This window comes from Tyto alba, unplaced genomic scaffold (assembly GCF_018691265.1).
Source record: "Tyto alba isolate M040663 unplaced genomic scaffold, T.alba_DEE_v4.0 Super-Scaffold_6, whole genome shotgun sequence".
Classification (NCBI taxonomy): domain Eukaryota; kingdom Metazoa; phylum Chordata; class Aves; order Strigiformes; family Tytonidae; genus Tyto; species Tyto alba.
The window spans coordinates 52,670,204-52,873,775 of NW_024881327.1; the positions used below are offsets into that span (position 1 = coordinate 52,670,204).

Below are 203,572 nucleotides of genomic sequence, written 5' to 3' on the forward strand. Positions count from 1 at the left end.
ATCTCCCCATCCCCAGTGCCACCTCCCGTCCCCACACCATCTCCCCACCCCCGGTGCCACCTCCCGTCCCCACACCATCTCCCCATCCCCAGTGCCACCTCCCGTCCCCACACCATCTCCCCACCCCCGGTGCCACCTCCCGTCCCCACACCATCTCCCCGTCCCCGGTGCCACCTCCCGTCCCCACACCATCTCCCCGTCCCCAGTGCCACCTCCCGTCCCCACACCATCTCCCCATCCCCGGTGCCACCTCCCGTCCCCACACCATCTCCCCACCCCCGGTGCCACCTCCCGTCCCCACACCATCTCCCCACCCCCGGTGCCACCTCCCGTCCCCACACCATCTCCCCATCCCCAGTGCCACCTCCCGTCCCCACACCATCTCCCCACCCCCGGTGCCACCTCCCGTCCCCACACCATCTCCCCACCCCCGGTGCCACCTCCCGTCCCCACACCATCTCCCCATCCCCAGTGCCACCTCCCGTCCCCACACCATCTCCCCATCCCCGGTGCCACCTCCGGTCCCCACACCATCTCCCCATCCCCGGTGCCACCTCCGGTCCCCACACCATCTCCCCATCCCCGGTGCCACCTCCGGTCCCCACACCATCTCCCCACCCCCGGTGCCACCTCCCGTCCCCACACCATCTCCCCGTCCCCGGTGCCACCTCCCGTCCCCACACCATCTCCCCATCCCCAGTGCCACCTCCCGTCCCCACACCATCTCCCCATCCCCGGTGCCACCTCCCGTCCCCACACCATCTCCCCATCCCCAGTGCCACCTCCCGTCCCCACACCATCTCCCCACCCCCGGTGCCACCTCCCGTCCCCACACCATCTCCCCATCCCCAGTGCCACCTCCCGTCCCCACACCATCTCCCCGTCCCCAGTGCCACCTCCCGTCCCCACACCATCTCCCCACCCCCGGTGCCACCTCCCGTCCCCACACCATCTCCCCGTCCCCAGTGCCACCTCCCGTCCCCACACCATCTCCCCACCCCCGGTGCCACCTCCCGTCCCCACACCATCTCCCCATCCCCGGTGCCACCTCCGGTCCCCACACCATCTCCCCACCCCCGGTGCCACCTCCCGTCCCCACACCATCTCCCCATCCCCGGTGCCACCTCCCATCCCCACACCATCTCCCCATCCCCGGTGCCACCTCCCGTCCCCACACCATCTCCCCACGCCCGGTGCCACCTCCCGTCCCCACACCATCTCCCCATCCCCAGTGCCACCTCCCGTCCCCACACCATCTCCCCACCCCCAGTGCCACCTCCCTTCCCCACACCATCTCCCCGTCCCCGGTGCCACCTCCCGTCCCCACACCATCTCCCCACCCCCGGTGCCACCTCCCGTCCCCACACCATCTCCCCATCCCCGGTGCCACCTCCCATCCCCACACCATCTCCCCATCCCCGGTGCCACCTCCCGTCCCCACACCATCTCCCCATCCCCGGTGCCACCTCCCGTCCCCACACCATCTCCCCATCCCCGGTGCCACCTCCGGTCCCCACACCATCTCCCCACCCCCGGTGCCACCTCCCGTCCCCACACCATCTCCCCATCCCCGGTGCCACCTCCGGTCCCCACACCATCTCCCCATCCCCGGTGCCACCTCCGGTCCCCACACCATCTCCCCACCCCCGGTGCCACCTCCCGTCCCCACACCATCTCCCCATCCCCGGTGCCACCTCCCATCCCCACACCATCTCCCCATCCCCGGTGCCACCTCCCGTCCCCACACCATCTCCCCACGCCCGGTGCCACCTCCCGTCCCCACACCATCTCCCCATCCCCAGTGCCACCTCCCGTCCCCACACCATCTCCCCACCCCCAGTGCCACCTCCCTTCCCCACACCATCTCCCCGTCCCCGGTGCCACCTCCCGTCCCCACACCATCTCCCCACCCCCGGTGCCACCTCCCGTCCCCACACCATCTCCCCATCCCCGGTGCCACCTCCCATCCCCACACCATCTCCCCATCCCCGGTGCCACCTCCCGTCCCCACACCATCTCCCCACCCCCGGTGCCACCTCCCGTCCCCACACCATCTCCCCGTCCCCAGTGCCACCTCCCGTCCCCACACCATCTCCCCATCCCCGGTGCCACCTCCCGTCCCCACACCATCTCCCCACCCCCGGTGCCACCTCCCGTCCCCACACCATCTCCCCATCCCCAGTGCCACCTCCCGTCCCCACACCATCTCCCCATCCCCAGTGCCACCTCCCGTCCCCACACCATCTCCCCACCCCCGGTGCCACCTCCCGTCCCCACACCATCTCCCCATCCCCGGTGCCACCTCCCGTCCCCACTACACTTCTCCCTGTCCCCCCAGCGCCACTCACTCCCCACAGCCCCTGACCCCACTACCCCCCCACGCTGTCCCCATCTCACCCCTGTGTCGTGTCCCCCCCCCCCCCCGGCCCCTCCCTCCCGCCGTGACGTCACCCCGCCACGCCGCTCCGGGGAAACGGGCAGGGGACGGAGGGGGGGGGGGGGGGGAGAACCTCGCCGTCGCGCATGCGCAGTGCGGGCGGAGAAGCCGTTGCCCGGCGCCGGGCGGGGGCGGGGCGGGGCGGGGCCGCCTCCATCCGGGTCCCTGCCCGCCGCCGGGCAGTGCGGGCGGCGCGAGCCTCGGCGGGACAGCGGCGGGTGAGTGCGGGGCGGCCGCGGCCCCCTGGGGGGCGGGAGGACCGGGCACCCCCCCCGAGCCCCGCTGTGGGGCAGGGTCCCCTCCGACTCCCCTCTGCGTCCTTCTGTGGGGCACGGTCTCTCCCCCGGCCCCTCTGTGGGGCAGGGCCCTCTCCCCGTGCACCGCTCTGTGGGGCAGGGTCCCTCCTTCGGTCTCTCTGTGGGGCAGGGTCCCTCCACTCTGTGGGGCAGGGCCCTCTCCCTGTGCACCGTTCTGTGGGGTAGGGTCCCCCCCAGACCCCCGCTGTGGGGCAGGGCCCCCCTCCCTCTGCGTCCTTCTGTGGGGCACGGTCTCTCCCCCGGCCCCTCTGTGGGGCAGGGCCCTCTCCCCGTGCACCGTTCTGTGGGGTAGGGTCCCCCCCAGACCCCCGCTGTGGGGCAGGGCCCCCCTCCCTCTGCGTCCTTCTGTGGGGCAGGGCCCTCTCCCCGTGCACCGCTCTGTGGGGCAGGGCCCCTCCGTTCTGTGAGGCAGGGCCCTTCCTTGTGCGTCCTTCTGTGGGGCAGGGACTCCCCTCCCTGTGCACCGCTCTGTGGGGCAGGACCCCTTCTTCAGCAGCCCCGTGCGGCAGGGCCTTTCCTTACGCACCGTTCTGTGGGGCAGGGTCTCTCCTTATGCACTGCTCTATGGGGCAGGGACCCTCCTCCAGCAGCCCTGTGGGGCAGGGGCTCCCCCTCTTTAGCAGGGCAGCTGCCCTGCTGCTCGGCTCCACAGCCTCCTGTCCCCCCACCCCTGGCAGACCCCTCTAGGGTAGCCCCCCCCTCAGAGTGACCAGGCTGTGACTTTGGGGTGGCTGGCAGCCCTATGGGGGTGCCATAGGGTCCCTACTGGGGACCCATAAGGTCCCCACTTAAGCCCGGGAGGAGGGGGCAGCAGAAGCTGGACCATGGCCTGGGACCGCATCGCCCACCAGTGACAGAGGGGAGGGGGCTGGGGTGGCACAAAGGGACACAGGGGACATGTCCCCACCCAGCGCCCAGCCCGCCTGGATCCCCTTTACGAGGGGAAGCTCGGGGGGGGGGGCATGTCTCATCCCACGCTTGGTTTGGGGTCCCCCAGGTCACCTCCATTCCTGGTAGCCGCTGGCTCGGAGTCAGGCACGTCCCCTCGCTTTCCTGGGGCAGAGACAGGACGCTGTGGGTTTCTTTGGCTTAAAAAAAAAAAAGCAAAACAAAACAAAAAGAAAACCAAACCGAAACACCCAGAAATGGGAAAAGCTGCTTTTTGGAGTTACACAGGGCTGCTGTTCCTGCCGTCCAGGCACGTACGGAGCCCTCCCAGCATCCGCCGCTTCACCCACTTTGGCAGGGGATGCGCGTGGGTCCCGTGGGACAGAAAACCAACGGGTAAAAATGCACATCCAGGGGCTTTGGGGTTTTTTGTTTTTGTTTTTTTTTTTTCCTTTTCTTTTTGTTGTTTGTTTGTTTCGTTTAGCCTGTCTTTGTTTTATCCTGGGTGTGCGGAGCAGAGCATCTCTGCGCGTCCAGTCGCCCTGTATGCCCATGAGTTGTGCCAGGTGTGCGGTGTGTCAGATGCGCCAGTGTGTGTCTGGGGGGTTATTTTCTCTTCCACACCACCACCCCCCACCCCCCCCCCCCCCCCTTCCCTTGCGCACCTTTGGCAGGAGGTTTGGATGACATCTTGCTCTGGCACGCTCCTCTTCTTTGATCTCGAGTTTCCTGCCATGTATAACGTGTTCGGCAACACGCGAACCCGGCTCCGCGGCTGCCGGGGAGGGTGATGCGGGTGCCTCCTCACCCCGGTTTTCCCCAGCCGGCTCCTGCCGACAGCTCCTGGCTTTCCTTTGTCTCGGCTGCCGCCAGGACGGGCTTTCCCAACCCGAGGATGCTCTGAAAAGAGCAAAGACAAGCACAACCCACCCCCCCCCCGTCCCTTTGTTTCCAGCCGTTCACAGGCTCAGCTGATTTTGTGCAGCGTTTCATGTGCCCAGGCAGATAAACTGACTACTCGCATCTCTTTTTTTAATTATTTATTTTCCTGGGTTATTTTGGGTGATTTAGCCTGCCGGGAACATATCCCAGCTGCAGGCTGCGCTGGAGGGATGTGGCAGCTTCCTAGAAATGGGGCGAATGAGCCAGAAGCGTAACCGGAGCATCTCGTGGTTGTCCTGTTGTGTCCTCCTCGTGTCTCCTTGGGTGTTGAGGGGCCATAAGCTCTCAGCACCACACGCTGAAATCAGAGTTCCCCAACCCTTCTCCTTGCTCGTAGGAGAAGATCGACCCTGGTTTGCACGACCCGCTGCCAACAGTGGCTTTGGGGCTGGTGAGGAGGGAGGGAGGTGAACGAAACCCAGGTCCAGGCTCAGACCCAACTGCCTTGATAGCTGAAAACCTTTTTTTTTTTTTTTATGCTTGACTTGCAAGAAAGCAAAATACAAGTATTATTATTATTATTATTATTTTAGATTCCTATTGTTGTTTCCGCTTCAGTGGGTGCTTGGTTTGATAGCGAGGCCGTAGCCTGAATTCATATTAATGCTTCTTTTTTATGATGGGTGTAAACAGAACTACCTTGAGCGTGTCAAACAGCCCCTGAGTAAATCAGGTTATTTGCTCTATTACTTTATTCATACAGGTTAGATGCTCCAGCTGATGCATCTAGAGTGCTGTGCCATCTGGAGCAAAAATTAAATACAAATTTGGCCCCCAGCCCAGAAAAATAACAAGCCTCTGCCTCCAATAACTGATGGAGGAAGAATACAGCCCCTGACGGAAGAAATGCTTAGGGGCAACGTGGAAAGAACCCAGAATGTGCTAATTGAGGTATTTAAAAAAGAAAAAAAGAAGGAAAATAAATCCTTCCACCCTCGAAGTGTGTGCTGAAAGCAGCCAGGAGGGATGGTGCTGTGGGGCTGATGCCTGCAGGTGAAGGGCCTGGTCCTGAGTGGGTGGTAGAGCTGCTGGAGCTGAGGGTGGTGGTGACCTCCTGGGTCTCCGGGTCTTGCTGTCAAAGGAAATCCCCTCCACAGCCTCCCAAAGCTCCACCTGACCACCAGCTCAGCTTGGCTTTGCTTAGTTTGTCGCTGCTCTGCTCGGTAAAAGTTTATGTCAAGGCTGGCCCGATAGCTGGGACCTTCCTTCTCATCTCCAGCTGGGTTTTGGACACACTAGGTCTGCTCGTTGGGTCGCTGGTGGTGGTGGTTAGTCCAAGGCTCTGTCAGATTTGGGGGGACAAGCTGTGGAGGTGGGTGGGCTGTGGTGGTGCCTCTTGCTTGTACAGCCCGGGCTCCGGTCCGCTCGCTTCCAAGCTCAACTGGAGACGCCTGTGATGGACCAGCTCTGAAGGACACCTTGATCAACACACTCTGGATGGTAGTGGCATCTGTCCAAACTTCAAATAAGGAAGAGCCAAAATGGGAAATGGGACGATGACCACTGGTTGCTACTGCCATTCTTGACCGGAGAGTGGTCCTGGCTGCGTCCCGGGGGAGAGGTAGGTGATGATGAGGAGGAGGAGGTTGAGGGTTATATGGTGAGGAAGCAGCAGAGCTGCTCGTGGGATGTCTCCAGACTGTGAGACTGAACCAGGCCTGGAAGTTTTGCCCAAGAAGGACTGGTTTCTAGCTGATCTCCTGGACTACATGATGTGTGGGATGATATGAGGACACCCGGCTTTGCTCAGAGGGCTTTCATGCTTACAGACCACCTCTCCACGTGCTCCCTCTTGGCTCACCCCTCCCAATGATCCGACTGTTGCCTTCGCATCAACCGTATGGCAGAAGATGTGTTGTGAATGATTAGTTTGTAGCTGTAAAACACCACCTGGGCGTTGAAAAGGTAAAGCAGAGGCACAGCTGGGCACACTCATCTCCTCCTGCTCCCACCACAGAGACCCGAAGCCCTTCTGCCGTGGGATGGCAGGGCTTGGCACAGCTGAGACAAGGTCCTCTCCCACCCAGTCAGACTCCTTCTGCTTCGCTCAGCTGCACAGCAAACCCAGGCCACCCCCTCCCCGGGGGCTGGGGTCGGAGGTGCACATGCTTCTGGTGGTCTTCAACCGTTGGCGTCAAAGCCTGGAGGGTGTTTTTTTGGATTTGAAGCTTCCCCTGGTCTCCGGGCGTTTTGGTATCATCTGTGATTGGTGTCGCTGAGCCGGGTTTCTGTTTATTTTTGTTTCCTCTGATCATGCATCATAAAGGTGAATGTTGTTGACATAAGATATGGTCCACCTCGCGTAGACTTCCCTCCCCTGTCCCTTCGTAGCAACGTTGCCCTGAAACCACTCAAGACTTTGCGTCGGGAGCGGCCGTGCTGCCCTCATCCCTGCCCTGCCTCATTGCCAGTGCTTTAAAATGACATCAGCGATGACGACGTGCGGGGTTTATCTGCACGGAGAGCTCGGCCGTCGCCTGACCCCGGCGGCCCCTCTTGCTTGGTTGAGAAATGCAGGCGAGCCCATCGAAAATGCATTCAAGGAGAGGATGCAAAAACCCCCCCCCCACCCCCCACCCCGTGGATTCACGCTGGCCGTGGGCGGAGGGAATTTGATTCCAGACTGGAGGAACGGGAAAGCCCCCGACGTCTTCTCCGTCGGACACGGTGGGCAGAGCCCGGGATGCGGCGGCACCCCGGCGCTCGCTGGGGATGGAGCTGCATCGTTTTCAGATGCTTTTCCTTACCCGGAGCGATGACACGGGCCACTCGACGTGTTGTTTTTCTACCTGTATGGCACATTTAATTTCCATCAAAATAAAAAAAAGAAACCTCAACTGTTCCAACCGTGCGTTGAGGGGTCCTGGGTCCTGCTGGTAAACTGATGGCAGTGCCGGAGGGGTGTCGACGGGAGGAAAGGGCAGCCATCCAAAACCCCTCGAAAGGCCGCTGGCAGCAGCGTCAGCGAGGAGGACGGAGCGGCTGCGAAGCCTCCGAGGGAAGGACGAGCGGTGGCAGGAGAGGGGAAGACGCGCTGGGGGAGGACGGACAAACTCGCCGCTCCCAGAGATGCGAAAAACCCCAACGCCGACACGTGGAGGGGGAGCCAAGCGCCAGAGCCCCCGGACCAAATTAACTACGAGCAGCTGCCTCGGCGTAGGCGAAGGCTGCGAGGTCTCGGGTTGCTCCGACGCCGGAGCTAAAACTGGATCGGCCTTCGGAAAAAAAAAAAGAGGCGAGACACTGAGGAGCAGGAGGAGGAGCGAGGGCCGGACCGCGGGAAGCCCAGGCAGGGAAGTCCTGCGGCCGGTTGCTTTTTCTGCTCCAGCTCCCGGGCTGCAAACGTGAGACGGAAGCAGGAATAACTTCTCCTGGTTTATGTTTTTATCCCCGTGGAGGATTAATCTTTGCCGCTAATACAGCTTTTAACTCGGAAAGCACCTTAGAGGAAACCACGCCAGGAGCGCGTTTGGAAGAGAGAAACTGAAAGCGCTGAGCAGGGAGAGCGGCCGCTCCCCTGGTCGCGGCCATCGCCCGGCTCGGGGCTCTTACCCTTCTCCCTGCCTGTAAATAGCGTGGGGTTTCCTGCCTGCCCGGCTTGGAAGAGTATTTACAGGAAAATATAAGAGTGTCGGGAATCCACAAGTGAGGTTTTGGCTCTTCAGTTGGTCCTTTCGAAGCCCTGAGGAGCAGCCCGGCAGGTAAGATGATGGGTGAAGCCCATCAGAATTGGGTGGGAGGGAGCACGGTCTCCCACCTGACAGCTTCCAACTAAAATAAAATTCATCTGAGTGTTGTGCCTCCCCCCCAACCAGGCTCTTCGTGCTTGCAACCTGTGTGAAATTAAATTGCCGGCGTACCATAAGGATTGAATTAAACTTCTCTCCATGCAGAGCTTGCTTGCGAACAGGCAAATATTTCCGTGGTGCTTTAAAGACTCTTGGTTTTCTATTGTTCTGTATAAAAGCCCGTTGCCAGGCTGGGCTTCCCCTGGGGCGATTTCCTGGCTCGTTGGTTGTTAACACAGCTGCAGGGGTTTTTGTTTTTTTGGTTTTTTGGTTTTTTTTTTTTTGGCTTTTTAGATGAGAAGTGCTGGATTAAGACCCAGCATCTCACTTTCTTGGCGTCTGAAATAAAAGATGAGGCATTTGGAGACCCTGTGAGAGTGGTGGCCATCCAAATTGGGACGGGATTGTGCAGTTTTGGGAGGTTTTATGGCTGAATAAATAGTGATAATCTCGCCTGAGAGCTGCCTAGAGCCTGGCTGCTGGCGCTGGCGTAGGTGGGCTGTCTGTCAGCTGAGCCCTCCACCCCGTCCTCGCTTTGCATTCCCACCAAAAAAAAAAAAAAAAACCTCCTCACATTTCGCTGAGCACTGTTTGGGGGCGGCGCTTTGGGAGGAAAAGCAGGGAAAATGGATCATTTCCTTGGCTGTGGCTTTGCCTGGGGAATGCTGAGTCGCGGTGTGCTCCGGGCTTCCCCCTTGCATCTCCTGCAGCATCATCCCGAGGCATCTGCTGGTGGTGGAGCAGGAGGAGCAGGTCGGGGCGGTGACGGGCCAAGGGCTGGTGCTTGGATGCTAAAACTGGGAGCGGGAGCGTTGCAGGGAGTGAGGAGTTGGGCTGCGTGGGGATGGCGAGCGTTTTCCCAACGCCACGAGAATATTTTTCTGTGCCTAAGGACAAAAAAAAAATATTGGCATCCCATTAAAAACGGGTTGGAGAGGAGGGAGTCTGCTGCGGTCCCATCAAACACCTCCAAAAGGAGTGCTTTTAAGATAAATCCTGATGAGACTGAGTCCTGGTTTAAACTGAGGTTGAAACTTAAAACTCTTCAGGTTTCTTTTTTGGATAGAATTTAAAAGAGGAGAGAAGTAAGTACTAAGAGAAACTTGCTTTCTTTTCTGGAGGAAAAGTGGCTTTTCCTCACCTGAATCCTTTTGGCCTGAACCCTACTTTAAGTTCTGATTTATTTCAGCTATTACCATTTCTCTTAACAGCCAGAACATCAAACTTGGGAGTGAACTGTGGTTGGTATCAGAAACCAGGTTGCACATTGCCTGCTTCATCTTCTAAATCAAATAATCTTTTCTTCAATATTATGAATTATTCATTGCAGGCATAGCAGCAGGTGCCAGACTGTTTACACGAGGATGCTGTGTTATATTTTTTCCACCTTAATAATGCGGGTCCTTGCCTCAAAGCTGTGCAGATGAAGTTTGCAGGGAAGCTGAGTTTATCCAATTTTCTGCTTAGAAGTTTGCCCTCTGCTCTGACTATTAAAATAATGTTTTCCATAGCCAGTGCAGACAAGTTGGGGGGGGGGGTTGGGGGGGGGGGGGTATTTTAGCTGGACCATCGTTCTCGTAAGAGCGGGATCCCAAAAAGGGGTTGTGGTGCCTTGGTGGGATGCTCACCTGGAGCAGGATCCTGCCTTTCGGCGGCAGCCGGGCGAGCTGACTGGGCTCGCCTTGGATACCAGCATGGTTCCAGCCAACCCTTCCCGGCTCTGGGGTGGAAATTCCCCTTTTCTACCCCAAAACCAGCCCTGGTGAGGATTTCTCAGCAAGGCCTCGCTGTGTGGCAGCCATCTCTGCGGGCTGCTCTCCCCTTTTGTTTACATCTGGTAGAAAACTTCTTAAATTTACTGGCGAGGGAGTAATTCTAATCCTTTTCAATGAGATCAAGGGATTAGTGTCTCAGATGCTTATAAAATTGCAAGGATTAGCCAAGCCTTTTCTTTTTTCCCCTCCCTTTTCTCTCTATGCCGCGTAACGTCATCGCCGTGTTTTAAAAGGGGATCTCTGTGCTGTTACTAAGAGCTGAACCAATTTATAAGAGTCTTTGCCAATCAAAGCGTTTAAAAACAGTATCTTCATCCTCTCCCTTGCTCGCTCTGGCTTTTTGTGCAATATTAGGGTTTGTTTTTTTTTTTTTTTCTTTTTTCCAGCACCCCTGGCACCAAACCACGGTAGCCGTTCAGCAGATACGTTGGGTTTGCGTGGCTTGGCTGCGTTGCGGCACCCGTGCGGGTAAGTAGGGAGCTGACCCGGAAGCTTTCCTTGATAGAGACTTGCAAACTCACAGATTGAGACGAGCAGATCCTGAAAATGATGTTATTTCATGAGGTTGCCTCTTTGCAAAGGATTCAGGCTTTTGTGGTGCACCCCCAGAGAGGAACGGTGCTTTTTGGGTCAACGGGATGCTTTCACCCCGGCCGCCAGGAGCGATGGGAACGGGATGGAACTCCACGCACCCCACATTCTCACATCCTCTTAATTACAACCTTTCATTAAGACACGATCACTAACTGGCTCGCAAGGAAAAACCCCGCACGGAGCTAACATGGAGGAGGGTTTAGGTCAAACCTGGTTGCTCTGCCTCCTCTTGCAATATTGCCCCGTGCCTTTCCCCGCAGGATATTCTTTAAATGCCTTTTCTCCCGGGTCGATGGCTGCACGGTTGCCTGACCTGTGTGAGCGAGGCAATCCCGAACTGGCGAGTGGTAAGAGCTCCAAGCCAGGAATTTCTGGCCCCAACCCAATATACTTTCAGAGGCGAGCTTTTAAATATATACAAAGACAAGCTCATAATTTCCACTATACTAATGAGGCCATGGTGTTTTCATTGAAATGTGCCAATAGCCGCCGCGGTGGTATTTTAGCAGCCTTGTACTGTGAATCCAAATGTGATTTAACATGGCAGCCCCCGCAGAGCGGAGGAAAACCGGCTTCTCCCACTGAATTTCAATGATACTTCTTGGCGGCGCTACCCGAAAATCCCGCCGGCGGCGGGACCTTTCCTTGCATTTTCTCTCCAAGCAGGTTCTCCCCCTCAAAAGCCACCGTTTTGGGGAAGATGGGGAAGGGTGCAGGAATGGGTTGAAAGAGGGATAACGATATTTGTGGAGGGGAAAGTCTTGGTTTTAAAGACTGGTTTTAAAAGATCTCTGGCTGGCTGGCGCGAGGCGGCAATTTAATAACCGGGCTCGCTGGAAGTATCTTTAACTCGTAGTAAAAACCAAGTGTGAGGGCTCCCAGGCATCATGTGTTCACTTGACCTTTAAAAAACCGCTCGAGGCAGCCCGCATGCTCGTTGCTAAGCCGACTCGTCGGTGCCACTTGTGTATTTTTGCCTTCTAGTAGGCGATTCAGTGCCTGGGAATTTGTAAAGGTCCAACAGCAAACTTACATGCCTGAAAGTTGCGTTGGTGTTTTTTAGCTTCGCTGCCCGAGGAGGCCTTCGCTGCCGGGGAGCCTTGAAGCAGTTGGAAAATATTTAGCGGGTTTTGTTCGGTCGGCTGCAAGAAAGGTGCAAACTTTAACACTCTCAAAAGTTGTTTGGCTTTTTTAAAACGAGCTCTGTATCAGCAGCACACCTGTAACTTGGGGTTTTACTTATTTTGGGCTCAATTTATGAGAAACCCTTGTAAGAAGCCACTTCCTTCGGCAAAGTGGGGGTGTGGGTAAGTAAGGATGAAAATTCATGCGTGGCTACCTATCGCCTCCTGGTTACAGACCCCCATGCTGCAGGTAACCCTGAGTTTTAAGGTCCCTTGACTTTCTCCATCCCACTGAGGTCAAGCCACGATGCCGGGGAGAGCAGGGGAAAAGGATGGTGTCCCATGGCATCACCTTCGACAGTGAAACTCTGCGCCACAGAGGAGGAGATGCGTATATTGGGTTTATGCCTATTTATCTCCGTCAAGCACCTCGCTTGGCTGTGCAAATCTGGGAGTGGAAAAGTTCAATTTTCCATTTCCAGCTAAATTTTGAGGGGTTTGCAATCCTTGCAGCCACCTTTGCTTGTGCCGGTCCCGTGGGAGGGAAGCAGTTTGTGTCCCGTATCCGTATGGCTCCGGGGAGGGTTTTTTTGCTGGACTCCAAAGCGTTGCAAAATCCCCCCGGTCTCTGTTAGCAGAGCAGAAGGAACGATAAAAAAAATTACTCCCCCAAAACCCAGTACAGTTTTTAAAACCAGAGGAAGGGCGGGCCGACTGCACAGCTCATTTTTCTGTAAGTATTAGGAAAAATAGCAAACAGCAGTGACGTGGCATTAGTGTAGATTCCCAGCAGGCTGAGGTCTGGGTTTGTTTGGGTTTTCCTGAAGGCTTTTTAACACTGTCAGCATCTTAAAATACAAACCTGGCAGAATCTGCCTGGGCTTTTGGGAACAGCTCCTCGATGGGATTTGTTTTAGTGACTTTTTTCCAGTGTCCAGACACCAACTTTTTTGTTCCTCTGCATGCAGCTATCCCTTCTCCTTAATTTCTTACCGCAAACATAAATGGTGCGATTAAAAGGGTCCACAGAGAGCATTCCTGAGGACTGAAATCCAGGATCTGGGAGCAGACGGCAGCAGCATAAAGAAGAATTCTTCCCTCTCTGGCCTCATGCTGCTTTTCCACCGCGAGGCTTTACAGCCATCTGGATCCCCTTTCAGATTATGTCGTGTCCATCCCCCCCCCCCCCAAATCCATAACCTAGCAACCTTATTTAGTGTAAACGAGAGCATTATGCCTTCCTGCATCCCAAATTGCTCTTGGCTCCTCTTACTGCCTTTATAGGACGGCTGCTAGCAGCTGCGATCGCGGAGCCGGCGCAGGGTGCCTACCTCCAACAAGATTTTGTAGGGATTATTGATCGCTGGATGTTGCCCTGATTATTTTTTTTTCCGCGTTAAAGGAGCTTAGGGAACGGGGGGGAAAAAGGGTTTCAGGAGGTCATTGAGTCCATCTGCTCCTCAATATAAAAGAGCAGAGAAGGCCGGTTGCTCTTCTGCTCCACAGAACGCGATTTGCTTTTCTTCAGCCCAAAGATAACTGGGATCAAAGCAAGATGTTCTTCCAGGTGCGGTATTTTGGGAGCCCTCCCTGGCTCTCGCTGTCATCGCCCAGGAATTTGCAAATTCCCCAGAGCGTTTAACACCAACTTCTCTGGTCTGGCCCTTCAGCGGCGCAGGCCGAGCGTTTCTCACAGGGCTTCTGATCCGCTTTCCCCAAGGAAACCGTTACTTGGGGAAAACCCTGCAACTGCAAAGGGAGGTGGAAGATTATTACCAACAAATTAATCAAAAAAGGGGCAGGGGGGGCTGCAACGGGCGGCGTGAAGCTGCCCACAGTACGGTGGTGCCTGACTTCAGCCCTGGCTTTTGGTGCTTTGCTTGGTCTAAAATACTCCATTTTTTTTTTTTTTTTAATAGACGTATGCGCTATTAAATTTTTTTTTTAGCACCCGAGCTACGTGGCACGGGGCGATGCTGCTGTGTTGAGTGCCGGGGCAGCAAGCAGGGGCTGGGGGCAGGAGGAGGCGGTGGCGCGTCCTTTCCCACCGCGCTTTCGTGCTGAAGAGTCAGCTCAGAGGGTCGGGACGTTGGGTCTGGGATGGAGCTGCATGCTGGGGAAAGGTGTGTGTGTGTGTGTGGGGGGGGGGGAAGTAGAAAAAAATCCCCAAGGCCAAAGGGAAAAAATTCCTCAAGGGTTATTTCATCGCTGAGGAGCAAACTGAAGCGTACACAGGCAGCTTGTGTGCGCGTTTCAAGGCGAGAAGCTGGCGACTCTGCTTCAAACCCTCCTGATCAGTGATTTCCATTTCTCTTTTCTGTGATCCGATGGGAGCCCAAGCGGGGCTCTCCTTCAAACTCCGCTTCCCCCCCTCCTGCAGACCGGATTAAAAGGCGCTATTGATTTTTTTTTTTTTTTTTCTCTCTGTTTATTTTTGCCTTTTTTTCCTGGAACTTGCAAAATCAGCCCTGAGCAAACCTCTAGTTTGCCTTCCCAACAACGCTGGGTGAAAGCACTTGACTTCAAACTCAGCGATGGGAGCCGCAGCCGACCTATTTTCTGCACATTTCTCTGCCAACGGTAGCAAAAACACTTTCACATTTAAAGGTGCTCTTCGGTATTAAGGTCGTGGGATCATTTGTCTGTTAAACTGTCCAGAATCAAAAGCGCTTGCTGAAAAGTGCAGTGGTACCAGTTGTGCTACTGGGTATTTCTTCTGTTATAAAGACTTTTCTGTTTTTTTTTTTTGTTTGTTTGTTTGTTTTGTTTTTTTTTTTTTTTTTTTCCAGTGATCAGTTGCTTCGTTGCATTGTCACATTGTTCTGTCTGTGTCCCCCTGCCCAAAGGCAGTGGAGAGGGTTAAGGTTTTGTGCTCGGTGTCTGCCAGCCGGGGAACACGGCCAGGAAATTTCCTGATTCCAGTTCAAAAAAAGCATTGGATTCGCTCTTGGGGAGAAGGGATCAAAGGTTCAAAGCGCTTCTTGGTAGGAGGTCAGTTTGATTTCTTAGTTGTCCGGGCACACGGCAAAAATCCACCGCTACCCCCCCCCCCCCGCCCCCCGCCAAGCCTGCACGCAGCTGAAATGGGTAAAATAAACATTTTTTGGTTCCATTTGACACCCAAAGGTTTCCTCTGTCCCCCCCAGCCGGAGTCCCAGTCGAGCTTTGCTGGATCTCAGGCCGACTGTGCCCCCGGGGTGCGAGGGGCCTGTTGGGATCCTCGCCGTGCCCCTCGCCTCTCTCCGCTCGCTGTCGAGGGGATGGGGCCGGTTGGACGCTCAGAGCCGGTGCTGGCTGCAGCCTGACACCATCCCCTCAGTAAAATCACAGCGTGGCAAGAATTTGGGTTTTTTTTCCACCCCACGCCCCCCCCCCCCCCCCCCCCCAATCCGGTTGTCCCCTGGGTTTGGATGGCAAAGGAGGTCGCTCCCGGCCGGAGCAGCGTTGCGGTTTCCCCCCAGCTCCATCCCCGGCGAAGGCGACGTGGCCCTGTGACATCTGAGCCTGGTTTTGGGGGCTGGCTCTGCAGCTGCTTGAGTTTTTTGGGGGGTTTTTTTGTTTTGTTTTTTTTTTTTTTTTTTTTCCCAGCGCCGCGCTGCGGCTCCTTGCGCTGGACCAGCTCCAGAGGTGGAGCCGAAGGAAATTCCTTCCAGCTGCTTGAGGTCAGGGCTTCGCTTTTCTTTCGGGGTTCACGAGGGGGTTTTTTTTTTTGCCTGTGAGTTAAAAGCAGGCATCTCTCGCCACTGCTTTTTAAAAACCCGGAAAACTTTTTTTTTTTTTTTTTTATAAATATTATCGTATTAGACATACCCATTAAATAACCTTTACGTTGTGGGCTTACTGCATGGAAGAATACCCCGCTTCGCAATACGACTCGGGGTATTTCAGAAAGCTCTTGTCAGCTGCTCACAGTTTAACTTTCAACCGAGTTAATAACCGTTTTGGTTAAACCTGTATAAAACACGTTGTAGACTTGCGTAACGCCTTTGAAACTCGAGACGCCATTCGCGCCCGTTTGAAATCTTTCCCATCGATAAAATATTTCAACTTGGAGTTTTGCCCACGGCTTAGCATTTTCTTTTCCCTGAGATTCGTGGTTTCGATTGGGCAACAGGAACCTGCGTGTGTCTGGCTTTGAGTTTTTTAAAGCTCGATATTTCCTGGAGATGGGGTTGGCTTCACCAGCTTGGCCGGTCGGATGCTGCAGGGCCTCAGACCTCCAGCTCCATCCAGTTTCTGCAGTTAATGGTTCAGGAGGTTCAGACCAGCCTGGGTTTGCTTTGAATCCCTGCGGAGGAAGTTACTGGTCTCGAAAACGTAGAGTAAATCCCTCTGAAAATGGGTTTTTTATTTACAGCAGCAGAGGCAGAAACCGCCCCTCCGCCCAGCGCCTGGGCTATATTTAGGTATGATGCACAGCGCCTGCATGGCCCCTTTATGCACTGGTGTTATAAATAAATAATAATACGATTTTTAAAAAGCGCAAGCAGCTCCTTTTAATAAGTAGAACCCCGAGAAGGAGTGCACGGTTCAGATCTGTGCAGCAACGTGGCAGGAAAGAAAAAAACCTGCAGCTTTCAACCGGTGAATGATGCTGGTGGCATCGCCTGCAGTGGCCCGGTGGCACCCCTGGTGTCACCCCCCCAGCCTCGGCCACCGCGGCAGTCCTGCCTGGCTCCCCACCTCCCTGCCTCAGTTTCTCTACCCGTAAGAAGATAATTGCCTCCGTTATTAATCCCTTTGAGATCTCCTGATGAAAGCTTTGGGTAAGAGGTTGGCCTTCATTATTAAGTGCTTGCTGTGATTATAGCAGGGATTAATTTGGCGAGGTGGCTTATTTAGGTTTGCCTTTAACTGCCCAACTTGTAATCAAAGTGTTGCAAAGCCAGCGAGTTAATGCTGACCTGTAGCACTTCACTTCCTGACTTCTCGATATGCCATTAACCGGAACTTGGCTTTTAATTAAAGCCCGTTTTCGTAGGCGTCCAAGAAACAGCAATGTGCTTGGCCCTGTGCTGCTGATTCACTGGAGGGTGTAACGAAGGAGGAGGCGCGGAGCTCGGGTCGTTCAGCTTTGTGACTTTGCCATCCCCAGCTCTCTCTGCATCCCGCATACGGCCCCATCGCGAGGACGCTTCCCTTTTTTATTTTTGCAAGCTGTTGTATGGTTAAATAAATATCCCCCAGTTCCCCCCATGCTGCAGCCGGCGAAAATCAGATTTTCTCTCCTTTGTTTTAGCCAAAGGTGTTTTCAATCTCTCGCTCAATATATTGTTTGCAATATATTATATATACAACATATTGCAATATATGTATGCTGCAAAGAAATATGCACGCATATATATATATTTACTTTTTTTTTTTTATATGCACTTAAAAGATTTCCCTCCAGCCAGCCCTCGGGACTCCTGTAGGGCTTCCCTGGTTCGAGACTTTTTCTTCCTACTGTCTCCAGGTTTATCTGTTGTCAGCAAACTTATTTCTTCTGTCCTGAGTGCTGCTGGCCAGCAAGCTCCCTCCCATGCCCTCCGTGTTTCACGGTCCTCTCCCCGTATTTTCTCGCTCTGTGAGGACGCACAGACCCCGTGGACCCAGTCGGAGACCTCAGGGCAATGGGGCATCGGGCCTGCTCAAATTCCCCACTGCTCCATCTCTGCCATCGTGGCAGGTTCCATTTTTATAGACGTGGAGCAAGTCAGTAGCTTTCCCCCCCACACACACCTCACGGCGCAGAGGGGGTCCCGTCCGGCCCTGGGGAAATCCTCCCCTCTGTAAGGTGCCTGCAGTACCAACCCCCTTCGCTCCGGGCAGCTCGTGCCCCCGGTCCCGGGGGGGTGGTGGGTGCCCCAGGAGGGACATCTGCCCGCCCTGAAATGCCTTGGCCACGGAGAGAGCAACAGGGAGGCTTTTGTTCTGCACCAGAAAACTTTTCATCCTTCTTTACGGCTCCTTTTTTATTTCTTTTGGCTGCGCTCTCACAAATCTGAAGCAGATTAAAATACAGTTCCTCCCCCCTCCACTCCCCTAAAAAAAAAGAAAAAGCCAACCCCAAAGCTTGGCTGCTTAAAATCATCAGATTTCAGTGAAGTCTTTTAAAGTTAACAGTTTCCTGGATCCTGTGCAGGCTAACTTATATTTTTTTTCCCTCTAACCTCTTGTGTTTTTTACTGAAACATTTCTCAGCTGTTGGAGCAGGAAGGAGGGAGGACCAGGGTATCTCCGATGCGGAGAAGGTTATTTCACACGGGGGGTTGGATGAAGCTGGTATGGGACTCGCTGGGCTGGCACCGTAGGGGACCGAAGGGCTGTCCCCGGGAGGCTCAGCCCCCACGGTATGGCCAGCAGGTAGGTCACGGCTACATCAGTGACATCATTTTGGGGCAAAATAGTAGGGAAGTGGTACTGTTGGAAGAAGGGAGTAGGATGCTGCGGGTGGGCTGAAGCTCCGTTTCTACTGGCCGTTTGTTTGCTGGGGGCTGTGGTCACGGGGACTGGTGGAAGAGCTGCAGGGTTCTTCTGGCCGTGACCACAAGGAGCTTTTCTGTCTTCATGACCCTAAATCCAGCCGGGGTCCTCCTTACCCGCCGTCTCTGCTTTGGTGCTCGGCCCGCTGTGGCACCTCCTGGTATGAGAGCTGAACCGAAGCCCCCAGCTCTGGTAAGAGCAACATCAAAAGTTAAAGGAGTTGTAAAGGAAAGAAAAATAATAGTCTGGTGCTGGTTGGTTTTGTCGCCTCCTCTCCGAGAGTGGTCTCTCCTTCCCCGTAAAAAAATCACCTAAAGCTTTCCCAGATGGAGGGTGTTTGATTTTTTTTTTTTTTCTTGGGCGGTTGAGGAGCTGGAGTCAGCCAACCTTGGCCAACACCAGTGACCATCACCACACGCTGGAGGGCAAGCGGGGACAGCCAGAGCCTCGTCCTCCAACCGAAACATCCTCAGTCGCGTGAGCGTGACCAAGGGGGAGAGCCCTTGAACCGTCTAAAATCCCTTTGACCCAGCAAACGGCGCGGAGGTGGAAACCAAACCCAACCCTACGCAGCGACACTGAGCTGCGCGTTAACTCTGCCGGAGCCGGGAACAAAGGTCTGGGGGGCTGGTTTGGGCTTCTTAAAATTTATTTGCAAAGCAAAATAGCTCGGCTGAGCGGAGCGAGCACTGGTGGAGGAGCGCGAGCTGCTGGGTCATCGCTGTGCTATAAAACCCCCTCCCCACCAGCGCTCGCAGTGGGGCGTGCTGGCTCCCCGAGCTCTCGCAGCGTTTCCACGTTGGCCGGGAGCAGTTTCTGAACATGCGTGTTGGTCTCTCCGGAGGCTTTAATCAAATCCAGGCTTTACCAGAAATTGCCTCGAAACTTCCGACTGAGCCGAGGAAACTGAAAGCAGCCGGAGCGAGGAGGCTCTCGGCGGAGATGCTGCTTTCGGCGAGGAGGGCGCGGGTGGGGGGCTAGAGCCGGCGAAGCAGCCGGGATGAAAGGTGAGTCTGCTCCCTGCCTGGCAGCTGGGGAGCACGCAGCGTACACATGAGCAATGCCTTTGTGGTGGGAGGATGGAGGAGAGCCCGGGGGTTCAGCAAAAAAAAAAGGGGCCTGAAGGGGGAAAAGAAATGCAGGAGCGAGGATGCCGCTTGGAGGAAGCGGGACGTTCAGAGGATGCTTTGATTTCTGGAGCATCCGCTCCCTGGCACGTTCGGGTTCAGGTCCTGCGCTTTCCCCACCGTCTTCTCACCCCGTGCAAAAATTGGGAGCTGTGCAATTAATGCGCCCTTGAAAACTCCCCCACTCCAGGGGAGGGTTTTGTTATCCCTCGGAAGTTTCGTTTGGGAATCGGGGTTCAGACTGCAGGTACTTTCCTTGCTTGTTGTGAAACTGAATTGCACACTGCGTCCAGCCCTCTCCCGTGGGCAGAAAGGAAAGCAAGGCGTATTTTTTAACTTCCTTTTCTAACCTGGGTGGGGGTGAACTTTATGCCTGGCCAGGGACGGTCGTGATCATTCAAGGGTGAACGTCTCAGAATGATTGCAGTAGAGAGGAAGAGGAAATAATAAATACGTGATTCCCAGTTAAGGGTTTTGAGTATTAAGGTGTGTTAGAGCAGCAAGGGGGGGTTTTACGGTGATACAGAGACCTGCGTCCGGTTTTGTGCCTGACTCCTGAAAAACACCCTGTTAAGGTTATCGTAAAATATGAGTGTCCAGTGCAATGAACCGTAACATGAAAATCACGGGAGAGATGATGAGCTGAAGTCGTCGTTATCCCAGGCAGCTGCTCGTGGTTTCATCCGGGCTCTCTGAGGGGAGGGAGGTTTTGGTCACGCGTCCGAGGTGTGTTACGTCGACAGCCAAAACCGTTGCATCTTCCCCTGGGCTGCTGCTCGCCGATGCTTCGGGGGTTTGCTGCGGGGAAGGAGCCTGGGGTTGGACTGAGGAATGACACGGCAACCTGCAAAAATGCCCTTAAACCACCAAACCCGGACCTCGCGTGGAAAAACCAAAGCAAGCCTCTTTAATGGCCCCTGTATTTTCTCGGCGGCGCTGCCATGTGGCATGGGAACGTCCCTGTCCTCTCTTTTCTGCCGGGGGTGTGCCAGCAGCGTGTTGAACCCGCGTCAGTTCGTGTGCACGCTCGGTTATTTTGGAGGGGGGGAGTGGTTTGGCAAAATGAGGAATCTATCTTAGAAACTGCAGGAGGGGAAGGGGAAAAAAAAAAAAACCAAACCACCACGTCCTTGCTTACAAGGCTTTCTGGCTGCTTTTAGTGTTTTGGCTTAATTAATGAGGGGTTTAGGGATCACTGGCTGCAGCCGAGGCCGCTTGGATGCAAATCCCTGCCACCCATCTGATGCAGCCTTTAACTTAAAGGGTGATGATGTGTGTAAGGAAGAGGGGAAAATAGCTGGAGGAGAAGCTCACAGTGGGAGAAGAAAAATCCCAGCCCTGCTTTGTTTTCAGGGTTACCAAGCTGGGGGCTCGGTTTTGGGCAAAGATGCCCTCACCCCGGGGGGGTGAGGAGCACGGAGGCAGCGCTGCTGGCTGCCCTCTCCTTCCTCCCTCAGCTGCCTTTGGAGGGCCCACTGGTCTCCGAAGGGCATCCCGTGCTGCTGAAGGAGCCTCACGCCCGTGTGTTTTCTCCCTGTCTCCGCAGCCTACCCATGAGCTCGGATTTCCAGCATTACAGTTTCAGGATGCCGAACATCGGGTTCCAAAACCTGCCTCTCAACATATACATCGTGGTTTTCGGCACGGCCATCTTCGTCTTCATCCTCAGTTTGCTCTTCTGTTGCTACTTGATCAGGTAAGGGAATTTTCCCCAGCTGCTTTCAAGAGCTGCCCCAGTTCAGACCAAGCCTGCCACCGATCCCTCCAACCCAAAAAGAGGATGGCATCACCTCGTCTTCCCGCAACGCGTCTCTTGCCATCCTGACGTGACCCCTGAAGTGGTTTAACTTTCCCTCATCGTCAAAAAATTCGCTCAGCCGTGTCAGGTTGGACCCAACGTTCACCCCTAATAAAGCCAATAGACCCAGCGCGTACGCAGTGAGGACTGGACACTGTCTGCCCAACACATCTTGGAGCTACCAGTCCTGCAAGACAATTACGTTATCCGCTTTAAAAACAGGAGATGCATTTATATATGTATGCTCAAACGGGCACGAAAACATGGTTGGCTCCTCAGAAAGACTGGAAGGGGATGTTTTATGGTTCCTGCTTTCTGCTTAATGTTTCAACACGTTTTCCTCTTTAATGAGTAACTTGTGTACTGCGTGCTTAAGAAATGTTTAATACCTGCTCTGTTCGTTATTGTACACAAATTGCTCATTCAACAGCACAGTTTAGAGATTAATGATGCAGAGTTGATTTGTTAATCTGAACGATGGGGAGCAGGGCGGGAGGGTTAAAGGTTGTTCCAGTTTGAGGCTTGTTTTAATTATTTTATGGGCCACTGGGGAGAGAGTTGGGCCACTAATTGAGGGGAGAAGCTTCCTGCTGGAGGGAAAGCGAGAGGCAAGGGGGGGAAAAACGTGGTGCCTGGGAATCGAGGTGGTGGTGACGGGGGCAAGTCGTGCTGATAACCCGGAGCGCGGGGCTGGCTGCGCCTCTCCACGTGGCTGGGAGCAAAGGGCATCGCTCTGCCGAAATCCTGTGTGCCCAGAGCTCTCCTGACAAGTTGCAGAGGAGCTTTTCCATCCCCCCTTTCCCTCCCCTCGGGCTTTTTGGATGGCTCCAGCTCCCTGCACATCCATCACATCCCTCCCTCTGTCCCCACAAAACAGGCACCTGGTCTCTTCTCGCACCACGGAGGCTGCGTCTGGCTGGCTCACAGCAGCCAGCCCCACCAGGCTGTCTATGCAGAGGGTGCTGAAAACGTTTTGTCCTGCTTTCGTAAATCAGGGAAGCAAGATTTGAGTGCCACCTTCTAAATATTTGATAATCTCCACCTATTTTCAACCCTATATGAAGCAAAGCCTCATGAAACTTGCAGGTGAGCCCAAACTCAGGCTTACTCAGGGGTGATTCGGGCTGCCTGGGCATCACATCTTCAATTTTGCCCTCAATTATGCACCAGAAAACGTTCTCTGAAGGCGCAACACATCTGTCCACCCGGGCAGACATGGCACAAACAGATGGAGGGGTCATCCCCGAGCAGGTGATTTGCATCTCTGTGCTCGAATTTAACAAGGTCTGTGCTGGGATATTGGGTCTGTGTCCAGTGTCCGCACTTTTCCTGGGATGCCAGTGGGAAGGGACGCAAAAAACCTCGACAAATGGTCTTCAGAAGGCTCAAGGATGGGTTTTGCCCAGATTGAGCTTGAATCTATATGGCTGACTTGCAAAATGAAGAGGTGTTTGGACTCTCAGAATATTTTCCTGGGCACCAGGTCTTGCTGGGTGTGTTCTGCCCCAAAGAAGAAATAACAAGTAGTAATGTCTGGAAGATCAAGCCAGAAAATCTTTAAATTTAGAAGTTGGAGGGATGTTGTAAGAGAGAGGGTGAGTAACTGGTGAAACAAGCCAGCAAGGGAAGTGTCAAGTCTTCTGTCTCTTCATGTCTTTCAATCAAAACAGAGGACCTTTCTGGATGAGACGTTTTGGCTCCCATTCCCAGGAGTAACGAAGTGCTATTTAACGACCTGTGATGGATGGGAGGTTGGATTAGATCATCTAACGATCCCGTTATAGCCCTAAACTCAATAGAAACTCTATGAACCGCTCTTCAAACCGCCGCCCCCAGCTCTATTATTGGCAAAACAAGAATCCCCCAGCCCTTGTTTTGGAGGGTTTCACCACGCCACAGCTTTTAGGCAGTGCCAGGGTGCCCCGGGAGCCATCCACCTCCTTTGAAATTTGCTGTGTGATCTCAGTTTATGTGGGCTAGGAAAGCTTGAGCTTCGGCGTGGTTCGGAAAGCCTTGTAGACGGACAGGGGGGACGAGGAGCCCGTGCCTGCAGGTGCAGAGCATCCCGAGGGATGGCTCTGGGAAGGCTCTGCCACGCTGCTCCCCTTCAGTGCCATTTAACACCGAAGCATTGCCGGTGCCTGGCTGCAAATACCCGTAGCCCTGCGGCAGGAAGATTTGGTAGACAAAGTAAAATACTGAATTTAAATTGAATTTTTCCCCCCCCCTCCTGAACCAGGCGCTAAAGCCCGGCTTGCCCCATGCATCCCTGACCCTTTTTGCCAAGAGATGCGTGGCTTTAATGCAGAATTACCTCTGGAGGCTGGATAAAAGAGAGGTGTTAATTCAACAGGCGGATGCAGCGTGGATCGAAGCGTGTCATCGCAGAAAAACCAACCCAGGGCAGGGGGGGGGCACGGCGAGGGACAGCCCCCTGGGGAGCTTCAGGGAGTGCCAGTTTTAATCGGGTTGGCTCAAAACGGAGTCGGATAGGAATTTCAGCCAAAAGCAAAGCAAAGATCATCGCTGTCTGCGCGCGGTCCGGGCGAAGCTCGAGCCCTTCTGCCGCTGCAAACCACTCTGGTACAAAGCACCAGTCCCACCCCTGCAGCTGCTGCCTCTGCTTGGAAAAATTTTTTTAAAAAAAAAAAAAGGCAGTGAAATTTTGCAGGCAGCTGTTTTGTGCCTGAGCTCTGCTGAATTAATGAAAGCAATAAACTCGACGTCGCCTTCGGCCCCGTAGAACCCAATCCAGAAGGATGCCGAGCCGAGCGGCGCCGTGCTTCCCACGCGCTCGAGTGGTGTGCACGCTCACCCTGGGCCAACGCTGCCCCATCCCCTCCTCCCGAGCCGGCTCCACGGGGCTCGTCTCTGCCCAGGCTAAAGCAGCTCAAAGTCTGGGAGAGGCACAGGGTACGTAGCCCTTAAAAAGCCCTTTTTTATAGAGCTGTTTTTTTTTTTTTTTTTTTTTTTTTCCTGCATTCAAACCTGCCAGGATCCCACGCGGCGGTTGGGTTTGGAGAGCCCAAGGAGCCCGGCCGGGCTGCGGCGAGCGATGCAGGGATGGGGCGAAGAGCCAGCGCCCGGTGCTTTTCCAGGCTTTCTGCTGTAAAGCATCAAATAAGCAGATCTTGGAGGGAAACCTGCAAAAAGTCCTTTCCTCTGCTTTTTATTCCCCCCCTAGTCGCTCGCTTGCTCTGGGTGATTCGGAGGCACCCAGAGAAACGGGGGGGTGCTCCCTTTCCCGCCCCGGCGTGCGCGCACGCACCGTCTCCAGCCAGACCCTGGCGCTTTCAAGCCGCCGTGTGGTCCTTTATCTAAACCGGCCATCTGCCAGAAATTCCTCCGGAGTCACAGCTTTTGACACGAGACGGATGAAGCCCTCCCCGGGTCCGACGGGGAATAACGCTTGCCAGGATCCGGGGTCTCCTTACAGCAGCTGCGTTAGGTCCGACCGGGATCCAGCTGGCCCAGGATCCTGGCTCTGGAAGGGGAGCGTGGAGGAGCAGGGCGAGCTCGCACACTTCAAGACCAGATGTGCTCGTGCCGTTCCCTATAACCTTCAAGGAAATTTGCTTGGGGTTTGGGTTTTTTTTTTTTTTGGGGGGGGGGGAGTGGTGGGGGCAGGCAAAATCTCCCCGTATAGCTCAGCACCAGCCCGTGGCATTGTAGCATCCGCGCTCTGACAGCACGGAGCCGTGGCCCGGTGGTCACTTCTTCCCCATCCAGATGCCTCCGCGGGTGCTTGGGCTCGTTCTGCACGACCCCCCCCCTTTCCCTCCGGTGCCTTTGGCTCATCGGGGCCAGAGCCTCGGCGGCCGCTCCGTGCTTCGTAAAAGATGCTTTTTCCCATTTTTTTTTCCCCCTTGTCCGTGGTCTCCAGCCGCGCAGCTTGCTTTGCCCCATCTGTATTTCATAACCGGGTTCCCAGCCGCCCGGATCCCTGCAGATTGGGCCGGTTTCATCCTGTTCTCTCTATTGTTCGTGCGTCTTCTGCTCCTGTTTCTGCTCGGGGTCGGTGACGGAGGGATGCGACCCCCAGCCTTCCCCTTCCTGCCTGCCGCAGTTTTATCCGTGGCTCCGCAGGCAGGTTCCCCGCCAGGCAGCATCGTGAGGAGAGGAGGGAAGCCTCCCCACTAAATTCAGGGCTCGGGAGCTGACTTACTTCAACTCTCCCTGCAGCATTGCGTATTTTTACCCATTCCTTGACTTTTAAGGCCCGTGACATTTGGAGAGCTGTTTTCGAGCAAAAAGGACAAGGATCTATTTTTACATCCAATTTTTCTAACTTACCCACTGCAGCCTTGCGGGACCAGAAGGTCTCTGAGAGCTTGGGGTGAAACAGCCAGGGTTTGAGACAGCTCCCTGAATATTTTTGGAGAAGTGAAATTACAGGCAAGGGGGTTTCCCGTCTGAAATCACACTCGAGGCTGGCTGGCAAAAATATCCCTAGCCCTGCAGATACACACTGAGATCTTCTTAAAAGTCCTTGGCGAACTCTTTAGCCTCGCTGGCTTCCCTCTTGAGTTTTCAGATCGCTAAATGCCTCGTCTTGTAAGGAGAAGCAATATTAGTTTGTGGTTTTTTTAAAAACATATTTATTTTTAGGAGCACGATTGGTTTCTCCAGCCAGCTGATGCCTGCAGAGCACTCTGCCAGGCTGTGGAAAATGGGCTGCTGTTCCTTCTGCCATGGAAAGATGTTCTGTTCATAATAGTTTGAAACTACGGCGGGCTGCGATGTGTGTTTGTGTTTGCTGTTTCGCTCGGGCCCCAGGAATGGGGTCAGATGATCCCACCGGTGTCTCCTGGAGAGGGGAGGCTGGAGAGGGGGGGACGGGACTGGCCCTTGTGGCCTCAAATTCCTGCTGCCACCAGCTGGACTTGCCCCTGGCGCAGGCGTTTTTGGAATAGCTTCATCCCCTCCATCTCCGTCCCTTGGTCTGCTCTAGGAGTAGGTGCTGTTGGGCAAAAAATAAAAAACACCCAAACCACACCCCCCCCCCCCCCCCCAAACTGTGCTGAGCACAGGGCTTCAAAAGGTGGGTGTGGGGGGGAAGCAGCTTGTGTGGTTTATAATCCTGATTTTACTCCACTGCTGGCCCTGGCTCCTGCCCCGGGGTGTCGTGTGGGCTTGTCACCCCGTGCTTTAACCCAGCGCACCCCGGTCTGCTCTCCTGATTAAAAATATAAAAAAAAAAAAAAAATGTTAAAAATCCCAAGTTGCAGGTTTGTTCGGTGGGTTTTGACAGCTCGTTATCTGTGGGTATTAAATCACCCCCTGTGATAGGAGGCGAGAGATGGAAGCTGTCCCGTCTCTTCTGTTCCAAAGCTTTCTGCTCCGGTGCCGTCTTCGGATAAACAGCCGTCCTTTGCCTGCTCAGCCGGACGGATGGCCTCTTGTTGAGTGCTTCTTCCTGAGAGTCTGGGAGGCAGGAGCAGCACGGTTGAGCTGATAATTGAAGATAAAGCTGTGTTCGAGGAACCCAGCACCGCCCAAGCAGCATGATGGGGGAAAGCTCCGAGTTGGAGAGGACATTCCCCATCCCTGCGGGAGCGGGAGCGGAGCTTTCCTCGGGTCTTGAATACCCATCGCTTGGAAAAAGGTGCCGTGGCCAGTCTAGAAACTGCGAGCAGCACAAGTGGTTGGAAACTGGGGGGGTATTTGGAGCAGCTCTGGGTTTACTCAACAGCTTTTGCTGGTCTTAACAGCGCCGGTGATGTCCGCGTGGAAAATTAGGGAGGTCAGAAAAGGAAAAGGGGGGAGGGGGTTGTGCGCTTCTGGGTGGAGACGTTGCCTTCCCAGCTACAGGGGAAGCTGGCTGTTGGTTAAACGCGTCGTTTCACGTGGCCGTTCTTGTTCCTGAAATGAAAAATGTAAAAAAAAAAAACAAAAAAAACCCAAACTGGAAAGAAATGAAATGTTTGAGGTATTACAGTAATCCTGATTTTTTTTTTTTTTTTGCCTGTCTTCACGTTTCTCCCTGTTTCGATTGCAGGCTCAGACATCAAGCACACAAAGAGCTTTACGCCTACAAACAGGTGAGATGATGCACATCAAGTTGCCACCTTCTCCCCTTCTGCTTAGCACTAAATCCACGTCGGAGGAGCCCACTCCCTTGGGCTTCCTTGTGCTGCTCGTCTCCTTGGGGAAGCTTTTAGTCTTCGAAGAGAAGTTGTAACGCCTGGGCAAACCTCTGTCCCCACTGTTTTAATTTTTTCCTACCAGCCGGGCACCCCAGGAGCATCTCTCACCCGTTAGTCTGCAGGTCTGTGCGTTTTCAGGCGAGGTCCCCGAGCGGTGGGGACACCTCCGCCCCCCGGAGCACCTCAACTGAGCAACTCCTCCAAAATTCCCGCTGGTGAGCAGTGAGGCCGTCGCTTCCCCAGCAATCAAACGATGTTTTGCGGGGTCCAAAACCGCTCCCCGGATTGGACCCGGCTGCTCCGGCCCACCCGCAGCCCCGGGGCTCTCGCAGGGACCACTCGTAGGGGCCACACCACGTCACCCTGGCAAAGCCAGCACCCACAGGCGCCAGCGCCCGCGTTAAAATAAACACAGCCAAGAGGTTGGTGTCAGGTTGCTGCTTCGGCGTCCCGTTTTCTCTGGGGCTTGTGTAATTTTTCTGCCTCCGATCGGAGGGGGACGACAGTTGGGCGGAGTTGAGGTGGTAACGCTGCAAGAACCCCGTGGCGGCCCTGGATTTGTGGCCCTCTCCAGGTGTTCGGCCTGGGCGGAGGGAAAACGAAGCGGCAAGACGTCAGCGCAGGAGCCGGCTGGGCAGCGTGGGAGCCCAGGCAGTTGAAATTCAGGAGGGGAGACCCTCCTGGATTTGGACCTCGTGTTGGTGGTTAGAGCTGGGCCAGCGCTACCTCCTGGGGTCCGCACGGGGGTGAAGACTCGACGCGCTTCGTGGCTGTGCTGGGTTTACTCGGGGGGGGGGGGGGGGGTGTCTCCAGTTCTAACTGGCGTCAGCTGTTGACGGGGATTTTTGCTGCACCCGCTCCCGGCAGAAACTGTGTCCTGACCCCAGCGCTCTGTCTTACAGGTTATACTCAAGGAAAAGGTGAAGGAGCTGAACCTACACGAGGTGAGTACGTCCCTGGGACTTCGTGTAGCAGCGAAGGCTCCCTCACCCTCCTCTTCCTCGCGCTGGGGAGGGGACGGGGGACAGGCAAAGGCTGGCACTGGCAGGAGGGTGCAAAAACTCCCAGTTTAACTCCTTCAGGAGCAAAAGACACAGCTAGGTGTGCCCGCAGCACCCCAGCAGCGGGGGGGTCACCCTGCAGCCTCTTCCCCCCCACCCCATCCCCGTCCCAGGGCACGTGGTGGGGGCAGGTTAACGGCGGCGCCGGCAGCTCCACCTCTCCCCGGCGCTGCTTTTCTTTTCCAGAGATCCTAATTGCTCGTTAACGCAGCTGGTAAAAAGCACATCTGCAAAAGGGGGTCTGGATTAAACCACCTCCCTCCTCCTCCTGGCTCCCTTTTAGATTTTACTGCGCTATTATTATTTACTGCGTTATTATTATTATTATTATTTAGCGCATAATGATTTTTATTATTTACTGCATTATTATTATCACCGCGATAAAAAGCTGCGGGTAAAAGGGGAGGCAGAGGCAGGCCGGGCTGTGTATAACCAGTGTCCCCTGATGGTTACATCCCCTCCTGCTCAGCCTCGCCACCGTCGGAGCGTGACGATACCCAGCACATCTCTGCCGGCCGCGTCACCCGGGCGGAGCAAACTCCGCTGGGATTTAATTGAAATCAAAGCTAAACACGCTCCCCAGGCTTCTGCCCCTCACGCTCCTGCTGTGCAGCTTTGCCCAGAAGAGCTGCAGGCAAAGGGGGGGGGGGGGTGGGAGTGGTGGGGGATCTGCTTGGACCTATTAAGAATTAAAACCCCTTTTTCCAGCCCCAAAAGCATGGAGGTTTCCTCTCGGATTCGGCAGGCGGGCAGAGCCCACGGCAGCCAGAAAGCAAAGCCACGGAGGACTTTGCATTTAAATTTTGCAGGGAGGGTTGTGCCAGCGCCTGCCCCGGCCCGACGCGGGCGCGGAAGCGGCTCCTTGCAGGGCCCCCTCTGCCCTAACGAGTTAGGAGGGGGCTGAAACAAGGCTCAGATTAACGACGTTACCCTAATCCACCTCCACCTATTTCCCCCCCCCTCCACCTTGAGGTTTAAAACACATTAGTTGTTCCCCGCAGGTTGCCAGGCTGGTTTGGGGCTCAGCGTCCTTATTTCCAGACCATTTTTTGTGCTGAAGTTGAGCAGGAATCTGCTCGAACGCTGCTTCAAACACAGGCTGGGTTTATTTCCCCGAACGACAACAAAAATGCCCACCCGCCTCCTGGACACAAGGCCGCTCGTCTGTTAAATACCAGCTTCATTTGTTTATAAGCTGCTTTTTTTCTTTTTTTTTTTTTTTTTTTTTTCATTCCCCGAGCAGAGCAACAAGAGCCCATCCCAGGTTTTTCATCCTCATCCTCTGCTCCCCGCAGCCGAGGGGCTAAATCCCAAGGGCAGGAGGGTGCCGCAGGGACGGAGCAGTCCCTGCTTGAGGCCCCAATTTCTGCTCCGCTCACATTAAATTGACTTGCAGTGGGTTTTTTTGGTTTTTTTTTTTGCCAGCACACAGACTGAAAAGCACGTCCCGGGGTGAGCAGCTCATTGCAGGAGGGGTTTGGGAGCGCGCCAGAGCCGGGAACAGCAGCGATAACCTTCCGTCCTCCTCCTCCGTCGCCCCTTCCCGGCTCCCCGTGGCTCTCCCAGACCAAAATCTTTTTCGGAGAGAGGGAAGGGGACAGAGCAGCAGCTCCAGCTCTTCCCTGGAGTTTGGGAAAGGCTGGGAAGGGTTTTCTTTGGCTCCCTCCAAAACATCCCTTTTTGGGCATTTGGGTTTTGGTATTTACAGTAAGCAGTTCTGGAAAGCGGAGCCCGGGGAGGGGATTTTGCAACATCCCAGGGCAGCTGCCAGGGCTCGCCCAGAGCCTTGCAGAGGGGAAAGTCCCCACCGAGCTCTTCAGCCCCGTGTTTCTGGCTTTTTTTTTTTTTTTTTTTTTTTTTTTTCCCCATCACGCCGCCTCTCCCTGGTTTTCACGGGGCTCAAGATGCGTGTGTGCTCCCCGGGGGGGGGGCGGGGGCCGGCCAGCGTTCGCTCCCCCAAGACACAAAGTCTCCCGACGAGCTTTGGGTGGCTGGAAAGTCTCAACAGGCTCGAAAGCCGGGAGCCTCCCTCATCCCGAGGGCTTTCAGCAGCTCCTTGCCGGAGCCTCCCAGGCCAGGGGAGCTGGAAAAAAACAGCTGGGAATAAATATCCCAAATCCCTGGGAATATCCAGAATGGGTCAGGAAGGGGGGGGGGGGGGGGGGAAAGGAGATTTCTGCTCGTCTCGTGCTTGCTGGGAAATCAGCCACCAACCTCCCCAGCCCTGGGACAGCGCTGCACCCTTTGCCTTTTCCTGTTCCCAGGGTTATCCCAGCTCGGTCCCAGGGGCCCAGCAGCAGCGCGGATCCATCCCCCCCCCCCTGCACCCTAAAGCCTCAGGGCAGGGAGACCCGAGCTTCAGCCCGGGCCCGCAAAGTCTGGGAAGGCTTTAGCAGGGATTTCATTCCTCTGCGATGCAGAAACGTCCCAAACGTTTTCTTCTGCAGCACCACGGGCAAAAAAAAAAAAAAAAAAAAAAAGCATCTTGTTCAAATTGGAAGGTTTAAAGCTGGAGTTTGCTTTCCATGTGGCATGGGGAGGTATTTCCTCATCCTCTTGCTGGCATCAGAAACCAAATTGCATTTTTTTTTTTTTTTTTTTTTTTTACCCCAGCCAAAGGCAGAGGTGAGAAGATAGAAACTGGCCAAAGGCATCGCTCAGGGGAAGGGGGATTTTTTGGCTGGTTTGGAGACCTCTGTGTATTTTGGGTGTTCCAACAAAAAAAAAAAAAAAAAAAATGCTTCCAGGCTGCTGCTGACCTCCTCGCTCTTCCTCCCGCTTCTTTCAGATCTGCGCCGTCTGCTTGGAGGAGTTCAAGCCCAAGGACGAGCTGGGGATCTGTCCCTGCAAACATGCCTTCCACAGAAAGTGAGTGCTGGGGCTACCCCCCCCCGCCCCCTCCTCACCCGGGGCTTCCCCCCACCCCAACTCCAGGGGAAGGAGGGAACCGCAGCAAAACACACACACCCCCCCCCCCCCAAAAAATTGGGTGAATTTGAGGGTTTGCAGCAGCAAAGGTCCAGTCTGGCAAAACTGCTTCACTTTATAGAGAGAGAGGCTATAGATTCAAAAACATGTATGTACGTCTGTGTGTGTGTGTGTGTGTGTGTACGTAGATATATACACATCTATAAAATGTATATATATTTATAAAAGAGATATTCAGAACCACTGCACCAGGCTCCCCAGGGCCGTTGGGAGTTCCAGAAGCGTTTGGACACGGTTCTTGGGGGGGCTGGGGGGGGGGGGGTTAACTTGCCCTGAGGAAAGTCAGGAGTTGGCCTGGGGAAAAAAAAAAAAAAAAAAAAAAAATCAGGAGTTGCCTTCCCACGCAGTCTGTGGTTCCGTGAACAAGGCATATGTAAAAATTTTAGATACATTGTATAAAAATGTAAAACTATGAATTTCAGATGTGATATACATTGTTTGGGTATGGCGTGTATGATGTTTATATACACTTTATAGATGTTCTAGTTATAAAATGCATATATTCGTATGTAACTCTTTGTGTATATATGTATTTTATACATTTTTGTGTATGCGTGTACATTTTTCTATCGACTTTATATATAAATTATGGGAAATACACACACACACAAAAATCCACAGTTGCCACTCACGCACACGCGAGCGCTCATGAAACAGAAAGGCACCTGTAGGGTCAAGTAAAAATCCAGCGGCAGCAAAGCTTCAGGGAGGGTGACAAGGGGTCTGTGTGTCCCCCCCCCCCGGGGGCTCAGGGGCAAATGTTTTTTTTTTTTGCAGCACCCTTGTAACAACAACCCCCCCCCCCCCCTCCTCTTCCCCAGGTGCCTCATCAAGTGGCTGGAGGTGCGGAAAGTCTGCCCGCTCTGCAACATGCCGGTGCTGCAGCTGGCGCAGCTGCACGGGAAGCAGGACCCCGGCCCCCCCCAGGGCCCCCTCCCCGGCGCCCAGAACATCGTATAGCTCCGTGTGTCCCCCCCCCCAGGGCCTGCCCCGCCGCCGGCCCCGGGGACAACCAAAGCACTACGGTGGAGGGAGGGCCGGGGACGAACGAGGACCGAGGTGGGGAGCCTGGAGCACTTTAAGGAGGGGAGGGGGGGGGGCATGTCCCCATCGAGCCCCTGCACCCCAAAAATCTGCCTCGGCGGAGCCGGGATGGGGGGGGTGGATCTCACACTTGAACCTGGGCTCAATTCCTCGCTGGGATTTGGGGGGGGGGGGGTGTGTTGTGTGTGGGGTGTCTTCCATGAGGCACCTGCACGACATCCTTCTTCCAGCGCGTCCCTTTGTGCGCTGGGACACCCAATATCCCCCCCCCCCCCCCCTTCCAAAAACACCCCTGGGGATTTCTCCTAGCCCTGCTGCCCCCCCCCCCCCGCCAGCGCTGTCAAAACTGACACCCACAAATGCATGGAGAGGGGGGGGACACACCCACCCACCCCCCCCCAGAGCATCACGGGGTCCTGCCCCGGCCTCTTCTTTATCGGGGTGACTTTTGCCTTTGCGATCCCTCCCCGGAAAAGCGGGGCCCGGCGGCACCCGCTGCTCCTCCAGAAGGGCTTAACCGGGGTGGGGAGTTGCGTGGGGGTGTCGGGGGTGCACATCATCCCCCCCCCCCCTCCATTCTCCCCCCTCCTCAGCACGCTGGGCTACCTCAGCGGGGCCGGTAGCCCCCCCCCCCCCCCACACCGAGAGGCACGAGCCACGCGAACCATCAGCTTCCTCCTCCCCAACGGCCTCGCTGGGGTATGGGGGGAGCCAGAGCTGAGGGGGGGGGCAGACAAAAATCCTGGCTTTTGGGTTCATCCCATCACTTTCTGCTTGACCTGGGGGGGGGGGGGGAAGGACACGTGAGCCGGCAGCATTTCGCCTTGCCAAAACACCCCAAAATCAACCATCGAGCGCAAAAGTTGGGGGGGGGGGGGGGGGGGAGCTGTGCCACCCCCTCACCTCTCTGACCACCTCACAGGGAGAATTTGGGCACCGTAGCAAACGCCCTGGTGTCCCCCTCCAGTTTTGCAACTCTTAGTCCCTTTTTTTTTTTTTTCCTTTTTTTTTTTTTTTTTGGGGGGGGGGGGGGGCAGGGTGTCAGTATTACTTTCCTGGCCCTGCCCCCCCCCCCCCCCCCCCCCGGGCACAGGATGGGGCGCGGGTGTCGTCCCCCTGCCCTGTAAATACCGTGCGACTCCCAAGACTGTTTATGGAGCGTGGAGCCTCATAGACGTGTTTGTACACTACAAATTCTGCAGCAGAATATTTTTTAAAACGTTGGCTGTTTTGGTTTTTGTTGTTGTTGTTGTTGGTTTGTTTTTTTTTCTTTGTTTTTTTTTTTTTTTTTTTTGTGGGTGGGGGGGGTTTTGTAAGCTATATTTTTGTATATTTAATTGCTATTTTAAAATTCTAATAATGCGTCTTTTTTGCTAATCACACTATTCTTAAGGAAAAACAAGGAGAAAAAAAAAAAAAAAAAAAAAGACCAAACAGTTTGCATGTGATTTGACTTGAAATGTAAATAAAAGCAGGTTTTGGAAGCAGGGGTGTGTTTGCAGCGGGGGGGGGGGGGAAGAGTTTGCAGCTCCTGGGGGTCCAGGGGTTGCTGAGCCCCGTGTCACCGTGGGGATGTCCCCAGTGGGGCTGGGACCCTGGAACAGGGGGGTCAGGGGAATCACCCCGGGGCTCCACCCACCGTGGAAAAGCCCCAGCCCGGGGAAGGATTATTTCACACACCCCGGACCTGCGTGGGGCTGCCCCACTCGGGGAGGGTTCTCCTCCAACCCACGCTGACATCACATCCCCCGAGCTCTGGAGGAGCTCAGCTGCGGGATCTCCCGGGATCCAGCTGAAAACCCCATCTCCCGTCCCCCCCCCCCGCCTCGCTTTACCCCTCTTCCTCCGGCCTTTAGGAAATCTGGGTGGAAAAAAAAAAAAAAAAAAATCCTTTTTCCTCTTCCCGCCCCACCGCTGCCTGGCCCCGCTGGGGTTGCCATCCCTGCAGGAACCTGGTGTGGAGGAAGCTGCTCCCACCTTGCTGTCCCCTGTCCTGCTGTCCCCTGTCCTGCTGTCCCCGGGGGGCTGCTGCCCTCTAGTGCTGGCTGCACCCCCAGAGCTGGGGGCAGGTCCCACCCGGAGATGTGCCGCTTCCCCCCTTCGCCAGAAGAAGGCAAGGCAAGGAGCCACCTCCTCGCCGCTCTCCTCCTCACCCTTCCCGCAGCTCCGCAGTCCCAGGCACGACGAAGTCACTGGGTGAAGATTCCCACGGGTGGGACAAGGGTCTGGCCGAGCCGGTCTGGATCCAGCACCGAGCTGCAGGAAAACACAATTATTTTTGTTACTTCCACCCCACCGCTGCGGGTCTGGGGGAGACGCTTCGCTTTCACCTCCCGGCCAGCCCACAGCATCCGTACGGTCAAGGCCAAAGGGCCTCCCTGCAAAAATAAACCCCGACCCAACCCCAGGCGTGGCCAAATCCACCTTCTCTCAGCAGCACGGACCCACACCAGCACCCGGGTTTTTGTCAAACCGGGGTTGGAAGGCTTTTTTTTTTTTAAGGTACCTGGTTAAAAACATTTCCAGCCTGGGGGGACAGAGCATGGAGAAGGGATCCTCCTACCAGCAACAGGCAACTACTGAATTCTTAATCGTTTTTTTTCCCCCCCCCCCTCCATCAACGTGCTTTGAAACGCAACTGATTTCCAGAGACCAGAACGCGCAGGGAGTAAAGAGTAATCAAGGATCACTACGTTTATTTTTAATCAACTGCTAAAAATCAACTGGAAGGTTCATTTACACCCATTTCACCAGGATGTTCCTGGTGCCCGTGCGGATCAACGCTCAGCCCTGTGCTCTGTAGCTACAACGAGCCAAGAAGCAAACAAGAGTTTCAAGTATATAAAAATAACTGTAATGTTTTATTACAAGAAAAAAACAAAACACACACACAACAATTTACAAAAAAAAAAAAAAAAACCAACACACACAATACATCAAGGACTTTGGTGCGGGATGTCAGACCACACAGGTTCTACTCAAAATCCACAGAAAAAAGGAGTTACACGCGCAAGTGGGCGGAACAAACACTGCAGGCCACCAGTGGCTCTTTGCCGAGGTTCCTCAGCTCTCCAGAGGTTCCCTCTGCGTAAGAAAATAATTTCCAGGTAGCTTCTTCCTTCTCGCAGTCTTTAGCTCCCAAAGGTTACTGCTATAAAAGAAAAAAAGAAAAAAACAAAACAAAAAAAAACAACCCAGCCCTTCTTCTGTGTATTACAAGGATTCAGAGGAGGGTTATACCCCCCCCTCACCGGCGTGGTCTGTAGAAAACCCCTGGGGACTATTTAAATGTGGTAAACCCACACTAGCACAGCGCATGGCAGCAGGGAGCTAAGCGGGTCCTGGGCACAAGGGCATTTCAAAAAGCCAAAGTGTTTTTCTGTTCTTTTTTCACGAGTCAAACCAGGGCCTGAGTATTGACTGTGAGGGGGGTGAGGTGGCTGAAACGGCAGCCGGGTACGTGCTGTTTATCACATTTCACAGGGTAGAGAAATGGTTAAGTCAAGCCTAGAAAACCTACAACCAGCAATTTGGAAGTGGAGTGGTTTTTAATACACCTACTTGGGATATCGTTTCTGAGATTTCACAAGAAACGAAGAATGAATGAGGTCTCAGATGCAATTTGCCCAGCGCAGCTGTGGGTGCCCCCTCCCTGGAAGGGTTCCAGGCCAGGTTGGACGGGGCTGGGAGCCCCCTGGGCTGGGGGCAGGGGGCGCTGCCCGGGGCAGGGGGGTGGCACTGGATGATATTTAAGGTCCCTTCCCACCCAAACTGGTCTGTGATTCTCTATTATCCTGCCCAAGCCCCTCACGTCTCACAGCACCAGGTTATATTGACTGCAGAGCGGGACACGGCCGACAGCACAGGCATCCTCTCCTGCAGGCAGCCAGGATTACCTTTCACCTGAACACTACTTTCTTTTTTCCCTTTTTTTTTTTTTTTTTTGTGGTTACTAAATCACTGGATGCATTCAGGAAGTTCCAGGCCCACGAGGAACTGGAAAATGTTTTATGCTGAGTCTGCCGCCTGGAACACTTCCCCACCGGAGCTGACAGAACAGGCTTTAAGGGGAATATCACACAGGATCTAAGCTAGCAAAGAGGACGTCTTCTGAATTTGTAGTTTCTTCCCTTTTTAGGAAGCAGCACGGCCAAGAGAACGCAAACACCTTTGTCACTAAAGATCTTCATCTCGTAACGCCAGATCCGAGCCCGGGGATGAATTTCTGCAAAGAGCAGGGCGAAGCAGAGACACGAGCAGGGACGCTCCGATCACAACCCGCCTGCACGCTGCTTTGGCTTTTGGGGCACTCCCAGCACCTCTGTCGTTTCCAGAGAGCGTTTGGAACGCGCGGTGTTACACCCACCCCGTCTTTAGGGGTTCCAAACTGCAGCCACCCGGTTCGAGGGCTGCGTGCGAGACGGCATGCACAGAGAAAACAGAGAGGAGTACAGCATGCACGTGGGAGGGAGAGGTTTCCCCCGGAAACTACAGCAGTTTAGCAACTGATAAACATAAAACCGAACATAACAGAGAAGAGCCCAAGTGCACGACTGAGAAAAAAAAATTCTCTCTTTGGTATAGTGATACACAGCCAAGTTTTGTAACAGAGCAAAAACACAAACCCACGCTGTTTCATCCTCAAATTTGCTTTTAGCAGATCTCGAGGTCAGAGGCTGACACGCTCCCAGCGCCGTGCCAGCACACACCAAAGGGCACCGTGGTCTGTCCAGAAGCTGGACAGGCTGAAATCGGAATCAGCCCGAGCCACAGGGCTTGTGCCTTACCTTGCGTCTCTAGCACACACAGGTAAGAAACGGTGGTAACAGGAATAAAGCCTCACTGGGAGCCCGAGGGTGTCTGAGAGGCCACTGCGTGGGCTCGGAGGAAACAGAAGTGGTCCCTGTGGTTTTCACGTGCCAGGGCTGCGACTGCTCTTTCCCCTTTACAGACCATTTAACAGCACAATGCAAGCGCGATGCCTTTCATTTGCGGAACGTAAAATGCTGCAGCTGAACTTTATAAACTGTGAACTGGGTAGGCATTCAGCACTCAAAAGGGATCTTCCTTTCCTCTTCTGACTAGGTCACCCACAATCGATTTAGCAGCCAGGGAACGGGTGTTTTAAAGCAAAACGTGAGCTCAGGGACCGACCCAGGAAGCGCCCCAGCTTTGTAGATCTGATGTACAGGAACTGCAGGGAGTCAGGCTGAATCCAGGAGTTCCAGAAGGGCACCAACTGCACCAAAATAACCCTGAAGAGCAGACAGGAATATCTATTAAAAACTTAAAACGCACCCATGACGCACACACCCGACACCCGAACAACAACGTTACACGCACGGTGTAATTTTAACAGCTTCTTAAGGACGGTGGAAAGAAGTAACTATAGGTAGGTACATTACAAAGCAGATTTTAAGGATAATCGCTGTGCTGGAAAGCAGAGCAGCACAGAATCATCTATACTGTCAATAGTCTTATAAGAAAGTTCACAAGCAAGATGAAATTGGTAATAAACAATTCTGACATGAGCTACAGGAACGGTACACGTGTTTTTTCTGACCCTCCACTGGGCACTGCAGTAACTGTGGCTGCTGCACACTGTGTGTCACAGCAGCTACAGGCTCCACACGGCTGTTGCCAGAGAATTCAAAGGATTTGCACTTTGCCACAAGACAAATTTAAAAAGAAATTTCACCTCATGTTCCAAAAAAAGTGCTTTTAACTGTCCCTTTGACCAGTAGTCCAAAGCGTATGCCAGAAGCCTCATCGAGATTGTATTGATCCGAAGGAAATTGCCAACGAACACCACTCGGTTAATGTTCTGCAAGTTTTAAGGGGGGGGGGAGGGAAAAAAAAAAAAAACAACATTATGGCTACATTCCATTTTCTGCTTGCAACGATGAAAACCCCACTTCTTTAGAGCAAGAAGAAAAAAGTTACATTTATAACGCCTCTTAAAAACACCCTATGCAGCTTTTCAAATACATTTTCCAGTGCGACTCGATGAAAAACACCCAGCTGAAAGCAGAGGGAAACCACCAGTCGACACTAAAGCAACCGGATCCAGAGAAACTGCACCGCCCCCGGGAGCTGCTGCTGCAAGCTGAGGGGCGTGACTGCCTCGGCGAGCGGGGACGGGAGCTGCAGAGGGAAGGGCTTTCATGCACTTGAGGTTTTCTGTATTTAGAATTATCAAACTGGATCCAGAAGAAACGATCCGCAAGCAAGAGAAAGCACAGAGCTGGCTTGGGGTCTGGCAGCAGCAAGAGATGGTTCAGAAGAGCAAGGTGAGATCAGAAAGGCTGCACTGAGATGGTCAGGAACTGCTCCGGGAGCGGTCAGAGGCCACGCCACAAGACCAAAAAAAGGAACTGTACTGGGCACTGGTGGGGCTGCACCTCAAATACTGGGTTCAGGTTTGGGCCCCTCACTCCAGGAAAGACCTTGAGGTGCTGGAGCGTGTCCAGAGAACAGAAACGGAGCTGGGGAAGGGTCTGGAGCACGAGTGCTGCGAGGAGCAGCTGAGGGAACTGGGGGGTTCAGCCTGGAGAAAAGGAGGCTGAGGGGAGACCTGGTGGCTCTCGACAGCTCCCTGGAAGGAGGTTGGAGCGAGGGGGGGTCGGTCTCTTCTCCCGAGTAACAAGCGATAGGACGAGAGGAAACGGCCTCAGGTTGCTCCAGGGGAGGTTTAGGTTGGATATTGGCAAAGATTTCTTCACCAAAAGGGATGCCAAGCACTGGAACAGGCTGCCCGGGGAAGTGGTGGAGTCACCACCCCTGGAGGTATTTAAAAAACATGCAGATGTGGTGCCTGGGGACACGGTTTAGTGGTGGCCTTGGCAGTGCTGGGTTAATGGTTGGGCTCGATCATCTTAAAGGTCTTTTCCCAGCTGAATGATTCTACAAATTAAGTGACTGATAAAAGTGTCAGGCAGGATCTGCAGAACGTTATAAACATCCACAATTCTGTCCGAGAGCAGTACCAGCCAGGTCATTTTAAGATGGGCTCTTTTTCAGCCTCTTTCACACTACCCTGAAATCCACAGGTCTAACTACAGCCTCTCTAGGAATCTAAAGAGAAGGGTTGATTTTGTTGCTATTAGATCCTTATAGTGGCTCAGAGCACCGATCATCAAGTGCCACCTTGATTTAGACACCCATAACCAATGCAATTCTGAAGGAAAGAAGACCAAGTGGTGATATTTTGTATTTATATCAGACTTCCAGCCAACCTTTTTGATCCCAAAGTAGTAGTTCTGAGCCAAGTGATGAACTCTGAAGCTTTCTTGCTCTCCAACGAGAAAATCATTTTCAGTTCCTCCTCTTACTGAGGAATCAGGATCAAGTCCTGTCTGGTCTTTCACTCACGTCCTCCTAGGGATTTTTCCTTCCGTCCCCACATTCATTAACGCTCTCCCCTGACTATTTATTCAGCATCTTCTTGGCGTTCAGCTGCGTGCTCTGGAGCGAGGACTCCCACCTGCCCTGGGAGCAGGACTGTTTACAACAAGTTGCAGCAGCAAGCGAAGGCAAACGGTGAGCATCTGTCACCAGCACCAGGAGGATGCTTCACCTCGTTAGCTCATCCCATGGGAACAGGCTCGGGACGGAGCGGCGGGCACGTCTCTGCTCTTTCATAGCCCTGTACAATGCTGCTTGACATGAATGCAACAAGGCAGCACTGTAAAGAAGCTGAAAGCGCAAAGATACAGGAAGGGCCGTGGCAGCGGCGGGGCCTGACCAAGAAATGGAGAGCAACTCGTAAAAACAACACCGGGAAGGTACCGAGCCCCTCCGCCCCACCTCTCCTCCGCTCTCAGCCGTCCCAGGAGCCGCCGTTCCCGTTCCTCAAACCGCCGCGGAGAAGCTGCCCGGCTCCTGCCCGAGCAGGGGACCCAGCGGGACCCACCGCCAGCTCCTCGACGACCTGGCTCACGCCACGCAGCCGAGCACGGGCCAAATCTCCTCGGAGTCCAAACCGAGCGGATGACACCTTCCTGAGCATCCCCGAAGACGAGCACGAACGCGCGCCTACGGAAGCGTGTGCGGGGAGAGAGACACCCTGTGAGAGCAGCACGCAAGGGATGCTTTAGATACGGAGCAATGGAACAGCTTTCCCCTTCGTACCTCGTTAAGCGCACACATCCGTGCTATGGAGCCGATGTTGTTAGTGATGGTTATTAAAGTGGCCTTCGCGAGGTCCTCTTTGCTGACAGATTCCCGCTTCTCCTTGCTCATCATGTTTCCAAAGCTGTAAAGACAGATTGGGGGTTAAAGGTCCGTTTGCATCAGCATTCCAGAAGGAAAGAGGGAACTGCTAATTTAACCAGTGTTACTCATCCCGAAGTAGTTCTTTCCAACTTTACAAAGCGTTGCTATCAGTAATTTAGATCTGGTGAAACAGAACAGCAGAAGGAATGGTAGCACTCCTACGAGACGTAAATCCTCTTTTTCATCCTTGCAGAATAATCTCCCGTAAAAATAAAAATCAGTCATCACCTGGATGCTACAGCCCAGCCGGGCAATCCGAACCGCTCGTAGTCTCCTCCGTAAATGTCCCGCACTAGTTTGTCCACTTTGGTACTGTCTCCATGGGATGCCATCTCTAGGGCCTCTTCAAAGGTGGAGCAACCAGTAAGAAGGCAGCAGAGACCAAAAAAGGTTCCCCCTCCAAGGCTGCAACATAAAATTAAAGTCACCCACCTCACTTCTAAAGAGGGAGAGAAAGAAAATGGCTCGTTGCACTGAAAGCTCGAACTGCTCAGCTACACATCTGAGTTAGCTCAGGTCGCCCCGTTCCTTCAGCTTCGCCTCTTTCCAGTGAGAGCAACCTTGGAAGAGCAGCAGTTTTCTTTAAATCTGTTACTTTCAAATAACTTAGAGCCTGTAAGGAATCCCACGTCCTCACAGCCTTCTGCAGAGGATGTGTTTCTACATGGGAAATTAATTTTCTTGTTTTACAATATCCACCTTCTTCCCAGCACTCAGAGAAGTCGATCTTAAAATAAATACTAGTCCTGAGGGGTTACCGGAGTACTCGAGCAGAGCTGTTCAAAACTTAGGGGAACAAAAAGCCCAACACCACTCTGTCCTGTTCACTTCACTGCGTACACATGCTGTTAATGATGCATAATAAGAGTAGCACCTGTGCTGTGAGGGGTTTTTTATTATTACTGCTAACTTGTAAGAAATTCAGGAAAGCTTAAAGCCACAGAGCTCTTTGGCTTTGCCTGGCGACAAGAGCCACATCTCCGTGAAGGGGAGCTGCAGCAGTCCAGCCACTGTCTGAGGAATTACTGCCGTGCCAGCATCCCTCCTCCAAAATAAGGGAACTTTTGAAAGTCGGGATGAAAATCTCTCCTCCTAGGGTCGACGCTAACGGTTGTTAACGTGATCGTTATATCTGGGATAATCCCAAACTACGGGATCTCTCTGATAGCAAATAAAACACTGATTCCTGAAGCAACTGAAAAAACAGCTTCTAAAGAGACTGGTTGCAGTAAAGAGACCAAAACATGACATTCAGATTCTCTCTTCCAGGAGGGATCTTTGCTGGAAGAGCTAAGGGACTGCAGTAAAAGCAGGAGCTCAGTCCTTCAACTCACCACCTTTATTGCAGCTTGTCCCTGAAAATGTCATTCACAACGCAGAAATGCATTCCAGACTCTAAAGGGAAACTCTGCTTACCCCCACACAGCACTCACCTGGTGCCCGTTACCCGTTTGTAGTTTTCTTTTGAATACACAGCCAAAATGCTGACCCCTGAGCCAATGTTCACCAAGAGGAGAGGATACGGATTCTCCAAGTTGAATGGGAGCTTCTGACATCTTTCAGCATCCGTCGGGTTTTCAAAATAGTAGCACTCTGAATGTCCATTGAATCCCACGGAATCAATGTACAAAACTCCTTTAATAAGGCAATCGAGTTCATCTAGCTTACAAAGCTCAAGGTCACCCATCTGGCGGAGAAAAAAAAAAAAAAAAAAAAGACAAAAACGAAAGAAGAATATTCAAGAAGCAGCTCGGGATCTGAACTGTTTATGCTCAGGGCTAGAAAAATGCATTCACTGCCAGCTAAATGCAGCTTCTCTCCAGTACTCCCTGCAGTGGCTAAGAAGTACAGATCACGGGAGGGCTCCAGGTTTCTCCGTGCACGGGGACCAACTACCCCAGCCCTGGAGTGTGCAGACATGAAAGAGAGGGGAAATGAACAACTGGATCCACAGATGGACCCCCAGAGAATCCCATCACCTTCCAAGGGCCTGACTTTGAGGGACTAGCCTGAAAAGCAAGGCCAAAGGAGAAGGGGCTCAACTGTTTCACAAAAAAATCCCCCCAAACCCATCCCCAAAACCGGCAAAAAATGGAGGAAGTTATGAAATGGCTTTCCCCTCATGTCACTGCCTTGACTGCACAAAAAGCCTCTTTATTTGGTGCATTTTTTCAAGCCCTGGTTAAACAAAGTATTTGTCACACATGTATTTCACCTACAAGCAAGAACTGAATTTATCATGAAGCCACATGATGATATCAAATCCCAATTCCTAACCTCCTTTCAGTTAATTTACCACCAAATTTGAGTCAACCTCAATCAGCTCACGCACACAGGTTAGAAATGAAACCACGTGAGCAAAGGAACGATAAAACAAATATCAAGCATGTGAAAGACAGCAATGAGAAAAAAAAAAAATAACATTGAGATTAGCATAATCAGAGATTAATAAAACAGAGGAAGTCTTGTAAGAGCACATGCCATGGAAGTTAGTGAATAATTGTAGAGTTACAGGAATGTTACAGGCACGTTTAGGAAAGAAAGCCTAATTTGGAGACGTGAACTTGACTCCACATGCTGTTTCCTGAATCAAGTTTCATTTGAGTTAGGTACACGCTTCCAAAGCTACGATTTAGAGAAGTTTTAGAGTCTGCAGAGAAAAGTTTTCTAGTCTTAAGCTTTAAGAAAATGTCACTACCAGATCCTAATCGTATAGAAGCGAAAAATGCATACTGTGCGAAAGTCCTGCTCAAATTTGTACGCTCCACCTCCCGTGGCACATAAGGTAGTATGGAGGCTTGAGAAGTGTTTTTCGCTTCCCATTTGAATAAAAGCAGGCATGTCATGAGTAGGAAAGCGTATAAAGTGCAGATTGCCTTTACGTCCACACAGGGTAAGGTCCTTTAGTTCAAGGTGCACGTCCCGAATGCCTGTAGATCCATAGGCTACATTTGATGTCAGGTATTTGCGGATGCTTTTGAGATTTTCCACTTCCTCCTCCTCCTCTTCAGCAGTGATGTCCTTTGGTTCAAAATAAACAAGTTTGACCAAGGTCCCTCCAATATCCAAGCCAAACCAAGGAAAGACTAAAGAGGGAAAAAAAGGAAAAAGGCAAAGAAACAGGGTATGATACTGTCAGACAACCAGCAAAACAGTTACGAACTGAATGAATTCGTGCAATTGTCTGGGGACTGCAAAATGCAGGCCCATTTATCTATTCATTTTCAAGCAGAAAACAAAGAAAGAAAAGTTAGCAGTCTGGTCTGTCTTTGACAAGCGTGGCTGGGACTCCTCTGTACGTGACACGACCCCTGTTTGAGAGACCTCGTGTTCAGGAGCTCCCAACCCTTGCTATGCAATCCTCAAAACACTCACACCACCACCACGAAGCAGCACGGAAGAGACGCACAGCGCAGGTCTGACAGTATCCGTACACCTGCTAGACACTGCTGCAGTTTTAATCCCCAGCTATTTCTTTTATAAAGTTCTGATCCAGAGTCAGAGCTAAGGATAATACCAATGCTTTTACATCAAAGGGATGTACAAACATTAACTAATTACAACACATAACTGAGGTAGACAAGTAATCTAAGATGCCCCAGGGAGACAAAAACAAATGTCTAATTGGATTATTTTATTAGGCAAATTCCCCCACGGTACGAAATATGCATTAGTGTCAGGCCCAGCAACATTTACAGCTGTATTAGATAATGAGCTTCTTGGAAAAGATCAAGAGAAAACCCTGATCAGATGGAATCTGCGATTAGAGCTGAGAACTGGAACAGATTAATATTACTATTAATGAGCTAAAGGATAGGCTAGAGCTAACAAGATACACGGGCTCCAGAGCAAAGAGAAAAACGTAGCCACATGTTATGGCTTATGGCAGCAGGATTAAACTCTGACTTTTTTTTTTCCAAAAGGAAAAAAGGAATGTTCAGAAAATAACTCTGAACGCAGCGTAGATGCTACTGACGTTCCCCTGGAAAGAAGGGTCTCAGGTTTCACTAAAATTCATACATGTCAGAGGCGGGCACGGTAACATGCTGCTGTTATTCTTGCAAAATATGTTTGCTTATCTGCAGATAAGCGTGCAACACGAAGAGGCCCTTGTTCCTGCTGCCGGGGGAAGGCGGGTATCCCTGTGGAGCAGCTCAGGGCAGCAGCAGCCATCCCCGCGGCCCGAGCACCCCGCTGCTCCAGCTGCAGAGCGCTAAACCCGTCAGACAGCGATATCCAAACACCCAGAGGCTGCACTTAGGAAAGCTGAACAGCAAAGAAAACAACTCAGGGGTAGGAGGGGAACTCGCTCCCCCAAAAAAAAATCATCTTGGAAAAGCCACCAACTTGACAGGCAAACACGTCTTTGAAGAGGATGTATTCTCTCCTCGGCGGGTTAACTTGGTTGCTGTACAGAGCGGAGGCAAAACGGGCCCCTTCAGAGCATCACAATTCCCCAGGAGCTGCTAAAGCCGTCAGTTACCCACGTTATTTTTAAGCCACTGAGTTATTTATATATTTAGATGGAGGCCACCCCCAACCATCACCAAAAGAAATCTTGAAAGAAGATGCAAACTCTATTTTAGGAGGCACATCCAAATCCCAATCACCCCCTGTTTCTAATGCATCTACTTCAAACAAGAGCAGCCATAAAAATAACTGTTCACGAATGAGGGAAATTTGAAACACAGTCCAATGGGGAGAGAAAGCCGGGGCTATTCAAGGACTTTTTTCAGGACAATTTCTCCCTCTGCACTCTAGAATTCAGAATTGCAAACTCGATCAGCATTTAAGGACAGAAAGTCTGCCAAGTGCTTTACTTGGAGAAAAGCTTAGCGTATGTATCTTATTTCAAGACTCCCTCTAGAAAACCTTGCTATAGCTAAATTAAACGGTGAAGTTCCTTCTCAAGAAAGGAACATTGGCTGCCTGGGCCTTGTCACGTAATGTCAGGAGAACCACATCCTCAGGGACACCAGACCAGGAGGAGCACCCTCGTGGGAAGGGGAGTCCATGACCCCACATTATAAGGGAAGGGAAAGGTGAGACAAACTCCAGGATTTCTGTACCCCCCAAAAGAAAGGGCCTTGTCGTGGAGGCGTGTGGCAACAGCAGCTGAGCTGGCAACCAGAAACGAGAGAGACCACGACCACTCCAGCAGGGAGATGGCTACCCTCCTTCCTCAGGGGCAGCAAACACCGAGTGTCTGCTTGTTCACTCACCTGCTCCTCCCCACACCTTAAACATAAAAACCCGTACACAAGCCCTCCTAGTGCCGTATTAAAGCCATCTCCAATATGACATATACATCAGCAGACCCCAGATGGATGGCAGAACTGGACACACCTCCCAAGTGTTTTGTCTTTCTTTGAACCAAGGTCCTAGATTTATCAACTAACTGCCACAGAAAAAAGCTTCGAACAAGAATCATGCCCTGCTATTGAGAGAAGCAGCAATAAAAATACCATCAGAGTCACACAGGTGAAAATAGAGCACTGGCAGCTAAACCAGAGCCTTCTGCTGCTGTTCCAGTCCCTCCAGTGACTGGAACTGGTAAACACTGCCCTATTTAAATACCCAGTTCCTGTACAGGATCACTAAAACCACTTTCCCCACACTCACCGTGCTTTTCCATAGTGCTGAAACTCTGTTGGAAAACTAACAAGCTCTATGCAAGAAAACGAACAGGAAGAGGCTTCCCACAGTACTCAGCCAAGTCTTCTGTCTGTTGTGGTCACTGACATGCCGGACTCCCGTTTCACAAATCTCCCACTCCTAAAAGCACTTGGCCATTTTGTCATCTCTGCTCTGATGAAGGGATTGGTTCCAGAAAGCTCCTGTCCCGGTGCTGGGAAGCTTGTTTTCGATTTCTGGAATATATTTCTTCCTGTCGGGTCATACAATTTTTTTTTCTTCATTATGAAGCCTTCATTACTTTTTTTTTTTTTTTAATGCATCCCTACCTTCGTACTTAGAGACAGCAATCCTCTCCTGTCATGGTCTAACCCCAACTGGCAGCTCAGCCCCACGCAGCCACTCACTCACTCCCCTCTGGTGGGACGGGGAGAATCACAAGAGTAAAAGTGAGAAAACTTCTGGGTTGAGATGAATGGGTAAAGCAAAAGCCACACACACAAGCAGAACAAACCAAGGGATTCACTGTCCACTGCCCATGGGACAGCCCCACTATCCCCAGGACAGCTGGGCTCCATCACACGTAATGGTGACTTGGGAAGATGAATGCCATCACTCTGAACGTCCTCCCCTTCTTCTTCCCCAGCTCTATATGCTGAGGATGACATCGTATGGTATGGAATAACCCTGGGGTCAGACGTCCTGGCTGTGTCCCCTCCTGACTCGCTGGTGAGGAGCAGAACAGGCCTTGGCTCTGTGTGAGCACTGCTCAGCAGTAACAAAACCATCCCCGAATTATCCACACTGTTTTCAGCACAAATCCAAAACACAGCCCCATACTACCTACTGTGAAGAAAACTAACTCTATTCCAGCCAAAACCAGCACATCTCCCCAATCTCTGAGCACAGGGTGGGGGGTCTGGGAGCTGCCCTCCTCAGGCACAGCCAAAAAGCAGGCGAAAACTAAGGCACAGTGCCCAGCTGAAGCCACGTAACTGTAAATGGCACACAGGCTGCTTCATCAAAAGTTAACGGGCTTCTACTTCAGAGCAGACACTCAGCTGGTGGTACATGCATTGGTTCAGAAGAATAACAGTATTTTAAAGTTGGTCGTGAAGTTCACACACCACATTCAGGGACATAAACCTTCCAGATTTTAGGGCACAAGAATCGCTAACTCAGTCCATCAGTTTAGGAAGCTTTCTTCATCACAAAAAAAATATAGCAGCTCCTTAGAAACTTTATCCCAGCTCATTGTCGGTGTCCTCAATACCTTCAACTTTTTAATATATATACATTTACTTTTTATTCAGATGTTAGAGCTGCCACCAAACTAGCAGAACATCAAGCGTGGGGTTAAACCACGCCAGTTATCCACTGTCTGGCACCCCAGAAGACGTGGCTAACGGGGAGACAGGAATGATGCCTGCGGAGCTGGGTGTAAACCGCAGTCGGATCGGGCTCAGGGTTTACTAATCTTCACTCAGCACCGGCCCTGCTAAATCCCAGCTGCCCCCAAAATGAGCATCCAACCCCCTGTGCAGGGACACAGCCTCAGCCCGGAGTTGGCTTCGCACGTCGGTACAGCACCAGCTGCAGAGAGGCTCTGCAGGGAGCAGCTGGCCTTCTCCATCTGCCAGCAGCTCGGGTATACCTTCAGTAAGTCACCAGGGATAAATTCTGAAAGATAGCCTATTAAGGTAATTAACTTGAACCAAATGATTCTTAATTATGGATGTCACTATATACATCCCAGCCACAGGTGAAGAATCCAAGGAAGAAGCACACTAGCTCAAAATTAAGCACTTCTTTACCATACCGTAAAGGGTTTTCTATGCAGTAAAACCTGCACAGAGCATGCAAATAATCCGAAGCAGGGACAAACTTCCCCTATAAGTCCATTTTTGTAGGAAGGGGGTGTGGCACACAAACAAGAGGAGGAAATTATTTCAACAACACCTAGAACCGTGGTTTGGTGGGTTTGTTTTTTTTGTTTGTTTTTTTTTTTTGGTTGGTTGGTTGGTTATTTTTTTTTTTGGGGGGGGGGGGGGGGGTTGTTGTTTTTTTTTTTTTTTTTTTCCTTACACTGCCAGGAAGTTAGCCAACACGAACATGCAGGGCAGCGACAGTTCTTCCGTATCTGAGAACTAGAAAAATCCATGCCTTCAAAGGGAAGAAGGAGGAAGCACTCCTGGATGAATGCCATCACCATCTGCTACCGAGATTTCTCTTTAAAATACTGATTTTTCCCAGCATCTACAGTGCAGTTGAAAGCCATCCAAAGATCTCTCCCTTTTAAGCCTCTGAAGCATTTTTTTCCAGGAGCTGCTGCAAAAGACCTAGAGCAGCGTGAGGACGGGTGGCATCCAGGAGCCTCCGGGCAGCCCCGAGGCTGGTTTTGCCAAAATAACCAGCGCAAGGAGACGGGCCAGCGCTAACAGCCAAGGGAGAAAATGCAAATGCTGCATCTCTTCCCCACCCCCTCGGTGCTAGCCCGGAGCCCTCCGTGCAGGGAGGAGGGCTCACATGTCTCTTCTTCCCAAGCACTCACCCGTTGAGAAGACACGGGAGGATGAGGAAGACACGGGAGGATGAGGAAGACACGGGTAGGCAGAGCACAGCAGGAGCATCGCGGTGCGGACCTCTGGACTCACCTCCTGCCCAGCACCTTCTGCAAAGGGTTTAGTCTCTTCTTGGGTATTTGGACATTTACAACAAAGGCAGGAAATCCTCTTCTCAAAACCAGAACTGCTCCCCATTCAAAACCTTCTATGGTCTTTTTCCTTAAAGAAACTCTCTACATTACTTTGTCAGCACGATGACAGCCACTAACCTCAAACACTGTGTAAGACAAAAAATAAACGCAGTGGTAATCAGTGTGAAAAGTAGCAGGGATACAAAGAAGGTGACTTCAGGAACTGGTGAGACTGTGGAACCACTAAGCACAATGATGAACCTTATTTTAATTTGCTTCCCCAATGCAACACACTGCAGCAGCATTTCTTAAAGCAATTTTTTTTTTTCCAAGAAAAAAATTCCTCATCTTTTGGCCTGCCAAAATATTGTTTTCCCTTAGCACAGCCACTTTGAAAAAGCAGCTCTACACATACATTTTCATACACACCACGTACATATAGCTCTGTGTCTTAAAAATAAACCTTCTTCTAGTGAGCAGATCTATGGATATGCAACAGCAAACAAAAGACCAGTCTAAAAACAAAGTTAAGGGCTTACAGCTCGTACTAAATAGCCTCACACACAGAAAAGCTCAAGGATACTATGTGTTCCCACATCAAGAGCTGCCACCCTCCCTTCATCTTCAAATCCCTTTTAGAGTTAGACTGTAAGTTCTCTGGGGCAAGAAAAATACAGTGTCTTCATTTGTTATGTAAATTACTTTATAAAACTGGACACTAAATAAATTAAAAAAACCTCAACAGACTTATTCCAAAAGCTGCAGAAGTATCAAGATGAAAGAGGCGATATAATTAAAGATCTTCACGGTGGATTTTCTTCATACAGCAAGCAGCTCAAGTTGTATTTCAGACTGATCCTTAAGTTATGAGCCAATTATACCAGAAGCTAAAAAGATTAGCCTGCGGAGGAGCAACGAGGACTGACGATTTAGTTGAGCATATGACAGCATCTCTACACTTACTGTAAAATATTCAGCATTGTATTTTCATAGCGTTATAGCATGATGGAAATTTTACAGCTGGTGGGAAAAAAAAAATCATCAGCTTTTAATATAAAGTGACACTAAGTCTACATATCCTCCCATCTCTAAAAATAGGCTTGGCTAGAAATTCACATTTCATACACAGTTCCAATAGATAAAAAGGTATTTAAAAAAAAAAAAAAATCAAAGCTTACATTTTATACTGCAAAGGAGCTGCCAAAACAGTCTTTTATTCGTACTCTTCTTGGATACTGTGTATACTGAAAATTTAAAGGAATGCGTACATCATGTCTTTGCATGATTCTGACAGAAGATACTAAAACTTAAAAGAAAAAAAAAAAGGCATCAGTTGAAAGAATGGATGAGGACATGTTCGGCTGTTTTTTTTGGGTTTTGTTTTTGTTTTTTTGTTTTTTTTTTTTTTTTTAAAACCACACGTGCATACATTTTTAGAAGCTATTTGCAGGATGCTCTTCTTGACGTTCTAGGTATAGGCTTCCTTTTGGAATTCATGAACACTCTACAATACAAATAGATTTTATGCAACTTAGTTCCCCTCTGCTTTTGTCAAACCATAAACCATTATGGATGATGCCTGGCAAAAGCATCAAAACAAGTTTGTTTTGTTTTGGTTTTTTTCCAAGAGAACTAACAAAGGGGCTACAGAAAGGAGAAGCATACTTTGTTACCCAGGGAAATAACCTAAACTCATCTCTATCAAGGAAACCAGGTTTTCAGGAAGGAGAAGAGCAGTGCAGCAGCACAGGAGAGAGGCAGCAGAAGGGGAAAAAAGGGGTGAAGCTGATGAACTGAATTGCTGACCTATTTCTCTTATCGTAAAGAAGATTCATTACAACAAAATAGTCTCCTGCTTGTTATGACCTGGTCATCACTGGTTTTATGCCTGGCACTTAACCCTACCCATAGCAAGCCATTCAGTATCCCACAGTTACGTTAAAGTAAACATAATGTGAATATCCTCTTTACTCATCTAGGGTATTTCCAGTCCAATTTTTAAGTGCTGATTTCAATAATGGTACTGATCATTCCTTACCAGAAAGGAATCCTTCTGTATTGCCTCTGGAGCTGATAAAGCTTTTTCTGTTCTCATTTGTGCCTGTATTAATAATCCTGTCAAGCTCCCCTTCACACCCCACCAACATAATACTCCAAAGCAGCCGGGAACTTCAACAAATCTCCACAACATTTTCAGGGATGCTTCTCACTCCCTTCCGAGAGCAATGGCGTCCTTGACTTCTCCTCCTTTTGCCTGTGGCATACTGAAAATCAGAGTGTCTGCCATAAAGCTCTTTAGTTCCTATGAAGCACATCAAGAAGCATTTAATAGCCCGAGATGCACGAAGGCACGCAGGTCAGGTTATTTCAGATATATCAAGTCTCATTCCCCTTGGTCTCAGACCTCTCCTGATCTCTGCAGTGAAACAGCCCTCGCTGCACGTTACCAGTACAGAGAGACGACTAGGGAGGAAGAAAGATCAGGAGTTTGAACCACAGCCCGCTGAAATCCTTTCATTCCTGGGCAAGCAGGGCTCATCTGCCAGGGCATCTGCCAGCACAGGCAGGCAAGACAAGCCTCAAGGTCACCCAGCTTGTTTGCCACATAGCAGCAGCAGACAAGTGGGAGCTAAAGTAGGACATTTTCGATCAGATGCCCATTACGCGGTTGGCTTTTCATTTAGGCTTGCTTGCATCTTCCTTAAGGTGGGATCGAGCATTTTAACTTCAAAACATAATTTACTCAGACATCAGATGTTGTCCCTATTAAGGGATGTACTTGCTTCAGCCCATTTTTCTTCTAATTATCACAAGAATCATTTAGGAAAGACAAGCTGCGTTGTAATCCCGTATCACACTACACTGAGCTTCCAGACTGGATCCAAATCCTGTCTTGGAAGCTGCCAGGACACCGGTTTTCCTAAAAGTATCCCACACCAGTCTCTGCATTTAACTTCACCACAACAATCCAGAACGAAAACGGCCAACTTCAATCTGCATTTTTTTATAAAAGACACAGAAACTGCCCCTGAACGAGGCAGGAAAGCATAATATCACCTAATGCACAGCTCCATCTAAGTCCACACTGATTTTCATACCAGAGATCTCTTACATTTCCCTACAGTTGGCTGCAAACTATTAACTAGCACATCTCTAATTAACAACCCCACAGCTCCCACTGGTAGGTTTTGATGCTTAAAACAACGGCCACTTAAGTAGACGTTCACACACCAAGTTGGTTTTGCTGCACCTAAAATCACAAGGATGCTCACCACTGCTACTGCCATTACGCCCCTCTACTAAATTTCTCTTTCATCCTATTAGTTCTCAGGTAAGCACAAAGCCCCGCAATTACCTCAGTTATTTAACATTAACTTTATAATCATTTCCTGGTACAGGATCCCTCCTGTAATCCAGCACGATCTGGTAATGAAAGGAAGGGAGAGGCAAAGGGAACGCAGGTTAGCACGGCCACGCTGATGCTACGTGAGCATTGCTGAGCTGCACTCGCCTGAAATTAGCAATGCAAGCAACATCCAGCTCAGCAATGTCTTCAAAAATCTTTTGAGGTATTATTCCTATTATTCACACTAAGACAGGGGAAAAAAAGAGAAGCTTCCTTTCTTCCAGCTACCAAATAAAACGAGAAAGTACGCTATTTAAAATTTTACATTAATACAGCAATAATAACATCTCAGCATTTCCAGCCAACAGACCAAGTCTTGCTACGAGATGCAGGACAATTCTGATTCCAGTTTTCAGTCTGGACTCATTTGCTGACGTCCTTTTAACAGCTGCACAGGTAAGGGGGAACTGTTACTGCTATTTCATTTTCACGGTATGGCCATTTCCTCCCTATAGGAAGGACCCCGGCACAAGTACAGAAATAATCGCTCAGCTCCACTTCAAACATGGCTGAAGTCAGTCACCAGCCACCTGAACGGCAGCTCCTGCTGCTGCCAAAATGAAGGCTGCCATCCATTTTGCACTGAACTCACCCTCCTGATCGTTTCTGACACGGCTCAGGGACTATTTTTCCCTTACTTAGCCCAGTTTGGCACGTGCCCACTCCCTAAGGAACCTGCGAGGTTCTCCCTTCCTAAAATTCACAGCATTCTCTTCGCTCTCCATTGCTTTTCTTCCACCGGTTAGCAGTCCAGCCACACCACCCTCAACGCCCTGCTCTCACTGCACACCCTGTCCATCTGTCCTTCTGCCTCCTTCTCCTCACCCTCCGTGTCCTCACCGGTGACCTTCCCTCCCCCTCAGGTCCACGGTGGCTGACTGGGACACCTACGCACCCACCAGCTCCACCTCGACTTCCCAAAGCCGCCGCAGTCCAGCCTCCCCCACCCCAAACCGGCCACACTGGAACCACCACCCCCATCACAGAACCCCTTTTCCCCCCCAGTCCCGCCCCACCCTCCTGGCCCCGCCCCCTCACGACCACACCCACTACAGCCCCACCCACCCATTACCATAATCCCCACCCCCAGGCCCCGCCCCTTCCCCGCTGCCAGCCGTTAAACCCCTCCCTTCCCGCCTCAAGCCCCGCCCCCCTCCGCAGACCCCCGCCGCGCCCCCCCCCCCCCCCGCTTTCCCGCCGCACTCACGCGGCCGGTTCTTGCGGACCGAGTCCCGCCGCTGGCGGCCGGCGCAGCCGCCCCGTTCGTGGGGCTGAGGCCCCGCCGGGCTGTCAACGCCCGCCGCGACACCGCTCCGCTGCCGCGGGGGTCCGACGTCCGGCGGCGGCGTCCCCCCCCCGCCTCCTCCACCCCCCCCACCACCCCCCCGCCGCCGTGGTGGCGGTGGTTTCTCCTCCGCTCCGCCGCCGCCGCCGCCGTTGCGCAGCGGCTCCATCGGCAGCGCGGCCCGGCCCCATGGGGCGCCCGCCCCGCCGCGCCGTGCCCCGCCGCGCTCCCCTCAGCCACCGCCGCAGCCGCCGCCTCCACCGCGCCTGCGCCGGCCGCGGGGCGGGGCGGGAGAGGCGGTGAGGTGGGGCTCCCCCACCCAATCAGCGCCCACCGCCGCGCGGAGCGACAGGCGGGTTTACCAATAGGAGACAGAGATTGGAAGGGGAGGGGGCTCCACGCCCTTCCCCCCCCCCCCCCCGCCGGCGCTCAGGCGCGGGGAGTGACAAGTGCGGTTAGCCAATCGAATGCGCGAGGTCGGTACGGGGCGGGGGTGAGTCGCTATGCAGCAGCGTTGGCCTATGGTTTCCCTCTGGGAAGAGAATGACACGACAGCCGTCCAATGATGTCAGGCGGTTGGCGGGGCGGGAGAAAGCAGGCTGATTGACGGGGCCGGGTAACTATGGCAACGCAGAAGAAGGTGACGGGACGGGGGGGGCGGCCGAAGGGAAGACGGCAGTAGGCCCGGTTGGGCAGGGCGGTGCGGGGTGCTGCTTTGCATACCATTTGCATATGCAGATAGCAAGGCCTCCCTCACCCCCGGACCCCCCGCCATGTCAGCCTGCGCCCCACGGCCCTCCCTCGCTGTCCGGGGGCAATTTAAACCTCCTTGCTCCTCACCTACGGCTCGCCCCTTCCTCCGGCTGCTCCTTCATCTGCCTCCTCGGGGGAGCTCAAGATTGTGGCAGCTCTGCCGTCGAGGACACTCCGTCCCCCCCGGCGTGCTGCAAAGCGTAATGCTCTGGGGCCGCCTCAGCCACGGCAGCGACGTACAGCTCAACAGATTCGGATGTTTCTGGGCTCCACGCACACCGGAGGACAACTGGGAGGGCTCCAGGCTTGTTGGGGAGAGCTAAGGTTCTCCTCCGACAGAGAAAGAGGCGGACAGACTGCAGGAAGAAGTCCCCTCCCGCTTCAAAAGGCCTCTGAGGTCAAGCTGGAGCCAAACCCCCTCTACCAGCGAGGGCAGATGGAGACTCGAGTTCCCCAAAGCTCGGTAGAAAGGACAGACGCAACAAAACGGGAACCGAGACAGGAGGTTTACGAGGAGAGGCAAAGAAACAAGGGTCAAAGGTGCAATTCAGACCCAATCCTCGGCTCCCCTAGGCATCACAATGTAATTTAAGTGCTGGCACCTCCTGTTCTTTAAACTCTGACCCTACGTTTGTCAGAGCTGAGCTAACGCTACAGCAGCAGCTGTGCAGGCAACAGAAAAATCCAGGCGACCATAAAGAGGGGCGCAAGCAACGATCAAGAGGATGACATTCAAGAGGAAAACAGACTCCCAGACTATATGATGCTGTGACAGCTCCCGCTGTAACACGATGGATGTTCTTAGGAGGAATGGTAGTTGATGTCTTAACACACCCAGAGCACGGCCAAGCGTGGAGCTGCAACCCCGGTGCTCTTCACCTGCGCTGTGTTCATCTCGGCTCACTGAAACCCTCGGGCATTAATTCGATACCAAAAGGATAAGCGGCTGACATTCAAAAAAGGTGTCATAACTTCACTAAGAATTCGCCAAATTCGGGTTGCTGTGGTGAAAACGGGGCAAAGGGATTGGTACAAATTTAGTTTGTATAATTTTCGTATCCTGTTGGGCAAGGGCAGGAAGCACACAAATGATGTTGGTGCCGATATGAAATAAAGTATAACCTCTGAAGGAAAATAACCCTTTTTCATCAAAGCATTGCCTTTGTTGTGTTAAAAAACAAATTCACTGAGCTTCGCTGCCTGAAGTTCAGAGCATTTTCAACACCAAGTCCTGGATGCGTCTCACACTCCTGGGTTGTAAGGCAAGAGCTCTAGCTGGGAAAGCAGAAAGCAAGGAGAGCTAGCGGTCTGAGCTCTTGGGAGCCTCTTCTCCAAAAGGCAACGTGGAGAGGTAACGCGGCTGAAAAGGGCTGTTTCCATCATGCTGCTCAAAAGCTTCCAACTTGTCCCCAGAAGGCATCCCGCCGCAGGCCGGCTCCCCCCCGGCTCCTTCACCAGCCAGGGGTGAGCTGGAGCTGGGCACAGCGGGTTTTGGTGGCGTTGGCATCTCTTTTCTGCAGGTCAGGCCAAGCCTAAAGCTGTTCAGCAGGTGAGGAGCAACCACCGCTGGTCCCTGAGCACCAGAGCTGAACCCAGGGTGGCAAAGGTGGCCCAGCTCCCTTTGTGCAGGATCCCGGGATCCAATGCGATCAAAGAATCTGGGAGAGGCTGCATCACAAAATGTGAGCAGCGTCCTGGGCTTGGTGTATACTGTCCACCCCAGCACACATCCATCTGCTCATGGTGTCCACCCAGTTACATCCAGTCCCTTCCCTCCCAGCCTGCCACCACTCGGCCACAGCTGCCTGCAGCCTGATTTCTCCCAAAGGCTCTTCTAGCTTGCAACAGTTTTCAGCTCAGACCTCTGCTAAAAAGCCTCTGGGGTGTTTCTCTTCCCACAACTTGTCCGGTTCCTCTTTGGCAACCACAACATCCTGAGAAAATTTCTGCAGCGCAGCTATACGCTGCGTTGAGAACCACCCTCCCCCTCTTCATCCTGAACCCGCCGTCTGGGCTTCCTATGACCTGCCACGGTGGGCGTCCTCTAGACCAGGACCTGTGTTTGCTCCAAAACGAGGTCTGGAAACTGCCCCCAAATCCCATCCACCTCTTCTTGATACGGACTGACGGCCTCAGTCTCAATGTGTCGCTGCCAGTAGCGCCCTTCAAAGCTTTCCCTCTGGCAATGGTTTCATAAAGAAACCGTTTCTGTTCCTCAAGACCCCGACACAGATCCAGACGTTGCCACGAACAAGAACACCAGAAGAACACAGATTTCACGGTGCTTGGCACTGTCTGAACCTTCCCCCAAACCCTGGGAGGTCACCTCTAGTCTCTGGGATGCTGGAACAGGAGGCGTCACCTCAACATACCCAACACATAACCCCAAAGATCTAAGCAAGGGTCTTACCAGAACTGGTTGCCCAGGGGCAGGCTGAGGAGGAAGAAGAGGTGAGGAAGCCAAATTCCTGGCAGACGCTCCTCGACACGCAGGCAAGGGTTCTCCAAGAAACCCAAACGCGGCTCACAGCAAGGGAAACGGTCCAACTCCCATGGATGGAGTTGCTTGAAATTAATAGATGGCAAAAGTTGTACAAACAGCCTTCTCTAAAAGCACCTGTCTTCTTAAATGGGAAAACCAAGGGGCGTGGACTGCAGCAACCCTCCCCAGAAAAGCAGAAGGTTGTTTGGATTCTTCTTTGCAGCCTCTACTTCCCAAGCAGGTGATTAATTCTCCAGCCAACTTCAAAGTGAAAACTTTCCTTGCTCTTCAGAGGCTTCAAAAGCTGAGATCCATCCCCCTCATCTTACAAACACACACAGCAACCTCACAAGTTGAGTGTGAAGTGGCAAAAAATTTTATTATACAGTTAGTAAAGGCTTTTTTTCTTTTTTTTTTTTTAAAGATGTGCAGAGATACAGTTCCCTCCTGCAGGTTCACCTGCTGATTACACTTTTAAAGTGCTACATTACAACTGTGAAAACACTGGCACTTCACAGCAGAAAACTGAACGTGTGCTTTTATCGAGTCTGAAGCGGCGATAAATCAGCTGTTTCACAAGAGTGATTCGATGTGAAACGGCAAAGCGTCCAAGCCATTGCTAAAAACTAGTGGGAAAATAAGCGAAGAATTTTGCAGGCAAGTAAAGCATCAGAGAAGAGGGCCTTGGTATGGATGCTGCTGGTTTGGGATCTCAGGGACGACCTCTGAATCACGCAGAAGGCGTGTGGAGAAGGCACGCGCCCCCTCTCGTTAACAAATTTTGTGATGGATTCTGCAGCGTGGTTACGCAGGCGCGCGTACTCCGCTTCATGATCCATATTCTGCTTTATTGGGGTGCAATATTCAGTCGTAAACAAGCTTTTTTAACAAGGTGAAAGGATTTGGGAAGATTTCCTTACCCACTTGCAAATAAAGAGAAATTCTTGGTGCTGAAAACTGCAGCTATCACACGGAGGTGGCAGGTCTCTACAAAACCCTCGCTGACAAAATTACAAAAGCTGAGTTAAAAAACAGCTTAGGGAGACTGCTGATGGGGGGATCCTGGGTTCTTCTCCCTGCTTGCAGGGAGGTTTTGGACAAGTCACCACATTGTCTTTAAATGGGGAGAACAGTCTCTATGTTCCCTCTCCCAGCAGAGGAGGACAAGTGTATTTAAAAGCACTGTCCCTTCCTCTGACGGATAAAGCGCCGGGCACAACAAACATCTCAAGTTCACCTGGAGAGCAGCGCTGTCAGATCAAAACCAACACCTCCCTATCGCATACCTTTATTGTCCTTCATGTTTAAGGGAGGCATTTCTTGCATTTTGGGGCAAAGCGTTAGGAGGGAGGAGCAGCCATTCACGCCGACCCGGGGCTGACGGACCCTTCCCACCGCAGGCCAAGCTCCGGGCATGACGGCTGCACTTTGCAGCCAGGCGTCGGGGAGCTCATCTTCCTCCTGCTCCCCCGCCAGCAGGAAGGCTGTATTTCGGGAGGCTGTGCCGAATGGCAGGAATCCAGGAGGAATAAATTACTGGACACAGCGAAGCAGGGAAGAAGCAACAGCCTGGATTAGGAGCGCAGCCCGGCCAACGGTTTAAAGCCCGTGGCATCCTTGCGGGCTCGCCGGATTCAAACTGTGCCAGCCCACAGCACGAGCCTTCTGCTGTGCAAATCCACCACCAGATTGCCAAATGTTTTGCCCAGTCCTGCCTCCAGACCCAGCTCTCCTGCTGCCCCCCAGCAAACCACAAGAGGGTTGAAACACCTGAAAGTCTACACTGGTGTCTTTAGAGCTTACAAATAAAAAAGAAATCCGCTAGCTACCATAACCCTCTAACTACAAAAAAAGTAGTTTTGTTGCTTTTGTGCCCCTGCGCTTTTGGGAGGAGATGAGATGGAGAACAACCTGCAGCTGCAGCCACAGAAGCGGGCAGCACGGCTGGTGATCTCTAAACTCTGCCTAGAGCTGGAAATGCGTGCCAACAGCAACTGAGCGGGGCTGCTTCTGCCCCTGAAAGCTGCCCTGGGCAGGGGGAAGGTGGGGATATTTATTTGGGTTTGAGGATTTTGGGGTTTAGAGGATCTTAGAAATCTTGCAGCCCGATCCCCTCGCACTCCAAGATGATCCTGGGGAATATCAGGGAAATTAGACTGCAATTTTAAACAATACCTTCAAGATAAACTAGAATAGCTCATACACTGGGTATGGCCTCCCTGCAGCGCGCAGAGTCAATCCTATTTTGTGTCCCCCTGTACTCCTATCCCATAGCACCAGGTATCGGGAAAGGCAAGAACTACATCCACCCTCCTAGCCAGGCTCTAAAAATACAATTAGAAATCAGACGCCCAACAATCTTGTGTGGGACCAAGTCCACTTAATGCTGATACTGTGCAAAATGTTCCTCCTAAAGCAGAATCCCACTTTCCCTGGCTGGAGGGGGATGAAATGAGCTTGACTGAGAAAGCTGGTGAGATGCAGCTTTTTATCTGACCCTCAGCTTCATCCCCAGGGTGCTGCATGAAGCGATCCCAGAGCCCATCCCCGACCCTCAGGAGGAGGGGAGGACATTCCAAAGCAAAGCAGCGAGGCAGGACGATGGCTCCCAGGAGAGGGGACAGCTTGCACTCGGTCTGGCCTGGTGCCTTCTCATCACAGGGACGTCTCTCGTCAGGGATGAGCAGATGGCAGCAGGATGTACCGGGGTCCTGCCCGCGCACCCAGCACCGGGGGGAAAGGAGAGGCAGAGATGAGCAAAGGTCAAGCTACAGCAGGGGCAGAGACACCAAATAAGGCAAATTCAACATGAGGCGCCTGGTGAAGGCTGATGCACAGACCCTTGGGCACGTTTTCAAGCCGAGATGAGCAGAGCCAACAAAATCAGCTCCACTTTTACAAGATGTCTGCAAAACCTCTCCTCGCTGCACTGCCTGAGGGACTGGGGGGGGGTCACCCTTTGGACCTCCAGGACACGTTTCCACGGGACCAAACAAGGAAAACATGGAGAATCACCATGAGGACTTTCTTTTTCAACTCAAGGGATCGCTCCCTGAGCAAGCCCCTTTCTATGGGTGTAAAAGGAGAAGGCTACAGACAAGATGGTTGGGAGATGGGGGGAACAGACCCCAACCCAACAGCATCACGCAACCAAGGCCTCTTCCAGCAAAACTTTCCAGAAAGAGATTTAACAATGCCCCTACCATCCCCGCCACTGCTCTTCAGGCTTCAAACGTGTCGGCCAAATTCCTGCCAGGAAGAGGAATCGGCCAGGCTGAGTGATGGTGGTGGCATCCCATCCACTCCAGCGCTATTTCTGCAGGCGAGTGTACACCAGAAACGCCACAGCCGAAATCACAGCGATGCCCACAGCTGGAATGATGTATGGCAGGGACAGTCCGTTGCTGTCCCCTGATGTTGCTTTGGCCTGAGACGAGCTGGTCACAGTGCCACCGGCCCCGCTCGAGTGAAAAACTGGAGCATTTCCAAAGGGACCAGCTCCATCTTGGAAATCGTTGCCTGCCTCGAGCTGGGTGCTGGTGTGATGGTCCACGCGGACCTCGTGGGTGCCCAGGGAGGTGCTGATCCAGTTCGGCGGTGGACTGGAGTCTCTGCTTGCTCCAGCTGCTTCCTCTTCCCTGGGGTCAGTATGAGCTGCTGGAGCCAGGAATCCCGAGGAGACTCTGGAGAGCGCTTCTCCTGAGCTTGAGCTATCCGTGCTCACCATGAGTGGGTCGCTGCTGAAGGTGAGGCTACCGGATGCCTCAGAACCAGCCACCTCTGGGCTCTCCTCAGCTGTGGAGAGGAGGGCACCCGGCTTGCTGAGCTCCACATCCCTCTCCACGCTGCTGCAAGCCACCCAGATGCTGGTGGCAGAGCTCACCCGGGATGCTGTCCTCCTAGAGGACGTGCCTTCAGAGCTTCCTGCAGCAGCTGGGAGAGAGTTCGCCGAGGCCAGGAGTACCTTTGGGAGACAACAAGAGGGGCTGGGTGCCATGGGGATCACCCTTTTGGTCGCGTCTTGGGCACCCATGTCACGCAACAAGCTTGCTTCAGCGTTCAGCCACCACATCTCCAGCCACTAACAGTGATGTTGGGTCACAGGTAACTCCCAGAGCTGGGAGAGTGAGCGGGGCGGGGAGGTGTTGGGGCTCCAGGGAGCCTTTGGATTTCAGGGGAGATATGGAAAGGAAGGAGGGGGACACAAGAAGCGAGGAGAGGGATGGAAACAGGCATCTGGAAGCCAGGACACTGACTGGCATGTCAAGGGGGGGAAATAAGGAGTCAAAGCCAGACAAATGGCTCTCTTCTCCTATGCTCCAAAATACAGCATCCAGACAGGGACGTGAACATAGTAGGGAAAAAAAGCCTTAAATAAACTCACCACCAGCTCAAAATCTTACACTGCAGCAGAAAATCTCCCAGCCAGGGGGAGTTTTGCAAGGACCCAAATGAAATGCAAGTAGCAACAGGAAAGGTCACCTACTTTCTTTTTCGTTGGCATGGAGGGGGTGCTGCTGGCCATCTCCCCCATGGGCAGTTCTTGCTCTTGTACAGGAGGCTTCGTGGAGATGTCGCAGGATGGGGGACCATCTCCAGGCACGAGGGTAGCAACTGGGGTGGTTGTTTCCACCCGAGTGTCTGTCAGGGAGAAAACAAAACATATTGTGTTAATGGAGAGACCTAAAAAGCGAGTTTTGCTCTTCCTCAAGGACGCTGCAACAGGATACTCCCAGAGCTGAGGGGGTGGGACAGGGAGAGGGCCCAGCACCACTGACTGCTGGCTGTGTGGCCCTGGCTCTGCCACAGCACCTGAGCTCTCCTAGTAGGTAAATGAGATGGCACCAGGCAAGCCAGTACCCCCAATCTGTTCCTTCCTTCAAGAGCAGAGTGGCCCCAGGTTGCTGAAATCGGGGTGTGGAGACATTCAACCATGGTGTTTGACAACAGAAATGCTTCGAAGCAAGTGCTTCTGCCCCCTCCTGGTCAGGATATTGTGACAAAATACAGCAAGCAACAACAACTGGAGGGAAGACCATGAGAAAGCAAGCAGCCAGGCTGGATTTCTGCACAACCCAACCTTGCTCCCTTCCTGCAGGAGGTCACTGCAGCCCAGCAGCGGGTGACACCCAGCAGATGGGTGACAACAGCACAGAGAGCTGTTCTCTACACCTCTACAAGCGCTCACGGGCCACAAAAGCAGACAAAACCCTGCGCTGTCCTGTACCAACAGGCGCAACTGCCACTTTGTTGGGAGGCTCCCCAAAGCCTCCCAGCAGGGCTCCACCCCACCTGCACCTTCTCTGCCACACTCCATCCTCACCAGCAAGCAGGACGGGCATGTGGCAGCACCCCCAACCCTGCTCCCCATCAGCAGGGGACTGCCAGCTAGGAAACCCACCTCCATCTCCTCCGTCCTCTCGCAGCGTCCTGACCCGCTTCTGCTCCACATCAAACTGCTGCTGTATGAGGAGGGGGCTGCGCACATCCACAAAGCTGCCCGGGGGTTCGCTGTGCTTGGAGCGGGGCACACCTTGGTTTTTGGGCAGTGAGGCTGGGGGCTGCGGCTCCGCGCTGCGAGGAGCCTCCTCCGGCCTCAGGGGCGACTCGGCGGAGACGTAGAAGTCCTCTTCGGGCTCGTTCCTGGGCTGCTCGGGGCCGCGAGCAACGCCTGCATCCCTCGGGGGAAGGGACCTGCGCAGACCCAAGCCTGGCGCGCCACGGTGCAGGTGGTTGGCGTTCCCAAAACACCCGTTGTCTACGCACACCGGGTGCTGCTGGCGGCTCAGCCAGTCCCGGCTCCGCTCGGGGGGGGCAGCCGATGGCACGGCAACGCTGGCTGCCTCTGGGGTCCCCACTGCTGTCTGCGTGGCCTTGATGGGGGGAGAGAGGTGCCCCTCTCCGCCGTGCCCGTCACTCTCTGCGCTCCGAGGTGGAGGTGCCTGAGGACTTTCTTTCTCCAGGTTTTTGGGGAGCTGGAAGGAAATGAGCTGTGTTAAACCGCTGTGTCAGGATGAGGGGGTCTGGGACCACAGGGGTGCCCCAAATCCTGACCCAGTGACCCACGCGAGCCTGGCAATGAGGGGGTCTCTCCTCAGCACCCACTGCACAGCCCACTGCATGGGGTCGGGGGCTGTGGAGGGGAGCCTGGACTAACAGAGCAGACCCTGTACTCCCATCCAGGAGAGGGGAGCAGTTATAGGGCCATATGTAGGCTATAAGTTACCAGATGCAGCAAGCACGCAGCAGAGATCAACAGCGAGAGGCTGCTTGGGGTGTCCCTGAATGAGCCTGGCCCTAGTCCTGGCGCTGCACCGCACCGACGCTCTAGTCCAAAAGGGACCTTTGTGTCCCCATCTGACGAAGCTCCACTCACCGATTCCTGCACCGGGGCCCTGGCATCCAGGTCCGTGCTCACGGTGGCGGTGGCACTGGGTGGGAGAGGGGGTCGGCTGCCGGCGGGCAGGTCTCGGCGCGGCTGCTCAGCCAACGGGGCGCCTGGAGAAGGGTTCGGCCCCGGGGATTGCGTCTGAGCACGGATGGAGGAGACGGCGGGACGGGCATCACTGGCTGCAGGAGGTAAGGAGGCAGCAGAGGGAGCCGGGGAACCTGGAGGAGCCAAAGCAGTTTGTGAGTGGGGACATCGGGGGAAAGCTAAGGAGGGAGAGGATGAGTGTGGGGTGAAGGGAGCCCCTTGTGTGCCCCTGCTCTGTCCCCACATCGGCCAAACCCACAGTACCCCTTCATTCATAGAATCAGACTGGTTTGGGTGGGAAGAGACCTTAAAGCCCATCGAGTCCCACCCCCTGCCCCGGGCAGGGCCCCCTTCCCCCAGCCCAGGGGGCTCCCAGCCCCGTCCAACCTGGCCTTGAACCCTTCCAGGGAGGGGACAGCCACAGCTGCTCTGGGCACCCTGGGCCAGCGCCTCACCCCCCGCACAGGGAACAATTTCTGCCTTATATATAACCTAAACCTACTCTCTTTCAGCTTAAAACCGTCCCCCCCTTGTCCTATCCTCACCCCCTGATTCAGAGTCCCCCCCCACCTCTCCTGTCTCCCCTTTAAGCCCTGGGAGGCCGCTCGAAGGTCTCCCCGGAGCCTTCTCTTCTCCAGGCTGAACCCCCCCAACTCTCTCAGCCCGGCCCCCCAGGGGAGCTGCTCCAGCCCCCCCAGCATCTCCGTGGCCTCCTCTGGCCCCGCTCGAGCAGCTCCGTGTCCTTCTGCTGTTGGGGGCCCCCGAGCTGGCCCCAGCACTGCAGGGGGGTCTCCCCAGAGCGGAGCAGAGGGGGACAATCCCCTCCCTGGCCCTGCTGCCCCCCCTGCTCTGGCTGCAGCCCAGGGCACGGGTGGGTTCTGGGCTGCCAGCGCATGGGGCTGGCTCACAGGCAGTTTTCCCCCACCAACCACCCCAAGTCCCTCTCCTTGGGGCTGCTCTCCAGCCACTCCTCGCCCAGCCTGGATTTGTGCTGGGGATTGCCCCGACCCATGGGCAGGACCTTGCACTTGGCCTTGTTCAACTTCATGAGGCTTGCACAGTCCCACCTCTCCAGCCTGTCCAGGTCCCTCTGGATGGCATCCCTTCCCTCCAGGGACAGAATCTTTCCATCTCCCCTTCAGTTGTGAAACCCAGGCCACCGCCAGCCCAAACACCTTTGAACGTAGTCCCTGCCATCCCCAGGCACATCACTGGGGTGAGGGAAATCCCTGAGGACAGTCACAGACACCCCCAGAGCCCTGGGAAGCTGGGACAGAGCAGCCAACTGCTCAGTCGTCACCAGGAGACGTGATTCGGGTCCCCATCCCCACCAGACCCGGAGGACAACACCACCCAGGGACAAAGAGGCTACATACGGGCTTGCCAGGAGTCATATACGTCCTGCAGCTCGTCAGCCAGGTGCCCAGCGTTGTTCTGGCGCAGCGCATTGATGAGATCGGGCACCCAGCCCTGCCGGCACTTCAGGTGCTGGTAAAACCTATAAGCTGTCGCCTGGCTCCCCCGCGTTTCCTCCCGGGAGTGAAGTTCATCCTAAATAAAGCACACAGGGCATCTCAGAGAGGGTCAGGCTTAGAGGTAGGGCAGCTACCTGTTGCTTGAGCTATATACATTGGGGAAGGAGCTGGCAGGGTTTGGGAAAGCAGGGAATTACTCTGTCAGCGTCGGTCAGGCAGCTCAGGGAATCAGCCAGTGACGCCACGCGGATGTTCTTGAAATTCATAAAGTTTTTCAAAATGTACTCGTACACTTTGTCTTCGGCGAAACCCATCCTGGCTCAGCACCTGCCCAGAGAGAAGGAGAGACTTAATGTGAGCAGCGAGCTGCTGGGGATGCTCAGCGTCCTCTATTTTCTATAGGAGCCCGGCCCGCAGGCACCAGGGGAAATCCCCGGCGGAAAACACGTGAAATAAAAATACCCTGCTTGAACGTTCAGCTCTCAACTCCGCATTCACAAACTCTGCGACCGCCCAGGCCGTATTTATTCTCTTGTTGGTTGTTTGTTTTGCGGCAGGGCTTATCCCACCCGCGGGACTTTTCGTGACAAGGTCACGCCAGGCAAAGAAGTGGGGGATGGTGGGGAGAGGAGGGGGGCGAAGTTGCGGGTCCTGCTTGAGGCGCTGGGCGACGGCGGTTTCCCCAGTTTCTCACCGACGGGCCCGGAGGGAAAGCGGTGAAGCTCCGTCCCCCCGTGGAATGGGCAGCCGCGGGTGGGGGGGCCCTGCGCGGCCTACCCCGCTCCCGCCGAGACTTGGTGTTCGGAAATGGAGTGGAAACACCCTCACACACCCACCCTCGCATCCCCCCGGGGCTCGGTGGGCGCGGGGGGGGGGGGACGGAGGACGACCCCCGGTTCCGTCCCGCGGCCGCCCCCCCCCACACACACACGCTCACCTCCACCCGCCGCCGCCGCGCCGCCGGGACCTTCCTCACCCCTCCCACTCCGCGCGTCGCCGCTGCTGATTGGCCGTCGCGCACGCCCGTCTCACTGATAGACAGGCGGCGTGAGGAACGGGAAAGGGAAGCGCCCGCCCTTCCCGTCCAGCGGTGCCGGATTCCGGGGCGGCGGGGTGGGTGTGTGTGTGTGGGGGGGGGGGGGGTTGATCCCGACCGCCGCTCCCCCCCCCACCTCCCCGCGGGGCGGGGGGGTGTGAACGGGACGATGGCTCCCGCGCCGGGAGGTGGCAGCACCGTCGCGGCGAACGGCCTCCCCCCCAGCGCCTGGCGGAGGGATCCCCGCCGCGCCCGCCTCGCCCCGCCCCCTTTCGCCCCGCCCCCGGCCCTGTCAGCGGCGCGCGCGCCCTGCATGGAGCCGCACCATGGCGGCGGCGGCGGCGGCGGGAGCGGGCGGGCGGCGGCGGGGGCGCCGCTGAGGGCCGGCAGCCCCGCGGCGGGGCACTGAGGGGCGGCGGGGCTTCTTTCCCTCCCCCCCCCCCCCTTCCCCTTTATCCTTCCCTTTCCCCTCCCCTTTCTTTCCCCCCCCACCCCAACCTCCCTCTTTCCATCCCCCCCGTCCCCCCCTCCCCGTCCCCCCGCCCCGACCCCCGCGCCCTCCCCCGGCGCGGCGTCCATGGTCGCGCCCGGCCGCCGCGGCCTCGCACCGGAGCCCTTGGGCGGCGGCGAGGGGAGAAAGGAGCGGGCCCGGCGCTGCCCGCCGCGCCGCAGGTGAACGGCCGACGGGGGCTTCGGGGGGGGGGTGGGTGGGTGGGTGGGTGTGGGGGTGTGGGGGTGTGTGAGGGAGGGGGTGGTTGTTATGGCGACGCGGGGGGGGGGGGGGGCGCCCACGCGTGTCCGCGGCCTCTGCGTGGGGCCCGGCTGGGGCTGCCTCGCTCCCCGCCCTCCCCCGCCGTCAGTTTTATAACGTTTTTTTTTTTAAAAAAAAAAAAATTTCTTAATAATAAAAAGCGAATCGCGGATCGCCCCACCTGAACTCCCCCCCACGCGGGGCTGCAGCGATCCCCCCCCCCCCCCCCTCTTTCCCCGCACCCGTGGGGCCTCCGAGCTGCGGACCCCTTCCCTCCCAGCGCCCGGCGGGGCAGGGCAGGTCGTGGGACCGCGGTCGCGATACGCCAGCCCCCTCCCTCCCTGCCACTCCCTGCCGTCGGATCGCGGCGGGGAACACGGACACGCAGGACACCAACCGGCCGCGCTCAGCCTGACCTGCAGCCTCCTCCTCATCCTGAGGACACAAAGCTTTTTTTTTTTTTTTGGGGGGGGGGGGGGTTGGGGGGAAGCCTTGGAGGCTCGTGACCTGGCTCCCACCCCACGCCATCCCTCGGGGAGATGCGCCAAACCGGAGCCTGGGAGGGGACCCCGAGGAGCGTGAGCCCCCGGGGCCGTGTCCCCTCCTCGCCCTGCATCCCAAACACGCTGCCCCGCTCCCGGCTCTCCCACGCTCGGGTAGCTGTGTCCTCCCTCCTCGGCCAACGCTCACTTATTTCTGATCTTGGATGTCATCAAGGGTGGAAAATGTGACAGGAAGGAAGGGAGGCTTTTTTTCCTCTTGCTAAATACAGACTGACATTAAAATCCAAAATACTGTCGTGAAAGGAATCCCAGCTCCCTGTTTATTGGAGGAGGGAAAAACGATGTTTTCTGGCTTTTTGGCTGTGAGGTTCCAGCTGGGAAGTTTCGCAAGGAGCAGCAGGGTCCTTGCCGAGAGCCTCAGAAATTTACTTTGCTTGTTCGCAGGACGCTCTCCGCAGTGTATTACGCTAAAAAAATTAGTCATCCCTTCCCTGCCTGTCCGTGGCTGGGGGGAGCTTGCTGCGAGCACGGAGGATGCTTTGAAAATATTGAGGGATTTTTTTCCTCTCCTGTGCAAGGAAGGAAAAGAAAAGGGGTGCGGGCAAATAAAACTGCAGCCGCAACAGGAGTTTTTCATCTTCCTTTATTTTAATTCCTGCAGCAGCCGGTGGGAGGGAAGGAGGTGCACGGGGTGGCTGCGGCTGATACAGGGAGCTGCTGGGTTTGCGAGGAGGATTTATGTCTCTCTCTGTCAAGAATCAGATGCAAACTCATGCCGTTATTCCCACGGTGAGGTTGGGGAAACCGGCTCGATGTGGGGCTCTGGGATGAGGAATGGGACCCCCAGGGATGGTCGTGGTGCTGCCAGCTCCCCCGATGACTTCTGCTGTGGCCAAGGTGAAGAGCCAGGATGTTTTTGGGGGGAGGGCAGGGACCCCAGCTTCGCTGGGACCTGGGAGTGCTCTGCAAGACAGACTTGGCAGAAAATGGGCACTGCCACGTTCCCCTTCCACGTGTTCCTCACCATCCTTGTCAGAGAGCTTTTTGGGGAGGGGTGTCTGTGGGAACCTCCGGGGCTTTTGCCTCATCTTTACAAAAACAGTTTGTCGGAGCGGTGGGGGGGATACTGGGAGGTGCTGAAAATAGATGTTTCCCATTTCCAGGGGCATTGCTGTCCTGGCGTCGGTGCGGCTGTATTGTTTTCAAGCTAATAGGATACATAGCTCTGCTTTTCTGAAATGTCACTCTCAAATAACTGATGCTTTGTGCGGATCCGTGATACTGGTCCAAGTCCAACATCAACATCCTTGTGAAAGAGTAGTTTGAATTCCCTCGCTTTCCCCCGTCTCCTCCCGCCGCCGGCCTACATCTTCAGCTCCTCCAACCCTCCCGTGTCCGCGGCAGGACAGCGGGTCCTGGATCCGGCAGGAAGGGTGCAGGTCGGGTGATCTCAGCCCGCCGTGGGTCTGCCCTGACCGCTTTGGGTAAGGCGGTGCCGAGCCAGGGTTGCGCCGTCGTGGGCTGCGTGATGCCTCAAAACGCTGAGGAGCGCGGGGTGGGTGATTTGGGGTGGAACGGAGCGCCCGCACGCTGCCGTGGGGTCAGGAGTGGTGCAGCAGAGGCACAAGCTGCTGGCTGGTATTTTTATCCCTGGTGTTATACGAGAAGGAGGTCAGCCCTCGCGGCTGCTTTCTGGTCTCATTCACAAAGCGCGTTTTCCTCTCGAAATAAAACAAATCCCCTGGCTTTCCTGTCGCGATGGAAATCGTTTGAATGTGACCAGGTCCATAAGCATCTCCAAAGCCTGCGGACAGGAAGAAACACTAGAGCAAAGAAGTAGGAAATGTCCGCGTTTATAGCAGTGGGCTGATTCATCTCCCTGCTCTTAACTCTTTCCCTCCTGCTTTTGGTGAGATCCAGCCGTTTTGCTTCCAGGCTCAGAGGCCGAGGAGGATATCGCCAGCTCTCCTCTAGTTGGATCGCAAAATACTGCTGGGTTTTGTACGTTGTGTTTATGTGGTTTGGGGTGGAAAAGGAATGGGCTGTTGGGGGTGTGCAATTATCCACATCAGATAACCAGAACATCGGCAGTCACATTAGGAGGGATTAATATTTAATATATAGGGTATGAACAATTGTGCTTAATCACTATCTGAAGGGCTTAGGAAGAGATTTACCGATAAGCAAGCAATTCCCAAACTGTCCAGAATGATTTCTTGCATCTTCCTCAGGAGCAGCTGGTCCTGGCTATCGCTAGAGGCTGGCCTGATCCTGTTCTTCCTGATGTCTCCAGGTTTTGTAAGTGGGTAGAGTGGCTTTCATCATGAGTGCTTCTTCTCATTAAACTCACAAAAAATGCTGGAAAGATTTTTTTTTTTTTTTTCTCTGATACAACTCACGTGGCTGTACTGGAAGCTCTAGTACCTGGCAGTGCTTGGAACTTCTGTGTGCAGCCAAAGCTCGTGGGAAACGTGTCTTGGGCTCGGCGGACGCCGTCACTGTCACATCCACCAGCCCAGCCACGAGCCCGGAGCTGGCTCGTTCGTACTTTTCTCTGGCAAATGTCTCCATGAGCCCTTGAATTCCACCTGTGTGTCCAGCGTGGCTCTGGAAACCCTCATGATGGTGATGCTCCTTTCTACCTTTGCCTCGCGTTGACCCATGTGGGTTTGTTGTTGGGTATTTTTTTGGCTTTTTTTGTTTTGTTTTGTTTTGTTTGTTTGGGTTTTTTTTAAGGTGTTCTGTAGTACAGCAATGCCACCCCTCCGGGCTGGGTGCCACTGTGTTTGTGCGGGGAGGAGGCGATGGCGGGGGACCCGTCGGGGCACACAAATAACCCATTTCCACTGCCGCACGTCCTGTGGGACTAAATCCAACCCTGCGCCGTTGTACGACGGCAGCTGGTGGGGCCGTGCGTGTCCTGCGGGTCGGTGTTGAGCTGAGCTGAGGCTGGGAAGCGGAGGTCGAGGTCTCGTCGTGATTCTGGTGGGGCTACCGGGGCTCGTCGGAATGTGAGGGTTGTGTCTCCATCGTGGGAAGGTGCGTGCCTGCATCCCCCCCTTCCCTCCCTGCTCCGAGCTGAAACTCGCCCTGACTGAAAGCAGCAGCCGTGGCTGTCAAACCTGGTTTTGCCGTGGTTACACACACGGTACCGCGGTGTTGATGGCGGCCGCAGTTTTGATGGTGGAAGTCGAAACGACTGAGTGTGGGTGGGTTGGGGTTTGGTATGTTGGTCGTCTAGGAAATCCTGGTGGCTACTGTAAAAGGTGCGGAGGCTAGAAATTTTTTTTTTTTAAAATGGAGTGGGTACTGCTTTTTCCCCTAAACGTGTGGGAGAACGCCCCTTTTATTCCATGTGCAAGCAGATCGTTTGCTTAGGCAGCAAGTCCTCTTCATTGCAGAATAATTTGTTGTCCTAATTCCTTCCTGTTGAAGCAACTCCATTTTGCATGGAATAATTAGTACTAATTTGGACCCGGAATGGAAAACAAGGGTTCTCCAACTTCAGAAGAGGAGACAAGAGCATAACCTCTGCCTCTCCTGCATGAGTCAGGGCGTTCTGTGCCATCCCTCCTCTAAAGCAAAAATAAAACCTGTACATGAGACCAAACATCCCAGGTTGGTAGCAGGCAGCGGGAGATGTACGTGTCACCAATTTTAAGCCTTTTGCTGTCGCAAGGAGCCGAGGACATCTGTGGTGAGGGGGAAGAGACCACCACCTCCTTCCTTCTTGGCTAACGCCGAGGAACAAATAAACAAAAATGTTCCCACCGCGCTGATGTGAAAAGCTGCTTCTGAGCCGGTCTGGCGTGTCGGTGTATTCCTGGCGCCCCGGCCAAGTACTTGAGACCTTTTTATTACCGTAACGAGGACTTCCACATCCTGCCCCCCCAGTCTAACTCAAGCCGTGGTTATTTTCTGGTCCTTCCGGGAAGACATCCCTGTTCTCCCTTCCTTTGCGTAGCGAAAGGGAAGCCAGCCAAATTCTTTCCCTCCCCCAAATCCCCGCGTGTTTGAAGGAGGGGAGGTGCAGCCATCTTTTTCCTGGCTTCGCCGGCGTTTACCTGGGAAGCGCGAGATGAATTACGGCGTGAAGGTGCTGCAGGCAGGATCGCCCCTGCCCGTCTCGCAGCCGCTGGTAGGTTCCTCCTTTCTGCTGGCCGGGGGGGGGTGGGTGAGCACCGAGGCCGTGTCCTCATTTTCCAGAGCGCTGCGTGAACGTCTCTTCAGGCTGAGCCCTGGAGGAGGTGGAAATGGGGGATGTCTGGCCTGGAAATCCCAGCTGGCAGGAGACACGCTGCGAGCGAGACGGGCTTCCCAGTGTCTGGATACCCGCCTGCCAGAAACCTTGGCTGGTGGATGCTACCTGCCTGCGGGGTTAGACAGGGAGTTTTAAGACCTGTCGTCATAACTTTGGGGTCCAAAACGTTGGACACTCCAAGCTAATTCAATAAAAACGTGTTAGAAGCAGAGGTGCTGCAGCGCCGCGGCAGCATACCAGTCTTAAAAACAGAGTTTGGCGTGTTTGAGCTTGTAGGTTTTGTGTATCCAAGTTAAGTAATAGGCGACAGGAAACCTTGATTCAGGTATGAGCAGTGAATCAATCGGTGCTGAATTGCTCTGCGGTTGAACCGGCAACCCCCCCTGGGATGACTGCCTCCCCGTATCACGCCTGGTGTTTCGAAATAACCTCTCCGAGTTACAATTGTTCTGATGATCTAAAACCCGGGGGTTTAGCTCACTTTGGTCTCCACCCTGTCAGTGGTGACCTTGCCCCGGGACTGCAGAGAACCACAGACATTTCTGGTTTAACTGCTGAAGGTAGGATGTCTCCCTGGGTCTGTGCTCAGATGCTTTCCTCCAAGGAGTTGGGGATCTTCTGACCAGAAGGCAACTTGTAGAAGGTTTCCCTCACAACCGGTACCCAACCATCGTTGCTTGTCTTTTATGCATCCAACGTGTCGTCTTCTGTTATTTAGAGAGTATGCTCCGGTGTGCTCACACAAGCTCATCATTAACTTGGGTTGACCAGGCGGTAGGAAGAGCAGCGATCAGAGATGATGTGAATGGGATGGACTAGGCAGCTCTGGGGCTTTTCTGGAGCCTTGCTGCCCTTGGGAACACCGATAATAGCTGCAGTGAAGAGGTTCAGCTGTAGGGGTGAACTTGCAAAGCGAGAAGCAGATCCTCCTTTAATAACCTGGGACTGTGTGGGGTCCATCCCTTGCTTTCGACCCTGCATTTTTAGAGTTGATGTCTCAATTCATGCTCTGGGGATTTCAAACGCTTCATTCACAAACTGCGGCTGGCTAAGGGCTGATATTACTAATTTCTGTTAGTAAATTATGTCATGGTACGTGTCGGAGAGCGTTCTGCAGCCAGGAAATCTGTTCCTGGCCTCAGTGTGCGTTGAAACCAACTTGAAATCCTGCTTGCTCCCCAGTTGGGCATCTCTTACTTCACCTTTTGAAATAGCCATCTTGTCCTTGTGAGCTTTCAGGTAAACACTGAAGTGATAACTGGTGGTGTTGATCTCAAGAGAGGCCTTGGCAAATCTGGAGAAGGTTTTCTGTTTACTCATCTTTATTTGAAAAAAAAAAAAAACAAAAAACAAAACCAAAAAAACAAAAAACAAACAAACAAAAAAACCAAACAAACAAAAAAAAAAACCAGGAAAGGGTGGACCTGCATTGACCTGGAGGTCAGTCTAGTTAATGCAGTAGCTGTTCTTACTCTGTCCGCAAAGGACTCAGGTATGTGCTGTGCAGACCCAGCCCCTGACCAGGGACAGGAGGAGAAACGGAGGTGGAGGAAGAAGCGACCTGCCTAGGCAGCAAAATAGGCTTGTGGAAGAAAATCCAAGAAGGCAGCTCAGGTCTGGCTGCTGGTGGCAAGGTGGCCCGAGAGACTCACCGAAACCCGAGGGGCAGAAGGGACAGATATTACAGTCATGATGCTGTTAGAGGTTTCTAGAAGGCAGAAGCCCTCAAGTAAGTAAATCTTATTGAGTAAGAGAAGAAATATGAAGGATGAGATTTGCTTTTTTTTTAAAACAAAACAGGCATTTTAGTGGTTTATGAAGATTCCAGCAGCGCTCTGGGAAAGGGCAGGCTCTTGTTCCAGGCACCGCGCGCACAGCACGGGAATATCCTGGCTCTCAACCTGAAGGTTTTGAGGTACCATAAATTTTTCTCGTGATAGGGTGTGGCAGGACAGCATGCAAAACTTCCCTGCTGCTTTGCAATTTGAATAATATTTTTATCTTGCCAGTAGATAATCATCTCACTTTTGTTCTAGAAGTGAAGCTCTTATGGATATGTTTGAGAAGCCTGAAAATAAATATGTTCACATGTGTTTTCCAGTGTTGCTTAACACGTGATATACCTCAGAGCCTCTGGATTTTGCTCTCATGCAAACTGGCCACTCCTGAGTATGAAGGCTCAGAAGTATAGCTTGCTCTCAGCTGTGCATGTACATATTTAGTTAGTCTCTAACTGGCAGTACAGACTGCCTTTGTTTCTGCCCTTGTTTCTCTGCGCTGCTAGTTCAGAAGGGCCGTGCTTTAGTCTGTCTGCGGCAGCCCAAATGCTGCAGCTTCACTTCTGCCTCCTAGAAGACACTGGTGCCATCATGCTAGGCCTGAGTGGTGAATTTAGAGATGAACGCAGATGAGTTAGAAATTAATAATAAATTGGAAAGCATGGATAATCCTCAAGATTTTCTCTCGAGGAGAAATTAAACCTATTCAGCTGCAGTCAGAGAGACATTTTTAATCCCAGACACTGTGTAGAATTTGCGTTTTCATTCCGGTAGCGAAGTGGGAATGCCAGGTGGGATCTTTGGTCGACTCAATGGCAGCAGCTTGGTTTTACATACTCAGCTAGCTGGAAGACTGTGACTGGGATTAGAGAAGTGAAATTATTTTCTAAGGTTGTCTAGGAGCATATGGAAAAGAAACGCGAAGACTGTTTTCACAGCTAGCGTGGTTTTACTTTGCAGTTTTGCAAATGAAGTTTTACTACTTTTTGGTTCTGCTTCACTCAGTCCTTCAGAATCTTTCTACCAGGCACTGGCCTCCCAACAGCTTCATTTGTGCATCCCTAATTTTTTCCATCATTTCAACCCTTTGAAAAATTTCATGTATGCATATTGCTGCATAATGGGTGGGTTTGCATTTCTGTCTTCCGCTGGGCTCTGAAAGTCTGCACGGGCTGGCGAGCTCATCTAGAGTGGGCTACAGACATTTCCCGTGGGGCTACGGGAGAATCTCTTGCATAGCACTGCCTTTTAGAAAAAAAAACGTTCAGCCAACTCATTTATCATCTTTTCTATACCTGGCTTGATCTGCAGGGGTTGCGTACAAGTTATTTTTTGACTCCAGTAGTAGTTGTACCTGGAGGTGACTCTGTGACCCTGCCATTAGTCTGCGGTGCCGCAGTGCCTGGTGTGGGGCTGTCCTTTGACTCTCGTGCTGAGCAGACAGGTCTGGCCTCCCAGAATCCAACATCCAAACCAATAAAATGTACAAAAAGAGGTATTGTTCCAGAGGGAAACCGAGGCACGGGCTAGCTGACGTGCAAAGGCAGCTTTGGAAGGATTAAGATGAATCTCTGCTCTCCTCGGAGGTAGCTTAAATGCACAATCATCCTTTCTCATTTGTTAAAACGTGATTCAGGGAGGCGTGGGATGTCTGTCTGTGCAACCCAGTCTCTCAGAGCATCTCCTCTTGCTTTTCTCCTCTGGTGTGTCAAGGAAGGGCGGCTTGCCCATCCCTTCCTCGGCTGAGGCTCCAGACAGGCTGACAAACCCGGTGGCTGCTCGAGCATTTTCCACCTTGGGCCCACCAGGCTGTGAGGATGGCTGGGAGGCTCACCAGTGTGTCTCCATCCCTCTCAGTTGCTATTGAGAGGGTCCCCGCAGGAGGTCGTGTCCCTTGGGCAGGGCTGCAGGGGGACAGTTAGTGCTACAGGCGTAAAAATGGTGCTACAGGTATGTGTTCACAAGGGTGGTGGATCTCTTGATCCACCCAAGAGAGGTTCTGTAGACATCTGAGTACCTGATACTGCTTCTTGTGTCCACGTCTTATCCCCTACATGACGGAGAATTTACTCTTTGCCTTCCTTAAAATTTCTTAAACTGAGTTCAGTGCCTGTGCAGAGGTAGTTGTCTTTTTTCCAGGATACAGCATATTCTGTGGGGGGTGTTTATGTAACTTCCCATATGTTGCCCTCTTTGTGTAGAAACTTGAAGATAAATTGTGAAATGCAGGGAGCTGCTGTAAAAATATATACCCTCAGCTGGATCCCAGCCTGTTTGTGGCAAGAAAAGAGGAACCCAGGGAGCCCTCTGTCCTTATTTTCTCTCTCGTACAGCTGAGCGAGCAGCGTGGGATGGAGCATCTGATGCTTCCCCGTGGCCCAATGCTATGATGCTCCTCCGAGAAGAGGGCATGGTGAGCTGTCAGGAGGCTCAAGAGCAGGCACGTGCTGTTCGGAAGGGTGGTGGTTTCTCTGTGGAGGTGTTGCAGCCCCAGCATCGTTCCCTGCAAGCCCTTTCCCCCTTTCCAAAGCCGCTGCATTCCCTACAGCGAAACTCTACCCAGCAGAGTTTGGCATTTTCAGTGGAGCCTTAAGTCGGTGTTGAGCCAGTTGGCTGGACCTGATCTTGCCAGGTGCTGCTTGGTCTCCGTTCCCGTGTAGTTCGAGGGGGTCTGAGGACGCTCAGCATCTTGCAGAAGAGGGTCCTGTGGTTCCTGCGGGACACAAGCCCGGCAGCTGGTAGAACATTCGTGGCTCTTGTTCGCTGCAAACTTGAAAGAAGCCTTTCCATCTGCCCAGCTTGTTTCTGCTCATCATATTTGAAAATGCTTCAGTCCCAAGTGTAAGAGCAAATGTAGGCATGATGCTGCCAGAGTTTGCAGCCTGCCTCTACTGAATAATTACACAGCATGTAATTAGGGTATCTGAACACATTCATTTCTATTCCCTCTCCAGTCCCCCTGGCACAAAGCCAAGAAGCCCCCAAACAACCCTCCTTTTGAACTTTAAAGTTGAGAAACTGAATTTTCACTCTGAAAACTGTGCTTATTTGACTGATAGAGAACGAGGAAGTCTGCGCGCAAGTGCATGGGAGAGGTGGAAAGTCCTGGAGGGAAAAAAAAAGCTTCAGAGATGAGCCACGCAGGTCTGTTGATGGCTAGGTGGAAACTTTGGCCAGGGCTCCTGGGAAGTGAAGCAGCCTCAGTGGTGACAGGAAAGCTGAGCTCCTCAGTATCCAAGCCCAGGAATTGACTTATTCAAATTTTTTTTTTTTTTTTTTTTGAAGGTACTGCAAGATCATGACTGTTTTTAGGAAGCCAAGAACTTTGCAGTTGCTCAATACTTGCTCAGCTGTTTTTATATGGATTACTTAGAAAGATTTTCTTTTTGCAGAGTGTATTTGGGGTTGTTGACGTGGGATCTTTGGACATTAGTGTGTTTAGCTGCCGTGGAAAAATGTGGCACGGTGAGCAGCGGTGCAAGCCCCTTCTAGCTGCTGTGAGGGGACGAGGGCTGGTTGCTCTCCCTGGTCGCTGAGCTCCCACCGAGGTGGTGCCAGCTTGGTGATCGTTAAAGGTGACCAGTCCCTAGCCATGCTAAAAAAAATCAAACCTATAGTTTAAGCTGGTGTTGCTCCCCAAAATGAGTATTGCTGCCTGGGACCTGGGGCACCCAGGATTGGAGACGTCTTACCTGCTGACAGTTTGGCTCAGTTTGAGAGAGAATGTTTAAAATTCTGTTTTGCAGCGTTTAAGGCTTCTTTCTCTGATGGGACTCGTGGTGCAGCTCCTCGTGCAGCCGTTAGCGCAGGGAGGGCATTGTGGTGTGCACAGAGGGATTTAATTTTCGGCCACTCAGTGCCCCACTGGCTGAGAAACACAATGCAGATGTAAAGGAATTTGGGTTGCTGGAGCCCTGTCTGCTGAAATGCCATCTCCACTTGTGCGGAGAAGGTATTGCTGGCCAGCTGAGATGGCCTCTTTATTGATTTAGTGTTGGATTTTTCTCCCTCTGACGCTTCATGAAGGTGATGTAATTGCAGAAATGTGAGTAATTAACTACCAAAGGAACACAGGTGGTAGCGCACAGCCAGCTTGCATGGGGACATGGGCGTTTTCCCTGGTCCATGCTTGTCATGGCTCTGACCGGTCCCATCCTACAGCAGATTCTGACCCCAGGGGTAGGAAGAAGGCTGCTGCTTCCACCTTTTTTTTTTTTTTTTTTTTCCGTTTTGCCTGTTGCAGTAATGGTTACCAGTCTTTCAAAGCATTGCTGGAGCTTTGTCTTCACTAACAGGAGTGGCCTGTTGGTGCAGGGCATTTGCAGGAGGATTATTTTGCTGTTTTGGTGACAAATTGCAGCTCAGCTCCTTTGGAATGCTTTGACTTGACTCTTGATGAGGTTTGCCTCTCGAGTGAGCGCCTGGCATCCAGAGCTCCGTCCTTCATGACCCTTCTGCAGTTTGAGACCAGGGTTGGGCAGCATAAAAGGTTTAAAAAAAAAACCCCTGTGTCTTAAATTCTGACCCCCCTGCAGCCTGAGACATTCCTGCCTCTATCTCCCTGCGCCAGCATCTCCGATGGAGAGAATCTGCAGCGTGACAAAGCCTCCGGTGCAGGGGAGATAGGCTTCAGGCTGTGGCAGTGTAAAAGAGTTTTTCTCCTGTCCTTTGATCCAAGGTGGGTTTCCAGCACGAGAAGCAGGCTGCCGGCAGCATTTTATGCTAAGGAAAGGATGTGTTTCCCTCAAGTGATGCTGTCGGCAGCTCTTTCCCAACAGCCAAGGGCCTGCCCTGCTCTCCCCACCCTTGGGAAAAGGGGTGCCAGGGGGTTGAGGGTGGGAGCAGAGCTGCGCTCGTGGGTTTGCTTTCACCTGTGATTCTTCACCCTGTGTTTTTGTGTGGCGTGACGAGGAACTGGAGAATTTTTTTTTTTTTTTTTTTTTTTTTAAAAGATGGAAGTGCCAAATTTGGCTGTAGGGTTGAAGCCTCGTTTCAGAGGCTGAGCAGATGCAACATGAGCAGCAGGGACGTGGACTCTTCCCTTCCGCTGCCCTCCGAAGGTGCTGCAGCCTCTGCTCTGCGGGGAAGCAAAGTTCAGCCACTGGGTTCGTTCAGTTTTGGTGGGTTTTTTGGAAACTTTTGGAGAGCTAGTGCTGCATCCAGCCTTGGGAGGCAGCGTGGCCTCTGACAGCTGCTGTGGCACAAATCCGTCGTGTGAACATGGGCTACCAACTTCCAGCTTTGGGCCAGCTCTCAAATAACGGTGGATTTTGTCAGAGAGATGAAGGTATTTTGTGTCCCTTTTGAATGAGGCTCTTCCAGTGACCCTGTTGTAGCTCTTCAGTGTTCTTCAGTCAGTTCTCAAGCATCTCTGACTACCCCAATTTATCTGTGGTCACTTGTGTGGTTACAAATGACCCCCTCAAACTGTAGTGTTGCATGTTACACTAGAATCAATTTTTCACATTGCTGATGTTTTTACTTCATATATTTTTGGAAGCTGGGACCTAATTTTACTTTGAAGCAGTCAAAGCATTGAATAAAAAGCTCCAAAGTTTTCAAAGCATTTGAACTACGTTCTCCTTTCAGATACTCCCAAAGTCACTTCCATCCTGGATCTGACCCCAAACAGTAGCTCTGAACTGTGCCAGGGTTGCAGAGGGAATTGGATCTGTCTCTGGGGAGAAGTGAGAGGCCTGGGGAACATTGAGAAGTGATGTTACGGGGGAGAGGAACTTCTGAATATTTATGTGGTGTTTAAATCTGTTCTTGCTAGTAAGAGCCACTTGAGTTCATTTCTGAGCACAAGTTTGGTCCATCCTATTCTGGATCTTAGTTCATGGCTTGTTTTTTGGGTTGTCTGCTCCTTCCTTCGTGTCCCCCAGCTGCCAAACCCTCCCTTCTCTGCCATGCCCCCGTGTACAGCATCACAGTGTCTTCAACTCCAGGCAGATGTGCCAACTGGAGACACTGAGCTTGTACAGGTATACGTTTTGGGAGCAACAAAAAGTGATGACTTCAGAAAAACCTTCTCGTTTCTGCTGAATTTTCTCTTTGCTCAGCGATGTTGAACTGTGGCAGCAGAGCCCAGGGCGGGTGGTGGCAGGAGGTCCACCTCCCCCTCTGCCCTGCGCGTAGCAAGCAGGCAAGGGCTGCCCAGACCGGTGGCGCTGGCTCACGCCGAAATCTCGTGGCAGATCCGTCCTGCAGTACAGGAGTGAGACACCAAGAAGCTCTTTTCATCCATTTTCATCTCCCCGCTGTGAGTGGGTCTTGGTTCCTGCCGCTCCGGCCCCGTTGCCGAGAGCCAAAAGATGATCTTGGAATAAGGTGCTTGCAGGCAGAAAGTCTGGCAGCACCCGCGCTGTCCTTTCTTCCCCCGTCCTCCTTTGCTGTTACAAACCTGTTCCATAAATTGTCTCCGTTGACAAAATCACACTTATGTCAAGCACTTGCCCACTTAATTCTTCCACTTGGATTTTTTCTTTCCTCTGGGCAGGGGTGTTTCTTAGCAGCTTCAAGCGCAAAGAGGCCTATTTGTTAAGTCTTTCCTGGCTTCCGAGTTGAAACTCTTTTAATATTCCTGTCTTCTGTGAGCTCCCTTCCATGAACTTTTCTTCACTCGCCGCCCTACTCCCGTTTATCGATGCCTGCTTTCCTCACAGGATTTGTGCCCCAGGGAGGGACTGGGGTATTGCTGTTGTGTCCCACCAGGCTGCCTGCTGCCCCCGGGGAAAAGGGGGGAGATGTGAAATAAAAGGAGTTTGGTGCTTCGGTGCTTGGAGAGAAGTGCCAGTTTTTTTGAAATACTCTGAGCCTGAAGTCTCTTGCTTGGAGAAGAAGAGATACGATGTGTCTAACGATGCTCACTGCTTCCCACTCAAGTTGCCCACTGCCTGATCCAAAAAGGATTTATTCCCTCTGAAGTGAGGCTCCTTCAGCTCACTTGAGGTAACGGGCAGCTGAAAAAGCAACACTTTTGCTTTCTCCTAGCAGAAAACATCCTGCAGAGGATTCATTATTAATAATAAGCTGCTCAACCTTGTCATCTTTGATAGTCAGGCATGTGCTATAAGCTGAACTCAGTGGTTTAGTCCCGTCCTATAACCTCCCTTTAACCCTGGTGCCAGCTGCGCCTATTTCACCATTAATGTTTGCACGTAATATTCTCACTTACTGCTTAATAACTTGGGGGTTAGGCCCTGTCTCATCAAAATTAGCTGTTTGCCAGGGCTCAGGCACAGCAACGTTGGCTCGTTAGTACTTGGTGGAGCAGGGAGGGCCATGGCCCCGGTGTCAAAAGGGAATTAAGGTGTGAAGAGCTGACGAGTTGTTATGGGAGAGAGGTGAGCTGATGTAAGATGTAGGGGGTGGTGTTCTGGAGAGTTTATTTTTCGGTTCCTTCCTTTCTGCACGTGTTGGACCACGTCTGGGCAATCAGGTAAGGCAGCTCAGCTCGCTTACCTCAGCATAAAACCGCTCTCCCCGGCGTGGCACCCTGTCCCGGCTGACTTTTTGGCAGCTTAGCGAGGCGAGCTGGCCCGCTGTGGCTGACGCAGAGCCTGGCACGGGCGGCTCTGGGGATGCCTGGGGTGGGGAGGTGGAGGAGGAGGGAGCTCCCGCCCGGTGCCAGTGGCCTCTCTGGTCATCCAGCTCAGAAGACCCGGAGTAACCCACTTCATAACCTCTCCCAACTCCAGCCAGTGCCCCAACCACCAGCCTCTCACCTTTTGGTAGGCTGAAATTAAAATGTGGAGAAGAGGTGTGAGCTGACGATACCGTCTTGTTTAACTAGCTATACCCAGGTGTTTCCAGCTTGTAGTGTTGATTTCCACTTACACTTATCCAAGAGCTAAATCCAAGATGCTCACTGCCTTCGTGTCTGGGAAGAGGAGTCAAACTAACCTTAGCATTAGCCGCGTGATCCATTGCTTTGCTCAATCCTACATCTCTTGCATCCAGGTAGGGCAAGACTGTCCATACCCAAACTGTCAAGTACATCGAAAAATCTCCTTCTTGTAGTGAAGATTTTTCTTCATTAACTGGATGAAAGGGATGAAAAGCAAGAGGAATAAGACTATTTTGAGAGTAATCTGTATTTCAGGGTAAATACTTTGCAAGGATTTTTCATCGTGTTGTTTTTTGAAGAGAGTGTGAATAGCTTTCTCTAAGGGATGCTCTTCCCTTGAGACTGCACGTGCTTTTCTTGAATTTCCTTGGCACGTGACCACTGAGCACTGAAGGACTCGTCTGGATTTTTCTAACTCCATTGGAAAGGCAAGCTGTTCTTTCAGCCTCTTGCAGAATCTATGTGACAGGAGACGCCGTAATCAGGCTGCAGGGGTAATTGCATTTGTAATGTGAAAGACAGAGCAGAGTCTAAAAGTCTCATCCTTGACTGGCTCTGTGAGAACTCAAGGTAGGTTTTTTTTTTTTTTTAAAAAAAAAAAAAACAAACCAAAACAAAACCAACAAACCCAACCATTACTTTTGACATTTGAAGTTGGTCTGGGCAAAACATTAGGAAACAACATACTCTAGGGGACAAGATGATCTAATACATCTGACTTTAAAGAAACATGCTCCCGTGGAAACTTGTTTCTGTGCCTATTCCAAAGAACTGGCTGCTGCCTCGATCTCCCCTGCCCCTGTGTACCACCTCAGCGTAGTTAGCAAGTTCCAGTTAAACTTCTCTTCTGCCTTTTATTTTGTGCAGGTACCTGAGTTTGCTCCATTCCTAAGTAACCAGTTTCTTGTCGGAAGAAAGGCTTCCAGGATGCTACTGGAAACTTACTGTTTCTGGAGGAAAACTCCTTCCTCTTGAGTATTTTGCTTAAGACTGTGACTGTTCTAGTGCAGCTGAGGCTTCCTGCTTCGGCTGACCTTCTTCGGCCGAAGTTCCAGCCACCCACGTGCACCGTCTGCATTTCGCTTTAACAGAGAAATCTGGAGAACCGATCTGTGCCGTAGGATTTCGCCGTTCCCTGCTCTGTTGCTCCCTTGACGTTGAAGTTGTGATGTATGACGATCCTTGGTGTAGCAACCAGGGCTTACAAACAGAAGCTCTCTGCTGTTTAAGGCGGTTGAATTTTGAGGGGAGAAGACAGGGGAGCTGGGCCGGAGCGAGCCGCAGTGGTTGGATGTTCCCAGCGCTGCGGGAGGTCACGGCTGGAGTTCAGTGGCTTGGGTTAGGGATTCTTCTGCGATGGCCCTTCCCTGGTCCTTCCTCTGGCCAGTCCTGACTGCAGATCAGACCTCTGCTCTGTGCTGGGGAGACCCCCCTGCAGTGCTGGGGCCAGCTCGGGGGCCCCCAACAGCAGAAGGACCCGGAGCTGCTCGAGCGGGGCCAGAGGAGGCCACGGAGATGCTGGGGGGGCTGGAGCAGCTCCCCTGGGGGGCCGGGCTGAGAGAGTTGGGGGGGTTCAGCCTGGAGAAGAGAAGGCTCCGGGGAGCCCTTCGAGCAGCCTCCCAGGGCTTAAAGGGGGGACAGGGAAGGGGGGGAGGGACTCTGGGTCAGGGGGTGGGGGTAGGACAAGGGGGGGACGGTTTTAAGCTGAAAGAGAGTAGGTTTAGGTTATATATAAGGTGGAAATTGTTCCCTGTGCGGGGGGTGAGGCGCTGGCCCAGGGTGCCCAGAGCAGCTGTGGCTGCCCCCTCCCTGGAAGGGTTCAAGGCCAGGTTGGACGGGGCTGGGAGCCCCCTGGGCTGGGGGAAGGGGGCCCTGCCCGGGGCAGGGGGGTGGGACTAGATGATCTTTAAGGTCTTTTCCCACCCAAACCAGTCTGTGATTCTGTGATTCTTTATGAAAATAGCTCTTTAGGACGAAGACTGTGAAAGGGTCTTGGCATCCCAGGTGGATATGAGCTTGTTTGCATCCAAGTTACTCGAGATTTTCCTTTAGTAAAGGTTTGGCGTCCCTGCTTGGCTGGCTTGAATGCTAGGCTGATTTCTTTCTTGTATGTAATCATAGGTGTGGCGTGGACTTTCCCAATAGGACATTGTTTATTCAGTCCCATTACTCTTCCCTTGTGCTGAATAAAGAATATAATAGACTGTCTTTTCAGGGTCTGATTTTTGTTGGTTTTGTTGGTGCCAGCAGCCACCCTGGGCACGCATGAAGCTATCCAGGAGAAGCTTGTCTGGAATTGACTGTAGCCTCCTCTCTACAGCTGAAGGCTTTAACCTCTTTGAAAGGTTTCCATTTTCATGAAATCCACTTGTAGCAATGAAGCCTGAAAAAAAAAAAAATGAACTCCTGGCTCCAGCAGACTGACTCGTGTTGGTGTTTGGGTTTTTAACCAGGGTGGATGAGTCAGCCTGTCCTCAGCTGAGCGTTAGTGCAGTGAAAGCACCAGGACTATCGGCACCACTTGACCACCGGTTTCCTGTTGTTCTGGAGGCCTGTGCATGGCTGCAGGAGCAGCTCTTCCCTCCGTCCTGCTGCCTGTTACAAAGTGGGTATTTCCAGTGTGCTAAACTACGGAGAAAGAAGAAAAAGCCCTCTGCAAGGTTCCCTCGGAGAGGGGCACGTTTTCTGCTCCTTATGCTCTCTGCTGGCTGTCCCCAGCTGCTAAGCCTCAAAACTTTTTGTAGATTTACAACCTCAGGAGAAATCATCTTAAAAAGCAGAAACAGGATACAACCATCTTCCCCCTCCTCCCGTTTCCCTGGGGGAGCAGGAGTGGTACTTTGTGTATTTAAAGACCTGTCACTTTTCTGAACTCACATGCATTTTTCATGGTACACTGGCTGAAATCCCTACATTATGCTGGCTGCACCTCCTACTGACCTCTTCTCCGTTCCGTTTTAAGTCACAGAGGCAATTTTGTCAGGGTGCCACAGACACTTGATGGGCTTCTCTGACTCCCACGTCTTGTCCTTGGCTCCGCCGCTGACCTTCTGGGGAGCGATGGAGACGCCCCCCTCGCTTTTGTCACTTGCCTTTTCCTTTCTTTGAAGCTTTTAGGGCCAGGGTGTGTGTTTGCGAGTGTCTGGATGTTTCCTATTGCTAGGACTCTTTGGTATGTGCTTTCTCTGCTTATTGTTTCCAAAAGGAGGACCAGAAACATGCAGAGATCAAGGCCTTGTCTGAACCTGAACTTCTATATCGTAATTCTAACTGATGACTATAGGGAGCTATGCCTAGTCACTCCACACATAAATCATTAGAAATCAGCATTTACACTGGAGGACTTCATGGCAGTTGATTGCAAAGTCACTCAGAGTGCAACAGCATAAAAAAGTGTTAACTGTTACGAGTTTAAGTCTTTAAGGGTAGATGAGTACCTGTCTAGAGGCCACGAAGGACTGGTGACTATGAAGTTACAGCAAACTTACACCAAACTCTTCTGTTCAGTCCTTGGGATATGGCCTTGATGTCTCGGGACTGTCTTGTGCATACTGGACACTTGGATTTTTTGTTGTTCATTGCTTCTCCTGAGGAGAGGAACACAAGGATGTGTGATAAATCCCTAGAGGAGCTTATGTACCCGGGTGCTGAAGGCACATCTTTGGCTTTTCAGCACGGAGGAATATCATACGGAAACTGGCTCCTGTGGAGATGGGAACCATCCCGACTGAAGTCAAAGCAGATGGGAAGCACAGACTGAACCAGCCTGTCTAGTTTATGCTTTATTAATTAGACATGTTATCGGAGTCATCTGTGTTTTCTTTCCTTTTCTCTTTCCAAACCAGTTCTTCTGCTTCTTTGCCCGCAGAGGTACTAATGAGGAGCGCAGTTTGAATCTTTAAGACTTGCATGGCAGTGCTTGTTTATCGTGGTCCATATTAACGCTGTAAAAACTTTGGGATGAGAACTCAGTGGAGCTTTGTGAGCTACGGGTATCGTAATTTTTAGAGTGGATGGTAGTGTCCTGGTAGCATGTCCTCCCCCTACATGCTGTCGCTGTTTGTAAACACTTCTACCCCATGTGTTAAGCTATGCTGCTACTTGCTGTAGGATGCTTAAAAACTTACATGGATCAAAACGGTGACTGGATAAACTCATGGAAGGAAAGTGCAAAGATCCCTGGGCAGCACCAGTCCGTGCTGGAGACTGGGAAGTGTTCTGGAGAGAAAATGGTATGTCCTGGTGCGTGTCTGACTTTGCTTCCTAGACCTGCTGCTGGTTGCTGTGGAGGTATTGAATTAAACGGATCTTAGATGTGGTCATTCACACAATCTCAGGCTGTAGCTATGCACACAAACTTTTAAGATTTTACCAAAGGAGGGAAGAACCTTTTGGAGGTTAAAGCACTTGGGTGGGAGCCAGGAATAGTGGTTTCCCCAGATTTATCTTTGGACCCCTTATCCCCCAGCAGGTTCATATCTGCATCCTCGGTGGCCCTGCCCTTACCTGTATGTGAGAGTGGAGTGGGTTGTAAAACCCTTCAAGCGTGGCGTGCCCGCATCTGATGTGGGAGACTGCGAAACCCCAGAAAGCCAACCACTGCCCGAGTCGCCGCCTTTCAGACTCGTGGGTCTGTTCTACGGCTGCCGTTTGGCGAGGCAGAGGAGAGGTCTGTGGGTTTGCTTTATGGCTAATGATCTTCCAGGGCAAACGCTCGTTTGCTGAATGAGCTGCAGGATCGGCTTTGCACAAATAAGGGGGGGAAATGGCTGTTGAGGATCGGTTTGTCAGCTGGGTTGGATATTGCACAGATCCCTTTCCTTACAGCAGGACAAGGTGATGACCGTGTCCAGGCTCTTCCCTTGCATATACACGCAGCATATGTTATCCTTGAAGTCCTTTTCCCAGGCGTGGCTTGCCTTTGTGCATGCACAGCGTCTGCCGTGTTAATAGGATGCTGGTGTCTTGTATCACCAAGTTAATTGGGTCCCTCCGTGCAGGGATATTTCCTGCTGCAGCATCCTCTTTCTAAAGCTATGCATCCACCTCGGGTACTTTATTACTGATGAAGATATGTGATGCTGAGCTGCCTGCCGTGCCTGAAGCCAGCGGAGGTTAAATCGCAGATAAACCTTTGGGATTGCTTTCAGGCTTGGGGGGAGAGATGCACGTGCTGGGAGGGCTACTGGAGTCATTTTAATTGCGATGTGGTTATGATGCTTACTGTAAACACAGCGGGAGATTGGCTGCTTCTCCAGAGCCTGAAAGCCGTGCATCACCCTGCGACGGTGGATGGATCCTAGAGAGCTGTGGGGCGCAGGTATGTGCTGGGAGAGACCTCAGCCAAGGATGAAATCTCTCTGGGTCCTGTGCTTCCTCCTCAACTTCTGTCAAAATTTAATGATTTTGTAACACAACTTTGGAGGCTGATCCCTCCTCCTGCAAGCAAGCAGCCCTGTTGCTAGGGAAGGGGGAGAAAAAAAAAAAAAAACACCTCAGGAATACTAATCTTCAGCGGTCCAACACTGTAGATAACATTGAGTCACTGCTGAAAGCCTCAAAGCAAAACAGATGTTCAGTTTCTAGTGACTAAGTATTAAAGGTACCAGATGAGCAAAGTTTTAACTAAAGTATTTAATTTGTGGTTGGCAGCTGAGACAAAGCATGAGCAAACAAGGTGCAATGCAAAAATGGGCCTCTTTTAGAATCGCCTGCATGTTTTCATTAAAGCTTTTTTCCATTTTTTCCCCCTTTTTTTTAAATAGGTCTTTCCGGCTTGACTCATTCTCGGTGTAATTGTAGCTTTTAGTTCTGGGTGGGAAAGCAATTATTTTGCAAGGCATGAGACCAGGGGTAGGGTGAGTGGGCTTTTGTTGCTGCCTCTGTCATCTCACTGTTTGACAAGTCACTTCTCTAGGAGTGTCTTATGTCTATGAAGTTGGGGATAATTATACTTGTTCTCAAAAGTAAAGGAACTGGACTTAATGATGCATCTGCTTGGTCTTACTGTTGAATTCATGGATGAGTAGAAAACTTCGGATCTGAATGTGACTGTCAAACAACTGTTGGCCTTTGAGTAAGAGACCATTTTTGAAGACCTATGTTCTGGGCTCTTTGGGCAGCCAACACTGGAAGGTCCTTGAGAGACTTCTGGTCTGGGTGTTAGGTTCCCATTGCTTTGACTGCTGTCGAGAAACCTGCAGCATTGTCCGGCTGCTTGGAGCACAAGTGCTGCGTCCCTCCTTGCCAATGCAAGCTGAGCACCCGTGCAGAGGAGCAAACAATTTATTGGTGGAACATAAAAGGGAAGGAATTGCGTCCTGGTCCCTTTTCTCAGCAGTGGGTGCAGTGTGAGTGCTTGTGGATTTCTCAAGTCCAGTGAATATAAAGCACATAAAAAGTCCTGAGAAAGAGGACCATGGCCAGAACTTCCCTCCTAGGTAAGTCCTTGAATCACTACGCTGTGTACTTTCTGGTGTAGTGACTTGCATATTTGACTGCTTAGCATCGTAGCATCGTCAGGGAAGGACAGAAAAGACCATGGACTGACTAGGCTGTTCTCTCTGGGATGTAGGAAGTGGATTTGAACTGCTGAGCCCGAGCGGGAGCTGAAGCCAGGGCTCCATCTTGCTGGCCTTGCAGAATTTAGCTTTTCTTATTGACAAGTTCTGGATGGTTTCTATTCAGAAAAAGGCTTTTTGGATCTCTTCTGAGGGTGCCTCCCTTTGTAGGCTTGCTCCTGAGCCTGTATGTTGAGCACTTAATGTTCCATCCCACTTAATGGAAAAGGGACAGACACCAAACCTTGTTGGTGCCCCATTTCACTTAATTCTTGCATTTAATTGTTCTTGATTGGGCATTTAAGAGAGTCTCTGCCAAAATCAAGAAGCTAAAAATTAAAATAATTACTGTGGTGATGGAAGCAATCAGAGAGGCCATCAGGTTCCTGGACTGTGTGCAGTGGAGGAAAGGAGCAGGATGGGTTTGATCAGATCTCCTGGGGCACTCTGGGCTCCAAGAGTTAATTTTGCCCCTGGCTTCTCTGTCCATGAGTAATCCATTTGCCCTGGAAGTAGAGGATAATTTCTTGCAGTGAGGATAGGCTTCACTCCTGGAGAAAATGATGTATATTTATCATCCATTGAGCTGATGCTCTCTCCGCCTTTTTTATTTGTTGTTCACCTCAGCTAAACTCTTTGGTGATGAGCTGGCCTGTATGATACCATATTTCGTAGTGACCTACAAGTATTTCTCCTTCTCTTTCCCTGCAATTCCTATCATTGCAATTATCAAGGAGTATCCCTCAAGAAGACCGAGTAGATAAATGTGAGATTCTCCAGCTTTTCTGAGCCAAAACTGTAAGTACAGGTAGGAGATGGAGCAGATCATCCTGGAAACCATTTCCAGGCATCTGACAGATGAGAAAATCATCAGGATTGGTCAGCATGGCTTCACCAAGGAAAAGTCCTGCTTGACCAACGTGAGGAACTTCTGTGACGAAGTGACTGGCTTGATGGTAGATGAGGGGAGAGCAGTGGATGTTGTCTACCTGGGCTTCAGGAAGGCCTCAGACCCTGTCTCCTGTAAGATCCTCATAGAGAAGCTGTTGATGTATGGACTGGATGAACAGTGAGGTGGATTGAAAAGTGGTTGATTGATTGTGCCCGCGGGGTGGTGACCAGTGGCGTGCAGTCTACTGGGAGGCCAGTGCCTAGCAGTGTACTGCAGGGGTCAATACTGGGTCCAGTCCCATTTAACATCTTCATTAATGATCTGGATGATGGGGCAGAGTTTCCCCCCCCCCCAGCAAGTTTGCTGATGACACCAAGCCGGTGGCTGATACTCCAGAAGGACCTCACCAGGTTGGAGAAATGGGCCAGCAGGAACCTCAGGGAGTTCAACAAGGAGAAGTTCAAAGCCCTGCTCCTGGGGAGGAACAAGCCCAGGCACCAGTATGTGCTGGGGGCCACCCAGCTGGAAAGCAGCTCGTCAGGAAAGACCCTGGAGGTCCTGGTAGACACCAAGTTGAGCTTGATCCAGCAGCGTGCCCTTGAGGCAAAGGTGGTGTCCTGGGCTGTGTTAGACAAAGCATTGCCAGCAGGGCCAGGGAGGGGATCCTGCTGCTCGGCTCAGCGCTGGTGAGGCCACACCTGGAGTGCTGTGTCCAGTGCTGGGCTCCCCAGGACGAGAGGGACACGGACAGACTGGAGAGAGCCCAGCAAAGGGACTGGAGCATCTCTGCTCTGAGGAGAGGCTGAGAGAGCTGGGACTGTTCAGCCCGGGGAAGAGGAGGCTCAGGGGGGTCTCATCAATGTCGATAAATACCTGAAGGGAGGGTGCAGAGGGGACGGAGCCAGGCTCCTTCCAGTGGTGCCCAGTGACAGGACGAGGGGCAACGGGCACAGAGTGAGAGGCAGGAGGGTCCCTCTGAACACCAGGGAACGCTTTTGGACCGTGAGGGTGAGCGAGCACTGCCAGAGGTTGCCCGGGGAGGTTGTGGGGTCTCCATCCTTGGAGGTATTTAAAATCTATCTGGACACAGCCGTGGGCAACCAGCTCTGTGTGGCCCTGCCTGGGCAGGGGCTTGGGCCAGATGACCCCCCGAGGTCCCTGCCAACGTCAGCTGCTCTGTGATTGTGAGACAGGGAGGCCGAGTTCTTCAGGAGATACAGGGGTGGGCTGAGCCCTCTCCAGGGGTATGAATGTGTATGTAAATGCAGCTAGATTTTGAATCGTGTGTGATCACATCTTTTTTATTGAATGCAGTGCTGAATAAATGTGAAATGGCTTAATAATTCTTCTCCTGCTGTTTTGGATTAATTTGTATCTTTATGCTGTGTGTTTTCTTTCGCTTGCTTCCTCCTTTCACCTTCCCAGATGTCTCCTTGGAGCAAACTTCCGTGACTCTTATTGTTCTGCTTGTTTTCATTCTCCTTCTTGGGTAAATGTATTATTTTTTTTCGAAGTGTGGTTTCTTAGAGCTCTGCGACACGCTCTTTCCCTGCTGCATTTTGAAGTATTAGGTGCAAAAGAAAGGAGAGGGAGTCCTAATTCAGGCGCATTTCTTCCTTTATTTGTTTTGCTTTTTAAAAGTGACTAAAGCCACAAATAAATAATGCTAATTTTTGCTACCATCTGTGAATGCAGGACCAATAGCATTTTTAGTGCTTTCTTTATCTGTTAAGGGAGGGGGAGGGGGGGAAACCTCTTTGCATTAGCAGCAATAACCTATCTCCCACAAATTGTAGCCTGTGCTCCCATCTACCACTAAAACCCAAAGCAAACAAAGAGTCGTGCAAAGGCAGGAAGCATTTTGGGTGTAATTGCCGGTAGACCTTTGCTTTCATGATTTTTTGGTTTCACCCAAAAAGGCAGCTGAGCAGTGCTGCGGTTCACTTGGGTGGATTTATTATGAGCTCTCGCTGTGCTCTAATTTGACATTTTTGGCAGCTCTGTGAGTTTTTAAACATCCTCTGCAAGAGTCTCCTGGCCACGCTAAATGAAAATGTCCCATGGAGGGAAGGGAAAGGAGGGGGCCGGTGCATGGCAGCACGGGTGAGCTACACCCTGACAACAGCCCTGCCTCCAGGCTCCTTTATGTTGGCCTTGAGCCTTCATTTTCATAATCTTGCCCTGATCCCTCGCCTTCTGCTTGGGTTGGAGTTGAAGGACCGTCCAGTTTGACCAGATCAAAGTGGGAAGCAGGTCTCTCCCATCATGTGAGCCAAGAGGTGGTGGTGTTGATGGAGTCAGTTGGCCTTGGTTGTATCAAAAGACCTCACCAGTACCAGGACCTGATTTTGGGGCTACTTTAGAGGCTAAAAAAAAAAAATGTTGAATATGGCCCAGAAAACTACAGAACAGGTCTAGCCCATGTGTGGAATAGCTGGATGGTGCCATGGTACATCGGGGGTGACGACTCCGTTTGAAGTCCTCCTGGCTTTTTCTGATGTGTTTATCTCTTGTTTGTGTGAGTTTACCGAACCATAACTGGACTGTGACTTACCATCAGATCTTTAGGGAAGCTTGTCACAGCAATGGGTAATAGCATAATAAAAACATAACTGCTTAGCCTTAATGTGTCAAAATGACTCATTTAAAATACCCTACTGGAGATATGGGGGTCTAGAAGATAAGTAAGACTTGAGTGGGGAGGGCATATTGAGTAATGGACCCACAGCTCTAACTGGGAGGAAAAGATATCTTGCATTTCAGATCTGAGGAAGTGGTTTATCTGCCTGAACAAATGTTTTTCTCCAACATGTGGTGAATCGGTTGGTCTGGCAGAAGTCAGCACTTGCCTGGGTAGATGCATGCGAAGAATTCAGCTACTTGGCAATCCTGTGCATTGTGAAAGTTGTGCACTATGTAAACTGCTTAAGTATTGATCCTGTTTCCATACTCTTTTTTTTTTTTTTTAATAAAACTTCTTTCTGAAAACTTCAGCATTTCTGGTCTCATAGTCTTCATGAAACATGCAGGTATTTTTCCCCTGTACCCTAGTCTGTAAGTAAATGATACTTCTCTCAACTTCTTCCACATATTGTCTCCTTAATATGTGTAATACTCCTGTTGGAAATAACTGCTTTATTGAATCCTAGAGATAGATGCCACCTGCATTTCTGTATATGTGGCAGTTGAGGTCCGACAGGTTGATGCATAGTCCTGCCCTTCTGGGAGCAAGAAATTGAGATGGAGGCAGGGAAAACATCTGTGTCCCTATAGCTAACCTCCCTGTCCCTATAGCTAACCTCCCTGTCCCTATAGCTAACCTCCCTCTCCCTATAGCTAACCTCCCTCTCCCTATAGCTAACCTCCCTTTCCCTATAGCTAACCTCCCTTTCTTGTCTGAATATAGAGCAGCCGTATACATCTCCTCCTGTCCCGCAGGAGGCCAGGGAAGCAGCAGACAGACATGCCAAGGATTATTCTATTTGATCAGGCTTTGAAATGGGCTGTAGATAAAGCCCTTGATGTTTACTGGGCCATTAAACATTTATTAGCCTCTATCCCAGTGTGTTGGTAGCACTGTAAATAACAGCTGTGATTAAAGTGAAGATTGGGGTCAGCAGTTGCCTTTTTCACTGATGTTTGTAAATAGAGAAGCAGTTCGTGTAATTTTTAAGAGCCTACTTGGGGGAAGCATCTGCCCCGATGCCTTGGAGAGAAGGGGCAGATGAGCTGCCAGACTGGAGCTCCTCTTTATAACGAGGAAATGCTGAAATCTTAGGAAGTGGTAGAATTTAAACAACAACGAAAAAAAAAAAATTAGGGCCTGAGCTAGGAGTTCATTTATCCCTGGCCTTCCTAACAAAAATACTTGATGCCCTCACATCAGAATGGCTTTTCCATCTGGGTTTAATTACGTAGAAGGAGGGTTCATGCCTCTCTCTCCCAGTGCTGCCCCGAATAACCCCCCCAGCCACCCCCGTGCTCAGCCACGCAGGCCGGGCTCGCTGAGGCATTTCCATCATCAGACTTTTATGTCCCTTTCACCCCCTCCCCGAGCTTTCAGAGGGAGAGGAGAAGCATCGCCGCAGGGCTGAGACTTGGCTTGTGGGGTCTTAGCTGCAGCACCTGGTAGGATGTTAGGGTTTTTGAAAGGACGAGTATGAAGGGATTACTCTCTATTGCTGGGAGGCCACAGCCTGGTGATTCATACTGCAGGCAGTCCCTCTGAAGTCAATGAGATTATAAAGCATGTAAATCTGTATGGAATTTGGCATTTTCCTAGAAAAGTGGGGGATATTTGTTTTATTTGCATATAAATTACTTCTAATAAGACTCTATAGACATGACCGATCCTTCTAATCACACCGTTGCTCCTTGCAGTCAGAAAGTTACTTGTGCTATCCTCTCATTTTAAATAATTGTTTAAAAAAAAAAATCACTTGTGTGGGAAATATCTGTGGTTGCTGCTGGGCTGCAAAGCGTTCCTGGGAATGACTCGGGCGGGAGCGTGTCCTCGTGCGCTTGGGACCTGCGGTGTGAATGGAGAAAGGAGACGGTCTTGTTTTCACACTCTCTCATTTTGAGTCTCTGACGTATTCCCGTTCCACCATTTAGATGTTGTCAGACTGAGGGATAATTAGAGGGAGCCTGTTTTGCTACAAAGCCGGATCAGGAATCCACATTGCCGTGAGCAAGCCTGGGTTATTTGTTGGGGAATGCAAAGCAGTGGAGTGGGTGTCTGGGGAGCATTGCTGCACCACGAGGGAGAAGATGCTCAGCTGCTTCTTCCCTGTGTCTGCAGAACATACCTCCTTTCTACAACAACTTAAAATAAATAAATTGATCTTCCCATTTAGTGGCCAGCAGGGCCAGGGAGGGGATTGTCCCCCTCTGCTCCGCTCTGGGGAGACCCCCCTGCAGTGCTGGGGCCAGCTCGGGGGCCCCCAACAGCAGAAGGACACGGAGCTGCTCGAGCGGGGCCAGAGGAGGCCACGGAGATGCTGGGGGGGCTGGAGCAGCTCCCCTGGGGGGCCGGGCTGAGAGAGTTGGGGGGGTTCAGCCTGGAGAAGAGAAGGCTCCGGGGAGCCCCTCGAGCGGCCTCCCAGGGCTTAAAGGGGGGACAGGAGAGGGGGGGAGGGACTCTGGGTCAGGGGGTGAGGATGGGACGAGGGGGGACGGTTTTAAGGTGAAAGAGAGTAGGTTTAGGTTATATATAAGGCAGAAATTGTTCCCTGTGCGGGGGGTGAGGCGCTGGCCCAGGGTGCCCAGAGCAGCTGTGGCTGCCCCCTCCCTGGAAGGGTTCAAGGCCAGGTTGGACGGGGCTGGGAGCCCCCTGGGCTGGGGGCAGGGGGCCCTGCCCGGGGCAGGGGGGGGCACTGGGGGGGCTTTAAGGTCCTGTGATTCCACGCTTTATCAAATGCAAATATAAAAGCTGTCATGGCGATGCTTTCTGTTGGAACAGGGATATTGGTTCCTTCAGTGGTGCTCTGCAGGATGGCAGTCTCTGTCAGCTACACCAAGATGCTCAGGGCCAAACCTGGGAGCTGCTGTTGGAGCTGTCGGGCATCGGTTCTTCTGTCAGCTTTGCTGCCTGGGTGCTGGTGGGTGGTTTGGGTGCTGTACACAGCAGCTTCCTCCCCACGCGAAAAGGCTTTTAATAAAGCATTATAACAAAGAGCATCAGCTTTTCGCTTGCTACAGTTGAGGAGGATGTTGAATTTTGCCAAGAAGTTCTAACAGCATAGGTGGTTTTAGCTATTTGAGACTTGCTTTACCTTAGAAAAATGCATCATGCCTGTTTATGTGTTGTGTGGCATGTGGAATGTGTAATGAGCTTTCATCGAAAATGAAATCTGGAACTGGAAGGAGTCCTACAGAAAGTAACTGAGAAACTGAATATATATATATAACTGAATAACTGAGAAAATAACCAGGTCCCATTAAGCTGGTTGCCAAGGGACTAATTTACTTGTCTCTCCCCCAACTTGATGAAATAGTTATTGTTTTCCTCTTCTCCTTACTAACACACCCACAACTCCAGAAGGGCCACCTATCCGCTCCTGTAGATGGTCTTACTGATATATGCCTAATTCCACCTCAGAGCCATTTTCCTGAGCAGGGCATTGCTTTGAAAACACTTTCCCCTGTGTCAGGGCTCCAGAAAGGTTTGTGCGGTTGAAAGGTTTGTCCCCTTTTTCCAGTGATGCTGGCTGGCCTAACAAGTGCCCTGCTCCTGCCCACAAACCTTGCCTTCTCTAGAAAAGAGAAAATAAGGTTATTTTTAGGGCAGTGGTCTAGACTTGGATGTAAAATCTGGCACAAATGGAGATCTTTCCAGTTTCAGGCCAAGTGACATATATTCCTCGTTGTCCTCGCTGTAAAAGAGAAGATTTTAAATTTTTTTTTGTTCATTAGGCTCCTGGTGTAGTAGCAGACAGGGTAGCCTTGGCTTACTCCTTGCGTGGCCTGGGCTATGGTTTTCAGTCTTCTTCTCAACCATCTGTGTGCCTTCTGCAGGCTGATGTACCTCCAGCTGTGCTTGTAATATTTTGATGAACTTATTTTTTATGGAGACTACATTAGTGGCTGGGACAATCTCAGCTATATGGGACGGTTCCAGTCATCTGAAACAAAATTCAAGCAGTTGGGGCAGTAAAAAGGTCGTTCACTTAATGTGGCTGATCCGTGGGAAACGACTTTCTTGTCTTGACACAAGCCATTAACTGGGTGTTTCTCTCTTACAGGGCGCATCGAGAATAATCATCAGCCTTAATAAGGATTGATTGTATATTACTCGTCATCGTCCCGGTTTGATATTAATCGGAAAAGGCTTTGACCGTTGTGTTGGGGAGGTGAAAAATTGAATGAGCGTCCCTTTCAAGGTATAGTAGAAACATTAACGAGACGTTTGGGGTATGAGGCTATTCCTGCTGTAGCCTGCGCAGGAGAACAGCACCTCCAAAGGTTTCATATAAAAATACTTTGAGCTCTTTGGAAGCCTCCGAAGGGAGGTGCCGAGCGTACGGCTTTTCTCATGGATTCTCATCTCTCAGTCTTACAACATCTACGTGGTGAAACCTGTGCTCCATCATTCGCCTTTTTGGTCTTAATGAATGGGGTCTTTATAGACTGGGGGGTTGCCTTTCCTTTGCTGCAAACTTTCATGAATCCATCATTTTCTCTTTATTTACTGGAAAGACTCTTTAATTTTTTAAGCTTTAAGTTTGTGTTGTGAGGCATGAAGAGTTTGGGTATCAATATTTGCATGATTTTGAAGAGGGCTTTTGTTAAGGCTTTTTTTTCTTCTTGGTTATAGAAACTAATGTTAGACTGAAATACAGTGACCTCTGCTATTACCCTGGCACAGATGGGCATGTAATTGTGGCATGAGTGATTTATTAAGGTGGGGGAAATAAAAAACCCAGAGTCTTTTTGAGGAAAGGAAGGTCACGGAGTGAGAAGGAAGGTTATGGAGTAAGAAGGAATGTTACTCTGGATGTTAATGAATTAAAAACGAACACCCAACAGGGAGTTTGTATGCAGTTGTTCTGGTCGAAGTTCTTCCCATGGTCTAACTTGAGGAAAAGATTGAGGAAAGCTTTAAACAAACAAAAAAATAAAAATCTTACTGTAAAATTTTTGTTCAGTATTTCAGAGGACTCATTCCAACCAAAATGGATTTGATGCTGGGATGGTGTTGCTGGAGTAGCAAATTGAGATGCGCATGTGAAACCTGGTGATTTTTATAAATGAGGTCTTTTTTTAAAGCATTTCTTGCTGCTGTGGCTTTCATGGATTCACCCTGTCTGGATATGAAGTTTGTATATGTGGTTCGATATTTCCTTAAAGCTTGCACATAGGGTCCTGCTGACACTGCGTGCTTCACAAACTTGACCAATTTATGGTTTCATATAAAAATTCTTTGAACTCTTTGCAAACCTGGTGTGATACCTCTGTGCCAAAATGAAGTCAGTCATAACTTTATGGATGACTAAAGGCTTCCCTTTGAATTTGTATGATACTTAGCAATGAGTTTCAGATCTCTGTGTGTGTGTGTATGTACTTAACTGAATTTCATGTTGTGTTTTGCTACATCTATTTTTTAGTCTGCTTGGCTCACTTTTTGATTTGGGGAAAACTCCTATTGAGATCAGCAGCTGAATTAATCCCACTAATTTACTGAGAAGTGGCCAAGTGCTTTGTCTTTGGTGCATGCTTCCTCCATAGGTGATTCCAGAAAAGGATTAAGTTTAGTGAGACTAAAACCAGGGATACAGAAGAAATTTGCCTATCATGCACACTGTAAATGTTAGTAGCCTAAATTCTGTTTATTATTCGGTTTTTGCTCGTATTAAAAAAGCCTTTTTAGAGAAGCAAGAACCGATGAATATGTTCAAATACCTGCCAAAACAACACAGATCCTATCGTAATCCAGTGAAAATGTAGGACAAAGATACGACCTGCACGCAGGCAGGAGCCTTCTCAAGAAAGCTTGTGGTCTGGATGTGTCTGTCAAGGCTTCTTGGTTGTTTGGGCTTGGAAGCCAGAAATTCAGTGGCCGGCTGGAACCCTGAAGCCGCTTGGATCGGCGGGATGCGCCTGAACTCCCACGAAGAGGAGCGAGCGGCCGTGGGCTGATGCTTCGCCGGGGCCAGTGCTGCCTGGTGTGGCTGGCCAGCCTGAACGGTCCCAACAAAACTGCTCGCGTGAGAGTGGTTTGTCTTGCGTGATGAAGCCAGCTGTGGACGTGGCTCTGGCTGGAGTGAAAGAGTCGAACAGCGCTTTCCTTCCAGAGCGAATTCCCGTCGGAGTGGGACAGCGAGGTCCACAGCTGAGGTCGTGGGACTTGTTCTGCTGTTCCAGGCAGTGGGGGCTGTTAGGCAAAAGGCAGAGCTGGACGTTGGGGTGCCAGAGGTGTCCATCACTCTGAGCCTCTTAACTCTTGTGGGCCACCGGAAAGGCATTTTGGGGTGAGTGGTTTTTCACTCTAAAACTGGGGTTATGAAATAGCCGATGTTAGCTGGAAGGGCTTGAGCACCCTTTTGTGCTGTTACGGGTTGCTTTTTAAAGTGTTTCATTATACATCACTTACTGATTCATGTCACAGGTCCAAAGCATTCAGATTTGGATTATGTGGGAGGAAACGAACGCATGAAGCCTATACAAAGCTGTCCACTCAGATGTATTGCTAGATTTCTGGGCTTTGTTTTCACTGATCACATTCACTTGTCAGAAGTTACTGTCCTCTTTTCGTCGGCCGTTTCAGCAATGTCACACATTTATTCTAGCTCAGACTTAGCGCAGGGTATAATATTGCCAGACCAGGGAGCTTGCATTTGCAGAACGCAGGTTAAGAAGACTTCAGAGTTTAGATCTGAAACCTCGATTGCGTCCTAAAAGGTTCTGCATGTGTAATTGGAAACCTTGGCATCCCAGACACCGTAACGCTCCCAGGTCTGGTGGCACCTCTGAGCAGACGTCATGGTGGTCTCAAATCAAAACTGGCTGAACTGAAAACACTGTTACTGGAGGAGGGGAAGGAGGGTGGGAGGTAGAGACAGACCCACTAGCAAACGTTTGCCACCTCTCCTAAAGAGAACAAGCGGGAATCATAGAATTATAGAATGGTTTGGGTTGGAAGGGACCTTTAGAGGTCATCTAGTTCCAACCCCACTGCAGTGAGCAGGGACATCTTCAAGTAGATCAGGTTGCTCAGAGCCTCGTCCAGCCTGACCTTGAATCCTGCCTTTCCTAGCCAGGGACGATTTGCGCTGGCTCATCGCTACCTGATCTGCCAGGGCTTCGGAGTCGGTCCCAACTTACCCCACTGGATAGGAGAGTTCCACTGAGCCATGGCTGGGTTAGCCCAGGTTTTTCCACCGCAGTTATTTTCATGATCCCAGCAGGTTTACAGGAAGGGTAGGAGGGAAGTGTCTCTGATGATGTGCAAAACCTGCAGTGAGAAACAAGGGCAGGCTCATCTTCTCCCCAAACCTGAGGCCACCAGGCTTGCCTTGGGCTTGGGTAAACAGTTGTGTTCAGAGAAATTGAGGGCATTGTTCAAAAATGCTGTGCTGTACTAGCAGTAGAGGATGTGGCGTGGGGGCGGCTTCGGAGGAAATTCAGCTCTCCAAAGCAGCAGAGGAGCCGCCGCCGCGCGTAGCAGCTCCGCTCCCAGCAGCGGGTCAGAAGCTGTGTTTTTGGGATTCCTGCCAAGAGACGTTTCTTGGAAACTCTTCCACGTGCAGCGCGAACAGCAGGACGGGAGGTCTTGATTTGAACTCTAGATGATAAAAAAACCACTGAGGTTTTGGCAGGGCTGTGTGGTTGGATGCCTTGTTCTTGGCCTTTCACGTCTGGGTGTATAGGTGAGCCCCTGCCTGAGCTGGCTCAGAAACTTCCTCTGACTTCGTAGCAAGCTGGATTTTCCACTGAATAGGAAAGTTTTCTAAGAGTGAAACAACTCTCTGTTTTTTTGGATGGAATTCTCCAACCTGGTGGCTATACCCAGTCTATTTTTCTCAGTCAAACTAGTGCTGAACCTGCCCTGCAGGGTCATTAATTTTTCTTAAAGCTGACGTTCTTCTTCTGTGTTTGCCCTCCGTGACATGTAGTCTTGCTGCTCGCATTACCTCTTAACCCATAAGAGAGAATGGTAGTGTAGGTCATCTGCCTGTGACTCACCGAGACCCCTGATTGACTAAAAACTATTTTTTTTCTGGTAAATCTCATTTTGAGCAGAAGGGGAGAGGTGGGAATAGATATGTAATCTGTGACTAGATCCGGCACCAATTTCTTCAGTACGAATCCATAAGTGCTGCTGCAGTCAAAGTAACACTGATCATTATTATTTGCCTTTAAATTCCCCCAAATTACTCTCAGTTCCCTGTCATGTAGAGGTTTACAGGCTCATAACGTACGGCAAGACATGGAGGGAGGAGGGGAAACTGGCTTACTGTGGTCCTTGCAAGGCAACTTACGTGCTCACATCTTGGGGTGTATGGTCATGCAGGCAGCAGCAGTGTTTAGAGATTTCATTCCGACTCCCCCAGCTGCTGCTAGGGAATTTCAGAAGAATAAAGGAAAATGAACAAAACTGTGGGTGTAGCCTGGAGTGCCAATTAGTCTTTAGCCTCGGTCAGACTTTCCTTGGTCTGTTTGCTGTATATGTTCTCCATCACTTTCTCCAAATCCTGTCTTTCTGTTTTTCAGGAAACTTTAAAATTTATGTGGAGAAGGAAGGAAAATCTCTTCCTTACTTCCAAGGTCCAGATCAGAATCTTTTTTTTGAGATCCCTGTGAGAGCAATTTGTCAGAAACCATTGGGGGAAGCGGAGAGCTGAGCCTAGCAGAGCCAAGCTGAGCTTGAATGCTCTCTTAGTTTGAGCTTATCCATATCAGCAAGGTGCAGTGGGAGCAGAAATCTTATCGGTGACTGTACAGGATAAGAAGGAGAATTTCCCAAAGGTTAAGCTTCCTCCCTGAGTTTTGTTCTCTGAGGAGGCCCTGAGAAAAGCAGATACACTGGGAAGTTGGTAGCTCCAGACAAGTACGTGCATGCACCGGTGTGCATACCCACATGTACGTACACAGAGTGCTTTCCCAAATAGCCTAGAACCTGAGAAAATGGAGATAAAATCAAAAGACAATTGAAGTTAATTATGCTTTCAAGGCAATTGGAGATTGGTTGAAATCTTGTGGGATTTTTGAGGCCTCCCAGTGCAATTGCAGGCTGAGTTTGGGGAGGCAGGTTTGGTTGCTGTGGTCATCAGTGTCTCAGTTGTGATTGTCACCTATTTCTGGTGTCAGACGACGGCAGCTTTTGGGTTATGGATGACACCGATGTCACCACCAAAACACAGTTATCTTCTCATTGCAAATTCTTCTTTGTCACTTGGCTACGTGCTAGATGATTCCTTTCATGGTGAAGGAAGCCCACCCTTGCTCTTTAAACTGCACAGCACAAATTTGGATTCCATATAAGTTTGGGGTTTAGATTGAAAACCAACAAAAAAAGCATTTTGACATGTGACTGAACTTCTGTTGTTCATCCACCCATGTGCTTTCCCCTTTCTTTTCATCCTCACCAGAATCTGGCCTGCATTTTGTGTTTTGGGCAACGGTGAGGTTGCTGGCCTGACTTTGAACTTAATGAACTTTTCCAAAGAGCCTTTGGAAAAAGCCACATTCCAAGAAGTCTTGGATATCTCTTTGATTTACAGAGGAATTGGGATATGACCGAACTCTTACAAATGCCAGATGTTGGACACTCGGGGGTTTACAGGTGAGCTGGTATGGAGTAACAGACTTAGAAACGCATCACGATGCTTAAATGTTTTGCTTCCTGTGATGTGATCTTGAAAAACAAAAGGAAGAGGCTTTCTTTAACTCTGGAAGAACCAAAGTCTTTTAGGATCTAGCAATGGGAGACCACAAAATACACAAAGCTGTATGGAACAGTATTTCTTGCTATGCCCTTCTGCACCTGTGTGAACTTAGGCCAAGAGGTGCTCCACTAGCATCACAGTTTTGCCTGACCTAACCTTTGGGTCTACAAGCACGTTATAACGAAGTACCATCAAACACATTATTATGTGAAATTGCACTGCACATTTTTTGGTATGTTCATGTGAGCATTTGTTTAGAATTGTACTTCACCAGTGGAAGCACATGATATCATTAAAAAGATAACACATGCCTGGTTTTATTCCCTTAAGATGGAAGATCTTTCTTCAAAGAATCATGAAGAAACCAAGACAGTGCCTCATAGCCAGTATTAAAGAAAAAATAATAATAATAATAATAAAAAAAAAGTCTTTGGAATGGTCTTTCCCTCTGGCATCTTCACTCAGGTTCTGCAATCAGTAATTCAAAAGAGGTTTTGTGGAAAGGAGAGGCGAGATGCAGGAGTTGATATGAGTTCCCCAAGGGTGAGAACTTCTAGAGCTGGGACCTGAACATTAATCTCTTTAATTTCAGCTCAGTGCTTCACTATGAGGTCATTATTCTGTTTGATTAATCTGCACAATGCCTCTAAAGCCTCTAAAGCTATAATGCTACATATGCATTGAAGAATCCTACTGCAAGTCCTCGTCTGGGTATGTAGCAGCCTCTTGCTACCTACCCCCGGCACCTTTTTGCTTGAACTTTGAAAACAAGGAGGTAATCTCTAGGCTTGGTTGATCTTACTCTGATCTGATCATCAGGGCTGATGTGTTGCTAGTGTTCATTGGGGAGCATTGTTTCCAAAAGGGACAAAGAGTTCTTAGTGCAAAAATTAGCTAAAATGCTAATATTTGGTAGGTACGGGTACGACTGTAGCGATGACAGTGTCGTTCATATTTTTCATATAACGATGAGTAAAGTGCTGTGTTCTTAAGCTTAATTTCCTAAAGATAGGAGAGCAGTAACAGGACACAGTCTACATTTATCAGCCCCTCCACCCCAAGTAACCTTTTGAACCACTGAGCAATTTCAGCCACTTTTGAGAAACTTCCAAGTCTTCAAATCTTGCAAGTTCTGTGAAAACTGAGCAGCAGGGGGACTAAGTGGAGAGATCGTAAGACTCGATAGAAAGTCTGCAGTGTAAATTTGCTTCTTAGGTCATCCGTGTTTGATTTGTAGGACGATGCCAGCTCCTCGGCTGAGGTCACGGTATTGCCAAAGCCTCACGTGCGATGCTGGGCAGTTGTTTGACCCCTCTGCCGCATCACCAGCCCATCGCACGCACGGATGACTTCATCTCTGTTCACTTTTTTTCCGGGCATTAGCAGATTTCCCGGCAGCACCTCACACATCTAAAACGCTGCAGAAGTGCCGTCAGCGCCCCACGCCCGGAGACCCACGAGTATCTAATGCATCACGTTGCAAACTGCGAAATCGAAGATTCATCCCCACTTTAATGCTTTAGGGCGGGAAGCGGCAGAACTAATGCAGCTCAGCATACTAATGAGGGGACGTATTTATCGTTAAGTGCTGAGCTGTTGGAGAATGGCTGGCGTTCAGCTTCACCCTTGAAACCTTTCTGGGAGGCTGGTCTTCCTCTCGGGTTGAGCCTGGCGGCGTCCTCGGCAAACCACCGACATCGCAGCTCAACTGGCAGCGGCAGGAGAAAAAAAACCCAGCTTGATGACTTTCAGGGAAATGGCCCAGAAAATGAAACCCTCTATATAATTTATAAAAGACCTTAAGTAAGAGAGGAAGAGGGATTGATGTGGAAATGATTGTTCTTCCTGGGGATAAAGTGAAGATGAAACCGAGAAGAGATGTAAGCTGGCAGGTTACCAGGGGGGATAAAAGTGAGGTGCTGACAGCTTGTGGTATCGCTTGGGGACATCAGAAACGTTGGCATTTTCCTTTTGGAGAACCCCTTCTCCAGCACTGTCTATTTAGATCACTGTCGTCGGTTAATTTTAATTGGAAAATATCAATATGAGTGAAAGCGTCACTTTTAACCTTCCTTACGCTTGGTAGGAAAGGATTTAGAGCTAAAAGCTGAGATTGGTGTTACCTGGAAATACTGAATGGAGCAGAATACTTCATTGAGATGAAATATGGCTTTATAAAGACAAGACTTCAAAAACCATTGAGTTTGCCAGGTACTACAGCATTAGGGGGCTCACTGGAAGGGAGGTAGCGCTTACGCTCTTCAGATTTGTAATCTGGGCAGTTTAAATTCTGTGTGTAGAAAGGGGGGGGGGGGGGGGGGAATACTGGGGAGAATTTTGCTTGCAGCGATGGCTTCCACCAGGAGGGAAAAATGCTGTGGACAGAGAACTCATCCAAGAGGGTGTGGTGGTTTCTGTGAATTTGAGGTAATTTCACACCAGCCCCTGGAGGCTGTCCAGGTTCAAAATGGCAAACCTCTGAATTAGGTGTGATGTAATAGCCAAATTACTTAAAACCAGAATGGCCTCCTGAATATCTGTCCTCTTGACTTAGATGGAGGGCCTGCAAGAGCGAAGATGGTTTTAGTTTAGATGCCCTTAGCTGCGAAATGTGCATCAAAAATCCCAAACGTGCAAATTCTGCTCTAATTGCTTGACATCTAGCTTGTATATCCCTGGGATGATCTTGATTTGTTTCCACTGAGAACGTGAAATTCCTGCTGAACCGCACGGTACAGAACTCTGAGCAGCGTGTTGACACGGCGTTGATTGGAAACCCAAAGAGTTTTAAGAGCCTGATGGGAAATTACAGCAAACAAGGGCTGTTGGCAACCAACTTCCAAATCTAAATCCTCCATGGGCACAATACACTACAATTATAGCAGCTTTCCCAGGTCAGGAAACAAATGCTGTGACTGCTGTATTCCTGTGTGTGATATTTATGACACACAATGTTATCTTTCTAATTGTTACGTATGCTTTTTAGTAGTGCAATTAGGGTGGGGCTAAGGTTAATGGTAATGTTAATCGTTTTCGTGTTCTTAATTTAGACTCTGAATGCTGTCGTTCAGCAGGGAGTGCGTAACAAAAATTATTCATGCTATTGTACTGCTGTCACATCTGTGGTGTAGGGAGATGGCTACAGCACAGCCTAAATCAGCCGAGATCACCGCAAGTCTTGGATTTACCCACTGAAAAGCTCATTCACTTAAGCTTTGGCATTTTCTCCTGCTTATACCATGTTGGAAAGGCCTGAGGGTCTTAATGGATAGACTTGCTCTGAAACCAAACCTTGTTTTTGGAGGTGTGTGTCTGTAGAGACTTCCATCCAGCTAAGCTTCAGCTGAGGGAGAGAAACTATTTACCATGTAGTTGTTCAGACAAACTCACCTCTGACATAATAACTTTGATTCGCCAAAGATTTCTCTTTTCTGAAATGTATTCTGGAAATGCAGTGGAAACTAGTGCAGAGTCCATGGGTATGTGGTTATAGGGCATTTTTTCTTTCCCACTAACTTCCATGAGTTGGGATGTGTCTGGCTACAGTTTTTATACAAAATGCCAAACTCAAAATATCAAAAAATGACAAAAATTTAAAAAAAAAAAAAAAAAAGGCACAAAAAAAACAAAACCAAAACAACCAACGCCTGAACTCCTTCAACTTCTTTTGTTTAGTGACCACTCCTAAAATGCTTTTGCTCGCCAAAGTTATGGAAATAGGCACCCGATGCAGTCTGTGTATTGGTTGAAGGGCCCGATGACAAACAGCTCAATGCAAAATGGAAAAAAAATAGGAGATTGGGTTTTTTAATTCTGCAGTGTCTAGTGAGAGTAGCGGAAGATGAGGAGAATTACAGCTATCTTCAGGTCCTGCTGCTGCTGGTGGATCTCATGCTGCTGTAGCCTTTATCGGAGGGAAAGGTAAAATGCTGGGATCCTCAGCTTCTTGACAGGTTGAAATGCTTATTTTTGCACTAATTTAAAGTTAAAAAAGATATTAAGTGCCAGTTTCTTTTTCTAGAAACTGAAATGTCACGGCCATCTTTAGGTAGTTACAGAAGAAAAACAAGCAACCACTTTGCAGAAGATCAAACTTCTTTTTTTTCATGTTGTTCTCAGTTCACAAATAAAAAGCTCATTTGCTAAAGGCCATTTGCTTTTGCTGCAAGCAGACCAAAGAGCTCAGGAAGCACCAGAGGGCTGGCTTAAAAAAACTTCTGAGAGTGCTCTTCGTGTTGTACTTCCTCAGTTCAGGAGTCCAAGTCTTTCACAAAACTGAGAAGCATCCCAAGGGGCCGCAGCCATCCTGGGGTGATGGATTGAATGACTTAAGTATCTTTTTTTTGGTCTCATTTCTGACTGTAGCTTTAATTTATTGCCTCCTCTGTAAACCACAGATATGTTTGTTATTTGCAATTACATGGTAAAAAGAAAAAAAAAAAAAAAAGTGCTTTATTTGGATTTTTAAGTCATTCTTTCTCTTTGCCTTGGTGTTTGTTGCAATGAAATGCTTTTATGAGGCTTGCAGAGAGAGCTGAGTTGAAAAAGCTTCTCAACAGGACACATGACGGGCAGCAGTGATGCAAGCCCAAGGAAAGATAAGAATGAAGTTTTATCTCTTCATTGAGACTGCTTAGTGCAACATTCACCCACATCAATTTTGTATGTTGAATAGTTTCAAACAGTAGCTTTTTTTTTTTTTTTTCTCACCCTAGAAACCCTCCTATCTTAATTTGAACTTCAGTTTCTCTTTTAAAAAAATATCTCCATGATGGGCACCTCACGGTTGGATGATGACAGTCACCATACACACATACCTCAATTCAGCAACAAGCCTGCTTGTTTGTCACTTAATACAACTTCAAAATGTTTACACTGAAGTTTTCCTGCATACATAATATTTTCTCTGTTTTACTCCACTGAATCTCATTAAATTTTCATTTTCAGAGTGGGGAAAAACTTGTGGTCCAACACTGATTACTGAGGAAATACTTTCAACAAATATAGCAAGCGGCCTTTCATCTTGGCTTCTCATCTGTCAATCTCTTATAAAAGCAGAAAGCTGTGTGTTACCTGGGTGATTTCCATAAGTGCATGAAGCGTGTATGAAAGGTTCGTCACTGCCCAAAGAAGATGCAATGTTTTGTTTAACCAAAAAGCTTTGTTCACCTTTGTGCAGAGGAGGCCACGGAGATGCTGGGGGGGCTGGAGCAGCTCCCCTGGGGGGCCGGGCTGAGAGAGTTGGGGGGGTTCAGCCTGGAGAAGAGAAGGCTCCGGGGAGCCCTTCGAGCGGCCTCCCAGGGCTTAAAGGGGGGACAGGAGAGGGGGTGGGGGTAGGACAATTGTTTAAACTGAAAAAGGGTAGGTTTAGGTTATATATAAGGCAGAAATTGTTCCCTGTGCGGGGGGTGAGGCGCTGTCCCAGGGTGCCCAGAGCAGCTGTGGCTGCCCCCTCCCTGGAAGGGTTCAAGGCCAGGTTGGACGGGGCTGGGAGCCCCCTGGGCTGGGGGCAGGGGGCCCTGCCCGGGGCAGGGGGGGGCACTGGGTGACTTTTAAAGGTCTTTTCCCACCCAAACCAGTCTGTGATTCTTGTTGAATTCTGTTCCGAAGAGCGTAGTTACCAACCGCAGCTTTCAGGCGGTACTGATGTCCGGAAGGTCTGCTGTCTGCATTTCGGACTGTGGTGCAGAAGGTATCTCATCCACGATGTGGTGGAGTCGTAGGATCAGTGAATGTAGCAACTGGACATGGGAAAAATGGAAAAAATTAAAATGTTCATGAATATTTTATTAAATTTAAAAAATGCAGCCCATTGATTGTTTTCCTATAATTACTTTCTGTCTGCGTGAAAATAACATATGCCAACATGAACCCCAGTGGCAGTGGGGGATAGATTGAGTGGGGAAAAAAAATGAAATTATCTCTTGATCAGTATTACATCAGCTCAGTAATAATATTTTGATCAGGAAAACCATTGCACTGTGCCCCCGAAGATGCACAGGCTTCCTTGTGCTTCCTGTGTCATCTAGAGATGTTTAAGGAAGGTTGAATACTGTGTGGCTTAAAAATACCAAATCTCTAAGACCTCACCTTTTTATTTCTCTAGCCCCAGTGCCTGGAAGGAAGCTGGGAACTCTTCACTATAAAATGATACTGCTGCCTCTGACTTGCTCTGGCCACCTTTCACGTAGGAGAGAACAAGTTCTGAGCAGGGTCAACTGTATCAAAAGGCCCTTGAGTTAAAGGGTTATCAACACCGGGGGTCGGGGTGGTCTCAGGGCTGCAGCTACGGCTGCTGCTGCTGTTTGTGTTTATCCTGGGCATGGAGATGTAGCTCCAATCACAGAATCAGACTGGTTTGGGTTGGAAGGGCCCTTAAACATCATCCAGTGCCCCCCCCTGCCCCGGGCAGGGCCCCCTGCCCCCAGCCCAGGGGGCTCCCAGCCCCGTCCAACCTGGCCTTGAACCCTTCCAGGGAGGGGGCAGCCACAGCTGCTCTGGGCACCCTGGGCCAGCGCCTCACCCCCCGCACAGGGAACAATTTCTGCCTTATATATAACCTAAACCTACTCTCTTTCAGCTTAAAACCGTCCCCCCTCGTCCCATCCCCACCCCCTGACCCAGAGTCCCTCCCCCCCTCTCCTGTCCCCCCTTTAAGCCCTGGGAGGCCGCTCGAGGGGCTCCCCGGAGCCTTCTCTTCTCCAGGCTGAACCCCCCCAACTCTCTCAGCCCGGCCCCCCAGGGGAGCTGCTCCAGCCCCCCCAGCATCTCCGTGGCCTCCTCTGGCCCCGCTCGAGCAGCTCCGTGTCCTTCTGCTGTTGGGGGCCCCCGAGCTGGCCCCAGCACTGCAGGGGGGTCTCCCCAGCACAGAGCAGAGGGGGGCAATCCCCCCCCTGGCCCTGCTGCCCACACTTCTCATTAGACATCCCAGCCGTCGCCCTGTGCCCTCAGCCCTGTCTTCACCCTGGTTGGGGGCTCCTCTCAGAACTCCGCGTGGTGGGAAGTAGAATAAAGCAGTTTTTCCCCAGGTTTTCCCCCTTGGGACATGGGCTGGATGGAAGCCTGGAGGGGCAGCCCGTGCAGGGCTCTGCAGTCCGTCTCAGCGAGGATGAGGACCGACCCTCTGCCCTGCTGCTACGACACGTGCCGTCAGGGTTGCCTCTCGCCCGTGCTCTCGTATCAGTGTGAGAGTAGCAGCACCCAGACCTTCAGGCAGCAAGGGGCCCCATGGAAATAATTTCATTTTTTTAGGGGGCAGACTAATCGCTTCTCCAAGAATGCCATAGTTTGAACATCTGGGCGTAGCCCTACAATTCCTGGCTTTCATGAACTCAGCCCAGGCTGCCTTCCACACCTCTGTGAAACGAGGAGTGGATTGACTACATCAGAGGAGATACGCTGTGTGCAAGAGGTGGTAGATGAGAGCTGCGGGGTGCAGGTCCCTTGTACCTCTCAGCCTTTCCCTGACCACACTCCCCATGCTCCCTGCCTGCTGCAGAGAGCTGCCTGCTGGTGATGAAGGCCTTTCTCCTCATCTCTCCATCCCATGGCTCACGAGGCAGTGGTACCTAAGTGGTACGGCACGGTGGATCGTGGCTTCTTGCCATCAACCTCACCGGTGACCTCAGGAAAGTCCCTCTCCCTGCTGCTGCTAAAATTGAGAATAAAAGGCAGTATCTTAAAAAAAAAAAAAAAAGAAAGTTCTGAAAGTGATACTTGCATGTAGCAGTTTTGTTCTAGGTGATGATATTATATCTCTGGAAGCTCTCTGCACTCCTGATGCCCTTCTCATCCTCTGAAATCCAAAGGCTGTTGTGCAGCATTTAGCAAAGGACTGCATTGCACGGGTCTTTTGGCAGCGTGGGTTTCCAGTCATTATGTAGTTAATCATCAGGCTACAGCTAAAGGGAAAGAGAAACCCTTTGCTCATAAAATGGGTGGAAAAGGGATCAGGTTTTGCATAAATCAAAAGATTTATGCAGCAGCGTGGTGTCGTCGGTTGAAAAATTCACAGGGTCCTCAAAGAGAATGGGAACAGGAGTGCTGAGCAGCATAGGATTGTACTTAAAAAAAAAAAAAAAAAAGTTTGCCTTTGCTTTTTTTTGGGGATGTTAGAGAAAATTGTGTGGGCGGAAGTAGTGGTAGAGTGTACGCACCTATGTCAGGAAAGCTTCTGATAATTTTCACCAAATATTTTCACGGTGAATTGAGATCACAGGGGGAGATAAATTGATACAGCTCTCAAAATGCCGAAGGTTCCCTTGCAAAGGGCGGTGGACTGGATTTCTGGACTTCGAGGGAGCAGCCGTGGGGGAGTTATCAGGAAGCTGAAGCGATAAATCCAGGATTACAGCTCGGATGTTTGCTGATGGTAAACAGACCCGTGAGATGTGCAACGGCGGCTGGAAAATCTGTGAGCGCCGATGCTGGGTACGGTACAGATATCCACGAATTGGTTAAAAAAAAAAAAAAAAAAAAAAAAGTCAAACCCTCAGCGCTTAAACTAGTTCTGCAGGCAGAAGAGGTGGAGATGCCAAAATTGGGAGGAGCTTTGATACCCGGTGATGAAAAGCTGTTTCCTGAGTCGGAGGCTGGGAGGATGGAGCCTGTAGGTTAGAGTAACACGGGGACGCTGGCTTTCCTATTGCCGACTGCGTTCCCTTTTCACTGGGTGATATTTATTATTTCACTTGGGTTATAACTTCCTCGTCGGCTCATGGGGGTGTGGGAGGGGGAAGGAAATGACACTTGCTTTCTTTACAGGACGTTTCGAAGATCTGCAGATTAAAGGCTGGCTGTAAGAGCTAGGTGTTACCGGAGACGGTAGAAATAACACACTTCAGAGAAAATTCTTGCAGGTACGTCAGGTGAAGTAATCTGAAACCTGGCATTCGGGGTGCGGCAGAGGAAGATTGCAACCCGTCCAGTTTTGCTTTGTCATGTAACACACCGTGAAAAAAAGGGCCTGTTGCTTTTTTTAACTTTTATTAAAAAAAAAAAAAAAAAAAAAAAAAAAAAAAAAAAAAAAACTTGTAGTGCCTTGGTGGTTTTCAGGCGCTCCCAAGCTCCTGCTCCTGCCTGGTGGGAGTTGGAGGTGGCTGTGCTTTGTTTGCACGGTTGCTTTCAGAGCCCTGTTTCCCTTCACACAGTTGCAATCAGGCAGGAAACGGGTTTTTTTGTCCACTGAGCCAGCCCGGTTTTCTCGACAGCGAAAGCTCCCTCTTTGCTTTCTCCCTGGGTCCTGCTGGGAAGGTCTCCAGCTCTGCTCACCCCCCACGCTTGTCCGTGTAATTCCTCCGGAGAGATACCAAGCCAAAGCTTTCAACCACTTCTCACCTGGCTCTGGGTGATGCTCCTTGTAGTTATTTCTACCTTACACCTCAGAAAAAAAAAAAAAAAAATCAAACACCCTCGCCTCTTCCTTTTCATATCACTGTACAAAATGTGGCTGTCACACCCACCGGCTTCCTTTCAGGTTTTACCCGGCGCTGGGCTCCGGGTGCCTTGAATAAAGCGTTTTGTGCTGGGACGTGGCAGCGGCAGGCTTTCCTACTGGCATGACCAGACTCTCAATGTGACATTCAGAGCTGTAAAACACTTCCTGACAATAGCTGGTGTTGTTCAAAGAGCGGCATAAATAATTGAGGGGATTTATATTTTTTTTTTTTTTTTTTTGCAAGAAGAATACCATCTCCCCAAGCTGGCTGGGGAGGCAGCCAGCTTTTTTTTTTTGTTTGTTTGTTTGCATGCACGGCACTGGCGGGGGGAAGTGTTGCGATGTGCAAGGGAATCTCTGGAAAGGGGTGGCATTGAAAGGGGGAACTTCTAGAAGGGTTATCATCTAGAAGGTTTTCATCATCGTGGTGCTGGGCTGCCTCTTAAAAAAGGTGTTGGGACCTCTGTTCTCTTCAGTGTCTGTCTTTATACAGAATAAAATAATTCCATCAGCTAGGTTTTGGTGTGTTTGTAGCCTGACAGGCTGACTTTGTGGCCCAGGCTTTAGTTGCTGGTGGGATACCTGGGAAGACAGGCTCACGGAGTGGTTCAGGTGCCTCAGGAGGTCTCCAGTCCAACCTCCTGCTCCAAGCTGGGTCTGCTGGGAGGCTGAACCAGGCTGCCTTAAGGTTTTTTTTTTTTTTTCCAGTTGGATCTTGAAAACCTCCAGGGACGGAGGTGACACAACCACTCCGGGCAACCCCCGTGCCTGACCTCACGGTGGGAAAGCTTCTCCCCACAGTTTGAACATTTCTTGTTTCATCTTCTGCCCATTGTCTCGTGTCCTCCTTCAACAGCCTGTGTCCAGCACTACAGGTATATTTAGTTTCTGTGGAGAACCTGACCTCCTTGAAGATGCTGGGAAGCTGCACTTCTCACTGCTGCTGGTAGCTGAGTGTGCCCAGGGGGAAAAAAGGGACAAATACACGGGTATTTGTGCAGCTACCACCTACCTCAAGTTTTTCCTTGTCTTTCCATGTGCACCCGGGTCCGTCGCACCTCCGTTGGGTTCATAGATCAAAAGCAGAGGGGAAAAGTCTTCGTTTAATCTTTGGCTTTCTCAGTTTAGAATCAGATGAATTAGAATTAAAAATAAAAATTTGTTGAATCTGGCTTAGCAATTCAGCGAAATTTGATCCCAGGTCATTAGCCCATGTGTCTGGTGACACGCCTCTTCCGAAATTTCAGTAGAAAATAGGTATTTCTAAGATTTTTTGCTTCCAGTCTCGACATGAATGGCTTTCAATCCATCTAGTGCATGATGTGATACTGGCATTATTTTGTTAGTCGACTTTTCAGTGCTGTCACCTGAACATGGGGCAGAGCAGCTGCTGATTTCATCCTTTTCTCTTCAACGTGATTTTTCTGTTCTTTCTTGTAATTCTTTCAAAAAATCAAGAACATCGGCACTAGAGCAGCTTCTTTCTCCGTAATTTCGCCACTACTGTGGAAAAAAAGCGCTGAAATAAATGCATTTTGTACGGTGAATATGCAGAGGAAAAAGCTTTTGTGCAGACTGAAGCTGACCCCGACCTCATCTATTGGAATTGCGTCTTTGTAAAATCCGAATTAAAATATGCTTATTTTTAAAAAAAGAAGACTAAAAATCAACAAACCGTTCTAAAACGAAGCTTTAACTGAATTTCAAAACAGGCACTAGTTGTGGCCACTCTGCTCCGCACGTGACGTGGGTAGGAATGAGCCCGGGCAGCTGTGTCTCTGGGCTGGATTAGGCACAGTTGCTACTGGTTACTGCGCAGCCCGGCTCGGCTCGGCTCTGGCCGCGGGAGCCCGGCGGGGTGGCCAGGACCTGCCCCGAGCAGGGGGTGTCGGGGTACGGCTCGGACCTTCGCAGCCCGCACCCGGGCAGCATCCCTCCGTGTCCCTTAATGGCACCTAATGAGTTTGTCGGTGCTTAATAGGCCTTTGACCTCCAACAGCATCCAGAGGAGGGAGGCGTTTGCTTCTGGGATTTGCTTTAGGTTGAAATATTCTTACTTACTTTTTTTTTTTTTTTTTTTAAAGTCTCTTTACAAGATTGAGACTCCATAAAATCTGTTTTGGTTTTGTTTTGTTTTGTTTTTTTGGTTTTTTGTTTTTTGTTTTTTTTTTTTTTGCAAAGATGCAGTTTGATTTTTACCCCCCGCCGCTTGCACAGGCGGTTGTCGGTCCCGGAGCAAGCGACGGTGGATTTTTTTTCGTGAGATGTGAAACAAAAAGCGGCTCCCGGTTGGCGTGTGCTGCTTTCTGCTGTCAGGAGGGAAGCAGCAGCCTTGTTCGCAGCCCGTTCCTGCCCTTGCCTTCCTGGGACCCCACGGAACTGGCTCCTGCCAATCAACAACGCTTTGAAAACAAACACGTGGGATAAAGCTGCAAAATCGCTCCGAAAGCGAAAAAAAGCTCCAAAATTGTCAGCTCCGGAGCGGTGACTGCACAGCTGGGTTTGTTGATGGACAGACGTGCCCGCGTGCAAGCATTTTTGCACAATCATCCGTGCCTGCCTGAGGTGTGGCAGTGGGCACAGCAAAACAAAAACGCCAGCGGCAGAGGAGGTTCAAGCCCCCCGTGGCGGAGCTCGGGTTATTTTCCGCGTGAGAAGAACCCAAATGTGGGATCTCCTGGACCCCGTGCACTCTTTCTAGACTAAATCTGATAAAACCAGCTTTAAACTGCAGTTGCTCAGTGGGGAAAGGCACGGTGGTGTGTGGTCGCCTCCAGAGGCAATAACTGGCGGCTCCTGTGTACAGTTTATTCAGACGTTAATCCGGTTGCAGAGCTAAAGCACGCGGCGATGCCTGCACAGGGGGGGCCTTTTGCTGCGGGGCCAGATCTCCCCTCCCGATGCTGACCCGCCCGTCGCAGGCCGGGCGAAATGCATTCAGGTTTTATTTCACCCTGGCAGCATATTTTAAAATAAGGCTGGCGGCGGACTTGAGAAAAGGTGTTGAAGCAGTATTGGAGGTGTTAGCGCAGCATGGGGGGAAATGCAAGGATATAGAAATAGTAAGAGGTGGCTTTTGAGCGGCGATATATTTCAGAGAAGGCTCGGTGAACTGAGAACAGCTTTATGAAAAGCAGGCATTTGGAGGAAGCCCTCGAAGGTGGGCTCACCTCCTTGTAATGGGCTGCGTCGACACAAAACGCGTGGGCAACTTCCCATCTCCTAGTCGACTCCTCAGATACGCCTGACCTCGGAGCCTGGAAGAGGGGAGCAAAGTGCCCAAGTAAAAGAATCCTGGGCCTGGTTGTGCGGACCACAAAGGCTGCTTGTTTTCAGTGTTCTTCTCGGGTATTTGCTCATATCTCTGCGTCGTTGAGCGCCGTGCTTGAGCGAAACCAGCCGTGCCCTGGCGTCGGTAGGTGCCCCCGCTGTGGGTAGCTCTCAGGGCAGCATCTCGAGCCCTTCCAGAGCGATGACCTCCGCTTTATCCCTGTATACCTGGAATTATTCCTCAAGCCGTGTTGTGCAATCGGGAGCGTGATTCCACATGTTTTGTAAAAGCAGACGAGGATTTCAGGTGTTGGGTTGGAAAATCAAAGCCCCGTTTTGGGGGGAACAACTTGCGGTCTGACTATCCAGTTGGACAAGCTCAGCTTTCCCTGCAATTTAAATAGACTCTGCCAGAATTTTGATAGTGCCAGTCTCCATAACTACATTTTAACTCTTTACAAGCGTGCAGGGTTTCCAAGCCACTGTCACTCTCCTGTTTAAATGAGACAGCCTTAGAGAGAAAGAACAGCTTTAAATGTGAGCGCGCATCACCACCTTATTCCTCTAGAAAGTTTTTATGGCTGCAGTGTGTCATTTGGGATAATCCAGGATATTTCTGCACAGCTCAAGAAGGTCCTTCCTCCCCACCTGCCTTCTCAGAGCTTCTCCGTCCTGCGTGAAAGTGGGGATCTCCCTCTGAGCACAGTTTTTACCCTTATTCAGCCCAGAAATTCCTCTGCGTCTTTGAGATTGGCTATATGATATCTGTAACATCTTGGCACTTGAGTTCTGTTTTCTTGTTCTCAGTTTTGCTGGAACTTACATGCTTAGAAGTACAGCGGTTTCCTAACTAAATTCTACCAGAATAAACAGCATGTATAGGGCCTCCAGTTTATTCCGTATATCAGCAACGTTGGAGAAACAGCTGTTCAGATCAGGGAGAAAGTCTCTGAAAATCATTATCTCATTTATTAGAAGGGAAATAAGAGAAATAATCTGCTAATGCTTCAAGTGTCAGAGATAGAGAAGGGACTGTCTCAGTTTTGTTTTGTTATAGCGCTGTGGGAACACAAGTGCACTTAGTCCCAGCTGGAGCTGCTGCAAAACCTGCACCCTGGAAATTCCGGCAGCTTTGCTGTTGATTTACATGTATGCAGTCAAACCCCACGTGTACATTTGCTCGTCGGTTGTTATACTGCCACCGGTGAAAGTTTCTGCAGCAAAACCCTCATTTGAATAGTCACGGTTTAGGATGGTAAGGAAAACGGGGATAGATTAGGGTAAAACAATTTGGTTTTGTTAATGCTGCAGGCCAGTAGTGGAAATAGGAAATTAATCTCCTTTTTCCCAGGAGACTGTCTTACCTGGAGCACATGGCTCCCTAAGAGGTGGTAGATGGATTTCTTTTTTTTTCCTTAGGCTTGTGAAGAGTCTGGGATTTGGGAAGGAGCAGCTATATATCTCCAGAGTTAGATTTAAATGTCTTGTATCCTGTCTTATGAATGCCTGTTGCAGCTGGTGCTCCCGGGAGGCTGGACCCCTCAACACACAGGGTCTTGTGACGCTGTCCTGGACCCTGCGGCAGCCGGGAGAAGTTTCGCTGCTGAAGGATCTCCATCAGACCTGGTGGTGAGACTGTCCCTTGGCTACACTTGGACTTAGAGCAAAGCCAAGCTCCTGCTCTTGCCCCAATGCCTCCTGCTGCCGAGCCTGGAAGAGCATCTCAGGCACCGAGTGCCTGACCATCATTTGATCTGCAGAAACAGGTTTCACTTCCTTAGTGGCTAATGCAGCAAAAAGCATGATCTGAGGGGAAAAAAAAAAAAAAAAAACAACACGTTTAGCCTTGCCAGAGAAATTTCTTCCAGGGAAATCAACTGTTTAATCTGTCACCCTCATGCTTCCCGCACGCCCTCCCTCGGCGGGTTTGTCTGGTGGAGGGGGCAGGAGCCCCCGAGTTGGCTTTCGACAGGCAGGAGGTCCTTCTGGTCACCACCAGCCCGGGGGGTGCGATGCTGAGAGCTGCCCCAGCTGCCTAAAGCTGTATCTGGTCCAGCACTTGATGTAGCTGCTGCCAGTCACCCTACTTCTAACTTAAGAGACTTTCAGATTTGTCTGCATCGGTGTTTCTGAATTTGCAGCGCCGGTGCCGAGGGTGTCAGCGGAGGGCTGAGTAGTAGGCACCTTCGCTGCTAATTTTTTCTCTTAAAGTTTAGGTAATGAATCATATGAAACAAAGCATGGTATCTAAGGTAGGAATGGGATATCTGTGTGGAGAGGCAGCCTTGGTTGGTGCCTTACTTTCTCTTGGGTGAAGGTCAATGAGACCTTGGCAAATTCGCACGAAAAAAATGTGTGGTTTTAAATAAAAAACCAAACCCAGTCACTTATAGCAGCATTTGATGTTTTTAAACAAAAAATGCGGTGGTCGGAGAGGGCTTGCAGAGAACCAGCTGGCTTATTTTACTGTTGGATCGGGGTCTCCACTAATGAAACAAAACAGAAACCCCTGAAGAAAACCGAACTCTCCTGTGTTTGGTCATCTGAAGACTCTGGGAGATCACCATGATGGATTAAAGCGAAGCCTCACAGCTGCACGCAACATCTGGAACCACAGCCCCGGCAAAGATTTTTCCAGCCATGAGGAGGTCTCGTCCATGACTTTTGGCTTCACTTTCCATCTCCAATATGTCCAAAGGTTACAAAATTCCCATGGTAGGACTCCTCGTGCAGTGTTGCAGGGATCCTGCTACCGGCACGATGAGTCCCGCCGGTTTTGGCCTGCAGTCCACTGTATCTGTCTGACAGAAACGTCAAAAACTCTTGCAGAAAAAAATTGAGTCTTGGGTCTTTGCCTGTTTGAGGGAATTTGGGTGGTATGGACCAGGAGGTGGCTCATCCAGGGCTGCATCTCCAGAAATTTGCCCTACAGCCCCTTTGTAACGTAATAAAACCCTTAACAAGTTGCTTAATGCCTTCAAACCTGATGCACATAAACATTTGTGCCATAATTCTCCTGATCCTTAGGTCCTCTGAGTCCTCATGGACTGCAGCGGTGGTGGTGGTGGGTGCGTGTCAAAACTCTGAATTTCATCCATCCTAGAAGCTGCAACATTATTCTTTGGTGCAAAGTGCTGAGCAAACCACAAGAAGGAAAAGCCTGGTTTTACAGCATGCAAGGGGTCGGTCCCTTACCTTTTTGGAGTTACTGCTGGGGCAATGCCTATCAGACGTGAGTGTGTGTTGTTTCAGGCCATTTATAACTAAATACAGGCAAAAAAAAAAAAAAAAAAGATTGTTTGTTCTTCTATATAAAATTGAGTGGATTTATTTATTCACAAACTTTATTTCGACAGTGAATCTAAAATCAGAGCCTGAAAGTCAAGCATGAACACACTGAAGTGGTCCAATGCCAGTGACAGAAGTAAAAACCCCTCTTCTTTTGCTCTCGGCTGCTGTGGCCTAATTTTTTTCCCCCACATTCAGCTTTTCCTTTTGTTAAAAGCCTTATTCTGCGCTATTGTCATCCACCGGGGGTTTGTTTGACATTCAAGTGGAGCAGGACTGGGTCGAGGTGCCGCAAAGGTATATAATGGGGTGTCCTGATCAGCACTGATAAAAGATCTTGTGATGCAGATGACTGGCCCTTGGAAAGGGAACAGGGCTCTTGCGTTAAACCTGAGCCCAAAAAGAAAAAGGTGCTGGTGGAGCCAAGCGTTAACAACAGCCGTAAAGGAGCCCTTGCTTTTTGAGCAACGCGACTTGCTGTAGCTCTGAACTTGTGACCCGGAGGATTTTTCACGTTATCCCAGCTACAACAACGTTGTATTTATATCCGGAGCTCGGAGATCCATCTGTGCAGAGAAAGGAAGAAAACCCTATTGCTGTCCGATGCTAGAACCATTTTTAGAAATCTGTCTGGAGCTCGCTGCTTGGGCTGCTTCCTGAAGGGTTGCTCGGTGTCCCTGCCTCGGCTCTGCTGCCGGCAGGCTTGGGAATCGCCACCGAAACCACCACTTGACTCCCATCAGACCAGCTGAATGGCGAAGATCTGCCTTAAAAACAGCTCCTGGTTGCCTTCGAGCAGATAAAGCTCTGCCTGGTGACTCGGCGGACTTTGGGCTGGGGTTTGGCAAAATGACGGGCAGGAAAACCCAGCGTCTGGGTCACGAAACTGAAAGCTCTCCTGGCAGGAACGAGGAGGAGGTTTCCATCTTCGTGATTTGCGCTGGTGAGAGGAGCAGGTGGTGGCAGTACAGCACGTGGCACGTGGATTAGGGGTAGTCCATGTATCCCTTTGGTCAGGCATCGAAATTCTTGAATTCCAGCATCTGGCAAGCCAACAGCATGATGGGGATGTGGGATTTTTTTTTTTTTTTTTTCCCCCAAACCTTTGGGAAAGCATAAATGCTGGCTTGCTGCATTCTCTCGCTCCCCGAACGTACAGGGTATGGCCAAGCCTCCTGCAAACAAGCTGTAGGTCCCGACAGCCCTGTTCATTGAGTGGCTTGGATTAACATGCCTTCCCACGTTAAAGTTAAAGTGGAGCCGGCCCTGAGCCACGGGCAGAAATCGCCCTTGTAGGAGCTCACATCGTCCTGCTGCGCCGCCTGCCCTGTGGCAGCTCCTGTCCCCATTGCTAAAAATCTCATGTCTCGGCCTTCCGAGCTTCCTCTAGCAAACCCGGGCTGTGCGGAGGATGACCGAGTCATGCCAATGGGTTTTTTTACACACACACACACCCCCCCCCCCCCCCCCCTTCATAAATATGTTTATTCATTAAGGAAGTCAAAAGAGGAAGAGGAATAAGAAGGTTGCAGATACCTTGCTGGGTTAAAAATGAGACCTCGGCGACTGGGCTGCGCCTTGCCCCGTGTACCACGCGCTCAGCAGCTCGAGGGGCCCCGGCACGGAGCTGGGGAAGATTGCTGCGCCCCCCCGAGATGTGCTCAGGTAGGGTCACGGGTTGTTTATGTGTCTCCTCATGCCCCTATCGGCCTGTCTGCCAATATTTGACTATCAAATCATCACTGATGAATGCCTCTCGCGTACACTTGCGCATCCACTGGTTTGCTGGGACGTGGCTCTTCGGGTTGGTGGCCACCTCCGCGTGCCTGGATTTTCATTTTTTTTTCTTTTTTTTTTTTTTTTTTTTTTTTATCCCCCCCCCAACGACATCACTTCAATTTGTAGAGAAGGCCTCTTTTCATTTGCCCGGTCTCTTCGCATCTTCCGATATTCTTAAGAAACAGCGAGCCCTGAATTTTTCAAGCACCAGGAGAAGATTGCCGGCTGCTCCCGGCCGTTCTGCTGCGCTGGGACGCGGGCGTCAGCCCTGCAGCCCATCCTGGAGGGCAGAGCCAGAAGGTAGCTCGGAAAACACGAGGGAACAATTTCTATATGTGCGTGCAGGTACAGCGAGGCGAAGAAAGCAGAAGGATTTACCGAGGGAAACGGTCTTGTTACGCACAAGGTGTTTTCTTTGTGTATTTGTTCCCCTCCCGGCCTCGTTCGGGATGCTTAATTGGGTTTTGCAGATTTGAACCCGTCTGGTTTATCTCTGGGTGTGTCGTTGCTGCAGACTCTTTTATCAGGTGTGTCGGGGTGAGTGGAACCATTCAAACAAACCCCTTTCCACGTCAGTTTGTGCGCGGTACGCTGGGTTCGTGTGCTCAGCCAGGGTTTGGTGTCTGCGCTGGGGTGGAATAGATCCACAATTAATGCAGCCACAGGAAAACTGATTTTTTGATTTTTTTTTTATTTTTATTTTTATTTTTTTTGTTCTCTAATAAATTATTTTGGGGGATGGAAATCCTGGCGTGGTTTAGTACAGATGAATGGATGCTAGAAATACTAATGAGGATGTACAGAAGCAGCAGCACCAAAATTAAGGTGACTGCATATTAGAATCATAGAAAAATCCAGGTTGGAAAAGACCTTTAAGATCACTGAGTCGAACTGTAAAATTAGTTGCCTTGGATAGAAGCGTAGGAAAGCTTTACCTTCTGAAAATTGCCAGCTTGTTCAGTTGTCAGGGAAGCAGCCAGATGCTTTCTTTGCTCTTGATTGCTCGTTTAGCTTTGACAAGCTTTTTGCTGGGATGAAAGGAGAAACATCAACAGGCAAAACTGCAAGAACTGCCGGCGCTTGCTGCTGTCACGCCTGCGTGGTGGTGCTGCCAGTACGGTAAATAGGCAGGTAGAGTAAATAGGCTGGATTTTTTTAATTCTTTCTTACGAGGAAGGAGATAACGATTGGATGCTGTCCCATTTTCAGACTGGGAATTGTTTGCCAGGCTTGAATTACAGGAATTGCCATAGCGAGGCAGATCAGCGGCGAGAGGGGCCGGGGCAGCTTTGCACGCCGAGTCCCCGCGCTGCGCTCCCACCAGAAACAGCTAAAGAAACTCTTTATGGTGGAAACAGAACCAAATTGCTTTTATGCTTTAAGGGGAAATAAAGCAGTGAAGAATAACTGTATGAACTTGTTTTTAAAATCTCGCTGTGTTCCCTGCTTAGCAGCAGGGAGTGTTCAAACTGATGGTGCAGCCAGCTCATATTTTTTATTTTCCTTTTTTGAACTGATTTGGTATGAAGAGTCTGATAGGAAGAGTCTTTGGAGAAAACCTTTTCATATAGCTTTGGCTTAGTTGCAATCCAAAACTGATCGGGCGGTGACAGACTTAAACTAATTATCACCAAAGGGTGGAGAGAAGAGTTTTTAAAGCTGTGGCTGTGCCAAGCTATTCGGTGTTCGGAGGGGCTTGGGAATTACTGGGTGCTAAAGCGATGATGCTGGCCCATCAGTATCCGTGTTACTTCTTAGGAAGGGAGAGATGAGTTTGCTTTCACTGCTAAACTACTTAGTGCAGGTTCTGTCTAAAGAAGGCAAAAAAAAAGCCACCACCCAGCCACTTGTGCTGGAGGGCAGCTGCAGAATTGCAGAGGGAGGCCGGCTTCGAGTTTTTTTGCTTTGTGCCTTTCTAATTCCTGCAGCTGGGGCAGCTCAATTTTGCTCCCCATTCTTGCTGCGTATGAAGCCTCCCCCAATTCCTGTGTGCTCCCGCCCTTTTAGTATTTTCACCCTTTCACCCTCGTTTTCCCTTTCCTGCAATAACTCATTTTTATCCCTGCTTCCTTTGCATTGGGGTGAATTTGGGGTGCTCGCTCTGCCTGCTTGTAAACAGGGTTTGTGGCTTTGATCATTGATCCTCCAGGTACCCCCTCAGGATTCGGGAATATTTTCAGCCCTGGCTGTCTGTGGGGCATGGCTTGTCCCCATGCTGCAGCCCAGCAGCTTCTGGGTGCTGCTGTAAAAACCATTTCTCCATATTTATAAGGTCAAAGCAGCAAATAAATGCAAAAGTGCAGGAACGCTGAGGTCAAACGCATTAAAAATCTTTCGTCTGGGCATCTGTTCCTGGGCTGGTTTGGTATTTAAGTAATGTTACTCTCTGAAAATTGATTATTTTTACTTCGTGCTGCACAGAGCGTATTGTATTTGCTCTCACCTGTGGTGTAGTGAGTGTTACCATATGGTTGGCCCAAAGTTGATTTTTTTAAATGCTTTTAGCAGTGGGTTAGTGCATGGTGCTCTTCTGCTGTATGTTTTTCAGCCAGGCAAAGTGCCAGCATGTCTGTCAGAGGAAAAACTCCTGGCTGGATCCTAGAGGAAAAAAAACGAGCTCGAATTTCCTCTGAATGGAGAGAGCTCGAGTCCCGCAGGTAGGATTTTTCATCGTAATGATCCTGTTCGGCAGCTAAATTAGTGACCAGTTTCGGTAGGAAAATGGAATGGCTTCAGGAGCATCCCCTGGTACCCAGAAGGAGAAGGGAGGTGCGGAGCAACACCAGGCCCACCCCCAGCCCACGGAGCTGAGCATCACCGGCAGCTCCGCAACGCCGTCCTCTGCCCAGGGACACCCACCACGGCCCCGCGGGCCGTCGGGGCTCAGGCTGCAGGGTACCTGGAGGATATCTAAAAAAATCCATGTTTTGGTACAAGGTCTACCTTGATAATTACCTACACTTCGGTAGACCTATTCGTGTATGGCTATTTAACTGAATCTTAAAAAGGAGAAGCTGCCCCTTTGCAGTTCATTTGTTCCTCCGTTCTCCTTGAATTGTTAAGATTTAGGTGTGTTTTCTTCTTTTAGGGCAGGGATCATCAGGGATGCTCTGTGATACAGCCCCAATCCTGGCGAGCATCCCTGTTGCAGTTCAGGTGGGGACTGGAAAAGGTAAAGTGCGGCAGCTCTGCTTTTTTTGTGAGGACGACTTGTTTCTTCACGTTAGGTTTGATAAAGCAAAGTGCAGGGGATTTGAGTCTCCAGCTCTTTTATTTGTCTTACGTACACCTTGGTGTTTGCACCATGGTGGTTTATTTTTCTAACAGCTTCTGGTCTGCCCTCATCTATAAATCGACCTGTTTCATGCAGCACGGGTTGGGCGGGGGGGTTGGGAAGCGATGTTTAGGAAGGAGGGTTATTTTTGGAGGGGGGGGTAGCATTCTAGCTTAGAGAAGAGACCAGTATTTCAGACAAAGCAAATCCCAGCAGGTCTCCTTGCAGGTCTCCTCTCCTCTTCTCCTCAATTATTTAGGCTTGCTCTGGGGCGACGTGCGGCCGTACCTGCTGCGGCAGGATGACAGCGGAGCGCCGGCCTTTTCAGACGCAGCAGCTCGCTCCCGGTGCTGTCCCGGAGGATCGTGGCAGATTGCAAACACGCTCGGCACAATCATACCGTCCCAATTAGCATAATGATGCTGCCTAATTTATGCGCCGATTGTCCTAATTTATGAGTGTCGACACACACGATTAAACCAAGCGCGGGTGGGACAGGATTCGGTCTCAACCCAACCAGGGAAGCGTAAAGCTGCATCCCCACCAAAATGTGTGAAAGGTCCAAAATTTGTTCTCCGCGTTACTAAAATGTGGAGCTTTGTGTTGTTTTGCCCCCGCAGCTCTGGCAGCACGAAGGGGTGTGGGGCAGGACTAAACTCGCGGCAGGAGGTAAGAGAATTAAAGATTCCTGTGCTGAGATTTGCATGGATTAAAGGCAGCTTTAATTTGCCTTGATACACTTGGCTTTCAGGTGGATTACGCAGGCAGTGGGATTTGGGGCTGTCTAGCCGACTAATACCTGCTTTACTTTTATTTTAATTATTTTAATAAGAGATAGAGGAGCCTTATAACTGCAGGCCACCTTTGCCAACCCCAGACCTTGAGCATTTTTGTGTGAAACATTTTACACCATCAACGTTCTCAATTACCAAACCCACTGACGTCTGAAATCCCACCTAGTGCGGCCGTTCCCAGAGCGCTTTCTCAGCGGGGTTCTTCCAAAAGAGACCTCTTAGTTTGTGGGCTTGTACGCCTCGTTTTTATAAAAGAAACGGTGGCGTGCCATCAAATTGTTCCATAGCAGGCGGGATGAGCCAGCGCAGAAACGGTCAGCTTGAGCGAGGTTCTCGTTTTGGATGCCTGCTGGTCCACCGTGCCCACCAAAAGGATTCATTCCCATGGCTTTGGGACGCCCGTTTGCTACAGAGAGTGGCACAACCTGGCTGCAGAGCTTTAGCAGCTTAATAGAGTGGGTAAAACAGGGTAGCAGGCTGTGAACTGGGTTTGGGCTCTCCTACCAGTGTGGTCACTGACCTCCTGCTTGAGCTGTTCTGGGAGAGAAGAAACGCCAAGGAATGGCACCTTCCTCAGGGTCCCATCCATCTTCTTGTAGGTACTGTATGCAGATTTTTTAGGGAGGGAACATTCTCCAGCACTTGATAACTCATGATAGAGCCCTGACCTCAGCTGAGGTATCTGGACACCTCTGAATTCCCAAGATCCATTCACTCCCAAGTACGTAACTCCCCCTCCGTAGCATTTTCCTGTTTGATGATGGGAAGCCACCAGTGAAGCTGCAGTTCTGGGGCTCCCAAGCTCTGTGAGATAAGGTGCCTCTGTGATTTGTTGAGGTGAAAACGTGCTTGAACTGTCTCCCGGCATCAACTTGTGCTCTGCCAGTTGACAGACTGTCCCGTGGGCCATCCAGGGGATGGAGCCTGCAGGTGGGCTCGCAAGTGTGCGGCTCTCAAAAAACACACAAACACGACAAATTCACCCAACTTCATACCAGTAAAACTGTTTTGTCATGTGAATCTAAGATACGAGCACACAGTAGACCTTCTCCTTCACCTGCTCTTGTTGCTTGCAGAGTTTGCAAAGGAAACTCTAGTTTTTTTGGCCCAGCACTGGACTGGAAGACGCTTGGCTGCTGAGTCCCTCCAGAGGCTTTCATAACTGCAGCTCTTTCTGAACCGGCTTGATATTACAGCGTTGTCCAGAAACATCTGGATCGGGTCAGTGTTGGGTTTCCCAATGCTGCCAGACTTGGAAAACTGAATTTTGGTTGTAGAGAATGGAAGCTCCTCCCTACAGCCAGCATGTCTTCCTTGCTGTTGATGTGCTCTAACAGTGCATACACCGAACCTGGTTAAATTGCTTTCATCCAAGCATATACAACTAACATACAGAAATAATAACTGCAAATAGTAATCATGCCATTCCCGAAGCCGGTGGGTTGTAGCCATGGCTTACTGCAGTCAGCTGACTGGGCCAGATCCTCAGGATACCGCATTTTTGGAGGATTATCTGGCAGGAAGATTACATTGCTGGCACGTTGGGTCACAGTGGGGTCGGGGCACGGCAGATGAGTGGGAAAGCTTGCGTGTGGCTGGGGCTGAGTAAGCCGAACGTGGGACACGGCACCTCCCTTCGGTTGTGTCGTGTGTTTGCTCTTTGGTAATTGTGCTTCCTCTGTGCGCAGGCCATATGACTAATTTGTAAGAACAGATGTGGATGTAAAATATTCTTGTAAGTATGTGCAACGTACAAGGTTTCTACTCCGACATACTCGAGCGACTCGAGTGCATGCCTGCACCACGTTCCATACCTGTCAAAAGGAATGGGGTTTATGAGTCACTGCAAGTCATGCACCATGAATTACTCTCTTCTTCTGTTACTGATCTGTTTTTACAGCCATCTGAAGACACAGTCTGCTCTAAAACCCATTCAGACATGTTGCATTGACTTTTATAAGCTTTTATAAGCTTATAAACTCCTTTGGTTTCATTCTGCCTTTGCAGTTGCTTTTTTTCATTACCTCCCAGTGTACATTGCTCCTTCAGCAAGATGTTGTCCTTGTCTTGCAAGGAGCTGTGAGTGTACACGGCATGTGTCTTGCTCTAAGCTTTGTAAAAACTGAGCTTCGTTACCGATTCCCTTTTAACTCTCAGATGATGCAAATAACGGCAGGGAAGGGGAGTCCTTCGTTCCAGCAAGGCTTTCTGAAGCTGGAGGTGAATGCAAAGTCTTCCGACTTTTTCTTGCGCTTAGCCCTGTCGGAGGCCGCGCTTTGAATCTGGCAGCTTTCTGAATGAAGGAATAAACTGACCCTGAAAATATTGACGGCACAGTTGCTGACACCAACTTCCTAATTCGATCCTGTAAAATTTGCCCCTTTGTTGTAAGTGCATATAGCTAACTGAAGGAGGGGAGGACCCCATCCCCGTTGCACGGGGAGGAGAGGACGGGCTGAAGGCTGGACTGTGTTCCTGCGGCCCCCCCAGTCCCCTCTGCCCCGAGAGAGCAGTGTCACTGGAGGTGTCAGGAAATGCTGGATCGTGAGGAGGAAAATACAGGTGGTGCAGGGGGACCAGGGAATTCGGCACGTCGATGGCTTGCTTGCTTTAGGCTAGAGACGAGAGAAAGCAGACACCTCAGCCGTTCTCCGGTTGCCTTGAAAAAAGAAATACCAGGAAAGTAACCCAGCTCTTCTCCTCCCTGCCAGATTCAATGTCTTTTTAATCTGTTCTCTCTCAGCTTCTCTTAAAATGGAAGTTGCTGGTGGTCTGCTCGGGTTAAGCAGCGATTCTGGCAGACTTCAGAGCAGACGTGATCTCCAGGTCTCATGGCTTTGAAGCTCCTGGTTCTATCACACACGACTAAATCAGACTTTTTCTTCTCTGTGGAGGTAAAAAATCAGCCTTGTGTGCCCATCTGATTGAAGTGCTGAGACTTGTCTAATTGAACAAGTGCTCGAGTCAACACTTGAGTAGGATGAAAAGCAGCGAGGAGATCACCCAGGGATTGTGTCTGAGCTTCGCAGCGACTTGGCACCGGCAGAGCAGATGGCTGGGTCACATCCTGCCCAAGGCTGGGGAGAAAAGATGTCAACAGGAAAAAAATATTAATTTGATTAAAAATATTCAACTCTAAATCTAGAAGTGCCTCGGGTTTCTAATTTCATACTTTATAGCATCAGCCCAGAAGATGGGATTAGTGAAGGGAGGGGTTGGTTCTGCAGACAGCCTGCTGCTGCCTCAAAGCTGAGGTAGATAAAAAATATTTTGGGAGGGAGAACAGAGATGGAGAGAGCGGGAGCGAGCTGGCTTGTCATGTAAAAGTGAGGATCAACCAGGAACAGTCTCGACTTTGTGAGTAAACCACGAGCCCCTGTGGTGCAGCTTTGCTGATGGAGTGAGGGACCCACGTCCGGGCGCTGGTGGGGAGGGAGCCTGGTTTGTGCAGACACGTAAAAACATCACAAACAGCACTGCAGGTCACCTGAGCCACAGGGACAGGCTTCAGCCTGTTTTCTTTAGGATTGCACTTGATCCTAGAGCCAAAATCTGTATCCAGAGAAGTTTTGGGGTTGGTGAAGTCTGTTGGTGGCTGCCTCAGTGGTACGTGGCCATCAGAAGCCGCAGTGACTACCACGTGGCTTTCTGGTCCCTTCCTGGGGTGAGAATAAATAAACATACACAGAACTGCTTTTTCAAATGCCTCAGTTGCTTGGGTAAATGCACACTTGTAGGAGCCCAAGGCAAATATGGTGCCTTCACTACGATAAAAATTACCTTCTAGCTCTGGACCCTCCTCGACTTCACTTTGATTTACCCCAAACGTCAGCGCATGCATCAAGCAAAGCTGTGAACATCAGAGCCACCTTCTCATTTGTAACTGATGATGATGATCTGTAATCACCTGCTGCTGCCTCTGCCCAAAGGCACTTTCAACCCTGGAAACTCCCACAATTTTGCCTTCTGTATTATTTTTGCAAGTGCATCTCTAGCTTGAGCAATAATGAAAAGCTGCGTTTTGCATATAGGTAAAATGAAGTGGCATCACCTTGCTGGCAGCAGTAAAAATACTGTTTTACAAAGATGTTGCTGCATTTTAACTCTTTGGTCTTAAGAGCTATTTTATTTGTTTGTTTGTTTGCAGGGGCCACCACTGGAAGAACCTTTATGGGCTCCTAATGACATGCAGGTGGACGATTTGCTTACGATAATTAAGGTAGGAAGAAGTGTTGGTAATTTTGGCATCTTGGCATTTGTCCTCTCCTTGAAATAAAATCACACTGGCTGGTGGTCGGCCAGTCATCGCTCTATTTTAGGGTTCAGTACACAACGATGGCAATATGGAGCAGCACACAGCCAAGGCATTAACTTGTGTTAAAGTGTCCCTTTAAACACAGGGGGAAGGGAGATCTTTTTTAAGAACTACCTGGGAACATAACTAAGTGGAAAAAATCTGACTTCCTCCCCTGAAGTATAATAAAGTCTCTGTTGGTGCAGAGTTGGAAGGGGCATGACTCTTATTTGAGAGCACTCAGCACAGGGATTATTTTGTTCTCCTGAAATGTAGTGGTTGAGTTGGAATTTGGGTTCTAACTTGCCATCTCAAAAAAAAATTTAAAAAAAAAAATATGTTTTGTTAGTTTATTTTCATCATCTTGAGCTTCTGTGGAAAGCTGGTCTATCTCCAAATGTGGCAAGAGAGTCCTCAATTCTTGATTAATGAATGGAGGAAAATCCCTGATGCTGAAGGCACTAAACTACTGGATAAATTTGGAAAAGAAAATACAAATGTGTGCAGAGTTAAATGTATTAATAAGTAGTTTTTATGATACTTTAATATCTGGATTCTTGTCTTGCTGGGTCTTTTCTGCTACGGCTGTTGTGCTCGGAAGCATCACCAGGGAGGTGCAGTGGTCACTGCTGGGCTCTGCCTCCTCTTGCACTAGGAACGAGGTCTTCACCGTAGCCACCATATAGACTCCGAAGTGTGAGTCAGCCTTTCACCTTGCAGTCAGAAAACCTCAAAAAGTCATCTTGATGTTACTCAGGCAAGAAGACCCGATGCATTTCCAGGCTTTGCTCTACACACACGTAACATTTCAATCTACCAGCTTGAAGAGGTGGCAGAGCTGTCTCTGAGTTCCCACCAAAGTATCAGACCTCTGCGATCTGCCAATACCCAAAATACAGCAAAGTTGGATTCTCCACTTCGGAGCCCAGTGAGACCAGCGTCACGGACAGGATTCAGTTCTTGCATTTATTTAGACAGTAAACATTTAAGAAAGTAACAGAGGTGAACATGGCATGTGTTACAACTATCCTGCTTTAACACAGGCTTTGCTTTATATTGCAATTGGGGTTTACGCTTCTTATTAGCACGGGTGGAATTAGTCGTTTGGTTGGTGTTTAGTGTCGGGTCGTTTACTGGCTGCGTAGTTGGAGGGAGAGGGGGAAATTCAAGCTGTAACAAGAGCAAATTCTTTTAATACAGGTTTACGGTTCTCAAATGTATTTGTACTTTTTGTTTGGCTTACGATAAGATGCACTACTGTGGAATTTGCTTGGAGCAGGGATTTGCATGAATTATTGTTTCTTACAAAATGAACATCTGTGTGGGCCTTCTCCCTGTGCTCCACGGCACAGGAGCACCCACTAGAAGGATTTGTGTGCCTTGATGCTGCAGTCAGCAAAAGCCAAGTGCTCGGGGGAAGGAGAGATGGAATAATAGAAACAAAGCTGCTGAAGTCAAGGGGAAAACTCCTGGGCTGTGCCATGGCATCTGGATACGCGTGTTTGTTTGATGTGCTGACTTCTGCTCATCGCAGCGCGATTTTTTAAAAAGCACCGTCCTCCTGTTGGGAGAAACTTGGGACAATTATGCTTGGCCTCTTGCTGAGTTCAGTTTTGTAATTAGGAAGTATAATGCCATCCATCAGAGGAGCTGCTGGTTGAAACAGTGTGGCCCAAAAATACGTAGAAGTTGGAAGTAAACAATCATTGTGGATGGTCTCTTGATTCTGCACTTAAAGCATTTCATTTGAAGGGTTTCACATTCTCGTAGAGAGATCTTTCTGTAAATCACTAATTAAGCAAATTAGCTACAGTGTCATCAGTCTGTCTACAAAAAGCAAGAAGCTGATGTTTTGAAGAAACCTTCAAGCTGCAGACTCAAATTATCCAATATTTAAAATTACGATGTCTCATAGGAAGAACGATGAGAGAATCGCTTGAAGTTTGGGTGACTTAAAACCAAGTTTCATGTAGAAAGGCAAGCTTTTTATTTTACGCAAAATTCCACATGGATGCTAAACCTGTCATCCTCCCTTAAAATTTGACTAAACCTGTTGATATTAAATAATTTGCTTGGAATTCTTTATTTGCTTCTTGTAGACAGTAGAAAAAGTTAAGGTAGATGTGTTAGGATGTTCAACTAAAGTACTTTGTGTAATGTACTTATTTTCTCAAAAAAATCAGCTTTGATGGGGGAAAACGAGGTGGAAGAATTTCTTCATTCACTGAACTAAATCCCCACGAGCCAGAGCATCAGGTGCAGGTGTGAGCGATGAGACGGGTGGGACATTAGTGGTCCCACCATTCGTGCGAATGGTCCTGGGTCGGGAAGAGCACCGGCGTGTGTTGAAAGCAGCAGGAGCAAGGTGTACGGTGTGATGGAGACGTGGCGTTGTGCTGAGCCATCCGTATTTGAGCATGCAAAACATTGCCAGATACGCTGATTAATAGTTGCCAGCTGATGCAGGTACCATTGGGGCAGTGTGTGTGTGTGTGTGTGTGGGCACCAGCGGGTTTTTTGAGCGTGTTACAGTTGTGGTCAGAGGTCAGTACTTACTGTGAGCTACTCAAAAGGGCAGAAAACCATCCAGGCGTGGAGGTGACAGTCATATCGATACCAGCGCTGAGCCGCGTGCTGCTTTTTGCCGAGAGGGTGAGTGCTAAAACCACATACCTTGTTCCAGCAAAGTCCATCCGAAGCCATTCGCTACCATCGGACCATCCCCACCCTTCCCTGTCCCTCTTCCAGCTGCCTTGCCAACATCTTTTGGGAGGCGGGAGCCAAGCCGACGTGCCCTGTGGGTTTGCAGAACAGCTTTGACACGTGTGGTTTTCTTCTCACCAGTTCCAACAGTGCCCATCACCGAGCTGGTGTTTTCGGTGCTACCCACAGTAACTGAAAGATCCTTCCTGAGAGATAAGAGTCAGTAATTGTGGTCGGCTCGTTCCTCTGGTATGTGCTCCCGTATTAACTTGAAATTTAATTTGTCATCGGAGCGCTGCTGCTGCGTGGCTCCGTCCCCTCCAGCACGGAGGCACCGGCTGCGGCGTCTGTTGGACCCTGCACCCTCTGTCTTCAAGACTGCTCTTCAGAAAAATGCATTGGTGCCGGAGCTTTACCTCCTCACTGAGTACACACAGCTGTGAGCAAACTGCAGGAGAAGCGAGAAGAGGAGGTGACGGGTCAGGACCCATCCCAGTCCTGCACTGGTTTATCCTGGTGGCTTTTGCGCTGGATGGTGACCAAGCCAAGAAGTGCTTTTTCCCCCCACTTGGAAGATTTGCTCCTGTAGTTTCGTTCGAAGCCACCAGCAGCTGTAGACCTTCTGGAACCTTTAAAGATCACTGTCAAATTTTGGCACTGGTGCAGGCTGACCCTTGGAGGGCTTTTTGGAAAGGCAGACGTTGCCCCGAGACCAGAAACCACAAATCACTGGTGCTCCTAAATCCCATCGGCACTTCCCCCCACCTCTTTCCTAGGGAGCTTCAAACTTCTACATGGAATTTGACGTCACTGATGCGAGCTGACCTGGCCTGCTGCGTGCTAAAAATATGCTGGGATTTGTAGGAACTGTTTCACGACCTGTCAGTACTGAGCACACACCTCCAGCGTTGGGCTGTTGAAGCTGACTGCGGGCTGGGGAGGTGAAGGAGACAGCTGCTTGCAGAAACCACACCGGGCAGCGTGTCGGGACCTGCAACTCGTACCTGGAGCTGCTGTGTATAAATAAACACATCCACCCTCCATCATATTTCTGACAACTGCCTCCCGTAATAGTAATTTTTTTTTTTTTTTTTTTTTTTTCAGCAGCTTGTTCTGCAAGGAGGTTTCCTCTTGCAGGTGTTTAGGAAGACCTCGTTTTTATGTTAATTCGGTGTTAACTATCAGTGTACAGCATCAACTGCTCTTGCCTCCTTCTGATTTTTATTGAAATTCAGTCCTGAAAAACTGATACCAGCAACTGATGTACCTGTCACCTGAATCAGGCAGGAAACTGCACCAAATTGGTGGTTGCCTCAAAAAATACCTTGCCAGCCTTTGGTCTCCGGAGTGTAGCAACCACAGCGTCAGCTTTCAGGGGGGTTGCAGCTGCAGTCTGGAGCCTGGGTTCAGGTTTTTAGTGGCTTTTGCTTGCTAAGTTTGAGGGCTTCCTCAACATCTTGTCTCCACTGAGATCAAGCAATGCTCATTATGGCTAAACACAGTTACTGCTAATAGTGGTTGGACCTGACTCGATAGGCACAAATTTTTTTTCACGTTGATGGCATCAGACACCTCTCTGATAATATTTGGTCCCATGAAAGGGTTGAGTTGATCCACATATCCTTCAATAAAATAGAATCAGGCAGATAAAATATTAGGTGTTTTAAATTACTGTTTTTACCGCTCAAAGTGGATCTTTTTCTGAGCAAATAATGCTTACTAGCTCCAGCCAAACCTGTGTTGCTCTGAGTGATCAATATTGTGTAACAGATGTGAAGGCGAGTTCCTCGCTGCTGGAAAGTTTATGTTCTCCTGTTCAGAATGATGAGAGGAGGTGACAAGACAAAGAAGTGAAGACATGGAAGGGATGATGTTTGGGCTCCTTCATCATCGCTGGGATCCGGGAGGTGCCTCTGCGAAGGATGGAGTGGTGTGGGGTCACCTTTAATTTCAACCGGTGGTGCCCGTCCCTGCTTTTTCAGGGCATCCTTCATGCTGATATTAGCTTTTCACCCCGCCATCCTCACGGTTTTGGGAGAGTGTGTTAGCAGAGAAGATCCCTGCTGTCTGATGGTGGAAAGCAAACAGAGAAGAGCAGATGGAATGTCTTCAGCAACCCCAACTTCGGGTAGCAGTGGCATCCCTGTAGCACAGGAGGCTTCCATCAGTGGCTGTGCAAAGCCTTGGGCAGACCTGATGGCAGAAATGCCTGGTTAAATAAGTCAAGGAGAGGAAATATAATCAGACGTGCTTTGGATTTGTTGGTAAAGATACAAGTGCAGCTGCTTTTGTGACCATTTTTTCATAGTACCAAATACAGAGGACATTGAAGCTGGAGGAGTCAAAGGGGAACATCTGGTCCCAGCTGATTTAAACCCAAAGCCATGAAATTACAGAATTGCACCCAGTGGGTTTCTGGCCGTGGGCTGTAAACCACCTCCAGGTTTCAGGAGTCCATTCAGCCAGCTGGATGCAGGTCAGCGATGGGCTTAGACAGGTCGGTAGTTACTAACATCAGTAACTTCTCATATCTCCTTTTCCAGAACTCAGTTCTCGTGATGTTATTTAAGCATTTTGTACTCCAAATCCTTGAAGTTCCATGCTGAAAGCTAAAGCAAATATATCAAACCTATCAGGTCTTTCCAAGAACAAAGCATGGAAATCCCCTGTCCTCGGGGCTGGCACCGTCACCAGTATTTTCCTCTCTCCCTTGACCAGTGACTTTTCCTTTAATATTGCTGTCTAAATCTTCTGTGGCTTATACAGTGATTAAAAAGAAAGAAAAAATAATTACATATGCTATGGGAATTTGGCAAGCGACGTGTGGACCTCTCTCAGTTCCAGTCAGTGGTTAGACAGATTTGTCATACTTACATTGTACATGTGTGTGATCTGCTTGCGGTGAGGAACCGCCAGTGCTTGGTCAGGGACCTGTTCCCTTTTCACACAGAGTCATTCTGAGGGCAAACAGGTATTTGGGGCTTTGTTTTGTACGTGGATGTACATGGAGTGGGGGATAAGGCAGGCTGGAGCAACTACTTGTTCTCTGGGAGAGCACTTGCAAGCACTGTGATGCTTTACCCATGATGGTCTCATTTTATGGGGAGCACTATCTGGTAGCAGATAAACTGCTGCAGTTGGGGAGAAGCAGACAAGCTTTTGATGCGTAAATCCTCCAGTTCTGAGACAAAATGCGTTATTGGTCTTACAAGCTCAGCCAGTTGCTCTGCGCTTCATCCAAATAGAATAACGTTTCGAGTGAGAGAGAGGACAGTTGGTACCCGCGGAGCCGAGAGTTGTGCTCGCTGGGGAAGGAGGTAAGTTATTTCTTGGGGAACGTGGAAGGGTTATTTGGGGACCAAGGAGGAGGACAGGTTTAGAGGGAAGCTAGCTTTTGGTTAACCGTTGCTCAGTGATGAGGAATTCAATTCCCAAACTTGCTTTTTGAATGCTGCCCATCAAGGTTGATGTGTCTTGCAAGACACAGTCCCTTTCCCGCTCATCCTCTCTGTTCCCTGGGCACTTCTCCCCGTGTATGAATTGGCTCTGGTGCAGTGCTGGAGGAAGGTGGGGTGCTGGGTGAAGTGTGCGATATCTGGGGAGGCAGCTACTGAAATCCGTACAGTTTTGCTGCTGCAGAGAGCATTTGTGGGGGTGGGGGCTGCGTGTGAGCAAACGTTGCAGCTTGGCCAGGCTCTGCTTCCCCTTGACACGCTGCGTGCGCCTTCATGAGCGATTCAGCAAGGTCAGGGAGCTCTTTGAAGAGCCGGAGGGAGAGAAAAAGCTCTTTAAAGTAAAATACTTCAAATATAAATGGCGTTTATACTGCTGTAAAGCTGCATTTTACTTCTGCATGGCTCTTTCCCCGCTGCAAAGTGCCTTGCTGGTAAAGCGTGCTGGTTTGACTGCACCTCTCGCAGCAGATGGTCTCAGCAACTTGGGCTGAGCACGGAGGAAGCATAAGCTCAAACTGCTGTAGTTCTAGAGGAAGTTTGTAGGTTATAAATTCGACTAGACCCGGTCCTTAAAAAAAAAAAAATAAAATAAAAATCTAAAAAGACACATTAATATGGACTGCTTCCAGTCTTGTACAGAGGGTTGGAGAAGTCAAGATTGTGTGAGCAAGACCACGCCACTAAGGAAACCAGCGCCTTTGTTTTTGCAAAAAGCTTTGTATTTCAGACACACTAGTTTTGAGGATTAAATGCTGCTGTCCGTTCCCTCCCCCCCCCACCCCAGTGAGTGGGTCTTACGGCATCTGAACTGACACCTGAGCTTCGGAGTTACAGGTGTGGCGGAGCAGGAAGGTCTCTGCAGCTGCAGTCCGTTTGGGCTTCGTCGTTGCGTGTTGCTGCGTGCAGTGTTCCTCCTTGTAGAGAAACATCGAGGGGATGCGAGAGCTCTGCAGGAGGAGAGGGAAACGACCCTGGAGATTAGGCAGCAGAAAAGTGACGTGAATAACTGTTGAAGCTGGGTTGGATTCTTCAGGAGATAAATCGTTCAGGATGCAGGTTGTGCTGGTGTTGGAGAATGGCTAAGGGAGGAGGGACACGGATCTAGAGATCCTCTTTGCGACGAGAGTCTCTTTTAAGTTAGCATGAGTAGGCCTCAGTCAGCAAGAGTGAACAACAGCAAGAGTGAATCCCGTGGGAAAGTACTGACTAAGGTTTTGAGATGAAACATTCTCTATCTCGTCAAGGTTGGGAAACATTCCTTGTTCTTCTTTAATCAGTGGAGGATGGAGAAATGAGCATTCTTTGTTTCTCCTAAACTAACTTATCTGGGTCTTTCCCAGGGCTTGGGCCAACAAGCCCTGGCACGGCTTGCTTGTATTTTATCCAATCAATGATTGACTAGTAGGCATAATTAAGCAGAAGGATTATAAAAGGCTGTAATGAAAATCAATAAACTGAAGCACGCTTTATCACTCATACTGAGTCGGCTGCGTTCTTCTTCCTTGGCCTGAGTCCTCGGCTCGCCCAGCCCGGCATGTTGGTGCATTTTAATCTGTGCAAGAAGGCCCGGGGAGGTGGGTTCTGAGGTTCTCGTGGGGAAGAAGAGATGGGTGTTGAGCGGGTCCTTGCTGGGATGCCCTGCATCTCACTGCCTTCGCCTCAAAGATGGGCTCTGAGTTACAGACGTGCTAAGGCAGATGGTGGGACATCATGAGCAAGAACAGTGTGAGCTTGAAGGATCTGGAGGGAAAGAGTTAAATCTGAGCAGAAAGCAAGTTATCTGGAAGGGTTGGAGCTTTCAGTGCTCCCCCAAACTGGGATGGGCAAGCCGGGAACCCCGGGAATGGCTCCTGCACCTGGGGGTCCTGGTGGAGGGCTGCCTTGGGAGGGGTGGTGTTGGCTGGATGTTTCCCTTGGGAGGGGTGGTGTTGGCTGGATGTTTCCCTTGGGAGAGGTGGTGTTGGCTGGATGTTTCCCTTGGGAGAGGTGGTGTTGGCTGGATGTTTCCCTCAGGAGGGGTGGTGTTGGCTGGATGTTTCCTTCCGAGTCTGCATCTTCAAATGAACATGCAGTGGAGAGGACAGGGGACTCTGCTTGCGCTCTCTCCTCCCGTTGCTAAACCAGGTGGCCCCTTAAAGACACCAGTTACAGTCAAAAAAACCATTCTGAAACCCCAGTCGCAATGGATCACCGCCTTCAGCTGCAGGGGCACTAACCGTGCGCGTCAGGCCGCCTCGCTGGCTTGTCACCCCTTTTGAAAATGCTGCTGTTGAAGAAAGGCAGAGCCCTGGCCCTGCAGCACCCTGCGGGTGCTGGGGCGCGAGAAGACCTCGCCGCCGGTGCTGCTGGTGCTCCCTCCAGAGCTGTCAGAGGCTCAGGTCGGCTGGCGGAGAGCTCAGGCACACGTTATGCATCACGAAGATTTGCTTCCTCAAACGACCGGTTGCAGGAAACAGAATTTTCTGCTCTTCAGCTGCCAACCCAGCCCGTTGGGTTGCGGCGGGGCAGCCCAGCTCCCACCTCACCCAGCTTGGCTCGGGTGCCCTCAGCAGCATTGAAGCCACCCGCAGATAGCACGGTGGGGCTGCTGACAGGTATCCACAGACTTGAAAGCAAACGGGGAAGCCCCCCCCCCCCACCACTGGTTTTGAGCCAGTTCCTCCGTGGAGGATCAGTTTTGCTGGGGGGATGCTGCCACCTCCTCTCGGTGGCTCCTTCCCCAGTTACGCTGTTTCGCTTTGGAGGTGACTCTGTGAAGTCCTTTTCCTGAGCACCAGCCAGAGGCTCCATCGAAACCTCTTTTAATAGCTATTTCTTGATTTTTATGTGCCTTGAGTAGGGCCTGAAACGTCTCATTTGTGAAGATATTTTGGTGAGATATTGGATGCCAACCTGCTTTTTCCTCTGCATTAGCTGCTTTAAAGCATCTAATCCCTGGTTGAATTTTATTTGCCCTTTAATAAAAAAAGATAATATCTGCTAGACACTAGTTTTTTCATCCCTCAGGCAGGTGTTCAAGAGTTTTCATTGTTTTTAAAGTGGCTGTTTCTGTGCTTTTTGAATGGCTGTCAGCTTGCTGAAGACGATGATTAATCTTTATCAAGTGCTTAATTGAAAATGCTGTTCAAGTGGTTTGGTGCAGATGATCACCAGGATGCTCAGGATCACCTCTGGTCCATATACTGTGCTTCGAGCATTGTTGCTTTTTAATCTAATGAAAGCAGCCCTACATTTTGAGTGTTAGCAGGGGGAGAAGCTCTTCTTCAGTGGTTCATGCTCTTGCTTGTAATGATACAATTTTATTTGCTTATGCAGCAATCATAATTTTAATAAACTTTTCTCAGTCACAGAAGGGAAGAAATGTCGTGAACTGATTTGCTGCTTCTCTTTACCATGAGCCGGACTTTTAAAAGGAAAAGTACTATTTAAAACCTGCCCTCTGCCTTTCAGCAGCTCTGGTTGAATTATTTAGTCCATTCACCTATTTTTATTAACAAATTTGGAATGGAAACCAAGCACTTTTCCTTAGGTGTTGGTACTTTCTTCACTCTGAGCTTATCCCAAGTGCAAAGTCTCTTCTGTACAGGCTAAACAGAAAGCAAAAGTAACCAAGGCGAAAGCCTTTCTATGGAATAGGAAAACAAACTGACTTCTGGAAAATGGAACTGTGGCTTTAGTGCTGCCTTGCAGTGAGAGCGCTGGGGATGGCTCCATCTGGCTTCCATAGACATCTGCAAAACCCAACGCCAACGTGAATTCCCCTCTGCCGTGATTCTGCTTCCAATTAAGAAGTCAGAGCTGTTAAAAAGGACTCACTGAAGAGTTTGGGTAGATTTACGCCTAAATATTGGTGATTATGATTTCTTTAAATCAGATTCTTTAATTCAGATTCTGAATATGCTTTAAACCGATCAGTCTTACGCTAACCGGGATTTTTAACGATTAGATGCTCCCTTCCATCCAGGGGATCGTCATTCATCCTGATGAGAGCAAAACAGATCTTTTAGATGTTCAAAACAGACTATTGATACTCACTGTGTGTGCGAGGGTGATGGGGAGCCATGGTCACTGGCCACGAGAAACAAGGTCAGTGGTTGTGTCTGTCGTCAGGGTACAAGGGACAGGCACAGCACGGGACAGGGTGGTAACTGGGAGGTGCGAGGCTCACAGCCAGATGACTTTCAGACCCTCTCAGCTGTGGATTTGCCCCGATCTTTATTCTTGGGAGCCAAAATACGGGAGAATTTTCTGTTATACATTTTTTTTAACATATATTTGGAGAATTTCCTACAAGGTGTTTTGTTTCGTTTCATTTCGTTTTGTTTCCAGTGATGCTTTAACACCTGTATTTGGTAAAACAGGCTACTTCCTAAGCGTTTGTATTGGTGACTTTTATTTTGCAACTAAGCCAGTTTTGATGTGAATTGTCCAACCTCTCTTTCTGGGGAGGAGCAGAGTTATTTTTCCTCATCAGCCCACATGGCATTTAATCCAACCAGAGCACGTGGCTGCTGTGATACAGAAAACAGCACTCTGTCTAGAGCAAATTCTTTGCTGCATGACTTCAGTAGTTAAAGCTAATTGAAGAGGTTGGCTCAAGTCTCCTGCCCAAGGACTACCATGCTGTAAGCTACAAGTTGTTTGTGTTTAAAGATGCTGCTTCTATTTCAGTAGGAAATTATGCATCGTTGAGAAGTGTTTCTTCCCACCAGCTGCACATTCATCCTATACTACCGTTTCCAGAGGGACATCTTCATGAAATAACCCACCGGGGACACAAAGCAGCCACCCCTGAGAGTGGGACCAAGCTGGGTGCCCCCCAAAAGCAGTGAGCCCAGAGATGGGGCACCATCAAGAACTTAGTGACTGATTAGGCGGCGTTTGAAGGAAGTTGTTGGCTAAACAAAGTCTGATGTGTCACCGGGTAGTCATTTTCATCTGGTACAGTGAAACATCGGATGCTGTATCTCATCGGCAAAAAAATACCAGGGATATTTTTCTTCAGTTGAAATAAGCTGGGATACAATGAGGACCCACGTTAGCCGGGGCAGAGGGCTGGTGGTTAATGAGCTCGTTAGACACATGAGGATGTGCAGGGGATGTCTGGACACAGCCGGTCTGACAGGGAAAGCACCAAACGCGCCGCCGTGCCCCCTGCCCCCCAGAGATGTGCTCTTGAACCAGAGTGCAGGAGTTAGCGATGTGGTGAAGAGCAGAGGAATTTCTCCCCTAAAAATTACGGTAATAGGAAAGGGGTTGTATGCCGGGACTGAAGAAACACCTGTACGGTTACGTTGCCATCACTGTCATCACCTTCTTCACGTGGATCGAGGCGAATCAAGGGGGAAGGACAAAAAACTGGAGGGGTGGTTGGGTGACCCGTCCGGAAAGCCACCATCTCCACCAGCTGACAATCTTAATGATTCTGCTCCTCTTATCTCAGCATCATACATGCTGTCCTGACGAGTATTTCTAGAGGGATTTATAAAGCCCCTGAAGTCGTTTAGGTGCTCGGAAGTATTTGAATATCCCACTAAGTATTTATCTTCAGCTAAGGCCTTGTAAAACATGGTGAAACATGAGCCATCACCCCAGTCCTGCTTCCCTTTCTGTCAAGCTGGCAAATAGCGGGCTTTGATTGCCTCTTGTCCTTATGGATTAGAGCCATCTCCTTTTTTCTTTGCACAAGGGACCCACAAAAGCATCCGGGACCGTGCACTGGCTGCCGCAGCCTTGAACAAGCAGCAGCAAGCCCATCTCTGCAATTTTCAGGCTCGCCAGTGGCTTTTCTGAGATGGTACCAGCTTTGGTACTTCAAAGAAAGGCGTCAGAAATGCAAAAATGAGCAATTAAGGATTAATCTGCTTGTGGGGATGGGTATCTGCCTCCCCCCCCTCCTGAGTGTGCTGTAAATTAGTGGTTGACTTGAGCCCTGTAGTGTAGCTATTTATACCTCAAAGGTTTGAATTATAGCTGTGTAGATTATATCATCCCTTTGTTTAATCCTTTTTCCTTTCTTCTGTCATGCTTTTGACCTCAGTGATTTTCAAAGCAGTCAGATTTGCTTCCTATGGTTTTCTTGTGATGGTATTTGTATCCAGGAAAGGGGGAGGAGAATTTAAATAGCTTTTTCTGTACCATTTTATTTTCTCTTAACGCTCTCCCTTACTCATTTCCTCATTCAACAGCCCAGTTCTTTTTTTTTTTTTAACCTTTTCAGAGGTTTTCATAGCACAACCTTCATAGCCTTTCTAGGGGTTTTTATTTTCTAGGGCTTCAAAGCAGTGTGCGCAGAGCTGGGGGACAGCCTGGATGAATATTTCACCTTATGGGCTTGAACGCTTCATGAAAAGCTCCGGGAAGGAGAGCGGCTGCCACGCACCTGCCTGCTTGTTGGACCTCCGCCTCTCCTCCACTCCCCCCCACCACGGAACAAGCGATGCGAGGGAGGATATTGTTGCTATTGGATTTATTGGCTGTGATTTTGCAAATAAATGCTTTATAATCACTTCCTTGCTGTGCCTTGCAGCCAAGAAAGGGAGACGTGCAGCGAAGGAAGGGCAGGCTGCCTGCTTGCGCTCCGGCTTTCCCTTCGGATATGCATTTCCCATTCCCCAGACTGCTTTCTTTTAGACCTCTAAGAAGTGTTAGAGCGTCTAGAACACATGTTTATTCTTATAGCTCCGTAGAAGTTGCGTTTTAAACCAAAACCCCAGAGTTGGCCCCGCGCCAGGGACTGCAATGGTTCCTGGCTCTTTGCTCAGCTGCTGCAATTTGGATATTCCCGTACTCCCCGTCCAGGAGAAGCCATCAGAAAAATAAAGGGCGCAAGAGATGCGGGCACGATGAAGTCAGCTGAGTATTTTTAAATATTAGACCATGCTGTACAGGAGCAGGAAACAGACTTTACTGCTAATGCAAGCAGATAGTTCCACTGCAGCACGAGCTTCCCTGCCGTCCCTCTCGAGGGGGATCCCTCCCTGGAGCAGCCCTCCCACCAAAAACGCTCCCTGTGGCTCTCAGACCCTGGTATAGCAAATTTATTTGGTAAATCACTAGAAGGACACACGGTTAAATGTTTTGAACAAGAAGGAATGTAGATAGCCAGCCAGCAAAACTGAGCATGATCTTAGACGTTTGAAACTTGAAGTTGTGCTGAGCTGGACACCAGCTGCAATGATAATGGAGGCGGCGGGAGCGCTCGTGGGATGGGAACAGCCTTTAATTACTTGTAATGTGGCCGGGCTGAATGCATAACTTCTAAAAGAGAATCCATTGCCCATTAACATCCAAATGTTAGCACAACAAATCAAGTCAAGTCATGCAGGTAAACCCAAGAGGACATTTCCAACCATTTGCCATCATCTTTCCCCATAACTTCTTTTTTTTTATATCCTTTCCAGACTTACTTGGGAATTGAGAACTTGCATTGAAGTTGAAGTTGATCATGAAGAGAAACCTTAATAGTGCAGTCTGAGAAAGTCTCGAGTATTAATTGTCATTTACTTTCCTTTTGTGTCGGTTGGACAACTCAGAGGCAGGACCCTGAAGTAGCAGGAGGTCTCTTAGATTGAATGGGTAATTATTTGTTAAAGTGTGAGAATTTCCACACTTACAATTAGGCCCCAAATTAACCATCTTTTCTAATAAATTAGTAAAGCTATTACCAACAGCAGGCCATCAGACAGGTAGATCTGGGTGTAAAATTCTATATTGAAAATTGCAAGGGAAAGGCACTGGCAGATTGGAATTGAGTTTTCCAATCAAAGCTTTCTTTAGGGTGTTTTCAGTTGAAGCTGTTGCGTTTGTGACAACCTTTACCAGTATATGCTGTAGCCACCAGCCTGATGGATATTTGGGTGTTCTTTTCTCCCTTGCAGCTGTTGCCATTTTTGTGAAAAAATAGTATTTTTTTGGAGCAGCATTTCAGACCTCGGTCGTTCTTTTTCCAAGCTGCTGCCCGCAATTTGGCCAGAAGTCAGCCTTTCTCTTCCTTGGTATTTATGTGAAGTGGAAGCTGTTGCCTGCTGCAGAAGAGCCAATTGTTGGATAAACCCAGATCCTGCATCTGAAATGGAGTTAGGAATATTCATCGGGTGAAGCCGGTATCGTAACCTGCCTTTTCGTACGCCTGGGGAGTGTTGCAAGCAATTAGACTGGTCTGATGGGATGGGCCCCTCTCCTCTCTCCCTTATCCCACCCTTTCTCATTTTTTTCTCTGTCTTCCTTCCCCCCTCCCCAAAAAAAGGGGGGAAACAAAAGCAAAGTAACTTATATGGATAGAGGGGAGGTGTAATTATGCGCAGTGGGACCAATTTAAAAATGGAAGATTTCAGAGAGACTCGAGACTTTCTTTGACATGTTGGTCTTTTTTGTAGAGGATGAAAGGAAAATAAACTAATTTATTCCTAAATTGTAATTCCTTTTTGGTATTAATCTGTTTAATTAGTGTAGCTCCTAAATGCACATATGCAGGGGAGAGAGGGGGAACTGCAAATTGAAATGAGGAAGTTTTCAAAAGGAACGTCTTGATAGGGAAGGCTTCCTGGCGATGAGATGTCTTAGGCTGCGAGGAAAAATGATATCCCAAGAGAGGAGGTGGAAACTCCATCGCTTTGGACTTTTGTAAGTGAAACTGGATGGAGTAATTTGGGAAGTTTCTTGTAGGGAACAGTCTTTTGCTGCGTGGTGGATAGGACAAGATGATCTAATCGATCTCTTCCCTGTCCAGTCCATATGGTTTTCATTTCCTTCTGCTGAGAGGTGGGGAAGGGAGGTGGACTGGTGAGGAGTCTGGTGGTGTTAGGGATTGGTCATTTGTTACAGGGGTAATGTTTTTCTGGGCTGTAATTCTGCTACTCCAAAATATTTTAAATTAAAAAGGACTTTTTAGCCCCTACTCTGACTAGTTCAAGTTGTAGAAGGGTGTAACCATCTTAGCAATGATTACTCTTCAACTTTTCTGAAGCTGCAGTTGAGGCATCTCCCAAAATTGTCATGTGTCGGTAGGGTGTCAGCTCCAGAGCTTGATAACTGAATACTGTTTCACTGAGATTTTAATAGCTTTTTCATTGCTTTCGTGCACAAGAAATCCTGTTTCCTGTTTGGTCCATGGTACAGAGCTCTGAGAGTGGGTAAGAAATTGGGTCAGAACGTAGCTGGCCATGAATGTTTTACTTCCCCTCTCTTCTAACGTTGGTCATCATGCAGGTTGGTGTTGAGAAAACCTTTTGCAACACGTTAGGATTTGACCTGCCTGTAATGCTAAACTATGTGGCTAATGGCTCTTGATCTGTTGTGGCTGAATCATGGCTTGAAGGTCACAAGTGGTCTACCACCAGCCTTATTTACATACCAAGGTGGTTGCTGTTTCTGTTGATGGGACGAAGAGCAAGGATATATGACTTGGTATGAATTTCCAAGGAGGAATGGAGAGATCTGAGAATAATTTCTTACCTAGGAAGGGTGGCTTTGCAGCCAAGCTAGAAACGTCAGGATGGAGGAGATGGTTGTAGGGCCTGGGAGGAGGGAAAAGATGAGGGAGTGGACTGTGCGAAGCATTTATGAAGAAGATGGATGAAAGTTTGGTTTAGTGCTAAACGTGAAGGTTGGCCTTGGGGTAGAGATAGTTGGAGCAGGGAAGATGAGGACTGTAGGGTGCTGGATAAAAGAGCAACTTTGGATCTGTGGTGCGGTCAAGTAGTAGGATGCTGGGTTTGGGCATTCAGGCTAAGCCCAGCAAGGCTCGTGTGGAAAACCTGAACGAGGAAACCATGTATTTTATCCCCAGCAGAAGAAAGATTGCTCGTTACATCTCTGAAGAGTATCAGTAGCTCTTTGCAATTGCCGACTTCATGGTTTTACTTGTTCTTGAGACAGTGGTGCATGTAAAGACAGTTCACACATGTCTGGTTTTGAGGGCATGTGAACTATAATGTCCATCCTTATTCGGCTCTGTGCTACAGGGCTCATAGTTCCTAGATTCAAGTATGATAAAGTGAAGCACAGACAGCGGGCATGTCCACCTCTGGTGTCCTCCCCCAAGCAAAGCCTGCAGAGATCTCCCCTGGATCCACACTTGTGAGCAGGCTGCACTCACAGCACGTCCAGCCCCTTATGCAAGTGCAAGGTCAGGTTTCTGGTGGATCTGGTTTTTCCCTTGGAAGAGGAGATGGCTTTTCAGGAGGAAAAGTCTGTTCTTGACAGCAGTTTTATCCCCCTGACAACTTTTAAGTCCTTCTGAATTCCCCCAGTTGTGAGGAGCAGCAGAAGTTGGATGATGCATAATCTCCGATACCCTGACGGTTTTGCATCCCTCCTCTTGGCAGTGATTTGTAAACATGATTTTCCCCCAGTATTTTAAAGGACATTTTCATCTTCCATGGCAGAAGGACTACTTTTTCTGGGACTACTGTTGTATAAAACTTTGCTCCTTGTTTAAGATTTATATTAAAAATAACAGTAACAGCAATGGAAATGAAACTTTGGTGTTTTCCTCTTAAATTACTTGGTTCACTTACAGTCTGGGAGCTGCAGCTTTGCTACCACTTGAGACCCAAAATGCGAATATAACTGAAAATCATGTGGAAATCAGCCCATCCATTCTCTGCTCTCCTGTGTGAGGAGCGAAGGTGTACAAAGGGAAAACCGTTGGCAAATATACTGGAATTTATAACTTGGCAGAAAATAATGAAGCAATTGTGGGCTGCTCTCACACTGATCGCTTGAGCAAGGCAGTGTGATTTTGGTGTGTTGCTTCAATTTAGGTAGTTCTTATCAGCATAATGGTGATCTCATGAAAGTTATTTTGGTTAATATCAAAACTGCAGCACAATAAAGATATGGGGTTTTTCCTGATAACATTTTTAATCAAGGTTTCCTTTTATCCTGCAACTTCTAAATAATCGGCCTGCATGCTCTTTGCTTTTATTGTACTTGGGATATTATAAACTTAGATTGTTTTGTAAACTGCTAATTTTAGACACATCTTCGTGCTTATTGTTCCCTTCATTGCGCTTTTTTAATACCATGGCCGAACCTCTGCAGGGAAGCGGAAATCATCTGTGTCCTGAGACTTTTACATCCAGACTGGATGAAGGGCAAGAAAGCGCAGCCGGAGCAATCACCCACCGGCCTTTTTCAAAGTCACTCTGCCTTCCTAATCCAAAATTCACAACTAATTCCCTTTGCCATAATATTAGGTAGCGGAAATTGGACAAAAATCATAAATGTACCTATATTGAGTAGTGTGAAATCAGAAGCAGCTTTCCAGATCAGTAGGTATATATAATAGCCAACGCGGGCATTACAGATACAATTGAGTTGCTAAGGCAGGGCTTTCCAATAGTGCCTTGTATAGCCCCGTATCGTCTAATTATTCCGCTTCAGTGTAAGTTAACAATGAAGAGAAGATAAAAGCTTGGCAACCCGTTTGCTTAGAGGGGTCAATTTATCCCAGCTCTTTGTAGGACAGTGTAATTTTAGGCTTTTACGCGGCGGATAACGCCATCCCCCCCTGCAGAAACACTTGCTGCAGCCCTTCCATAAATAGGTCAGGAGAATACGGTGTGTCATACACCGTGGAGAGGGATGCCAGAATTATACCGTGCTTCATGTGAATTATTTTTTCTCGAAGAAAATGCGATGGTTTTGTCCTTATTCACCCAGTTTGTTAAAAAAACTGGGTCAGTTGGACAATTGCTCATACCAACAGTGTGTTTCACTGTGCTGCCTCTGGGGTGGGAAAGTTCACGGAGCCTGAGATTAATGCTTTCTTCAGCAGCAGCAAGGAGTGATGTCCTTTTTCCCTCAACAGGAACTTCTGAAATAGTCTACAGCAGGTGTTTCACCCTTCTGAACATTATTCCAATATACTGGGCTCATTTGGCGTGGATTATAAACCAATCATGGGGCTGTTTATTGGCTCCAGCACTTCTGGGCGACCTTGGATTTCATCTTTGCAAGCAGCTTATTCCCCATGACATCCAAGAAGAAGGAGCTCAGTTTTCTTTGATAGCTTCTGTGCTGTGACAAACTACAGCTGTTGGGCACGGTCAAGGGTTTGGCAACAGTGGCAAGAGACAGAGCATTAATGGAGTGAAGTTCCTCATTCCTCCTCTCCCCGCCAACAGGCTACTAATTACTCAAGGAGGAAATAGGAGGACTCTGGAAGACAGAGCGTTGGCAATCAGATGCCAAGGTAAATATAACCTGGGCTGTGCCTTTAACCGACTCAAGGCCATCATGATTACATGAGGCGTCCTGCCTGAAAGTAGCTGGGATGCTACAGCCCTGAGGTTAACAGGCAGCTTTGAATATCCACGAGCAAGCAATGAAAAACCCTGGGAGCATTCTTCTCTCCCTCGGTATACGAGCGAGCAGCAGGCTGGGACCTGCCCTCTCAGAGCTGCTAAAGAGCACTTAGAATCAGAGCACTACAAAGGATCCATTTTAAAAAAAAAAAAAAAAAAATCCACATCTGTCTGCCTTAACATGGATTTTGCTCCAAATACCACATGGGAGATAGATGGACGTGTGGGGAGGGTAAGAAATTGCATTGGAAACCTATAGTTCTTCTTCCACCTAAACGACAGAGGTTGCTGGTGGGCATGGGATAGCCAGATACCGGAGGTGCTTTACATTTCGCAGTCTTGCTGGGCAAAAAAGGAAGGGAAAAGGGCCAGTTCTGTTAATCCATTTTGTGGGAATGCTGGGGCTCAGCTCAGCAGGGCCTTAGCTCCTCGTTGTGGTTGCTTCACTTCCCGAGTAGAGCTTCTTTCATCTAGCGCAACCAAAGGATTTCCGGGGTAAGACTTTAAATCAAATTTTCCTCTTCCAGTAAAACATGAGGGTCATTTGAGGATGACCCAGTGCAACGACACTAAGTAGAAGTGGAAGAAGAAGCTCACCCTTTTATTTTGTCACCCAGTCCTTTCATTAATCCAAACTTAGGTCTTTTTTTCTCTCTTTTGTCTGCTTCTCGGCATCTTCTGCGCTGGCACTCAGGTTACGTGGCCAGAGGCTCCAGCAGAAAGGAGTGACCCCTCAGTTTGCTCAGCCCCTGTACCTGTTAACATGTCTCTTTGCTGCCACCTCTCCAGTTATTGCCCTTTCACATCAGACGCTCGCCACTCCCGCCCAGGAGCCTCCTTTGATCCTTGCGCTGGTTCCCTCTATAAAATGGGTGGAAAGAGACTGAATGGCAACTCCCTCGGGCTGGGAGAGGGAAGGTGGGTATGCAGCAAGACACAAAAAATAGTGGAAACAATAGCTGGCTCCCCGAAGCCAAAGCTTCTGTGCAGCAAGGAAGGATGTAGGTGATGGTAAAGACCAGAGGCTGGAACTCAGTACGCCTCGCTGTCCTCAGCTGCCCCGCTTGTCACCTGCTTCCAGGCTGGCTCCCTGGCTCCCCGTCATGATCCTCGTACCGTAGGTGTGGCTCGGGGAATACTTTGCTCCAGGGACCCACTCACTGTGAATAAGAGGCGCCGGGTTTCCCTTTTCCTGCCCCACCAAGGTTGCTGCAGGGCTCGTGCAATTAAATGGCCCCATATGCTCCAGTGCGTGTGTGACTCAACTTTTTACCTGCCCAGCTGTTAAACCCCCAGTTTTGGTGTGCTGCATCGCAGCGTTTGTAATATCAAATCTCAAGCCTTTTGAAATGGAAAAGAAGCAAAAAATGCCCCACACAAAGATGCTGTTGGGCCATGAGGACCTTGTGGGGCACAGGGACAAGGCAGGCACGGTGCTGGGCAGCACGGACGGAGCCTGCTCCAGCTGGGCTGATCCTGAGCAGTGGGTTTGCTTTGAGGGCTTGGGGATCACTCCTTGGTGGATGCCTTTGTTGGGTAGAGTTAGCAGGACCTCTTGACATTTGTTAATGTTTTTTATAGCTGTGTGCCATCCGTAAAGGAAGACCGTGATGATTTGACTTACCTTCCTTCCTTGGATTACGAGTGCTGATCATCACCACACCTTCATCAGGGAGATCCAAAATAGCTGGAAATGGTGTCTAAGCTCACCACCAGCCTTAGAGCTAACTTCTGCTGCTTAACGTTGGAGCCAGAGTCATCTTAGAGAGGGTATATGCTAGAAAAGCAACGTGAAGGTTTTGTGGTGCAAATTCACAGAATCCCAGAGTGGTTGAGGTGGGAAAAGACATCCGGCCCAAGCGCCCTCCTCGAGCAGGGCCACCCAGAGCCAGTTGCCCAGGATCATGTCCAGATGGCTTTTCAAGATCTCCAAGGATGGAGACTCCTTCCACGGCTTCTGGCTACGTTAAAATGTCTCCACCGCTGCAGTGAGACCTAAGGAGGAAAAGAAAATGAGAAGAGAGAAAACAAAGAGGCTCAGCACATGAGATGACCCTGACGGTGGGAACTTGGGTGCCCTTTTAGTGGGGGATAAGACCAGAAGCACAGACCGTGTTCCCTGCGGCTGCACTGATCATCTGAGATGCATTAGACCTGGCTGTCAAAAAAGAAATATTTAACTCTTGTCTTCAGAGTGAGCGTGGGACCAAGTGTCAGCAGGGAGGCAAAAGTCTGCTACGGCAGTGAGGGCTGACGGAGAGCTGGGAGGGCGGTGAAAGGGCTGACGTGGAGCTCCTCTAGACCGATGGAGTCCCAGAAACCAAACTGGAGGGATCCTGTCATCTCTTACAGTGGGCTCTCCTTTGAAGTACCCTGTAAGAGCAGGAATGGAAACGCGTGTGTGTGTGCACACCTACGATCTTCACGGGATAAACCAGCATCCTTTCCCAGTTTCATACTCATTTTCCTACCTAAAGCATTACCGTTCTGACAGAGGCGGGTAACGCTGCATTCATTGTGTGATTCATCTTTTATTTGTGATACCACGTAGAGGCCCCACGGAGCCAGGTCCTGAGTGGAGAACTACTGGAGCATATGCTGAGTAGAAGTATGGCCTCTGCCCCAAAATGTTGACAGAGTGGTCCCATTGCACGGTGCCATGAATGTGGGAGGGAGAAGGATCAGCACATCCCTTCGTGCCTGGACCTACCAAAGGAGCAGCTGTGCAACCCTCCGATGCGATGCAGTAAATCAGATGCAGAAATGTTCCCTTCTTTTCATACAATGCCAACAGAGCAGTTAGCACCGCGAGGACACTTGTGGCTCTGGGGGATTTCTTTGCTACTTTTGCAGAGAGTTTTCTGCTGGTGAGTTGAAACTAATCAGCCGTAGCCTGAAAAATGAAAATTATCTTGGACCACCGAGCCGTGTCAAATGGCTTCATCTGTTTGCTCCACACCTTACTGACACAATTAAAGCCTTTGGGGTCTTTGCTGGAGGTGCCCTTTCTGTCTTCAGCCTTTCTACTGACGTTCCCAATGAGGAATCCAGCTCTCCAAGGCTGAGTGTGTCCTTGGTTGGCAGTGAGGGTCCAGTTGGGTTTGAGTGCTTCTGGCACCGTGTCTGATGTGGTTTTAGGATGACGGTTGATCGCAGGGCTGGCTGCACAGGCACGTGTCCCAGGAGGCTGCTTGGGGGTGAGACCATCTACCTGGTCCTCAAAGCCAAGATCCCAAGTCAGGTACTTCCCTGCAACGGTGAGGCAGGAGGGGGAGATGCCAACTCACAGCACGCTGTGTTTCTGGTAGCTCCTCTCTGACTTAATAGGAAAACACTGACCACAGAAAATCTACAATAGTTTTTTTCTCTGCATTTCCCTGAAATCTGTTGAATCGCTTTGGCTGTAGAGGGAGAACAGGAGGGGTGATACGGGGGATGGGGGAGGAAGAGATATGGGGGATGGGGAGAAAGAAATAATGGTGTCTCTGTTCAATTAAACTCCCCTAACAGACAGTTTGTGTTGGCTTTTTCCCCTCCAAGCATGTAGATCTGATCTGAAAATCCAGGGCTTAAAAGCACAGATGCTTAGTCTGACACACAAACATGACATCTTTCCAGCAAGTGAAACAGCTTGGTTGCTGGTGAGTTCCGAGGAGCTAATCTGGGATAAGAGGAGTTAAAGCTGCTCAGCAAGAGCTGCATCCTTGAACCGGGTCACCCTTCCCTCCAGGTGAAGGGGTCTTTCCCTTTGTACTAAACCAGCTTTCAGAGATGTTACTGCTTCTTCTGTCCCTCAAAGTGTCCTCTGGGACAGGAGAGAAGCAGTGGTGGGGGCGTAAACCAGTCAATGGCAGCAGCACCGTGCTGAATCTTGCAAGATGGTTTTTGTGGGTCTTATCTCCATGGCCAAATAGGTCAGGGGTAAGATGGCACTGAATTAATTCTGTCTATACGTAAATCTCATAGTCAGAGATTGGTTAGGGTGCGAGTCAGGATGGCTAACCATTTATTTCTAACTCATTAATTTTAATTCCAGTCCACGCCAGCAAGGATTACAAGTCACCTCACTGCTGATGTTCCTTGCTTGACTCTTAATAAGTATCTCAGCATCTGCCATTTATAACTGGTTCCTCCAGCTGGTTTAAGAGCATCCCACACCTGAAATACCCTTCTGCTGCCAAGAAAGGCCACCTGGAAAGAGCGAGGGCTGCCCCGCTTTTGCCTCTGCTCTCCCTTTCTGGAGAAAGGGTGCAAAATCTGCTTTAGAGGCTGAGCTGTGCCCCTTGTCCTCACTGCCAGCGTTGGAGCTGGGAGGGGCTCAAAATTCCACTCCCGAGCACACTGGCAGCCTCTGCAAAGTGGTGGTTGAGACACGGGGGGATTTCCTTCAGCAAAGCAACCGGCAGGCACTGGAGAGCTAAACCCTTTCTTGTGCTACTCGTGGGATAATTCATTCACTGCAAATGAAGATGCCACCACATTTTCTAAAGCCTCCAAGTCTGCCTTTCCTATAACTCGTGCCCTACACCGGAGTTGAAGATGGAGAGGAGTCAGTATCCAACCTTAAAGCTGTATAACAACTATACATCGGAGCACTGGGGATATACAGACAATATAAAGGGATTCCATAGCACCTGGAGAGCTTGTTTTATAAAGCCAGCTGAGTCACACCCAGAACCTGTAGGATGCCTGTAAAGCTGCCGAGGAAGAGGAGTAGAGGCTGGTTGGAGACCCAGTGCAAGCACTCTGTCATGCAGTTCACATTTACTTTAAGGCACTTCTGGAAATGACATCTAGATTACTGAAATTATTTGGAGATGGTGCTTTTGAGAACAGTACCCTAATGTGAAGGTATTATTAAGGTAAAAATGACCAAAAAGAACCCTGTAATCAACTGACTACTCATAACATCCCTCTTGCTCTGCCACATGTATTAGATGTTGCCCCTTTTCCATCTGCAGGACTCTGTTTTCAACCCAGTGCACCTCCCAAAACGACAACTTCTACTTTTCTCTCTCCTGTTTGGTACCTCCCTGCATGTGGTTATGGCAACATTGCATGGAGGTTTCAACCCAGTATTCCTCCCACCCCACCGCTGTACAAGCACAGGGTGGTTTGGGGCACAACATCGCTCGGTTGAGATAAATCAAACCCATAGATAAATAATGTAGAAATGCCAAGCATCTGATTTTGGGGAAGGCACAGCTCAGAGATGGATGTGTGTCACTGAAGGGCTGGACTTGATTGGACTGGATTTGGTTTGGACTAAGGGGAACAGGGGGGATTTGAGCCAGGTTGGCCCCTGGTCTTCAGCAACCTGCATTTCATGGAGTCAAAACTGATTGCGCCAAGCTGAGTAGTGCAGGTGGTTCACTGGAGGGAAGGGATGACATCCTGAGGGACCTGCACAGGCTGGAGAGGTGGGGCCTTGTGAACCTCATGAAGTTCAACAAGGCCAAGTGCAAGGTCCTGCCCGTGGGTCGGGGTAACCCCCAATATCAGCACAGACCAGAGGGTGTATGGATAGAGAGCAACGCTGCGGAGAAGGACTTGGGGGTACCGGTGGATGAAAAATGAGCCAGCAGTGTGCCCTCACAGCCTGGAAAGCAAATCATACCTTTGGCTGAATCCAAAAAAGAATGGCCAGCAGGTCAAGGAGGGTGATTCTGCCCCTCTGCTCCGCTCTGGGGAGACCCCCCTGCAGTGCTGGGGCCAGCTCGGGGGCCCCCAACAGCAGAAGGACACGGAGCTGCTCGAGCGGGGCCAGAGGAGGCCACGGAGATGCTGGGGGGGCTGGAGCAGCTCCCCTGGGGGGCCGGGCTGAGAGAGTTGGGGGGGTTCAGCCTGGAGAAGAGAAGGCTCCGGGGAGCCCTTCGAGCGGCCTCCCAGGGCTTAAAGGGGGGACAGGAATGGGGGGGAGGGACTCTGGATCAGGGGGTGGGGGTAGGACGAGGGGGGACGGTTTTAAGCTGAAAGAGAGTAGGTTTAGGTTATATATAAGGCAGACATTGTTCTCTGTGCGGGGGGTGAGGCGCTGGCCCAGGGTGCCCAGAGCAGCTGTGGCTGCCCCCTCCCTGGAAGGGTTCAAGGCCAGGTTGGACGGGGCTGGGAGCCCCCTGGGCTGGGGGCAGGGGGCCCTGCCCGGGGCAGGGGGGGGCACTGGGTGATATTTAGGGTCCTTCCCACCCAAACCATGCTGTTAAAATGAAATGAGTTTGTTAAGCTGGGCCACCGCACCGCCAAACACAGTCTTGGTCTTCAGCAACAGACTTTGTCTTGTATTTGTGCAGTGACAAGCTGCTACAGAAAGCGCTCTCTGTTGTTGTGTGTGAGCTCCTGTACCATTTAATGCCTGGTTAGGGGGGTCTCTTATTTAACAGCGATACTGAGGAGCCTTCTGTGTATTATGCTCCTAGCCAGGGCGTGATGGAAATGGGTGTTTTTGTAGGAGAGCTTCTTTTCAAAGCCTTTTGAAAAGGCTGGGACAGCAAAGACTTTCAGAGATGGGGATGTCTCAGTTGCTATCTGCTGCATTGCTGTTGAAATTAAAATATTTAACCTGAGTGGAGTGCTCCATCATTCCGGATAGGTTTTAAATTAATTTAATTTAGCATAATTTTGGTGGCTGTTTGGTCCAGGTGCCTAATGCAGGGGGATTTGAGCTCTGTCGTAGCCTCTTAATGTTTATTTGAATATCACTAGAGTCTAAGTGATACAGGATGACATTTAATGCATGCTCAGGGAGACCTTGTTTATTGGCAAAAAAACAGAATGGGCCATAAAAGCTGAATTCCGACATTACCGTGTCTCCGTTCTCTCTTCCATATGTGTCCAGGCTGCTGTCATCAAGGAAACTTGAAATTCCCTCTTTGTGGGGTTGTTGGGGTTTTTTTTTGCACACAAAATGGCTAAGATACTCCGCGTCACTGCTGCTTACGTGCGTGCAAAAATATTTACGGTTCCAGTGCAAATAAAATCTCCCAACGTTTCAGAGAAGTCATTCCTTCCGGCAGCTGCTGCCTGATCGCGGCAGCCCCTCCGGGCTTTTGAGCAGTTTTTGGGCTGAGAATTGCCCCACCAAAGGAGGGGAAAATTATTTGGGGGGGGGGGGGCGAGGATCTGTACTTTGACTGCAGTTTGCTGCTGTGGGCGTTTTACTGCTGCATTGCAGGAGGGAATAAATAATCTGATAGTTTGTTGGTTTTCATGAAACTGCCACTGCAAACTCGACCTCTTTTCTAGCGCCAAGCTGCAGGTCAGGAGGTGATGCTTGGACGTGGTGGGATGTGTCTGCCTTTGGTTTGGGGAGGGACCTCAGGCTTCTCCTGGAGCTCCATCTAGAGGGGAGGAAGATGGGCTGGTCGTGGAGGCTGGTGACTTCTCTAGACCCCCATGGCTCTGGTGCACCCTTCTACCCCGCAGGACCTTGCCAGGGCTGTCAGCTGTGGCTTTCCTGGCCTTGTGCTCACCCTTAATTAACCCTGGAGCCACTTTGCTGCTGGAAACCCTCGCTGCAAAGCTGGCAGCTGAGGTCACCACGGCCAAATCCAGTTCCTTTCCATACCACCGCTGGGGAAGTGCATTTCTCTACCCCAAAAGCAGGTGCTGCTCTCTCGGCTAAGGATGTAGAAACCACACGATCCTCTGCGGTTGCTTTTGGGGGTTGATTTCACGAGAGAAATCGCTGCGGTTTCGTCTGGGGCTTTGCTTGAGAGGGCATCCCAGCTGGACATTGCCAACATCTGCTCCGTGGCTGCGTAGTCAAGGTGGCCAGCATCTCCATGGACCTCTTTGCAGAGCTCGTTCCTCCGATTTCAGCTTTCCTCTTGCCATGCTGCCAGCGGCGCCGTCCAGCCCTGCGGCACGGATCATTCCCAGCCAGCTTTGTGAACGGCTTCACCCTCAGTGCTGCAATAACCTCGAGGTTTCACCGGGGAAGTCTTCGTTCGTGGTTCACCTCCTGCCCTTGCTGGAGGAAGACGTGAAGCCCAGGGCTGCAGAGGTTGGAGCAACACATGGGCTTCGGTGGAGCATCGCCTGCTGCAAACAGCAGCGTGCGCCAGCCGTTGGCTTTGGTTTAGCATCTGCTGTGTGACACTCATATTTTCAATGCCATCCAGGAGGGAAAAACACAACGGGACTGAGTATCAGGTTTTTTTCCCCCATCTGAATCCTAATTGTCCCCTTGTTTTTTTATAAGGGTGGCACCGGGATTCCCAGCTAGCCGGCTGTGCCCAAAAAAAAAAGGCTGGTTTAAACCTTAGCAACAGGGTATTTTTGTTTAGACTGTATTTATTCTCCTGTGAGAGTCATTGTTCTCTCCCTTGCCTTGACCGTTTCGAAGGCTGATGATAAAAACCCTCACTGACAATAATATGGTTGAGTTCAGCCTTTTGTTGGGGAGATTAAAATAGAGAATGAATTGTGAATAACATGGGAGGGCTACAAGTTAGTCGTCGGGGCTGTTGTTTAATCACTTTAAGAAACTGCATTTTCATTATTTTCAGATCTACCGAGCATTCGCCTTTGTGTTTGTATCTGGGGGGGCTGCAGGGGCTTGTACCCACCCTGTTGTTTAACACTAGGATCATTTCAGTTTGCATAACCTTGTGTCAGCAGGAAATAGGTTTATAGCAATGATATTAGGTTTATGATATGTTTATAGCAATATATATATATATATATATATAAAACAGGACTGAAAGCAGCCCTGAGGAGAAGGACCTGGGGGTATTAGTGGCTGGAAAACTGCCCGTGACCCCAGCCCCGTGCGCTGGCAGCCCAGAACCCACCCGTGCCCTGGGCTGCAGCCAGAGCAGGGGGGGCAGCAGGGCCAGGGGGGGGATTGTCCCCCTCTGCTCCGCTCTGGGGAGACCCCCCTGCAGTGCTGGGGCCAGCTCGGGGGCCCCCAACAGCAGAAGGACCCGGAGCTGCTCGAGCGGGGCCAGAGGAGGCCACGGAGATGCTGGGGGGGCTGGAGCAGCTCCCCTGGGGGGCCGGGCTGAGAGAGTTGGGGGGGTTCAGCCTGGAGAAGAGAAGGCTCCGGGGAGCCCTTCGAGCGGCCTCCCAGGGCTTAAAGGGGGGACAGGAGAGGGGGGGAGGGACTCTGGGTCAGGGGGTGAGGATAGGACTAGGGGGGACGGTTTTAAGCTGAAAGAGAGTAGGTTTAGGTTATATATAAGGCAGAAATTGTTCCCTGTGCGGGGGGTGAGGCGCTGGCCCAGGGTGCCCAGAGCAGCTGTGGGTGCCCCCTCCCTGGAAGGGTTCAAGGCCAGGTTGGATGGGGCTGGGAGCCCCCTGGGCTGGGGGCAGGGGGCCCTGCCCGGGGCAGGGGGGGGCACTGGGTGACTTTTAAAGGTCTTTTCCAACCCAAACCATGCCATGAATCTATGATATGTAATAGGTTGTATATATGTGAAATAGGTTTATAGCAATAGCAAAGGTAGAAGATGCCCAGCTTGTCGGTGTGGCTCTAAAACTGGTGCCTACAGCATCACTTCATCTTGAATCAGGACACCCCTCTTGGGTGTGGAAGATGGAAAGGAAAATATATGGAAAAAAAAAAGATGGATGGAAAAAGTAGATTGAAGAAAAAGATGGAAAGTGGAAATGGAGCCACCAGAGGCAGAGTTTGGTCCTTTTTCGGCAGCATGGGCTGACGAGGGGAAACGTTTGGGAGTCCAATCTGCTCAAAGTGCCGACAGCGCGGAATAATAACGGGGATCACCCCAAAACTCTGCTGGCCCTGAAATCCTTTGCTTGCTGAGGTTATTTCAGCTGCTTTTTGGGCACAGGCTCCTTTCTGCCAGGATCCTTACGTTCCCAGTCAACTTCCCGCTCATGTCAGCATCTTGAAAAGCTTCCCATCCCTTCTCTTAGAGAGCCCCCAGCTGCTCTTACCTGCAATCCCAGTAATTGGCAATAATTTCCCTAATTGCTTACAAAAGCAGATGTTCTCTCTGTGGTTGCATCCAATCGGCTTATACTGTACTATATGCATGAGCACATGGCATTAAAGGACTAATTCCTGTAAATAAGCCTATTAAATGGTTAGAAATAATGCCCCCAACTAAACCAGCAATGGCAGCTGAATCCCACTGGTTTTATTAATTTGTTATTTATAACATGGCAATCGCCGTCTGCCTGGGACTGGCGTGCCCTCGTGCTTGCCCAGTTGATCTTATGTTGTGGTCAGTGGGTGTCTTAGCATATGAGATCAGCCCTTTGCATTTTTTTCCAGCTAATAAATCACATAAGTAATTAACACTACATCTAACATACCCCCAGTATTACGTGTGAATGGGAGAAGAGACTAGTTCATGCAATTGCAAGCGGTTGTTGAACTTCATGAGGTTCCTTTGCTGTCAGGTGAGCTCTGCAGCATTCAGAGGCTTTTTATATATATAGTGTTGTTTTTTTTTTTTCTCCGGTTATTTCTGCTAATTTAAGAAGGAGGGGCTGGGATGCTTTCTCTAAGTTGGGGTGACCAAATTGTTTCTCTTTTTATTTTCTGGTGGGTCACATACGATCTACAGTTGCTCCAGCTTTTAATACCTCCGGCACCTCTGTCAGAGCTCTCAGTGTTGCATTTTGATCCAAATTTCACCCACAACATGGATGAGAGCTTCGGCAGTCATTTGCGTTTAAGCTGCAGCTTGTTTTCATGATGGCCTTGGGCAGGGCAAAAGATACTCATAAAAACAGCACCCTTGATGTCAGCCAGGTGGTAGCTGAAGTCCCTAGGTCAACCCCAACTGATTATTCTGTATTCCTCAGGACAAACCCCAGGCCATTCCTGAGCTCGGGGCGCAGCTTTTGCCAGCAATGTGGTTTGCACTGGGAATTTCAGCCTCTGCATCCCCCTTCAGAGGTGGTGGCTCCTGGTCCTCAGGAGCGGAGCTGGCTGGAGTCAAGCAGCTGCATTGTGCATCATGCAGTGGCCCTGGGTGATGGAGAAATGCAGAGTCTGCCATTAATGTAATTAATATTATTAGCTGTTAACACAGTTTGGGTCCCTGGCGCTGCTTGTTTATCACCATTTCATCCTCTTGATAGAGTCACCATCCAGTGAAAATGGAAAAAAATAAGGCATTTTGATGAGCTGACATTTAAAGCAGCATTGCTCTGGGTTTGTAGCTCCAGAAATACCTGTCAGGCCATTTACCTTTCTCCTGGAAATGTGCTTCAGTATCTTATTTGTAGATTGTGTTGAAAAACACTTGTGTCTTGCAGCACAACTGCTCCCAGTCAGACTTTTCAGCTGGAAGCCTTCCACAGAAGACATGCCTCAAAATGCTTTTGGCACTCAAATGAAAGTCAAAGAGGAGAATGCTTTCGACTCCAGTTCCCCTCATTTGCAAACCTCATTTACAGACCCTTGCAGCCACTGGTAAAATTGTGATTTTTGGCTTCTTTCTCTGTCAAACTGCGACAGAAACAGTTATTGCAAGATACAGAGGATCTATCCCCGGCCTCGCTCCGGCTGTCGCCATTTGTACATCATCCTCAACCTTTGTTTTTTTTTTTTTTTTTTCCAGTCTAATGCATGCAAATATATGTAAAGAGTAAAGACTGTTCCACCGAGTCTTGCACGTTTGTTCAAAGAGAAGGAAAACAAGCTGAATTTACAGGGAATTTGCAAGCTGAATTTTAAGACCCAGATATAAAAAGACCCAAAAAGCGGCTGGCGGCGGCCGCCGATGCTGACCGCGGCGATGCTTTCTGGTGTCTTTATTTTCCCTGGGCTCGCAATCGTAATATCATTAATATGGGGCTTTTTGAGAACTGGAGTACATCCTAATTAGCAGCCTCTGATTTTTTTTTCTAGTTTCATAATCAGTGATCTCGGCTACACCAGAAGTGTTACTGTGGCAACAGGGCTGAACTGAGCAGCAGTGCAGAATTACCCGCAGGTAAATTGGTGATTTTACAGCTCCACGGCACTTTCTTAGCCCAGGGGCTGCTCCGTGGGACGGGCTGGCTGCTCCCCGCACCCCACAGGTGTCCCGGGCGGATTTCAGGGTAAGCACAACCAGCAATTAAGCTGCATGACCGACCGCATGCGTTTTAATTGGAGCTTAGCCTCTGTAATGAGATGTTAAGGCTGTCATGCGAATGATCCCCTCCGACACCTTTGTTTTAAGTAGGATGCTCCGACCGCTCGCCGCCCGAATGCTCCGGCTCCCCGGCTGGGTCTCAGCTTGGAGCTGGGATTTCATCTCGGTCCTGCAGAAAGGGCTGAGCCCAAATGCTGGGCTTTAGGATATTTTTTTTTTTTGTGTGTGTGGTTTTTGTTGGGTTTTTCTTCTTTGTAAACCTTGTTTCTCCTCACCACGTGCTGTTCACTCGCTCTCCAAAAGGCAGCTTGCTAGGTAGGAATGTTGTTATGCTAAATAATGGCCATGCTTCATCCTGATTCCTCAGTCAAAAGCAACCAGTCCTTTTCATAGCTGGTATGTGATCTGCACTCATGTTTTCTTTGTACATGTTACAAACAATGCCTGGGACAAAGAAGGGGACACCCTAAAATGGAATATTTAAAGAAATATATTCCTGTATGGCTTGACTTTTTTTTTTTGTTGTTTTTTAATTATTAAGTTGTGATTTTGAACAATGAGTTGAACCATCTTCTCTTGTGCCTCTCAGGCAGTTGCTCTCTGCTTCCCTGTGCCGTGTTGTGGCCGCAATGCCCGTCCCGTCAGGGGAAGCTCACCAGGAGGCCATGGTTTATAGTCTTGTACTAGCCAGGGGTTTTTACAAGTTCTGGGGGTGTTACTTCGGCAGATCTGTTTTAAGTACCCCAGGAGGAGGCCTCACCTCCCTCTCCCCTTTGCAACACACCTCCTGCCGCCCCACCATCCCTCACCAGCCCGGCCTGCAGCAAAACCCTCCACCCCGCAGCACCTTCCTCCTGGTTGAGATTCAGTCTGACCTTCGTCTTCATCTTCCCTGACCTAACAGCTTCCTCGGGCTTAGCTCACCACTCTCCTTTTACTTAGAAGAACTTCACCTTCTCTTGGTTTTTACCTGTCCCGCCTTAATGCTCCTTGATGCCATATCCTTTAGGGAACCCTTTCCACCTGGTCATTCTCCATTGCTACAGGTCCAGAAAGCTCTTCATTCCCTTTCTGTATCCCTCCACAATTTATTCCCCAACCCATCCCAGTGTATTCTGAAAGAGGAACTGCCACGTGCTCCTGCGATCAGCCAGCCATGGCACTGGCAGAAAAGAGTGGCTGAGGGCGACTTAAACCCGTCCTAATTATGAGAGTTATTAGGAAAATTATTAGTAGGAAAATAATTGGATGTATTTGTAGCCTCCAAGGCACTCGGGCGGCTTCCAGGCAGTGACTCTGCTCGCTGTGCCGGCGGTGTGGCCAGGAGTGCCCGTGCAGCTCCGTGGGCAAGGACTGGAGATCGTCAAGCGCCTGGGTCTTAGACACACCACTGATCTGCCCCTGGCATAGCTGGGGATGGAGCCTACATCTCCTGGCTTTTACTTCTGTATTTTTAGCGTGAGACCATCGGGTCTCTAGGCTCTTTGTTAGTATTTGCCTGTTTTTAAACATACACACACAGATTTCTTTCCTAAAAGCAAGGCAGTACAGAAAACTAAGATCTGATGTGCCGCAGTTACAGAGGACAGATACCCACTGCCAACATTTCTGCATCTCTTTAGGAGCCTGAACTATTTCATGTCCAGATTACTTAAACATCCACATTCACTGGTGGTTTTCTCTAGGTTTTTTTTGCTTAAAACCTCATCAGTTTGGTTTTCCTGCCTCCAAACTGGGATAATAATTCCCTAGTCTCAGGGCTCTTCTGGGAGGCTCACTTATCAGCCTCGAGATGCTCCAAGCTCCTTTAGAGGAGGCTATAGTGGGTTCATTTCCTCTGAGCATCTTTTGACTCTTAGTGGCTCGTAGGAGATGAGGGTTGTCTCATACATGGTGAAGGACTGTCATCGTGTGCAGTAACTGATGCTTCTTCACTGAACACCAGCGTAGAGCTGGAGGGACACTGGTGGGATCCCAGGATACATCCTGCACAGTGTAGGGTTCCCCTTCTCAGTGCTGGGTGTTATCTTGCTCCACTGGGAGCTTAAATCCCAACATGTTTGCCTCCTGAAACATTAGCAGGACAGTAAGTTACAGAATCACAGAATCCCAGAGTGACTGATGTTGGAAGAGACCTGTGGAAGTCATCTGGTCCAACCTCCCTACTCCAGTAGGATGACAGAGAGCTGGTTGCCCACGGCTGTGTCCAGATAGATTTTAAATACCTCCAAGGATGGAGACCCCACAACCTCCCCGGGCAACCTCTGGCAGTGCTCGCTCACCCTCAGGGTCCAAAAGCGTTCCCTGGTGTTCAGAGGGACCCTCCTGCCTCTCACTCTGTGCCCGTTGCCCCTCGTCCTGTCACTGGGCACCACTGGAAGGAGCCTGGCTCCGTCCCCTCTGCACCCTCCCTTCAGGTATTTATCGACATTGATGAGACCCCCCTGAGCCTCCTCTTCCCCGGGCTGAACAGTCCCAGCTCTCTCAGCCTCTCCTCAGAGCAGAGATGCTCCAGTCCCTTTGCTGGGCTCTCTCCAGTCTGTCCGTGTCCCTCTCGTCCTGGGGAGCCCAGCACTGGACACAGCACTCCAGGTGTGGCCTCACCAGCGCTGAGCCGAGCAGCAGGATCCCCTCCCTGGCCCTGCTGGCAATGCTTTGTCTAACACAGCCCAGGACACCACCTTTGCCTCAAGGGCACGCTGCTGGATCAAGCTCAACTTGGTGTCTACCAGGACCTCCAGGGTCTTTCCTGACGAGCTGCTTTCCAGCTGGGTGGCCCCCAGCACATACTGGTGCCTGGGCTTGTTCCTCCCCAGGAGCAGGGCTTTGAACTTCTCCTTGTTGAACTCCCTGAGGTTCCTGCTGGCCCATTTCTCCAACCTGGTGAGGTCCCTTGGGATGGCAGCATGACCCCCCCTGACATATCAGCTGCTCCTCCCAGTTTGGTGTCAACAGCAAACGTGCTGGAAGTGCACTCTGCCCCATCATCCAAATCATTAATGAAGATGTTAAACAGGACTGGACCCAGTAAGTTAATTTTAACTATGGTCTCAAAGGTCCTTGCAAATATTTCTGATTTAATTAAGCCTGCGTCATTCACTTAGGGAGTAAAAAAGCCAATTTGGGAGCCTTTTTATGATAGGTCAGGCTGAAGCACAGGAATTTCCAGTTTCCAAGGGCAGAGATAGGAAGGGAGCTCGGGAACCTCCTTCCAAGCTCTGGCTGGTGAACACCTGATCCTCTCTACACCCACCCACGATGGTTTCACGCACGTTGCTGCTGCCAGCGTGTGCTTTGAGAGCCAGTGTGATCAGCATGGGATAGACCAACATCTCACTAAAGATTAACTTCACGAGGAAAACTGATCCTAGTTCAGGCCATCAGTTTTTGACATCATCCTAACAGTGCTTGCTGTTTCTGGATGCCCAGAAAGCCGGGTGGGAGTAGGGTCGGGTTCCCTCCACGCACGTATGATGATGTTGCTCTTTGAGAGGACTGTGCATTTTGCCTGTTGGACTGAGCGCCCCGAAAATGGTCTGAGGGCTGGAGCACCTCTGCTACAGAGAAAGGCTGAGAGAGTTAGGGGTGTTCAGCCTGGAGAAGAGGAGAGTCCAGTAGACTTTACTGTGGCCTTTCGATACTTAAATGGGACTTATAAGAAAGACGGAGAGAGACTTTTTCCCAGGGCCTGTAGTGATAGGGCAAGGGGCAACAGTTTTAGACTGCAAGAGGGCAGGTTGAGCTTGGATATAAGGAAGAAATGTTTTATTATGAGGGTTGTGAGGTGCTGGCCCAGATTGCCCAGAGCAGCTGTGGCTGCCCCCTCCCTGGAAGGGTTCAAGGCCAGGTTGGACGGGGCTGGGAGCCCCCTGGGCTGGGGGAAGGGGGCCCTGCCCGGGGCAGGGGGTGGGACTGGATAATCTCCAAGGTCCCTTCCAGCCCAAACTATGCCAGGAATAAATATTGAAGTGCAGGAAAGGAGGGAGTTGTTGAAGATTGGGCAGGTGGAGAAAGCAAAACCCCAAACCCTTACTGCAGGCTTGTGCTCCTCGTAGGCTGTTTGTTACAGCAACTGTCGTTTGTGTAGAAGCCGCCTGTTTATTTAAAAGAAATGAAAAAAAAAAAAAAAAAAAACAAAAAACAAAACAACAAAGAAACAAACAAACAAAATCTAAAATTAAGTGGATTTTCAGAAAGGGTGAATGGTTGCTGTGATTCATCTTTTCTGTTGAAGAGTGGAAAAGCAGAGGGTGGGGTGGGGGAATAATGTTCAGTGACACATCAAAGGCCTCGTTTCAGCTTCAGAGACACATGCAAGGAATTAGTCACTGCGTTTCAGTGCAACGAACCCGTGTTCCCTCCCTAAACTCAACGGCTCCTCTCCCTGCGATGGCCAGCTCGCCGTAGCCCTTGGCCATCCCAACGGGGTTCGGAGCCAAAGCAGCTCGTTGCATGGTGTTAAAAAAGATAAATAGTCAGTGCATGGCGTAAGGAGCCCCCCTGCAAGACCCTTGGCCCCCGGAGGATTTTTCATAGGGGACCAGGCTTTGCTTTTAGGTGCAGAGCTCCCACCAGCGGGACTCAACCTCATCGTTATTTTTACATCCTTTGCATCTCATCCCACGCGAGAGGTTTGGGGTTATGGGGAAGGGGAACCTGGTGCCGGTGAAATCGTTCTGCCCTCGGACGAGCCCGTGGGCAGCTCCCCTCTGCCGCGGATCACAGCTCCAGTGAGAGGCTGCAAAACCACAAACGGGATTTAAAAGGAGCAGGGAGGGGGAGAAGGAACAGCAGGTTTGTTTTCCAGGGTGGCTGAGCCATGCTGATGGCTTGCTGCCACCAAAAAGGAAAAAAAAAATAATAGACCTTTTTCCCCTTTCTTTATGCTCGTGCTTGTTCTCATCCTACTGTGAGCTGCTTCAAAGAGCTAACTGGTGCAAATGCTAACCTTGCTCCTAGTTTTGCCCTCTTCCCTGCCAAAAAAAAAGAAGAAAACTGAACAATTTTTTTTTTATTTTTCACTGCGGTTGGGGCCAGCACAAGGCAGTTGGGTGGTCTTGGTTGAGCCGCTACATTTTAGCATCCTACTGATAGCAGCAGTGGTTTCTGGGGTCCCAGAAAGCTGAGTAGAATTCTGGTCATGTCTCCTCCTTGCACATAGAAAAAGATTGCCTCATCTTCCAGGAATTAGGAGTATGTCAGAGGTGGGGGTAAATCCTGCCTTTGATTGTGGACGGCTGTATTCAGGTAGGATCTGGGCAGTTTCTGCAGCCCTAAATGTTAATTCTTTGCTTTCTGAAAGCAGGCGGAGCTGGTCCTGCAGCCAACCCCCCCCCATAGCAGCAGCACGCACAAGGACCGTTTTTAAGCCACTTATTACTTTATAAAGAGATTATTTCTTTTTTTTTTTTTTTTTTTCTTCCCCCTCCAGCATCAATCATCTTGACAAGATCTGCTTATTTTAAAACATACGTCCTGCAGCCTAAAACTCAGCCTTTCCTATAGGAAGCTTCTGAGCAGCGTACGGGAAAGCTCAGTGCATATACGCTCTATGTATAAATACATATTTGTGTATTTTAAAAAAAAATATATATTATATTATATTGCTGGGAATACCAGTAGAAATTACTCAGGTTTCTAGCCCTGATTTTTGAAAAGGAAGGTTTAGAACAAAGCCGTGATGCTGAGCATCCCAACCCGCCGGGGCAGCGGTGCCGAAGCCGGCTCCTTTCTCCTCGGCAGAGCCGGCGCCGTGACGTCAGGGTGTTTTTCTGCAGAGCTCGCAGGATGTTGCACCCGGCCAAGAGCTGTGTTTATGTTGATAACATTACAAGTATTTCCTCTCCGTTTCCGAAACCAGCAGGGAGGGAGCCGAGGGGGAAGGGAGACTCGGGTTTCTCCAGCTTTGGGGTAGGACTCTCGAGGCCTTTTATGTTAAGAAGCGGGTAGCAACGTACCGCTGGCATTTATTTATGTTGCATTTGGGAATAGGGAGTGCTTAATAGCCGGGGCTGGGAGCCGGGAGCTGGGCTGGCACAGCCCTCCCCTCGCGCAGGGCTCTTTCGCTTGCTCTCTGCTCCGGATCCGGTTTTGAGGTGATAAAGCGCTGGCAGCTGATTGCCGGTCACAGGAGCAGCTCCCGGGATTTTTTGTGTAATGACCTGCACAGCAAGCCGGGGTGCCCTCGGGGCTGCCCGGCGTCCTGTTTCTCTTGACATTTACAGTAATAAAGCCGTAAAAACTCAGGATCTGCACGGACCGCCAGCATCCATCTTTCTTCAGGAAAACGGGGCAAGGCTTGGGGAAATACGGCGTTCTCTGCCCTTGCCAACCCTCTCCTCCTAATGCAATCTGTTCGAGGATCAATGAACTTATTAAACGTAATATCAAGGGGGGTTTTAAAGCAGGCAGCTGCCTGCTCACTGATGTAATCCAGGTCATCAGAGCTGTGCTGCCGGCTCAGCAAAGGAGGGACCTGCATCAATGATTGGACTCGATTATCTTAAGGGTCTTTTCCAATTTTCGATGATTCTGTGATCATCCCACCATCCCAAAAGGTTTTTGCAGCCAGTACCTGTGGCTGGTCCAGAAATTGCATGTAGCTCTTGTCCATATAGCAAACATAGAGTCACTGAATGGTTTGGGTTGGAAGGGACCTTACAGATCATCTAGTCCCAGCCCCACTGCCATGTGGTCATGGAAATAAAACCAAGCTTTTTTATTCTGTGTGGGTTACTTCCCCATAATGGAGGGCAGAATGAGGAGCTTTGACTCCTTTCTACCCACCCTCCATGTCCTGTTTTTGATACCAAGGGAAAATGTGTTGAGAATAGGGGAGAAGAGCTTCAGAGGCCAATGGGACATTTGGCTGTTGGCCTTAGAGAGGGGGTGTGGGATTGGCATGGGCTGACCCATCGGTCTTTCCTTTTTTAACTTTCTCAAGAGGACTCCAGGGTCTACAAATGGGAGAGAAACCAGGTCCCCTGGGGTCTACCACCCTTTCACTGAGTGACCATGAACAAATTGTCATTCCCCTGGTATTTGAGGTGTGCTGCAAGAGCTGGAACAGCCAGCTCAAAAGATCCTTGAAGCCATTGAGAAAGGTTTGGAAGAGATTTAGATCTGTATGGTTTTCCAGTTATCGGTTAATTATGGGCCAGGTGGTGAGGAACAAGATCTTAGTGTGAGGAGCTGGTAGGATGCCAGCGTGGTGGGAGCATCCCCATTATTGACTGGTTTGTCAGCTCTTGGGGAACACTGCTGCTGTGGAGCTGGCGCTGGCAGAGCTGTGGGAATCCCAAATGAATGGGATCCCAGATGAACAGGATCCCAGATGAACGGGATCCCAGATGAACAGGATCCCAGATGAACGGGATCCCAGATGAACAGGATCCCAGATGAACGGGAACTCTCGTTTTGCGAAACAGGACAGTGCGAAGAAGAGAAGAGCCACATCCACCTACAAGAGTGGCTTTTCTATACAAATATTCATCAAAACACAGCAAACAGTCACTTTTTTTTTTTTTTCCTAGTAGTGTTTGCAGAAGAGCCAGGTCTTTCCTTTTACCTTGTCATTGTTCTTTTGTTGTGGTGGCGATGAGTTCATGGCAAGGGAAGTGGTTGTGATGGCGAGACCCTGGAGCCTTCATCAGCCCTTGTGAGGTTTCAGGAGCTCCTCAGTGCCGCTGTTACGTTCTTTTGGAGATTCATTGTGGATTTAGGGTCCTTCTGCCTTTGCACATGGGTCCGATCATGAGGAACACCCTATTTCTGTGGATTTCCACAGAGGGATGCTTGAAGGATCTGTCTCCTGCAGCGAGTTGCTATCGTTCTTGCTGGCGGCGCATCTTCATGTGCTTCCCGGTTAAAATTAAGCACAGGGAGGGCACAAGCTCCCTTTCCTACAGTGCGAGGGTGGAAAACCTCTTTGACTTAGGACCATCTCAGCTCTAGAGTGTGATTGCTCAACAAGAGCACCAGTAGTGGAGCACGTCATCAAAATCCAATCAGTTGTGGGTTTTCCGGACATCCCACCCGGGAGCATAGCCTTGAGGGAGACATTGCAGGATCAGTCCTGCTCTTGCCAGCAGCAGGAGGACTGAGTCAGTTCAAATTCATCCAGACAGATATTTTAACCAGTGATTAAACCCTCTGGAAATTTGGCTGCTCACACCAGTGGGACCCCTTGGAGAAAGTCCTGCCTCAGGATTGGCCATGGAGGGAGCTGAAGGAAAGGTCTTATCTCTGGAGCTTGGTTTCCTTCTGGTTCAGGGTTTGTCTGACCTTTTGGTCACTGAGTAAGTTTGATTTTTGCCAGGTTTTTTTTCGGGGGGGCGGGGTGGGGATGAAAAACAAGTAAGTGTGTGGTGCTGGTGGGAGGATACTCCTGGGTGGGGTGGGGAGGATCTTGTATTTCTGATACCGTTTCCAGTGTGTTGATGACTTCGGTGTTGTCCTTTTGCCCGGAGTTTGGGATGGGTCTGGATCGAAGCAGATTTAAATAAATACAACGAGAACAAACAACAGGAGTTGTATTTAAGAGAGGGAGGGTTGGACCGCGTATCGGGAATGAAACTCTTCCTTGGCAGTGCGACAAGTCGACTTGGCGGCGCGATCTCGCGCGCCTTCTCCCAGGAGGTGCTGAAGGTGCAGCTGGACGCCTGTCAAAAGCCTGAAGGTCGGGAGGGAGTTGTACGGCAGCTGCCAGCCGATGGCACGGAGCAGAGCCCTCTCTGAGCCCTCTCTGGGCTCGTAGCAGGCGCGAGATGCTGGCCCGTCCCCGGGGCCGTGTGCGAGTCGGGGGCTTGGCAGCGCTGGGCTCTCCCCTGGCCAGGACGACGACGGCTCACGTCTCGCCGTCGTTTGCCTCGGCCTCTGGATCCATATCTGTTTGGGAGGAGATAATGTTACCCACTTCTCCGGAGCTTTCTGAGGTCTACAGAGGAAAGAAATCACCACAAAAGCCTTGTATTTAAAAGGGCTGGGGGAGAAAGCCTGGAGGAAGCAACTTTACTGATGTCATCGTCCTGTAATTTTGTAGGACGTTTCCTGGGGAGAAACGTACAGTGCAACAAATGTGCAGCCTGCACTTGCAGATGATCTTGGATTATCATTTGTGGGGTTTTTTTTGTCCGCACGTGCAGGGAATCTGATGGGGTTTGAACAGAGCTGAGCCGGGCCTTGTGCGGGCGTTCTGCCCGCACCCAGTAACAGGCAGGGGACCACTGGGCACTGCCCGCAGGAGGAGCTGCCCTCTCCTCCTTGGGGCTTTGAGCAACCTGGTGTGGTGGAAGGTGTCCCTGCCTGTGGCAGGGGCTTGGGACTGGGTGATCTTTAAGGTCCCTTCCAACCCATCCTATGATTGTTCCCTGCCTCCGGTTCCTGGGCATTTTGGATCAAGTGGTCTTCATAGATACTGCATTTCGGTTTGCTCAAAGTCCACTCGTTTGCAGACTGTTATATGAACACGTTATTAATTTCCTCTAAAACCAGATACTCTGGTGCTCAGCTTCATAGCTTGTTCCTCACTGCTCTCCCATAGTTCACCCCGTTCCTGCTTCAGCCCTGGTCGTCTTTGCTGGCCCACCAGACTGGCCTCTCGCCATGCGCCCTCCCATAGAGGTATGGTATGATATTTATTGATATGGTATGACCGTATCAATAAATCCTTCCTATCCTCATGCCTGCTGGGGCTCCAGCCACACATTCACTCCTCCCTTCCAGCTCTGCACACGCAAGATGCACAGCAGCGTCCCCAGTTTGAATTATTTTGGGGTGATGTTGCACGAGGATTCACATAACTGTTCTTTGCTGTCTTCCCCAGGTCAACATGGATTTGTGGTTCTTTCTCCTTTTGCTTGGAAGTGGCCTGATAAGCGTAGGTGCTGACAATATTACGACAGGTAAGCTACACTCCTTGTCTCCTCTCTTTTGTCCTTAAACCATCTTTAGGATCGAAGGAGTAAGTGCTCACATGCTTGGTGACTTACTCCTTCTGCCCTCCACTTAACTGCAATAAAATGTATTGGAAAGAGGGTGATGGGCTGCAGGTGTTCATAAATGGGACCTGAAGGTTTTACCTCTAGCAAATGTTGATCCTCTCTTACAGGGGCTCTAACCTTTGTATCTCCTTGATATCATAAGGTCTATTGAAGTTACCTGCTTTTATAAGGTTTGCAGCACAGTGCTGTGCAAAGCATTCCCTGTCCTGGACTCAGGATTTTTGGCTGTTTTATGGCTGTAGTTACAGTCCCGCGACCGTCCAGCATCTAAACCCTCCGGCGTTGCGGAAAGGCATCTCACGGCTGTTCCCTTGTGCTCTCCCCTCTCGCAGAGCCCCCCACAACGGTGCCCACCTCCCCCGGGAGCCCCGCCAGAGCTCCTACGGCAGGTCCTGAGCACGGGACTGCGACGGGTGCGAGCAGCCTCAACACTAGCACTCCCGTGACTGTTTCTACCGTGGCGCCAAAGCCACCTACGGCCACGGCCACCCGGATCTCCCCCAACGCCACCGCCGTCAGCCTCAACACCTCCACCCCGGGGACGACCGTGCCCGTGCCTCCAGCCACCTCCCTGCCACCCAGCGTGACGCCAGCGGCGCCGCGCACCGCGCTCCCCGGCACGGAGGCGGAGACCACAGGGAGGAATTTCAGCGCGACGGTGACAACGCAAGAGACCTCTTCTGCTCCCCATAACGGTAGGCGCCTCCTGCACCTCTCCTCCTCCTCCAGGCCACCCTGCCTCTGGGTTTTGTTTCTTTGCTCTCCTTTTGCTTTGCCGAACGAAAAGGGGGTGAGGAGACACTTCGGGGGGAAATTCCGCGGTGGTGCGAAACAGCATAACGCCCTGAGCTGGCCGTCAGAAGGGATTTATCCTGCTGAAGGTTTGGGCTTCTTGCCAAGATGCTGGGGCACCAGAAGCTCTAGGATCTTGTTCTGCTTTTGTCACAGATTAATTTCATCGATTTTTGTGGTTTCCGGAGTGTGAAGCGAGGCTAGTGCTGCACAGCTCCCAGGTGCTGTCTGAAAAGCTGATCTGTAACGGGTCTGTGTAGGCAATAGCAATAAATCACTCCACGTTGCTGCTCAGCTGCAGAGCTTGGGTTATCCGGAGTTTTGCTACATTTAGTTGTGTTCTGGTAGCCACCATGGGCTCAAGAGATGCTTTTTGGCACTGCACAAGCACTCACACAGCAAGGCAGTCCCTGTCCCGAAGGATGTAAGGCTTAGACTGGAGTTGGCCAACCAGGGGTGAGACCCAGCTCCTGGGGAAAGCTGAGAAGTTGGTTCATTATCCAAAATTAGCCAAACTGAGGATGAAGGATGGTGCAGATGGCTCATCTGGTGGTTGCTAAACTGCTTGAGGACACAAGCCACACATGATTTGATAAACCATCTGGAGGTGCTCTCTCTCCTCCAGGAGCACTGAGGTGAGACCTTCTTGAGCAGAGTATTCCTTGCCTTGGTCTTGCATTTGCTTACATTATAATTTTTTTCCCCATTACTTGGGCTACTTGAATTTTTGAAAGGTTTAGATCATAGAATCACAGAATGGTTTTGTTTGGAAAGGACCTTAAAGATCAACCTGGCCTTGAACCCTTCCAGGGAGGGGGCAGCCACAGCTGCTCTGGGCACCCTGGGCCAGCGCCTCACCCCCCGCACAGGGAACAATTTCTGCCTTATATATAACCTAAACCTACTCTCTTTCAGCTTAAAACCGTCCCCCCTCATCCTACCCCCACCCCCTGACCCAGAGTCCCCCCCCCCCCTCCTGTCCCCCCTTTAAGCCCCGGGAGGCCGCTCGAAGGGCTCCCCGGAGCCTTCTCTTCTCCAGGCTGAACCCCCCCAACTCTCTCAGCCCGGCCCCCCAGGGGAGCTGCTCCAGCCCCCCCAGCATCTCCGTGGCCTCCTCTGGCCCCGCTCGAGCAGCTCCGTGTCCTTCTGCTGTTGGGGGCCCCCGAGCTGGCCCCAGCACTGCAGGGGGGTCTCCCCAGAGTGGAGCAGAGGGGGACAATCCCCTCCCTGGCCCTGCTGCCCCCCCTGCTCTGGCTGCAGCCCAGGGCACGGGGGGGTTCTGGGCTGTGAGCGCACGGTGCTGGCTCACGGGCAGTTTTCCCCCCACCAAACCCCCCAGTCCCTCTCCTCGGGGCTGCTCTCCAGCCACTCCTCGCCCAGCCTGGGTTTGTGCTGGGGATTGCCCCGACCCATGGGCAGGACCTTGCACTTGGCCGTGTTGAACTCCATGAGGTTTGCCCAGTCTCACCTCTCCAGCCTGTCCAGGTCCCTCGGGATGCCATCCCTGCCCTCTAGCTTGTCCCCACACCACACAGCTCCGTGTCGTTGGTGAACTTGCTGAGGGTGCAGGAGCTGAGGATGAGCCAGAGTTGTCTCTATTGCCATCCTGCTGGCATTCCCCTCTTGGCACATCATAAAAGTGGCCCCTAAGTGTGTAGTTTGGCTGCTCAATGTAGGTTAAGAGCAAAAATCAAGCAAAAAGAAGCTGAGGTGACCAGAAATCTTAGCTGATCCGTGACTCTTCAGCCTTGGTTTTAGACCCAGCTTCTATACTATGTGCCTCTGAGTTGCAACAGTTAAACAGCAGTGCCTGCTGAAGATTATAGTGAAAGCCTTGATAGTGCAGGATTTAGTGGAAAAACAGGAAGGGTAACTTGGTGGTGGGGTAGAAAAGATTCAAAGAAGGTAATGCTGGAGTTAATGCAGGAGATGTCGAGTGTATATTCCTCAAGAATAAATTTCTCAAGAGATATTGGGTATTGGGTATCTAAACTGCTCTTCATGTCAGTAAGATGTGTGTACCCTCTTCCTCAGGGCATCTTTGGAAACTGCAGCTCATGAAGCTGCAGGGAAGTTGTCTTTGCTACCAACATAGGAAGGGATGTGGCTGAAGGAACTCTGCAACCTTTTTTCTTAGTGTCCTGCCATCCCCGAGCTCATCCGGCTTCTTTTCAAACTCGAATCCTCAAGGCTTTTTTGCAGAGTGAAGGAGTCCAGAGTAATCTTAGGTACATACACGGTGCAAGTTTAGAATAAATGTGGCATTCAGATGGGAGTGATGGAGGCAAAAGCCTTAAGTACTGCTGGGATCTGGATTTTATAATCCAATGTCTGCTAGCGGGGGACTGAATTTATCATTTTTGTGTCTTTTCTACTTTTTTTATGACTTGGGTTACCGTTTTTGGTGAACTCCCTTGGTGTACGCTGTGACACGTTGGCCATTGCACCAGCAAGGCCAGATGTCACTTCTCACTTGATGTCAGTCCCAAGAACAAATGACCAAACCTGATTCTTTCTGTATTACAAGTAATTTGTCGAGGAGCAAGATGAGTTTTAGGGCTGCCTTTGCCATTCATCTTAATGGGAAATTTGGATATCAGTCATGGAAAAATTAAATGACGCTCAAGAGAAGGATAGGGGTAAAAGGCACCGCATGAATTAAATGTTGGACAGGCCAGACATCTCCAGACCTGCCAGGATGCTCCTCAGCCCCGTGCTGCAGCTCTTCACACATAAAACGGGCGTGGGGTGCCCGCGCCAGCGCCGTTGAAGCAGAAGAGCTGGGCTGTGCTCTCGTTGGCACGGGCTTCTTCTGTCTTGCTCTAGATGAAACAGCCAAAACAGCAAGTAGAGGCTTTCCTTGGATGCTCCTCATCCCCATCCCTGAGCCCAGCTGCTCTTAATTGAACTCTTGGCTCAGCCACTCCTTTAAAATTATGCATAAGTGTTATCTCTTAACATTTAAGTGCTAATGAATTACACCAGTGACTTGCTGGTTATAAGCTTAAACAGACTCTGTTATTGATTAAGAGCTGTAGGTTGTGTTTACTGATGTTATAGCTCGGCTTCAGCTCCCTGCTCTGCTGATAAAAAGTTGCTTTTTCTTCATTCTTCCTTGTTACTATGTGAAGGCTGAAATTCGTTTTTACATCCTGGATTGTAGCTGGTGTTTTAAAGGAAAGATGTACAAGAAGATGATGAGAATTACTAAATTTGTTATTGCCTTGGTCTTTGATCCTTCCTGACTTATTAAAATGTATATTTCTTTGTTGCTAAGAGACTTTTGTTTTCTTTTTCTGCAGGTAACTCTGACAGAAGAGGTAAGAATTTTATATATCGTTACTCTTTAGTCAAGCCCTCAGTAAAAACATTTCCAGAAGTATTCTGCTATTAGATAGCTCTCCTTATGCCAAAGTTGCTTTTACAAAGCCTGTCAAGCTCTTCAGAAGAGCGGGTGACACACTGATATCTTAATTTGTGTTGAGCTCTTCTTTTTAGAAATAAACAATCCCGTACCAATTTGCACATGTCCTGTTAGATGCAGAGAGTTCCTGCTGAACGCTCTGAAAATATCAGCATTTCCCTCCCTAGAGTTGGATGACCAAAGTCTAAGAAGCCATTCAGCAGATTTCCTTCTTTATTGACTGTGCCTTACCCTATTTGATCCAGACCCATTCTGCAAATGACGTGAATAATTATTATTCTTAATTCTGTTGGCAAGCCGTAACACACATCCATTTCTTGTAATAAATGCACTCTAGGCGCATTTTTCCATCTCTTAGTTCTGAGAACTGGCACCACTACCAGAATATTTGCAATTACTCATTGCTTTAGCCATACAGGGGTGGGTAGGACGGAGGTGCAGCCAGTCTGGTTGCTCCCTACAGAAACACGCTTCCTCTGGGTGTTTTCATCATTGCTCTGATGGCTGTTTCAGCTTTGTAAACTCCACGGCAATCTGCTTTCTGCTGCTTGGTGTGCCAAACCCACACTGTCCCGCTGATGGTATACAGGAAGAGGCAGATGCTCTGCCATAGTTACTGTCAATACACATTTGCACAGAGGAAATAGAAGGGACGCAGGTCCGAGTGAATTCTTTTAAAATAATGGCTAAGCCCCCATAGAAATGTTCATTGTAATTCCCTTGGTTCTGACATGCCTTTTTGCAATCTCTCTGTCATTGTTGATCCCTGCTCCTGGGAGCAAAGAAACGAAAAAAGGGAAAAAAAATCTGACTTCCTAACAATATTAATATTAATAATGTTGATACTAATAAAATAATTAATATTTCCAAGTCCTGTGACTTGGAGGGTTATTCTAGGGGTATTGGTATTCCTGGCTCCCTGACACCAGGAAGCAGCACTGGGAGCAGAATTGTGACAGCCAGAAGTGGAGAGGCTGCTGTTAATGTTAAGTAGAGCTGTCAGTAAAACTTGGCTTGGGTCATGCTGTGAGTGTGTTGTCTTCCCAGTGACTCCAAAGGGACTAATTCTGTCTCTGCAGGTCATTTTTCTCCTGCTTTAAGATGATGGAGTTTCAGTCAGTGCCTCTATTCTGATTTATTCCAGAAAACAATCTTCTCTGATGTTGTAATCATTCCTGGATGTGTAAAGGACACGAAAAATAATTGTTTTGATTTATTGTTTCATCTAGATGCGGGATTAGTTAGATGCAGGATTAGCTAACACGTGTGTTTTTCTGACCTAAGTACATCCTTCCCAAATTATACCCCCTAACCACTATGGAGTATATCACATCATGTGTAGAATATATCACATCATCTATAGAACATGGCACGTCATGGAGAAAATTGATGGAGGTTACAGCAAGAGCCAGCCTCCCATCAGCTTACGTGGGTTTTCCACTTAAAAGGTGAATCTCTGCCAGATTAAGGGGGCTTTGCCACTAAACCCTTTTAAGATTCGGCAAATCTGTGAAACCATAGCAGGTTAAATCCAGCTACACTGACTTCTGCGGGACTAACCAGCCCAGGATAAGCTCTGCTCGGAGCTGAAGGCCTTTGAACTTGTGCTGGAGTTTTTCTTTAAACCTCAGGAGGATTTTGAGCGATGGTTTACAGCAAGGTGGGCCATGGAAATGTGTGTCTTGTCTCGTTTCAAGTGTGTGTGTCCCTAGGAATTGCTGGGAGGTTTTTAATCCCTAACACTGGAAAGCAGAGAAATAGGTAGTTTTCTTATCAGGAAAGTTACAGTAATAACCTTCACATTATTCCAAAATTAAAAGCTTTCCTAACAAATTACTGATTGAGGGTTATTTTGATGATGAGGAGCAGAGAAGTGATTTTTATCCAGATTAGTGAAAATCTTCTGCCTCTTATTGCTTGCACTCGTACTGTCATGTAAAACCATCCCCAGTGCTGTATCTCAGACCCAAGTCCACTTTGACAATTATTATATGACTCTCGGAGGAATTGAGTAGCCCTTTTATTCTGGCCCCCCTCCCACAACAGCATCACCAGAAGATGTCTGCAAGCTTTGGGGTTGTTGAGTGATGGAGCTGCCTGTGCTGGAGCATCAGTGCTGAGCAGGGCAGCGTGGGAGGACATTTGCAGATGGCTCTGCTCACCCTGGTCTTCTGATTTGGGGTCCGAAGGGGAATTTTCATGAAGTCAGCCTGATGGAAATTAGTGGTTTGCCTTGCCCAGCAGCACCCAACTCTTGCAGATGCTGCAAGTCCTTCTCCATCCCCTTTTAGCGACCGTGGCCTTTTAGGGCATCTTTTTATGCTACAAGAGATGGTTGAATCCTTCACAGGCCTGGAAGGGAGAGGCTGTGCCAGGTGTCCTTGGCAGGCTCACTGAAAAGTCTTGCCTGCTTTCCTCAAGGGTAGGAGAAGTAAAGCTGCACAAATATTTATGACTTTACTTTCTCAAGGGGTGATGCCACGCTCCGGGATCAAGCTCCACATCTCAGACAGCCGTAGGGATGTATCAGAAAGACAGAGCCCTTCCCAATGGGGCTATAGGGAGGAGAAGTGCCCTGCCTTCTCCTGCTCCATGCCTGGAGTAGGTGTGATGGATGAAGTAGTCATCTCAGTAAGTGGAACACCCTGCTCCTTGGCGGGAGAGACGCTAATGCCTCCTGAAGGGATCAAGTGATGGTTGCACCATAGAATCATGGCATGGTTTGGGTTGGAAAAGACCTTTAAAAGTCACCCAGTGCCCCCCCCTGCCCCGGGCAGGGCCCCCTGCCCCCAGCCCAGGGGGCTCCCAGCCCCGTCCAACCTGGCCTTGAACCCTTCCAGGGAGGGGGCAGCCACAGCTGCTCTGGGCACCCTGGGCCAGCGCCTCACCCCCCGCACAGGGAACAATTTCTGCCTTATATATAACCTAAACCTACTCTCTTTCAGCTTAAAACCGTCCCGCCTCGTCCTACCCCCACCCCTGACCCAGAGTCCCCCCCCACCTCTCCTGCCCCCCCTTTAAGCCCTGGGAGGCCGCTCGAAGGGCTCCCCGGAGCCTTCTCTTCTCCAGGCTGAACCCCCCCAACTCTCTCAGCCCGGCCCCCCAGGGGAGCTGCTCCAGCCCCCCCAGCATCTCCGTGGCCTCCTCTGGCCCCGCTCGAGCAGCTCCGTGTCCTTCTGCTGTTGGGGGCCCCCGAGCTGGCCCCAGCACTGCAGGGGGGTCTCCCCAGAGCGGAGCAGAGGGGGACAATCCCCCCCCTGGCCCTGCTGCCCCCCCTGCTCTGGCTGCAGCCCAGGGCACGGGGGGGTTCTGGGCTGCCAGCACACGGGGATGGCTCACAGGCAGTTTTCCAGCCACTAATACCCCCAGGTCCTTCTCCTCAGGGCTGCTCTCATTCCCAGCCAGCGTTGATACTGGGGATTACCCTGACCCACGGGCAGGACCTTGCACTTGGCTTTGTTGAACTTCTTGAAGTTCACATGGGCACGGAAATGGCCATTTCCTACCTTTCAGAAAATCACCCAGGCTTGGTTTGAAAAAAGCAGGCAACCAACCCTCTCACATTTCCCTATGGATGGCTTGAAATAATGCATCCATATCCCACCAGGATGCACAGAAAGCATCAGGGAGACCTGGAGCTCAAGAGGATCCTCTGGCTTTGAAGCATTGCCCTGCTCGTTGCGCACCTCTCCCAGTGCTCCTCACTGCCGTGGTAGCACCTTGCGGGAGGTGGGGCTGGAGGACAGCTGTGCCAAGCGGTGTACAACGTCAATCTGGCCTTGTCCCAAGCAAATCATGTTCATGTGGGCAATCTGGACCCAAGGGAGGGATTTCAGATGGTTCGTGACCACGCTCGCTGATTCCTCCTGAGCTCCTGTGCCTGGGGTGGCTTCTCCCACCTCCCAAACACAACTGGGGAGGAAATAGTGCAGGAAAATGAATAAAGGTTGCAGCGTGGATCCGCTCCTGCAGGCTCGGCGATGTTTGCAGGGAACATAGATTTAAACCCTACTTGGGATCTCAGAGATAGGATTTAAACTCTTTCTTCTGCTCCGCTCCCCCTCTGCGACCATTTTGCAGGATTTGCTTTTCCAGGAGCTCTGCATCTCGTGTCCTGGGGGGGGGTTATTTAAGAAATACTGACCCTACATCTTTGCTTCTGTTTCTTTTACCCTCTTTTTTTTTTTTTTTTTTGGCTCGTGATCCCATAATTCTTCGTCTGCTCAATTTGACTCACATTTTGTGGGCAGGCGTTGAGGGCGATGAGCAAGGACCTTTCTGCTGTACAGCTGCACCCGGGCCTGCATGATGTAAAGGGGACGACCTATAGACTGCTATATAGCACCTCTGCCTACCATTGGAGACATGATGTCGAGCACCAGGAGATGGTTTGCTGGCCCCTCAGAGGTACTGGGACGAGATTTAAGCATCCCAGTGCCTCCCGGGGTCTGGGCTGTGGTGGAAGCAGAGGGTCGAGCCCTTGTCCCTTCTCCAAGCAAACCACAAGCGTGATGCCTCCGTGGACCGAGGCTCGAGTGGGATGGGAGCTGCAAGGGGGGGCTGGCTGGGGAACGAGGGACCAACTGGGGACCCTCCAGCTTGTTTCCTGCCTGGGCTTTGCTGGGTGGGCCGGGCAGCAGGCTGGCGGTTAGCGGCTGTGGTGGAAAAGCTCTAACTCATCCAGCCAGATGTGTCGAAAGAACGTCTGCGAAAAAAGAAAAACAACAACCCCCCCACACCCCCCAGGCTCCCTGCATCCTGCACCCCTGCCCGTAAATCACACCTCCTGCCAACCGGCACGGCCGCAGCAGCCCCTCCCTGGCTCGGCAGCGGTTAGGCTGAGCTTAACTCCAGCCAAGGCAGGAGAAATGGTCCGACGATGCGTAGTGGGGGCACAGCAGCGGGGGCTTTGGCAAGGCAGCTGGCCTTCTTCTCCTGCAGCCAGGGTGGTGACGGTGGTTACGGTCGGAGGTCTCAACAAGGAGCACGTTAGAGGAGAGGCAAGGGCTGGCTGGAGCTGGGCTAAGACGCTCCGTGGTTGCTTTGCCTTCCTGGTCTTGCTTTTGGAAAGCCTCATGGTGGGTAATGCTGAGGCTCCAGCAGCTACTGAGCGTGCAGGAGGCAGAAATGCCTCCCGGTAAATTCCTTGGCTTTTTGCTGCTGGTCTGGAGGAGACGCCGACACATGAGCACAGTAGATGGAAAGAGCAAAGACATGCAAGACCGGGAGGGTTTCGTGGGTTTATTTGCCATACCAGGTCATTGCCTTCAAATCATTACACAAAAATCGTATCTTTTGGTCAGAATAACATTTCTAGACCTCACGACTGCAGAGGGACAAATGCGGAAATATAACCAGAGTGCCCCTTGGTAGCTCGGTAGTCAAAGGTGGACAAACTAAATCCCACCTAAGAAAATCTGCTGGCTGAAATTGCTGACACACGGAGCAGGAATCTGCTCTGGCAGGGAAATGGATGCGCAGAAGGTGGAAAGGGGGGTCCTGGCCTGCAGTCTTGGGGGTCCAAGGTGTGTAGACACAGTGTGGTGGCCCATACAGATTGAGAGAGCTGCTGGAAAATGAAAATACCCCCCCAGCTGACGTTGCTGGCATCCACATTTATCCAGAAAAATGCCCTTCAGGACCATTTTCCTGCCTGGTTAGCATTGCTTGGCTTTCAACCCAATCTGGGTAATTTGCTTGTGCTGACCACTGACCTCCGGGACAAGTTACAAATAGCTTATTCAAAAAAAAAAAAAAAAATCTATTGAGGGTCCTGGAGGATGGGAACGCTTCAGACATGGCTAATCCAAGTGTGTTGGCAAGGGAATTGCATAGTGCCCACCCTTGAGAAGCCTCTGTGAGGGAGCAAACAAGCAAGCGACGAGCCAGACGGATGATAAGTAGCTCAGCAGCCCTGAACCTCCCCAGCAAACCTCAGCCTGAAAGTGTTCAGAGACCAAGTGCGGCGTGAAGCTCTGCCCTCCTGTCCTATTTGACAAGGAACTTGAAGGAAATCGTGGCGGTTTTACAAATGTAGCATCTGTGGGGTCTTAAAAAGCCCACAGTTTTCACCTGTTTTAATGTAAGGTTCTTTATGACGTTATACCAAACTCTTGGACCTGCTTAGAAACTTCTTCCATGGGTCCTTACACCTCAGGTAGAAGATTTTGTAGGTCCCCAGGTGACAGAGCAGGAACTTCTACCGGTGACTGGTGGGCCACCATGGGTACATTCAGTCGTGCAGAAGAAACCCCTAAAATAGCCCGCTCACACCTTTCTCAGTCACTGTTTTCATCCGCAAGGTCAGGGGTCCACAGTGAACAACTCTTAGAGGAGATTGAGGTGCTCTGAATAGTGGTTACAGGTTTTAATCCAACCTCAGAGGAGCTGAGATACGTGGTGCTCGCTCAGCTCGTGTATCTGTCTTCACTGTCAGACTGGAGAAACATAACCTAACTCTATTATTATTATTATTATTATTATTATTATTATTATTATTATTATTATTATTATTATTATTATAACCTAACTCTATTATTATCATTATTGTTGTTGTTGTTGATGTTGTTAATAATATTATTAATATTGTTGTTGTTATTATTATTTTTAAGCAGAAATTGTAGAGCTCTTCCCTGTTAAATGATGGTGCTGGATGTTTTCCAGTGTTGATAATCACACCTTTCTTTCCCTATTGCAGATGAGACTCCAATTATAGCTGTGATGGTGGCCCTGTCTTCCCTTCTAGTCATAGTATTTATTATTATTGTGCTGTACATGTTAAGGTAAGAAATGCTTTAATGCTGACTTCCCTTATTTGACATAAATTAATTACTGAATGAACAGGAATAAGCCTTTTGTGCTGTTTCCGAAGCTAAAGGCTGACACGGCTGGTGTTTTAAAAAGAAACCTGTAGAGATAATTAAAATTATGTTTGGGGTTGTCTAGTAAATGATGCTTATTCTTTTCTCTATAAAGCGGATCCTTGTGTGGGGTAGTGCCTGTTCTGCTACTGAAAATGTCATATTTAGTAGGGTAGATTAAACTAAAGTCCTATCAGTGCAGTTAAAAATCAGGTAAGATTTCTTTGCAAGGCGAAGGGCGTTAGGATGAGCGATCCGGGGAAGCTGGACACAGTGCTCAAGCTGGAAAGTCCTTTGCATGTATAACCAGGGGTGTTATTCCTGGATTCCCATCTCGATACCGAACGTGATCCAGCGTCCAGAGCCAAGCTCAGCCAGGGGTACCAAACACGCGCATTGTGCCTGGGCATCTTCTGCTGCAAGGTGGCACACGACCAGATCTTGTTAGGTGATGCTGTAGCTGGAACTGTAACAGAACAAAGCCTTTTTAGGCCCACTTTTAACAAATCCAAGCATCTGGGCTGCTCAAATGTAGCATTCCCAGCTCCTGAGTGCGTATCTACTCAGCTAGAAAAGGGCGTTTATTCGCTTGCAGTAAACTTTTTCATTTACTCGACATTCTGGTGATTAAATAATTAAAAAAAAAAAAAAAAGAAAGAAAAAAAGAAAAAAACCCATCTCCTCAGCAGTGGAAAAATTCCCTCTGTCTCCTGGCTCCGAGCCTGCCCTCGAGGCAGCGAACCTGATGAGACTTTTGCCTTGAGAGCTCAGCAGCGGCAGAGTTTGAGTCCTCCCCACCTGGCTTCCTGCCCCTAAAAAAAAAGAGTTTCTGTTCGTTGCCGCCTGCCCGGTGATTCAGCAAAACCCTCAACTTCAGGCAGACGGAGCACAAGCATCTGCTTCCAGTTAAAAGCACGTGGCGAAGGGCTGCGCTGCAGAAGGACGGATCAGCCTGGGGTTTGTGTGCTTTGCTGAATCAGCCGGTGGAGCAGGAGCTCCTCGGGGTGTCCCCCGTAAAAATCAGCCTTAAAACCTCTCCTCCTGGCTTTCACCTTGCAGCCTTTCCAGATGTGCTCAGTTAAAAGTTGCCCGTAGGCAGGGTTTTAGAGGTCCCGTAGCCTCTTGGACCCACCAGCTGGTTCACCAAGCCCTAAGAAAGTGCGGAACGCCCTTCGTGACTACGTCTCTCATGCAGAAGGTAACCCGGGCTTCTTGGGGGGTATCCACTGATGTTCTCCGCTCCCTTGTCTTCGGTAGGTTCAAGAAATACAAGCAAGCAGGGAGTCACTCCAACTCCTTTCGATTGTCCAACGGCCGGACGGATGACGCAGGTGAGGCCCACGTCGGTGCGACCCGGGGAGCAGAAATGCACCTCGCAGAAGGAACGAGCGGTGTTCAGGTGGTCAGGGCAAGCATTCTTCAGAGTAACAACAGCGTGGTTCGGGAAGTTTTTCCCTCTCCCCTCTCATTTCGAAGCGGCCAAAGTGAACTGGGGAAATAACCAGCAGTTTTCCTAAAAAAAAAATTGCAAAACTTACAAAAATATCATAAAAAACCCTAAAAGTGGCCAAAGCAGGGTTGGTTTGTAGCAGCCAGGGCAGCTCTCTGGGCAGCGCAGAGCTTCCCTGGTTCATCTGCTGACCGTACAGCGCCTTTCCCCTCACAGCACAGCAGTGAGACACGTGCAACTTGAGGGGCATATTGCCAACGTCATACCCGGTGGCACCTTTTCCTGGCTGGCTCAAACAGCAGTGGGAAAACGCGCGCCAAATACTGGTTTTGGGGGAAGTGATTTGCTGGAAATGGGTAAAAAGGAAAATGAAGATTGTGTTCTTGTTTGAGTATGGTCTTCAAAGGGCTTATGAAGGCGGTCCTGGGAATGGATTTATATTGTTCCTGGTGGGAATATACAGCAGAATAAATATAAATAAATATACAATAGAAATACAGTATAATATAAATAAATATGCAGCAGAATAAATATAAATACACCAGAATAATATAAATATGTACAACAGAAGACAGGCCTCTGTAAAAGGCCAGGAAAGCCCGTAGATACGGCACTGTCACAGCCTGAGCCCGGTGCAATGACCGTGCTTGGGGACTTTGTTCTCATTGTTCTCCCACCTCATATTTTTGCAGGAAAGTATCTTTTCATTTACATTTTCATTTGCTTCTTGTTCTGACCTTTCTGTTTTCCATGATTTTGACAAGCTTTTATAGAATGAAAATTTATTTTCCAACTTTCATTCCAGCCACAAATTGCTTGCCTTCAAGGGGTTAATATTAAAATGGGTGATCACTTTCAATACTGAACTGCTCACAGTTCCTCTTCAGTTTTCACAGTATCTCTTTGACTCAAATAATAACCTTTTCTGAAAAAGCACATCTTTAGGAAATAATTAAATATCCTTCTACCCTTTTAAATTAGGATGGCGGCTGATTAAAGCTCAGATCTTCACTCTAACTGAAGACAGCAAACTAACATTTCTAAGAGAAAGCAGGGAATACATTATTTTCCCTTTATAAAAAAAACTTTTTGAACCTCTTAAAGATGCATAAATGCAATTTTAAAGTCTTGTGCAAGCCTGCTGTAATGTCTAAACTTGCCTCTCCCTGAGCTTTCTGGCTTTGAGCCAGAACTGCCCATTGAGGGTCTGAAGTTGGGCATCTCCATCCGTATGGAGGCACCAAAGTAAGAGCTGAAGAGGAGCCACCACCTCGTAAACTCAGTTCAGATCCTTTTTCTGAGCTCCTTCAGCATAAACCAAACGCCTTCAGAGCAAGTGCTGACTGAAAATCAGCACCTTTTTTTTTTTTTTTTACGTTAACAGCTAAGACCTTCCCTACCCATTTTACATTGCTGTAAATGAAGGTGTGAACTTCATCAACCATCAGTTGTGTTGGTATAACCCTCACGTGGCCTTTCTTGGCTTCACTAAGGAGCCACAAGCAACAGCTACCTTTGTTGTGTTCACCTGGGAGTTATGTCACAGAGATGGTGCCAGACTTTCCATGTGAGCAAGGGTGAAGTCTGAATCCAAAGCAAGGTGGTCTCCATCCCCCAATATTGATGATTTAGTCCTTATTGCCTTATCCTGCCTCTACAATAGCGTAATGTTTGATCCCAGGGTGTTGAAAGAGTTTCACATTATCACAGAATCATAGAATCATTTAGGGTGGAAAAGACCTTTAAGATCATCAAGTCCAACCGTTAACCTCCCACTGCCAAGGCCACCACTAAACCATGTCCCTCAGCAAGACATCTGCACGTCTTTTAAATATCTCCAGGGGTGGTGACTCCACCACTCCCCTGGGCAGCCTGTTCCAGTGCTTGGCATCCCTTTTGGTGAAGAAATTTTTCCCAATATCCAACCTAAACCTCCCCTGGCACAACCTGAGGCTGTTTTCTCTCATCCTATTGCTTGTTACTCAGGAAAAGAGACCGACCCCCTTCGCTCCAACCTCCTTCCAGGGAGCTGTCGAGAGCCACCAGGGCTCCCCTCAGCCTCCTTTTCTCCAGGCTGAACCCCCCAGTTCCCTCAGCTGCTCCTCACAGCACTCGTGCTCCAGACCCTTCCCCAGCTCCGTTTCTGTTCTCTGGACACGCTCCAGCACCTCAAGGTCTTTCCTGGAGTGAGGGGCCCAAACCTGAACCCAGTATTCGAGGTGCAGCCCCACCAGTGCCCAGTACAGGGGGGCGATCCCTGCGCTGGTCCTGCTGGCCACGCTATTGCTGACACAAGCCAGGGTGCTGTTGGCTTTCTTGGCCACCTGGGCACACTGCTGGCTCGTATGCAGCCGGCTGTCCACCAACACCCCCGGGTCCTTTTCTGCCGGGCAGCTTTCCAGCCCCTCTTGCCCAAACCCAAGCGCTGTGCGGGGTTTTTAGGCTTGGCCCTACTTGTCCTATCCAGGACAGCGTAACGCTCGAAAAATACGGTACTGAAAGTTTCATGTTATCACAACATCCCCGAATTATTGTGCACCGTCTGTAGGAAGAGCAAAAGACCTGGAAGGGTTCGAGGCCGGGTTGGATGGGGCTTGGAGCAACCTCCTCTAGTGGAAGGTGTCCCTGCCCGGGGCAGGGGAGTTGGACTGGGTGATCTTTAAGGTCCCTTCCCGCCCAAACCACCATGATTCTGTGAAAATACGCGACCCTCCAAGCGGGCAGCCCGGGGTGGGCGAGGTCCCTGCGCCCACCCGGGGCAGGGATGAGTGCTGGGCACGGGGGGCACCTCTGATGCACGGGTGTCATTGCAGAGCCTCAGAGCATGCCGCTGCTCGCCCGCTCCCCCAGCACCAACCGCAAATACCCGCCTCTGCCCGTGGATAAGCTGGAAGAGGAGATCAACCGCCGGATGGCAGATGACAACAAGCTCTTTCGGGAGGAGTTCAACGTGAGTTGCCCTTCGCTTCTTGCCCTTAAATCCCTCGGGCCGCTCTCGGCATTGGGCTTACAACACGCGGCGGGGGAAAACGTGGTGTTACTTCGTGGAGCAGGGAGAGAATGGCTGGTAAACCAGAGAGGAGCTGCAGCGTGCGGTGGTGCCTAGCTGGGGGACGGCACATCAGCCCGGGGGGTGGTCGAGTTGATACCAGTGCAGGATGCTGTGCTTCAGAAGAGCTTATCTGGGAGCTTCACAGAAGGGGTTGATGGTCTGCCCAGTCCTCGGGGGTTTTCTCAAAGGGCTGCAAGGTTGGAGAACCGATTCTGTCCCTGAATCTGTTGTGAGGGTGGGCAAGCTGCTACCTCTCGCATTCACCGCAGAAAGCAGAGGGTTTCTAGCAAGCAGCACTACGGGGTTACGTTTCTCTGCGTTCAGGAGATGTCCCGGATGTCTTGGGGTCTTCCAGAGCTCCCCTGCTTGCTGGTTTCCTTCCAAGCTCTGCCTCCCTCCTCCCAGTCCTCATGGCTTAAATCCACAGACAGCCAAAATAAAAGCTTTGACAGAGAAACAGAAATTACTTCATCTATTTCAATGAGCTGTTAATCCTGAAACAGAATGATGACAGTTTATGGGACAACAGTTGGCCTTCAGCAGTGAGTAATAATTCAGGTATTGTGCTTATCCCACAATGCCAGAACCTCTCTTCTGAGATGTCTACAACCTCTTCTTGACATTGCTGAACTCTTCAGCTTATTGTGACGATAAACCTGTTTCACCCTGGCAATAAAAAAATAGGCAGAACAGTACTGAGGTAGGAGGCAAAGTTAAATAACAAACTGGAGTATCGCGGTGTGTAACGTAGGAGCTGCTGAACTATCTGGATTCTCCATCAGCCTGATTAACGGAAGAAAATCCACCGTTGATCTGGTTGTCTGCACTGCAAAGGTGTCATCTGCAAATCCATAAAGCCTTAAGTCCAAGGCGCGATATGGCAATATGACAACGATGAGAAGATTAAAAAAAAAAAAAAAAAAAAAAAAAAAGCCACTCGACTTTCTCCAGCTGTTGCACAACTTGATACCCTTCCTGGCTGCGCTTCGATGAAACTAAATAGGTGCAATGAATGCCCGGGGAGGGGGATTTTTGGGGTTATAAATACTCAATTGCCTTGAAGACTTCCGTTGCGAAGGACGTCTGGCCTGTCAGCTGGAGGAGGGGATGGCGAATCCCTCCAGTATGTTCTCATCCTCTTCGCTGTTCAAAAAAGGGTGTGGAATAACGGTGCTGGGGAAGCACCTCCTCTGCTCGAGCGTGAAACCTGGCCACCGCGACTGGGACGGCATCGCCGGTGACCCCAGCACCCGCCAGCCCAAAGGTCCCCGGTGCTGCTGGAGGGAGAATAACTCCCTGCACGGGTGCTCCTTCCCATCGCTGGGTGTGCTTGGGCGATGGGGGCTTTAATCGGGTCACTGTTAACACCACTGCTAGCAGGGGAAACCTCAGCAGGAGCCTTGGTGGACAGAAATGAGCTCCTGGATCTCTGGGCTGGTGGGTTTGGTGTCGGAGGCTTTGCTGCCACCTCGTGTTCGTGAGTCCCCAGGTTCCAGATACCATTTTTCGGAAGGGATTTGCTCTCTCAGGTCCAGCCCGGGGCCATTTAAATGCTCCCCTTGAGCTGGGTGGGGACGAGACAAGGAGCTGGGGTGGGGGTGAGGGGTGGGGGTGGTGGGGACACGTCCAAAGGGGCAGGATGCTCAGATGCAGCGTGCGCCAACGCGCCAGTTGTGTTGTGGTTACTTCCGTGCCGTGAGAACATCATGGAAACCCCTTTTTTTTTCTGCCACTGCAGGCTCTCCCAGCGTGTCCCATACAGGCCACGTGCGAAGCTGCTTCCAAGGAGGAGAACAAGGAGAAGAACAGATACGTCAACATTTTGCCCTGTAGGTATCAGAGCTGGCTGGGGGGGCTGCTGCTGCTAGGGATCCCTGTTCCTGGTTTTGGGATGGGTGAGGACATGGTTGAGGTCATTTCACAACCCAGATGGGTGGCTGCATCTGCTTTGGCTTTAGATACCTAGAAGGAGGAGCTCCCTGGAGCTGCCAGCAGCCAGGATGCCACGGAAAATAAAATGGATAGGAAATGCCAAAACTCTGGCCAGGTGGCGTGGGGCAGTGGGCTGGCTCAGGGGCTTCCTCGAGTATGTGTGCTCTACAGAAGAAAAACTTCCTTGGGCAAGGTCTATCACCTCTCCAGGCTTAAGCAAGAAGAATATGGGGGTATGAAGGTGTTTGTGTGTGCAGGGGGGCCAGCTACAGCAGATGCCAGCTACGTGGAGGGGTTTGTTTTTAATGCAGAGTTTTAACTTCCCTCCAGATGATCATTCCAGGGTTCATCTGACGCCTGTTGAGGGGGTCCCTGACTCCGACTACATCAACGCCTCCTTCATTAATGTGAGTTTTGTGATTTGAAAGGGAAACCCCCACCAGCTGCCGGGAGTGTGAGGCTTTTATGGGGTGTGACTTGTGCACAGGAGAGGATGGTTAGGAGAATACTTCCTACCTTAACATCTCCCCAGCTCCTCCAGAGCAATAAATTACGCTGGTTTTTGATCTTGTAACCTTTGTGTGGCCGTGGTAGAGCTCACTGTGCTCCGCTCCTTGTTGTGACCCCAGACAAAAGTGGTTGGAATAAGAGGCTGAGAGCTGGGACTCTGAAATCCTGGCTGTGTCTCTGCCCTGCTCAGCTGTTTCGCTGTAGTCACATCTCTTCCCACCTCTCTTTTCCCAACTTACACTCCTTCGGGTGCTGCAAAGCCAAGCCAGCTGGTTTAGAAGGGCTTTGGGAACCATTCCTGCAGGAATTGGGGATTTCTGACTAACAGCTGATGAATGGTGTGGCCGGTTATTCATCAGTACTTCCCAGTTTGCAGGGCTGGATGTGGGAAGGGGACGAAAAAGAAATCAAGCAACCCAGCTAAAATAGAAGCAACACTGCCCTCCACTGCTCCTAGAAGGAAGTGGGTCCTGTATGATTATCACCATATAGCTCAAATGATTCAGTAGTATGAAGAAATAGATTTTGAGAGAGATGGAGCCACGTGAAGAAAAGCAGGACCCAAAAGAGCATTTTACTTTCTCCACCAATAAATAAATCAGTTCCCATGAGTTCAACCACCCAATCTCCTGAAGATTAATCCTGATTTTCACATGATGCTCCGGGTGCAGGGCCTGGTCGCAGCAGAAGAGCTGTCAGGTACCACTTCATGAGTGTTCTGTGCCAACAAGTGGGTTCATTCCCACGTAACGTGAGCATAGGGAGTGTTGCTCCGGGGCAGGGACCCTTTGTGCAGGGATTTTCAGTTATTTCTGCCCCTCTATCACTGCTGTTTCTCCCCTCGGAGGCTGCGTCCCCTTCTCTGCACAGGGAGGAGAGAGCAACAGAGCAGGTGATGGCTCTGTTTATTAATGATGGAGATGCATTTCATGATTGTTGTGTTAGACAAATACTCATCTTTCATTTGTCTTCCTTTTTTCCCTTTTCTCTCTCTATAGGGGTACCAAGAGAAAAACAAGTTCATCGCTGCACAAGGTAAACACTGGGTTATTCCTGTAGCTCTGTCTGGTGGCATTTGGGCTGGAGTCCTTCTGCTCTGCGAAGCTGTGCTGGTCTAACCACAGCTCAGTGCCTTGTGGGGTTCCCCTGGTCAAAAGGAGGCTCAGCTGGTGCACAGTTTGTTCCCAGAATGATTTTACCAGTCAAAGTCCAGTGCTGGATGCATCGGGGGGAGGAATAGAAGCCCTACCTGTGCAATACTGATTGCTGGAGGGTGGCAAAGCCATTCTTCCCTGAACCACGTCCTTCCACCCTGGCCCACAGCTGCAGGTGGTCGTGATCTCTGGAAACACTGCCAGTGAGCTGCTTAATTAAATTCCCCAAATCGGTTATTGCGGAGAGCACCATGCTTGCATTTCTGCTCCTTTTTGAACCTCAGCAGACAAGAGCATGGGGTTGTGCCCTTGGAGAGAAATTTCTCTGTGGTCTTCAGAGGGGAGGCAGAACTGTCAGTTATTGAGAGCAGCAAGCTCAGCTGCCCACGCACCATCCATAGTCCTCCAGCTCTCTTGTTTTCCTTGTATCAGTCCAAACACATCCCTAAAACTAAGATGCTCACTCGCGGGGAGGTTCATGTCAGCAAAAGGGGGTTATCTGACCACGGGAGGTGGCTTGCATCCCCTCTCATGACTTGCAAGTGGGTGAGGACGTCGCCTGCCAGTTTGCCTGGCTCTTGCTGGAGAAGGAAGGCTGGATCAGGTCCAGGAGCGGTATCGGGCTGGGGTAAAGCTTTGGCTCTGCTGTTCTCTTGGCTCGCCCTCAGCCTCAGCCTTGGCAAAGGAGGTCTAGGTTGAGTCAGCTCCTTGTCTGGCAGGCAGCAGGTAACTATTCTTGTGCTATATTGAAATGGGATCCCGTGGTTAAAACACAAAGCTTGGGGACAGGACTTCTGCGAGCTACTTGCGACAGCCACAGTTTCCCCGAGTGACCTCGGGCGAGTCATTTCCATGCTCCATTTGTCCACTTGCCCCTTTGTGGGCTAAAAACGGAATTCCTCATCATAAAACATATCCAAAAAGGCCCAACTCTTGTTTGATAGGATTGTTCCTTGAGTTTGCCGGCACTCCCGGACTCCAAAACACCTCCTGTGCTGACATCTGTTGGCAAAAAATGTGCTGCCATCATCCACGATGTGTGACTTCCCACTTTGGGTTTTGGTCTCAGAGCTTGAGGGGTTGATCCCAAAGACCACTTTTCTTTTTACCTTCCCCTTAGGACCAAAGGAAGAAACCGTGAACGATTTTTGGAGGATGATTTGGGAGCAAAACACCGCGACAATTGTCATGGTGACCAACCTGAAAGAGAGGAAGGAGGTAGGTGCCAGAAGGCTTCATGAGCTGGTATCTAACCCAGCTTCATCCGAACCCGGCTCCTCTCATAACCATGGACATGTCTGGGAGCCAGTCCCAGGCTTGTGAGGGACCAGAGCTCACCTGCGCCCGTTTTCTCTCCCCACAGTGTAAGTGTGCTCAGTACTGGCCGGATCAGGGCTGCTGGACCTACGGGAACATCCGAGTGTCCGTGGAGGATGTGACCGTCCTGGTGGATTACACCGTGAGGAAGTTCTGCATCCAGCAGGTACCGGGGCTCATGGCACCCATGGCACCCATCCCACCCCATCCCATCCCACCCCACCCTGTCCCATCCCATCCCACCCCATCCCACCCCGTCCCATCCCACCCCACCCTGTCCCATCCCATCCCGCCCCATCCCACCCCATCCCATCCCACCCCACCCTGTCCCATCCCATCCCACCCCATCCCACCCCATCCCATCCCACCCCACCCTGTCCCATCCCATCCCACCTCACCCTGTCCCATCCCATCCCACCTCACCCTGTCCCATCCCATCCCACCCCATCCCATCCCGCCCCATCCCACCCCACCCTGTCCCATCCCATCCCACCTCACCCTGTCCCATCCCATCCCACCCCATCCCATCCCACCCCATCCCACCCCACCCTGTCCCATCCCATCCCACCCCATCCCATCCCGCCCCATCCCACCCCGTCCCATCCCACCTCACCCTGTCCCATCCCATCCCACCTCACCCTGTCCCATCCCATCCCACCCCACCCTGTCCCATCCCATCCCACCCCATCCCATCCCGCCCCATCCCACCCCATCCCATCCCACCTCACCCTGTCCCATCCCATCCCACCCCACCCTGTCTCATCCCACCCCATCCCACCCCATCCCATCCCACCCCACCCTGTCCCATCCCATCCCTCCCCTCTCCACACTGGTCATCCAACCAGTGCTGGAGAGCTCCTCGACTCCTCCGAGGTGCTGTGAGAGCAGAGGTGGGATGAAGTGACCCCAGCACCCATTTTTAACCAGACCTATTAAGAATTTACTCACATTAAACACCTGGGAGCCTGTTCCCAGCGGGTACCAGCGTGGCTGAGAGCAGGGAAGCTGATGGATCCCACGGCTGAAATTCAGTCCTGTAATACTTCAGCATTTGCTGTTACCCATATTGGTTTGTGCTCTCACCCACAGATACTTAATGCCTGCAAATAATCAGATTTATCCCATGAGCTGAGACAAACACCAGCACCATATGCGTTGGTTTCGATTGCTTTCCCATCTGTCACTAGAAAATTCTTGTCCTCCAAGGAGGCTCTGGGTGCTTTAGCCGCTCTGTTTGTTTTCCTGCTGCTCTCGGAAGCAGGCAAGGAAGAGCTGGCGATTGAAAACCTGTCTGGACCCTGAGTGGGGGTCTCCTGAGCTTCATCCTTCACTCCCAACGGCCTGGATGTGGGTGGTTTCCTCCCCTGCCTTTAGCTGTGGACGCTGTGGGCCGAGGTGTGGGAAAGGATGGAGCGGCAGCTGCTGTTTGAGCTCACTGGAAATAAAATACATCAGCTCCTGCCAGGCCAGAGCTACAGCCAAGGCCGGGCTGGCATCTCTTACCCCTGGGATGCAGAATGGGATGCTGGGCGATGAAAATGCCATGATTTTAGAGACTAATTTGGCCCGGGAGCCTGGGTCCGTGACCTTTCAGCTTGTGGATGCTAGTGCTTCGTAAGCCTCTTCTTAAGCCATCCAGCTGCCTTTTCTTAAGCCATCCAGTCCTGGGGCTGCTGCTCCCTCTCTGCCCTTGCTTTTGGGGAAAGAAGGGAAATCTGAGTATTCATCATTCATCTGAATACACGTTTCCCCTTCAGGTCGGCGACGTCACGAACAAGAAGCCTCAGCGCCTGGTGACTCAGTTCCACTTCACCAGCTGGCCCGACTTCGGGGTCCCCTTCACCCCCATCGGGATGCTGAAGTTCTTGAAGAAGGTGAAGACGTGTAACCCCCAATACGCAGGGGCAATAGTAGTGCACTGCAGGTATGTCCTGGTCACGGCCACCCTCTGCCTCTCCGGGGTCACTTGGAAAGCATCTCTTACTTAATAGTAAAAGGATTTATTTTTTTTTTTGTTAGGCCTTTTTTTGTTATTTTTATTTGACTTTCCTGTGTTAAGTGTGAATGTACCACATGGAAACGTTAGAAAAAATCGCCTCTGAACTGAAGAAACTTCTTGGAATCGGTGATGTGATGGTGTTGCAGCTCGTGTTGAGCAGTCGTTTGGGTTAGCTGGAGGCTGAGTAAGCCAAGCCTAACCATTGCTGAGCCTTGGTGGCATCTCCCTTGGCTCTGCGCTGTCCCGGGCACGAGAGGGCAATATCCCTTGGTGTGAGAAGGCAGTACTCAGCTGACAGCGTGCCTGGGAGCGGGGACCACGATGTTGGACCTCACGTGGAGTGGTTTCAGGCACAACAGCAAGCCTGGGAGAACCACGGAGGCTGCCCATGTTTCAATAAGGGAAAGCCCCGTGGTTAAAGGCAGAGGTGATGATCACATCTGCAACCTCCCAAATCCAGCTTTCCAGCTTTCTTCTCAGGAGGCAGCTGACAAAAAAAGCTTTGTCTTTCCATAACGTCTGCTGGCCTCATCTTTCTTCTTCTCCTTAATGGTTGAGTTCCCAGCGCAGCAACAAGGCTTCCCCTTGTGTTCACCTTCACGTGATGGAGGGTGGCTGGAAGGAGCAGCAGGCAACTGGTAGGAACAGGCAGCCCGGGAGGCTCTGGAAGCTGTAGCTGGCTCAGGTTTTGCTTTGGCTCACCTTTCTTGGTGCCTCCGTGCACTCCGGTCGCGGCGCTTTTGATGCAGAGAGATTCTGTGAGCACCTCTCTGCAAAACCCAGGCGGCACTGAGCAACCAGGCTGAGGACCTCTCTCATCTTCAGAACAGATTTTGCTATTTACTCACTGCTGGGAAGCGTCTGTGTCCTGGGTTGAGTGAGTGGTGGAGTTTTTTGGTGGCAGGGGAGGGGGCTATCGGGGTGGCCCCCTGTGAGAAGCTTCTCGAAGCTCCCCCAGCTCCACGTCAGCTCCACTTCTGTTTGGGAAATTGAGCCAATCGGCTGCGCCTCTGCGATAACGTATTTAAGAAGGGACGTGGTGACGGGCAGTGGGACTGGTGAGGAGGAGTTGCTGCAGCTGCATGAACACCAAGGTCAGTGGAGGAACAGAGGAAGAAAGGAGGGGGGAGGTGTGCCGGAGCAGAGACCCCCCTGTATCCTGTGGTGAGACGGCAGGGCGGCCCCCCCCTGCCACCCATGAAGATCTACGGTGGAGCAGACACTGATTTATGGCCTGTGGCTTCTGCTTGACATAATCAAGGTGCTGTGCCCGAAGAAGGCCAGGGTCTCATGGGAAAAGGCAGCCCCGCTGCTGTAATTCAGCGCTGGGAGGATTGCAGCATGCGGGGGAGTCCCACGCCGGAGCAGCTCGGGAAGGGCTGCAGCCGTGGGAGGGAATCCAGTCGGAGGAAGTTAGTGACCCATGACGGAGCAGTGTGGGGAACGCTGCAGCCCATGGGAGGAATTCAAGTTGGAGAAAGTTTGTGGAGGACTGTCTCCTGTGAGAGGGGGACCACGATGGAGCAGGAGGAACAAGTTCCGGACACTCCCCTCACTGAACATGAAGGAAGTGGCAGCACTGACTGCACCCCCCCATTCCCTGCCCCTGCGCCGCTGGGGGAGGAGGTAGAGATATCGGGAGCAGAGCTGAGCCCGGGAAGAAGGGAGGGGTGGGGGGAAGGTGTTCTCAAGATGTGGCAATGCTTCTCACTGTCCTACTCTGTTAGGTGTTGTTAGTGTCTGTAATAAATGTATGTTCTTTTTTTTCTTCCCCTAACGAGTCTGCCTTTTGCTCGTGACCATAAAGGGGAATTTTCTCCCCATCCCAGTCCTATCTCGAACCCCAAGCCTGGCTCTCTGTCCCTTCTCATTGCCGGAGGGGAAGGGAGAGAGAGCTGCTGCATTGTGGTTGGCTGCCCACCAGGCTTAATCCACAACAGTCTGCCTCACTCCTGGCTGCTCTACAAGGGACCCCAATGCCAACGCTGCTGCACTGACGCTTGTCCCCTCTGCTCTTTCAGCGCCGGGGTAGGACGCACGGGCACTTTTATCGTCATCGATGCCATGCTGGACATGATGCACGCCGAGAGGAAGGTGGACGTTTACGGCTTCGTGAGCCGGATCCGGGCTCAGCGCTGCCAGATGGTACAGACAGATGTAAGTGTGTTGCTGCTGTTTATTTTGGGTTTTGCTCGCTGGAGTTCCATTTCCTTCATGCAGCCAGGCCCCGGCCTGCAGCGAAGCCTCCGTGAGGCTTGAGCATCGTCCCTCATTTTGGAAGGGTGTTGCAGCAGGCGAGCCTTTCGCTGGGTCCTGCTCTTTTTTTAATGCCCTTCATAGAATCACAGAATCAGTCAGGTTGGAAAGGACCCTTGAGATCATCGAGTCCAACCGTTAACCCAGCACTGCCAAGGCCACCACTAAACCATGTCCCTCAGCACCACGTCTACACGTTTTTTAAATACCTCCAGGGGTGGTGACTCCACCACTTCCCCGGGCAGCCTGTTCCAGTGCTTGACAACCCTTCTGGTGAAGAAATTTTTCCTAATGTCCAACCTAAACTTTCCTCTGGCACAACTTGAGGCCGTTTCCTCTTGTCCCATCGCTCATTACTTGAGAGAAGAGACCAACCCCCACCTCGCTCACCCTCCTTTCAGGGAGTAGTAGAGAGCAACAAGGTCTCCCCTCAGCCTCCTTTTCTCCATCCTTGGCGAAAGTTTTGTGTCACGTCAGCTTTGTGTGGTGTAGCAAATAAGGTCCCAGTCCCCAGTACAGCACCAGAAAGGTTGTTCCCCACTTTTCCGGGGTCTCAGAGGGGTGCCACAGGCCCAGCGAGCGTGGGTGGGCCGTGGGGTGGTGGGGTTTGCAGCCAGCCTGTGCGTGGGGCACCGGGATGCGCTTGCTGAGCGTGGAGCGGAGACTGATGGCTTCTCCCTGCACCCCTTGCAGATGCAGTATGTGTTTATATACCAAGCACTTCTGGAGCACTATCTCTACGGTGACACAGAGCTGGAGGTGACCTCGTTAGAGATCCACCTTCAGAAGATCTACAACAAAGTGCCAGGGACCAGCAGCAATGGGCTGGAAGAGGAGTTCAAGGTGAGCGTGGTTCTTCTCCTGGTGGGGTCTGGTGCTGGGCTGTGGGGACCACCACGCGCTTGCCTGGTGCTGGGTGGCTCTGAAAGCTGTCCCTGCTTTCATTCCTTCCTCTGCAGAAGCTCACTTCAATCAAAATTCAGAACGACAAGATGCGAACGGGCAACTTGCCGGCAAACATGAAGAAGAACAGGGTGCTTCAAATAATTCCATGTAAGATTTGTTTGTCTGGGGAAAGCACAGCCGGGGGGGGGGAGTGGGGACCATTTGGGTGGTTGCAGGGACAAGATTTGGGCTGGAGAAATGGGCCAGCAGGAACCTCAGGGAGTTCAACAAGGAGAAGTTCAAAGCCCTGCTCCTGGGGAGGAACAAGCCCAGGCACCAGTATGTGCTGGGGGCCACCCAGCTGGAAAGCAGCTCGTCAGGAAAGACCCTGGAGGTCCTGGTAGACACCAAGTTGAGCTTGATCCAGCAGCGTGCCCTTGAGGCAAAGGTGGTGTCCTGGGCTGTGTTAGACAAAGCATTGCCAGCAGGGCCAGGGAGGGGATCCTGCTGCTCGGCTCAGCGCTGGTGAGGCCACACCTGGAGTGCTGTGTCCAGTGCTGGGCTCCCCAGGACGAGAGGGACACGGACAGACTGGAGAGAGCCCAGCAAAGGGACTGGAGCATCTCTGCTCTGAGGAGAGGCTGAGAGAGCTGGGACTGTTCAGCCCGGGGAAGAGGAGGCTCAGGGGGGGTCTCATCAATGTCGATAAATACCTGAAGGGAGGGTGCAGAGGGGACGGAGCCAGGCTCCTTCCAGTGGTGCCCAGTGACAGGACGAGGGGCAACGGGCACAGAGTGAGAGGCAGGAGGGTCCCTCTGAACACCAGGGAACGCTTTTGGACCGTGAGGGTGAGCGAGCACTGCCAGAGGTTGCCCGGGGAGGTTGTGGGGTCTCCATCCTTGGAGGTATTTAAAATCTATCTGGACACAGCCGTGGGCAACCAGCTCTGTGTGGCCCTGCCTGGGCAGGGGCTTGGGCCAGATGACCCCCCGAGGTCCCTGCCAACCTCATCCAGTCTGTGACTCCACTCCTGTGGGCACAAATGTTTCTGTCTCAACATCTCTGGAGCACTCATAGAGCCACGGACTGGCTGAGGTTGGAAGGGGCCCCTGGAGGTCACCTGTCCAAGCCCCTGCCCGGGCAGAGGTAGCATGAAGGGATGGGGCAGAGTCAAGGGCAGGTGATTTTTCATGGCCAAGTATAACACGGTCCCCAGGACTTTCTTGTTTTCATTCTGCTCTGTCCTTGCCATGACTTTCTTCTCAGCAGGTTTATGCCGCCAAGGCTTTCTGCCTTGAGGGAGAAGGGAGTCCCTGTGTTGAGCAGGTCCTGCTCCTGGAGTCCTCATCATCCCCTTCTCCTTCCCCAGGCCAGGGCATGGCGGAAGGCAGAACTGAGTCTCCTTGTCCCATTTGGGTGCTGTGACTCCCCTTCCCACATCTCTGTCCTCTCACCTAGGGCTTGGTGACTTCCCAGCTAAAGGCCATGCATGGGTATCAAGGAGTCACGCTTTGAAGGTGTTCCCCAAAACCCAGATCGTTTTGCTTCTGTTTCAGATGAGTTCAACCGAGTAATCATTCCAGTGAAGAGAGGTGAAGAGAACACAGACTACGTAAACGCTTCCTTCATTGACGTGAGTCTTCTTTAATCTCCTTTCCCTCTTCTCACAGTGGAAACTCTTCACCTCACGCTGCTTCCTGTGGAAAGGATTTGTCCCAAGACACTTCTTCTCTGGGTTTTGTGCGACTCCTTCCACTTGACTTTGCTTTGTGTCATGGGATGGTGCTAGTTTCGTTCTCCAAGGAACCCCTCTCTGTGTGCAGTTCCCTTGTGAGCCACGGACGTTGGGAGAGGAGGGATTGGAGCTTGAGCAGAGCCTCCAAATCCTGGTCTCACGTCTGCAACTCCGGGTTCTGATGATGGCTCTGGAGAAGCGAATGCCCGTAGCCATGGAAATGATTGCTATGTGGCACTGCTGATTTGGTCAGAAAACATCCACTAGATTAGGTAATGGAGCAATATACGGATCCCAAAACCCTTGAGAAAAAACAGGTCAATCCCATTATACCTGTCTGGGTGACAGGGGGAGGCGAGGCAGAGAGGTTAAGTGCTTTCCTCGCTCCGAGGAGGAGGTAAGTGATTGCACATCCTTTTCTCATGAGTAATCCTGTTGACTTCAGGGGGACATCTCATAGGAGTATTTATCTTCATGCCGTGATGCCAGCGCTGGCTAAGTGACAGAGCCCTGCTCTTTTCTATCCCAATTTCTCTTTCCTAATGGCAGGTTTGGGGTTTTTTTTCCCCCCCAGAGGATGATTACTGCCATGGGTCGAACCAGTAAAACCAGCACATTCCCAGTCATAACATCCCAAATTAATTACTCCCTGAAATCTCCTTTGCTAGGTCCCCATGGGTTGCTCTGCCTGCATGAGCATCTGGCAGCCGCCTTGTTCAGCATCAAGATCAGAAAGCTTAAATGTCACATAGGCAATTTTTTGTTGAGAATTCAATTTCCTGCCTCTGCTGAACTTTGCTTAAATTATAAGCTCCAGATGACGAAGCATCTTTAGTCACAGTCTGCAGCGAGGGCACAGGGGAACGTCAGAGGGGGTTTGGAAACAGAAGCACTTTGTGGTTGTGGAAGAGCCAGAGTCAACCAGACTTACTGGTGGTTTTCATAGATCATAGCTCATAGAATGGTTTGCGTTGGAAGGGACCTTTGAAAGATCATCTAGTTCCATGTAGTTTTGCTTGCTTCTTCCAAAAACCCCCAGTAAAAATCATACCTGAAATACTTGGCGCTTAGGCAAGGCTCTTCTCCAGCACTCGGACTTTGCAACGTCTCTTAGGAGCGCTGGGAACCCAAATCTTTCTTCACCAAATGGATAAGGCCACTCACACGTGGGGGATGTGATGCTCCTCGAGCCGCATTTCTTTAAAAACAGAGGCCTTACCACGTTAAAGTGCTGGCTGATGGCACCTCAGCTGTCGAGCAGCGGTGTGGGGACGCCCGCCCGTGGGGACGTGGCCCGCCGCGAGCGCGGGTTCCTCTGCCCCCGCTGGGGTCACTCACACAGTCACAGCACTCCCAAAATTTAACGGAGCTTGGGAACCCGGCCGGGGCCAAGAGCGTTCCTCCCACTGCTCCCAGCATCCAGGTGCTTCCAGTTCAACCCTCTTTTCACATCGCAGGGTTATCGCCAGAAGGACTCCTATATCGCCAGCCAAGGACCGCTGCAGCACACAATAGAGGACTTCTGGAGGATGATCTGGGAGTGGAAATCCTGCTCCATAGTGATGCTAACGGAGCTGGAGGAGAGAGGCCAGGTAAACACCCAGGGATAACTGCATTTAAGCACCAGCAAAATAAATCATAAAAACATAACCCCTTAAAATCTCCTGATGGCCCCGGCACCGCCACACGAGTTGGGTGCTCTTCACCCCTTCTCTGGCAGAAAATATATTTCAGCCTCTAATTCTAATGCAAAAAATAAAAAAAAAAAAAACACAGTTGTTTGTAGACCCGAGGTGGGGGAAATGTTCAATAAACCAACTCTAGACCCTTAGTTCTCAAAGCACCTTTGGGTGCGGTGGGCAGCTCCTCTCCAAAGCAAGCCCGTGGGATCCCACAAGGTTTTGGGCAGCTCCCAGCCCCAGGAGAAGACTTCTTCGATTCAAGCCCATGGGAAAAATACGGGGCCTTCACCCTGTCTCGTGCTGTAATGCTTTCTCAGGAAAAGTGTGCCCAGTACTGGCCGTCTGACGGCTCCGTGTCCTATGGAGACATCACTGTGGAGCTGAAGAAAGAGGAGGAGTGTGAGAGCTATACGGTGCGGGACCTGCTGGTAACGAACACCCGGGTAAGAGTCCGGCCTGCTCCCTGCGAGGAGCTCTGGGCACTCCTGGGTTTGGTTGTCATTAACCCTCAGTGATGTTGATGGTGCTTTGGGATTCCTCTCCCAAGCGCTGGACCTTCCCTCCGGCATCTTCACCCCCATCATCTCCCCGTCATCCCAAAAGCAGCCCCCATCCCCTGCAGTCCCAGCGTGTTCCCTGTGCTTCCCCCCCCCACCACCACCACCACCCCCCCCGAGGGCTCCTGTCCTGCTGATCGCTTCCCATCCAGCCCCTCTGCCCTGCTGCCACCCCGGAGCCCTCACCCTCCTTCTGCCTTGTCCCCCCACCCAGCCTCCTTCCTACTCCCCGTTCCCCTGCTCCGTGCCACGGGAATACCTCCCCTCCACCAGCAGACAGCTTTCCTAAACGGATGGTTTCCCCGGAGCCGGTGGGTTTCTTCGTACCGGCCTTCCCAACCAGCTCACTGACGTCGAGCTGTGCTCTGCCACCAGGAAAACAAGAGCCGACAGATTCGGCAGTTTCACTTCCACGGCTGGCCAGAGGTTGGGATCCCCGGGGACGGGAAGGGAATGATCAACATCATCGCGGCGGTGCAGAAGCAGCAGCAGCAGTCTGGCAACCACCCGATCACTGTGCACTGCAGGTACCACCCGGGTGGAGCAGGGCTTGGCCACCCCTCCGGGGGGACCTGCTCTCCGAGGGGCTTGGGAGACGGTCAGAGCTCCCTGGGGAGACTCGGGCTGAGCGGGAGCAGGCTGGGTCAGACGTGGCGCTGGGTTTTCCCGCTTGGCTGAGCAGAGAGGCTTCAGTCGTGTAGAGCGTGTCCTCAGCTAAAAGGAGAGAGGCTGGGGCAGGACCGTGGGCTCCTCCAGTTCTCCGGTGGTTCCCTCGGTGGATTGTCCCCCGAGCAAAGCCAACGCGGTCAGGGCAGGCGGTTTTCTTTACCTTCTGGTTTCTCTTTGCCAGTGCTGGAGCAGGGAGAACGGGCACCTTCTGTGCGCTGAGCACTGTCCTGGAAAGGGTGAAGGCAGAAGGGATTCTCGACGTCTTTCAGACGGTGAAGAGTTTAAGACTACAGAGGCCGCATATGGTGCAGACACTGGTAAGCGCAGCTGAGCACACCCCACGCCCCTCCTGCCACCCCACACCTCAGCAAGAACGGGCTGGGGGACTCAGTGTTGAGCAAAAACTTCCTCGGGTGAAGTTTTTCTGTCTCCAGGAAAGAGTCAGGGGTGGAGGTGGGTCAGGAGGTCCTTCCCCTTCCTCGCGTTAGGACATCTGGAAGAGGGGAGCTTGGCTCCTGAAGGCATCGGGCCCCAAGGAGCCTCCTTGGAGGCATCCTCAGCCACGGCCCACGCATTTTTGGGCTCCAGGAGAATGGAAACCTGTCCTGGAGTGGCTGTGGCACGGGCTGGGGCACGCAGCCTGGCAGGGAGGGGAGGAGCAGGCAGGACTAGAGGAGGTCTTGCACAGAGGGTTTGCGAGGCTGCTCTGGGATTTTTAAAAAAAAAAAAAAAAAAAAAAAAAAATCTTTTGGAGGCGAAATAGGACCTCAAAGAGGAAGGGAAAAGCAGAGTTTCTTTTGCTGTTGGCACCTCAGCGAGGAGGGTGGGCGGCTCGATTTGGGGGGGACGCGAAGGAAGTGGGAGCTGCTCGCGGGTGGGAATCCAGTCCCCGCCCTCGGTGTGGGCTCAGGACACCCAGCCACGCCTGGTCCCGGCTTTGGCGCGGACCACGAAGCGTCGAGTTGCATCTCAGGTGGGAAGTTTCTTGGCCTAACCCCGTGCTTTCCCCGAATCCCGCAGGAACAGTACGAATTCTGCTACAAGGTGGTGCAGGAATATATCGACGCCTTCTCAGACTACGCCAACTTCAAGTGAAGAAAAAAAAAAAAAAAAAAAAAAAAAAAAAAATCCACACCCCGAAAACACATGACAGAAGAGTTGCCTTCTTTAATATTTTGTAATATTCTGTTTGTTAATATACCCCCCCAAAAAATATGTGTATATATCTTAACTGTTTTAGAGGTTGGTACCATAAGCTTCATATTAGCTGGAGATTTTATATGTAGCAAAGTGTTAGTGCAGATACTGTTGGCTCCTTTTTTTCCAATGTTTTATTGGGGAATTAAATAGCGTGATGTTTGGATTAATATTGTCATACCATCTCTCTTCTGGAGAGTTGATACAGGCTGTTATTTTGTTTGTAAATCTTTTTTTTTTTTTTTTTCTTGAGGGAGTAAAGCCTTTTTTTTTTTAAAAAAAAAAAAAAAAAAAAAGATATCCTGGGTCTCATCTGAAAGAAAAAAAACAAAAAAAAAAACAAACCCACCCACAGTCCCACAAGCATAAAGCTTTTCCAAACCTGCAGGGAAATGGTTTCACATTTTTCTGCTGGCCAGCTCTTTAAAAAAAAAAAGGAGAAAAAAAAAAAAAAAAAAAGCTTATTCTGTGTGTGTGTATATATATAAATATCCTAATTTTTGTATCAAAAGGAAAAAGTTTCCTCCTTCAGGGTCAGGCCACCACGCGCTGCTGCTTTGCAAACCATACTGACCGTAGCAGCGACCGTTGGGATTTCAACCCCAAAAACCCAATCTCCAGAAAACAAAAACCAACAAACAAACAACAAAAAACAACAAAAAACAAAAAAAAAACCAAAAAAAAAAAAACAAAAAAAAACACACAAAAGGATTTTTGCTCCCTGAAGGAAACGCCGGGGTGTTTGGTGCTGGATTTTAGACCTGGCGCAGGGATGGGGGTGAGGGTGGGATGTGAGCCGCGGGTGCTGCCGGGGCCCTGGGGGCTCTGCCTGGGGAAGAACGTGGCTCCACATGGCCCGAGCCCCGTGTCCTCGCCCGTCGTGTCTCCTCCCAGAGCCTGCCCTCTTCTCGGTCCGGAACAGCAGCTCGAGAGAAATTTTGGAGCCACCTCGACTTGACGACGTGCTGCGGGTTTTTGCCTCCAGCCTTGGACCAGGGGACCTCCGTCCCGAGATGCTGGAGGAGGTTTCAGATTATTTCTCCAAGTGTCTCAAGAGATCACAGCACCACGGCATGGTTTGGGTGGGAAGGACCCTAAAGATCACCCAGTGCCCCCCCCTGCCCCGGGCAGGGCCCCCTGCCCCCAGCCCAGGGGGCTCCCAGCCCCGTCCAACCTGGCCTTGAACCCTTCCAGGGAGGGGGCAGCCACAGCTGCTCTGGGCACCCTGGGCCAGCGCCTCACCCCCCGCACAGGGAACAATTTCTGCCTTATATATAACCTAAACCTACTCTCTTTCACCTTAAAACCGTCCCCCCTCGTCCTACCCCCACCCCCTGACCCAGAGTCCCTCCCCCCCTCTCCTGCCCCCCCTTTAAGCCCTGGGAGGCCGCTCGAAGGGCTCCCCGGAGCCTTCTCTTCTCCAGGCTGAACCCCCCCAACTCTCTCAGCCCGGCCCCCCAGGGGAGCTGCTCCAGCCCCCCCAGCATCTCCGTGGCCTCCTCTGGCCCCGCTCGAGCAGCTCCGTGTCCTTCTGCTGTTGGGGGCCCCCGAGCTGGCCCCAGCACTGCAGGGGGGTCTCCCCAGAGCGGAGCAGAGGGGGACAATCCCCTCCCTGGCCCTGCTGCCCCCCCTGCTCTGGCTGCAGCCCCGGGCACAATCTGTGTCCGTGGACACGTTAAAATCTCAGCTGGTTGCTCCAAGCAGCCTGATCCAGCTTTGGCTTTGTCCCTTCTCTGCGCGGGAGGTTGGATCAGAGACCTCAGAGGTCCCGGCCAACAACGTTTCTGTGTTTCTGCTTCTCGGGAAGGGCGTGCGCGGTCCTAAACACGGGGAGGGCAGGAGCAGAGCTTGAACGAGAGACTCGTCGGCGAGGCGAGGGGGGCTCTGAGCTCCTGCCAGAAACGAAACGGGATCCAGGTGACCTGCTGCTCTTGGTTGGGTGCGGCTCCTCCAAAACGGCTGCAGCCCTGAAGCACGGAATCCCACCGTGGGTTGGGTGGGGAGGTACCTTCAAACATCACCTGCATCATCTCACCAAGGGCGCTCCCAGCCCCGTCCAACCTGACCTGGGGCGGTTTGAGGGATGGGGCAGCCACAGCTGCTCCGGGCAACCCCGTCCAGTGTCCCACCACCCTCGTGGTAAAGAATTTCCTCCTCGTGTCCAATCTCAACCTACCATCTTGCAGTTTAAAACCTCAAGAATGTCTCCAAATGGTCGCTGCTGAAGCACTCACGGGTTTTTAAAGCAGGGGGAGACCCTTCTCCAGCCTGAGGGATGTTCTTGCCGCCCTCCTGACAAGTTTAGAGGTTTTTCCTCATTTTTTTTTTTTTTTTTTTTTCAGTGGAGGCTCCGTCATGGGGATGAATTTGGGTTGTCGGAGAAGAGGGCAAAAAGTAACTGCAGGATTTTTACCGTTCCCCTCCCAGAAGAATACAAGGAAACCTTAATGGTGGTGGTGGGCCAGGGCACAAGAAAAGTCTGAAGGGTCAAGAAAAGTCCTGGTGCCCCATGGGTGCAGCACTTTTTTATTAAAAAAAAATAGGTTAATATGGTTGAATTTAATAGGGGTTTTTTTTTGTTGTTGTCGTTACAAAGAGGTGTCTCATGAAATGCCTTCCCTGTTCCTCCTGCAGCTGGGGGGGACCGTGCCCTGGTTAACTGGCTGCAGGCACTGGGAGAACTGGGTTTGGAGCGGAGGTTTTACCCCAAGGATTTGGGGGGGGGGGGGGGGGGGGGTTGGGGGGGGGTCAGAGCTCAGGGACGGATTGACTCAGGGGACATGGGGTTGAAATCTAGGAAACCATAGGAAAAGCCACCCCCACGAGTGGGGATATCCCGACTTTTCCAGCGTAGCTTTTCCATCCAGGGGCGATTTCCTGGGGTGGCTCAGTGAGGGGCACCCAGGCGAAGGGACACCCCCACCCACACAACCCAAAAAGCCCCCCCCCCCCCAAATGACCTCACTGCTGCCATCATCCCAGCTCCATCACCTGCCACCCCCCCTCATGAACCCCAACATCATCATTAATAAACTCCTGAATTTGGGGGGGGGGGGGGCGGGGCGGGAAGGCTTTTGGCCAAATCACTCTCAGAAATAAAGGTGCTGATCCCCAAAAATAACAGGGACCCCCCCCGGGATTGGGGGGGGCCACGCTCACCCACCACAGATGCCCCCCCCGAGCGCCTCGGTCCCTCCGCCCGCCACAGCTGCTCCCTGGTGTGAGTTTGGATTTTTTTTTTTTTTTTTTTTTTTTTTTTTTGGACCCTTCCTTCCCGGGATCGCTGCAAGGCCGGGAGAATTTGGGGGGTGGGGGGGGTGGGGGGGGGGTGTCCGGGTGAGTTCCCCCAACCTTTCATCTGCCGTGGCCTCATCCTGCCACCGCATCTGAGTGGCTGTGGGAGATAATCCGGGGCTGGATCCTGCCTAAATCCCGTCCTGCATGGCCATTGCCAGCGCCCACCCCCCACGTGGAGGCGATGAAGTTAAATTGGGGGAAAAGCGGTGAAATCGGGGCTGGAGGCGGGGGGGGAAACTGAGGCACAGAGGGTTTGGGGTGTCCTCTTGGCTTCATCATGAGCCTCCCCCCCCCCCCCCTCCACCTCCTCCCTCAGGTTTGGGTGATGAGCCAGAGCGGAGGCAGCGGGGCAGACACCCCCCCTTTAAAAAAAAAAAAAAAAAAAAGGGGGTGCCAAGGGGATTTGGGGGGGGAAGGAGGCGGGGGAGGCCGACGCCATCGGCGAGGTCACGGTCCCCCGTGGGAGCGACGTCGGGGCCGACGTCACCGGCACCGACCCTACAAATGCCCGTGCCCAGCCCGGGGCGGCCACCGCCGCGGCCCCCGCCGCCCGCCCGGCCAGGTGAGGGGTGCTGGGCGCGTGGGTGGGTGGGTGGGTGGGTGCCGGTGGGACCCCCGGGTGGGTGGGTTTGCTCGTCCCAAAGCAGAGGCTAACGGCAGCCCCCGGGGGGGGGGGGGGGGGTGGGGGGGGGGGTGGTCTGCCTGTGCTGGACCCCCAAACCCCGGGCAGCACCCATGGGTGCTCAGCCTGTCATCTTCACCCCCCAAACCCACCCCGGGCAGCACCCGTGGGTGCTCATCCCGTCACCTTCACCCCCTAACCCACCCCAGGGAGCACCCACGGGTGCTCATCCCGTCACCTTCACCCCCTAACCCACCCCAGGGAGCACCCATGGGTGCTCATCTCATCATCTTCACCCCCAAACCCACCCCGGGCAGCACCCACGGGTGCTCGTCCTGTCATCTTCACCCCCAAACCCACCCCGGGCAGCACCCATGGGTGCTCGTCCTGTCATCTTCACCCCCAAACCCACCCCGGGCAGCACCCACGGGTGCTCGTCCCGTCATCTTCACCCCCTAACCCACCCCGGGCAGCACCCACGGGTGCTCACCCCTCCAGAATCCCCCCCACCCCCACCCCCCCCGGGGTCGTG

The 203,572-nt window shown here is 50.8% G+C and overlaps 4 protein-coding genes across 16 annotated transcripts; 2 read left to right on the forward strand and 2 right to left on the reverse strand.

The window, feature by feature from the left end:
- The first annotated feature begins 2,584 nt into the window (after nt 1-2,584).
- RNF24 (ring finger protein 24) lies at nt 2,585-33,769 on the forward strand. Of its 6 annotated transcripts, none has more exons than XM_042807655.1 (7): nt 2,585-2,655; nt 10,534-10,615; nt 21,004-21,153; nt 27,254-27,296; nt 28,304-28,345; nt 31,251-31,330; nt 32,272-33,769. In XM_042807655.1, exons 3-7 carry the CDS (start codon nt 21,011-21,013, stop codon nt 32,408-32,410), a joined length of 447 nt encoding a protein of 148 aa, XP_042663589.1. In that variant the 5' UTR covers nt 2,585-2,655; nt 10,534-10,615; nt 21,004-21,010; the 3' UTR covers nt 32,411-33,769. The 6 variants fall into 6 exon arrangements, with proteins under 6 accessions (XP_042663589.1, XP_042663585.1, XP_042663586.1 ...); XM_042807650.1 differs by lacking the exon at nt 2,585-2,655 and adding an exon at nt 7,623-8,285; XM_042807651.1 differs by lacking the exon at nt 10,534-10,615 and having other exon boundaries at nt 2,608-2,655.
- Nucleotides 33,770-35,163: 1,394 nt separating this feature from the next.
- PANK2 (pantothenate kinase 2) lies at nt 35,164-54,046 on the reverse strand. 3 transcript variants are annotated; one of them, XM_032993885.2, is made up of 7 exons: nt 53,711-54,046; nt 43,502-43,854; nt 42,202-42,455; nt 40,997-41,173; nt 40,625-40,748; nt 38,193-38,318; nt 35,164-37,749 (listed from the first exon to the last, which is right to left on the reverse strand). In XM_032993885.2, exons 1-7 carry the CDS (start codon nt 53,955-53,957, stop codon nt 37,699-37,701), a joined length of 1,332 nt encoding a protein of 443 aa, XP_032849776.2. In that variant the 5' UTR covers nt 53,958-54,046; the 3' UTR covers nt 35,164-37,698. The 3 variants fall into 3 exon arrangements, with proteins under 3 accessions (XP_032849776.2, XP_042663582.1, XP_032849777.1); XM_042807648.1 differs by lacking the exon at nt 53,711-54,046 and adding an exon at nt 48,488-49,029; XM_032993886.2 differs by lacking the exon at nt 53,711-54,046 and having other exon boundaries at nt 43,645-43,754.
- Nucleotides 54,047-57,376: 3,330 nt separating this feature from the next.
- Nucleotides 57,377-66,276, reverse strand: MAVS (mitochondrial antiviral signaling protein). 2 transcript variants are annotated; one of them, XM_032993883.2, is made up of 7 exons: nt 65,911-66,276; nt 65,171-65,300; nt 64,875-65,049; nt 63,400-63,632; nt 62,425-62,998; nt 61,510-61,664; nt 57,377-60,987 (listed from the first exon to the last, which is right to left on the reverse strand). In XM_032993883.2, the coding sequence occupies exons 2-7, from the start codon at nt 65,285-65,287 to the stop codon at nt 60,334-60,336; spliced, it is 1,908 nt and encodes a 635-aa protein (XP_032849774.2). In that variant the 5' UTR covers nt 65,288-65,300; nt 65,911-66,276; the 3' UTR covers nt 57,377-60,333. The 2 variants fall into 2 exon arrangements, with proteins under 2 accessions (XP_032849774.2, XP_032849773.2); XM_032993882.2 differs by lacking the exon at nt 65,911-66,276 and adding an exon at nt 65,436-65,888.
- Nucleotides 66,277-66,514: 238 nt separating this feature from the next.
- Nucleotides 66,515-199,062, forward strand: PTPRA (protein tyrosine phosphatase receptor type A). Of its 5 annotated transcripts, XM_042808186.1 has the most exons (24): nt 66,515-66,681; nt 95,347-95,484; nt 126,978-127,049; nt 167,473-167,551; nt 167,983-168,345; nt 171,745-171,762; nt 178,564-178,648; nt 179,984-180,057; nt 182,990-183,126; nt 184,967-185,057; nt 185,491-185,567; nt 186,669-186,705; nt 187,945-188,042; nt 188,188-188,307; nt 189,899-190,065; nt 192,162-192,297; nt 193,090-193,239; nt 193,356-193,449; nt 194,838-194,914; nt 196,474-196,608; nt 197,016-197,141; nt 197,631-197,782; nt 198,106-198,241; nt 198,945-199,062. In XM_042808186.1, exons 2-24 carry the CDS (start codon nt 95,467-95,469, stop codon nt 199,017-199,019), a joined length of 2,517 nt encoding a protein of 838 aa, XP_042664120.1. In that variant the 5' UTR covers nt 66,515-66,681; nt 95,347-95,466; the 3' UTR covers nt 199,020-199,062. The 5 variants fall into 5 exon arrangements, with proteins under 5 accessions (XP_042664120.1, XP_042664122.1, XP_042664121.1 ...); XM_042808188.1 differs by lacking the exon at nt 95,347-95,484; XM_042808187.1 differs by lacking the exons at nt 66,515-66,681; nt 95,347-95,484 and adding an exon at nt 109,757-109,847.
- The last annotated feature ends 4,510 nt before the right edge of the window (nt 199,063-203,572 follow it).

Excerpts from the sequence above, each read along its gene's own strand:
- RNF24 (XM_042807649.1), top strand. Across the intron at positions 21,154-27,253 it reads TTCTGTTGCTACTTGATCAG|GCTCAGACATCAAGCACACA; the intron begins GTAAGGGAATTT and ends TTTCGATTGCAG. Across the intron at positions 28,346-31,250 it reads AGGAGCTGAACCTACACGAG|ATCTGCGCCGTCTGCTTGGA; the intron begins GTGAGTACGTCC and ends CGCTTCTTTCAG.
- PANK2 (XM_032993885.2), bottom strand. The coding sequence starts at position 53,957 with ATGGAGCCGCTGCGCAACGGCGGCGGCGGCGGCGGAGCGGAGGAGAAA. Across the intron at positions 40,749-40,996 it reads GGCTGGGCTGTAGCATCCAG|CTTTGGAAACATGATGAGCA; the intron begins GTGATGACTGAT and ends CTGTCTTTACAG. Across the intron at positions 38,319-40,624 it reads GGATGTGTGCGCTTAACGAG|AACATTAACCGAGTGGTGTT; the intron begins GTACGAAGGGGA and ends TAAAACTTGCAG.
- MAVS (XM_032993883.2), bottom strand. The coding sequence starts at position 65,287 with ATGGGTTTCGCCGAAGACAAAGTGTACGAGTACATTTTGAAAAACTTT. Across the intron at positions 61,665-62,424 it reads AGAGGACGGAGGAGATGGAG|ACACTCGGGTGGAAACAACC; the intron begins GTGGGTTTCCTA and ends TCTCCCTGACAG. Across the intron at positions 60,988-61,509 it reads CCATGCCAACGAAAAAGAAA|GTACTCCTGGCCTCGGCGAA; the intron begins GTAGGTGACCTT and ends TGTCTCCCAAAG.
- PTPRA (XM_042808186.1), top strand. Across the intron at positions 190,066-192,161 it reads GCAATAGTAGTGCACTGCAG|CGCCGGGGTAGGACGCACGG; the intron begins GTATGTCCTGGT and ends CTGCTCTTTCAG. Across the intron at positions 193,450-194,837 it reads GGTGCTTCAAATAATTCCAT|ATGAGTTCAACCGAGTAATC; the intron begins GTAAGATTTGTT and ends CTTCTGTTTCAG.